This window comes from Bos mutus, chromosome 3 (assembly GCF_027580195.1).
Source record: "Bos mutus isolate GX-2022 chromosome 3, NWIPB_WYAK_1.1, whole genome shotgun sequence".
Classification (NCBI taxonomy): domain Eukaryota; kingdom Metazoa; phylum Chordata; class Mammalia; order Artiodactyla; family Bovidae; genus Bos; species Bos mutus.
This window is the reverse complement of record NC_091619.1, coordinates 48,164,389-48,412,670: the sequence shown is the minus strand read 5'-3', so window position 1 is coordinate 48,412,670 and position 248,282 is coordinate 48,164,389. Positions and strand designations below refer to the sequence as shown.

At 45.3% G+C, this 248,282-nt stretch overlaps 1 protein-coding gene across 8 annotated transcripts; it reads right to left on the bottom strand.

Annotated features, from left to right (window-relative positions):
* Nucleotides 1-5,573: 5,573 nt before the first annotated feature.
* On the bottom strand, nucleotides 5,574-227,125 carry BCAR3 (BCAR3 adaptor protein, NSP family member). Of its 8 annotated transcripts, XM_070367655.1 has the most exons (13): nucleotides 133,871-134,096; nucleotides 132,839-132,881; nucleotides 125,507-125,834; nucleotides 97,242-97,281; nucleotides 35,426-35,554; nucleotides 32,014-32,459; nucleotides 27,638-27,741; nucleotides 25,614-26,266; nucleotides 20,536-20,651; nucleotides 15,697-15,868; nucleotides 13,025-13,136; nucleotides 9,830-10,042; nucleotides 5,574-6,956 (listed from the first exon to the last, which is right to left on the bottom strand). In XM_070367655.1, exons 3-13 carry the CDS (start codon nucleotides 125,821-125,823, stop codon nucleotides 6,778-6,780), a joined length of 2,481 nt encoding a protein of 826 aa, XP_070223756.1. In that variant the 5' UTR covers nucleotides 125,824-125,834; nucleotides 132,839-132,881; nucleotides 133,871-134,096; the 3' UTR covers nucleotides 5,574-6,777. The 8 variants fall into 8 exon arrangements, with proteins under 8 accessions (XP_070223756.1, XP_070223758.1, XP_070223759.1 ...); XM_070367657.1 differs by lacking the exons at nucleotides 132,839-132,881; nucleotides 133,871-134,096 and adding an exon at nucleotides 227,103-227,125; XM_070367658.1 differs by lacking the exons at nucleotides 132,839-132,881; nucleotides 133,871-134,096 and adding an exon at nucleotides 159,019-159,138.
* Between the last annotated feature and the right edge of the window lie 21,157 nt (nucleotides 227,126-248,282).

The window sequence follows — 248,282 nt, the reverse complement described above, 5'->3', positions numbered from 1 at the left end:
GGGGATTTTGCAGAAATGAATGCCTATGGCTGGTGATTTTTATTTTGGCCCAGCCAATAATTAATTACTTCACTAACACTTTGCAGGTTATTACATGCAGTAGTTATACGTGTAAAGTCTAATTTTCATGAAATGTTTGCAATCCACTCTTCTGCAGAAGCAAAGGAGCATTCTCCAGCACTGTGAGTTTCATTTTCACTTTCTGTATCAGAATCAGTCACTGAAGTTTTTTTGTCTTTGTTGGTCTAATACTCAACATCATCTGAATCAGAACTATATTCTGAAGAACTGTCATTTGTGACACTAGTGTATACGTTGCTCAGCCAATCAGAGAAAGTATCTGTATCTGCATAAGATTCACTGAAAAATTTTTCTTCACTCAAAATTTCACTGTGTCCTTTTTGAAAATTTGTACATTTATAATATACATAGGGTTGGAACAAAAACCTGAGTGCAAAATGTAAATGGTCATGATAGTCACAAGTTGTCTAATGAACCCTGGATCATTTTAAGCTCTAACCACTTCACATGGTGATGTTAATTGTGCATGCATGCTAAGTCACTCAGTCATGTCCCAACTCTTTTCAACTCTGTGGGCTGTAGCTTGCCAGGCTTCTCTGTCCATGGGATTCTCCAGGCAAGACTATTGGAGTGAGTTGCCATTTCCTCTTCCAGGGGATCTTCCTGACCCAGGGATCAAACCCGTGTCTCATGCCTCCTGGGTAGGCGGGTGGGTTCTTTACCACTAGTGCCACCAGGGAAGCCCTGATGTTAACAGTATCACTCTCTAAAAACGTATTAATATTGTCTCCAGTCAATAGTGTATTTTAATCATGAGCTTTTATATTTGGTAGAACAGATACCCTCCTCCATCTGTCTTACTTTCCTAACCATTGATGGTCTTGACTTCCTAGCCATTACAGGTTTAGAAAAAGCTTAATCAAGCTAGCTTGAAAGGTCCTATTGAATTTTGAGTGGGGTTGCATTGAATTTATAGATCATATTAAGAACTAATTATATCTAATACTGAATATTCTAGTTGATGAGCATGGTTCCTTCATATACTTCTTTTCAGTGGTTTTCAGATTTTTAATAGAATAACATTAAAAAATTTCTTCACCAAGTTCTGATACTTCAGTTCAGTCGCTCAGTTGTGTCTGACTCTTTGTGACCCCATGGACTGCAGCACGCCAGGCCTCCCTGTCCATCACCAACTCCTGGAGTTTATTCATGTCCATTGAGTCAGTGATGCCATCCAGCCATCTCATCCTCTGTCATCCCCTTCTCCTCCCGCCTTCGATCTTTCCCAGCATCAGGGTCTTTTCCAGTGAGTCAGCTTTTCACATAGGTGGCCAAAGTACTGGAGCTTCAGCTTCAGCATCAGTCCTTCCAATGAATATTCAGGACTGGTTTCCTTTAGGATGGACTGGTTGAATCTTCTTGCAGTCCAAGGGACTCTCAAGAGTCTTTTCCAACACCACAGTTCAAAAGCATCAATTCTTCGGTGCTCAGCTTTCTTTATGGTCCAGCTCTCATATCCATATATGACTACTGGAAAAACCATAGCTTTAATTAGACGGACATTTGTGGCAAAGTAATGTCTCTGCTTTTTAATATGCTGTCTAGGTTGGTCATAACTTTTCTTCCAAGGAGCAAGCATCTTTTAATTTCATGGCTTCAGTCACCATCTGCAGTGATTTTGGAGCCCCCCAAAATAAAGCCTGTCACTGTTTCCACCGTGTCCCCATCTATTTGCCATGAAGTGATGGGACCAGATGCCATGATCTTAGTTTTCTGAATGTTGAGTTTTAAGTCAACTTTTTCACTCTCCTCTTTCATTGAGAGGCTCTTTAGTTCTTCACTTTCTGCCATAAGGGTGGTATCATCTGCATATCTGAGGTTATTGATATTTCTCCAGGCAATCTTGATTCTAGCTTGTGCTTCATCCAGCCCAGCATTTCTCATGATGTACTCTGCATATAAGTTAAATAAGCAGGGTGACAATATACAACAATATACAAATATTCCTAAGCAATGCTTAACATGTTATGATAAAATATTCAGAAAATGTATAAAACATAAATGTACAGCTTAAGTTATTAGAAAGTCAGTAACTTTTAAGTCAGGCAAAAAAGCACTACCAGCACCTCAGTAACCCACCACATTCTTCTCACAAATTATACCCTGTTCTTTCATAATTATCCTGACCTTTTTAGAAAATGAATTTTCAATTTCTATGTATTTTTATGCTTTATTTCTCTTTTAAATACATAGAGTGGTTTTGTTGTAAATTTAGTTGATCACCTCTGACTTTTAACTGGAGGGTTCAGTCTGTTTACATTTATAATGACTATTGATAAGTTCAGACTTATTTCTGCTGTCTTTGTGCCTGCTATTCATCTCACTTTTTTATGTCTCTTTAAATATATTTTTGGTTTGTTGTTGTTCAGTTGCTAAATCGTGTCTGACTCTTTGCAACCCTGTGAATTGTAGCAGGCCAGGCTTCCCTTCACTATCTCCCAGAGTTTGCTCAAATGCATCCATTGAGTCAGTGATGCCATCCAACCATCTCATCCTCAGTCTTTCCCAGGATCTGGGTATTTTCCAGTGAATCAGCTTTTCACATCAGGTGGTCAAAGTATTGAAGCTTCACTTTGAGCATCAGTCCTTCCAGTGAATATTCCGGGTTGATTTTCTTTAGGACTGACTGGTTTAATCTCCTTGCTGTCTGAGGGACTCTCAAGAGTCTTCTCCAGCACCACAAATTGAAAGCGTCAGTTCTTCAGCGCTCAGCCTTCTTTTATGATCCAACTCTCACATCCGTACATGACTACTTGAAAAACCATAGCTTTGACTATATGGACTTTTGTTGGCAAAGTGATGTCTCTGCTTTTTAATGCACTGTTTAGGTTTGTCATAGCTTTTTGTCAGGGAGCAGACATTTTAATTTCGTGGCTTGTCACCGTCTGCAGTGATTTTGGAGCCCAAGAAAATAAAATCTGTCACTGTTACCACTTTTCCCCTCTTTGCCATGAAGTGATGGGACTGGATGCCATGATCTTCGTTTTTTGAATGTTGAGTTTTAAGCCAGCTTTTTCACTCTTCTCTTTCACCTTCATCAAGAGTTTCTTTATTTCTCTTCACTTTCTTCCATTAAAGTGATTCATCTGCACATCCGAGTTGTTTATATTTCTCCCGGCAATCTTGTTGGTATTCTCCATTTTTTTTTTCTCTACTAGTTTGAAATTTGGACCATAATTTCTGTTCTTGTAGTATTTACCCTTGATACTTTGCATACTCACTTAAAACTTAAAGCTAATTAGTATCTAAGAGTAATTAGTACTTTATCAAAACTCTAGTAACTAGTCACCCCACTTCTGGTTTGTGCTACTGTTTTAATTGACTTTTTTTAACCCCACATAGTAGACACTATTTTTAGTGTTTGCCTTAATATACCTATAAGCTTAGCAGTTTCTCTGCTCACTCTTCTGGATGAATTCCTTCCCCTCTCTCTCTCTCTTTCCTTCTTGAGCTCTGATGAGATGCATTGGGTCATTCTATTACAAATTATTCAGGTCTTTTAATCCAGTATTCTTGCCTGGAAAATCCTATGGATGGAGGATCCTGGTAGGCTGCAGTCCATGGGGTTGTGAAGAGTTGGACATGACTGAGCAATTTAACTTTCACTTTTAATCTCTCCTATTTTTTTTCTTTGCTGTATTCTGGCCATGGTCTTCCGATATGTTTTTGAAGTGTAATCAGTCATGTCCAACTCTTTGCAACCCCATGACTGTTCTTATAACCCTGGAAATAATACTGGAATGGGTTATCATTTCCTACTCAAAGGACATCTTCCTGACTAAGGGATTGAACCTGCATCTCTTGTGTCTCCTGCTTTGGCAGGCGGATTCTTTACCCCTGTGTCACCTGGGAAGCCAGTTGGATCTAATCTTCTGTTTATTATTAGCATCCAGTGAGTTTTGAGTTTCATTATTATACATTTCTAAAGGGTCTACCTAGTTTCTCTTAAAAATCTGATCCTTTTTTAAATACTCATTTCCTGTTTGAGTTCATGTTTTCTTTATACAAATCCATATATGAATGCTTTGCATTCAAAATGGGATAATTCCAGTATCTGAAGTTGTTGGGATTCTAAATCTTTCCCCCCCAGCATTTTATTTTTCATGACACTGTTTCTGTTTGTGTTACGCTGCTGCTGCTGCTAAGTCACTTCTGTCATGTCCGATTCTGTGTGACCCCATAGACGGCAGCCCACTAGGCTCCCCCGTCCCTGGGATTCTCCAGGCAAGAACACTGGAGTGGGTTGCCATTTCCTTCTCCAATGCATGAAAGTGAAAAGTGAAAGTGAAGTCACTCAGTCGTGTCCGACATGGGGTCATGTGACCCCATGGACTGCAGCCTACCAGGCTCCTCCATCCATGGGATTTTCCTGGCAAGAGTACTGGAGTGGGGTGCCATTGCCTTCTGATATATATATATATATATATATATATATATATATATATATATATATATATATATATATATATATATATATAGTGTGTGTGTGTGTGTGTGTTGTTACCACTGTAAATCAGTTTCTTGGTTTTGAGTTTTATAAATTTTGTCAAGTTTACTCCAGACCTATTTGAGGACCGGCTTATAGTTGCTTCCCTGCAGAGACTCAGGTTTGATTCCTGGGTTGGAAGATCCCCTGGTGGAGCGCATGGCAGCCCACTCAAGTATTCTTGCTTGGAGAATCCCATGGACAGAGGAGTCTGGTGGACTACAGTCCATGGGATCGCATAGAGTTGGACACAACTGAGTGATTAACACTTTCACTTGTAGTTGCAAATCCTCGCCAAAGACCATTATCATTACAATTATTTTTCTTATTGTAAATGTTCCCTGGTAACCTCTCTTTTCCGGCAAATTATTTCTTTTCCAGCTTGCCAACAGGGATCCTTTAAGGATTCCTACTTAATGGAGGCATTTCATGTTCAGCTCCCTTAAGATACTGTCTTCCATTCGTTGAGTTGATGTCAGTATTTGCCTTTAGGGCTACCCAGGGTCTTTAACTTCCTTTTACAGAGTTTATTTAAATTTGCTGTTCCTTTTGATGAGTGAGGTGAGGAGTAGAAGATTATTTCTTAGGGATTCCCTTTTCATTCTGTCAAACTTGAAAGTGAAGTGAAAGTGGAAATTGGTCAGTTGTGTCCAACTCTTTGTGACCCCATGATCTGTAGTCCATGGAATTCTTCTGGCCAGAATAATGGAGTGGGTTGCCATTTCCTTCTCCAGGAGATCTTCCCAGCCCAGGGATTGAACCTGTGTCTCCCACATTGCAGGCGGATTCTTTACCAGCTGAGCCACAAGGGAAGCTTAACAGTGCATTAAAAGGTATGTTTATGAAAATTTAGTTAGAGGGATTTCTAAGAGCATCTGAACCCCCATACCACCAGAAGTGGAAGTGTGCTTTGGTGTTTTCAGGAAAAAAAAAAAGATGGCTTTTAAAAACTGGAAGAAGGGCTTCATGATTCTAGGCTGTATTAATGAGAATACAGAGTCCAGGATTTGAAACTAATATTTCCATTTTATTAAATAGACCACATGAGAGCTTTGTACTTAGTTCTGGTGGACATACTTAAGATTACCAATAATAGAGTGATGGTTAAATTATAGTGTAACCTCTGGAACCAATCCTTTCTTTCAAAGGCCACCCTGGAGAAATTTTCACAACTTCTTGGAGAAAAGTGGGATATAAAACTATTTTGTGTGATCCCCATATTATTTAGAAGACAGGAAGAAAAAGATCGTTAAGTGACACTTGGTGGCAGAGTGATAGAAGTTTATTATTGATACTTTAAAGACTTGTATTCAAATTCTACAATAGAAAAAAATTGAGACAGATACTGTTAAACTAGAAAGTATCCCCTTTGGGAAGTCAAAAAACCTAGAAAACTCATCAGCTAGAGGAAAAGCTACTTTATTGTGAAATAATGTGGTGAAGCACGCTAGCATCTGGTGCCCACTGCATACCAGCCGCTGTGCTGCACATGGGATTTGAGGGCTAACTAACTTGACTGAAGTCCAGCTGCCAGCAAGCACCAGAGCGTCTGTTGGAACTTGTAGGTATTCTGGGGTCAGCTCCACCTATAGCACTATTTTACCCTGTCCCCTAAGCCAGATACCTTAAATTTTCTATACCACTCTCTTGATTTTGGTTTACTATCAGGATGTGGTGGCAAGGGAACAAGGTGCCCCAAGGAGTTAGGAGGTAGAATTATTGTACTACAATGAATTGTTTGTTTAGTATTAAAGAGACTGGATACAGTTGTTTCGCAAAAAGATATATTTTCATATGACTATTTACATTTTTCATATTTAGTTAGAGAATATCATACAACTGATATCTTCAGTTTCATGCTTTTAAACTCTTCTATTTACACTTATCTGACATGGAATTAAAACTGAAATGGTCATATACCTCAGTAATAGAAAGCAACCAGCCAATATAGCTGGGTCTTCACTTAAATTTGTTGATCAACATTAGCAACAGTTACCTTAATAAATTATCATTTATTTTAAAATCAGTAGTAATTTTAAACAATTCATAAATAAGTGTGCTCTGTGCAATTTACATGTTTAATATCCTGTGGATACTAAAAGCTGTATATTGTCAGTTTTGCACATTATTACTTTTATCAAATGATAAGCTTTCTCTGAGGAGAAAGTAGATAAGCTTGAAATTATATCCTAAGCTTCTCTGGAGAGTTATCAAAACTCCATCTGCTTTACAGGAGGAGGTTCCAATTTACGTGAGAGGGCAGTTAAAATCTGATTGAATTTTTCGTATCTCTCTGTCTGATTGACTTGTGCACCTTTGCTGCCCCAAAGCAATCTCATTTGGAATTCAGTCTTGAAGACTTCACTCATTTCTTCATCTGGTTGAAAACCTAATAAAAACAAAACCAAAAAAACTTCAGTTCTGCTTGAAACAGTGTTGAAAATAGACTGAAAACTTGCTTGTTTAAAGTAAGATCAAAATGAACATCTCTCAGAACTTAAAAAATGCCCTCAAGGAAAAATATAGGATCTTTCTATATAAGGAAGGGGAGACCATCCCCCACCCCCAAGGATCTGAGCAACTTCAGAGAAAGAATAACTAAGTCACTATGACAGAATAAAATTTGTGCGCACAAGCCACCATGGGTTGTAGTAGTGCAGGAGTGTTCAAGTATTTTTTTTAAAGCTTTATAATTTACTTGGCATGATTCACCCTTTTTTTAGCTGTACAGTTTATAGAGTTGTATAAACATCACACCACTTTAGAACCCTAGAAAATCTCTAGTACCTCTTCTCAGTCAATCCCTGAACCTACCCCACACCATTAATCTGCTTTCCATTGCTATTTTGCCTTGTCTAGAAATTTGATATTATTCCATATTGTTGCCTGTTAATAATTCCTTTTTATTGCTGAGTAGTATTCAGTTATATGGATATACTGCATTTTGTTTACTGAGTGGTAAGACATTTCAATTGTCTCCAGTTTCTGGCTGTTATGAATAATGTGAACATCTGTGATTAAGTCTTAGCATGGACATGTGTTTTCATATCTTTGGAAGTGGAAGTACTGGCTCATATGGTAAATATATGTTTAAAGAAACTGTCAAACTCTTTTCCAAAATGTCTATACGTCTTATATTCTCATCAGTAACATAATGAAGAGTCCAGTTGTGAACTCTATTGTCATTCTAGATAGTGGTGCTGGCATCTCACCGTGGTTTAATCTTATATTTCTGTAATAACTAATGCTTTGAACATTTTTCCATATAGATATTTGTCATTGTATATCCTCTCTGGTATAGTGTCTATTCAAATCTTTTCTTCTCATTCAGTTGTAAGAATTCTTTATATTCTAGATAATAAGTCCTTTATCAGATGTATGTTTGCCAAATACTTTCTTCTGGTCTGTGGTGTGCCTTTTTGCTTCCTTAATAATGTCTTTCAAAGAGCAAAATGTAGAATTTTGATTTATCAGTGTTTTATAGTTCATGCTTTTTATGGCTTAAGAAATTTTGCCAGACACAAGGACTTTCTATGTTTTCTCATAGAAGCTTTACAGTTTGGCTCGTATATTCTATGAGGTAAAATTGAAGGGTTTTTTGCATGACATTCAATAGTTCTAGCACCATTTGTTGAAAGACTACTTTATCCAGTGAATTACCTTGCCACCTTTGTCAAGAAACAGTTAACAATCATATGTTTGGGCCCATTTCTTAACTCTCTTTTCTGTGTAAGAGATCTGTTCTACTTATGGCCAAGGATGCTCTCAGTCAGCTCTGTTAGAGCAGGGGAAACCTCTAGCTCGAGTCATACAGGCAGATGTTTCTCATCCTTGATTACTGTTGGAGTAGTTGGCTCTGTCATTAAATATAGTCCCAGCATCTAAATCATAGTCTCTTGGTGGTGGAAAGGGTAACAGAAGCCTTCTATTTCATTCTTCATGTGATGCCAAAATATCTTTGGCAGATAACCAACTAGAGGCCAGATGACAACTTCCATTCATTGAGTTAATCTGCTTTGAGCCCCTATCCTGGGCAGGGTACTGGGATATGTCGGTGAGCAAATTTCTGCCCTTACTGGGTTCACAGTTAATTCCAGCAATAAGAACTTGCTGTGAAAACCTGTAGCAGGATCAGCTGAGAAGTATCAAATACCTTTAAGGTGATTTGCTGTAAAACAGCTTAAAACATACTTTTCTCAAAATCCACCCTGATACATTGGCTTAGGGAACATCTAATGTAATATACTTACTGGTTTTGTATAAGCAGGCATTCTAATAATATCTACTGACTTGAATTATATATGCTTTTATTGTTTGAGCCACCAGGGAAGCTCCTATAATTAGCATCTGAGTCCTATACTGCCAACCCTGCTGAACTTTCTGAGGAAAAGAAACAGGTATGTATTGCTTATACCTAGAGCAGACATAGTGCAAGTTGTTTAGTCCCAAATTCTGTTTCAGGTCAAAATACTAGGCCTCTCCTGCCCCATATATTTCTTAACCTTCTGGATCAAACTGTAGGTCCTTGAAGAGTTTTAAAAATTATACAGTGGTGAAGAGACAAGGCCCTTATTCTTGTACTCGCTTCCTAAGTGGTCTTTTTGCCTACAAGCTTCAGCCCTCCAGCCTTCCTGCACAAAGATGCCAGACTGAAAACAAACCTAATCATGTGATAACATCTTCTCATATTTAAAACCCTTCACTGGCTCTTCCTCAGCCACAGTCCTACATGGAAGGCCTTCCCACCTCTGTCCCCCTCTTTGTTTAGCCTAGCTGGCCACTCCTGAAGACACACGTTACACTAATCCAAACCCAAGTTTGGATCAGTGTACTTGTGTTGCTATTCTCCAAGCTCTCTCAATCTCAGAGGCTTGGCTTATGGTAGACCCTCTGATGCCAAGAGCAGAGGAGCTCATGTCCCAGTGTGTCTGGGAAGAAACAAGAATATAGATAAGTCCAATAGAACCCTAACTCCTCATGTGGGCCCATCATGTTTTCTAATTATTATTATTAGTGGTACTAATGGTAAACAAACTGACAAATTCTTTCTTGATCCTTTCTCTATTTTCTTTATAACACTGACACAAAAGAAGAGAGAAGGATCCTTAAGTCAGGAATTAAGAATAAGTAATACAAGAAATGGAATTCCCAGGTCTTAATCTTTCCTATTTGGTCTTTTTCTAATTGAGAGCATTGATGCTCTTTTCATTCCTTCATTCCAATTACTGTGCAGAGAGCAGCTTAACCAAAACCAGCTCTTACCGGCCAGGATCCTCTCAGCATTCATCCGGTAGCTGTCTGCAGCTTCCGCCATGAGTCGGGCCGTTGCCAGATGGTTCAGCATAATCTCACAGCTTTCATCGTTTTTTTCCCACATGTCAGTTCCTTCAAAAGTGACAGCCTCACGTTCCATTAAGGTCACAAGAGGCATCAGCAGTGGGACCGATACATTGTTTGGGGGAACACATGTGGACTCTGAAAAACAGGGGCAGGGGTAAAGTTCTCCATATCATGTTTTTTTTCCCCAAGTTAAATGCAGAGAGTTCCAGTTGAAGATGGCAATGTAGGAGAGTCCTGGGCTTACCGCCTTCTGTGGACACAGTGAATCTATGGCTAAGTATGGAACAACTTCCTCTGGGAAAAATCCTAAAGACTGCATTGTGCAAATAAGAGAAGACCCACATCAAAGCAGGTAAGAGGGGCTGGGAGACTGTCACACTATAAACCCTCTCCTGGGGCAGTGATCCACAGTCAGGAGGGAACTCAAAACCTGGAGCTTCAACCTGAGGAGCAAAGGGCTTGAACCCCACGTGTACCACTGCAACTTTTAAGACCAGCACCTGAGATACAAACCCCCAAAACATCTAACTTTGAAACTCAAACACTGTACCTGTCTGTAAGACCCCAAGGCTATAATTGTCTGAGAAACAGGTCTTAAAGGGCTTACAAGCTTGAACTCACCTGATCCAGGGCTCGGTACAGAGGCAGCCAATTGAGAGGTGCCTAGATATTATGCAAATTAGGCTCATTTGCCAATATTAAAGTTTTAGCCTGAAAGACAGGCTTCTGCTTTGGCATATAGCTAGGGCTTAGGAGGCCCTCAGCAAATGGAAGCTGATAGATGATGCAGTCCTTGTGTGCTGTCTCTGCCTTGCTCCAGCTCACTGATACATCCTAGAAAAGAGCTTATACCTTTGTCCAGCTACCTCTAGAACACTACACGTTGCCTAGCTCTGAGGGCCAAAGGGGCTTATGCCCATGGATCCTATAGGACTGTAACCTTTATAATGCCACAAGAAAAGAAAATTATAGGCCAGTATTTGCAAATTGAATTCAACAATACATTAAAAGGATCATATGGATTGATTAAGTGGGATTTATTCCAGGGAAACAAGGATGGCTCAATATTCACAAATCAATATGACATACTGTGTTAATAAGATGAAAGAAAAATAATTTGATCTTAATAGATGCATAAAAATCATTTGACAAGATCTGACATCCATTTATGGTTAAAAAAAAAAACTCCCAACAAAGTGGATATAGAGGGAATGTACAACAACATAATGAGGCCACATATAACAAGCCCATAAAGCTAAAAACTTTCCATCTGAGAACTGGAATAAAAGGATGCCAATTCACCACTTCTGTTCACACCATACACAAAAATAAACTCATGTAAGACACAATACCATAAAGCTCTGACACAAGAATATAGGCAAAACATTCTCTGGCATAAATCATAGCAATGTTACCTTAAATCAGTCTCCCAAGGTAGTAAAAATAAAGGGGATCTCATTAAACATGTTTTTGCAAAGGAAACCATAAACAAAATGAAACGACAACCAACAGATGGGAGAAAATATTTGCAAACAATGTGACCAACAAGGGCTTAATTTTGAAAATATACAAACAGTTCATACAACTAGCAAAAAAACAAATAGCCCCCTGAAAAAATAGGCAGATGGCCAACAGATACATGATGCTCAATAGACAACAGATGCTCAACATTGCTAATTATCAGAGAAATGCGAATCAAAACTACAATGAGGTATCACTTCACAGTGGTCAGAATGGCCATCATCAAAAAGTCAAATAATAAATGCTGGAGACAGTGTTGAGAAAAGGGCACCCTCCTATACTGTTGGAGAGAATGTAAATTAGTGCAGCTACTATGGAGAACAGCATGGAGATTCTTAAAAAACTGAAAACAGAGTTGCTATATGATCCAACAATCCCACTCATGGGCATGTTATCTGGAGAAAACCCTTAATTTGAAAAGATGCCTGTACCTCAGTGTTCATAGCAGCACTATTTACAATAGCCAAGATATGGAAGCAACCTAAATGTCACTCAACAGATGAGTGGATAAAGAAAGATGTGGTATATGTATGTACACAATGGAATACTACTCAGCCAGAAAAAAATGACAATGCCATTTGCAGCAACACATGGATGGACCTAGAGATTATCATGCTGAGTGAAGTGAGTCAGACAGATAGATATCTCACGATATCACTTATGTATGGAATCTAAAAAATGATACAAATGAACTTATTTACACAACAAGGTCCTTTTGTATAGCATAGGGAACTCTAATCAATATCTTGCAATAATCTACGATGAAAAATATTAAATATATAACTGAATTATTTTGCTGTACACTAGATTTACACATCATAAATCAACTATAACTTAAATTTTAAAAGATGCATATGTGTGTATACATACAATGGAACATTATTCAGCCATTAAAAAGAAATCCTGCCATTTGTGACAACACAAACTTGAGGGTATTATGCTAAGTGAAATATGTCAGACAGAAAAAGATAAATAGCATGTGAACTCACTTACATGTAGAGTCTAAGAAAAACAGAAACACCCCTTGAGTTCATGGATATAGAGGACAGATTGGTGGTCACCTGAGACAAGGGGAGAAGTGAAATGGTTGAAGGGATCAGAAGGTACAGATTTCCAGTTATAAAGTAACTCCTGGAGATATGCTATACAGCGTGGTGACTATAGTGAATACTGTACTGCATATTTGAAAGTAGCTAGCAAAGTGAATCTTGAAAGTTCTCATCAGAAAAAAAAATTTTTGCACCCATGTATGGTGATAGATATTAACCGGTCTTATTGTGATCATTTTGCAACAATCAAATATTGAACCATTATGTTGTACACCTGAAGCTAATATGTAAATTGTACCTCTGTTTACAAAGTTAAGCTCAAAACGAGGTGACTGGTACCCTATGTCTTGTTTTAGCAACCGAATACCTACAAGCAACTCTTGTCATCTGATACAGGCTTGACTGACAATCCTGACTGACTCATTGACAATCCTGCAGATAACTTGGAGCCTTTATAACACGCCCTGCTAAAAGCTTTGCTCAAACCAGAACAGATAATGACACTGCCAAGCAGCCCGCAGGCTGCCTGCCCTGACCCAGTGCTCACCTCTGCCTTCATGCAGGACTTTGCTGAAAGGCTTCAGCTGTTTCTCATAGAGGATGGCGGTTTGTGTGTACTGGTGCCGCAGGGCAATCCACGTTTTTTCTAACCGTGTGATCTGGAAGAAAGAAAACTGTTATAGCTTTGGAAAAAGGCTCTTTTAAAAATTACCTTGGTGCTTAAGTTTTGAAATGAAGGACAGATGGACATGATAAAAACTCAAAGCAGTTGAAAGAGTATAGAGAAAAGCTAATCCCTACCCACTCCCTGCTCCATGTTGCTCTCATGACCCATTAGAGACACACACTTTTTAAAATAAATGCATATCATACTATACACATATTTTCCTGTTCCTTGTTTGGAAGTTATTTCACATAAGTACATATAGAACAGCATACAACAGTCTTGTTTTATCTCAAGTGGTCCATTTATGCATAAACCATAGTTTAGCTAATTTCCTATACATAAGAGCTTTAAACATATTTTTCTGTTATAGAATTATCTCAAAGATTTTGCAGATGTGCACAAGAGAATATCTGGAGGATAAATTTCCAGAAGTAGAACTACTGGGTCAAGAAATAAAATCTTGATAGGCATTGCCAACTGTCCTCCAGAGTTTATACTGATGTAAGGATGTAGAATTGTGATTTTAAGCATTTTAATGTTACTTTTAAGTAGTAAAGTCTGAAACATATGGAAAATTGCCTAGGCCATGTGATGCCACTGCTCATTTCTTTGGAATCGTTTAGTCCAGACCAACATATGCCACTGACTCTGACTATCCTAATAGTCCCCCATTCACACCCTAAAACCAGCAAGCCTGTGTCTGATATCTTCTACATGAAACAAGGAAGGGGGAAAAGGGAACTAATTAGGGAATGAGGGCCAATTCTGTCAGGTATTTGAGGAATTTCATTTAATCCTCACAGTGCTCTATGAGGCAGTATTTTGACTTCATTTTACAGATCAGAAGACAAGAGATTAGATAACTTAGTCAAGTTTCACAGCTAAATGGCAGAGATTCATTTCCTTGGCCTCTAACTCCCTGTGTATTCCAAGAGGAGGGTGAGAAAGGATCACCACCAGCAGGTCTGCTGGGAAGGGGAGGATGTGGCTTATCTTCCTCTGGCCACCCATGATGCCACCATTTCTTCTCATGCCCCCTTCTTCTTCCCTGCCGTGAAGCATCCACCTTCTGAAAGGAGCCCTTGTCTTGGCCCATCTCCTGGATGCGCTCTCTTGATACCAGAAACTGAGAACAGAAGGCAGCACAAATGGCTGTAGTCCAGGGTCAGGTTTAGATGATACACAGAAATGACATGACTCTCGTCTCTGGTTTTTCCTAGGTCTGCCACTCCCTACCCCAAACAGAGCCCTGAGCACTCTGGAGGACTCTGACCCCTCACTGCTGAAGTGTTGCAGATAGGAAGAATATGATGCTGCCGTGGGATGGGGGGACCACCTATAAAGGCATGTTTATGTGCTTTGGGATAAGTCCCTAATTGCTGAGTTTGATGTCATGGACAGCAACCATATTAATGTCACAAATTCCCCTTCACTACTCTCAGAGGAAGCTCTGGGCTGGGAAGCTATACGAATAGCTAACCTATTAGTTCTCAGAATTATAGGCAGTTTTGGATAAGAGGAAATAAACATAATGTAAATTAGAAACAGCCAAATGAAAAATGATAACTCCTGTTAGTATAGTAGAAGTCAGTATATCATGAAAATACAGCTGAACTTGCTTATTTCAAATATTGACCCAAATAATTTCAGTGCATCTAAAGAAATTTGAAAGTTCTTAGAATATTATAATTGGAATTGACCCTTCTCAAAATTTCCTGGTGAAAGCATGAAGCATTTCAGCTTCTTGTTTGAAAGGTGACCTTGCTTTCATATAAGGAAATTATGTTCTTAACATGCAGGATTTCAGAGAATCTGTGGCTGGTTGCAAAATAGCCAAGCTAAATGAGCGGTGGCTTTGGTATTACTCTTGCAGACTGGGTTTGTGGGACTGTGATCTCATACTCAAAGTCACTGAGCATCTACCTCTATGAGGTCCACTTGGCTTCAAAAACAAATTTTCAGTTTCAAACCTCATTCTAAAAACAGACTGTCAAAGCAGATAAATTCAAAGTGCCTGATTTCAGAAACTCTGCTTTAGGGGGTTGTATGGCAAATGAGTCAGGAAGCTGAGTCTTTTAACAGGAGTCTGTTTTAGGTGACCTGAGGAACATACTTTGAGATAAACCACTCTAGGGATCCTCAGAGATCAGCTCCCCAAATGTCTTGGTTTCCCAGTCATAACCCCAAACAGCCCGCCTGCCCAGTGACCCAGATGGAAGCAGTCTTTCTTACACAACACACTTGAGCCAGACTTAATCACCCTAACCGGTTCTTCAGGAACATCTGTTGTTCTTGAGGATGACTCTTATTGTACATCACAGAGAAAGTGTAGGCAGTCAGCGATTATCTGCTGTCTTTAAAAACAGAGCCAGAAACTTGCAACGCTGCTCTTGTTTGCCCCCCTAATCAAAGCAGCTTTCACTAAGACACGATTTACCTTTTGCATTGACCAAAGTCACCTGTGGTTTGCCAGGCATAGACTTGAAGACCACTTTGCAGAGCATTAAGTACACACAGGCCCACAGTGCTGCATAAAGCAAGTTGAAATTTACCTGTGGCATTTCCAAGGCCTTCATGATGGCTGAGAAAGAATAGAGGTCCCCCATGGAGTCTTTCAGCTCCACTGCCACCTGGATGATCTTATTGAGGGTGGCTGCTCTGTCCTCCAGACTGCCCGTGCAGCCCAGAATGTCCACTGCGATGCCGATGGCCATCGTGTTGTGTCTGAAAGGAAGGAGATGAGCGATCAGGCCCAGGGCTAATAGGACCAGGAGGAAATGAAACCAAACTGGCCAAGGAAAGGACTGGCTTTGCACCATTTGCCACTGTCTTCCTGAGACACACTGGCAGCTCACACAGTTTGGTTGCTGATTGCAAAGACAGACCACCCCCATCAGAGTGACTGCAGAAGGGCCCCAGTGGGCGTCCTGTGGAGAATCAAAAAGGACAGATACCCCAGGACATGGCATGTTCAGCCCTGGAGCAAGGGGCATGAAGGGGCCTTCCTGTGCTGAAGCTGCTCAGAAGTGCACGTGGCTCCTTGTCCCTCTCACCATGACAGGTCCACAGAGATGCCAGGTCCCCAACACACTGAGGAATCCTTTGGGAAGTCCCTAAGCCCCCTGGACTGGGGAATGGAAGGGACAGAAAGATGAGATAATATGCTAGATCCAGGAAGACAACATGGATGTGAGAACAAGGGATGAGCTAAGAATAAAGTGGCTTGGGTCAAGGGGCCAGAAAGTGAGTGGGAATGTGGACAAAGACTCAATAGTGAGCTGGCAGGATTTCTCTGTAAGGTCAGACCCTCATAGAAAGAAATCTTGTATCTACCAACAATCCTCCCTTTTCTCATCCTGAATGCCACGGGTCAACTGTGCAGACCCAGAAGAGGAAGCAGAGTGGTCTTTTCTGTACAGACAATGGGATGGATATGAATGGGGTCACAGAGAGGTCTCCTCCCTGGTGGCAGCAGTCTGTAAACCTGCCTCTCCCTCCCTCTGTGGCCCAGGAATGAGCATTCCCTACCTTGGGCCAGAGTGAAAGTGAAAGTTGCTCAGTCATGTCTGACTCTTTGCGAACCTATGGACTATACAGTCCATGGAATTCTCCAGGCCAGAATACTGGAGTGGGTAGCTGTTCCCTTCTCCAGGGAATCTTCCCAACCCAGGGATCAAACTCAGGTCTTCTGCATTGCAGGCGGATTCTTTACCAGCTGAGCCACCAGAGTGGCCTTGGGTAAATTTCTCTCCAGGCACTGGTACGAGTGCTGAAGGTGAAGCACTAATTCACAGCTATGGTCGCTACGATATGACTTGCCTCTGAAACTCTGGGGCCACCTTTTCCTAGAAGTTCACAGCTAAGGAGGATATTCCACGCTTCCTGTGCTGGCCTCCTCCTCACTCTTCTAAAGCAAAGAGAGGGGTGATTCATCTAGTGGCTAGCACTACCAGTTTCTCCAATGATTTTTAAATCAGTAACAGGCTCTGCTGTCTCTGAGCATTTGCACATGTGGGTGTGCAAGGTGGTTGCTCAAAGCGTGACCTTAGGCTCCACTGCTCCACTCTAAAATGGGAACAAGGGCTGTTGTGAGAAAGACTGTGTGTGTGCGTAAAGATAATTAAAGTGCCTGGCTCAGCAGTACCTAGCAAATAGCAGTTGTTACTACCCTGGTATCTGTGTGCGCATTTCTCCCTCTGTATGTTGGTCCCTTTTGCCTATATCTCTTCCCTTTATCTTCTTTTGCTAATTTCCTGTCTTTCTTAATTAATGGATCTTTAAAATAGACTTAAACACATGTATACCTGTGGCGGATTCATTTTGATATTTGGCAAAACTAATACAATTATGTAAAGTTTAAAAATAAAATAAAATTAGAAAAAAAAATCAAATAACTGTAACTCTGAAGTACTATGTGAAATATGTTATTATTTTATTATCACATCCACTAAGAATGTAATAAAGGTTTATGTTATTAAAAAAAAATAAAATAAAATAAAAAACATGCAGAAGGAAGATGGTAGCGGCAGGCAAAGGAGATTGAGGAGGGGCTAGGCAGGGAGAGGTTACATGAGGAGTTTGTGGTGAAACAGAAGCCCAGAGGGAGCATCTGTATAGAGAGGTCAAAGAAGATGAGGAGAGAAAATGAAATTTCAGACTATAAAAGGGGTCTGAAATGTTACTGTCAGGACAAGGTATGACCAATACCTCTTCAAGTCTGTAATGTGCATGTCATGTGTTAATGTTTAAACCACGCTGAAGCCAGATTCTCAAATGATCCTAATAAAGATTTAGCTTTGTTGAAAAAAAAAAAATAGACTTAAAGTATATTTTTATTATGTTAAACTTATTGAAGAGTTTTGTTACCCATTTGCAAAGTGTTAAGGTTGAGATGAACATTTTAGCTGTTTAATAGTAAACTAACTTCCTATGTTGCCATAATTGATTCTTTAGTCAATGTTTTTTTCCTATGTTTTAAGGCCCTTAATAAAAGACAGGTTCTCTATTTAAGAACTGGCTTTATATCAACAGTTAATTGGGTAATTATATCCATTCATTCGAACAACATTTGCCTCAAACCTCCTGCACACACCGCCTTGGGAAAAACAGCTCAGCAAGGCAATTGTGTAGCAGAAGCTCCTGAGGTGGGTAGGAGGCACAAAACATTTCAGAAGGACATCCCACTCACTAGCCTTGGAATGGGTGGTGACTGAACTGAAGTTTAAAATGGAGGGTGGTTTACATTAGACTCTCAAACACAAGGCTGTCACCTGATCCTGCAGGACTGCTGTAACCTTAATTTAGTAGACACATTGTAATGGAGAGAACCACTCCCCAGGCCCTAGCAGGTAGATCCTACAGGTCAGCTCTGGATGGCGAACAAAGCAAGGAGCCAGACCCCAGGCAGGCGGCAATCAGGAGGAAGAGGAAATGGATGTAGACAAGAGTGGAAGTCAGAAAATAGCCCAGAGAGAAGCCACAAGCCTGCTGACCTCAGCCTGGGCACCCATAAAGCATGCCCAACCCAGCTCATGAAACTGATAAAATAAGGCCTGCAGGGCTTCCCTGGTGGCTCAGTGGTAAAGAATCCACCTGCCAATGCAGGGATCATGAGTTTGATCCCTGGTCTGGGAGGATCCCACACGTTCCAGAGCAACAAAGCCCATGGGCCACAGCTATTGAGCCTGTGCTCTAGAGCCCGTGCTCTGCAACAAGAGAAGCCACTGCACTGAGAAGCCCGCACACTGCAATGAAGAACAGCCTCCGCTCGCCACAACTAGACAAAGCCTGCACGGCATCGAAGACCCAGCTCCGCCATAAATAAATAAACAAGGCCTGCAGCTGGGGAGCTTTCAGTCTGAAAAGTATCACAGGAGAAACAGGGATGCACGGCAGCACAGTTGGTCTCTGCTGAAATAATGACCACGGGCCCAGACCAGGAGGGAGGGCAGGCGAGTGGAAATGAGAAGCCAGGCCCTGGGGCATGGGGAGGGAGAGGATGCCTTGGAGAGCAGGGCTGGCATCTAGAAGAGTGAGCAGGGAAAGTAGGGGAATTCAGAAGTCAGACCTACCATTGCCCAAAGACACTGAACAATAAGCTGACAGGCATGCCTGAACAAAGGCAGCAGGCTCGCGTCCTGCCCTCCTGCCTCCCAGCAGTCTTCCATTCGGTGCTGGGTGTTTCCTACGGGAGGCACCTGTGGCGGTGAAACCACAGCAACAGAGGCACTGGAGCCATTTTATTTGCTTCATAGTTGGGTAACCTTGAAAGCAGCTGCTACCAACTCTCCCAGGCCATTTGAAATATAGTGTTTACTTTCTAGGGGCTAGTGGTAGTCTAGGACTGCACTGTCCACAGACCACATGTGGCTATATTTATACTTAAAATGCTGAAGAGTAAAAATAAATTTCATCCTTCAGTTGCCACATTTCAGGTGCTCAGGGGTCACCAGCGGCCAGTGGATGCTGTCAGGAGATTTCTGCCATCAGTGTTGTACTGGACAGCGCTGTGACCCAGAACATCACAGAAAACCATGGGCAGGGGATGATGGTGCTAGGGCTCCGGCTTCTGAAGCATCACTCGCCTCTCCTCAGGAGAAGCCAGGGCCCTGGCTGCCCACTAAAGACCACACGAGTGCTGTGGCAACCAGGAAGCTGGTTGGGAAAACAGAAAACTTCAGATAACAAAGCAGTCTTACCCAAAACAACTATCTTTTCATGTGTATCAAAAAGGCCAACTTCTATGGTAACGTGAGATTCTAGTCTAGTGCTGCTTAAAAACGTGCCTTGCTACTTCCACCTTTCTAGTTTCTAAATATCTGATGTGAGTGGGTTTTAATGGCCAGCCAGGGCCCTGGCTTTCCACGAGAAGAGGGCAGTGATGCTTTAGAGGTCGGGGGCCTGAGCACCTCATCTCTTGCCCTCTGATCCCCCATTTGTCCACACTTCAAAGAAAACACCGTTCAGACCCTGTTCTTCCCAACTTCCCCCACAAACCCCCACTTGATTCCTAAAGCAGACAGAGGGGCTGCAGCTCAGGCTGGAGGGAAGTGGCATGGCACCCCCGCTCCATCTGCCGCAGCACTGCCCCCACCCCAGGCCAGCAGGGGTGGTGGTGACCTGTGCTCTAGGGCTGAGCCTCTGCCGGCTTCTGCATCTGCCCATGGAGCAGAGTTGCGAACGTGCTATCTGTTCCCTGACTTCCTCTTTGCCACCTGAGCTTCTCCAGGAATTCTCTGGTCACGGCTTCTGGGAAAGGCCTTCAGGGGCCACACTTCCTCGAGTGAGGTGGCCCTGGGCCAGAGGGTACCTGGCGTCTCCCAGCTCTGAAAACTGTAGCTCTGACAGCCTGTGGAGTTGAAAGGACCGTAGTACAGAGCAGCACTACTCACCTTTCAATGATGTCCAGGCGCAGTTGGTGACCATAAGGCAAGGTGATGAGCTCCAGCCCTGAGTTCACGCCCATGTTCTTCCTCATCTCTTCCGAGACTTCAAGTATCCTCGCGACCTGTCAAGAACACAGGTTGAAATGAACTGGACCAGGAAGTGGGCTTGCTGCGAACATGGAAAGAAATACACTAAACTGGGACACTGTGGATGCACTTGACTTGTGGCACTTCTTTCTGAGCAGCAGCATCTGAAAATACAGTCTTAATACACTATTTGGAGGCTTTTGATACATATACTGGAATGTAAAACCTGGCAGGAAAATACCTAGATTGGTCTGCAGATTTGGTGTTTCTGCCCAGCCAGAGAACAGTGTGGTTCTTCGAGCTTGTGTCTAACATGGCTGGATCCTGCTGCTAGATTTGCCGCCAACAGCAGGGCTATGTGCCCACGGAGCAGACCGATCCCCGGCAGTGGAAAAGTGGAGCTGCGTCCAAGTGCCACTCTGCTGCAGGCTCTGCCGTTTATGTTCTCGCTTAACGGCAGGGCTGGCTCCTATTACCCGTAATTACGCCTCTCCTGGGCTCAGGAAACGCACTGTACATCTGGAAACTATTAGAAACATGTACGGCTATGTGAAACCTGAGGTCTCAAACACACCCACTTCTCCCCCTGAGAGGTCTTCCTTAAAGAAAATCTGGTTTGTTTGTCCCAGTCAACACTCCCCATCTCAGTTCCAGTGTGTGATCACAGCTTATTGGAATCAGGTATTAGTTAACCACTTATAGTTATTACATTACTTCCAAATGCTACAGCTGAGTCAGGGCATCTCTAAAACGGGGCTGGTGACACTCACAGAGCACTGATATGTTGATACTAACAGTGCAATGAGCAGATGTGTGTGTGTGCTAAGTCGCTTCAGTTGTGTCCGACTGCAACCCTATGGACTGGAGCCTGCCAGGCTGTCCATGGGATTCTCCAGGAAAGAATCCTGGAGTGGGTTGCCATGCCCTCCTCCAGGGGATTTTCCCATTGAACCCACATCTCCTGTGGCTTCTGCATTGCAGGCAGATTCTTGACTGCTAAAACACCAGGGGAGGTCCAACTAGCAGATATAATGGGTCAAACCATCCCTGGACATGTGGCAGACACAGGACAATTCCTTTCCTTGTTCCTGTGGAGTTGTCCTCCACGATAATTATCCTGAGCATATGAACAGTCCAGGTGTCTTCATAACAGTCCACCAAAAACATCTGGCAGTTTAGTTGATATTAACCTTGACCTTTAACTTCTGTAGTTGAGCAAAGGCACCACCATCAGTCCTGGGGATGAGCTGTCCAGTGCAGACTCCAGAATAAGATGCAGGATTCATCTGCTCTCGGCCTCAGTTTCCCCTTCTCTAAAACAACTGCTGAGTTTACCTTCCTCAAGGACTTTGCCAAGGATCAAATGACCCTAAAACCCGAGCTATTTACAAAGCCAAGTTATGAATCACTGGCCATGTGAAAGGGGGAAGAATTCTGGCCCGATCTCTGGAAAGAGATTTACGCCTTGACCATGGCAAGGCAGCCCAGATGGACACCCTGGTCACCTGCAGTCACACACTCTTTGCTTGTTTAGACATCTGCCCTGTCAGAGGCTCCAAACCTAACACATTCAGTCCACAGACACTCTGTGTAATAGTCACAGGCTTGTCATTGATTCGCTTTTATTCTGGAAGCTGTATTCCCCTCTTGCCTGTTTTCCTTCAGTGTAAACATGCAGTCCCCTGGTCACTTTCCTGACGTATTATCAGGAAAAGCCAACACCTGGTTGCCCCAAGGCTGAGCTCTGGGACAAGGGGTCCTGAGGTCACAGAGCAGCCTGGATTAGGGCTCCTGGGAAAGCCTGGGGCCATGATGCTCAGAGAGGGAGAGGAAGGATGAGCACTTCTAGAGGATTCACTGTGAGCTGGACCCGGCCGGGCAGAATGACACCCGTCCTCATGAGACCCGGCTGCCTTCTGCTCTCCTGATCTTAGCCATCCTGGCTCTGCAGGGTCTCTTAGTTTTGTCCGCTCTTCATCCGACTGCCTGGGGAATGGCTGTGGTGACCCAGTGGAGCCCCGATAGGGGCCTGGCTGGCCTTCTTCCCAGCTGCCAGGAACCATCTACCGAGAAATGAGGTCGCTGTCTCAGTTGCCCTCCGTAGAGGACTCTGATGGGCACTCTGCACTTACGGGCCTGTCTCCCTCACTGAACTGCAGAGTGCCCTGAAGGAAGCAACCTGGAAGGAGCCCAGAAGTAGAGATTTAAAAACAAAGACAGACAGATTTGCCAGGCCCTCCCCCTACAGACCCCATTTCCCTCACTACCCATCCAGAGTGAATCCTTCATAAACATAAAATCTCCCATGGTTCCTGGCCTCTCAGTCTCTGCAAGTGTGCGCTGCCTGCCACCTGGAAGATGCTTTTGTGTTCTGCATCACCAACTCCTATTCAGCCTTCAAAGCTTGTCTCAGAAATCCCCACCCTGACCCCTCCCTCCACTATGTTTGAGACCCTACCTTGGAGGCCCTGCAGAGCATTTCCCACCTGGACCGTGGTCCGAATTCTATGTCACTGTCGCTCCTGCCTCTCCCACCATGACCTGGCCTGACCTGACCTGGCCCACAGTTGGTGTTCAATCAAGGCTCAATACATAACACTAGGGAACCGTCACTCAGCCTGTCTGGGGCAGGCACTGTATGAGGGCTTTAGTCTTCACAAGCACCTGGGTTGTGGTGCTCTTCTCCCTTTAGAAACTCTGAGAGGCGGCGGGCGGTGGGTGGGGGGGGAGGTTAGACTCAGGTAGCTCACCCCCAGAGGCCAGGCCCTTGGCCACTGGGCCCGTCTCCTTCTAGCTTCTGCAGAGACAAATGGGTAAAGCAGAGCGTTACCCATTCACAGGGTGGGAACGGCTCAGCGGACGCCCACCCAGCCCCAGCCTGCGAAGGGGCTTGCCCTGCTGCCTCCAGGCATTCAGGACCACCCACAGCCCCCACAGGCTGGGCTCTGGGCACAGGTGGGAACCAGCATTTGGGCCCTGGATGCTGCCCAGGCCAGCTCTAGGCTTCCGGGTGGGCTGGTCTGGTTGCAGTTAGAGTCAGTTAGGTGACAACAGCCTTTGTTTTACTTCTTAGAGACGCTTGCTGCTCCTGTTCTGTTGGCAAAGCCCCGCAGTCAGTAGTTCAGGAAGAGGATAAGGAAATGAGGGCGGAAGGAAGACGAAACAGCCCCGCCCTGGGGACTCGGGGTGGGCTCATCGTCAGGGGGCTCCCGCTCAGGTCTCTGCCTCGCTGCCTGGGGGCTCCACCCAGCGCCTCTTCCAGGGGGGCCTAAAGGCATACGGGGGGAGTGGGACCCCCACCAGGAGGACAGAATGCAGACAGAGAAACAGAACAAAGAGGAGGCTACACATTCCTTCAGCTGAGAACAGACTGCCAAGGCAGTGGGAAGGTTCCAGACTCCTGTGAAGAGCAGTCGGGCCTCTCACCTCCTCCTAGACTACTACCAAGTCCTGCCTGAGAACACAGCGGGGAAGCATTCATTTCCTCCCAGAAATTAGGCTGTTCTGTAAACCCAGAGCCATGTTCCCACAAGGAGCTTCCTCCACCGAGAGCATGGTTCACACCAGGCTCCTGGCCTGCTGGTGTGGTTCTGCTGTCTCAGACCCAGGGCCTATTCATACCAACTAGAACAGGAGACTAAATCCTCTTCCTGTCCAAACAGGTTTAGCTCCCTCTGAATGAGGTAAGGTCTTAACAAGGAAAATTATCTGACCACTTGGGGCCCTGCCCAAGGACACCCAGTGAACCACACAGACAGTCCTTGTTCCTCCAACACAGCCCCATTCCTGGCAGCCCCTCGGCTGTTTGCCCCGAAACAGCCAGCGCCTGCTTAATATTCCTCAAGACAGCTTTGGGAGGTCCCATGCGCCCTGTGAGCCTCCATCAACCGAGGAACTCCCTGGGGAATGCTTGGAGATTAGATTTCCTGCCATGATTCATGACCCAGGAAATTTATTTAGGAAAACCAGTTCCTCAATAAGCCCTGACCTTTGAAGCTAATTGACTTCACTGAGCTACAAATGAAAAAGGGCTTTAAATCTAAGGCCTCATCTGTTGCTCAAATGAAGGGATCTGTCTCCTTATATTGAGGGGTGGGCTGAGCACACCCCAGCCTTAAACGCTTGCTTTCGAGAAATTACCCTCTGAAGGATGAGGTTGTCTTGGGGCCAGCTATGAACAAAAGCCACCCATATCTAAAAGAAATGCATCAAAAATGATAATTTTTTTAAAAATGATGATGTAAACAGAGGTTTATATAGTCACATGGAAAGATAGTCATGCTATGTTGTTCCATGAAAGACAAAAAAGGTTTGAAGTGGTATGCATAGGCCTGTGGCATTTCTGTGGTAAACAAATAGATATGCGTGCAATTATTTACACATCTATTGGCGGAACAAATGTTAACAACGGTGATCACCAAGAAACTGGATTTTGTGTGGTTTTCATTTTTTTTCTCCTAATCTGTGTTGTGTAATTTTTCTAAAATGATATCTTTTATAATTGTTTTATATTTTTTCTCAACTGAGCAAGTAACTTTAAAACATTTTACCCTAAAGACCATTTTCATAACAATAAAAATAAATATATAATGTACATATGTGGCATATAATGAAATAAAAACCACGAAGGCTCTGCTACTCCAGAAACTCCATTTTCATCTACAATGTACTCTTCTTTGGACTTGACTTCACCAGTTCTGATGGAGTTCAGGCAGGGGGAGAATTGAAAATCCACACGAGCTGGGAGAAGGGCACGGCAGGGGTTGGGGGAGGAGAGCAGGGTCCTGGGTGGCCCTGTATCCTTCTGTCCCAGGTGAATTTCACAAGCTTCCTGCCTGGGCAAGGGTTGTCACAGCCTGGGTTCCCACCCCTTCAATAAATCCCACACCCAGGTCATCATCTCCATTGTCCTATGAGCAAACAAGCCACAAGGTAAGGCAGAATGAGGCCCAGACAGAACCCCCTTTCAAGCATCTGGAAATTCCTCCGGCACCTACCTTGCAGTCCACGCTGAGCAAGTGCTGGGCAATGACCTTGGGGTCACTGTTGGTGAACAGTTCTTTTGCACGTTTCAGCATCGAAGTTTCCAGGGGCTTGTTCTCAGGAGGAAGCAGCTTCGACTCAAAGTCATTGGGCTTGAACGAAGAGGTGGTCTCTAGGAGGGGCATCACAAATGTGTCCTGGTCCTCCCCCACTGTGTCTCCTGGGGCTGGCGGCGGCTTCCAAGGCCTTGTCCTATCATCATCATCAAGGATCAAGTAGCTGGTGTCAGAGTTCCGGGTGCCCAGCCCCCCATTCTGCTTGGCTGTCAGCAACTCCACGTAGCTGTCCTGGGCACAGAAGGGCAGCCTAGATGCCCCATCATAGCTGGCCGCCAAGGCTGGGTTCAGTTCGCAGTAGTTGGCTTCAGAGTTGAGCCAGAAAGATGGAGACGGGGGAGCTTTGAGCAGGGGTGCCTTGCAGGGCTTGGGGGGTGGCTTGGGGCATAGCTGGCTGTCTGAGCCCCTCAGCGCCTCCCCTGGCCTAGCGTCTGAGGAGACCCTCCGCACCACAGCTGGACTCAGAGTGGGCTCGCTGCCCGTCCTGAACACTGGTGAGTTTGGGCAGGGGCTTGTGCCCACACTTGGGGACTGAGGAGTCAGCTTACCACCTGTGGAGGATAACAGAGGGTCAGAAAAAGCTCAGCTGTGAGGAAAACACAAAACAGACAAAATTAGAGTGACAGCTTCTGGCCCTCAATTCATACTCTAGGGCTTTGATTTTTACCCACAAAAGACCAGCCAGTATGACCACTGCAGGTCTGGTCTAGAGCAGTCAAGAGCATCTCAAGGGCATAGGTGGCCCCACGCCACTTCTTGGGGAATTCTAAATCCTGGTGACTACCCACAGCTGGGCAGCAATGCCATTTTATGGTCACAGAAGGTTATACAGTCAAAACAGGGAAATACATCGAGCTTGGAGGGTGGTGAGTAATCTAACCTTACCCTAAGAAACATGTCTTTAGTCACATAGTATAAAAGGGGGAGGGGTCTGAGTCACTTTCAAAGCCAGAGTGGATCCTGCCAGCTTTAAGAAGAGACAGAGACACATGCGGAAGGGAGAAAAAGATGCTGAGAAAACCCACTTTCAAACAGTTTATGAAGGGGTGACAGGAAAAATCATCCTGTGGTTCCCCAAGGAAGGTCCATTACAAAAATAATGAAAAACAATCCCACTGCCTATTAACACAATTGCTTACCTGGTTCCCCACATCCCACACCATCTCACTCTTCCAGCTGTGACAGCAGAATGGAGAGGAGGCGGGGTTTCTACCAGGAACCCCTGGACTGACCCATTCACCCTCTCCCCAGGGAGGAGACTAAGGGGAAGGCACGTTTGTCATGATGACCACCAGTTTGCAGTTGGGCTCAGAGTCAGGAAACCTAGGTTCAAAGGCTGGCTTCACCACTTACTAGACAGATGCATCTACAGGTCAATTATATCCATGCCTCAGTCTCCTCACCAAAAAGAGGATAACCATGCTCATCTTTAAGGCTTCTTATGAGGCTTAAAAGCTAGCACACATTAAGCATCCAGGCTCTCCTGTGGCTCAGATGGTAAAGAATCTGCCTGTAATGCTGGAGACCTGGGTTTGATCCCTGGGCTGGGAAGATACCCTGGAGAAGGAGATGGCAACCCACTCCGGTATTCTTGCCTGGAGAATTCCATGGACAGAGGAATCTGGTCCATGGGCTCACAAAGAATTGGACACGACTGAGTGACTAACACACACACACACACAGAGTACATGGAGTTGCAAAGAGTCGGACACAACTGAGTAACACACACACACACACACACACACACACAGCATCCAGCTCAGTGATTTGCATCTGGATACAGTTCTATGAACCCCTCAGCCTCCAGATGTGGAGTCTTATGTCTTTCCCAAATTAGGTGACCAGAAGGAGCAGGGGAGACAGCCTGCAGAAAATCAGGGGAACACCATCACCCTCCTCCCCCCAAATTCCCAAAGACTTACCAATTGGCAGGTAACTTTCTGACTGGTGGGCTTTGAGGGACAAGGCTCTTCTGTCCTGCATGTGATCCAGGCAGGCTGGCTGGCTCCCACTCTTCTCTTTATTTCTGAAGCAAAAGACAAATAGGGCAGAAACATGTCATTAAATCGTAAAACCTTTAGGCAACATCATGGAAAGTTTAAAAAAAGAAAAAGACTGCTCAGAATGAGAGCACTCCCATATAGCCTAAGAGTAAAGGAATGTTGGCTGGAGGAGGAAATCACTGATGGGGGTGATTAGTACATGACTGTGCCATGGACTCCTTGCCGTGTCCCCAGGACCCATCCAGTTAGATCCCCGGCTGCTGCTTCTGAGTCTTTCCATCCTGTTAAGCAGAGCAGGGTAAAGGCTTCAAGATACTCTCAGGAAAATCTGATAAGCTGGAATGTGTACTTTCAACAGCGCCTAAAATTACTTACAGACCCAGGAGGAATGACTTGTATAACTAACACGCGTTTTCCACCAAGCCTTTCAGTGTCACAGTTAGGAAGGAGGCTGTGGGGCAGTTTCCAGTGGAAAGTTCAGTGTCCCCCAAATAACCTGCAGGATTGCCCAGGGAGGCTGTCATACCCATTCAGAAGGACCCCACTGGGGGATCCCCTGGCCAGCCTCCTTGGGCTGAGTCAGGGAAAGGGCCGTGGGGTCATCAAGCAAGCTGGGAGGCACAGGACACAGCATCACAGGGAAAGTAGACCCTAACAACACGATTCACCAGCATGGCTCTGCCCCTTGCCAGTTCAGACTGGCAGTTTCTCTGATTGGGAAGCACAGAGCACAGCAGCACAGGGCAAGCAGGCCCAGCAGACCCTAGTGACACAGTTCGCCAGCATGGCTCTAACTCTGCCCGTTCAGATCAGGAATTACTCTAATTAGCACCAAAGAACAGAATCTCCCGTTAGCTAAAACAGAAAGCACTTCACCAGTTGAGTGGTAATGAACTTTATTAGTCACCACCCCCAACCCCCAAACTTATGTTACAGAAATTGTGAAAGTTCTTTCCTACCTTTGCAGACAACCAGAGGGGAAAAAAAAAAACAAAAAACAAAACAAAACGAAACAGCCCCCAAACTCCAGCAACCCCTCAGAGATAAGGCTGGGCAGAGGGCAAATTCCAAAAGACAGTGGCTTCAGTGAAGCGATATTTAAGCAGTGATCCCCACCAGCAGTCAGACTCCGTGGTCATACACTGGCCTGGAATGTAACCTGGCCAAGCGCACACCTTTTTGGGGGGGTGGGGGCAACCATCTGGCCTGACGTCAGGGAATGTGGGGAGCCACTGGCGGGCGGAGGGGCAGGGCTTCCAGCCTCTTCCGTGTTGAGTCCACCCCACCCCCACATCTAGGTCTTTCTGGACCTGCAGCCTATGCCAAGTGTGATAAGGCTTAGCAAGCTCTGCTTTCAAAGGGCAATCCCCAAGAGTGGCTCTGTTAGCTTTGTGTTATCAACAAGGAGACTTTCTAAGCTTTTCTTTCATTTTTATCTTAAAAATTTTTTTTTGTATTTTAAATTCAGGTTGTTGAGGGTAGACCAAGGGGCCTTCCTTCCCAGCACTGTTCCTAGCAGGGGTTCTGCGGGTCACTCTGGCTCTGTTCACATTAACTCCCTACTCATTAGTTGATCAACCAACCCCTAACTCCCAAAAGAACAGAAGATAGTGTTTTAATATTAGGCTGGTACAAAAGTAATTGCAACTTTGGACTATGAATTTTAAATCTTATAACTAGGCTCAAACACATCTTTATTAATCAAAATACGAACCATTACAATCAACATGTTTCTTTGCCAAGGAGAAATAAGTTTGTTTATTCCTGTAGCATAAAAATCCATGCTTTGAGATTCAATGAACTCTTTTGGAAAGCATTTTCTGCCTCCTGCTGGATGTGGAAGCATTTTCCCTGCGAAAAGTTGTTGAGATGATTGAAGAAGCAGTAGTCGGTTGGTGAGAGGTCAGGTGAATATGGTGGATGAGACAAAACTCTGCAGCCCAATTTGTTCAACTTTTGAAGTGTTGGTTGTGTGACATATGGTCAGGTGGTGTGGAGAAAAATTGGGCCCTTTCTGATGACCAATGCGGCTTCCCTGGTGGTTAAAGCGTCTGCCTGCAATGCGGGAGACCCAGGTTCAATCCTTGGGTTAGGAAGATCCCTTGGAGAAGGAAATGGCAACCCACTCCAGTGTTCTTGCCTGGAGAATCCCATGGATGGAGGAGCCTGGCGGGCTACAGTCCACGGGGTCGCAAAGAGTCAGACACGAGTGAGTGACTTCACTTTCACTTTTGATGACCAATGCCGGCTGCAGCTGTTGCAGTTTTTGGTTCATCTCATTGATTTGCTGAGCTTCCTTCTCAGATGTAATGGTTTCACTGGGATTCAGAAAGTTGTTACGGAACAGACTGGCAGCAGACCACCAAACAGTGACCATGACCGTTTTTTGGTGCAAGTCTGGCTTTGGGAAATGCTTTGGAGTTTCTATTCGGTCCAACCGCTGAGCTGGTTGTTGTCAGCTGTTGTATATAATCCACTTTTTGTCGTGCGTCACAATCAGATTGAGAAATGGTTCATGGTGGTTGCATAGAGTAAGAGAAGATGACACTTCAAAATGACAGTTTTTTAAATTTGTGGTCAGTTCATGAGGTATCCACTTATCAAGTTTTTTCATCTTTCCAGTTTGTTTCAAGTGCGGAACCACCATAGCATGAGTTATTTGGCAACTTCCCATGTAGTTGTAAGAGGAGCTTCAAAGATGCTCTCAGATGATTGTCGTCAACTTTGAATGGCCGGCCACTATGCTCCTCATCTTCAAGGCTCTCATCTCCTTTGCAAAACTTCTTGAACCACCACTGCATTGTACAGTCATTCAAAGTTCCTGGGCCAAATACATTGTTGATGTTGCAAGTTGTCTCTGCTTTTGACCCATTTTGAACTCGAATAAGAAAATCATTTGAATTTGCTTTTTTTCTAACATCATTTCCATAGTCTAAAATAAATATAATGCACAGCGTCTTGCCAACTTTTCTTTCTTGGCAGCTAGATAACACGCTCAAGGACTCCTCACTGCCTGAGAGACAAGTCCAGTATTAACCTAGGGCACATCACTTGTAATTGACGGTGGGGCTAGCCCAGCACTCAGTTCTCTGAACTCTTCTCTCCAAGATCCCCCAAGGGTCAGCCTGCAGCCCCCAGGCTCTCAAAATCTTCTGTCTTAAGAATCTCATCTCTTCTGACCTAGTCAATCACCCTTTCTGTGTGGACCAAGTCCTCATCTAAGCTTTCAGGACTAACTTCGCTCCCTAACTCGAGAGCTGTTGCTGGACACTGGCCCTTTGCAAGCCCAAAGTCGCACCTCAGATGGAGCAACTGGTTTTCCTCCAAAGTCTACCCACTCTGGTCCCTCCTTTGGTATCTGACTTGCCCGTCTCCACCTCCCCACAAGCAGAGGTGTCAGGAAGCCTGGTTCTGAGCCTCCTGACTTTCCTCGCTACTCCATCTGCATAGCCTGATCCTTCATAGCTCACTAGCTGCCTTCCTGCTCCTCTCCCCTCTCACCCTTCTTGCACATCACCATTCCGTCTTGTTCTTAGGACACTCCATTCCCCATGTTAAGTCTTTGAGGCACCTCAAAGTCTGGCACGAAAGCCTCCCTGATCTGGTGGGGTCAGCTCCCTAAACCTCCCTCTGTCAGCCCCCTGCGTGGACACACCCTTTGTTCCAGTTCCTCCAGTTTCCACACTCTGAGCCACGCTTGCCCTTTTCTAACTCTGCAACTCAGGCTCTGTCTGAGCCCCCTCCCTCCAGGGGGACACCCTCCCCTCTGCAGCATCTATCCAAATGTCCCCTAGCTTTCAGACCAGCCGGAATCCGTACCTCCTTCACAAGGTCTCTCCTGGTCAGCCTTCCCCTTCCTCAGCAACAGCACCATTTTTTTTTTTTTTTTTTGGCACCAACTCAACTGGCAACTGAGCTTCCCAAGTAGCACTAGTAATAAAGAACCCACCTGCCTCAGGAGACCTAAGACACGCAGGCTCGATCCTGGATTGGAAAGATCCCCTGGAGGAGGGCATGGCAACCCACTCCAGTATTCTTGCCTGGAGAATCCCGTGGACAGAGCAACCTGAAGGGCCAGTCCATGGGGTCATAAAGAGCTGGACACGACTGAAGCGACAGCACAACTGGGAACTGTGCAATGCCTTGTGTCAGCGATTCCAGCGCCACTTGGAGTTCCACTAACATCTTTCATTGTTCCTCTGCTCCTATGGAAGCTCGCCTGCTGAGCAGAGCTGGGCCCTGGCCAGGTGAGTGCCCCCATGGTCCCAACACCACCCGAGGAGGCCCTGACTCACCTGAGGAGGTTGCCCCTGGGCAAGCCCTGCTCTCGGGCCTGGGTTCCGCCCACAGTGAGGCTCAGCCTCTTGGCCGCGTCCGGCCTCCCCTCAGTGAGGCTGCCCTCGTGGGCCCGGTCTGGGGAGGAGGCTCCGTAGCGCTCCTCCAGGCAACGCAGGGGCACCGTCCTGTTGACGGGCTGGAAGATGATGGCTCCGCTCTGCTGCGAGATGGGCCGCCGGTTGCCCACATAGCAGCGTACCAGGCCAGGGATGGAGTCGAAGCTCTCCATCTCAAACTGGTACTGCACGCGGCTGTAGGCCTCGCTGAGCCGCACCACCGTCCGGCGGATCTTGAAGTGCTGAGGGAGGTTCTTCCACTGGCAGGTCAGGACGAAGTCTCCCGGGCTGGACAGAGAATCACGAACCAGGAAGTCACCATCTCGCTGCATGAGGTTTTCTGACACCTTTGGGACAGAACGGCGAGTGAGGAACAGGCAAGGCAAGCTTAGCTGCACTACGGACAAGACTATAACGTCTCCTCTTCCTCGGTCGGCTCTTTATTTTGTCAAATTCTGAGAAGATTCATTCACTTATGAACCATTTGTTGATCACCTACTGTGTGGCATCACTGACTCAATGGACATGAGTTTGAACAAGCTCGGGGAGATGGTGAAGGACAGGTAAGCTTGGCGTGCTGCAGTCTATGGGGTTGCAGGGTCGGACATGACTGAACAGCAACACTGTGTGCCAAGTACTGCTGTAGGCACTGCATTTATATAGTGAATGAAGCTGAGCCTCCACTGGCTCAGAGCTTCTGTTTTCACTGGAGAGCTTCTATTCTAGTAGGACAAAAAAGGAACAGGTATGCCATGTCAGATGTTGTAAAGTTAAGGAAAAAGGAAATTGGGATGGGGGCTGACCTTTTAAATATGGTGGTTAGGAGGGTATCAGGAGAAGATGACATCTATGCAGACCTGAAGGATGTGAAGTGATAAAACTAAATTTGTGTCTGGTGGGTCTGATTCTTTCTCTCCCTGCAACACCTGGAGGAGGATGTTGGTTGTCATCTATGGGTCATCCTCAGAGCCCTCTCCAAAGGAACCCCTCTCCAGGCCTGGTGGGTGGGGAGGAGGAGGGTCTGCATGCAGGTGGAAGCCAGGGACAGTAGAACTAGACCTCTGAGGGTGGCTCTGGGCACAACGATTATTCTGTGGGCCTGGAACAAAGTGGCCAGTCTCTCATCCCACAGAGTTATTGGGAAGGTTATATATTTGCATACATAATATACGAGGCATCCCTGGTGGCTCAGTTGGTAAAGAATCTGCCTGCAATTCAGGAGACCTAGGTTTGATCCCTGGGTTGGGAAGATCCCCTTGAGGAGAGCATGGCTACCCACTCCAGTATTCTTGCCTGGAGAATCCCCACAGACAGAGAAGCCTGGCAGGCTACAGTCCATGGCTTCGCAAAGAGTTGGATACGACTTAGCAACTAAACCACTGCCACATAATATACACAAAGCACTAGCACAGTGACTGAACATAGTAGATGTTTAAAAAAATCATTAGCTATAAGGATACTGAAGTTGGTAACAAAAGGAGAATTTAAACTGTGTCATAGAATGGTTGTTCCCATAGCTAGTCTGCCTGGGTTTGCATTCTGGCTCTTCTGTGAGACAAGTTACGTGTACAAGTTACACTCCATTACATCATCTGTAAACCAGGATAATATCTCCTACAGAGTAGCTATAAAAATTTAAAGAAGTAAAGTGTTAACTATGTATGTGTTAGTCAGAGTCGTGTCTGCCTCTTTGCAATCCCATGGACGATATAGCCTGCCAGGCTCCTCTGTCCATGGGATTCTCTAGTTAAGAATGCTGGGGTGAGTAACCATTCCCTTCTCCAGGAGATCTTCCCAATGCAGGGATCGAACTCAGGTCTCCTGCATCGCAGGTGGCTTCTTTACCATCTGAGCCACCAGCGAAGCCCTTCAGAGTTAACTACAACGATCATTATTATCGTTACAGTCTTTAGATATACAATCTAGATGATGTATAGCTGAAAATTTATCCTCATGGCAAGTGGGAAACAAATTTTATGATTATGATAAGGAGAATGATGGTGATGACAGATATCAGATTTATAAACTTTGACAAGTTTTCCAGGACCTGCCAACATTTGATCAGCTAGCTCAGAATAGTATGTTACCATGGTTACCTTAAAATTGCATCTTAGCCTTAAAAATGTTTTCACACAGAAATTCCACTTCTTGGAATTGAGCCTGAGGAAATGATGATAGTGATGAACACAGTAGTTATCTTAAAGGGTGTTGGGAGAGTGCCCAATACAGAGCGGAGCAAACATACAATGGATGCAGACAATGGGGGCTGGCTGAGAACAACATTTCATAGCAGGAGAAAATTCCCAGGTTACATCATTACGGGAAGAAAGTGGGCTGCTAAGTTATAGGCAAAATGAGCTCAAGCTTGATTTGGAAAAGTCTGGCAGGATTTATATCAAAATATTCATAGTGGTTATCTCCAGAAGGGAGAATTATGGGTGAGAGTTTAATTTGCTCCTTTTTTAATTCTATTTTCTATCATCAATTTTAAGCTCAAAGAAGAAAAACAAAGTTGAAATAAGAATTATTTCTTTGATGGTGCTGAGAATCTGCTACATTAAAAACAAAACAAACCCATTCACAATATGATGTCCCTCCCCCACCCCCCCTTTCCTGTCCTGTGGTCCTGAGTGACTGACTGGTTGGATCATGTTACAATAAAAACTCAAGGAAAATTCTATACCTCAATTCTGCACTTATTTTTCAATTTCTATACTATTAAATACAAAAACATTATTCATGGCTATGACCCAAAGGACAATCACACAAAGTATATTCTGGCCATGAGTCTGTCTGGCCATGTCTGTGGTCGCTGGTATAATTCCTCTTCCCTATTTCTGGGCCAGGGGCTGGATAGGGCAAGGGTAGAGAATGAATAATTGCCGGCCCCACTAGGGCACAGGCGGCCTATTTCTCTGGGTTACCTGCCCTGATGATACCCTCTTTTCACCTGAAATTAAACCACGGCCTTAAGAAGGAAGCAGGCTCCACAGGGTATGAGGCTGCAGGCAGCTGGCCAAGAGTTCAATTAGCTGAACCACAGCCCGCCCTCATACTCCCCGAGGTGCCACCCTGCATGGCTGCCTCCCGCTGGGCCCGTGTTTACAGACCACAGAACACCTGCTTTTCCTTCATCCCCTCACTGGCCACAGGCAAATGGACTTTGAATTCCTGACCTTAGCTCTTCCCAAGATCTCCTTAGAAATGGGCCTACGTTAAGTCACCGCAAGCCACTTCATATTATTTCATTTGGGCTGAACTGGAGCTTGCTCCTAATGGCCCTGGGCACATGACCCTGTGTGCGGGCGGGTACCTGTCGGGGGATGCGGCCGTGGTACCAGGCGTGGCTGCGCAGGTCCTCACTGCTCAGCAGCAACTCCTCCTCCAGCTCCTTCTTCAGCCTCTCGGGGGTCCTGTCCATGACGTGCCTTTCCTTGGAGAACTGCAACACAGGGACCCCAGTCACCAGTGACCTTCCCACCCTGCTCAGACTGGCGAGCCCAGGCCAGCCACCCGGAGAAGACGGCCTTGCAGTCAGCTGCTTTGCTATCAAAGCGGTATATGCCCAAAGCCCCGGTCAGGTAGGGGAGCCTGGATAATGATTACAATTAGCTGTGACCTTTCATTTCTCTGGCTGCAAGTGTGCAGTAAAATTTTCACCTGCACACAGGGATTATGACAGCAGAGTTAGCCAAACTGTTCCTTTTATCCGTCTGCTCGTGTAGCAGCTGAAAACGTGGGGAGCAGGGTGGGGGGCACCAGGGAGAGAGATGTGTGGGGCATGAGGAATATCGAAGTTGCCTAGGGAGCTTCCTCGTTCTCCTTCTGAACTGTCCTGACACACAGCTGGGAAGGCCACGGTCCCCACCTGGACCTGGAGGGACAATACTGTCCAAAGCGCTGCCTTGAGGACCTGAATTTTTTGCTACTGGCCAACTCCAGAGCAATTGGACAGGGTAATGTCTCCTGCATCTACTAACAGAAGTCTTGAGTTTGTGTTTTGTATGTAATTTTAATTTCATTTTTCTAATATTTCATTTTTTTTATAACAGACTGGAAATTGAAACTTAAAGAACTGGCTCTTCCCTTCAGGCAGTTTGAGAATCACTGTATCTAGGTCTTTGCCCATTGGCCGGGACAGGAGTTCTGGGTGGGTAGCACTCACTGGGGTTTAATTTAGAACCCACGCCCACTTACAACATATAAACTGAACTTGGACACCTGCCTGGCTCCTAGCAAAACCAGGCTCAGGGACTATGGCTGAAGGTCATACAAGAAGGAAAAGGTCATGTCCTTGTATTTTCTCAATTTCCCCAGGTTGGCCTCAAAAGCCTGTAGGACTCACAAAATATCCTCATCACTCTGCCCTGCACCTTAGCAAGGAAAGAGCCCCCAAACTGCCTTCAATCGAGGAAAAGACCTGGGGGCTTCCCCGGTGGCTCAGTGGTAAAGAATCCACCTGCCAATTCAGGAGACACAGGTTTGATCCCTGATCCAGAAGTTCCCACAGGCCGCAGAGCAACTAAGCCCACGTTCCACAACTACTGAGCTAGAGCTCTAGAGCCTGGGACCTCAACTACTGAAGCCGGCGCAACCTAGAGTCTGTGCTCTGCAACGAGAGAAGCCATTGCAATGAGACGTCTGAGCACTGCCACTAGAGAAAAGCCCACACAGCAATGAAGACCTGGCAGAGCCAAAAGAAAATAAATAAATTTTTTTTTAAAAAAAGAAGAAAAAGACTTGGGATTTTACTGCTGGATTCTTATCCTCAACCCATGAGGGCACTGGCAGTAGAATGACTCCTGGGCCACTTTCGAGGTGAGGCTCTGGCTTACTAATTGTTTACTTCTCCCCCCTCCCCTTCCCCTCCACTCCTCACAGTGCAGGCCCTCGGGAATGTTTGATGGATGAGCTGAATTCCTATCAAAGTGATGCTGATGCTGGCTGCCCACGGCACCCGCAGGCATTAGCAGTGATGTCTGACACTGTTGGCTTCGATCATTAATTATGTACAGGTACATCTGAAGAGAGCTCCTGGGGAAGACTTGAGTACAGAATGTAGGCTGTCATCCAGGCCACGTGTGCCATTCATTTATTGTCTGTCTCACCTCCTGCTAGATAATCAGCTTCACGAGACCAGAGCCCATCTGCCTACCTTGCTGTTGCCCTCGAGAAGTGCATGAACACGTGGGCTACTCCCTACTCACTGAATGAACAGATAACCCAAGATGAGGAAGGTCTGTGACTTTTTCTTAGTTATGAAAGTTCGGTTTCCTCTCAAATTATCTGAAACCCTGTTATAGTTGGGTGTGTTGCCATACAGCTACAGGATGATATGCCTCAATCTCCCTCTCTTACTGGGAGGTGCAGCCACATGACTAAGTTCTGGCCAAAGAAGGATAAACTGCCACGCTGGTGGGACTTGCAAGCTGAGATGTGATGGCTGGAGCTGCAACACCATCCTGGAGCATGAGGAAGAAGCCAAGCCACAGGAATGGGGGTGGGGGGTTGGGCGGGCAGAAGGCCTGAACAAGCCCAGGTCCCTCACAGCAGTAAGGCCAACACCCCAGCCCCAGATTGCCCATTTCCAGGTCTTCCATGTAACCTCTCTTTTTTAAGCCTGTTATTTTCAGTGTTCCTCTCACTAGCAGCTGAGTTAAATCCTAGCTGATACTGTGACCCAGGCCTCTATTTAGCCACCCTGGCAATCTGTATGCCCAGCCTAAATCCCTTGTCCTGAGCCCTGAAAATGCAGCAACCAGCAGGTCCCATCCTCTGTATAACCCTCCACTGAAACTGCATTTGCCCTAAGCCCTGAAGCTATTGCCGTACTTCTGTTTGCATTCTCCTTGCTCCCTGCTACCCAACACCCAGGCCATGTCCCCCCACCCTCACCCTCTCTCTCTCTCTCTCTCGCATCTCATCAACATCAAAGTTGTTTTTAACATTTATACATGACAATCTTTTACTCTAGGTTTTGAGATAATATTTTTCACACTTGTTACCGAAAATATAAAATCAGCTCTGTTATTTCTGTCCTTAGAGGAAAGTGCACAATTACTGCTCTCTTCCCCTATGGACTTGAGAGGCACTCTAGGGAGGTACCTAGAGAAGAGAGAAAAGATCAGAAAGACCGACCCTCTCAAATAATCTGGGACAGAAACCAGACTTCAAAAAATAAGCCCTTAAGCTCTTGCATAATTTGTGAAAAGTCAGGAGGTTACACAGTTGTCTAGACTTGTATTTTAAAAGAGGAGGAGGAGAAGGAAAAGGGAGGAAGATGGGGAGAGAGAGGGGAGAGGGGAGCGGGGGAGACAGAGCCACAGTGAGCAAGAACTGCAAAGGGCTCCTTATTTCAAGCTGCTGAGGGCTGGTTCTACCGCATTAAAAGGAGGCAGGTGGGCTGCTGGGAGCGTCTGCTTCAGCAGATGACATGGGCGGTGTCTCCCAAACAACTGAAGAGGCGAGTCAAAAGTCACCCACAGGTGACTGATCACCCTCATGATGAAATAGTGGTTATTTGGAGGGTTATTTGGAGTGGTTATTCCTTTTAGAACTTTCACTTGTAGTTTTAATCATATATATTAACACAACTTTTATTTTTCTCAAGTGCCTGTTTTATGAACTCTTGACCTTGGTGACTCTGATTTTGCCACTGTAGGTAAGTATTTTGATCAGCTAGCAACCCCATGGGTGGTGAGGGGTGACCATAGAAAGGTTGGCGAAATGTATCCATCTGACTGCACTGTGACTGCTACTTGTGCACCTTGAGGACCAGAAATGACCAGGAATGACCAGACCTGTGACACTTGGCAGAATTCAGACGGCTTCCCCCAAACAACGGAAACTTTGCTAATGGCGCACCCTTCCACTTAATTGCTCCCATCCGGCAGGCATTTGAAATTTCTTCTGAAATGCCGCCATCTTGGATAATTTGGGGGTCTTATGGGGCTTCCCTGGTGGCACAGAGGTTAAAGCGTCTGCCTGCAATGTGGGAGACCTGGGTTCCATCCCTGGGTCAGGAAGATCCCCTGGAGAAGGAAATGGCAACCCATTCCAGTATTCTTGCCTGGAGAATCCCATGGACGGAGGAGCTTGGTGGGCTACAGTCCATGGGTTGCAAAGAGTCGGACACGACTGAGTGACTTCACTTTCACTGGCTACAAAGTAAATTCTAGTGATTTAAGGTAACACAACAGTACCTCAGCAACGTTTTTTTTTTGTTTGTTTTGTTTTAATTGGAGGCTAATTACTGTATTGCAGTGGTTTTTGCCATACATTCACATGAGTCGGCCATGGGTGTACATGTGTCCCCCATCCTGAACCCCCCTGGTTTTTATCCCATTTGCATGGTCATCCATGTCCTCTGAAATTCTAATTGATACTACTAATGAATCCTCCCGGCCTTCCTTAAATTACCTTCTAAGGAGAGCCTAGAGGAGAGCAGCTCTCACTCATACACTGTTAGTTTATGCACAGCCGAGAATTCAGCATGAGAGACTGAATGAGGGACAGGTCCCAGCCCTCCGACAGCTTCCAATCTTGGGAAAATAGGGAGGACACAGCACATCTTCCATACCCGGTCGAGTCCCCATAGCCTTCTCCCCAGGCTGATCTCTTCACATATGTTTCCACACACATCTTCTGAATTCAATGTGCTTCAAAGACTGGCTGGACACAGTCATTCTCAATCTGCACTGGGCACCATGTACCCAGGCATGTGTAATTTCAGCTCTGCTCTCAGGTTACACTGGACAGAAGTGCACTGCTCACCAGCCCTTTGGACTTTACATCAACTGCCAGACAGAGACAGCACGGAAATAATTAGGAACAATCAGTCTCTCAAACAGATGCTATAGATGTTCCTAACGGCCACCTTATAGTTGTACAACTTTTTCTTCAGGCTCAAATTCTCCATTTGTCCTTAACTTTGAACTTCATTCCAAGAAGACAAGTCTGATTCCTTGTCTCTCAAGCCTCTTATCTTTAGGGGAGACCACAGACAAGGGACTTCGGTTTCTCTGCACCAGCACAGGCTCTGGCCACCCCGATCTCCTCCGCACACAGCAGGTGGGCCACAACTTCCAGAGGGAGGGAAGATGCTAGGCTTTGGATCAAGAACATTCTGCCCACGAGCCTTGACAGGTTCATTCTAGGGACCAATCCCACTCACAGCCCCCATAAAAGAAAGATGCAGTCTGGACATACATCTTCTACTCCACATCTTGCCTGAGTTGGATCTATCAGAGATTTCAGAGCAGTTGCTTTTTTTTAGGAGGGGGACAGAAGGGTGTAATAAAAAGTGCTGTGTACGTAAGTTAAGTAATAAGCATACCTTGATCAGGAAAGAAAAGGAAGGAAGGAAGGAAAGGAGGGAGGGCTTAGCAACTACTGTATCAGAATTACCACTCACATGGCTCCACTTCTAAAACTTCATCTGGTCCCAGTCGTTAGCATTGGGGTCTGAGATGAGAGGCAGGTAAGCTGATAACTATGGCAAAGAAAGGGATGGATGAGGTCCACAACTGTCCAACCACACTGAAGAGTAGCTGGAAAGTTCATTAATTACTATAATTGTTGCTTCTCACGGAAATCTGAGTCTAACTACTACTTTCCTATTGCTGGCATTTCCATAACTCTAATACCAACGAAAGTTACAGCACAGCCTTTAAGAGCTCAGGCCAGCCTGCCCGCTACATCCACAGGCCACTGTGCCACTCACCAGCTGTGTGGCTTAGGGCAAGTGACTTTACCTCTCTGCAGAGCTCCCGGTCTTTACAATGAGGATAATAATGTATGATGAGAGGTTAATAAGGATGAAATGGATCAATATCTGTGAAGCACTTATACCATGGTACACAGACGGCACTGTTAATGGTTTTTATAGACATATCAGAACACTATTCTGGTTAACTAGAATGGAAGGTTTACGTTTGAGATGTTTAAGGTCTGATGCACAGCCATGATGAAGTGGGTGGGCTGGTATTTGGGAGGAAAGCAGCCTGGTACTTGGCCACGTGTCCACTGTCTACTTCAGTCCTCTTAAGAACCTCACTGTCCACCTGCCCCAGGTGGTCCAGTTTTGTGGCCAGGACCGGTCCTGGCTTGCTGAGGTTGGCTCTGAAAATCACTCTAATCTGGAATGCACATCTCTGGAGCCTCACATGGCAGGCAAGTCTGGTCTTGACTTGCTGGAATAGCTGGAGCCCAGGAGATGCTTGGAAAACACATTCTGGAGGCACAGAGCCAGCTCCGCTGACGTGCTGGGAACCTCGATTAACGAGGAAACCTACATTTCAACAGTTCTCCGAGGAAGAAAAGCTGGTCCAGCTGCGGGAGGAACAGCTTGGGTCTTGAGAAGGCTGTGTGATGTGTGATCTTGCATTTCAAATCAGGCAGAACAATGGGACCCAGCCTCTCAGGAGGTTTGCGTTGTAAGTGTGCGTGTGGGGGTAGGGGGCGGGGGGTGGGTGGGGGAGGGAGGTGTGTGTACCACAAGCGCAATGGGTGGGAAAGGCCCAGAGCAGCTCATTTGTGCGCAGGAAACAGAGAGGATTAGAAAAAGATGGCATCTGCATTATAATTAATATTTATTTTACTCTCTCCCTGCCTGTAAGAAAAGCTTCCCAGTTCCCACAGAATTTTAAATTGTGCAAGGTCATGGAAAGACCATGTCCCCGGGCTGGGAGCTGTGTGTGGAAAGGAGAAGATTGTGAGGCGCCATCGTGGGGCCACTGACAGATAGCTCAACTGGTAAAGAATCCATCTGCAATGCAGGAGATTCCGGTTCAATTCCTGAGTCAGGAAGATCCCCTGGAGAAGGGCATGGCAACCCACTCCAGTATTCTTGCCTGGAGAATCCCCACGGAGAGAGGAGCCTGGTCAACTACAGTCCACGGGATTGCAAAGGTTCGGACACGACTGAGTGACTAAGCACAGCACAGGCTGCAGGTGGGCAGTGACAGCCTGGGGCCCACCCTCCCGAGGGCACAGTATCCTAGAAGCCAATACAGGGAATGGTGTAACACATCCTTGAGCACTGAAGACAGAGCACTGAATTCTCATCCCTGCCCCTCCGGCTCCTTAGTCTGGGGGAAATTACACCACCTGTTGATCCTTTGATTTTCCTCTGCGACATAAGGGCTCCCTATGGGATAGGGAGGAGGAAGGAGAGGATAGGATATCAGGGTTGGCCCTTGAGGGTAAAACTTGAGAAGAGGGAGAGTGCTTTGGGCATTTGAGCTAAGAGCACCTGGGCTTTATCAGATAGAGGTTCTGGTTGGGGTGGAGAGGGCTGAAGCAGGCAGAGACATCTGGTCACAACATTGCTTTTTTCCTCGCCAAGAGAGCTCTATCTTTTCTCTATGTGGTTCAGACCCACTTCCCTGGCCATTGCTGGCTGACCCAAGCTGGCCCAATCAGAGTTCTTCCTGGGATCTTTCTAAGTGAATTGAGTAAAAAAACACCCTGCTGCTGCTGAGTCACTTTAGTTGTGTCCGACTCTGTGCGACCCCATAGACGGCAGCCCACCAGGATGCCCCGTCCCTGGGATTCTCCAGGCAAGAACACTGGAGTGGGTTGCCATTTCCTTCTCCAATGCATGAAAGTGAAAAGTGAAAAGTGAAAGTGAAGTTGCTCAGTCATGTTCGACCCTCAGCGACCCCATGGACTGCAGCCTTCCAGGCTCCTCCATCTATGGGATTTTCCAGGCAAGAGTACTGGAGTGGGGTGCCATTGCCTGCTCTGGAAATATCATGAGACTGGAAGTACGGAGGTTGCTTCATTTTTTGACCCACAGTGTGGATGAGACTGGGCTGGGAGAATGAAATCATTGTGGGAAGAGAAGAGGAGCAAGAGATGGAAGTATCAAGTGGCATGCATGTCCCTAACCCCAGGGGATTGCATCAACTTGTCAACTCCCCTGTGACCTCAGTTAGTTTGCACTGGACTCCTGTCACTTGTGACCAGAGAAGTCCCGACCAGGAAGGTGGGGATAGGACAGATCAGACAGAGGGGCACTGCAGGCTGAGGGCTTAGACCTCCACACTCCAGACAGTGAGGGTTGTTGACAATTGCTGCCCGGGATGGCAACAGGTACAAAGAAAGAGATGCTTTTAGACAGATCAATCTGGCTGCAGTGAGCAGAAGGGAGTGGAAGGGGCTGGGGTTAGTGGCACAAGGCCAGTTCAGTCTTTTGAAAGGTGCTGATGATGCCCAAATCCCCATTTCCAGCCTTTAGAGCTGGTGCCGTGGTAGGATATTTACCAGAATCCACTTCAGAGCTCAGATGTCGATATGGATAAATGGAACTCATCTTCTCTGGAAAGCCTGCTCTTCTCCCCCTCCCCCAGACACTGGCACCTCCTCTGCCCTCATTACTCACACAAGAACCCTCAGAACTGGCTTCCACTGATCAAGCAATTCCTGATTTTCCCTCTCACTAAGGTCCATTCTAATCCCCATGAAAGTTACCCTGTCCTGTTTTCTCTAAACCTTTACAATCGCCTCCTGACAATTTCCCTACCTCCGTGGTCCAGTGGTCCAACCGCCGCCTACAAAGTCAGAGACTTCTGTAATTCCTGCTCAGGGACTTTAGTCAAGGGGTGCCCCACTAGGGCTCACACGAGTCACAGTCTCTCCCAACCCCTCTTCCCCGCAAACAAACGGGCTTCTTACATCTGGTCTGCACTCTCCCAGGGCTCAGACCTCATCCATAAGGGACACAGACATGCATCCTGCCCTCTCCTCCCAGATTCCTGAGCTATGAACACATTACATTTCTCACAGCCCTGTGAGCTACAGCACCACCCTGGCCGTATACTGATACCTCATATTGGGAGCCAGGTCTGAATTCGATAGAAGGCCCAGGTCATGAGAAGGTGCGGATACATAAGTGCAGACATCTTTGTGGGTCACCAGAAATAAGCGGCAGAGGCTTCACTGATGGAGAGAATGCACAAGGGCCCTGCTAATTATGCGGCGGAATCCATGAAAGTGTTAGTAGCTCGGTTGTGTCCAGCTCTTTGCGACCTCATGGACTATAGCCTGCCGGGCTCCTCTGTCTATGGAATTCTCCAGACATGAATACTGGAGTGGGTTGCCATTCCCTTCTCCAGGAGATCTTCCCGACCCAGGGATCGAACCCAGGTCTCCTGCAACACTGGCAGATTCTTTACCACTGAGCCACCAAGGAAGCCCTTAAGTCAGCAGATTTGGGGCATTAAAGTTTTTTGGACTATATTTAAAGGGTCCACATGTTCCAAAGGGTCACGGTATTCTACAAATAAAATCCAAAGGCCAGAGATGCCCTTCTCCATCTGGCCGTGAGCTCCCTTTCTGAGGTGCACTGACCAGGGCCCTGGTCACTGGGACCTTCCCCAACTTCCCAGACACACAGTCTCGTACATCCCTCCTCCATACTCTCAGCCTGTGGTCCACAAACAGCAACCCCTCTGTAAGTGCCACTGTGCAGCCTGGTTGGAGCCCAGGCTGGTGAATGGGGAGAGGCTAGAAGAGAGACGGACAAGGAGGCTGGGCCTTGAAAGCCACATTGAATTAGTCTGATTACATCAAAGGGGGCAGGGGGTCCACTGTCACATACTGCACAGGGGGGCCAAGGCTCTCTGCCAGGCATGAGCTCCGGGGGCCAGAGGCCATGGCTCACTAGTCTGTGGCTCCCAGAGCCTAGCCTGTGACTGGCACACAGCGTGTGTCCAGTAGCCACTTATTGACTGGAACCCTGCTTGCCTTCTTGCCCTCCATGTGGCAGCTTCCTTGTCACTGGGCGGGGAGAAAAAGAGAGAGTCTGAAGGCCGGTCAAGAACAGGTGACGAAAAACAGGCATAGGTCAATGGAACGCAATAGAGAGCCCAGAAATGAACCCACACTTTTACGGGCAATTCATCAATGACAATGGGGGCAAGAATACACAGTGGGGGAGAATCAACCTCTTCAATAAACGGTGTTGGGAAAACTGCACTTACGTGTAAAAGAATCAAATGAGACTCCTTTCTCACACCACATACAAAAATAAACTCAAAATGGATTAAGGACTTAAATGTGAGACCTGAAACTATAAAAAACTTCTAGAAGAAAACATAGACAGTGCACTCTTTGACATCAGTCTTCATAATTTTTTCCTCCTCAGGCAAGGCAAACAAAAGCAAAACCAATGGGACTGCATCAAACTAGAAATCTTCTGCACAATGATGGAAACTATTAACAAAATGAAAAGGTCTCCTGCTAAATAGATATTTGAAAACAATATATCTGATAAGGGGTTAATATTTTAAATATACAGAGAGTTCATACAACTCAAGAGCAAAAAACCAAACAACCTGACTTTTTAAAATGGGTAGAGGATTGAGATAAATATTTTTCCAAATAAGACCTAATAGATGGCCAACAGGCACGTGAAAAGATGCTTACCATCACAAATCATCAGGGAAATGTAAGCCAAAACCACAATGAGACATCACCTCACACCAATCAGAATGGCTATTATCAAAATGACAACAGATAATACAAGTTGGAGAAAAGGGATTCCTGGTGCACTATTGATGGAATGTAAATGGGTACAGAAGCTGTGGAAAACAGTACAGAGATTCCTCAAAAAATTTAAAACACAACTACCATAAGATTCAGCAATTCCACTCCTGGATATTTATCTGAAGACAACAAAAACACTGACTAGAAAAAAACTATGCACCGCTGTGTTCACTGCAGTGTTACTTACCATAGCCGAGATACGGAAGCAATCTAAGTGCCCATCAATAGACGAATCGATAAAGAAGACTTGGCATATACACACAATGGAATATAACTCGGCCATAAAAAAAAAAAAGAAACCTCGCCATTCGTGACAACGTGAATGGACCCAGAGGGTATCATGCTAAGTGAAATAAGTCAGGAAAAGACAAATACCATAGAATTTCAGTTATATGTGGAATCTAAAAAACAAAACAAGGGACAAACATAACAAAACAGAAACAGACTCAGAGATACAGAGAACAAACATAAGGGAGTGGGGTTGGGGGAGGAGATAAATAGGTGAGGAAGATTAAGAAGTACAAACTTCCACTTGCAAAATAAATGAGTCAGGGGATGAAGTGTACAGTGGGGGGAATACAGTCAAGAATTATGCAATGTATCTGTGTGCTGACAGATGGTAACTAAACTTATCATGGTAATCATGTGAATGTACGGAAATATCAAATCATTACGCTACATAACCGGAATTAACATAGTGTTATATACATCAACAGTACTTCAAAAACAAACAAACTCATAGGAAAAAAAGATCAAATTTGTAGTTACCAGAGGCCAGCGTCGGGGGAGGGAGAATTGGATGAAGGCAATCAAAAAGTTCAAGGTGAATAAGTTCCAGGGACATATGTACAACATGATAAATTAACACTGGTTCAATGTCATTGCCTGGGAAATCCCATGGAGAGAGGAGCCTGGCGGGCTGTCCCTGGGGTTGCAAAGAGTTGGACACGACTGAGTGACTGAACACATACGCGTGTATGTTACAAATGTTAACACGTATGTTAAGAGAGTAAATCCTGAGTTCTCATCACAAGGAAAACAAATACATTTTTTCTATTTTTTATCTACACAAGATGATAGATGTTCACTAAACTTACTGTGATAATCATTTCATGATGTATGTAAGTCAAATCATTATGCTGTACACTTTATATAGTTCTGTATGTCAATTATATCTCAATAAAACTGGAAGAAAAAAAAAGAACAGATGATCTTGGCCACCTTTCTAGACTTCTCTTTACTTACATCTGTCTACATCTGGGGGTTTTAGTACCCACTTCACTGGGCTACCTGACCTCATGTACCTGGCTTTTAAAAAAAAAACAAGGACCTGGCAGTGTGCCTAGCATATAGTATATACTCATATGGAACAATGTAGAATTTGAAGCCCCTTTAAAGATGCCTCTTAGCTACAAAAATAGAGTTGCTTCACCCACTAAAGAATTTTTTTTTAAAAGAATTATACAATCCATCAGAAGGTTTTAGAGATATCTGGTCTTTGAGAATTTAGCTCTAATGGAGTAAAAAAGCTAGGAGTTGAAACTACCAATTTCTACTCAGGTGTAGGTGTGTTTATTCTGCTCATTTCAGTTCCAAGTTAATAGTTGCTGGGTTTTTGAGTGCCACTAAATGCTTCCATCTGTGCAGAGTGACGCTGAGCACCTGTAAGAAGGCACCATCCCTCGGTGACATGTGTCTCCGTATGAACACACACATGCAGTTACTCCAGCCAGTCACACGTCCATAGCACCCAGGACAGGGAAGCAGCCTGAATGTGCAGGGAAGTTGTGTGTTTTGTGCGAGGGCTGAGGGGTCCTGGTACAGAGATGACATGTCCTGTGGGGCCCAGGCGGCTTAGTCATCAACATGTTTTTTTGTTGAATTTTTAAGATTGGGATGATTTTCCAGTCATTCATTCTATGATCAAGGTTGGGAATTGACTTAAGATAAAAAGGGAGGATGGACAGGAATGTGCACAAGAAAAGAGGAGCGAGGGAGTGAAGAGGGAGGGAGGGAGTTTCTGGGCTATTCTATCCTAGTTTAGAACATCAGGCCACAACAGCCAGAAAGCTATCAGGCTCCCAAACAAAAGTCTCTTTCTTCTGCACAGGGATGATTTTCTCAGCTGAGGGAGAGATCCACAACAGTCCAGGCTGCTCGTCAGGTTCAACCAAACAACTCCACAGGTCACGTTTCTCCAGAAGTCTCATCCAGAAATTACGATCACAAACAAAAGTATCAGTCTCACTGCAAGTAAAACTGGTCTCATTTCTGAGCAAAGACCATGTCCTCTGATGGGCTGGTGAGAAACCCCTCTGGGTATGCCATGCACTGTCCCTAAGCTGGCTGGAGCCAGGGCAACACAGGCGTCCAGGTAAACAGACCCTCATCTGAAATGCGCTGAACTCCTGCATGTGATGATGTGACGGCTGCACCATGCAGATCCCTAACAAACGCTAGACACACGAAGAGGTGGCGCTCCCCCACCTTGGAAAAACGACACTGTCGATCACCTTTACTGGAGGATTCTGAAGCCTCACCAAGGATTGTCTTATAAAGTAAATCCACCTAAAAATAAGATACTTTGGAGATTTCAGAAACTCAGCACCTGTGAACCACTGCTTTGGGCTGAATTTTAAGCAGTGAGCCAGTTTATAACCACATTCCAAACTATATCAAGGGCTTTCAGAGATCCAACTGGTATTTTTACCATTGAAAACCAGCATAAATTGATCATGAAGGCACGGAATGAATAAATCCCAATTACTTCTGCACTCTTAACCTTAACCACAGCCTGAAAAACAAAAACCCACTTCTCCAGCAGTTTCAGGCCCAACAATTTTTAGTACAAACCCTCAGCTGTTTCAATCCGAGGTAGAATGGAAAGAAACGGGATGGTGTTTGTGGCAATCCTAAGACCTTGAAATGAAACAATTCATATACTGGTTTCTGAGTCACCTTTGATTGACACTTGCTGGCTTTCATGGCTTGCCCAGAAATATTTTATTAGAATCCAAAGATAAGTGAAGAAAAGCTTAAATTACTAATCCAACTTTTCCCATTGGGGTGCTAGGTTAGACAAATACAATTTCTTACTCTAATAACTGACTAAAACCAAAGTCTCTACTTAAGAGAACACTTAATTTTGCAACTAAAAGTCCAAAGAGAAGAAATGTTAAATTCAAATTTTAAGTCTCCTATTTGGTAGGTAAAGCAAAGAGTGGCATGGGCAGTTGGGCATTTCGGCCTGGCCCAGCGCAGTGGTGGGCACACAGTGGTGGCCTGGCCAGTGGCTCAGGGACGTGTGCAACACAGGAACATATCTAAGGAGGGGCCCTTCATGCACAGCCATCGAAAATTTGTACACAACTGTTGCCCGGCAGATGGCAATAGAGTGTCTTGGGGAAGCGGCGCCTTATTCTAATTCACACAAAAGTATGCTACAAGCTAGGAGGGAAAGGCCCCGGGCTGTCCCAGGGGCCTCTCCGCCTGTTTGGTGTTGGGCTCTTGACAAATGGGGGTCTCTGGTCTCATTTGGATCCCTTGCCTCTGAGCCCACTCTTCTCAATCCTGAGATTAAAGCTCAGTGAAGCAGTCTTTGGGGGCAGCTTCCTAACCCACACATACTTCATTCCTATTGGCCAGAGTTCTGCAGAAACAATCAGGTAGTCTTAAGAACTTGGTAGTCACTGGAACACTGTGCCTTCAATGAAGCTCAAGGACTTCCCGAGTGTCCACTGTGCTCCTCCCAGGCTAGATTGGAAGGGAGACGCAGATGTGAGTAAGAAATACCCCATGGCCTGACCTGGGCTTACAGCCTCTCTGAGGAGACGAGACATCTGAAGGGAATGTACAGCAATAAATCACATGATGTTCTGCTGAAGTTCTCAGTGTTCTCTGTCTTATTAGAGGTCAGCGAGGGCCCCTGGATCCTTCTGAGAAAGGGATCAGTGGCAAAGAGATTTCTGAAACACTTCACTTAATTTGATGCTAATGTTCAAGTTCCTGGGTGATACAAATTTCTCTTTTCTAAAACCTAGAAAGAATCTAATCTTCAGCAAAGATTCTACAGATGGGTTTTGATGCTGTTTTCCCATTTTATAATTAAACCTGAGTAATTTATCACACTTTACATCAGATCCTCCAGTGCCATTAAAAACGGATTTGCAATTTGCTGTTAAATTAAGATGCCTTTATTTTTTTTCACTCTGGGTGATCTTCCTTTTCACAGACAAAGGATGAAACAGGGGTCATCAGATTCTTAACACAGAAAGGAAAATGCCAACAACACCCTCCCATCCCGCAGCCCCAGTCCAAGAGATTTCATTTTATTCATTATCAAACCTTATCAAAAGAGGCTCAGAAACCATGAATAAGAAACGTGAAGAGGATAGCTGTGGACCTCTGGGCTTATCAAGGTTCTGAGAAATTCCCACTAAAATTCTGCTTTCCATGTGTGTAAATGAAAAAGATTGCTTTCATTTTAATTTGTGCAGACTGGAGCCTTAAAGCAGCGTACCCACTAAGCAGGCAGCAGTAACTTAATCCTCCATTCCAAACTAATTACACTAGAATCATTCTGATTGGTACCCACGGCTCCCTTTGATGTTAAACTCCTGTTGCCTTTTATCCCCAATCATTCTCTGGGCAAGGTTCTCCCCCCACACCTTCCCATCCTGCTAGATCATGAAGCTATTGCTTTTGAAATTCAATTTCATTTTGATGAAACACCAAGGGATTGAAAATTATTTCTCACTGAAGGAGACTGATTTCGGTCTGAAAACGGCAGGAGGAATTCTAAGTGTGACAGAATGCAGCACATCCAACAAGAAAACAGCTCTTCCTTCCTTCAAAAGGTTACTCACAAGTGAAAGGACTCGCCCTATGCACTCACTACACTGTAAGAGCTCCACACCAGCCCCCACAACCCAGCCTAGTGGGTTTGCCCATCACGTTTCTCACCCTTTTGACAAAACATTATTTACTCAGGGGCTCACTCAGTGCTCAGCTCCAAGGGGGTCTCACCTTTCTCTGGTAATAGATACACTGAAACACGATGAGATTTTCAACAGGCCATTTGTTAACATCCGGCCCTGCTGAAAGCTGCGGCGGGTACCCTCGCCTCTAGATCAAATTTAGATGATTTCCTGGAGCAGACATCCAAGTAACCCCCGTGCGGCAGCCCTGTATTCTGGTTCCTCCTGGTGAAAAGTCGGATGTGCCCACACTTACAATGAAGGCTGGAGGTCCCTGGTTGCACTTAATCATTTATTGGGTCAGTGATATGAAGGGCGTCAAATAAAAGTCGAGTACCAGTTCCACTGATGAAAACCACCTCTAAACTGCTTTGCTGCCTTTAACCATGTCCTCAAGTGACTTCTGATAATAACCCCTTTCTCACAGGGTTGGCACACAGGCTAAATGAGACAATGCAAGTGAAATATTAATCGCTCAGTCTGGCAGTGAGGTTCCATTCAGTAAGAGTAGTGCTTTGTTAACATCTATGGAGAATGAAAAACAGACTTCCCTGGCTAAGGCAGACCCAGGATAAGGATTTGGAGACCAACTGACCAGAGGTCAGGATGCAGAGAGAGCCAAACCAGAAAGCTTACCACTGGTAATTCAAGCTTGTTAATTCAACATCTTAATTCAAATTATGGGTGACCTGGAACACAGCTGTACACCAAATGGATGCCCTATTTGCTCTTAAATAAGAATATCAGAAAATAAAAATCAATTCAAATACAATCCTTTACAAAAACAAACAAACCCCAAACCCAAATTCTATCCTTTCCTTACTTCACCTCAAATGAATGAGGCATTACTGAATAAACAAAATGCATTGTGACTGAAAGACACTAGGAGATGTAACTGGCAGAAAAGTGAGATATGCCAAACACATGGAGAAAAATTCAAAGACTCAGAAAGCCTTTCAGTGTGGGGTGTGGAATAAATGACTTTCCAAATTCTCTCTTTCCAAAATAGCACATGACTAACAACTGTCTCAAAAAGTGCATTATATATCAGAGCTAAGTATATAGTAGGTTTTCAGGAGAACTAAATGATTCATCACAAAATGGGTTTTGGCCAAGCATCAACATTATGGTTATGGTTTCCAATATACAAGTCACATGCATGCCACTTTAAAGGTATATATTTCTCTCAGAGGAATTCAAAGGTCTTGACACCCACATAACTCATCTAATAAGTTTTTTTTTTTTTTTTTTTAATACAAACACCATGTTAGATGTCATGGGCAGGATCAGGGAAACAGCAGCTGGACTTAGAGGGAGAAGACACCTGATACAATACAACTCATATCTCATGAATCATACAATGTCCTTGAAGTTAAAGAGGTAGCAAGAATAATTATATCTCACAAAAGAAAACATGACCAAGGCCGTGAATTTTCGTGACTCGCTTAGACTTTTGCAGTAAAGGATTGCCTGAAAACTAGAATCCAAGTCCCCCAAAATATACAAAGAACTAAACATGTTTAGTCTGTACAGAAAGGACGTGGGGAACATGAGGTATTGACATATACACAGGTTTGAGGTGTTCTCATCCCAATGACAGGTCACATATTCTTGGTTCAACTCCATAGAGAAATGAATCCAGACTCCCTCCTGTCTTATTTCTAGGTGTCTATTCATACCAACTAATTTGGCCTCAAATAGACATGCTGGAGGGGGAAAAGCACGCATCTGAAGGGTTTACACCATTTCACTGAAGAATAATAATAGCTGGATATTGCAGGGCACAGATTCTGACTCAACACAAGGAACAACTTTCTAGTAATTAGAGTCTTCAAATGTGGGGATGTATTTCCTTGAGGGTACAGTATACCTCCCGTCTCAGGAAATGTCAAATAGAAGGGTAGTGAAATGATCTCCTATGAAGATTCAGGGCCAGATGACCACTTAGGAAGTTACTGCAGAATTCCAAGCAGTAGCAGGTAATTAGGGACTTTCCTGGTGGTCCAGTGGTTAAGAATCAACCTTCCAGTGCAGGGGAAGGAGGTTTGATCCCTTGTTGGGGAACTAAGATCCCACATAACGTCGGGGCAAATAAGCCCACGTGCCACAAACTATAGAGCCCATGTGCTCTGGAGCCCACACTCCACAACAAAAGATCCCTCGTGCTGCAACCAAGACCTGTAAATTTTCAAAATAAAATGGTATTTTTTAAAAACAGACAATGAGACCTGGACTAGTGCAGTACTGGTGGCAGAGAAAGGAGGAAGGGGCACATGAGACAAGAGTTTAGGAGTAAAGTCATGAGGACTTATAATTGATTAGACATGGAAGATGAAGAGGGAGAAGAGACATGGGAGCTACTGGAAGATGACTGAGCCACCAACTTCCAGCGCAGAAGCACGAGCGGGGAGCAAGTCTGCGGAGGAAGATGTACATCCGGAGCTGTCTGGATGGAGCGGCTCACCCCGTGTGGAGAAGGGCTTGAGAATCCTCAATGCAGAGGGGGTGTGCTGTCTCAAATGCCCCCCAAGATATGAGTTACAGAGGGAATATGAGAAGAGGGCTGGGGACACTGGCTTTTAAGAGGCAGGCTAGAAAGAGAAGCTGAAGGACAGGTGTCTTAGTCCCTTTTAGCTCCTGTAAGAAAAATACCACAGACTGAGTGGCATAAGCACAAAACATTTCTTTCTCACAGTTACTGGAGGCTGGAAAGTCTAAGATCAAGGCACTGGCAAACTCAGTGGTTGATGAGAGTGCATCCTAGTTCATAAATGGCCATGTTCCTGCTGTGTCCTCACATGGTGGAGGTGGAGAGGGCAAGAGAGCTCCCTTGGGTCCCCTTTATTTATAAGGGCACTAATCCCAATCATCAAAGCACCACCCTCCTGACCTAATCACCTCCCAAAGGGGCCACCTGCTAATACCATCATGATCAGGGTTAGGGTTTCAACATGAATGGGGGGGTTGGTGGCAGACACAAACATTGAGTCCATAACCCCACAGTATGATGGGTCGGGAAGGATCTAGGAGAAATAAGCAGAGTGCATTGTCCTAGAGGTTGAGAGCAGACTTCCAGGAAGGGATGGCCAACAGTGCCAAGTGCAGCAGAGAGTTCTAATAGCATCAGAACTGGACAGCAGCCACTGGACTTGGCGAGGACAGGCCGCTGGTCCGGTCAAGGGGGCTGAGTGGCCAATGGGAAGTGAGGCAGAGACTGTGTTAACCAGCTCTCTGGATGGAGGAAGCCAGGGACCAGGAAAGAAGACATCAAAATGGTGATTATTTTTAGAATAGGGAAGACTGGAGCTAAGAGGAAAGTGCTGGTAAAAAGGGACAGACTGAAGGTGCCTGAGGATTCTTTGGGAAAGGGGGTGGTCATGGGCACAGGTGGCAGGGCGGGCCTTGGTCTGGGAGAGGGACATTTCATCCTCAGAGGATGCAGGCAGGAAGTGAGAATCATGGATTCAGACATGGATAGAGCTGCAGCTTGTGGGGGCAGCAGTGGGGACGGAAAAGTATCCTGCCTGATGGTCTGAGCTGCTGCTGTGGAGTTAGAAACAGGATCTTATTATGCGTGTTAGAAACAGGCTTAAAGAGAAGCTGGAGGGAGGAAAATATGAGTGAGCTGAGCAAGGACAAGCAGAGCTGATGGGAGGCTTCAAGGACAACAGCATGAGTCAGGGGAGACTCTGGTTAAGCTCCCTAAACTCATCCTGACACGGGAGGCTGGCACCCAAAGCTTCACCCACTCCCCGTTCTGAGTGTGCACTGGCTCCCTGCTGCCCTGTGCCATCTGTGTGCTGGCCTCTTCTCTGGCCTCATCTCCCTCCATTCCTTAGCTTCAGCCTGAAGTCCTGTGTTGATGTTCTTTTTCTCCCCGGGGTGTCTTCCTCCTAACACTCCTTTAAGACTTGCCTGGTGTTACCACCAGGAGGTTCCCTGACCCCAAATTGGGTTAATCCCTCTGCCCAGCATTTCACATTGTGCTGTGACTTCTCCCTGCCTCTGCATCACCATGCACCTTGGAGAGAGTTGCCTGCATGTCCATGTCCCTGGCCAGACACAGAATTGCTCCTTTAGGACAGAAACTTTCACTGTCTCCCCAGGACCCACAGGCCCTCGAGACACATGCTGGGCATGGCGGTGGGGAGAGTAGATGAATTCTGAGTGGGAGGTTGGCTCAGTGGTCCCTCAAATCCCAACTAGAATTAAACTAGAATTAAACAATGCTAGCTTTTTGGTTCTTTGTGTACATGTGCTTTTGTAAAAATGCACACATATTAGAGTGGACACTGGGCAGAGTTCTCCACACAAACTGAAAGACTGATCATAGCTCTTTCATAAGCTAGAAAAATAGGCCGTGACATTCTCATGGCCAGAGCCAGAGCCCAACAGTAGCTCTGGGGCTGTGGACACGCCCTGAAAATCCAGATGTGGTCAGGGATGCTACAGGAGTGTCCACCCCAGGAGGCACTCCCCAGCTCTCCCCACCAGGACAGCCCAAGTCTCCTCTACGGCCCCCGGGGATGTCCAAAATGTGCATCGGCTGGAAGGCCCCACACCTGTCTTTGAAGACATCTTTAAACCCAGCACAGAGGCCTGAGCCCTCCGTGTACTGCCCGCTCGCACATGGTGCGTGATGATCTTTGTGGCCCAAGCACCCCCACTCACCAGCATCCTCCCCAGAGGCAGGCACAGCCTCATCTATCTGCTGTCCTGGAGGTACCGGCCCACTAACAAAATTTTCCCAGGATCCCAGTCTCATGTCTGCTTCCCACCCACGTCTCTCCAACAAAAACAAAGGTCTCGGCCAGGATCCAAGCTCCAGGGTCTGTGGTGCAGGGGGCTCTGGGACCCAGCCTCTGTCAGGCATGTCCTTCCCCTGGTACTGAAACCAGATTCCCGCAGCCTCCAGATGCCAAGGGAATACATTTAGTTTCTTTAAAAAAGCTGTGCTAGGCTTTTTTTTTTTTTTCCCTTCCTTCCTTTGGAGGGCAGGAGAGATAAATGAGCAACTACCAACCACCACAAGCAGGGGCTGAGTCACTTAGACGTTTCCCCAGTGGTTTTTTCTGCCTCGCACAGCGTGTGCTGACGGTGCAACAGCCCCACGACAAAGGCAACTGAGGCTACCGTCAACACTGGGACGTATCAGCAGTATGCACGTGGTCACAATGGCAGACAGACAAGAGATGGGCCACAGGGACAATGAGCAGGACCTTCCCTCCATCGTGCTCACTCTGACACAGAAAGGCAGCTCCCAATGAAAGCAAGCTCTGAGGACCCAACTCTCCAAGGATGGGCAGTTGAGAGACCTCAGGCTATAATGTATATTCATAGAGAGGCTCTGGATACTTTTTTCAGGGATAAGGGAAATGAGCTAAAACAAAGCAAAATGCAATACCATGATTTAAGCACTTCCCACTACACGGAACTTCGTGGCTACAAAGACAGTCACACCTCCGTATGGGAACATTTATGCTTAAAATCCACTGCCTTCTAACAATAACTTCTTGTTGACTAGACCAGCGCCACTGGACTTAGTGACTGGTTAGCTGAGACTTACTGATTCATTTATCCTCTGATTCCCTACTCCAGTCTCCCTGTTGGTGTTCAGAAAGGTGAAATTAAAAGACACTTGCTACTTGGAAGAAAAGCTATGACAAACCTAGACAGCGTGTTAAAAAGCAGAGACACTGCTTTGTCAACAAAGGTCTGGATAGTCAAAGCTATGGTTTTTCCAGCAGTCAAGTATGGATTTGAGAGTTAGACCATAAAGAAGGCTGAGCACCAAAGAACGGATGCTTTTGGATTGTGGTGCTGGAGAAGACTCTTAGAGAGTCCTTTGGACTGCAAGGAGATCAAACCAGTCAATCCTAAAGGAAATCTCAACCCTGGATATTCATTGGAAGGACTGATGCTGAAGCTGAAGTTCCAATACTCTGACCACCTGATGCAAAGAACTGACTCAATGGAAAAGACCCTGATGCTGGGAAAGATTGAGGGCAAGAGGAGAAGGGGGCGACAGAGGATGAGATGGTTGGAAGGCATCAATGACTCAATTGACATGAGTTTGAGCAAACTCCAGGAGATGGTGAAGGACAGGGAAGCCTGGTGTGCTGCAGTCTCTGGGGTTGCAAAGAGTCAGACAGGATGAGTGACTGAACAACAACAAATTCTGCACTTGCAAGGTTAACTCCTGTCTCTGGTTCCCCTGAAGTTTCTTGTACAATCACACCTACCTTCCTCAGGAGCAGCCGTTGATATGCTGGCAAGTTTCAGCTCCTGTTCCCCTGCCCACATGCAAGGAGAATCAGAGACACGAGGGGCCAGAAGAAATGGGGGCTTGTCCCCATGGCCAGTCCCAGAAGCGGGCTCTATTGTGCTTCCCCCAGTTCCTTCTGCAGTTCTCTATGGACAGAAAGGTGGCCCTGCCACTGCCCCAGGAGGGAGACCTAGTATGTGAAGACCAGTTTTGTGTCTCCCTGAAGTCTCTCCTGAAAAGCTGAGGTTCACGCTATTCTTTCTCAACTGAACTGTTAACTGAAGTACTATCTGGGACAAAATTACCTTGTTCCACATTCAATGGTCTTCCTACGGTATTGGAGAAGGCTTCCCTGATGGCTCAGCGGTAAAGAATCTTCCTGCAATGCAGGAGCTACAGGAGATGTAGGTTTGATTCCTGGGTCGAGACGATCTCCTGGAGGAGGGCATGGCAACCCACTGCAATATACTTGCCTGGATAATTCCATGGACAGAGGAGCTGGGTGGGCTATAGCCCATGGGGTCGCAAAGAGTCAGACATGACCACAGTGACTTAGCACGCACAGTATTGGAGACAGGACATTGGGCTTGAGGCCACAGAAACCTGATTTCTACTCCTGGTTCTCCAGCAAACGATTCTAGGGCAGGGAGTTTCTCTGAGCCTCGGCCTCTCCCCTGTGGAAAAAGATAAACGATTGCCCTGCGTGACTCAGCTTGCCTTGAGACCCCAGTGAGATAACTAGTGAAGGAACTCAGAAAGCCTTCTGCAAATGGAACAAATGACTCTGTAGACTAACGCTCTAGTGGGAAGTCCTTCAAAGGCAGGAACCTGCCTCAACTGTCATTAATCACCCCCTGCCCCACCTAACAGAGTGCTTACACATGAAAAGGCTACAATATTTGACATTTGGGGATTTTCAAACTCGAATGTGCTCTACTAATGTCATGGATCTGGAATATCTTCACGGCGAACTCTTTTCCACTGGGTATAAGCAAAAACATCCCTTCCTTTTCTTACCCAAGAGGCAGTAGTCTTTTGTGAAATGAGTGCCTTATGTGAACCCTTCTGGGCTGCTAAAGCCATGACCCTTGACATAGCCTCAACTCTGTGAGCACCAGCAATGCCTGCATATCCTTGACTTCCTCTCACTCCTGGCCTCCCAATTAATTCCTTTCCAGGACATGTCTATACAAGTCCACATGAGGCCCTTAAACACAAATGAAATTCTGCATCATCTCTGCAAATAAAATCTTATTCCCTGAAAGCGCCTGTGTGTTTGGTCTCCTATGTGATGAAGGAGCTTTTATATTTTTAGTTTTCTTCCCATACAACAAACACTATTAATAACATTCTACTTTCTCCAGAGATGATATGGATTAGACCAAATGGAAAGTTACCATGGCTACTGCAGTGTTATTTTTGGTATGAGAAATTCATGCCAAGAGAAGCAGCATCCATGGTCAAGAACTGGAGCTTTATTTCCGCTTTGCTATCAGGCAATCAATCCCAATTTAATTTTGAAACTCTAATTACAACAGAAACTAATTATGAGTGGCAGGACCTGAAACCCCTAATTAAAGTGGGAGTCAATAAAGCGATGCAGCATTATCTCTGGGGCAACACTGGCAGGAGGAGGGATTTAAACACAGGGGCGTTTTCTTTCCCAGGTAACTAAGTAAAACAAGACAGGGAAATGCTTGTTTTAACAAGGGTCCATGGGGAACCTTGAGCTGGGTCTGAAGGTTTCAGGTTCTGGTGAGTGAGCAGATCAGGCCCCCTCCCTGGACTATGACGATGCTACAAACTAGGGGTGGGAGAGGAAGCCCAGGTGGGAAGGAAGGTGTTTCCATCAACAGTCAGTCACCAGGAGTGACCGTGGTGGGGAAACCAGAGGACAGTTACAAATATGAGAACTGGATCATAAAGAAGGCTGAGCACCAAAGAAGTGAGGCTTTCAGATTATGGTGCTGGAGAAGACTCTTAGAGTTCCTTGGACAGCAAGGAGATCAAACCAGTCAATCCTAGAGGAAATCAACCCTGAATATTCATTGGAAGGACTGATGTTAAAGTTGAAGCTCCAATACTTTGGCCACCTGATGTGAAGAGCAGACTCACTGGAAAAGACCCTGATGCTGGGAAAGACTGAAGGCAGGAGGAGAAGGGGGCAACAGAGGATAAGATGGTTGGATGGCATAACCAATTCAGTGGGCACAAATTTGAGCAAACTCCTGGAGATAGGGGAGGATAGAGGAAGCCTGGCATGCTGCAGTCCATGGGGTCGCAAAGAGTCGAACACGACTTAGCAAATGAACAAGAGCAGCCCCATGTTACTGTGGCCTGGTCCTGGAGGAAATAACTGCAGAGGAACAGGGGTCTCCAAACAGAATCTCACCATCCAGACTAGATATTTATGGGTTATTTCCTAATATACCAAATGCTGAGTTGCACTTTACTGAATTAGCAGACGTTGGCTTATGGGAGGACTTCTATTAGAGGGTAAACCTACTGCCAATCCCTGACGTGCACGATTCCCTCTGGGACCTCCTGGTCTATCTCTGACAGCTTTAAAATACTGTTAATGGCATGACTTCATCTGCCCCACACCAGAACGATCCATATTTAGGCCAGAAACCACATGGTCCTCATCACCCCCACTGGGCTCCAGGATAGAAAGGCGCTTTCAAATGCGGGAGGAAACACTTTTAACCTATGACTACTCACTCTCCTTCAAATCCCCTGACAAAGAGACAGAAACGAACTTTGCAGAATGGTTAGAAATCTACTCTGAACACTCCAAAAGGGCAGTAAGATATGAAGAAGCCTCTCCTCTTCTCAGTGTATACTTTTCTACAAAGGGCTCTTTCTGCCTTTAACAGGGTTTCCTGTTAAATTCTCCTGTTGTAGCTTTTTCAACAGCACCGAATAAGTCGGTCCCTCAGGAGAGGGAGCTCTGCTGTCAGGGTGGGAAGTATTCCTTGAGAGCTTTCTTATTCCTATTTCCCATGAATAAATGAGGTCCCCAGTCCTGCCAGGGCCAACAGGATTTTCCCAAAGCAGACAAGCGCCCAGATCAACGACAGCCTGTACCAAACAGGATTCTTAGGTGTTGTCACAGGTGGGCAACAGAACAGAGGCTTGGTCTTGAAATAGTCAAATGAGGTTGTTTGAATATTTTTATCAAAATAAATAGTGCATTGACATATTACGCAAAACCTTGGATACTGATGTCTTGTAACAAAGGTTAAAAACGGGAGCAGTAAAAAAAAAAAACAGTTCTGAATGAGAAAATGTTTTGGAACATGACTTTAATTTGAAAGGAGATATTTGATGATTTTTGTACTTCTATACGTCGTTGACATAAGGGAGGAGCGGGGCAAGTGAAGAGAGGGGCTCAGCCATCTCACATTTATTACGAACAAGGGAAGACAGGCAGAGACAGAGAGAGAAGAAAAAAAAATAGTCTTGAGCTACTTTGGTATAAAATTTCAGCCCAAGGAAATGGAAAGTCTCCTGAAAAACAGAGCTTTCTCGCTAAGCAAGACAAGGTGTCCCCTTCCGCGTGGCCCGATTCTGCTTGCAGGGAAGCTCACCACTAGGAGCTTGTGAAGATCCATCCATCAGAGCAAGTGTCTCTGATTTTAGAGCCAGTGTGCTGCCAACTTTTCCTAGTGCTTTCAAGCCCTCCCAGAGAACTTTAGCTCTACCTTATTTCTAACCACACCTACCTTGACTCCAAGGAAAGACCTGCGGTGATAGAAGCAGCACAGAGCGGCCGAGAGGGCATGGAAGGCATTGCATTCCTTAGGCATCTTTCAGTCTTCAGTCCCTGGGCCACACACTGTCTTTAGGGTTAACCGAGATGGGTCTTGCGGCTGACACCCCAGTCCTGCCGCAGCAGCTGTGCAGAGCAGGGAGGAGTGAGCGGCTCCTTCTCCCAGGCCAGGCTGGGACTTTCCCTCTTCGCTGAAGCCAATACGATCCACTCGCTCAATTCTGGCAGGCGGGTGTCCAGCCTGCCATGCACTCGGTGCCAGAAATCCTCATGTGACCAGACTCACTTTCTGATGAAATTCTAACCTCTCTCAGAAGAGGCTTTGGGCTTTAGCTGTCCCCTCAATTTAGAGACCCAGCAGAAATCATTATTCCCCCAGGGCTGAAGGCATCAGGCACTCTGCTCCTAGAGCTTGTGTCTGTTTGCCTGTCACCCCAGGACCTGGGAGTTCAAGGAGCACACATCACACCACTCCGTGATGAGAGAGAGGCTCCTTTGAGACAAGGACGGGAAGGCAACCTGGGTGTGACTTTCCCCTGGGAGTGATCCTAGCAGTCCTGAGAAACCTGGGACTCTCCCAGACCACCCCTCAGAACTGTTTATTTTTAATCAGGATGCTCCTGGGCAGCCAGTTTGCAGCTGATAATGCTGGCACAGCCATCACTATTGGCAAAGCAATATTGCCTTTTGGTGTTTAATTAGCAAGTCTGTCAGCAAACACCCTGAGCAGCCCTGCCCTCCCCACCTGGCCCTGCAGCAGTCTGTTGGGAGGATGGGGGACAGGCTGTGTGCCCTCTTTCGACCCAACTGTTTTTCTCACTCCCTTCCTTCACTTTAAATACTTCACTGTAACTGTTCACCCTGCCTAACCCAGATCCAAGGCATGAACCTCGCATCTAACACCACCGAGTGATTCTCCAGCACTTCTTAGGCCTTTATCCCTACCAAGAGCCCCCTTGACACCTTAGCGGAAAGGAATTGCTTTTCTTCTTTCATTCCAGTCATAGTGGATTCCCAACAATTCTTCTTTTTTTTTTTTTTAATCAAACCCAGATTTCTGCCTGTAGCACTTCCTCTCCTATGTTCCAAATATTAACTTTCTGTGGCTTCGGCCACTCAAAAACGGAATGTGTCCTGAAGCTTTCTAAAACTTCACACAGGCAGAAACTTGTAATGAGGAAGAAACAGAACCCATTCAGTCCAGAAAGGAACAATACCAAATGAGGCATGAGGGAGGTATGAGAAATATCCAACAGGATTAGCCTCAAATCCTCAGGAGGCCTCGGCCTTTGGACTAGGTCAAGTCAGCCTGTAAAAATAGAGGATTGTTTGTTCGATGCCTGGTGAGCAGCTCCTGTACTTGAATGAGGGCTCTGGAGAGTGACAGCCCTCACACTTCCCTGAAGGAGCAGAGGTTCAGCCTAATAAACACCTCGAAAAGGGCATGGAGCTGTCATCACAGAACAACCAGGGGGGCTGACTTCCTTTCTGGTCCCTCCACTTGCTCCCCCTCCCCCACCAGGATTCCAGGGCTCAGATGTGCTGCCCTGGGTCCTAGGAAGTCCACCTGAGACCTTGGAAGCAAATACCAAGGTTGGGAGGATTTGTGGGGTTTGGAGCTGCAGGGGCCCTTGGAGATGGTTCAGTTGGTGGGTCAATACTGTCCCCACAAGGTCTATGAACTGAACCTATGAGGAGGCATTTTCTCTGTGTGCCTTCATTTCCACTAGATGGGGTTCAAAGGGTAATAAGTCCACATGAGTGGCCAGGGCCCATGGCCCCAGCAGTTCTGTGGAGACGACTCATCCATCAGACCAAAGCCACCAGGAAGGTGTCCAGTCTGCACCTGCCATTCCTCTTTGGCTGGAATGAGTAAGAAACTCATTGTCAGAGTGAGAAACTCCTCCAAAAGGCTAGAAAGGGACTATTCTCAGCTCAGGAAAAAGAAGAGAAACAGCTCCTTAAATCCTTAACAGAAATTCAGTGAGATTAGTCAGCCAAAGCCTCTGAATTTCAATACCCTACCCCCACTCCCAGAAAGCGTGAATGAAGTGCATTTCTGAAAGAAAATGTACTTAAAAACACTCAGACTTATAAATTACATAGAATTATGTAGTCAGGTGCTCCAGGGCCAACAAAAGGCATGCAGGTCACTGCAGAATCGCAGCTCTTGTCACCTGAGGTTTTCCCTGTTTACGCAAAAAAAAGAACATCTCCAAAATGCACAAAGAATTGGTTCTGTCAGGATTAAAGAATGAGCTAATCTTATTAGGTAACTGTTTTCTAAGCACTTTTTATTTTTTTTGTTCCACACCAAAAATAATTTCTAAAGCAGCACTCAAAGGTTTTAATCAATTTCCTCTTGAAAAGGCCAAGGAGAGAGACTAAAATAACATGATGTTATTGCAACTAAAGATGATAATTGCATGAATTTGTAAAGTGCCCTTCACTGACTTGTTATGCTTTTAAAGTCTCCCATCCACACTGATCAATTCCCCACATTCTTCCCACAATGATGATTCTATTCTAGTTACAAAGAAACAGAGGACCAGAATGGTGTGCCACTCATCAGAGAAAGGACCCGGAACTCCAGCTTGTGCTTTTGCCAGAACCTAGTATCTGATCAACAAATAGATTCTTCTAATGTCTTATAATTAAACTTGTCACACAGCTTCATGAAAACAGCTTGTGACCCGGGGCAGGGAGTCATTGTCTGATGATTCCCTACATGTGATTTCAATTCAGTTCAGTTCAGTCGCTCAGTCGTGTCCAACTTTTTGCGACACCATGAATCGCAGCACGCCAGGCCTCCCTGTCCATCACCAACTCCCAGAGTTCACTCAGACTCTGGTCCATCGAGTCGGCGATGCCATCCAGCCATCTCATCCTCTGTCGTCCCCTTCTCCTCCTGCCCCCAATCCCTCCCAGCATCAGAGTCTTTTCCAATGAGTCAACTCTTCGCATGATGTGGCCAAAGTACTGGAGTTTCTGCTTTAGCATCATTCCTTCCAAAGAAATCCCAGGGCTGATCTCCTACATGTGATTTAGGACCAGCCAAATTTGTATTCAGGGCTTTCTAAACACCAGGCCCTTCTGGGGACAGGGGTCAGCATCTCTAATGCAACCCCAGCAACTGACAGAGGCGGGAGGCCAGGAGCAGGCAACACAGAGCTCTGGGAACCCACCATGCTCTCTAGCGCCCCCTCTGGCTTCCTGGGAGATTCACTACTCAGCACCAAGAAAAACACCTGTTTAAAAAAAAAAGCCAGGAACAGCTATAGCTTAGCATGTAGGAAAACAGACACATTATGAATAAATAGAATTCCCAAACTGAGTAAATACTTCTTGGAGGTCCCTTATTCAATGTTCTCCTTACAGATCATTATTATCCTCAAATTCAATCAAACAAACAGCAAAATTAACTTTTCCATTTTTTTTCTATTCCTAATGGGTGATAACATTAAAGTACTATTCAAAAAAGTACTAAATGACAAAGACCAATCACAAAACCACATAAAACATCTCTATATTACCACACAAAATACTGACTAAAATACTTGCTTTCAGATATACAACTATATCATAAAATGAAAATTAAAAATATCTGTAGTAAATTAATTAAAGGCAAATTAAAATATTAATGGGCTGTTTTTCTCTGATCATATTGGAAAAGATTAAGATTGAGAAAATATATAGTTTTTTTAATTTAAAAGAATTTACACCAAGTGTAATGAACTGAATTGTGCATTAAAATGGAAGTAACGTCATCTGTAGAATTATAATTTGTAAAGGTGAACAGGTACTACTTTTATAAACAGCACATTTTTAGAAAAAAAAAAAAAAAGCCAGTGCTGGGCAGGCAGGTGAACCCTGGAAGAAAATACTCATGATCTCAGGTCAGATGCTGCCCATCCTGTCTGGGGAGAGGATTAGAGTAGACCAGAGGAAAGCTCCTGCACAAGCCATTCTTTCCTTCCCTAATACGAACCTGCCCTATTTAGTAACCATGGAAACAGGAGCTGCCTGCCAGTCATATTTCACAGACAAGGTTTCTTGCTGGCAGCAGCCCTGGGGCTGGGAGGGACTGAGAGGTGAACAGAGTCCCTTTCCCCAAGTGCCACAGTCCCCACTAGAAGATCAGCCTCCCTGTGAGGTAGGTGCCCTCTCTGACATGGAATGGCGGGGTGGGGTGGCGAGGTCTCTGAGGAGGAAGATATGTCTGCCAGGGACCTGCTTTTTCCTGTTTCAGGGCCACTGAGAACACAATGCTGCCCACACCTCCACTCCCCTCCCCTCCCTGGGGCCAGCCCAGAAGCAAGGCAACAAGCCTCACACACAACACACACCAAGGTGTTCTCGGTCACTATCAAGCAGCCCCGAGTAGGGTGACACTGCCCAAGATGGGCAGCAGGCTGTGACTGGGGGCACTGGTCCAAGGCATGAGGCCTGACTGGTCTCTGCCCACGGGGGACACACTTGGAACATCAGTCAAGAGATGAACAGCAGTCCACATGCTGAGACGCCTTCACCTCCCTGGAAAGATCTATCCCTCCTGGGTTTTTGCCTCCACTAAACCCCAGTGATCCAGCTCTCGGTGAACCAAGACAGCCCTAAGGAGCTAGCGTGTAAGGCGTTCCTCCTGGGGTAGTGGAAGCAGGAAGAGGAACCTGTACTGGCCCAATCCTAAGGACCCAAGGCCACCTTCTGCAGGCCCCGCTCCTGGGCTCGGGAAGCCCTGGGCAGGAAGGAGGCATGCTTATCAACAGCCCTGCTTCCCTGGCACTGGCCTGTCTGCGTGATTCTGATCACAGTAACCAGGAGGCGAGGGGGCAGGGAGGGGCCAGGGGTCTAGGAGCACCCACCCTCCATAGGAGCCACAAGGCTGGAGGAGAACAGCTGGGAAACCACTGAGGAAGGAGGCCCAAGGAAGAGGTCACCTCCTCCTCACGCCAGACTCAGCAGCTACACAAGATGCCAAAGACAGTTCAACACATTTTCCTATAGGCAAACGTGATTTAGTTCCTACTCCAAAAGGGAATGAAAACTGGACTTGGCGGGAGGAGGGCGGGAAGCGCCGGTCGAGTTCTTAGGGCTGCTTTGTGTGTCGCCAGCAAAGAGAGAGGAACACAGAGGATGCATTTACAAGCATCTGCTGTGCACATCTCTCTCTGAGGGTTCCCTCAGATTCCTCCAGGGGATGAAAGAGTATGGCTGTGAAATGGTCTCTATCCAGAAGCAGTATTGATCCGCTCAGCACATCAACAAAGAGACAGTATTCACAAACAGATTTCTCTCTCTACTGAGTCTTCTGTCCCCTCCACAAAGTTGGTTTCTCTAACAGGTACTGAAATTGTATAACTGATAACGTGAAGCACCATCAGGTGAGAGCACCCAGCCCTGACTGCCTTCTTGAACCATTGCATACAATCTTGTCCCATACATCCCTCCACCAACACCATCACCTATTTCCTGACACGCCCCCAGAAATCCTATATTAGGCAAGCTCAACTTTCTATTTTTAGCATTTAGGGAAAATTAAAAGAACATGCACGAGGCGTAATTCCAGCCTCTCAAACAGCAGTTTCAGACTTTCTGGCCGTCTCAGCCTTCTTTGAGAGTCTATGAAAACCATGGACCCTCCTCTCAGAACAAAAGGCACATATTGTGATGTTCAACATACAATTTCAGGGGATTCCTTGCCCTCTGAAGCCCATCCTTACACCCCTGGGAGTCTGACTCATTTGAGACGATCCGCCACCCACCACCCAAGCTTCCTTCCACCCTACACTCGCTGTGTGGGCATTGCACGCAGAGCTCTCATTTGTTCTCCTGTCACTGTAGCTCGACTTTCTTCGCTGGATGCTTTGCTCTTTCCCCTTCGAGCAACTCACAGAGACCACAAAAGCCCCTCAGAGATCCCCCACCCCCATGCAGAGTGCTGCGGAAATGGCCAGAATGCGCAAAGGCTCCAACCAGATCCAGCCACACTGGCTCCCATCTTGGCTGCCACTGGCTCGCCCCTCTCACAAGCACTTCTGCAAAATGCATCTGCCGAAACAGCTTCAGGACACAGCGCGTTTCAGGCGCTGCTGGGAGGTGGCAGGCTAGAGGGAAAGCAAGGGTGGGTTCAGGTCTTCGTTGTACCACTAGCAAGCTGGGTAACCATGGGAAATTTCTTAACCTCTCTGAGCCCTAGTTTCCTCCTCCAACTTACCAGTTTTTTTTTTCTTTTTGGAGGATCAAGTGAAATAGGAGATAAAGAGCCTGGAAACACAGACTAGACACTCAGCCAGTGTGTGCTTTCTTGCCCTCCAAAGGAAGGGCTCACAAAACCTGGACCCCTAGACCATTCCTCCCTCAGGGCACACACCCAGCTGCATCCTGTCTCCTGGCCCTAACCCAAGGGGCAGGCTACAGGAGCCATGCCCTGCAAGGACAGTGTGGACAGCAAAGGCCTGAGCCGTTGACTGGCCCCAGCTGGTACACAGTAGCTCTTAAGACCTGAAGGCCAGGAAACAACGAGAAGGAGTTTAGAGCTTCTTTAGCCATGAGATATTTTTTAGCCTTCAAATTTTAAGATCACATATTAAAACTGCACATATGGTTTGAATCACACTTGCTCAGATAGCTCAGATGATTTTCTATGGCAGAGTCTCTGTCACTTGGGGAGTTGTTTGTTTTAACATACAGCATGTGAGTCCACAGCATCTGCCCACTTGGCCCTCACCCAGGGGAACTCCTGGGTCCACTCGCAACTACCACGCTCTCCATGTCCCACCACTGTCCCAGCCAGTCTGAGTGGGGGTCCCGGGGCCCCTCCTTTCCCACTGTCTCCACACCAGGTTGACTGCAGAGCTGGGCTTCAGCCTCTGTCCCACCCGGATGCCCTGCCTGATGCTCCTCTAACCTCCCCTACTGCCTGGCCTTCCAGATACTTGTCCTGAGACCAACCCTTCCACATGTATCTAGAGTCCCCAGAAGGGCCATCTCCCATGTGCCTCTTTCTTATTTTACCAGCCCATGTAACTGGGTACATGGATGCCAACCATTTCTAGAATTAGAAGTGTGTCTGGAACAGCCCTTCCTTGGATGCTGTGCCTGCCTCACCCCGCTGCTCTCTCTGGACATTCTCGGTCACCTCCGATTCTGCTGTCTGCACCTCCTCCTCACCAGCCCCCGAGGGCAGGATCACCAGAGTTACAGTGCATTCTTCCAAGGCCACACCCCTCAGAGAGGCTACTGAGGTTCTGAGTGGAGGAAGCAGCCACAAGGGATGCCTGAGAGGGCAGGAATGCTGGGGCAGAGGGCGGGGTCGGCACCAGGTGAGAGGTGCAGGCAACCTCACCTCATTCCTGCCTTGAACTGGCCAAGAAAACAGAAAGTGATCTTATTAATCTCTTCTCCTCTGGTTTCAAGCAAATTCCAGCCACCTCAACAAATTATTTCTGCAGGAAAACATCATTTCTTAATAGTCATAAACTGATCCTGGGGATCACTGGAGGGACATGCTGGATATTTATGCATTCTGCCCAAAGAGCTATGAGAACCAGTCTAGACCAGGAGTTCTGAACCTCGGAGTGGGAGGGGGCTTCCATGAACCATTGGAAATTGTATACAAACTGTTGTATGAGTACCTGTTCAACCAGGGGAGGGGGCCATGGTTTTACCCAAGAGTCATGTGACCTAAAAATCCTCACTGATCCACAAAGACTTTTAGTGGCTTTTAAAGACGTAGCCTCTGAGGGTCTTACTTGGTCTACTTTCTAAAAGAGAGACGAGTACAATGGATACCCTGGTCATCATGGACATGAGCAAAGACAACACCCCTGCCCTTGATCACCATGAGCGCAGTCGAGTCTTGGCAAGGCTGCAGTTGGTAAGAGGAGATAGAGAGCTCTGAGGCAAGCAGGGCCACCTTCCTTTCCGCTGTTGGAGTGACTTTAAATACCTGCGAGAGGAGGAGAGCTCCTTCCCCCAGCTGGCAGAAGGGCCCGTCTGCACATAATACTTAGCAAATGCAGAATAGCTACCAGTGTGACCTTCAGCAGCCCCTCTCCAACCACAGCCTTCTGGGATGCAGTCCCTCCCACTAGACTGTGACATCTTTCCACTTCTCAGCTGGGCTCCTCAAAGGAGCCTTCATGACCCAATATGCAAGGTCCTCAAGAGCCAGTATTCATACAGAAAACTTTTACCATAGTGTCTGTTTAATACTCACACTAGGAGACACATGGGCTTCCCTGGTGGCTCAGAGGTTAAAGTGTCTGTCTGCAATACAGGAGACCCGGGTTTGATCCCTGGGTCAGGAAGATCCCCTGGAGAAGGAAATGGCAACCCACTCCAGGATTCTTGCCTGGAGAATCCCATGGACAGAGAAGTCTGGTGGGCTACAGTCCATGGGGTCGCAAAGAGTCGGACACGACTGAGCGACTTGACTCACTCACTTAGGAGACACATTATCTCCATTTCACATGTGAGACTGAAAAGTTCTTAGAGTTAATAATTAAAACGACTATGAATCAGAATGGCTGGCTCTATCGGCCGTGCTCATGGAAGCAGGGATACCACCTGGTTGCCTGGAGTATCTTATCTTGTGCAAACCCAAAAGGCAGCCTGCAACCGCCCTCTCCCTCCTACCGAGTGACCGATATTCTCGGCAACACAGACGCAGGTCTCCTCTGAAATAGCCCCGATCAGAGGTCCTCGTCATTACTGATGGGAAAGGGCAGGACATGCACAGATGGACACTGAGGCCAGAATCTAAGAAAAGCCAGAAGGCAGCAAAGCTGATAAATGGAGCGCTAAGACCGTCTTTGTGGTAAATGGAGATGCCAACTGTGCCCATTTCTCTATAGGAACAGGCCGACTTGGAGGGTGAGCTGTACCGGAAAGACTGTACTGATTACTAGCTTAGAAGTGACACTCAGACAGTCAACACTCGTGGAGACAACAGGTTCTTTCTGTCAGTGATTCAAAGCACAATACAACCCTTGGCCTTGTGTGTGTACCCAGAGGGGTGGGAGGACAGTGTGGAGGAAGGCAGTTACCAGGAAGAGCAGCAGGAACCCACCTGGACCATCCTCTAGGAACAACACACCAGCCTCAGGGTTAGGCCACTTGTGACAAGAGATGCAGGGATTTCTCCAAAGTCAAACTCTACAGGGGGATCCTAGCCCCTCTGCACCACTCCCTACCTCCCACCTATAATTTCCCTGTTAACAGTATGGATCTGATAATTAAGCTGGGAGGCAATGGATATCCAGCATATAAGTAAACCAGGAGGGAGACAAGCTAGAGAAAGGCAAGTATAGGACTTGAAAAGATCAAAACAAAAATATCTTTGTAAAACCTAGAATTCATATGCCAACATTTTATGTAAGTATCCTGAATAGACAGTGACAGTTAGAGACATAGCCTGGTAGATTCTGATCCTCAACATTCACGGGGGAAATGATGTAGATAGCAGACAGTGTTTATTACATTTAAAACCTTTACTCCATGGCATGTGTACTCATACTTGTAATGGTTGTGAGAGCCAATCAGGAAACTGAACACTTAATTCTCCAGGCAAGAATACCGGAGTGGTAGCCATTCCCTTCTCCAGGGGATCTTCCTGACCCAGGGACTGAACTTGTGTCTCCTGCTTTGCAGGCAGATTCTTTACCATCTTAGCTCCAGGGAAGCCCCTAATGGTCCAGGAGTGGACATGCGACCTAAGTTAGACCAATCAGAGTCCTTCCCTGGGATTTTTCAAATCAGAGCAGAGGGAGAGGCCCACTTTTCCTTTTGGACCATAAGTTTTAAGTTTATAAGCTCTGAGCAGCCAATAGCCATGTGCCCCCAACTACATGGAGAAGCTGATCTGAGAGAATGCAGCCAACATGCTGAGAGAAGCAGATGCAAGGTCTCAGAGTCCAGACGTGTTTTCCTTCCCCAGAACAATCAACCCAGAACACTCCACCCTGCCCTTCCCAGTGATAAACTTCCTAGCTCACATCATCAGTTTGACAGTTTATAGGTTCACCTTATCAGCGTAAGATTAGGTGAAACCTGAGAGTGAAATATAACACATCTGTGTTGGGCTCCGCTAGAGTTCACATGTATAAGACGTCATCCCTAAACCTGGAAATGTTAACAAGGAGTCAACATAAACTGATGTTACACGGAAACATGTACGACATATGCCCTAGTAACAGGGTGGTACACTCATGTTTTAGTGATGGGTGGAAATTAATGGTGTTTCACGGCCTACTCCGAGGACACTCCATTATAGACACGAGTTGTCATGAGTTCTCAAGGATGAAGCTGGCATGAGTCTGCCTGTAGGAAAAGACAGAGGACTCATGAAGTTGGAATGCTGTGTGCCACTGAGTGTAGGCGTGAGGTTTTGCTCCCACGCCCACCATCCCTCCCAGGCTAGGGGGAACTGCTAACAAACAGCCCACTCCATCCTGCTTATACAGGCAAGAGCAGCATCTTAAGATCCCAGAGAACATTTCCAAAGGCTATTCTGTTTTGTAGAAAGCCTGAGGACCTGATTCAGAGGTAAAGGCTGAGACATTTCTTTACAAAGGAGAATTTTATCAGGTACGATGGATTACCTGGGAGTGCAACTTCCATGACTTCTAGGTCAAAAGAAAGGAAATGTACAGCAACCCCAAGTTATATTTAGATCTTCCGAATGTGTTCCCTAGGTCGTCCTTAGGTGGACACATCCTGGAAGGAGCCCTGGTGCCCAGGTTGTGTGGCCCTATGGGGTTTCCTTTGCCCACTGCTCTTATTCTATTTATCCCAGTGAGAGGCTCCAGCTCCAACTCCGTCTTCAAGTATCCAGCTACTCAAACACTCATTAAAATGATCTGTGTCCATGTCTGGTGACCTCAGGACCCAGGTCTCAGTCACTGTCATCATGCCAATACCAAGCACGGTGCCAGAACATTTGGAGATAGCACAGGCAATTCTCAATCTGGATCCACAAACACTTTGGAAGTAAGATGCTCAGTAAGTGTGAGTGCGTATTTGCAGAGATGGGTTTCTTATTCATCAAATTTGCAGAAATACTATTAACTATTTGGGACCCCCCCCCAAATAGTTAAGAATCACAGAGGCACAAGATATGACTTGGCACAGGGGGGGATGTGGTCCTCGTTGGTGAATCCGCCTTGCCATCCCTGCGGCTGGATTAGGGCTGGTTGTCACTTCCGTGCTGAGAAGCACTTGCCTCTCTCAAACTGGGAACTACCTGGGTTCCCAAACAGGAAGAGGCTCCCAGGACACAGTAATTCCCAGCTCCCACCACCTGTGCTCTGTGTGAGCAACCTTGGAATGCTTTGCAAACCAGGAGAGGAGAGGACACGGCCCTGTTGTGCTTAGGCTCCTTCCAGGAAAGACCATGGGAAGACAGAGGGGCAGAGACTGGATCTGATGGATGCAGCTGGACTCCTTTCAGAAAGCACCCAACTGGGCCTGTGAAAAATAAGGATCCAGCTGGGGACTGGTGGCCACAGGAAACAGGCCATCAGCTTCATCATTTCTTCTGTACCAGAAGCTCTTTTGAGAGTGTGAATGGGGCTTTGTGTAGTCAGTTCTCATCCACGGGCTAATAAATATGTGAAACGGCCTCTCAGACCAGGTTCCTGCAGCCTGGACACTGAGGTCATTCAAGGAACAATTAGATGCCATCTGGAGAAAGCTGGGACTCGAAGGGCAGAGTGGCATGCTCTGGTTCCCAGGGTGTGACACATCCTTATCTTCACTGACAGAAAGGATGAATGGAGTCAGCCAGCTGATCCATGCTGGGAGCAGAGAATGGGCAAATACACAGCAATGAATATAAGCTTAAGGACCAGGGGAATGTTCACATTCAGCCTGCCCCAAGGAAATGTACCCCTTGAATGCATTCACACACCCAAGCTGAGTATCTTTGCCATGAACCAAGCTTTTACCTCACCAAGATCTAGGATTCTATGGTTTTAATATAATGCAATTAAAGTACAACAGCAACTGCTGTGGCCCAGGTCCTCACAGTATATAGTGAGCAATGACTTGATTGCGTGAAATAGAGTTAGTACTTACTGAGGCTTCACAGTCCCATTGTAAAAAAACAGGCGGACAACTGTGAACCCATATTTCTGGGATACAGTCTCAGTTTTTTCTTATTTTTACATGAAAATTTTGGCCTTCCCTGGTAGCTCAGATGATAAAGAATCCGCCTACAATGCAGGAGACCCAGGTTCCATCCCTGGGTTGGGAAGATCCCCTGGAGAAGGGAATGGCAACCTACTCCAGTATTCCTGCCTGGAGAAGTCCATGGATAGAGGAGCCTGGTGGGCTACAGTCCATGGGGTGGCAAAGAGTTGGACATTAACACTTCTCTATTTATGATCAGTATTTTAAACGTAAATGCAATTGCTGAGCAAGCTGGGTTTAAAAAAAAAAAGCATAGCTAGAGAAAAAAATATGGATTAAGATGAACAGTGATTATTTTTAAGTGTTTCTGCAGCTTTATAACAGCTCAAGTGGCAGGAGGACAGCAGGGCTCACAGTGGTCTCAGGGCCCACAGGGGCCTCTCAGAGAGTCCATGAGGTCAACACTATTTTTGTAATAATATTGAGACCTTTTTGCCTTTTTCACTGGGTTGATATTTATGCTGACAGGACAAAAGCCATGATGGGTAAAACCACTGGGACGGTAGCAGTAAGCAAGGGGAAGGCACCAACTCTTCAGTAGTCACTGTGTTTCTTGACCACCATGTTTTTTTAAATTTCTTTTTAAATGTGAAAAGTTAAAAATATACTACTACTTTAAAAAAAGAGCCAGTTTCACTTAAAGAGTCCTTGATGAAGCAGTAAGAATCACAGTAGTTTCCCCTCATGTGCGGACAATGTTCCAAGACCCCCAGTGGGTGCCTGAAACCACAGACAGGACCAAACCATATACATGTACATACACACACACACACACACACACACACACACAATGTTTTTTTCATATATATATATATTTTTAACATACCTATGATAAAGTTTAATTTATAAATTAGGTACAGTAAGAGAACATCTAAATTGCCAACACGACTAGTCTTGTGCTTTGGGGCCGTTATTAAGTAAAATAAGGGTTATGTGAACAAACACTACAATACCTTGGAAGTCAGTCTGACATACAGATGGCTCACACACACATGAAAAGATGCTCAACATCACTCATTATCAGAGAAATGCAAATCAAAACCACAGTGAGGCACCATTTCACGCCCGTCAGAATGGATGCAATCCAAAAGTCTACAAGCAATAAATGCTGGCGAGGGTGTGGAGAAAAGGGAGCCCTCTTACACTGTTGGTGGGAGTGCAAACTAGTACAGCCACTATGGAGACTAGTGTGGAGAGTCCTTAAAAAACTGGAAATAGAACTGCCATACGACCCAGCAATCCCAATGCTGGGCATACACACTGAGGAAACCAGAAGGGAAAGAGACACGTGTACCCCAGTGTTCATCACAGCACTGGATATAATAGCCAGGACATGGAAGCAACCTAGATGTCCATCAGCAGATGAATGGATAAGAAAGCTGTGGTACATATACACAATGGAGTATTACTCAGCCATTAAAAAGAATACATTTGAATCAGTTCTAATGAGGTGGATGAAACTGGAGCCTATTATACAGACTGAAGTAAGTCAGAAAGAAAAACACCAATACAGTATACTAACGCATATATATGGAATTTAGAAAGATGGTAACGACAACCCTGTATGCGAGACAGCAAAACAGACACAGATGTATAGAACAGTCTTTTGGACTCTGTGGGAGAGGGAGAGGGTGGGATGATTTGGGAGAATGGCATTGAAACATGTATAATATCATATAAGAAATGAATCGCCAGTCCAGGTTTGATGCAGGATATAGGATGCTTGGGGCTGGTGCACTGGGATGACCCAGAGGGATGGTATGGGGAGGGAGGTGGGAGGGGGGTTCAGGATGGGGAACATGTGTACACCCGTGGTGGATGCATGTTGATGTATGGCAAAACCAATACAATATTGTAAAGTAATTAGCCTCCAATTAAAATAAATAAATTAAAAAAAAAAAAAAAAAGTCAGTCTGACAAAAGATGGCTACCAAGTGACTAACCAACACCACCACCACCAAGTGACCAAGGGATAGGATATGTTGGACAAGGAGATGATTCATGGGTTAGGTGGGAAGGAGTGGGAGGGCATGAGATTTCATCAGGCTATGCAGAATGGTGCATGAATTAAAACTTATGAATTGTCAAAAAAAAGAAAAAAACACTTGAAAAGATACATGCACCCAATGTTCATAGCTGCATGGCTTACAATTAATTGCCAAGATATGGAAATGTCCATCCAAAGACGAATGGAAAAGGAAGATGTGTATACACAAGCGTGTGCCCACATGCACGCACACACACAATGGACTACTACCCAGCCATAAAAAAGAAATTAAATTTTGCCACTTGCAACAACATGGATAGACGTGAAGAGCATTATGTTAAGTGAAATAAGTCAGAGAAAGACAAATAGTGTATGATATCACCTATGTGTGGAATCTAAAAAATTCAACAAACTAGTGAATATAATAATAAAGCAGCAGACTCAGTGATGCAGAGAAAAAAACTAGTGGTTACCAGTGGGGATAGGGAAGCAGAGAGGGGTAAGATAGGGGCAGGAGATTAAGAGGTACGAACTACTAGATATAAAATAAGCTAAAATGATATATTACATAACACAGAATGTCATCAATATTTTATAACTATAAAAGGAACATAACTTTTAAAAATTGTGAATCACTACATTGTACACCCATAAGTTATATAATATTGCACATTAACTATGCTTCAGTAAAAAAAATACCGTACCACCACATAAAATGAAACTTATGAAATGTTTCTTTCTGGAACTTTCAGACCATGGTTGACTGGGTGACTGAAGCTGCAGATCGGAGGACTACTGTATTACTTTAGCACATCCTGGCCCCTGAGTCCATGTCTCAAACATTCCGTGTGGCAAGACAGGAAGCAGACACACAGCTCTTCTGCTGCACACCCCACACAATGGCTGTCTTGAGGGAGAGTGACGGTGCCATTAAACCGAGGGCTGCACCAGCTGCTGTTTCACGGAGCGCCGTTTTTACTTCAAGGAATGCCTGACAAACAATGGTTATTCAGACTTGAGAATTTATTCGGCAGACATTTTCCAAAAAAATGAACAAAGTGAGCCTGTCACTTCAAGGAAAACAACTGACATTGTTTGTTGCCAATGCTAAAACCTGAGCTTTTAACTGAAAATTAGAATTTTGGGAAACTTGCATTTATCACCATAAGCGGTAAATACTTTAATGATTTTTCCCAATACTTTAATGATGTTTTTCATGAGTGATGATAATGAGTGTGAATTTTTGGCATTGTATAGTGATGTATGTTAACAGCTGGAATATCTGCATAACTCAGCAAACCAATATTTTTCAAATGATCAATGCACGATGATACAAAATCATGCACAGTTAAAATCCATTCACATGGCCAGACAGACCAATGGGTTTTAAGGGAATAGAGTTAAAAAAAAAAAAAGAAAAGGTCACTGATATGACTTCAGATTCCACACTGCAATTAACCTTTATGGAACTACAACTTTACAAATTTTACTATAATAACAAAGAAAAATATCTCTAATGATCAGAAAAGGCAATTTAAAATACTACCCTAGGGGATGAGAGGTGGGAAATGGGTGGAAGGGGGTCAAAAGGTACGTATTTCCGTTATAAAGTGAACAAGTCCTGGAGACGTAATGTAAAGCACAGTGACTAAAGTTAGTAACACTATACTGTATATTTGAAAATAGCTAGCAAACTGGGTCTGGGATGTTCCTCTAGATTAAAAGAGACACATGAAAAAGGTAACAGCCAGATGTAACATGTGAATCTTGATTGGACCCTAAGTTTTTCTTAAGACTGTAAAGAAGATATTTGGGGAAGAATCGGGGAATTAAAAAAAAAAGAAGAAGAAAAAGATTTTTGGTAACTATTGTATGGTAATGGATGCTCACTGGTCTTATTTCGATCATTCTGCAATACATTCAAATCATTATGTTGTATACCTGAAACTAATAAAATGTTACACTAATTATACCTTAATACAAAAAGAGTATTCCTCCCTTTTTGAAATACATTTTAAAACTGAAGTATAGCAGACTTTGTTCATTCGTAGTGATGCTTCCTAAGGCCCATTTGACTTCACATTCCAGGATGTCTGGCTCTAGGTGAGTGATGACACCATCGTGATTATCTGGGTCATGAAGATCTTTTTTGTACACTTCTTCTGTGTATTCTTGTCACCTCTTCTTAATATCTTCTGCTTCTGTTAGGTCCATACCATTTCTGTCCTTTATTGAGCCCATCTTGCATGAAATGTTCCCTTGGTATCTCTAATTTTCTTGAAGAGATTTCTAGTCTTTCCCATTCTATTGTTTTCCTCTATTTCTTTGCACTGATCACTGAGGAAGGCTTTCTTATCTCTCCTTGCTATTCTTTGGAACTCTGTATTCAAATGGGTATATCTTTCCTTTTCTCTTTTGCTTTTGGCTTCTCTTCTTTTCACAGCTATTTGTAAGGCCTCCTCAGACAGCCATTTTGCTTTTTTGCATTTCTTTTTCTTGGAGATGGTCTTGATCCCTGTCTCCTGTACAATGTCACAAACCTCCATCCATAGTTCATCAGGCACTCTGTCTATCAGATCTAGTCCCTTAAATCTGTTTCTCACTTCCACTGTATAATCGTTAGGGGTTTGATTTAGGTCATACTTGAATGGTCTAGTGGTTTTCCCTACTTTCTTCAATTTAAGTCTGAATTTGGCAGTAAGAGGTTCATGATCCAAGCCACAATCAGCTCCCACTCTTGTTTTTGCTGACTGTATAGAGCTTCTCCCATCTTTGGCTGCAAAGAATATAATCAATTTGATTTCGGTGTTGACCATCTGGTGATGTCCATGTGTAGAGTCTTCTTTTGTGTTGTTGGAAGAGGGTGTTTGCTATGACCAGTGTGTTCTCTTGGCAAAACTCTATTAGCCTTTGCCCTGCTTCATTCTGTACTCCAAGGCCAAATTTGCCTGTTACTCCAGGTGTTTCTTGACTTCTACTTTTGCATTCCAGTCCCCTATAATGAAAAAGACATCTTTTTGGGGTGTTAGTTCTAAAAGGTCTTGTAGGTTTTCATGCATGCATGCTGAGTCACTTCACTCATGTCCGACTCTGTGTGACCCCATGGACAGCAGCCCACCAGGCCCCTCTGTCCACAGGATTCTCCAGGCAAGAATACTGGAGTGGGCTGCCATTTCCTTCTCCAGTAGGTCTTCACAGAACTGTTCAACTTCAGCTTCTTCAGCATTACTGTTTGGGGCATAGACTTGGATTACTGTGATATTGAATTGTTGTCTTGGAAAATGAACCGAGATCATTCTGTCGTCTTTGAGATTGCATCCAAGTACTGCATTTTGGACTCTTCTGTGGACTATGATGGCTACTCCACTTCTTCTAAGGGATTCTTGCCCACAGTAGTAGATATAATGGTCATCTGAGTTAAATTCACCCATTCCAGTCCATTTCAGTTCGCTGATTCCTAACATGTTGACGTTCACTCTTGCCATATCCTGTTTGACCACTTCCAATTTGCCTTGATTCATGGACCAAACATTCCAGGTTCCTATGCAATATTGCTCTTTACAGCATTGGACCTTGCTTCCATCACCAGTCACATCCACAACTGGGTGTTGTTTTTGCTTTGGCTCCATCTCTTCATTCTTTCTGGAATTACTTTTCCACTGATCTCCAGTAGCATATTGGGCACCTACCAACTTGGGAAGTTCATCTTCCAGTGTCCTATCTTTTTGCCTTTTCATACTGTTCATGGGCTTCTCAAGGCAAGAACACTTAAGTGGTTTGCCATTCCCTTCTCCAGTGGACCACATTTTGTCAGACCTCTCTACCATGACCTGTCCGTCTTGGGTGGCCCTACATGGCATGGCTCATAGTTTCATTGAGTTAGACAATGCTGTGGTCCATGTGATTAGATTGGTTAGTTTTCTGTGATTGTGGTTTTCAGTCTGTCTGCCCTCTGATGGAGAAGGATACGAGGATTATGGAAGCTTCCTGATGGGAGAGACTGACTGAGGGGGATACTGGGTGTTTTCTGATGGGCAGGGCCACGCTCAGAAAATCTTTATCCAATTTCTGTTGATGGGTGGAGCTGTGTTCCCTCCCTGCTATTTACCTGGGGCCAAACTATGGCTTCCCTGGTGGCTCAGAGGGTAAAGCGTCTGCCTGCAATTTGGGAGACCCGGGTTCGATCCCTGGGTCAGGAAGATCTCCTGGAGAAGGAAATGGCAACCCACTCCAGTACTCTTGCCTGGAAAATCCCATGGACAGAGAAGCCTGGTAGGCTACAGTCCATGGAGTCGCAAAGAGTCGGACAGGACTGAGCGACTTCACTTCAAACTATGGTGGAGGTAATGAAGATAATGGTGACCTCCCTCAAAAGATCCCATGCATGTATGCTACACGGAGTGCCCTCAACCCTACAGCAGGCCACCACCAACCCACTGGAGACTCCTGGACACTCACAGGCAAGTCTGGGTCAGTCCCTGTGGGGTCACTGCTCCTTTCTCCTGGGTCCTGGTGCACAAGGTTCTGTTTGTGCTCTCCAAGAGTCTATTTCCCAGTCCTGTGTAAGTTCTGGCAGCTCTATGGTAGGGTTAATGGCAACCTCCTCCAAGAGGGCTTATGCCATATCCAAGTCTGTTGCACCCGGAGCCCCTGTCCCTGTGGCAGTCCACTGCTGACCTGTACCTCCACAGGAAATGCTCACACACAGTTCTGTCTCAGTCTCTGTGGGGTCCCTGGGTCCTGGTGTGCACAAGGTTTGTTTGAGCCCTCTTAGCACCTCTGGCAATGAAAGTGAAAGAGGAGAGTGAAAAAGTTGGCTCAAAGCTCAACATTCAGAAAACTAAGATCATGGCATCCAGTCCCATCTCTTCATGGCAAATAGATGGGGAAACAGTGTCAGACTTTCTTTTTCTGGGCTCCAAAATCACTGCAGATGATGATCGCAGCCATGAAATTAAAAGACACTTACTCCTTGGCAGGAAAGTTATGACCAACCTAGACAGCATATTAAAATGCATATACATTACTTTGCCAACAAAGGTCCATCTAGTCAAGGCTATGGTTTTTCCAATAGTCATGTATGGATGTGAGAGTTGCACCATAAAGAAAGCTGAAGGGCCAAAGAATTGATCCTTTTGAACTATGGTGTTGGATAAGACTCCTGAGAGTCCGTTGGACCGCAAGGAGATCCAATCAGTCCATCCTAAAGGTGATCAGTCCTGAGTGTTCATTGGAAGGACTGATGCTGAAGCTGAAAGTCCAATACTTTGGCCACCTGATGCAAAGAACTGACTCATTTAAAAAGACCCTGATGCTGGGAAAGATTGAGGGCAGGAGAAGAAGGGGATGACAGAGGATGAGAAAGTTGTATGGCATCACCAACTCAATGACATGAGTCTGGGTGAACTCCAGGAGTTGGTGATAGACAGGGAGGCCTGGTGTGCTGCAGTCCATGGGGTTGCAGAGTCAGACACGACTAAGCAACTGAACTGAACTGATAGCAGACTTACAATGTTGTGTTAGTTTTTTGTGTACAGCAAGGAGATTCAGTTATATGTACGTGAGTGTGTGTGTGTGTATGCATGTGCTCAGTCACTAAGTCATGTCCAACTCTGCGATCTGATTGATTGCAGCCTGCCAGGCACCTCTGTCCATGGGATTTTCCAGGTAAAAACAATGGAGTGGGTTACCATGCCCTCTTCAAAGGGATCTTCCTGTCCCATCGACTGAACCTGGGTCTTCTGTGTCTAACGCACTGAAGGTGGATTCTTTACCCACTAAGCCACCAGGGAAGTCTCAATATATTCCTTTGCAGATAATTTTCCATTACAGGTTATTGTAAGATACCGATTATGATTCTGTGTGCTATACAGTATTCCTTCCTTTTTATTTACATATCTGTGCCAGGCCAGATTTTCTTCAGACTTAAACCAAAATAACGTAACACAACAGACTGAAGGCTGAAGCATATGTGGGAGTCAAACTCATTCTATCAGACACTAAAGAAATCTGCAAAAATGCAAACCAATGCCATTCTTTCTTTCTCACTAAATTTTGTTCTGGAAAATGACTATTTTCATAAAAATATGCTATTTATATTCCCATAATAGGTTTAATGTTGTTATTTTTAATGAGCTAAATAAACAGTAAAAATTCCTACACTGTAATTTCTCATACGTAAACCAATAGCTAAAACCCACATCACAAAAGGTCTTTGCAGTCCTCAGTAATTTTCAAGCACTGAGAGGGGGTATTGAGACCAAGGAGTTTGAGAATTTCTGCTGTCGGACCTCTCACCTACTTGTTTTATATAATTTTGTTTAGGCTATAAGTTTTCAGCATCAAATCTGGAGTAGGCTAAGGTATGTCAATAGAGGAGTATTTTTATTTTTATAACTATCATAAAAGCATTAATGATTATTAAAGAAAATTTGGGAACAGAAATGTGAAAAACAAAACTCATGAATTGCCAGGAAGTTAATTTTTACTTCTTACCCAACACCCAATCCTTCCATGTGTTTATCTTACAGAAATTCTCACACATGCACACCCAGCCATCTCAGTGGAAGGCAGTGCCATCCTTCCAGTACGGTGCATCATCCTTTTCTCCCACCCATGTCTAGTCCCGCAGCAGATCCTGAGGCTCTGCCTTCATACTATATGTCTAGAATCCCCCTTCCTTACCACCCCTCTTCTGCCATCACAGATCCAAACCATCACATCTCTCATCTGGACGGTCACAACTAGCTCCCAACTGATTTCCCTGCCCCTGCCAGCAACACGCAGGCCACAGTGATCCTGAGATGGCTCCCCATTCCACTTCATAAAAGTTCACATCCTCACAGGGACATCCAGGCCTGTGCAACCCACCTCGTGCCCCTTCCTCACTCTCTCACACAAGCTTTCACCGCTCTCCCTCAAGGCCACTCCTCAGGCCCCACTGGCCTCTCAGCCATTCCTCAGTGGAAGAGGTGAGCTCCAGCTTCATGGCCTTGTCCTTCCTGTGTCCTGTCCCCATCAGACATCACTCTTTATTTTGGTTGCCCTCCCTCCCTTTTTTACCTTCGTCCACGTTTTTTTGTTTGTTTGTTTAAAGCCATGAGGCTTGCAGGATCTTAGTTCTCCAACCAGAGGTTGAAACCAGGCCCTTGGCAATGAGAGTGCAGAGTCCTAACCACTGGACCGCCAGAAAATTTCCCAGACATCACTCTTGACTTGCCCCTCCACTAGAAAGTTGCCTTCTGGGTGAAGCCTTCCCTGCTTTAAATTTAACATCTCTTTAAATTTAACATCTTTAAAATTAACCCTTTTAATTTAACATCTCTTTAAATTTAAAGAGATGCTTTAAATTTAACATCTTTAAATTTAACCCTCTTTAAATTTAACATCCCCTTAACTCCAACATTTCACAGACGCTTCCGCTGATGACCTTTTTTCTGCTGAGTGCATATCATTACCGAACATGGTATACTCTGTTGCCTTCTTTGTCTTGTCAGTGTTCCACCCCATAACGTAAGCTCCACAGAGGCAGGGACCTTGTTCTGTTCACTGCTGTATCCTCAGCCCCTGGAACAGTGACCAGCAGATGGCAGATAGACACTCAATAAACATTTGTTAAATTATATGCCTTGTATAACAAATGTGACTACATTTGTTAAATAACAACAAAGCTGTTTTTAACAAGAACCCAAATGTCAGTAGGAAATCAGTTAAATATAACTGTCTCATACAATGGCATATTGGATAACCATTTAAAATAAGGAGCTAGATTCAAACGTTTAATATGGAATGACATACAATGAAAAAAAGCAAGTTGCAGAGCCATATGTAGTTACACATAATTTTTGGCAATCAGTCAAATTGTTCCCCAACTCAGCCTTCTTGTTCTCTTAATTAACAGTTTGACCGTTTCAGAATTTCCTAGGAACACCTGAAGTTTCCTCACCTTTCCCATGCAGTAAATAAGAGAGTCCCTATTCTTCTTTGCTGGGCTTCCCAGGTACTCAGTGGTACAGAATCCACTTGTCAATTCAGGAGGCCCAAGTTTGATCCCTGGGTTGGGAAGATCCCCTGGAGAAGGAAATGGCAACCCACTCCAATATTCTTGCCTGGGAAATCCCATGCACGGAGGAGCCTGGTGGGCTACATATAGTCCATGGGGTCCCAAAAGAGTCAAACACAACCCAGTGACTAAAAAAAAAAAACACTTCCCTACTGATCTCTCCTGCCCCAGGCAGCCTGGGCATACATTTTCCCACAGGCTGGGGTCTCCCTCTCAGTCTCTTAACATGTTCATATCTCTCTTCTGCCTCACCTAATACCCGCTTCCTTCAAGTCACCATTTTGTTCAGCTGTCAAATCACAATTCAAACATAATTTTTTTCAAGAAAACTTCTTGGTAACAACATGTGAAACTTCAGATCAATGCCAATCCCCCACCTCAAAATCTACATACAGTACTGCAGCGTGTTAAAGTTTTTGTCCAAGAATGTTAGAAAATTTATTCTAACAATAAAATGCCTTGACAATTTTGTCTTATATGAAGCTAATGAAAATGACTTGCCATTTTACAAAGTTTAAACAGAGCCCTTAGTTCTGAAGTTGTAATGCTATGGCACACTATTACATTTAATATTATGCTTAGTCACTCAGTCGTGACTCTTTGTGACCTCATGGACTCTAGCCCACAAAGCTCCTCTGTCCATGGGATTCTCCAGACAAGAATACTGGAGTTAGTTGCCATGCCCTCCTCCAGGGGATCTTTCAAACCCAGGGATCGAACCCAGGTCTCCCACAATGCAGGTGAATTCTTTACCATCTGAGCCACCAGCGAAGTCCATTACATTTAATATTAAACCTCCCAGAATACACAGGTGTATTGCAGCCAAATGCTGTGCTGTTGTGTCATTCAATTACCACTAGGGGGCAGAGTTTAACAGCAAACGGTTCCAATACTGAAGAGCCTGACTGCCCATCAGCAGGTTGAAAAGTTACTGGAACCCCATATCTGATAACAACATCCCAGAGGTCAGAAGCATGGAGGTTGCCAGAACTACACTTTTAAACAGTATATAGTAGTAGTAGATTGGAGGAGGAAATGGCAACCCACTCCAGTGTTCTTGCCTGGAGAATCCCAGGGATGGCGGGGCCTGGTGGGCTGCCGTCTATGGGGTCGCACAGAGTCGGACACGACTGAAGTGACTTAGCAGCAGCAGCAGTGCAAGTCGCTCAGTCTCGTCTGACTCTCTGCAACCCCATGGATGTAGCCTGCCAGGCTCCTCTGTCCAAGGAATTTCCCAGGCAAGAATACCAGAGTGGGTTGCCATTTCCTTCTCCAGGGTGTCTTTCTGACCCAGAGATCAAACCAAGGTCTCCTGCATTGCAGGCACATTCTTTATCGTCTGAGCAACCAGGAAAGCCCTCTTTACCATACATTTCTGCCTAAATGTGTGAGTGTTTATGGTGCCACTGTGACCCCAAAGTTTTTATCCTATACTATGTTGGCAAGAGCAGAGAGGTTAGGTGTGGGAACCTCCTTGTTCTCATGAAATAAAATCACTGAAGAATTTCTTAAAAAATTTTAGAGATGTGAGTGCCACTTATTCTGGGAAACTTAGAGATCTTTGGAACAACCTCACTGCCTCTCCCCTCAATTTAAATGCCCTCCCTATCTGGTTGTATAGGATCATCAGTCAGCCCATCAGTTGCTAAATGTCTAAGAGGACAAGAAAGGGTCCTTGCCCTCAGAACTCACATTCTGAGGACTTGCCCTGAGAACTCACAGTTCTGAGTTCTGAGGAGTTGGTTGTTGCTGTTAACGGAACTATAGAATTTGAAGTGCTATGAGGATAATAGAGTAGTAACACAGTGACCGGAGCGTTGCTTTTAGCAGGGAGGTCAGGGGAGGTCTCTCTGAGGCCGTGGAATCTGAGTAGGGATGCACCAGGCACATGAGAATTAGGGTGACAGCTACAAAACCAGCATTTCCCGAGTGTCTGTGCTAACAATTTTGTGAGCATTAACTCATTTAAGCCCTACTTCTCCCATTTATTGTTAAGGAAATTGAGCTCCAGAGAATTTTAGGAACTTGCCCCAATCATGAGGAAATGGCTAAGATGGGGCTGTGTATCTGTATTAGTTTCCTAGGGCTGCTGTAACAAGTCACCACAAACTTGATGGCTTTAAAATAGAAACATATTCTCTGACAGTTCAGGAGGCTAGGAGTCCAAAATCAAGGTGTCCCAGGTCTACACGCTCTCTGAAGGCTCTAAGGTGGGATCCTTCCTTGCCTCTTCCTACCCTGCCCAGCGGTGGCTGCTGGCAATCCTCGGTGTTCCTAAGCCTATGCACACAACAACCCCAATCTGTCTCTGTCATCGCTTGGCATACTCCCTGTGTGTCCAAATTCCCCTCTTTTTACAAGACACCAGTCATTGGATTGTTGTTTAGTTGTTAAGTTGTGTCTAACTCTTGTGACCCGATGGACTGTAGCCCACCAGGCTCCTCTATCCATGGGATTTCCCAGGCAAGAATACTACCATGGGTTGCAATTTCCTTCTCCAGGGATTTTCCTGACCCAGAGATTGAACCTGCAAATCCTACTTGGCAGGAGGATTCTTTACCACTGAGCCACCTGGGAAACCCAGTCATTGGATAGACTTACCCTAACCCAGCACAACCTCACCTTGATTTGATTACATCTCCAATGATTTTCTTTCCAAATGCAGTTACTTTCACAGATACTGGTGTGTTAGGACAGATGTCTTAGGACTTCAGCACATCTTTTGGGGGTACACAGTTCAACCCATGACAGCAATCTAGCACCCTCTTCAAGCCACTCAGCTGTTCTACCACAAAAGAACCTTCCAGCCTAAGGAAAGGCAAAGACCCAGGGCAGCAGGAAAAGCCAGTATGGAAAAGTTTGTGAGTAAGGTGGATGGCAGGAGATGAGGTTAGCGATAGGCCACAAGGGGAGGGCCGTGAAGCCTAGTTACAAAGCTGATTCTGGTCAGAGGCCATGGCTTCAATCCTTGCTTACATGTTAGTTCTCATCTCTTCACCGCCTCTCTGACTGATTGGGATCTCAGAAGAGTTCTCTTTCTTCAGCCAAGGATGAAGGCTGTAGCACAGAACAAGAATGTGAACCGGCCATATCCCACTTACAGGCCAGACGAGGCTCCCTAGAGCACCTCCAGAGGGCAGCCCAGGCTTCGACCTTGATTCAAACCATCAAGTTTAGAAGTGTAGGGAGAATTCGCTTCTGACCTGGGACACTGACAAAATACACCTCAGGCTGTCCTGGCAATGTCTGGCCTGAGGAGTTAGCCACACAAACCCCAGGCAAGAGCAGTCAGGACTCTAGCTGTTTCCACACACCTGCTCACCCAGCAGAGCCGAAGATGCTAACATGACAAGAGAGACGCTGCTACTCAGAGCAGACAGGTCTACCTGCCGAGATGCCGAAATATGTCCACACTGTGCAGTGTTGCAACAGCATCATCTCTGAGATTGTGCAAGAACACACAATCTGCACAAGGACTCACTGCTATGTCATTAGGTAAGGTCAAGGTGATGTTGATGACCCATGACTGCATCATGGAAGTGGTGGCATGAAAAGATGAGGTTTTTGTTGAAAGCCTGCTACACACTGTTCAGAAGTGAAACACGGGTAGTGTATGTGTATACAGCCTAGAGGAGGGGTCTGGTCTGCAAACCTTTTCTGTCAAGGTCCAGATAGTAAACAGCTCAGCTTTGCTACCTATTCTCTCACAACTACTCAACTCCACCTCATAGTGAGAAAGTGGTGATGTGCCAATGAACGGATGTGGCTGTGTTTCAATAAAATTTATGCATACTGAAATTTGAATTTTACAACTTTTACACTCTTCTTTAAAAACAAAAAACAAACATGTAGAAACATAAAATCTATTTTAGCTTGTGGACTACAGCAATAGACAGCAGGCTAGATTTGATCCCAGGCTGTAGTCTGCCGACTGTTCCCTGCACACCCCCGCTGTCCCACCCCCTAGGCTAACGCTATCCCCAGATGCTTAACTTAACATCATTGTGGTACCATGGTCTTCAATTGAAAATCTCCCTTCCGCCCCTAAAATCCTTACTGACTTCTGGCAAGATGCCAGGCACTGTGTGAACTCTGGATTTCCCCCTGGCTGCTTCTCCATCACCACCCCCATTTAAGTCCTGCCAGGAACTGTCAACTCACCTCATACAATGACTCTTAATTCTATCTCTAAAAGGCCTCCAGCACCTGCCCTGACTTTCCATTCCCACTGTCACTATCCCAGGTTAAGTTGGCCACGGTATACATATATCCTCTCCATTCAGGTTAGGCTCTTGATGACACTTTCTTCCTACCCAGCCTGACTTGACTGAACAATTACTAACACACAGAATCTTCCCCCAAACTATCTGCTGAATGAACCAAAGCAGTAAAAATACCCACAAGCTCAGCACTCTCTCCATCTGGTCAGCAGTCTGATGTGGCCCATCTCAAAACCAAAAATCTCCTATAGTGAGATGGCAGTACTTAAGGCTTCAGTTTGCTTTTTTAAAGTCAGGCTCGGTGAGGTATAATTTGCAAATACTAAAAGTCACCCCTTTCCGTACAGTTCTATGAGATCTGAAACAACCCCAATCAAAGTATTTCTATCATTCCCCCAAAGTTGCCTTATTCCCTTCTGCAGTCGACCTCCCACCCCTTCAACCACTGCTCTGTTCTCTGTAAGGTTTTATCTGCATCCAACGGTCCATTCCTTCTTAATGCTGAAGAGGATGTCACCGTGTGGGTCTGCAGTTTATCCGCTCAGCAGTCAAAAGACACTGGGGCTGTTTCCGGTTTTTGTCAGTTAGAAATAATGTCACTATAGACACTAACATACAGATTTCTAAATAGACATATGTTTTCATGATGAAGTTTCACTTTTTATAAATGGCCATATTTTCACAGACCCGCAGGATAGGATTCCATGAAATTAAAGAATATCCTCCATGCCTATTCTTCTCACCCTGCCTCAGCAATCTTTCAAAACTGTAGTAACAGTAAGCCTCCCAGGAATATTTGTAGAAAAGGTTTTTGGGGTGGAGTGGGAGGAGCTGGATGGGAGCTGTCTTTCCTTGCTCCCAAGATGAGCCCCAGGGCTGTTTCCCATTCACTGCTGGCAGTGTTTGATCTTCTGGTCCACGGGGCGGCACTGGCTCTCTGGATGTGCACACTCAGGCAAAAACCTGCAGAGCCAGCCAATCAGGCCATTATTTGGTTCGTATAACTTGTTAAAATCTCACGGAATGTACAGCGTGCCATTGTTTTTGTAAGTCCCTTTCATGACTTTGTGAGCTGGCTAATTCAGAGCAGACTGGCCTGATTTCCCCTGCTGGAAGAAAAGACCTTCCTCAAAGACAGCTATTTAACCGTGACCATGGCTGCAACCATCTTGAGCACAAAGCGGGGATGGGGGCTGCAGCCTTGCCGCCCCTGCCCCCACCGAGGCCCCCACAGCCCGGGGCACTTATTCTTGGCGCTGGAATTCACATAATTACTCCTCTTTTAATCTGCTGGGTGACCTAATGTAGCCCTGGCCGGCGACTGCAGGAAATGGTCTTGTGAGATCTGAGCCTTGGGCAGACTGTCAAGTCTGTAGGCCCCTCTTAGAAAGAGCATTTTGGAGCATTAACCCCATAAAGGACGGGGCTCCAAGTGGCTCTAGGCTCCTAAGTAGCCAGTACACACCCAGAGGAAGAAGTCCAAGGGCTCAGGTCTCCTCTCCAGGGAAAGGCTCCAGTCCCGTCCCTTCATCTAACCTGCAGAGCAAGCTCAGAAACTGCAGATGTCTTAGAAAAGCTCACAAGTGGCTCCAGCAAGAGTCCACAAGGGCTGACGACAAAAGAAAAGGCTATTCATTCACTAGGGAGCTCGTGGGAACAAAAGGCTACACTCTGTCCTGACACTTGCGGAGTCAGGAGAGCTGTTTGGTCCGCAAGCACTGTGCTATTTACAACCTGGCCTTGCCTATACAACCTTGGTTAATTTGAGAAGTCTTCCCTATTATGCTATTATTATATTTATTTTCCAATTTGTCTTTCTTAAGGACAATTTATTTTAAAACAAAAAATCTATAATAAACATTTCTTCTAAAAGGAAAATCACAAATTTATAATGAAAATTTCTTCTTAAAAAAATCACCCAGCTCTGCTGTAGCTAATCAGTTCCTTTCCTAAAAATATATACTTTTAAGTCTCTCTCAGAAAAGAGACTCTATTAATACAACTGTAAGGCTATGTGTGAAGAAGCTAGAAAGAATCTTCAGTCTAAAAGGAAGATAAGTATAAAGGGAAAAAAGACAGGAAATAGTATAAACTGATAAAACTTAGCGTATGTGAGTGTGTGTGTGTGTGTCGGGGCAACTCCTGAAGGGTAAAGAAGTAGACCCAGGAAAAGATGAAAAGAATGATAAAGAGTGAAAATGGAAGCAGGTTTCACAGGTTCAAGAAGGGGTTACAGAAGTGAAAGTGTGTGGATTATAATAGCAAACGCAGGAGTGTCGGGGGAAATCTCCAGTCTTTTGAGGTAATATGATGGGTGGGCCATTATTATCTTGTCACATCCTTGGTCTTAATGTCGGAGACACAACATAAAATGCCACCCTTGTTCCAACTGATGTGGCAGTTTTATGATCAAGAGTGACAGATTAAGAAGCCCTGACCAAAACCCTGCCCCCTCCAGCTTGCCATAGGCTTTATTGTGGTTCATCTGCCAGTCGTGTCTGACTCCCTGCGACCCCATGGACACCAGGCCTCTCCTTCCCTCACCATCTCCTGGAGTTTGCCCAAGTTCATGTTCATTGCATCGGTTCCAGTCATCTCATCCTCTGACACCCTCGTCTCCTTCTGCCCTCAATCTTTCTCAGCATCAGGGACTTTACCAATGAGTCATCTGTTCACATCAGACGACCAAAATACTGGAGCTTCAGCTTCAGCATCAGTTCAGGGTTGATCTCCCTTAAGATGATTAGTTTGATCTTGCTGTTTAAGGGACTTTTGGGTCTTCTCCAGCACCACAGTTGGAAGGCATCAATTCTTTGGCATTCTGCCTTCTTTATGGTCTAGCTCTCACAACCATACATGACCACTGAGAAGACCATAGCCTTGACTATACGGACCTTTGTCGGCAGAGTAATGTCTCTGCTTTTCAATATACTGTCTAGGTTCCTGCCAAGAAGCAATTGTCCTCTGATTTCATGGCTGCAGTCACAGTCCACAGTGATTTTGGAGCCCAAGAAGAGGCAATCTGTCACTATTTCCACCTTTCCCCTTCTATGTGCTGTGCAGTAATGGGGCTGGATGCCATCATGATATCATGATCTTCGTTTTTTTGAATGTTGAGTTTTAAGCCAGCTTTTTCACTCTCCTCTTTCATCAAGAGACTCTTTAGTTCCTCTTCACTTTCTGCCATAAGGGTGGTGTCATCTGCATATCTGAGGTTATTGGTATTTCTCCCGGCAATCTTGTTTCCAGCTTGTGCTTCATCCAGCCCAGCATTTTGCATGATGTACTCTGCATATAAGTTAAATAAGCAGGATGACAATATACAGCCTTGACATACTCCTTTCCCAATTTGGAACCAGTCCATTGTTCCATGTCTGGTTCTAACTGTTGCTTCTTGACCTGCATACAGATTTCTCAGGAGGCAGGTAAGAAGTTCTGGTATTCTCATCTCTTGAAGAATTTTCCAGTTTGTTGTGATCCACACAGTCAAAGACTGGCGTAGTCAATAAAGCAGAAGTAGATGTTTTTCTGGAATTCTTTTGCTTTTTCAATGATCCAATGGATGTTGGCAATTTGATCTCTGTTTCCTCTACCTTTTATAAATCTAACTTGAACATCTGGAAGTTCTTGGTTCACGTACTGTTGGAGCCTAGCTTGGAGAATTTTGAGCATTACATTGCTAGCATGTGAGATGAGTGCACATCTGTATATCTGTGATTATTGATTTCCTCCTACCTATCTTGATTCCAGCTTGTAACTCATCGAGCCCAGCATTTCTCATGAATTGCTCAGTGTATAGGCTAAACAAACAGGGTAACAGCAGACAACCCTGTCATACTCCTTTCTTGATCTTGAACCAATCAGTTGTCCCATACAGGTTTCTAAGTGTTGCTTTTTGACCCGTAAACAGGTTTCTCAAGAGACAGCTAAGATGGTCTGTTATTTCCATCTCTTTAAGAGCTTTCCACAGTTTGTCATGATACATGCAGTCAAAGGCTTAGCGTAGCCGAGGAAACAGAGATAGATAAGCAAGATTCCCTTGCTTTCTCTATAATCCAGCGAATGTTGGCAACTTGATCTCTAGTTCCTCTTCCTTTTCTAAACCCAGCTTTGACATCTGGAAGTTCTTGGTTAGCGTAATACTGAAGCCTAGCATGCAAGATTTTAAGCATGACCTCACTAGCATGGGAGATGAGTGCAACTGTCTGATGATTAGCACATTCATTGGTACTACCCTTCTTGGAAATTGGGATGAGGACTGACCTTTTCCAATCCTGCAGCCATCGCTGGGTCTTCCAGATTTGCTGACATAATGAACGCAAAACCTTGATGGCATCATCCTTTAGGGATTTGAATAGTTCTGCTGGAATTTCATTGCATCCACCAGCTTTATTAAAGCAATGCTTCTTAAGGCCCACTTGACTTTGCACTCCAGAATGTCTGGCTCTGGGTAACTAACTATACCATCATAGTAATCCAGTTCATTAAGATCTTTTTTTTTTTTAATACAGTTCTTCCATCACAGGCCTAAAAGTGTGGAACTAGAAGGGACACTGGCCCATCCCCTGGTTTTCTAGTTGTGGGGAAAATGGAACTGATCTTGGGTGGCCTCAGTTTGCAGTGGCTTGAAGCAGGGTTCTTGTTCCCAGCTAGAGACTGAGGTCAGGACACAGCAGTGAGAGCACTGAATCTCAGCCTCTAGACCACCAGGGATAGTGGCCAGTGACAAGGCCCTGGCCTGTCGGCTTTGTAGAAATGAATTTCCACAGAGAGACGGAAAGTAGTAAAACAAGTAAAATGTTTATTAGTAGGAAAAGGAATGTGTGAATAGACTTACATGGGTGGACTCAGAGCTGCACCCGCGTGGTGGTTTGAATCACTTATATGGGGCACTTCTGCCAGGTTTCCTTTGGCCAGTCATCTCGCTTTGCCTGGTTTGAGTCTGTATTCGGTTTATTTTGGGGTCTTCTCCTGTGTGTGTGCATCTCTTAGCCAAAATGGTTTCTAGAGAAGAGGCCTTATGTGTAGGTTGACATCACCTACTATGGCATGATGCCTCTTTCTGTTTTGACCTCCAAGGAGCTTTATTTTGAAAATGAGGGCTACGGGGTCTCTGTACTATCTTATCTGGGCAGGGCTCAGTGCTCTCTTTCCTCCTGTGCCCCAACAGGGGACAAACTCCAGTTGCTTAGCCTGGGGCCCATCTATCTCCTGCCTCAGAAGCCATAGGGCAAAGGGGGTAAGTCCAAGGTCATGCTGCTAATTAGACAAGAATGTGAAACAGGCTCCCCTCCCTGGAGATCTTAGGGGCTATGTAACTTGGAGTCTCCTATTGGAATGCTATCTGGGAAGGACAGGACACTGAGCTATTACCATGTATTCATTTTTCAGTACAATTATTTTTATCAAATGTTCTAAACACTTACCTGACACAGATCTAGGAAACTAGACACAGAGTAAATACTGAAGGCAGTAAACATATGGCAAAAAATAAACAGGAGCAGTAAGCAGGGCTTCCCTGGTGGCTCAGATGGTAAAGAACCTGCCTGCAATGCAGGAGACCCGGGTTCGATCTCTGGGTCATGAAGATCCCCTGGAGAAGGGAATGGCTGCCCACTCCAGTATTCTTTCCTGGAGAATTCCATGGACAGAGGAGCCTGGCAGGCTGCAATCCTTAGGGTCACAAAGAGTTGGACACGACTGAGCGACTAACACTTTCACTTTTTCACTTTCAAGCAGGTAAAGCAACCCAGAAGAGAAACTCTACTACACAGTTTTGCCTAGGGCTATTTCCTCTAAAAGCTATTTCCTCTGTTTAAAAAAAAAAAATTAGTTTTATCTAGGGTAAAGAATGCTAGGTACGCACAGGAAAATTCCAGAGCTTACACCACTAACCAAAGTCACTACCTTAAGAGCAGGAGGAAGGCGTAGCTGCATGCAGGTTTCTGTTTTCCAATCCACAAGAAGGGTGTTGTTCAGATACAGTGAAAGAGAATCAATTATATGTGATTACAGAAAAGTATCTCATGACTATATTTCACAGTTAAAATCAGACCTCGAAGATGATCATCATGTTTTAGGCTCCTGGCTTGGGGGGATGTGGAGAGAAGGAGGGGGATGGAGACACAAGGAAAAGGTAGAAAAAGAAAAAGCTCCCCTCTCTGGTGGTCAGAAAAGTAAAGAGACAGAAACAGAGGAGAATAAAGATTCCAAAATTCCCGGGGGTTCTTTGCTGCTGCTGCTGCTGCTAAGTCGCTTCAGTTGTGTCCGACTCTGTGCGACCCCAGAGACGGTAGCCCACCAGGCTCCCCTGTCCCTAGGATTCTCCAGGCAAGAACACTGGAGTGGGTTGCCATTTCCTTTTCCAATGTAGGAAAGTGAAAAGTGAAAGTGAAGTCGCTCAGTCATATTCAACTCTTAGCGACCCCATGGACTGCAGCCTACCAGGCTCCTCTGTCCATGGGATTTTCCAGGCAAGAGTACTGGAGTGGGGTTCTTTGGATCTACTCAAATTTTCTTATCACATCAACATAGGGAATTCACCACTTAGGGTAACAAGGTGTCCTTGGGAGGCCCCAGCAGGAGGTCAGCCTGCTGAAGAAATGAAAGACTACCAAACAGTTCTAGAGCTTCCCTGCCAAGCACTCTTCTCTCCAGTTCTCACAGAGGTGCTCCTCGTAGCCTGGCAACCGCCCCGCAGGTCCCCTGGCAAGCCTCCGTATTGATGTGCAGCAGCGCCAGCTTCGGGGAGTGCTGGGAGGACACAGTGCAAACTGGACAGAACCGCACGGTGGACTCCCTCTCCACCCAGCTCTCCCCTGCCGCGACACAGCAGCCCCATCACCCCGTGCGTTAAGGGGTCAGCCTCAGTGGATTCCTTCTCCACCCAGCTCTCTCCTGCCGTGACACAGCAGCCCCATCACCCCGTGCATTATGGGGTCAGCCTCAGTGTCTCCTCTCCTCTAGACACGAGGAGGCAAGGGTGGCCCCAGACCTTTCTCTCTTAATCTGGGAACTGGAAAAATCAGGTGAAGATGGTTAGAAAGTCTCCCAGGTTAAGGGAGACCTGGGACTGTGACTCCCATCAGGATAAGAACGGCGGTCGGCTGGCCACCACCAGTGCTTCTACTGCAAGATGGACTCGGTCAGAGATCTGCTCACTGCCCTCCCCCATTCTCAGGTCACGAAGAACCTCTAAAACCCCGACTCTCAGAAAGGCCCTACATGATACAACATACTTTATACAGAATCGCTACTTTTCTCCACACCGGAGACATATTATGTATACAAAGGGATGATAGGGAAGAAAGCTCAAAGTCAGGGGGCCAAACTGCATTCACCTTATCTACATCTCTCACCTCCCTCAATCATCTTCAGCCACCCTCCAGGCTCTAGGCACCAGCTGGCACCAGTTTACGAGGCCTCTGAGGCATGGATTGGTCAGAAGCGCTCGAGAGGGTGGCTAAGTTTGAGAAATGCTAGGATGCGACTGCACTGGCCCAAGACAACTGACTCATGGGTCCATTCAGACCTTGAGGCCCAAGGCCTCTGTGGAAGTGTTTTCAGAGCTTTAGTGCCCGTGGAGATAAATGAAAATCCCTTATATTTGCTCATTAAGTCCCCAAGCCATATCTCCAAACCAAGGGCAAAATGAGAAAGAAAAAAAAAAAAACAACGTGATGAGGGACACGGAAATGTCATCTCTAAAGTTCTGACCAGATTCAGACAAGGTTGATAGCAAAACGTAAGCTTCAGAAGACCTCAGTGAGTCCCAGAAAAGGGGACTCCTTGAGCCACTACCAGGAGCAGTTCTATCACCGCCAGGGAAAGCAGGGAGCCGGGCAGACAGAAGCACCAACACCACCAACACCTCTTCTTTTAGTCCCAATTTTTAATAGTATCTTGTATTTGCCTCTTGAAGTCTATACTTCTGATTGAGTTGATGTTCACTGCTCTTTTTAAAATTATTTATTTTTAATTGAAGGATAATTGCTTTATAATATTGTGTTGGTTTCTGCCATACATCAACATGAATCAGCCATAGCTATACATATGTTTCCTCCCTCTTGAGCCTCCCTCCCACCCCTCTATGTTGTCACAGAGTCCCGGTTTGAGTTCGCTGAGTCATACAGCAAATTTCCACTGGCTATGTGTTTTATATATGGTAGCCAATACCTCTTCTGAGTCAACATGACAACTTGCAATGACCAATTCACGAATGAGATGCAATAGCTTAGAAAATATTAATATTAAAATGAGTCCTTCCCAAAGTCTCTGCTTAGGTTTAGAATTCATCACTGGATTATCTTAAAGGCTGGGACTTTAGTAAAAGAGAAAAACTGAGCTGTGGAGTAGCGAGGAGGGAAGTGAGCACAGCCTGAATAAGCCGGCAGCAGGAGAGAGCCAGTTTCTGGGACATGGAACAGAGTGAGTTCTAAAGGGCTGCTGTGATTAACACACTGGAGAATTCTAGGACACACTCTTTTATGTTACGGTCAAGTCAGATCAGAGCATGACAGTGCCCCTAATTCCCTGCAGTGCACAATCCGCACAAAAGCACACGAGATGCACCAGGAGGGACACAGACACACCACTCATAAAGTCCTGACCAGATTCTGACTTGCTGGCTCTGTTGGTTTAGGATTACACATTTGCTGCAGTCAAGTTGCAACTCAGGCACAGCCTCGGTAGGAGAGACGGGAAACACAATTCCCATCTCCATTCCAACAAACTCCATTATGACTGCCTCAAGTGACCACATGGTTCTACTAGAATCTTCTCCTCCAGTAGAAGCTTTAAACCCTCCCTCCTCTAGTCTAAAAGGAAGAAATGCCAAAACCCAGGGGCAGGCACAGTCACGGGCACACAGAAAAGCAAGAATAGGCTTAAACGCTCTGAAACCTGGAGACTGACCTTTGAAAAATAAAGACGAAGTATGGCTCCTAGGGGGCAAGCACTTTAAGTCCTAACTTGTGCCATGATTTCGATGAGAATTCTCTTTTCTGTAGTAGGTGCTGGACACAATTACAGTTCTCAAAAATAAAATAAAACCAAACAAACATACACACCTGAAAACTGGGTGTGTGTGGCAGAAGCAGGAAGTGAAAGGCATTTTAAAACTTGTTTAGCAGTACTGAGTATTCAGATACATTGAATGTCAGTCCACCGGAAAGTAAAAGAATTACACTGCTCACAGGTACCAACTAGCCACCGAACAAGAGGGTGGCTACTGAGGTGGAGGGGATGGCTCAGAAAGGCTCCCTAGTGGCTCAGTGGTGAAGAATCCACCTGCCAAGGCAGGAGACACAGGTTCGATCCCTGATCTGGGAAGGTCCCACATGCTGCAGAGCAACTAAGCCCATGCGCCCCAACTTCTGACCTGTGCTCTGGAGCCCGGGAGCGGCAACTACTGAACCTGGTGCCCCAGAGCCGGTGTTTCACAAGAGAAGCCACCACAGTGAAAAGCCTGCACATCGCAACTACAGAGTAGCCCCGACTCACTGCAATTAGAGAAACGCCAGAGTGCCACAATGAAGACCCAGCACAGCCAAAAATAAATGAGTAAAATAAAGTCTCATAGAGACCCTTCAGTCCTCCACTGAAGACAAACACAGGTTCACAGCTCCTCATCTACCATTTCAAAATCCCCAAACTCTGAAAACTGAAAAATTTTAAATAATTCATTCGGCAGCACAACAAACCCTAGCTCATTTGGTGACAAAAACATAATGTGATTTACACAAAATCATCTGTAGTCTATTCATCTCACTTTGTGTGAATATCCTTAAAAACTGTTGTAGTAATGAGTTTCATTGACTCTAGCCCCCTTTAGAGGTTAGATATATGTACCATATTACCTTTCTAAAAAACTCCAAATTTTTAAAACACATCTGGTTCCCAGGGCTTCAGACAAGGGGGAAAGTTTATAAATATATAACAGGGTGACATAAGAGCCCTGCAAAGATTACTAAAGGCCCAAGAGAATCAAATTACATCCTGGTGGTTTCAATCTAACCAGCTTCCTACACAAGCCAGAGGATGACATTGTGTTAGAAATGGGAAGCCTGTTACCACAGGGTCCCTACCACATGTGAAATCCCGGCTTCCTACCTTCACATATTCCAGAGTTGGGTCCAGGAGATGCTGATCCCTGAAAAGAGAAAATATAAGCATGAGAACAATTGGGAACAACTCCTTCTCTCACTGGGTATCTCACATTCTCACACAATGTATCTAACATTATTACACCCTATTCATCCACATTATTAAGATGAGTCCATCTCCCAGACAATATCCACAGCCAGGAAGTTAGAAAAGACACATGTTTTCCTGTAAAATTCAAGCCCCCAACATTAGACTATTTATGGCTAGTAATTCTAGAGTCACTAAAGCATAAACATCAGCCTAAAAGTCTGAGGTAAAGAGCTGTGAGGAGTAACAGACACACCAATAAAGCAGGGCCCCGCAGCACTCTGGACCAGGCGGCTGTGCCACACCCACTTTGACAGAAAACAGGAGCTCAGGTGGGGAGCGCAGCCGCCCAAGGTCACCCAGCACCCAGCTAGGTGAGTTCTGAACCCAGCTCTGCTTCTAAATCCCCTGTGTCTTTTGCTGTCAAGCTGAGCAACTCATTCTAATCTTCTTTGGTACCCCAGTGTTTTTTCTCTCTCCATCTAACATCTGCTCAGATCTATTATAATACTGTTAGGATTAACCAGACAAGTAAACAGCAGCAGTGTCACTGAGGAGGCCGATTTATTACAGCGGAAGAGGATCTTAGGCAAAGGAAGGGAGGGGGCACGTGAGAGCTGATGCCTCCAATGCTGGCAGAGTTAGAGCAAGGTGCCCGCCATAACACAGGATGTGAAAACACAGTGCCTTTAGAGACTTAAACTTCACAAAATCGACACGTTCCCCTGAAGAGATGGGATCACTTTTTAAACAGAGTGGCTCTGAAGCTGGTGGGGAGGTTGTCAGTATATCTACAGAAAGCACATGGCCCTCAGGAGGCGGGGGATCCCCACCCAAAGGCAGCCGCCTCCGGAAGAATGAGCTCAAGCCCAGACCCTCAGGGGCTTGGACCTTCCCTCTGTGGAGAGACCCCGGGAGACAGTAGCACTTCTCTCCTGAACGGGGGCAGCGGACCCCTGCTGGGACACAAGGAGTGGCTCCCACAGCTCAGGGGCAGCCCGTCTTGTTGTAAAGTGGACCCCATCCTCAGAGCTGTTCCTGGACTGGTCTGTCCACTGAGGGTTGCGCACAGCCATGCACACAGAGGCAGGCTGGCTTTGCGGATGCTCCTCTAGGCTGTGTGAGCTCATGAGCTTCTGAAATGAGTGCTTTGTAAGGCCAAAGTATCTGAGAAGGGCTTAAGCTCAGAGTCCCTGGTGCACTTCCACCAAAGAGGAGTATAAATCAGTCTTTCAGAGCCTTAAAACCAAGCATACTCTTTGCCACTAAGCTTGTGTTTGTTCATCAGGCATCTTTTCCCAAAGCGGCCGAGTCTGTCTGCTGTGCTGGGTCACCAGCTCTCCTTCTGCAGTCTGGACTTCAAGCTGATGTTTCCAGGCTTTGTGACCATGAGACCACATGGCGAGGACTATAAACTTTGTCAGCAGGGCTTTGGCCAAGCTCCCTTTTAAGTTCTCAAACTCCTGGGTTTCTACTGAAGTAACATTTTAGGCTTATAGGCATCCAGTCTCGTGCTAATCATCCAGGCCAGTGGTCTGGCCCTGGGAGTGCAGAAAGATGTTACAGCCACTTGGATGCTGTTTCTCATCTTTTTCAAGTGTCTATTTTTAGGTATGTTCTAAAACGTCCATTATATACACTCGTACATGTGTGTCTTAATGCATGGATAACAGTGTAGGTGTGTGCTGTTTATAGCAATGATTTGGTCCTGGGAATCTCTGCACACTAAATAATTGAGGACTCTGAAAAATTTTGTTCATGTGGGTTATATCTACTGATTACTGATACTAGAAATTAAACCTGAGAAATTTTCAAGGTGTTTGTGAATTCACACTTTAAATGTAAATCCATTAAAATATTTACATAAATAACATTTTTATGGAAAACATGTTTTTATAGCAAAAATTTAGTGAGAATAGTGACACTGTCATATTTTTGCAGATCTTTTTAACATCTGGTTTACTAGAGGACGGAGAAGGCAATGGCATCCCACTCCAGTACTCTTGCCTGGAAAATCCCATGGACGGAGGAGCCTGGTAGGCTGCAGTCTGTGGGGTGGCTAAGAGTTGGGCACAACTGAAGCGATTTAGCAGCAGCAGCAGCAGTTTACTAGAAGATGGGTGAATTCTCGTATCTACTTCTGCATTCAAAATGTTGTGATATGTTTTGGTTGAAACAAATGAAGAAAATCCACCCTCATGAAGTTATGTAATTGAAAAGGGAGGGATACTTTAATAGGTTTTTCATATAATTATGGATGTTCTACTTTAAGAATATACCAAACCTTGACAAGTAATAATTTCTTAAAGGTTAGCTGTGGACTCTGAGGCCATATCTCTTACTCTTTTCCATCTGTCCTGCACTTTGAATGGATCTTTTGTCCATGTCTGATTCTTTAAACACTACTCTGGAAAATATTGGTTCACTGAGTTATGCAGATCTGCCAAATTTTGACCCAATTCATTATAATGTAAAAAAAAAATCACATTTGTTAATATCATCACTAATCTCGTTAGAAGTTACTGCCTATAGGAATTGTCAAGCTCATGGTGGAGGATTCCATGAGTCTTCTAAAATTTTAATTTTTCACTGGAATTTTTTCATTGGCAACTAACAAGGTCAAATATTTTCCCTGAGCTTCATTTCACTCATTTTGGAGGAAATAGCTTCCAAATACCAAGACCACATAGTCATGATCTGTAATTTTAACTTTTTTTAGGTGTTCAAAGGTCATTCTTTTAATAAATTCTTTTTAGAACTTTGCCCAGGATCTGCTCTTCTCACCAGATTTACCTGTAAAAATCCTTTTCCTTTTACCTTCGAAAGCTGAAATATTCCTCTCTCTCTTTTCTAGGATAGACCTGAAAACTGAGCTCCTTCTATCAGGACAGACCCCTCAAGCTCTATTGGGAAGGGGTGTGGTAACCAACACGGATCAGGCTGGGCGCTGTGTCTGGGTGGTTCCTGAGGCAGCCCCAGCTGCAGTCAGTAGGGTCCCCATTCAGAGGTGGGGTCACCTCCAGGCAGGGTGGCCCTTGTGAGACAGGCTAGGACCTGGGACCCTTTACTCCAAGTGTTTGTATCCAGATAAATTTCACCTGGAGCAACAGAATACAAAAAAACCATAAGGAACTAAAAATAACTACATCCACCCGGGTTGGGGCAGGTCCTGAATAGCACGTTACAAAAAGGCCAAAATTCAGCTGCCATTTTTGGGCTGCTGGGAGCAAAAGCAGCATACTGCCCATGCCCTCTGCACCCAACAGGACCAAGGGGGTTGGAAGATCATCTGCATCACCCTCTAGCCCAACCCACCAAGCTTTCCTTCCCCTCACCCCATTTACAGGACCAGCTCTCCCCCACCGGGGGCTGGCGAGCAAGGGTGCCTGTTACTTGTTTTCACTCCCTCCTGTGGCATCAGAAGAACCCTGCCTGAAATCCTTGGCTGACCTCTTATCAGTTTCTATTGGTTAAAGAGTCCAAGGACCCAGCTCGGTAACATACCTGCTCTCCCTACCACCCTGCTCTCCTGCCCAGTGGCCCCAGCACAGAGGAGTCTGGGGTGTTCTCCCAAGCATCCCCCCAGGCTTGCATGGACTCCAGTGTTCCCATTTGATCCTCCACCACACACACTTCTCTTGGCAGAAGAGAAGGAAATAGGAGGTGCTGGTTAGGGATAAAAACTGAAGTCTCCTCCTGACCCCACCCTCAACTGAACCCTGCTGAGAGAGTTCTGTTCATTCTTTAAGCAGAACAGTGTGTGAGTGCTAAGTCGCTTCAGTCGTGTCCGACTCTTTGCGACCCTATGGACTGCAGACCGCCAGGCTCCTCTGTCCATGGGGATTCTCCAGGCAAGAATACTGGAGTGGGTTGCCATTTCCTTCTCCAAGGGATCTTCCCAACCCAGGGATCAAACCCATGTTTGCTGTGGTTCCTGCACTGCAGACAGATTGCATTCTTCTGCTCACCCTTTTCAGAGAGGCAAGGGAGGGAAGACAAAGAGAGTACGTTATAAATCCAAAAGCCTTAAAAATCATTGCCTTGAACCAAATTAACAGTATATTGGGTTGGCCAAAAGGTTCGTCAGGGTTTTCTGTACCATCTTACAGAAAAACTCAAGCAAACTTTTTAGCCAACCCAAATATTTTAATGTAGAAGTGCTGTGTCTCCTTTCTCAGCCAGCCTAACCCTAACTCTAATCCATCTAACCACAAAGAAGACATAAGCTAGAAACATAGCAGTTGGCCCTGTAGCCCCAGCCTCTAATTTGAAATAGAATATCCAATTATTCATATAAGACTGCACAGCAAACACTCCTTAAACCACATCTTTATACTCTCCAACAGAGTTCACTAGAAAACAAACAGAGAAACTTGGCAATATAAATGAAAAGCTTTTTTAATCTTTTTTTTTGCTTATGCCAGTTATGAATCCCCACCCATGTGAATCCATGCTGTTGTGTGCATCTCTACCCCTGAGAGTCTGGTGGGCACCACGGGCCCTCTGTCAGGCAGGCTGCCCTGCAGAGCACCATCCACAGACCGCAGGAAAGCAGCAGGATGAAACCAGACTCTGTTATTCTGTTCTTAAGTTTTTTAAGTTTTAAATAACATCACTGTGCTTACTCTGGTTAAATCATTCTTTCCAGTGTCCCACTTTCTCAAGTTCATACTGAGGATGTCTGGCTGGGAGTCTCAGAAATGTTACACATATTTACTATTTTAGTTTATTTCTCATCAGTAACCAGGTTAATAATTTCCTCTCTCTTAAAGGGACACTTGAGCTAGAAGTGTTCGCTATTTTGAGTTAAGAGGTTCTCCGCCTTGAATACACAAACAGAATTTCACTGACATAGATCTTTTCTGAGCAGTTCAAATGCAGATGGAGATGGAAGTGCCCTATGTCTATCTTAAATGAGAGAATGTTTTAAGGGAATGGATGTTTACTTATTTAAATATTACAGGCTAAATTAACGGCTAACAGTGATGTCACACAAATGTTCGTTTGGATATAATATAAAAAGGAAATGCCTGTGATAACATGATTGTTTCATACAATGGAGGGATGTGAGAAACTAGATCCAGCTATATCAGACTGGGGCTCCCCTTAGACTCCACGCACACTGGCGGTGGTTGAGTCACTCAGTCATGTCCGACTCTTTGCGACCCCATGGGCTGTAGTCCATCAGGCTCCTCTGTCCATGGGATTTTCCAGGCAAGAAGAATACTGAAGTGGGTTGCCATTCCCTTCTCCAGGGGAACTTCTAGACCTAGGGAATCGAACCTGGTTCTCCTGCACTGCAGGCGGATTCTTTACCAACTGAGCCACCAGAGCCCTCCGTGCACACTAGTGATGTGCAGAATTTGCACTCTTCCTCTGGTGCGTCCATGCATGTTTACTGTAATGGTATTTATACAATGGTATCTCCCTCTACAAGGTGAGCAATCCAAGAGAAATGGGTTGCTCACTTCACACTCAGTATCCCCCACAGTTCTTGTATTCATCCCCAAACATTAGCAAGCAACTACAGTAGGCCAGACAACAGAAATACAAAGAAGCAAAGGCACAGGTGCTGCTTTTATAGAGAGGCTACAGGCAAGTGGGAAAACAGATCAACCAACTCAGCACAGTTCAAGTTAGAGAGAGTCAATGGGAGGGAAGCTCCATAGAGAGGCCTTGAAGCAACATCTGAGTTAAGGTTTGAGGGCTGAGTAGGGACTTGTCCCAGTGAAGAAGCTGTGGGGCGGGTGGTGATGAGAAATCCTCAGGCAATGAGAGAAGCATGTGATAATACACTACATATGGGGGACCACAGCACTGAGGAGTTGACTTTCCGTTAGCCCTGGCCACCATCATCTCTCACCTGGACTCTGCAATACAAATCCCCAGTTCTGCTCCATCTCTACCACCTCCACACAGTAGCCAGCATGATCCTTACTCAGATCACTGCCCTGCTCAAAATCCTCTACTAGCTCCCATCTTGTCAAAACAAAACCTTGAGGTCCCACTGTGGCCTTTGAGGCCCTGGATGGCATGATCTCAGCCAGCTTTCCAACCTGCATTAGGCAGAATTTCAAAGATGCCCCTTTTTTGAGATTCCTGTCCCTTGAAGTTAATCAAACACTAATCCAGGTACTGCTGTGAAGGGATTTTGCAAATGTTAATAATGTCACAAGTCAGCTGACTTGGGGGATTTGACATGAGGGAGTCTGTTGCCAGAGTGATGTTATGAGAGGGTCTGTGACAAGACAGAACCCATAGGAGATGAGAGCTGCCCCTAGCAGATGTCCAGAGCCCACAGTCCTACAACCACAAGGAACTGGATTCTGCCAGCAACCTGAATGAGTGTGGAAGCAGACTCCCCACCCCAGAACCTCAGATGAGAATGCAGTCACTGACATCTTGAGTGAGACCCTGAGCTGAGAACCCAGCTGAGCCACATGGGACTTCTGCCCTACAGAATCTGTGGGGTAACAAATGAATGTTAGGTCACCAAGTCTGTGGTAACTTGTTACTCAGCAAAAGAACACTGACACGCTTGTTGCCTATTCCAAAGCCCTACTGACTTTTCTTTCTGTTGTGCAAACGCATCAAGTCAGCTGTGGCTTGGCATTCACTGCTCCTTTGCCTGGAATAGTTTCTCTATATATACTTGAAGGGGCTTCCCAGGTGGCGCTAGTGGTAAAGAATCCACATACCAATGCAAGAGACCTAAGAGATGAGGGTTCGATCCCTGGGTGGGGAAGATACCCTGGAGAAGGACAGGGCAACCTACTCCAGTATTCTTGCCTGGAGAATCCCATGGACAGAGCAGCCTGCTGGGCTACATTCCATAGGGTCACAGAGTCAAATACAACTGAAGCAACTTAGCACGTGTATACTTGAAGGCTCACTCAGGCCCACGTTACCCAGATCTCTCTCAAACATCACCTCCTTAACCAGCCTACCTAAATGAACACCACCACCACACTCTGTCCCCTTATCTGGCTTCATTTTTCCCATATTATGTGATAATTTATGATATGTTTATTTGCTCATGGTCTGTCTATTCCCTTGAATATAATCCTGCAAGAGTGGAGCTTTCTCTGCTTTGTTCCCCTTGGTGTCCCCTGGGCTCTGCACATAGCAGTTGCCCAGAAACCACTTGCTGAATTAAGGAGTAAAAGAACTCCTAAGGAAAGCAGGGGGTTGGGGGAGGTAATAGGTCTGGTGAGGGGTTGGGAGATCAGGATGAAGAGGAGGCAGAGCCAGACTATCAGGGGCTTGGATGCCAAGTAAACACATTTACACTTTATCTTGAAAGCAGTGGGATTTGTTGAAGGCTCTCATGCTGGAGAATAACCAGAGATTTGTGTTTTAGAAAAATCTCCATGCAGCAGTATGGAAAACAGATTAGTCGGGTCCAAATGGAGCCAGGAAGACTAAAGGGAGGATACTATGGGGTCTGGGTAAGAGATGAGTAGGCCTGGGTCAGAGTGACAGTGTGAGGGAGACTTTTAGAAGGCGGAATAGATAGACCTTGGTAAATGGCAGGATGTAGCGGGTGAAAGGAAAGACAGAGGTAAGGATACTCACTGAACTCTTTCTAAGGGAACCAGGCAGATGGTGCCTAGCACTTGGTAGGGACTCAATACATTTGCTAAGAATGAATTAGCAAACACCGTGCAGGTGGCGCAGTGGTAAAGATTCTGCCTGCCAATGCGGGAGACGAAAAAGACGTGGGTTCTACGCTTGGGTCAGGAAGATCCCCTGGAGGAGGAAAAGGCAACCCACACCAGTATTCTTGGCATGCACAGAGGTGACTGGGGGGCTACAGTCCATGGGGCTGCAAAGAGTCAGACATGACTGAGCACACACGTATGCCTGCCTCAAGCACTATACCGTGCTGACTACCAGGATCTGAATTAGTAACCCTTTATCCCTTCACCACCCATTTTCCATGGTTAGTAGTGCACACATGACTGCTGCCATTTAGCTACTGAATATCCCAAATAAGCTCTTCTTCCTTCTCAACAGATACTTATTTTCTGGGGTCTTTCACATCCTTCAAACTATGAACACAGAAATCCTTCTCTTAGAGTATAATAAAATATAATATTTAAGTAATCCCTTCGTACCAGCAAAAGTAGTTAACTCATGAAAACCAAGGAACAATAAAACAAAGGAGCTGTGCAGAAGCTAGATAAGAGAGCCCAATTTTACATAACGCTTTGGTCTCCTCCATCACCCCGCCTCAGCTGCCACTGCTCGTTTATGTCTTTTCTGCAGGACTGTAAGCTCTGTCAAGTCAGAGGCTACTTCTGTCTTGCTCAGTAATGTATACTAATCACGTACCAAAGTATTTGTCACATAGTAACCAATTAATAAATAAACAAGGGCAAGGACAAGTGAACATATAATGCACAATTAACCACCATATATACAAATAAAGACTCAGAAAAATAGAAAGTTCCACCCTGGGACCTTCATTTGCTTAACCTGGCAGACCAGGTAGTCTCAAATCTAAATGATAATCAAATTACAAATGTATTTTCAAATATATTGTTGAAGTCACAAGAAAGGGAAAGTCTCAGGAAACACAGACATATATATAAAACAGACACAAAAAGAGAACAAATTAAGAACACAAAATGTGAACAACAACAAAAAGATAAGGAGGGAAGCAGGGAGGCTAAGCCCCGGGTCCGCAAGACTGAGCAACTCACTCTGAAGTTAGTTCTCTGCATAATACTAGAACAGTCAGACCAGGACTACACCGCCCACCACAGAAGAAATGTGCTAAATACAAGACAAAAACATGCTCTAGCAAAGGAAACCCAGGAGACCTGCTATCTCCACCACAGATTCTGATGGAAAAAATAGCAGTAGTAATAGTCTCCCCTAAGAATGTGTAAAGCACAAGTCATCCTTTGGGATGCAAATTTATATGACCTGCTTTGATAGAGAATCCAAAACTGAGCAAAATATTAAAGTGTCTGGGTTAGTGTCAGGGAACAACGTAGAAGTGCTTTCTGGAGGAAAACTTCATCAACAGAAGCTACACAGGATATCCACAAGTTTGGTTAAATATAAACTCCCTTTTAGAAATAATTACATACACCAGAAAATAAGCCCCAATGACAATCTCCAAAATGAGCAGAAATGACAACCGATTGAGATCCCTAAAGAATTCAGATATTAGAATTTCAGAGGTAAGCTATAAAATAATGATGCATGATAATTTTTTTTAAAAGATGGAATAAAAAATGTGACTTAAGAATAAACAAGCAGATACAAAAATAATCTAACATCTAGAAATTTTAAAAAGTTGATCACAACATCTAGATATAAATATAAAAATAATCTTATAAATAAGCCAGACATTACTAGAGAAAATATTTATGAATTAAAATAAATAAATAAATTATACAAAACACAGCAGAGAAAGAGTCAGGGAAAATATAAAAGAGATGCAGAAGGTAGAATGAAAAGGTTTACTTATATTTAACCAGAACTCTAGAAAGAGAGAATAGAAAAAGGCAAAAAGCAACAGTCAAATAATGATGGGAAATCGTCAAAGTTAATGAAAAATACTAATTATCAGATTCAGGCATCCCATGAGTCCTAAGCAGTATAAAACAAAAATAAACACATTTTAAGGAAGTTACAGACTACCAAAAACAAAGAGAAGATCTTAAAAGCAACAGAAGAGCAAAGAAAGGTTGCCTTGACAGCAATGACAATTAGACTGACAGGAGATTTTCAGCAGCCAAAAGGGAAAGTGAGGAGCACAAAATTTCTTGCCCAGAAAACTACTGAGAACAAGGGTGAATAAAGACAATCAGAGACAAATAAAAGTAGAGAATACCCTTCAGGAAGCAGGAAAAGTACGCCAGAAGGAAAACTTAGGGTCTAAGACTGAACGATGCACAGAGAAACTGGTAAATAGACAGGCAACTCTAAAACGGCACTGATGGTGAAAACAAGACAATGTCCAATCCGTGGAGTTAAAAAACAGACAATCAAGCGTTGGTAAGAATGTGGAGAAACGAATCCTGTGCACTGTTGGTGGGAATGTAAAATGGTACAGCTGCCGTGGAAAACAGTATGTTGGCTCTTCAAAAAGTAAAAGTAGAATTCCCATACAATCCAGCAATTTATGTTCTGAATATATACCCCCAAAATTGAAAGCAAGGATTTTGAAGAGATATTTGTGCACATTTATAGCAGTATTACTCACAGATGAATGGATAAACAAAATGTGCTATATACACAACGTGATCTATACCATGGAATATCATCTGGCCTCAAAAAGGAAGAAAATTCTGACATATGCTAGCATACAGAAGAACCTTAAGGACAATATGGTAGGTGAAATAAGCCAGTCACAAAAGACAAATACCCATGAGGATGTCACTTATATGAGGTACTCAGAGTAGTCAAAATTATAGAGTCAGAAAGTAGAATTGTGGTGGCCAGGGGCAGGGGAGGGTGTGCGGTGGGCAGGGAACGGGGAGTTGTTGTTTAATGTGTGCAGATTTTCCGCTTTGCAAGCTGAAGAGAGTTCTGGAGACTGGTTGTACAACAATGTGAATGTACTTACCGTTACTGAACCATGCACTTAAAAATGGTTAAGAAGGTAAATTTTATGGTATGTGTGCTGCTGCTGCTGCTAAGTCGCTTCAGTCGTATCCGACTCTGTGAGACCCCATAGACGGCAGCCCACCAGGCTCCCCCGTCCCTGGGATTCTCCAGGCAAGAACACTGGAGTGGGTTGCCATTTCCTTCTCCAATGTGTGAAAGTGAAAAGTGAAAGTGAAGTCGATCAGTCATGTCTGACTCTTAGCGACCCCATGGACTGCAGCCCACCAGGCTCCTCCGTCCATGGGGTTTTCCAGGCAAGAGTACTGGAGTGGGGAGCCATCGCTTTCTCCGATGGTATGTGTAACTAACTACAATTTTAAAAGACAAACTAAAACACAGGGCAACACTGACATAGGAGCCAAGTGGAAGGTGCCCGAAGCGCATGTTCTAAATCCTGCATTGCTTGAGAAGAAGGAAAGGTATTGTTTTACTCTATTATGTTGTATAAAGTCATTGAAAGGTATTTTTAAACTAACCATTAAATGAATAGGAATAGAGGGTTTTTTTTTTTTAAAGACAATTCAAAATAAGGCAGTTAAAAAAATGACCATAGTTTAGAAAAATGTATGAACAGTACAGACACGAAGAATAAGAGGTAGCTATAAACTCAAATGTATCACCAAACATGGCAACTGTTAACCAGATTAAACTCAAGACAGATTTGCACAATATAGGATATAGCACATGTAGGATACAATCAAAGTGGTTATTTGGAGGAGTCTAGGAGACTAGAGCCTTAAATGCTTACTTTTAGAGAAGACTGAAATTAACTGTTTCTAGCTTAAGAGAACAGAACAAATATTTAAAAAATAGACTAAAGATTTTTAAAATGCAGAAATTAAAAAAAAATGATACAGTAAGGCAGCAACAGATGAAGCCTGGTTCTTCAGGAGTCTAATAAAATAAACCTCTGACAGACATAATCTAGGGGGGGAGAATGAGAGAAGGCACGAAACAGTAGAGAAATAAAGTGGGGGTATAATCAGAGATCCCGGGTCAGGAAGATCCCCTGGAGGAAGAAATGGCAACTCACTCCAGTATTCTTACGGGAAAAATCAGAGGAGGAACCTGGGGGGCTACAGGCCTTGGGGTCACAAAGAGCCACGTGGACATGACTGAGCAACTGAGCACACGCAGCACATAATCACAGATACAAGAGAGCACAGTAAGAGAACACTATGAACATCTTTATACCAATAAATTTGAAAGCTTAGGAAAAAAACAAATTCCTGGAAAAATAATACTAAAATAGACTCAAACAGAAAACCTGAAGAGTCCTATCTATAACAATTAAAAAATTGAGTCAGTTGTTCAACAGCTACAGATCTAGATGGTTTTTCTAACCAGGAAGTTCTGCCAAACTTTGGAATTTATTACTATGAAAATTATATAAACTCAAGAAATTTGAAAAAGAGGATATTATAATTTTGATACTAAAGGACACCAGGTTAATAAAAGAAAGAAAAAGTATAGGTTAATCTTACACATGAAGAGATACAAAAAAAATCCTAAAATATTGACAAACCTAATTTAAGAATCCAAGAATGTATAAAAATATAATCAAACTGGGTTGACTCCTGGAATACAGAGTCCGTTTAACTTGAGAAAATCTATTCACCACATTAACAGATTAAAAGAAAAATCATTTGGGGCTTCTAATTAATGGGAAGAGGAAGAGGATTTAAACAAATACCACCAATTTTTCATGATCTCAGTGAGGAAAAAGCTAACTCATCACAAACTAGAAATAAAAAAGAACAAATATATCTGGTAAAAACCTCATTCTTAATGGTGAAGTATTACAATCATTACTAAAACCAATCAATCAATCAGAAACAAGATAAGGATGCCCCCTATTACTGTTTCAATGCACTGTCCTGGAGGTCCTAGTCAGTGCATTAAATAAGCAAAAGAAATAAAAAGTATAAGAAGTGGAAAAGGAAGAAGAAAACTGTCATGATTCACAAATGATGACTGTAGAACACACAAAGAATCTATACAAAGCTGCCAAGTACAGTGCGGTTCTCAGATATGAAGGCACTGCAAAAATCATCAACTCAAAACTTACTGAGGTGAGGGACTAGGAGGTTTATACGTCTGAATGGAGTTCTAGCTTGCAAGTATCCATTTACCACAAATGACCTCATTCCTAGAACATTTAACTGAAATGCAATACAGAGACTTAAGGCAAGTGTGACCAATGGGCCTCTTCACACGTAGCAGTGGTGCCAAAGAAGACGAACACTGCAGCCTGGGGGACTCTACTGGTGTACCGTCCTTAACCAACCCATGTGCAAGGGCACATCGACAAGCAGGAAAGGTGAACCCAATAATTGGGAGGAAGTTTGCCCTTTGTTGGCAACCTCAGCCTACGTGCATGTGGACATGGCCTTGGAACTTAGAGCCCTCAGTCACTCTGTCCGCCAGCATGCAGTTTTATCAACATCTCAACACCTTGGGGAGCTGTGGCGGGGTAGGAAGGGATAGCAAGAGGCTTTGAATCTATTAAGATTTTGCTTCCATTGGCCAATATTTCTGACTAAACCCATGTTCTTTCAGGTAAGATTAACATGTGTGAGAGTACAGCATTCTCATCTTATATTTTATTAGACGTTATCCACGATTCGAAGGCCTTGTCCATCTCACCAGCTTCATCTCCTCACCATGCTCCTTACGCTCCAACAAATCCAAACTATTTGGAATTCCCTGAACCAAGAAGTCTACAGAGTCCCCATCGTCTTTCTATTCATTTCCATCTTCTCTGACCACTCTTTCCCCTTCCTCCCTCCCCACCACCAACTCACAGAATTAATAACATCTCATTGGCACTTATTTTCTATGCATTATAAAACATATAAAGGAGTACATGCATTATATTGAATTATAATTATTTGTTATAATATAAAACTTTACTATAACAAATAATAATTCAATACAATATGTATATGCCTGTTTATTTCCCTTACTGGACTATGATCTCACTAAGAATAGGGACCATATTTTATTTTATTCACCTCTGTAGCCCCAGAGTACAGCTGCTCAATCCATGCTGGTTTGAATGAATGAGTATGAGTGTGTGTGTGTGTGTGTGTTCTCTGCACTATGCAGCAGATCTAGACTCTAACCCTTCCCACCACACTCCATGGGTTCATCAAGGGAAGAATAACATTGGAGAGAGAGAGGGAACATGAGAGAAATGTTGTTCTTGGACTGAAGGGCCGCCTCATGAAGGAGATAATATAGCCACAGGCCTGTGACCGAGCGGTGATGGCCGAAGACAGAACTCCCTTAGCAGTGGAAGGTCACTGCTGTCGGGCCAGCGCCTAGCTCCCCAGCCCCTCTGAGACTAGGTATTTTCAAAGTGGTCTTGAGAAGCTGGCTGCTTCAGCTGCAAATGAATCCCTCTGGACACGTTTGAAATGCCAGAGAGGAGGTTAACCAGGGAGATAACCAAGAGGACTGAGTGGACCACAAGGTCATTTCCAACTGTTTATGGGAAAGTGAAGAACTAGATGCTTAAAACAGGACTGGCCTGGTGAGTGGAGAAATGACATCACTTGGAAAAACATGAGCTAGTGTGTAGTTAGATGGACAGTTTCTCCACTGATACTGGGAATCACATTAAAGTTGCAATAACGAGTTACTTTATCCTAATTAAATTTAAAAGCACAGCAAAGGAAACTATACACCAGATGAAAAAAAGCGACCCTTGGAATGGGAGAAAATAATTACAAATGAAGCAACAGACAAATGATTAATCTCCAAAATATACAAGCAGCCCATGCAGCTCAATATCAGAAAAACAAACAACCCAATCAAAAAATGGGCAGAAGGCCTAAGTAGACATTTCTCCAAAGAAGACATACAGACGGCCAATAAACACAGGAATATATGATCAACATCGCTCATTATTAGGGAAATGTAAGGCAAAACTACAATGAAGTACCATCTCACACTGGTCAGAATGGCCATCAGCAAAAACCCTGCAAACAATAAATGCTAGACAGGATGTGGAGAAAAGGAACCTTATTGCACGGTTGTGGGAATGTTAACTGATACAGTCACTATGGAGAACAGTCAATGGCACCCCACTCCAGTACTCTTGCTTGGAAAATCCCATGGACGGAGGAGCCTGTTAGGCTGCAATCCATGGGGTCGCTAAGACTCGGATATGACTGAGCGACTTCACTTTCACTTTTCACTTTCACACATTGGAGAAGGAAATGGCAACCCACTCCAGTGTTCTTGCCTGGAGAATCCCAGGGACGGGGGAGCCTGGTGGGCTGCCGTCTATGGGGTCACACAGAGTCGGGCATGACTGAAGTGACTTAGCATAGAATAGCATGGAGATTTCTTAAAAAACTAGGAATGAAACTACCATTAGTACATACTCAGCCGTGTCCAACTCTTTGTGACTCCATGGACTGTAGCCCACCAAGGCTCCTCTATCCATGGGATTTCCCAGGCAAGAATACTGGAGTGGGTTGCCATTCCCTTGTCCAGGGGATTTTCCCAACGCAGGGATCGAACCCTCATCTCCTGTATTAGCAGGCAGATTCTTTACCACTGAGCCACCTGGGAAGCCCCATGTAAAACAGATAGCTAGTGGAAATTTGCTGTATGACATAGGGAGGTCAAACTGGTGCCCTGTGACAACCTAGAGGGGTAGGAGGGAGGTTCAAGAGGGAGGGGACATATGTATACTTATGGCTGATTCATGTTGTTGTATGGCAGAAACCAACACAACATTGTAAAGCAATTATCTTCCAATTAAAAATAAAAAATTAAAAAAAATTTTTTAAGTTACTTTCTCATGCCACACAGGGGCATAGTATATGCACTGTCTTTGCTAATTAAAAGAAGGATGTAATCTGTTAACATTGTAAGTCAATTCTACTTTAATCTTTAAAAAAAAGAAGAAGCCAAAAAGAAAAGAAAAAGAAAAATCACCCATAAAAGCTAATTATGAAATTAATTATAAAATATGCATACGATTGTGCTTTAAAACAGGATGTAGCTTTAAAAACAGAGAACTATAACAGTCCTAGATGTGCATTTCAGACAGTACATTTTGTTTCATCCCTTTGCAAAATAAATATGAGATTTACTCTCCCACATCTCAAGACATACTTCTTGATTTCATTTGTTAAAGCTGGCTCACTAGTAGTTGACAGGATTAAGGCTGGTGCTTATTTTATATTCTCCTCCCAGGGTTAACCCATGACATGAGGAGTTCCTTTTCACTAATACAAAGAACCTTAGGGGTATGCCTTGATGATTAAACGTCTCTGCTTTAAAGTAGAAGAGTGATCTAGACAGAAGCTAACTGCTCTGTAGTGGAGGAATTCATCTTCTATTTCTGTTGTTTAGAGATAACAATTCACCAGATGGGAGCTGGGCAGCCAAGTGTAACCACTTCCCTTGGTCCAATTATTAAACTTCAATTAATGCTCCTAAAATCACATTAGCTTCTTTGACAACCCTAGAATACTGCTGACTCATTCTAGGGTTGCACTTACCTAAATCCTGGAATACTTTTTCACATGTGGCTATTAAGCCAAACGCTATACATTTATTTTGTGTTTTGGACTTAGTCCAAGTCTCTGTCCCTCCTGAGTCCTTCCAGTTGGGCTTCCCCGATGGCTCACCAGGCAAAGAATTTGCCTGCAATGCGGGAGACGTGGGAAACTCGGGTTTGATCCCTGAGTTGAGAAGATCTCCTGGTGAAGAGAATGGCCACCCACTTCAGTATTCTTGCCTGGAGAATCCCATGGACTGAGGAGCCTGGCGGGCTAGAGTCTAAAGGGTCGCAAAGAGTTGGACACGACTGAGTGACTCTGTGTGTGTGCATGTGCACACACACACACACACACACAGAGTCCTTCTAGTTAGGTTTGGTCTGTTGTTTCAAAATGCCAAGATCTTTTTTGGATCTTACTTCTATCTCTGACATATTAGTTATTCCCCCAATATTCATAACATCCACCAACATGATGTTTATGTCAGCATCATTGTCTAAAAGATATTTTAAAGTTGGCTAGAAACGGGCTACAGACACAGCCTAGAGTGTGTTTCCTGTACCATCATCTGGCTTGCAATCACTTTCATCCTAAGGATATCACTGATGACTGACATCTGAATATACACCTTCTCAACGGTCCTCTAATCTACCAACAAAGTAACCCCAGGAAGGAAAGTGAAACTAGTCCGACCTGCTTTTTGGCAAAGCCCTGCTAATTACTACTGGTTGTTGCTTCCTTCCCCAAGTATTCAAAAATCATTGTTCTAATAATCCTTTTTAGAATATTTCCTGAGATGGATGTCAATCTTACCATTTTGTAGATTAATTGTATCTCCCTAGTTCCGTTTTGAAAACTAAAATCCTTATCTATCTTCATCTCTCCTGTCACTCTTGGTGATGCCAGCATTTCTCCAATGCTTCCAATGCTGTGCACTGGTCTGGTGGTCTCAGCCTTTCTTCTGGAACCTTGGGGCTTCAGCTTATTTGATGGCATTAGAGCCTCTTGTCACGGCCTCATCTACTATCCTCCTTCACCTCTATCCTACCCTTTCCAATCAGAGAAGTCATTTCCTCGACCAAAAAAAAAGGAAAAAATGCAAGCTGAACAGAAGCTCAGCAGTTTGGTTTCTCTCACATCCCCCTCTCTTTGGTTTTATTATTCCAAACATAATTTCTGAAAGCCCTTTTTGTTACCCATAGCATTCCTTACAATCCTCTGTTCACTCTGCACTCGAGTTCTTTTCACAGCCCAGAGCCACCCTCTGATACGGGCCTCGGTTGCATGGCCCGACCTTTCCTAAGTCTGGGTCCAAGGACAGAACAGCCCAGAGCAAGTGGTGGCACAGTGAAGGCAGGCTCTGAGGGAAGGTTACCTAGAAAGCACAACCTGCAATCATCTGGTCAAGGAGAAAAAGTAACATGATACCTGGAAAGATGTTAGTCAGAGGTCAAGAAAAGTAGAATTGTTTACTGAGCTAGTGGAGTGACATGGAGGGCAAAAGTGTGGATGGGAAGGCAGGTCAGCAGCAAAGAGAGAACAGGTGCAGGTGAGCTCAGATGGTTCAAAACATGCATCCCCTGCTCCCAGGGCCACGAGCTCCTCAACTGGACAAAAGCCCTGGCCTGTCTTTGAGTCTCCAGCACACAAATACTCAGGGTCCTAGTGAATGAATTTATCAGATCAGCCCTGGCTCATCATGCTACAGTCTGGGGGATCCTGTACACGGGTCAGTCCAGGCTGGAGACAGTCCTTCCTACACATCCTTAAACACGAGCGCTCCCTGGATGGTCACAACATACCTGTTCCTCCTCCAAACTCTGGTCAGCATGTTGCTGTCAGTTGTCCTGAATTGCATTTCCCTTTCAGAGCCTCAGACGGTGAGACTTTCTTTGTCATTTCCCTCAACTTGGGGAATCTTTCTTCCTACAGCCCAGGGTAGACTGTACATGAAGACACAATTCCCGTCCTGGTGACCAGAGATCCTAAGGCCCAGCTGCTTCTCAAACTCCTGCTTCTTTCACTTCAGCAGCCAATTCCTGCTCCTATGAGTCAGTTTCCATCTCATCTGAAAATACAGCCATGCCTGATGAATGTGTTCATGACATACACTGAAAGAATGGCAATTAAACCGCCTCCTCAGGCAGATTCTCTAATCATGTTAAAACAGCACCATTTAAATATCCTACATATCACACTATGGTGAATCTCTACAGGAATCCAAGGTTAATACCAAGTGGTCCTGGTTGACAAAGACCTGATGTGCTCATGGGTTAACTTGTGTTCAGCAGAATTCCAGGACAGCATTAAGTTAAAAGCCACTGTTGAAATCTTAACTTGGCAGCAGTCAGTCAAACTGAATAGAGTAACAACGAGAAAAACCGTATCAAGGCCAGTATGTCTCTTGGCAGGCAGAGAGGTTCTGGCATCAGTGAATCATCAGGCTTCAGGCTGGCTAAGCCCAAACACAGCACTTTTGATAAAAGCAGATGCTTTGTTTGGCTGGTGTCTATCTGCCCTTCCTCCACTCCTACTGGCCCCATCCACCCTGCCCCCAACCATTCCCCTGCTGCTGCTGCTGCTGCTGCTGCTAAGTCGCTTCAGTCTTGTCCGACTCTGTGCCACCCCATTGACAGCAGCCCACTAGGCTCCACAGTCCCTGGGATTCTCCAGGCAAGAACACTGGAGTGGGTTGCCATTTCCTTCTCCAGTGCATGAAAGTGAAAAGTGAAAGGGAAGTCTCTGAGTTGTGTCCGACTCTTCGCAACCCCATGGAATGCAGCCCCCCAGGCTTCTCCGTCCATGGGACTTTCCAGGCAAGTGTACCAGAGTGGGGTGCCATTGCCTTCTCCACTCACTGCTAAAGGAGTGTGTTTGTAAAGGTTTCTTCTCAACTAACTCAGAGACAGAATAAAAGTACCACTTTTATTCTGTCCGACTCCTTGTGACCCCATGGACTCTACAGTCCATGGAATTCTCTAGGCCAGAATACTGGAGTGGGTAGCCTTTCCCTTCTCCGGGGGATCTTCCTAATCCAGGGATCGAACCCAGGTCTCCCGCATTGCAAGTGGATTCTTTACCATTTGAGCCCTAAGGGAAGCCCAAGAATACTGGAGTGGGTAGTCTATCCCTTCTCCAGTGGATCTTCCCAACCCAGGAATTGAACCAGGGTCTCCTGCATTGCAGACAGATTCTTTACCAACTGAGCTGTCAGGGAAGCCCCAAAGTGCTACAGTTTTGAGAAAATAAAAGGAAAGACTTCACTCAGCCAAACATATATAGGAACATGCACCCCAGGCCCCTTTTGGAAAAGGGCAGGCATCTTAGAAAAACAGCCCTCACCCCTCAGGCAAAAATCTGAACACCAACCACTGTGGTCTATGTAACCTCTGTCCACGGAGCTGTTGAGGGATGCACAGAACCGCCAGGGAAGGAACCAACCGCAGGCATAATCACCACACTGCTGACACAGGCCCACAGGGAGGGTGGCCCCGGGGGCACGTCTGGTTTAATCAAATCAAAAACGTTTTATAAAAAGAATCAAGTAATGAAAAAATGTGCTTTGTTTTACTACATACTTAAAAGATTAGATCTTTTCCTGTTGAATTTTGTCTCTCATCCCCACCTTCCTTTGAACACCAACCATGTGTGGTTCCTGCCTCATTTCTCTGCTCCCCACTGAACACTCAGCCTCCTATGCTGACTCCCCAGAATGGTCTGTGCTCGGGTTCCTCCTGGCTGGGCTCTAGGGGGCCTTCTCTTTATGCTCTATACAGCTCTCTCCCTGGCCAATGGCATCCATTTCTGGCTTTAACATCATTTGTATGCAGTCTCCTAACTTTATAACTTTTAGCCCAGACCTCGCTCTATAGCTCCAGGCTCACAACACCAACTGGTTGGTTAACACCTCCAGTAGACACGCAAACATCTCAGACTCAGCACACGTAAAACAGAAGTCTCGATTCTTTGCAATCGAACCATCCATCACCTCCTCCTCCCAGGAAAAAGCAGCCTGATCACCAAATAAAGCCCTGTTCCTCTCCACTCTTCCCTGTCTCCGTAAATGGCCCGCTCCCCCACCCAGCTCCCTGAGCCATGCTTGACTGCCCCACTGCCTCATCCCTCTCTATCGAACCCTCAGTAATTCTGGTAGATTCTACTTACAAAATAGATCTTGAATCCTCCCATTTTCATCTCCCCTACTACCCTCCCAGAACAGATCCCCTCTGCCTTCTGAACTTCTGCAACCGCCTCCTGCCCTCCCTCCAATTCCTATTCCGCCTTCAATCACTTCTCCACTGAGTCTTCTATTAACAGAGCCAGATCATGCTATTCCCTTGCTTAAAACCCTTTAGAGGCTTCCCTTTGACCTGCAGAGAAACTCTAAACTCCTTAGTGAGGTCTAGACTGGAACTAACAGAAATGCAATGTGAAAAACATGTAATGTAAACTTTCTTAGTAGTCCATTGAAAAGAAAGAGGTGAACTCAATTTTAATAATGTTTTAAGTTTATATTTCAAAAATATTATCTTAATACATCATAATATAAAATATTAATGAAGAAGTTTACATTGTTTTTTTATATTCAATCTTCAAATGTTCCCTCCTGCAGAGAACCCTTCTCTCCCCCCAATTCAAGGAACTCAGGGCTCTCTGATATGACCTTCCTTGTACCTCCTCATTCAGTTTAGTGCCCTAAACTGGGCACTCCCCAAGGACAAGGTCCACATCTATACTTCATGCTCCACTGGGACCTGGTACCCAGCACAACGTGCGTGCTCAGTTACTCAGTCGTGTCCAACTCTCTGCGGCCCCATGGACAGAGAAGCCTGGCAGGCTTCAGTCCATGGGATTCTCCAGGCAAGAATACTGGAGTGGGTTGCTGTTTCCTGCTCCAGGGGATCTTCTTGACCCAGGGATCAAACCCACGTCTCCTTCATTGGCAGTCGGATCCTTCATCACTGAGCCACCTGTGAAGAACCCAGCACAATACCTGACACTAAATAAACTCAATAAATACTCAAAGAAACAGTGAAGACACAGACATTGAGTACAGGGACAAGCAGGCAAGGGCTTGGGCCAGTTCACTAAGGACAGACTCTATGTCTCAGTACCATGGTGTGCTGATTTTCCATGTGCCATGGGGTTGTCAGACCTGTAAGCTTGAGTGGTGGCCAAGATGCCCTGCTGCAGGGCCGCTTAGAGCAGACCCACATAGAGGGATTCTGGCCAGACTGTCAACACATGGGAAACCTTCTCCCACGGAAACCCACAGGCATTGAACGTGATCTCAGGTTACATACGAGGATTAGTAGCCTCCAAGTTCTGGCCTTTGGGCTTCCAGGAGGAAGGAAGGGCGGAAACCAACATCTAAGCCCCTGCTCCATGCCAGGTCCTGAGCTAGGTGCCTTCACGTGGGGTTGTATTTGACCCCCAAGCCACCCTTTGAGGATGTGGAGGTCAGAAAGATGAAGTAACTTACACAAGGTCACAAAGCCACCCAGTCTGTTTGCTGGAATCAACCCCAAGGTCACTAGCTGCTTTCTTTGATATCCACGGCTACATCAACATCCCAGCAAAATGACCAGTGGCCTTCAGGTCAGGCGTCACCCAGCAGAGTTGGCAGGAGAAGAATAAGCTGCTATGATCAGGTGGAAGTGAGAGCAAGGACATGACCTGTTCTACCCAGACTCCCAGAAGGCAGAACCAGGCTTAAGAGTGAAAGTCAGAGCCATGCCATTCAGTGGAACTTGCAGGTTGAGTGACCAGTGAATCTTCACAGCACCCCTCGGAAGCATTATGCTCACCCTCAGTTTATAGTTTAGAACCTGTCCTAGTTCACACACCTAATAGTGGATAGACTGAGACCTTCTGGATTACATGACTCGCGTTCTCTCTGTCCACCCCTGACTACTTTTGCAAGTGATTCTGGAACCACAGACATAAAGGCTGGGTCAACACGGAAGGTTTCTCAGACTTCTGTAATTTGTAAATAACAGCACAATCCAAAAACAGGAACACCCTCAGTGTTGGGGCCTTGGAGGAAACAAAGCTTGAAATTCTGCAGGCGATCCTGCAGCTAGCCTCTTAGAGACAGACTGGGTGGTGACAGCATAACAAAGCTGTGAACAGCAGGGTGGCTGTGGCCGGAGGTGGCCGGAGGGCTTATCACTCCTGTGGCTCCAGTCCAGTCCCCACGAAGGGATCTCCTAAACAACAAAAGCAACTTCTCCAGCTCCCACCTCCGGGCCTGGCTGGGATGGCTCCCCAATCCACACGTGATACGAACACAGGTCATCTGTAACTGCAGAGCATCTTCTGTCTACAGTGTGCTTCAACCTATCCTGAGGGGTGTGAAAAACTCAGAGTTTCTGACTCACAGAAGACAGACAAACCTGACTTTTGCTCAAATAACGTGCAGGAGGCCTGAATAAACAGGAATTTAAAGCAGATTTGTTGGGGAGACTTGGGGAGGAAAGAAGATGTTGAACAGCTCTACTTAACAAGGACGGTTTTGTGTAAGTCTGATCATTTTCTTGGTTGTGGTTTGCAATCAGTTAAAAAAAAAAAGTACTTCAGTTTTCCCCCAGAACAGCTGAGAATGCACAGATCCCAGCCTTTAGGTTGAAACCATCCCTGTGGGTAGAAGATTTAGGACACTGTCAGGCAGCTGGTGGGCCTGCAGGCATTCCCCATTCTCTGGGCTCCCCCAACCCTGGGTTGGTACCAGATGCCCAGCAGGGGCTGAGCTCACCTCTGACCCAGCTGCTCCTGGCCTCAGCACACCAGGGGCCACCAGGGCCTGGACGTGCACCATGGCTTGGAATTCACTAACCCATCCGCAACAGCTGCACGTAAACACCAAGGGGCATTTTAAACTGTTCATAAAACTTAACTTCAAAATTTAAAAATAAAAATTCAATGCATGGGTTATTACTTTCTGGAGACATTCTTGGCTGTTACGCCATTGCCACTCTGCTAACTCAATAAATGTACCTTCTACTAAAAAGAATTTATTCATATTAAATAGCCTTTTTTCAAATCTAAACCCAACTTTTTCTCTGTGCCCAAAGAGCTTCCAATCGGTAGACAGCAGACATGCCCATGTATAAATTGTGCAGATGCTTGCGTGTGGACCTTCACATAGTAGATCCTTCTGATTAACGTTGTGCTAAAGACTACTTTATTTGCATGTCTGGGGGAGCATAAATCAATAGTTCTAGAACTTGGTGGCTGTGGAAACAATTTTTCAGGTGACAGTACCGACACAGCCTAGAATCAGTGTTTGGAGTAGGGTCTTCTGCACAGAGCCTGTGTCTTAACACTTCAGCTTCAAATTTGAAGAGCTGACACTATGACACAGAAGGTTACTTAACTGCCTGGGAAAGGATACGGGATTTTAACTTGGAATCATTCTGCAGACTTTCTGGCCCCCATTAGTTAAAACACTTGTGACTAGTCAGTCAGCTCCACTCATGCAGATTAATGAAACACCACATTGTCCAGCCACATGCTCCCACAGCACAGGGGGTAGAAGGAATTACGTTCTCAGCAGCTGTTCCCAGGAATGTGCGCCTCCACGTACCCATGGGCAGGGAGAGGACCGACAGTGGACTCCAAGTGCTGACCGTTCACCTATCCCGGCAATGCAGACCTCTCATATCAGGAACGGGTCTCCTCTCAGTCCAAGGAAGGTCCCAAATTGAAATAAAAATTCATCCTTGAAGATGGATGAACCCAAGGGACACCAGACAAACAATGCTAATGTCAAGAGGAAATCCCATCTGCAGACTTCTCAGAGAAGCCTTGCTCAGCCTGCAGAACAAAGGCTCCTTCTGTGACATCAAGCAGCAGGTTTAAGAGCATTGGGCTCCTCACTTTGGCTCCTTTTCAAACCACAAGTATATCCAAGGGCAGCCAAGACAAAAACAGAGCCAAGAGATACGGGTCTCGGAACGAGGAGACCAGTTCCCCTTCCAGGCCTGCCTTCTGCCTGCTCTTGGCAGCCAAGGCTCTAGCCTCCTCAAGGCGGGTGTCTGAGACGCTGCAGTCAGACCCTGGGGACTGAAGCGTTCACGCAAGAAGATAACTCAGAGATGCCCACAGCAGAGCCAGCCTTCTTGCAAGGCTACAGAGCACAGTGTCTGGGGAAGGCCCTATGATAGTTTTTGAGTCCTAATCCTAGCTCAGTCACACATGAGGGTCTAATCTTAGGTGCTTCAACCATTCAATCTCTGAACCATTTACTCAGCTGTATTGATGACAACCTAATGCTGCTGCTAACGATGAAATCTACTGTCACATAGGGTTATGATGTTCAAACAAGATAACTTATGAACAGGAAGATATTTTATAACTATAAAATGTAAGGGAATAATAATCCATGTGAATATGACACATGTTTATATGACTGCTTACTAATGTAAATTGTTAGGTCAAAAGGAAGACTTCCTCTGCTTTGCCTAGGGCCTTCCACAGGGTTGATATTTACTTAATATTCAACCATACAGGTGACTTTTTAGTGATTAATAAAGTAAACAAATTTGTTGGAAAAACAGCAAACTTGCAACTTAGAATATTTCACAGGACAAGGAGGTGCTATCTGGAGCGCTTCCCTCTGAGTATAGGTGGGCCCACATCAGGAGTTGCGGGGGAGGGGGGGGGCACTCCCCAAGATAGCCCCACCATCATCATGCCAACCCCAAGTGTGATAGAATGGAAGGCTTGCAGGCTTGACATCTGGGAGAGTTGAACTTCAGCTACTCTTGGCTGAAGTTAACCCCTGATTCACTCTGAAAAGAAATAAGGCCAAAAGAGTTTATCTGAAACAAGGCAAAAAAAAAAAAAAAAACCAATAATCCTGCTAAAGGTAGACCTAACTAGTCTTAGGTCCCTAGAGTCAGGGATTCAAAACTCTAAAACACACACGGCTCCCAGCTTCCAGTGGTGAGTGAACCAGGGTGGTGGGTCTCACAGCTCTGCCGGGCTGTCAGAGCTGAGTTAGGAACAGAAACGCTGTTTCTCTCTCGAGGTAATTCTGTCCAGCACCTTGGTCACACTTCCCACTCTAGAGGCTCAGGTTCTCATTCAAACAGCCTGTCCCCAGCTTTTCACTTTCACAAAATGTTACACTTGTTGACACTCTGACTTGTTCCAAAAAGTAACTGAGGCAGCTCATAATCTTATTAGGAATACTTAAAAGGATTTAGGGAGGGAAGAAAAAAAGAATATAAGGTGCTTTGAAGTCCTCAAAACTGAGAACAACTCAGGATATTTTTAAGACATGTCAGGTAAACAAAATACATTAACAATAAGGGTGCGGAGTCGGGGAAGAGGACTTTAGATCCTTCGACACTCAGCATAATTTTGAAGGATGTGCATTTACTTCCTGTGCTGACCTTTAACAATAAGGTATTTTAAGTTAAGGGAAAAAAACATGAATTTGGATGAACGTAACTCTGAATCAGAAACAAACCTAAACCAACAGCACTTGTTAAGTCTTCCACAGCCTGGACTTTAAACTCATGACTTGAGTCCACCTCCGATAAGATCTAAGATCTGATCTATGTCCAAGTTAGTTTTCCAGTTAAAAAGGTTTGAACTGCTGGCAGGTTGACAGCCTGGGCCTCAGGAGTTTATTGAGAACTTCCTCAAGCTACAAAGGGTGACTCCATTACTACCCCCGGCCCCTGGGAGATCCCCCTGGTAAGAGTAGACACCTAGCCTGGACTTTGTGAACCATCTCCATGTGGTAGCCCATGGATATCTAGCTCAATATAGAGTTTAACTAACTAAATAAAAAGTAGCCACAGGAAGCCAGGTAATAAGTGGGTTCTGACTCCATGAGTGCAGCCTGGGCTTAATTCTGGCTAGCTGGAAGTTATTTTCCTTCACTGCCTCATAGCCTCCCTAAGACAGGGCAGTGATGGCTCTGCTTCTGCATGGCGGTGCATCAGGTGCCCATGATGAGATATCAACATTACTGTGTGCATGTGTGCACTTCCACATACACCTGTCATCAGCAGGCCACCCACCTGGACTCCGAAGAGCAGAACCACCTGATGCCCAGAACACCCTGGGAAACTGTGTGATCTGACGTCAGAAACCCTGCAGACTCTCCAGTGCTTTCTCCAGAGACTATCTGGGCTTCCACTCATCTTCTCCTGTAATATTGCAATTATACAATTCTTGCCTGCCTAGGCCTTTCCCAACATGTGTACTATTTGCCTCGCAACATGCCACACTCCAGCCACAGGTCACCCTAGCTTGTTTTGGGTTTTTCAAACATGTTCCCACCCCTGGTTCCTTGCACTTGTTCTTCCTATGCCAGGACAGCCTTCCACTGAACTCTCCTCCTCAGAGACCGTCCACCCTATAAAAAAATATAACCCCAATAAATCTCCAGCATATTACTATTTCCTCTATATCACTGACTATAACCTGCCATTGTCTTGTTTATTTACTTGTATTTATTATCTGGATCCTTCACTACAGTGTTTGCTCTGGGAGGACACCATTTCTCATGTTCCACTGCTATCCTGTCAGGGCACATGTCTCCCCACCCTGTAAAAGGGCAATGATTTGATAGCTAAAATGTCGTCTATGTCAGACCAGCCCTTTAGTTAAGATACTTAGAGGATACGGGCAGAATTTTCCTGGTGAAGCAATAGTGCTTACAAAATCAGCATATTCTAACTAACACAGGTGTTCAATATACAGGTATTGAACAAATAAATGAGCTAGGACCAAAGCGGCCTTCCATACTACAGGGCTGCACATAGAGAGAGATGTAAGGAGACACAGCGGAAGAAACCATCCCCCTGCTTACCCAACAGCATCACAGGCTGCTGGCCTTGCTCAACAGAAAAAGGGGTGCAGCGGTTCTAAACCAGCTCCACAAGCAGGGTCACAACTAGGCCCATTTCAGACCCAGAGAAAAAGCCTTTATGACCATGAGTCTTATTTACCCAGGTCCCTGGTGGACAGAAGAAGAAAGCAATTCCTGTTCTAAAGTATTCTGAAGCTGACTTGATGATGGATCCAAAACCAAACAAGATTTTATTTCAGCTTGTTGACAGCTAAACACAGGTATCCCCGCTTTTTGGAAGTGTGCTTGACACTACTTTGCTTTTACAAAATGACCTACATTGGGACTTGATTTCACTAACAGAAGTCTGAACAGGAATTTTGCTTTTGTGGAAAAAGGTGAAATGCTAAAATAGCGTTGAGTGTCTGTTTTCTGGAAGCTGCTGCACAGGCGGTGCACACGCAGAGCAGAGAGTGGCAGCACCAAGTTCCCTCCAGAACTACATGCAGCCTCTCAGCATTAAGTCGCCCTGGCCCTGAGATGTGCGTGAGCATCTGTGCTTTATCTCCATTTATGTTATGCATCCATTTATAGTATGATGTGTCCTAGGGGAACTACTACTTCACACCATCTCAGCTTATGGAAGGTTTCATAGGCATGCTCTGGATAATGGGGACACCTATACAATTATAGACATCCTAATTATAGAAATCCTGACATCTCTATAGAAATGGATGGATGCAGTTCATAATCTGAGGCAAAAAAAAAAAAAAAAAAATACCATGGTTCCCTCTGAAGGACTTAATGATACAGAAAGCTGACCTTAAAATACACTTAATATCACCCAAATTGGATGATATTAAGAAATGGTTCTTTTTTTAGATGTTACAGTTTTTTATGCTGTAGCTATATGTTTTTTAAAATAAGAGCCCTTATCTTTCAAAGACATATACCAAAATATTCACAGATAAAACGAAGTCTGAAATTTGCTTCAAAATAATAACAGAGCACAATAAAGCTTTGCCTGAAAATAATAAAAATACCAGAGGCAGGAAAGTGAATGGGGTACAGCCAACCACAAGTTGATAACTGTTGAAGCTGGGTGATGGGTCCATGGGAGTTAATTAAACTATCTGTTCTACTTTGTGCATGTTTGATATTTTTCCTAAAAACACTTTTTTTTAAAAAAGTCCTTTAAAACAAATCATTTTCATTTGTGAAATTAAAGAAGCTACCTGAAGGTGAAGGCTTCACCTTTCCAGTCTTGCAGGGGCTGCTCCTGGATGACATCCTGGATCAGAGGTGAGTGGTGCCGTGGGGATCTGGAATGGGGGAGGGTCCCCACATGACTGAAGTTATCACAGGACCTGATGGGAGGAGGGCCTTTCTTCTTCCGGGGAAGGGTGCCATGTATAGACACGTCTTGATAGGCATCTGCACGACGCTCAACGAGAGGGGACTTGCTGCTCAGAAGGTCCATGGACGAGGCGAGGGGGAACTGGTGATTCACTGGCATGTTTCTGGGAAGACTTGCAAACTTTCCCGCAGCCATGATCCTCAAGTCTAAGGGGAAAAGAAGAGAGTGAAGCCATAAATCTAAGAAAACCATGAGAACTGACTTCCTCCTTACAAAAGGAAATGGAAATAGATCATGTAACAAAAGAAAATGCTCACGAAATGTTAAAGGATAAACATCACTTGTGAAATTTACTATGATGGGAAGTTTATTTATCCCCTTCTTCATCCTATAGAAGAATGCTCCTGGTTTGGCAGCAGGTCCACCAATGTGTGTGTGTGTTAGTCTCTCAGTCGTGTCCAGCTCTTTGCGATCCAGTGGACTGTAGCCCACCAGGCTCCTCTGTCCATGGAATTCTCCAGGCAAGAATACTGAAGTGGGTTGCCATTCCCTTCTCCAGAGGATCTTCCTGATCCAGGAACCGAACCTGGGAGTCTCCTACATTGCAGGCCAATTCTTTACTGACTGAGCCAAATGGAATAGGGCAAATACATTTCAGAGCCTTTAAAGACACACGAGCCAGTTTATTACTTCAGATTACTGAAGCTGAGGCAAAAGCATGACTAACAAAAAAGAATACTGAGGAAAGATAATGAGCTCATGCATTCCCACCACCCTATAAGCAATAAGAACAGGTGAAGATGGCTGGAATTCCTTAGCTGCTAGAACGCCTTCAACCCAGCTCCTCAGTTGTGCTACCCAGAGAGGACAGATTCCTTCTGGTGAAGACCTGGTGCTTGTAAATAAATCAATGTACGCTAATTAACGAAGACGGTCAGGGTTCAGGAGGTGGGCCACTCCTCCACACATTAGTGGGCTCAGCTGGAGAGGAAAGCCATGAGGCAGGAGCTCCAATCGTCCCCCCGAGGGGTCAGGAACCCGCCTATCACCAACAGGGTTAAGCAATGTGCATAGGTGCCAGTGGAGTCAGGAGAGTGGGAAAGGTAAAAAAGAGAAAAAAAATGGTCGAGAGCCACAAGGGAAGAAATGAAAAACTCTGTGTGTGAAAGCAGCCTTAGCAGTTGTTCCCAGCTATCACCACTAGCAGAGTTCACCCTGAGCAGGGTTAGCACCTCTATCCTCTAAATAACCACTACGGTTTTGATCTCAGCCAAATTAAATGATATTTTAAAGGCCAATATAGGGTTTCCCTGGTGGCTCAGTGGTAAAGAATCCACCTGCCAACGCAGGAGACATGGGTTCGATCCCTGATCCAGGATGATCCCACATGCCACAGAGTGACTAAGCCTGTGTGCCACAACTATTGAGCCTGTGTTCTAGAGCCTGTGCTCCACAGCAAGAGAAGCCACCACAACGAGAAGCCCAGGCACCACAATTAGAGAAAAGCCTGTGCAACAGTGAAGACCCAGCACAGCTAAATAAATAAAATTATAAAGGCGAATAAACAGAGAAGGAGAAACACAAGCTTGAATAAAAATTAGGGCTAGTCCCAGGAAACAGAAGGTTACAGAATCTGTACCACTAGTCACGGTATTAGACTGATCCAGAGATCACAGCTGCACAGCTAAGCCCCACGCCCTGGCCTTCCCTGAGCCTGGTGAGGAACACGCCTCTTCACTCTGCAGTCTGTTCTCAGGCCGTGCAATCCCCATTCTTCACAGACCACCGTCTCCCCTGCAAAGGGAGTGGTGCTGAGTGAAAATCATCACTCTCTAGCACCACTGCAGACAGTTCCACAAAGGACCTGGGGACCTGGGACTTGGCTTGGTGACAATAAAGAAGAACAGAATCTGGTAAAATAAGAGGTGGACCCAGAGCAGTCAGCAGAGTGCGCAGAGGAAACAAGTGACAAACACACACACACCAACACACACACACACTCAGTCCACTGTTCCCACACGTGACAGAGAGAGAAACTGAAGCGCTGGGTGGAAGGAGGCCCTTCATTTAAGGCATATAATCTGAACCCTGCCAGATCTGGTAGTTCTGAGGCCTGTCTGCTCCATGCTGAACTGGGACCACACAGAAGGCCGGCTCCCGGTGGGTGCAGACAACGGACTGTCAGTCCCCGCGGGGGCCCCTCCCGGGTCTGGCCAGTACCTGGCACACCATCAGCACTTGTTCCATGTTGATCATCATTATTAAAAAAGAAACCAAACTCCTCAGCCCTCTCCTGAACACAGATGACGTAAGCCGACTAGGAGTCCCTCATCCCACCCATACACACTCACAGCCATGAACTCTCACCTGCCCGAGTTATCAGCACCTTTCTTCTCCACAGGCTTGGAGCAGTCCCAAGAACCTGGTGGGGAGACCCAAAGCCCCACCCCCATCGCACAGAATCTCTCCGCTTGCAAAGGCCCCTAGTGTTGATCACGTCTATCTCCAGGCTAGGATGACAGACAAGAGTTACACTGGCTCCAGCGTCTCCAGCAGCCTGTTTCCTCTCTGCTTATCCAAGATCTATCTATTTCAAGTCTGAGCCAAAGTGCTTTAGAATGCCCTTCGGCAAGTTATCCACACCTCAGTGTATTCTTGAGGGATGTTAACACCTGCTTTTCCTACTTCCAACTCAACAAACATTTAAGTGCCCACTCCAGATAAGATACTCAGAGAAACAAAGAGCATAAACCTCAATCCCTAACTATGAATTCAAAGAGAATACAGTTGACATTTGAACAACTCAGGGTTCATCTGCATGTAATTTATAGACAGCCCTCTGTATCCACAGTTCCCCCACATCTACAAATTCAACTGACCATGGACTGTAGTATTTACTACTGAAAAATATCTGTGTATAAGTGCACCTATGCAATTCTACGTGCCACCCCCACCCCCACTCTGGGTGGCTCAGTGGCTAAAGAATCCACCTGCAATGCAGGAGATTGGTTTGATCCCCGGGTCAGGAAGATACCCTGGAGAAGGAAATGGCAACCCATTCCAGTATTCTTGCCTGGGAAATCCCAAGGAGCCTGGTGGGCTACAGTTCACAGGGTTGCAAAGAGTCAGACACGACTGAAGGACTAAACAACAAAATGACAAATGCAGTTCAAACCTGTGCTGTTCAAGGTCAACTGTAATGTAACTCATTGATGGGACCCTTAAGATGCTGGAGGGAAGAACAATTAATTTTGATAAAAGGGCTCAAGGAGGATCTCAGAGAGGGCATCACTGGAGATGAAGATTTTGAAAGGCTGGAAACTGTAGGGAAAAGCCTTCTAAGATGATGTGGTAACAGCAGATGCATAAAGGCGGGAAGTACCTGCACAGGCTCAGGAACCTAAGTTGTGCAGAGCAGCTCGAGTGAAGCTGAGAAGTACTTCCTGGAAGAAGCACAGCTTAGGACCAGATCACAAAGTCTTAAAGGGTGTGTTGAGGTGTTTGAACTTGACTGTCAGTGCTAGGGAAACTCAGGAGGAGAGGGATGGAATCCAGTCTGTGCCTGGGTAGGGAGCTCTGGTGATTCTGGAGGGGACAGAAGGGGAGGTCAGTCAGACACCAACAACAAGCCAGCAAGGAATGATGGACTCCGACATGGGACAGTGGCCAAGGGAAGGGAAAGGAAGGGCAGAGCGAGGGGCTAAGAGCTCAAGGCCTCTTGTATGGGATGAAGGAGGCCACAGCCATGGGAGGATGGTGCTGTGCTGTATCACTCAGTAGCACAAGGGGTGACCCTCTCAGGACGGCACGTAACAAGCTCACCACTGGCGCTGTTGAGTGTGAGGTACCAGGACAGTTCTGTCTTGCAGTCTAGATACTCGTATGTTCAGTTAGAGGCCAGTACAGAAGGTAGATTTTTAAGAGTCATCAACATAAAGGGAGTATTTAAACCAGAGAGTAGATCCGTTAGCTTGTTATTATCAGATGTGATAACAGATGTGAAAGTACCTCTTAAACTGTCAGGAACCATGCAATATTCCATGAATTATATCCCTGCCCTCTCTCACCTGGACTGCTTCAAACCTATAAGGGCCAACGCCAGGAATGAGTTCTGGAAAAGCAGAGGCTCTCAACCTGGATGCACATTAAGAGTCCTCGGAGAAGCTTCGAAAATTCTGACACCCAAGCCATGAACCAAACCAATCAAGTCACAATCTCGGTGAATAGGACCCTGGCATCAGTCTTAAAATCCTTGCAATATTGTTCAATGTGGAGCCAGGTTTGAGAACCACCAGGTAAGTGGGTTTCTTTGGTACAGAACAACTGACACTCAGATTACTTTCTGGGTAACAGAAAAGAATGACAAAGAGGAACAGTCAGTCAACAGGAGCATCCACTAATTCTTCTATCCAACACACATCTAACAAGGGCCTCCTATGTGGTGGGCACTGTGTGGGTGTTGGGGATGGTGTCAAACAGCTGTCCTCCAGAGGTTCCTATCCTATGGAGGAAGCAGACAATAAGTAATGACTTTACGTATTGGTGAGTCCCCAGGCTACGGGGGCACGCAGAGTGGAAACTGGGGTCTAGATGAATCTAGCAGCCAGGAAAGGCTTCCCTGAGGAAGGGGTGCTGACCCGAAGGCTGTGAAGCAGAGTTTAATAATGGGAGGATGAAGATCATCCTAGTTGAAGTTTCCCGTGTTACAGTTAAATTTCTCAGCTGCAGATAAATTGGAAATACACAGGCCAGGCTCTCCTCAACAACCTGCTGCCTCTAACTTGGGACTCTTCCCCATTAAAATATAGCCTCATCCCGTGACTAGTCACTGCAAAAGACTGGTTCCAGCCTGGGTCCAATGTCAAGCTTGAGTCAATCCAACGGTGAGGGAGGTGTGCCCTGGCCAGAGACCCAACTTTATAAAAACAAACAGCAGCAACAAACTAAAGTGGGGTGGGGAGTGGAAGGGAGACCTACAGGTGGAAGAAACTCATTTGCAGTCTGTGGGTTGCTCTGTTTCCTACTTTTTATTTATTTTTATTTTTTCCAGACTCCAGGAACCTGGGGGAAATCCAGAGGTGAAGTGATGGAATCTAGGTTCAAGGTACGTACTTTCCATTCTGCCAGAGAAGCCACCTACCACAGCTGACCACTAGCAGAATCTCAGCACGTGATATGTAGATGGGATCTCAGAGGATCAAGCCCCTTCCCTTTTCCAGATAAGGAAAATACATGTTCATTCACTCAATATATATTCTCTGAGGGTTTACAAGGTACCAGAGCTGAGGCTATAACAGAATAGATAAGCTCCTCCTTCTCATGGAGCCTACACTGCGATGGGGAAGTCCAATCAACACAGATTAAAAAAAAAAAAAATTAGGGAATATCCCAGTCATAACTGCCCTAAAGAACATGAAAGGGTGTTCTGAGAAGAGCTCTCTGAAGAGGGAACCATGACATGAGACCTGAAAAGAGAGAAGGAACCAGTCAAGAAAAGATTCAACTCCCTTCAGTTCCAGGCAGGGGATTCTGCAAATGGGAGGGTCTTGAGATGGGAACACATGGGTTGGAAGAGCATGGTGGAGACTAAATTCAAGTCTCCAGTTTCTGGCTCCCAAGTTTTCTCCACTTGCAGATGCTTCTGTCTTGATGTTCCTAGCCATTATGTACTATTTAATTTTTGAAAATCAAACATGGTGTGACTTAGAACCTAGGCTTTGAAGTAAGACACTCACAGGTTCAAATCCCTACTCTGCCACTGACTTACTGTGTGGCCTGGGACAAGTGACAACCTCTCTGACAGTTTCTCACTTGTAAAAATGGGTTAACAACATCTACTTCATGGAGTTGTTGTGAAAAGTAATGCAATTGTGTATGGAAAGCCCTTGACATACAGCAAGCATTCCAAAAATACCATGTCTCCCTAAGCAGGGCAGAGACCATGTCTGTCTTGCTTGTCATTGCATCCCCATCACAGTGAGAGCTCACAAACAAGTCACTGTTTCTGGAGAAGACTGCAGCCAGGAAGGATGAAGAGGGAGATGTTTAAACCAAGAACAAAAGATGTAATGACACCCAATCAAGTATGACAAGGGCACAGATACACAAGCACATGAAGTGAGCCCACATTCAGTCTTTAAAATAAAAGCCCAGGTGAGACTTTGGCCATCTGACTTCACCTGTGCAGGTAATCAGACACAGCGTCCTGACTCTGTCTAAAGCCAGATCTTGAAATATACACAAAGGTCAAAGACTCTACATCTTGATAGGAAAATATGAGACCCACGTGTACGTTCAAAGAGCTGAAATCTCAGTAGAGATGAGAGAGAGCCTGACATACTCCCAACCTATGTGCTGCCTTCTTGACCCTGGTCAGCGGCTATGCTCGAAAATGCTTGTGAACAACAGGCTTGACTCCCTTCCTTTATAGTCTCAAGGAAACTGACGATCGCACGCAAGTTGAGGCAGAGATAAGCAGTCTATTTGTTTGTATTTTTCAATCTTACTTCTGAAATGAGATATTTTCAAGTTAAATTCACAGACGGTCATGGGATGTGGGCTTTAGAAGCTTTCTGTTGTATTTTAAACTCTGGAAATGTAACCCCCTCTGCTGCCCTGTTATGACCACAACAGAGAAGTTACAATCCAGATCTGTAGTGGTATATCTTCTCTGCAGAGGCAGATAGGAAGAGGAGATGGCAAACCACACATATAAAGCTGGCTTATCCACTCAGAATGAAGCTCTGCTTGGGTGTAGGAATTGAGTATCCATCCCTTTATTTTGAAGTACATTATGAAGTCTAGCCAAATGATTGAAGTATGAATAATTCTTCCATGGATTGAATTGCAAGCAACACAGCACAGGATCTACATGATAAAGGTCTTAAGATTAGCATCCATTCGACAAGCAGTCCTTTCTATATGAATAGGAGATTGAGATCTCCTGTTAGTCATTCTGGAAATGTCAGGCTTCTCAGGGAAAGTTGGAGTCGGGGCGTGAGAGAGCCGTTAGTGTGGCAAGTTGTTTACAGCTACATTTCATATGTCCCCTTGTACACTCACGTATAACTGCTTGGCCTGTGGCTTTCCCGGTATTAACGGAGCAGCCCCTTCCCACTTGTGACTTTTTGAACCGACGTCTCCCCCTTCCTCCCGGATCTCGTTTCACTCCTTGGCAACAAGCAGGGAGATTATCCGTTCTCAAACTGACCTTCCCTCCGCCAATGTGTCTTCCTTGGAAAGATCTGTGTAGCCTTGGTAGATAAGAGTCAAGGTTTAAAATGCATGGCTGAACGCAGGGCTCTACTTTCTATCTCAGCTAATAGCTTCAGGTGAAAGATAAACGAGGTTAGGAGAATAATCTTTTACCTCCTCACCCTGCTTCAAGCGAGTTAAAACCAAAACCAGTTTTCCATCACCGCCACCCAAGCCTAGGCACGACCCTCTGGGTTCCTCCACGAAACACACCGCCTCGACAGCTGCTTTGGAGCCCACTGAACTTCCCACGACTGTGTACACCTGATCAAACTTTCAAGGTGGAGGCAGCCTTAGCGGGTAAGCAAAGACCGGCTGAGACCGGAACCCACTTTGCGTTGCGCCCACCGTCCCTCCTTTCCCTGCCTTCACCTCCCCTTCCCTCCCTTCTCCGACGAAGAGGGAGCAACACAACCAACTATTCATTCTTTTTCAACAAAGGGAGAGAGGGAGGGAGCTGTTGTCAACAGTTACGGGGCGGGCGCCTTCGCCTGCTTTGCAGACTTTCCAAGAGATTAGTGGAGAAACTCGCCTCCTCCAAGCCCAGGGCTTCCAGCGGAGCAGCCCCTACCCCCACCTCCCTGGCCCTCGCATCCCGCGACCGGCTCCGGCTTCTGCGGCCGGAGGGAGGGGACCGGAGGGAGGGGACCGGGAGGCGCGGCCGGACGCTCAGGGGGTCGAAGAAGCCAGCACCCGGGAAGACGCAAAGAGCAGAGATGCTCGCGGCACGTCGCCTCCCGCCGCAGGCCCCGTGTGCGGAATCCCACCCGGTTCAGAGGCCCCTTACGGGCGCAACCCCGTCCCCAGTTCTGCCACTCCAGCCCCCAGTCGCCAACTCGGCTGGGGAGCGGTAGGGGGTCGCTGGCTCTACTTTCCCCAAAGCCTAACTTTCGCCAACAAAGTTCCCAGTCCGTCCTCCAAGGGAAGGGGGAGGCCGAAGCGCCCCGGGAGAAGCCGCACCCCCGCGGGACACGCGGCGGAGACTCACCTCCCAGCGCGGGGCCCGGGTTCTCGGGCTGGGGCTCAGAGGAGCCGCACGGTCTGCCCCGCGCCACGGCTGTTCCCGGAGCAGGAGCGGCTCATAATCCGTGGAGCGCTCCCACCGGGAAGCCGGCGCGCGTCTCTCCTGTGTGCCGGGCGGCTAGGGCTCCGGTTCCCTCCCCGGCCCCCGCCCGGGCCCAGGCAGTAGCAGGCGCGCCTCTGAGCCGGCGACGCGCACTCGGCCCTCAACTGGTGATTTGCGGCTTCTCGGCCCCACCCCAGCGAGCCTATTCGCACAGCCTTGCGGAACCCCCCGCGACATTTACATGCGCTGACCTCGCGTAGCCCTCCTCTACCCGGATTTTAGTTTGGCTCTCCTCGTACCTCCTGAGAAGCCAGTCCTCAGGTGTATGTAGATCGATCACCTTGTCACTCTACCCCCAGGGGAGACAACCTCACTTTATCCACCTCTCCCCTCCCCGCGTAATTTAATTACCCAACAGATCTGATTTGCTTGTCTGCCGACACCTGGCTGGCTTTGTTTAAAGGGGTTTTGATGGGATAAAGACCCAGGTAACCACAAATGACCAAGCCCTTGGAACAAGCAAATCAATTACACTCATCTGAAGATATTAACAGCCAAGTGGGAAGTGGAAGCTGCACTCTGGTATTAGATGGCTTGGGAGGGTAAAAAATTAGAGCCTAGTGGAGGACTACCAGTTACCAAGACCTGTTATAAAGCTATAGAAAGAGTAATTGGTAGCAAAGGATAGACGGAGAAGGCAATGGCACCCCACTCCAGTACTCTTGAAATCCCGTGGACGGAGAAGCCTGATAGGCTGCAGTCCATGGGTCACGAAGACTTCACTTTCACTTTTCACTTTCCTGCATTGGAGAAGGAAATGGCAACCCACTCCAGCGTTTTTGCCTGAAGAATCCCAGGGAAGGCGGAGCTTGGTGGGCTGCCATCTTTGGGGTCGCACAGTCGGACAGCACTGAAGCGACTTAGCAGCAGCAGCAGCAGCAAGAATAGACAATAGAGTCCATAAACAGGTCTACATTATAAGGTCACTTGATTTACATGGAAGATGCTGATGTGATGCACTGAGGAAAGGGTGGTCTTTTCAGTAAATGATGCTTGATCAACTGAAAAGCCACATGGAGAAAAAAAGAAGAATCTTGACCTCTACCTTGGTGGTGGTGGTGGTTTAGTCACTAAGTCGTGTCCGACTCTTGCCATCCTGTGGACTGTAGCCTGCCAGGCTCCTCTGCCCATGGGATTCTCCAGGCAAGAATACTGGAGTGGGTTGCCATTGCCTTCTCCTTCCTTATTCTGTACCAAAAAATCAATTCCAGACAGATTTTAAATCTAACTGTGAAAGATAAAACAATAAAAGCATCCAAAGTAAATATAAAAACAATTTTTTTCATGACCTTACGGTAGGCAAAGACTTCTTAAACACTCACAGTACTAACCATACTGCTAAGTTGCTTCAGTCATGTCCGACTCTGTGCGACCCCATAGATGGCAGCCCACCAGGCTCCCCAGTCCCTGGGATTCTCCAGGCAAGAACACTGGAGTGGGTTGCCATTTCCTTCTCCAATGCATTTAAGTGAAAAGTGAAAGTGAAGTAGCTCAGTCGTTTCCGAGTCTTAGCAACCCTATGGCCTGCAGCCTACCAAGTCTCCTCCATCCATGGGATTTTCCAGGCAAGAGTACTGGAGTGGGGTGCCATAAGGAGGGGAAAAAAACACCTGATCATTAGATAACGTTAAAATTAAGAACTCCTGGGCTTCCCTGGTGGCTCAGTGGTAAAGAATACACCTGCTAATGCAGGATACACTGATTGGATCCCTGACCTTAGAGGATCCCACATGCCAGGGAGGAACCAAGCCCTTGTGCCACAATTTCTGAGCTTGTGTTCTAGAGCCTGAGGGCCCCATCTACTAAAGCCCATAAGCCCTAGAGCCCTTGCTCCACAACAAGAGAAGCCAGTCAGTGAAAAGCCCGCACTGCAGCTGGAGAGTAGCCCCTGCTCGCTGCAATGAGAGAAATCCCGTGCAGCAACAAAGACCCAGAGCAACCAAAAATAAAATAAATAATTAATTTAAATATTAACAACTCCTGTTTATTCTAAGACACCATTAGTGAAAAATCAAGCCACAGAGAAAAGATAATTGCAACATACATATCCAAAAAAGGATTTACATAGGATATATAAAGGACATTAATAGATCAGCAAGAAAAAGGCAGAAAAACCAAGCTGAAAATAAGCAGAATATTTCAACAGGCATTTTGCAAGCGGGGATAAAGTTATTTCTCAAAAAGTCAAAAAACATACGAAAAGGTTCTCAGCTCATCTCAGAAATGCAACTTGAGGTTGTGCTGTGATCTCCCTTCACACCCACCAGAATACCTAAAATTAGAGAACTTTGTATAACATTTAAGAGACCTGTTTGGCATTATCTTCTACATAAGTGTTTGACCTAGCTCCTTCCTTATATACCCAACAGAGATACATACACTATTCACCAAAAGACATGTTTAAAAGTGTTTATAGCATTTCTCTTTATAAGAGCCCAAGAGAAACAACTCAAATGTCCATTAATAGAAGAAAGAAAAACTATGGATTCCTATAAGGATGAATGAACTGTGTCTACACTCAACAAGATGCGTGACTCTTAGTGTGTGATGTTGAGTGAAAGAAACTAGACACAAATGGGTATATGTAAACTTCAAAAACAGAATATATCTATGGTGTTAAGGGTGAAGACAGTGGTTATCTTGAGGGGTGTGTAGTGATAGAAGGGGAACCCAGAGGTGCTCTGGGTGCTGGTAATATTCCCTCTCTTGATCCAAGTGCTGGTTGCATAGACATGTCCTATTTAATAAAAATTAAGTATCTCTCATTTTATAAAAATTGATTTGTACACTGCTCTGTCCATATGTTTTCTTTCAATAAAAATGTTTTTTAAATTGTGCCATGTTGGTATACTTTATATCATTTTCATTCCTTTGAGGACAAGCCATTGGCGAATCTGCAAAATTCTAAGTGCAGCATCTTCAAGAATCAGTTTCTATCTTTCCCTTATGGGTGTTTTTGTGGGTTAGTCTTTATCTTTCCTACCTCATTAGAAGCATAAACTTTTAATTTTTGTTAGATTTTCCCAAAGTATTTGGTGCAGTGAATGTCAAACAGACCAGCTGGTATACTTCTAAACTGAATTATTAGAAATGCATTTACTGACTTTCTGCTACTCTGAAGTGTCACTGAGAACAGTGGTAAAACTTTGGTTTTTCCTGATTTTCAAAATTCCCTAAGCACCTACATTGGGTAAAAATTCTACTAATGAAGCATCATGACAAGGTAGTAACAAAGACTAGAAGACAACTCACACCCAAGAGGCCTTAGGCGAGTCACTGTTCCTCCCAGACCCACTATTTCTTCAGGAGTGAATGAGCAAATAAATGTTAGGAGTCAAGGAAATAATAGATGTCAAAGTGCCTAGCATATGATGGTTCTCTTCAACTATTACTAGGTCTGATGACACATCCGATCATAGTACCTCTGTGACATAGGAGGCATCTCTATCATTAGATAACATTTATATGGAAGGAATGGAGAAGGCAATAGCAACCCACTCCAGTATTCTTGCCTGGAGAATCCCATGGGCAGAGGAGCCTGGCAGGCTACAGTCCATGGGGTCGCAAGAGTCGGACAGGACTTAGCGACCAAACCACCACCACCACCACCATATGGAGGGAAACAGATTCAGAAAGATTAAGTAGTTTCAACCATAAATTCATTCAACAAACATTTGATGTGTGTCTACTATGTGCTGAGCCATAGCTAGTGAGAAACAAAGTCAGGATTTGAATCAGATATTTTAACTTCAAGTTCAGTGGTCTTTCCATCACATCACAACTACTTCCACATTTGTATCTCCAGTGCCTAGCACATAGTGGGTGCTCAATACATTAATGAATGAGTAATGGGAGTATTTTTAATATAACCTTTTGATTAGGTAATATGATTCTTGTTACACAGATTTTATATATATACACACACATATATCTATCTGTGTATATATATGTAATCTCATACACACCATTATATATACATGAAATGGTATGCAGTGAAAAGTTCCCTTCTTAACTCTTTCTCCCATCAGCCAGTCCCCCTCCCACCATAGGTAACAACTGCTTTTAAAACGTGTGCCTGACCCAGTTTCTCTAAGTGTGTGTATTATTCCTCACTCCTACACAAAAAGTAACATACTATATCCATAGTTCTACACTTTCTTTTTTTCACTTAATATATCTTGCAGATTTCCCCATACTAGTGCATGGTATCCCTTTGAAGAGATATATTGTACTATACTTTATTCAATCAATGCTGTATTGATGGACATTTAGCTTGTTTCCAGTCCTTTCCTATTACAAACAATACTGCAATGAATAATCTTTTATATATAGTATCAATATGTATATCTCTAAGATAAGTTTCCAGAGGTAAAATTGCAAGTCAAAAGGTATGTGCTTTTGTAATGTTGATAAGTGATACCAAGTTGCCTTCCACAGGGATTATAGGAGTTTATACACCCCAGCAATATAAGAAAATGTCTATTTCTCCACATCCTTTTCAGAAGGTATTAATTTTTGAATTTTTGCCAATCTGATAAGTAAAATGTGAATTTTAGTGCAATTTAAATTTTCAGGTCTCATAATAAGTACTCATGTTGAGTAGCTACTTGTTTTTCCTTTTTGGAATCTGCACTTTCACTTTTCTATCCATTTGTAGGTCTTTTTATTATTTTTACAGGACACCCTTCCATATTAGCTCTTTGTGGTATGAACTGTGAATATTTTTTCAATGATGATATTAAAGAAAAAATTGATATATGTAAAGCAACGTTATTTTAGGAAGCTTATTCCAGAAGCCATATGGAATGAACTAGAGAAGTGAGAGCCAAGGTGGGACACTAATTAGAAGTCCATGGCAACAGCCAATTGTCACACAACAAGAGTTTTGACCTGGCTGATGACAGTGGAAATGAAAGTTAAGGGCCAAAGTTATTACCAATAAATAATTGGCAAGAGTTAATAATCAGCAAGGAGAACAATGACAGTAACAGTAGCTACAATTGTTTTAGGAGTAACTATAACCCAAGAACTATGCTAAGTGCTTTACAAAATTTAAGCTGTGAATTGGTACTATTATTGCCCCTATTTCACAAATGAGAAAAGTGAAGAAGTTAAGTGACTTAACCCAAATTCACTCTAGATGTAAGTGGAAGAACCTAGGCTAACCCCAGGTCTATCCGACCCCAGCTGCCTGGCAGAGTGAAGAACAATGATCAAAGGTCTGCTGGCTGAGTGCCTGAGTAATGCCTGGCTTGATGACAGATATAGAGAAGCCAGGGAACAGCTGCCTCTGACTGGAGGGCAACACGCTTACTCATAGGGGCACTGAGCATTTTTCAGTCTTTCACATACATCATTCTTCCCTCAATGTCTCTGAGTCAAAGGGGGTAATATTATCCCCATGTTACTGATGAGAAGACTGAGGCCCCATGAAATCAAATAACCAGTTCATATGTTCTATTCTCTGGGAAACCTTCTCTGAAACCCAAAGCAGGGCAGATTCCTAGATTGTGTGTGTCTTACAGTCTTCTTTCCTTCCCAGAATTTGTCACAGTTCATAATTACACGTTTATTTTTGTTTAACATCTCTTGCTCTATAGTCTCTAAGATCTATGCCTGGTTTTGCTTTTACTTTGGTCCTAGTTTGGAGCACATAATTTGTCTGTGTGTATTAGTCACTTAGTTGTATCCGACTCTTTGCAACCCCACAGATGGTATTCCACTAGGCTCTTCTGTCCATGGAATTCTCCAGGCAAGAATACTGAAGTGGGTTGCCATTCCCTTCTCCAGGGGATCTTCCTGACCCAGGGATCAAACCTGGGTCTCCTGTCTTGTAGGCAGATTCTTTACCGCTGAGCCACTAGGGAAGCCCATAATTGGCAGGCAGGAGATATTTACTGAATGAATGAATGAGCTCCAGGCCTCTAGACCCTTCGTCCTTTTGTCTTTGGTATTACATCATAAAGCTCCCTAAAGCTAAATAATGTAATGTCATGGATGTGGGCTGTGCTATAGACAATTTGAGGATTCAAACTTCTTTAAGTGTACAGTCAGCTTCCACATTAATGTTTAGACAGCAAAACCCTGGGCTGCTTTAACCAAAGAGACATATGAAAGGACAACATAACCAATGAAATGGAGCTGATGACTTCGGGCAATGCGCAAGGCTTTGTCAGGGAGCACTTACCCAGGCATTGATCACCACCTGCCACAAAGTAATTTGTTGAGCCTCACCCTGTAACATCATTAGTTAACAGGTAGCTGGAGCAGGCATTGGGCAAAATGCACTTAAAAGAAGAATAACTCCTAAAATTTAAGCTTTACTCAGCTCCACATGGTAACAAGTAAGGAACAACAGATGCTTAGTGTATCACTGATGAAGGTCATACAGAAGATCTGAACTTGAACAATCACAGACAGAGAAACTGAGAATTCCCTGAGGTTGCTGCTGCTGCTGCTGCTAAGTCGCTTCAGTCGTGTCCGACTGTGTTCGACCCCTGAGATGGCAGCCCACCAGGCTCCCCCGTCCCTGGGATTCTCCAGGCAAGAACACTGGAGTGGGTTGCCATTTCCTTCTCCAATGCATGAAAGTGAAAAGTGAAAGTCAAGTCGTTCAGTCGTGTCTGACTCTTAGCGACCCCATGGACTGCAGCCTACCAGGCTCCTCCGTCCATGGGATTTTCCAGGCAAGAGTACTGGAGTGGGTTGCCATTGCCTTCTCCCTGAGGTTACTATACTATAAACCACTGTCCCAAAGAAGGGGCAGCTCTGACATAGACCAGAGGAGAAAATGCTATGGTACTTTCAGAATTCTTATCCTCTAGGCTCCTGGCCCATGAAGAGCTAGCCACGGGCCTGGTGTCATGGGAATCCCAGTCTTCCAAGCAGAGAAGTCAACTCAGCTTTCAAGAGGCCTATATGATGGCCATAAATGCCCAGTCATATCAGCTAGAAAAGTCACTGTAGGAGGACTACAGTTCAATAGATCCTCAATAAATACTTACTGAATGAAGGAATGAGAGAAAAAAAGATGGAGTTCTTGATAACACAGGCTCATTGTCTATATAAGGCACATATTTGAACCACCAGTTCATGGAACTTGGACCCTCATCCCCAGTGACTTCCTTAATTTGATGACAAGTTTTGCATTAATTAGCTTCTCAACTTAGGCAATATTTGGAAGAAAATGATCTAAAATGCCTGTGGATAATTATGGAATTCCAGATGATTTTAATGTTCTTATTTACACAGCTCCAGACTTCCCTGGTGGTTCAGATGGTAAAGAATTTGCCTGCAATGCAGAAGATGCAGATTTGATTTCTGGGTTGGGAAGATCCCCTAGAGAAGGGAATGCAACCCACTTCAGTAATCTTGCCTGGGAAATCCCACAGACAGAGGAGCCTGGTGAGCTACAGTCCATGGGGTCAGAGAGTCAGACACAACTGAGCGACTGAATACACACACACATAGCTCCCGCTTTCCATTTTTTCTTAAGTAAGCATGTATTATTTTTATTATTGAAAATGTCACTTAGAAGACCAATTCATTGAGCCCTACCATATGGAAATCATCACCAACCCAGCATGATATGCAGATGAGTACATCAACCGGAACTTCTGTCCTTGAGGGGAATACAGGACAGGTACAGAGAGCAGGATTGGCTGTGATAGAGGTTCCCTGTGCTGTGGAGAAACAGAGAAGGGAGAGATGGAAAGTACTGGGGGACAGATGCTGGTGAAAATAAAGGAGAGGAGTTTTGAAGAAGAAATGCTTTACTGTGGAAACAAAGAAAGAGGAAACAAACGTATGTGTGACCTGGTGCAATGGCCACCTGGCTGCCCTCTTGAGTTACAACAGGAAGGGCTCAGTTTAGAGGCTGCAGACTGCCCAATGGCAAGTAGAAGTGAGCCCTGCCAGCTGTGTTCTAGTGCAGAAGAAGGAACCCGGACAGTCAGAGAGATGAAGGGAGTATGACGCCTACCAGCTCCCCTACACAGGAGAAGTCAGGCTGATGGGAAAACCTGACTTACTTGGATGTCCTCATTCAACCTGTGAGAGCAAAGTTGGCCCTCCAGATGAGTGGGCTTCAGCCTAGGAGCACGGTGTGTGAGACATGGCTGAGACACTCACATCTGCCATCTTATTAAAAAAAAATCTTCCTAGCAATCTTATCACTTAAAACTCTATCATTAGTTGCTAATTCCTTTGTGTTAGGCACTGACCTCTGCCATGCTCTTTTTGTAAAGCAATGTTAATCCTTAATGGATGACTTAATAGAACCCAGGCTGTAAATGTGCACTTTGCCAAGGGATTCTACTTCTAGGAATCTGTCCTGCAGAAATGCTCACTCATCTGTACACAGGAAGATATTCACAGCAGCATTATGTGCAGTTAAAAAAAAAATGGTTATCTGCAGAGGAACGCCTAAATTGTAGCATGCCCATACTATGCAGCTGATAAGAATGAGGTAATTCTATAGGTACTGACACAGAATGATACCTGTGAAATGTTAAGTGAAAAAAGCAAATTGCCTCATTAATATAAAAATAATGAATTTGTGTGGGGATTATGTGTCTACATGTACAAAACATATGTAAGAATTTCCTCCCATCATACTGAGGGGTTAAATGGACAGAAAAGTGAGAGGGAACTTTGCTTTTTCCTTTATGCTATCCTAATCTGTTTGCATTTTTTCCAATGAGCACTGATTTCTTTCATAATTAAAAATAATTTCTACTGGTGGCTCAGACAGTGAATCCACCAGCAATACAGGAGACCCAGGTTCAATCCTTGGGTCAGGAAGATTCCCCGGAGAAGGGAATGGCTACCACTTCCATATTCTTGCCTGGAGAATTCCATGGACAGGTAATTCCATTTAGGAGCCTGGTGGGCTACAGTCCATGGGGTTGCAAAGAGTCTGGACAGGACTGAACAACTAATACATACACTACTATGTGTCAAGTACTTTTCTAACAGCTTTATGTATATTCACCAATTTAATTCTATAATAATCCTGTGAGAGGGCACTTTCTTAACCCTTTCTACAGATAAGGACTCAGTCCTTGCCCGGGTCACACAGAGATATATAAAGGTGTTGAGCTTTGAACCCACGCCAGTTGGCTCAGACTTCGTGCTCTTAATCGCTAGATTATAGTGCCTCAAAAAGATGACATAAACAAACAGGTAAATAGCACTGCTTTTAGAGGCAGACACACCTGAATCCCAGTTTCTGCTGGTTAACTGTGTGATTCTTAGCAAGTGTCTTACTTCTGGGTCATTTTCTCCATTTGTAAAATGGAGATGAGATCGTCACATAACTCAGGAGACCACTTTGAGAACTACACAAAATATGTTTAGTGCCAGGCATTTAGCAAGTACTTGACAAACACAGACTATTTCCTCTATTAAGCTTAAATGATCAGCCCTTTACTGTATGTTAATTTAATTGGCTGTTTTCTTGATTGGCTGCCTGGCAGCATCTGGTGCTTTAGAGGTAAGTGGAGAAGGAGGGGTTGGGAACACGCAGGGAGCTGGGCTCAGACCCAGAACTTGAAAAGTGCTGAATTAACACTTCACAGTTTGGCCTACAGCCAGTCCAGTTAAGAAAACAAAATTAACAGTATTTAGGTGAGTTTCAAAATCATTCTAGGGTAAAATGTCATCATTCCATTTTTAGAATAAGGGTATTAAGGTTCAGGAATTTGCCCAAAGTCACCAAGCCAATTAAATAATAGAGCCAGGACTGAAATTTAGCCTTTCTAATTCCACGTCGACCGTCTTTTCACAGATCCCACTGCCTGAATTAGATAGCATCACTGACTCTATGTTCATGAGTTTAAGTAAACTCCAGGAGACAGTGAAGGACAGGGAAACCCGGCATGCTACAGTCCCTGGGGTCAAAACGAGCTGGATCCAACTCAACAACAACAGCAACAACAACCATCTGAGTTGCTGTGGGGACACCCTGTTGGGAAGTGGTGATCACAGTTTCTCAGAAGAAATGTGCTAGAAAAGTGATGAGTCTGGGAGGAACAGTACCACCGGGGGAACGCCCCACCCATTCCAGTGCGGCTGTTGCTGAGGGTGGGAAATGGCCTCCCTACACTTCAGGGATGACAAGTGTGACAAACCCCCTGTGGGTGGGGTCCACACAGCCCAGGGGCAGATTACCCTGCCCCTTTTACTCTGCTGTTTAGGGTCCTTATCTGAACAGCAGTCGTTCTACAAAAGGGACACAAGCCATTGTGGAGGAGGCAGGGGGCTGCAGGCAGGTGGCTGCAGGAAGCCGGCTGAGGGTCCAGAGCACAGTCCAGCCCTGAGCCATCAGGCTCTCAGCTCTGCCTCTCAGTTCAGTCGCTCAGTCGTGTCCGACTCTTTGCGACCCCTTGGACTGCAGCATGCCAGGCCTTCCTGTCCATCACCAACTCCCGGAGTTTACTCAAACACATGTTCATTGAGTCGGTGATGCCATCTCATCCTCTGTCGTCCTCGTCTCCTCTCATCTTCAATCTCTCCCAGCATCAAGGTCTTTTCAAATGAGTCAGTTCTTCCCATCAGGTGGCCAAAGTATTGGAGTTTCAGCTTCAGCATCTGCCTCTAGCTTCATCCTGATCCTTCCCTATTTTCCCAAAGCACCAGAGGTCAGGCAGGAGCCGAGGAGGAACTGTTCTCTCCTCTTGTGAGGCTCCAAGCCCACCACCCATTTTTTAGTCTCAACCAATCCCTGGGAGGTCGGGGTCATTACAAGTCTCCAGAGAGAAGGGAGAGCAAGTGGGGAAGTGGATCAGAAAGAGGAAGAGTTCTCAACCTTTTTTCCAGCTAGACATTAACATTGCATAACTTACTCCCATTTGAATGCCTACGGTGTTTGAGCCCAGGGTATAAGGTGTGATTCCACAACTTTCTCTTTCACTCAAGACACCTTTTGGTTACTAAAATATGGATAAATATTACAGCTGGGGTTTGTGATGCTTTTGTCTCTACTTTTGTGTATGCTGGGAAAACGCCATGATGAAACATTACAATAAAAATTTTAAAAATCCCTTGGATGTGTAAAAGTGTTGTTATGATAAGGACAAGCTTATGTCTATCAGTTTATTTTTTAAATAAATTATTTACAGCCAGTGGTACTGCATTATCAGTAGTGAGGTACCTCTGTACCCCAGAGGCAGAGCAGCTGGGACAGCAAATTGGAAAATTGGCTGAGGTCATACATCTGGTCCTTTTCTTTTCTCTGATTCCCTCCTCATATGAACCCGTCCCTCCCCAACATCCTCTCTCCCTACCCCACTCGGTTGGTGTGGGGCACATCTTAGGTGGTGACCATTTGGAATTCCTTTGATGGTCCTGTTGACAGTATCGAGGTCACCAAATAGAACACAGTCAAGCTCCTTGGAAGAAAAGCTATGACAAGCCTAGACAGTGTATTAAGAAGCAGAGACATTACTTTGCCAACAAAGGTCTGTCTAGTTAAAGCTATGGTTTTTCCAGTAGCCATGTATGGATGCAAGAGTTGGACCATAACGAAGCTTTAATGCCAGTGAATTGATGCTTTTGAACTGTGGTGTTGGAGAAGACTCTCGAGAGTCCCTTGAGCTGCAAGGAGATCCAACCAGCCCATCCTAAAGGAGATCAGTCCTGGGTGTTCATTGGAAGGACTGATGCTAAAGCTGAAACTCCAATACTTTGGCCACATCATGTGAAGAGTTGACTCATTGGAAAAGACTCTGATGCTGGGAAAGATTAAGGGCAGGAGGAAAAGGGGACAACAGAGGATGAGATGGTTGGAAGGCATCACTGACTCAATGGACATGACTTTGAGCAAGCTCCAGGAGATGGTGAAGGACAGGGAAGCCTGGTTTGCTGCAGTCCCTGGGGTTGCAAAGAGTAGGACAGGACTGAACGACTGAACAACAACAGCAAAGTGCCCTGGAATTAGCATAAGAGTCGACATTGAGGAGTAGATCACCACATGTTCTATGGGAGAAAAGAGCCTAAACTGCAATGATAAGCAGGCAGGAATTTGCTGTATGACACAGGGAGCTCAAACTCGGTGCTCTGTGACAACCTAGAAGGGTGGGATAGGGTGGGAGGGAGGTTCAAGATGGAGGAGACATATGTATGCCGATGGCTGACTCATGCTGATGTATGGCAGAAACCAACACAATATTGCAAAGCAATTGTCCTTCAATTAAAAATAAATTTTTAAAAATTTTGATGGTAACAGCTATGTTTCCTAGCACTAGATTAAGTGCTTTACCACATCTCAATCCATCCTTTTAGCAACACAGAGAGGAAAAAGTTAGTAAACCCATTTCACAGGTGAGAATACAGAGGCAGAGAAATTAGCCAAGTTCACATGGCTAAGACGTGGAGGGCCCTTGACTGGACTCTCTGACTTCACTGCCTACATCACCTCCCATCATGAGTTTGGGTTGAATGGCTTGAGAATGCTGGGGGATAGAGGTGTGACACTTGAAAGAAGCAAGCTCTCTGGGATGGGGTAAGACTTGAACACATTGCCCAGCACTTGGTAGGAGGTACCCAGTAGATATTTGTGAACTGGATTCTCAACGGACTTTCAGACACAGGATGCGGGTGGGTGGGAGTCTTCAGTGAGTTGGGGTCCACAGTCTGGGCCTCCATGCACTCTTGAATATACCATGGCAGGAAACCACATAGACGGGTCACAGGTGTATGGCGAGTCTTTGAGCATTTCCTGCCCTGAGTGGTCAGGGAGCAGCAGCCTCACCATTCCTGGGAGCTTGTCAGAAATCCTGATCTCGGCTCCACTCCGGACCTACAGGCTCAGAACCCGTGCACTAACCAGCCTCCCAGATGACACGTGCAAAGGCCTGGCTCAGCAACCTCCCACAGCAGAGGTGTCAGCTGTCATCCTGGGCATCCCTGGGCAACTGGGGACAATTCCTTTTCCCTGTTTGAGGCTGAGGCAGGCTAAGACCATGTGCAGCCTAATCTCCTCCCGCTGGAAAGACCCGTCTGAATGGGAGTGGGACATCTCAGTTGTCAGCATTTCCAGGAAGTTCAAGCCCCCGTGTACCCTCCATGTGACCCTGTCTGTCTCAGGGCTCATGAACTTGGAGGGTGTGACAGGCGCACTTCCTCACAGTGTGACCAGGCAGTGACAAATGCACCACATGGAAGGAAATTAGTGAATAATCCTTGCATACTCTGCACTGAGTCATGTTGGCCTTCCTTGGGGATGTGCTCCAGCTGATTAGACTTACGGCTTCTGTTTTTTTGTTCAGAGTATACTGCTAACGAACACCTTAGAGAGTGTCCCACAGAACATAAGTATTGGGGACAGCAGATCAGGTGGTTCCCGACCTGGAGGTAATTTATAAAGAAATAATAATATACTGTTACCATCTTTGGTCACAAAGAGAAAATAAAGGACAAGTAAAATGCTTCTGTCAACACAGACTATACAGTAATGATTTGACAATTACTAGGGACAGAAACCGAAGAAGGCAATGGCACCCCACTCCAGTACTCTTGCCTGGAAAATCCCATGGAGGGAGGAGCCTGGTGGGCTGCAGTCCATGGGGTCGCTAAGAGTCAGACACAACTGAGCGACTTCACTTTCACTTTTCACTTTCATGCATTGGAGAAGGAAATGGCAACGCACTCCAGTGTTCTTGCCTGTAGAATCCCAGGGACGGGGGAGCCTGGTGGGCTGCCATCTATGGGGTCGTACAGAGTTGGACACAACTGAAGCGACTTAGCAGCAGCAGCAGGGACAGAAACTACTCAACAGGAACTCCAGGGACCCTCCCCCGACCCACCCCCCTGCAAGCTCCCTTGCCTCTCCCACACTGCCCTCTCCCATTTGCTCTGGGCTCAGTGTAGAGTGTCATCTATAGTGACTGATGGTGGCCAGCCCTGCCCACTGCTTGAGTTCCTACAACTGGCATCTCTGTGTGGTTTGCCCATTCGATCCTCATGGCAGTGCCCTGAGTTAGTATTATGACCCTACTTTACAGATGAGGAAATTGAGGTTAAGTTGCCCACAGTCACATGTCCAGAAAGTATTAGAGGAATATAGATTTGACAGGGTTCTAAAGTTCAAGTCTCTCCTTCCACTACTGGCTACTTCAAGCTCACCTGGCTCCCTGGGGAGTTTCAGGGTCGGGCTATGCAAAGAATGGAGGAGAGGGTGGTACCACACCAGTGGCTGTCGATTCCACTTACGGTCCCAGACTCCAGCTGCCCTGCACAAAGAGGAGAAAAGGGGACCCTCCCCAGTTCTCAGAGAATTAGCTAAGCCCATGAAGTTTGGGGGATGGTGTAAACCCCTTTTTAGAATGGACTGTTTACTGATTCTGTTTGGAAACAGAGATGAGGTAACTTAATAGAGCACTTTTGCTTTGAAACCCAGATGACAAGTACTGACCATCTGCTCTCGGGACCTGAGAGCCAGACAATAAGGGCATAGAAAGATGGACAGGACGGCCAGTCAAAGGAAGCAAGGCCAATGAGTTGATTCAAGTTTCAACCACCCTATTTACATCTGAGACAACTCTTCAGAGGAGAGATGATCCAAACCCAGACCCACACATGTTTCAGAGCACACTGTTCTGTCTCCCCACCAGGATACCAGAAACTGAGTCTGCTATACTTCTTTCAAGGTAGAGCTCCCCAGGTAGATCCTTGCTCAGCATCCCAAATGTGAGCCCTCCTGACATGAATCCTCTCCTTCACCTCTCTCCAGGGCTCTCCTCTTGCCTGGCCCATCTCTCCCTGCTCCCTTCCCAGGGTGTCTTCCAAACCTCTCCTCCATCCAATCTTCTCTAAACTCCTCTTTCCTGCCCTGATATCAGTGTTCTCAAACTTGCCTGATCATCATAAGAATCACCTGGGAAATTTGACCATGCAGATTCCCAGCTCCTTCCCCTAGAGATCTGGATTAGAAAGATCCAGGTGGAGACCAGGAGACCCCATGTTTAACAAAATCTCATGTGTCCTTTTGATCAGGCACGTTTGGGAAACCTTGACTGTCCTCCCCCTGTTTATGCTAGAGCTGGCTACAGTCCTCAAAACCGCCCACTCCTGTCCTGTGATAACACCTCTGAGGCCCAAAGGACACGACCTCTCAGCCCCAGCAACCTGCACCTGTGCTTCATTTCCTCTGCCATCTACCATCTTGTTTCTCTCCTTCCTTTCACCAAAGGCTCTGCAGTTGTCTCTGCCCCAGGCCTTCCAGTGAAATTGCTCTCCCTGAGGCTGACAATGATTTACAACGTACATGATCCAGTGGACACGATTCAGACATTGTGTAATTGAACTTTTTGCTAAGCAGACATTCATGACTACTCCATTTTTCATGAATCTTTCTACTCCCTTGACCTCTGAGACACCATTTTCCCCTGATTCTCTTCCCACATCTTCCGCAGTTCCCAGTCAGTCTTCTTTGCTGGTCCTCTTTCTCCAGCCACCTTGAAAGTGGATGTGGCCAGGTCCCGAGCTCAGCCTACTCTTTCTGGTCATCACGTGCACTTTCATAGTCTTAATGCAACCTGCTTCTTGTGCCTGTGAAGTGCTGATTATGGCATGGACAGTTCAAAATTCAGTTCAATATAGCACTTCCCAAACCTAACTAACCAAAAAGCCGGGGCCTCCTCCTTTTGTATTTTCATGTGTCAGGATGATACTTCCATTCATCTGGTTGCCCAAGCTAGAACCCTGGAAGACATCCTGGTATTCATTTCTCTCCATCCGCACACCCCCACAATACACAGCCAACCACTCACCGAGTTCTGAGGATTTCATGCCTAACTAGTCCTCAGATTCATGCCCTCCTCTCCTTCTCCCCATCATGTCTCCAGTCAAGGTCCTCACTCTCTCTCACCTGGGCATCATCTCCCAGCTGGTCTCTCTCCTTCTCATCCTGCCCTCTTCCAGTCAGTCTTCCACTCAGTCATCTGAGTGACATATCTAAAATACAGCCTCATCCCATCTCTCCATCACGTAAAGCCCCTCAGGAGCTTCTCGTCACCCACAAGTTGAAGTCCAAACTATCCAGGATGGCTCTCCTGAACTCATCAGTTTATTCCATGCCTCCATGTCAATGCTCACAATTTCGTCCTTCCTTTATCTAACCAGCTTTCACCCCACCCTCTGCCCTCAGCCCAGGCATCATCAAAGTTTTTGGTTCTGTTTGGCAGGGTTAGTGATCCTTGAAAGTATTCCTCTAACACTCTATGCTTACCAGATTACATTGGCAAACTCAACTGCTAACTGTGGAAAGAAAGTTTGAGGATAGTTTTACAGGTTTACAACCTCCCTCCAGCCCTAGTTGTTACCATAGTAACTGAGAGCTGGCTCTTCCTTGCACCTGTGAATGTGTCTGAAGCCAACCTTCTCCTCCCACTGCCTCTCAGAGTGAAGCAGGAGGACCACCCAGGAGTCAGCCCACCTTTATCCCTGCTCCTTAAAGAGAGTGGCCTCTCCTGGCTATTGGCACAGTTTCCAGAAACTTGGCTTTGAACCATTCATGGCTAACAGGTGGTCCAGATATTCTGGCAGGGACCATGAGTATAAAGTAGAGGAAGATGGAATCATAAAACACCATGTTTTCAGAGCACCTTAAACCCTAAGGGCCAGGTCACTGGTGAGGGAATACTGTGATTATGTATGCTGGGAGTATCCTGCCAACATACCTGCCCTCCTCAGGAATCCTGAGATGTCAGAGTAAGCCTTTAGGAGGTCTATTTACAAGCCAATCTGCTGGCCCTCTGGGAAGAAAAGTGAAGCGGCTGGACCAATGCTGGAATTCTCAGAGCTCCAGAGTGTACTCCCTTGAACACAGTGGAAGCGGATGCTGACTTCAACTTCTGCAGAAGCTCCTTGAATAAGCAGGGGATTCACACTGTTATGGGATATGGGGTATATAATACTGCTGGGCCTTGAGTGCCGAATAATGTCAGAGAGAAGAGTGTTGAATTGGAGTCTGTGGAGCCCTTCAAGTGTCCTCTGGCCTGGCCCTAGTCAGGGGTCACAGCTCCTTCCACAGAGGAGGCTGGAAAAGCTGACAGTGCCAGTCTCTCTTTTGCAGCCTGTCAAAAGCCAGCCATGCTAAGGGGAGGGTTACAGCAGAGTCAGGAGCAATGAGTTCAGAGGAGGCAACAGAAGCAGCATGGCCAATCCAGATCATTAAAGCAGAGCATGGAAAATAGGGCTGCCATGTGCAGTTGTGCAGGCTGTTCACAAGGTTGCTCAGATGAAGCCGTAAATGAGGCCTGAAATCCAGCCTGTGCACCCACTTGCCAAGTTGTGTGTCCTGGTATAGAATGACATTTTCTTAGACAAGGAGGTCCTTGTTTTTAGCTTGCAAAAACGGTTTGTTTGGGATTGCAGCAGCCCTAATGGAGAAGACATTGATAACAGTAGTGAAACAGCTTAGGTGATGGCCAGAATAACTCAGGACCTGGCAGAAATGATAAGAGTTTGGTATATTCATGACTGTGGCCCTAGCCACCGAAACTCTAATGTTCCATTCCTGAGCAGGCTGGAGAACACCTGGTAAAGAGAGGTTTGGGGAGCCCAAGGGACCCTCCTAGTGGGGAGCTCAGAATTTCAGCCCACTGAGATATTGCCCAGCCTCATGGTTGTGTCCTTCTCCTTGTCACCCCCTCCCCATCACCCCACTCCTTCCTACCCATCTCCAGTCATCCAAGGCCCCCATGGCCAGGGGAAAGATCAGCATATTCAGACTGTGGCCCCCGCCACCTAAACCCTAATGCCCCATTCCTGAGCAGGCTGGAGGACACCTGGTAAAGATAGGCAGTCTCCTGAACTCCACCTGTGACCACTTCTTTCTGCTGTTAGTGGAGCCCTCGACTGGAGACAAGGCCACCAGCTTGTGACTGAACGCCAAAAGTGAGAAGGGGTTGCTGAGTTTCCCACTTTGTTCCTCTCTTGTTTACAGCTTTACCTTAACAGCATCTACTTTTGGTTCTCACTCCATGGGTGGTAACCTGCCAGGGGAACTTACAGGATTACAGCCTCATTCTGAAAGCTAACAGCACACAACGTAAGAGAGCCTGGGGGTTGCCTCCTGCCTTTTCGTCTTGGGACAGAAGGAGACATGCAAGTTAAGGAGCCTCTTGGGCACAGATGTGGAGAGGAGGCTAGAGTAGGGGAATTAGTTTTTCTGCACCTCTAGCTTTTTGATGCTGTGCATACATGGTCATATTTAATTCTCCAACAACCCTATAAAATAAATATCATCTCCATTTATAGATGAAGAAACTTTGCTTCAGACAGAAGAAATCACCCTGGCCAGCTAGGAGTCTCTAGGGATCCAATCTGAATTTCCTGGTCTGTCTGACTCTGACACGTGGGTTTTTTTTTTTTTTCACCCATAGTATGTCACCTGCAAAGATCCTCCCTTGAGGAGAGAGAAATTCAAAATAGGGAAAAGGAACTGAAATAAGCTTGAGGAGTTTTGCTTTAGCAACTAAAGCATATCCCCCTAGGATTTCCTTCCCATTCATAATTTCAGAACATTCTCAGGGGACATTTCATTTCTTGCTTCTTCCCCATGACAAGGATTTTTACATAGGTAAAATCATTGCATTAAAGCCATACCTTGTGAGGGGGAGGAATGGATAGAATTCTTGAGTTAATTACATGTGAGCCAACAAGGAAGAAATTTCTTTACCTCCAGCTAGCTTCTCAACCCACTGCTCAGTCAAAACATCATTTCTTAGGGAACAATTGCCAAAACCCACAGTTGAGTTAATGAAATGTGAGAGCAGGAAGGGGCTGTAAAGAGTAATAGCCATGTTTACTGAGAGCTTATTATGTAACAGCCAAGCACTGTTCCAGGGACATTACGTAGAGACCCATTTAATCCTCAGAGTACAAACAAGGAAACCGAGACCCAGAGAGGTGTCAGCGCTTGCCCAAAGTCTCCCAGCTCTTACGATGAGGCTTTGGAATCAAACGCACACAGCCTGGTTCCTACAGGCTGCCCTACCTCCAAAGACTGTTTCTTCTCGCTGCCCTCAACCTCATTTCAGGGGTGAAGAAACAAGCCCAAGTGCAGAGCCAGGCAAGATGCTGGATCTTCTGAGGGAGAACCAGGGCTCATGCCACCAACCAGGGGCTCTGAGCACCCAGGACTTCAGCTGTATGCTAACTGCACTTCACTCAGCTCAGATTTAGATCCCACATAGTGCTCCGAACCATAAAATTCTTAAATGTCTATTATCTGTCCAACATCTGTACTGCACTTGAGCATCCCTGATGGGCTCACGGAAAGCTAAATATTGCTCCCCTCTCCCCTGCTCAGCAGCCGGATACAAACAGAAGCCAGGAGGGATGGTGGCACTTCCCACATCCAGTGGGGCTAGGCAACGACTCAAAGAGTCTCCTGCAAGGCCAGCAAATATTTTGATAATCTTTCCCCTACAGGATCCTCCTGTGGAGAACAAATGGACACAGTCGGGAGCAATCTTCTCAGCAGATTCCACAGGAAGTTACGTCGGTGGAGGGGATTTTGATGCTCAGGACTTTTGGGAAGGGAAGCAGCCTCGGAGGCGAGGGTGTGGGGGTCTGGTGGTGGACAGCAATCAGGGGGAGGCAGACAGAGTGGTGGGTACTAGTGCAGCCTTCAGAGTCAGTTTCAGACTTGGGCTTGAGGACAGGTCCTGCCACTAGAGGTTGTGTGACCTCACAGATTGCTATGCCCTTCTCTGGTCCACAGCATCCCTGTGTAAAATGGAGATGCCAAGAGCACTCACATCCTAGACAGGCCCTTGAGAATTAGACACAATAACGGGGAAGAGTCAAGCACGGGGCCTGGCCCTTGCAGGTGCTGAAGAACCATAAAAATAACTGGCCTCGTGGGATCCTTCACATTCTTTGAAAGAAGCTCATAGGATGTGTTGTCCACGGTCACTAGGGCCCTTTACGGAGCTTCCCTTAGGGGGCCTGACCCAAAATATGCCTTTCAGAGCAGAGGAAGATCCCTGAGTGACAGGCTACCCCTTGGCCACAAGTTCCCACCACTGGAATAAAAGAAACTCGAAGGCCCATCCCTGATGGCCACTATCTCCCACATATGTGTCTGGTCAGGTAGGCAATAGGAAAGCCCCACAGATTCCATGCATGAGACACGTCTTCACAAAAAGATTTTTTAAAATGAACAGTTATAAGAAACAACATAATATAAAGCCATTCACAAAAATGATGCGGTACAGACTGGGCAGCACAGGGCAGAATGTGGTTGGGCAGGACCATGGTGGGGGTGAGGGGGTGGGGTGGGGGGTGGGTACCTATTTGACATTAGTGACCTGTTTTGCTCCACTCATGCCCATGTTCTGGGCCAGCCCCAGGGCTTCTTTCCAAAGATGCATTTGCCTCTCTTTTCTGTGTCTACTGGCCCTGCAGGACAGGGACACAGAGGGCTGCCCTGGAGGCCAACATTCTCCTGGTGACTCACCAAGCAGGTAGTGGGTGTCTGAGGCAAAAGAACCACTTCCTGTGTTGCTGAGCCACTAGTCATCTAACTGATATCTGCCCCATCGCCGTCTTCTCCTCTGAGAGCAGCCGAGTCACTGGCAGGGGCAGGGTGGGACCTGACCCAGGAAAGGGGCTGGGTGAAGATCCCAGAAAAGGCACGAACCTGTGGTTTGGGGTGGGGCGAGCAGTGGACACACCACTTTATCCACAAAAGGAGCCTCACCTTCCTAAAGGTATCGACCCATCCACCTGAATCCGGGGAGAAACACTGTCATGGTGGAGAGTCTTAGGGCCAAAACACATGCCTTGTGCATATCCCACCCCCACGCACATCCACGCCCACACAACACACACAGCCTTGTGCACATCCCATCCCCACGCACATCCACGCCCACATACCCATGTCACTGTGACAGATGCCTTCCTGAAGCTGAACCCAGGCTAATGCTTCCTTCACACTGTCCAAGCATCCTGTTTGATGGTATAGGAGGCAAGTAGGAAAGTATGAGTCTAGATAGAGTGGTGTATGCAGGAAGGTTGAGGGATGGGACAGATTTTATGTAGGGAGGGAGAATGTTGCAAGAAATCCAAGCACATGGGCCAGAAAGTCTTGAAAAACAACTGCAGTTTAACGGTCTCCCTTTTGTGCTGTCAACTTATCAGCTCAGGCCTGAGGGCAGGGGAGGGCATGGCCAGCTTCTTAAAGCCAGCTGACCTGGTTCTCGGACCCAGCACCTGGTTTTGAGCAATGAAAGTAGCCCCTGTGGCCACCAGGCCCTCCAGAAGCCCATGGAGTTTCCAGGTTCAGGCCCAGATCCTGCCTGATGGAGCAATGACGTGCCCTGTCCATGATTTGACTCTGCAGCTTCAGCTGTAGTGTTCCCTTGGAGGCAGCCATGGGCCACGATGCTTCATCAAGACGGAAGTCAGATCACAGCCTGGGCCCTCTCTGGAAACCTCACACCAGCCAGTGGCATGGAACTGGGCTGGTTCCAGCCCTACCAGAAGCCCTGGGCATCATATTTCAGCACTTCTGCTCTAGCTACTCCCACAGGAAGGAGAGGGTCTGCTCCCGTCTTGTTTCTAATTTCAAGAATACTGCAGTCCCCTTGGGAATCCTCACCTTTTCATTAGAGTCACAGTGGCAGCTACCCATGCACTTCAGAGGCTTTAGGGCTGATTGCCATCAAGCCCAGAGCCTTGGTCTCTGCGAAGCAAACAGGCCCAGGGCTCCAAGAAGCATCCTGCTCTCTGTGGTCCAGGGCTGGCCGCTGAGGCCGGCGCCAGACTGAAGAACTCACAGGTGTGCCTGCCATAGCAGCTTAGAAGTGATGAAGAAGTGGAATTTTGGTCAGGTCAAGCCGTCTTCTACTTACTAGAGGCAGGGAAGGTTACACATGCAATCTTGTGGTGAGGGATCTTATTTAGAGAGATAAAGAATACATTCATAAAATAAGAAAACTACTTTTAAAAATTATTCATTTTTTAAAGGTCAGTTTTGCATGTGTGTATATGAGTGCACATGCTGGGGACTTTTTAAAAAGGTGAACACCTACACACACTTTCCTATTATATGTACATATAATGATAATACATACTACATTTATATAATGCATTATGGTTTACAAAGTACTTTTATATGTGCATTCATTCATTCATTCAACAAAACTTCATGAGCCCCAACAAAGAACCAGACACTTTTCCTTGGCATGTAGCGACATAGCAGTAACAAGGCAAGACCCCCACTTTCACTGAGTGCACGCTCTAGTTGGGGAATCAGACCATAAACAGCAGGCAAGGGACCAGCAAGGTAATTTCAGGGAGCGATGAATGCTCAGAAGGTCATGAAGTTAGGTAAGGCCAGCACTATACTGTCCAGTATGGCAGCCATTAATTACATGTGGTTATTTACATTTAAGTCCAAACTGATTAGAATGAAATTAAATTAAATATTCAGTTCTCCAGTTCACACTAGCCACATTTCAAGTCCTGGAGAGCCACATGAGGATAGCAGCTAGTGGTACAGATACAGAACATTTCCATCATTGCAGTTATGCCCACTGCTGCTAAGTCACTTCAGTCACGTCCAACTCTGTGCAACCCCATAGACGGCAGCCCACCAGGCTCCCCCGTCCCTGGGATTCTCCAGGCAAGAACACTGGAGTGGGTTGCCATTTCATTTTCCAATGCATGAACGTGAAAAGTGAAAGTGAAGTCGCTCAGTCATGTCCAACCCTCAGCGACCCCATGGACTGCAGCCTTCCAGGCTCCTCCATTCATGGGATTTTGCAGGCAAGAGTAGTGCAGTGGTGTGCCATTGCCTTCTCCAGGAATGCCCACAGGACAGCGATAAACTTGAGTGACTGGGCTGATTTCGTCTGGGTGGTCAGGGAAGCCCTCTCTGAGGAGGTACCTTGAGTTGAAACCCCCAAATGAGAACTAATAGCCCACAGACCTGGGTGGGGGTGGAGCAGTGGGCAGAGAGTTCCAGGCAAAGGTCCAAACGTTGGAGTGAGTTTGGCAAATTCAAGGAACAGAAAGGAGGTGGGTGGGACGGAGTGTAATGGGCTGGAGGGTGGGAAGAATGGAGAATAGTGAGGTCAAAAGTAATAATACAAACAGCTGGTGGCCACTGAGTGTGTGCCAGGCATCCATGAGGTTGGTTCTATTAGCCTCCTTTCACAGATGATAACACAGACACAGAGAAGTAGACACATTAGCAAAAGTCACACAACTTCTGAGGGGCTGGGGCTGGGATTTGCACTGGGCAGCATGGCCGTGGGGCGCTCAGCCTCTCCACAGAGACTTGGGCTGGTTAGGAACTCCCTGAGAGGGGTTGGGACCCTACCTGGGGGTCATGGGAAGTCATCACAAGTTCTTAGGCAGGACAGTGACTTGATTTATTGCTTCTTTGAGCACTTGGTCTGCTCATAGCAAAGAGAATAGACTGCAGAGGGGTTTACTGCATCAATCCAGAGATACCGTCACTGTGTCTCCAACTAGGATGGCAGCAATTCTTTGTATCTTTTAAAGCCTAGTGAACACTGCACTTATTTTTTTGGGAGGGTGTTTATCTTCAAGGACTTGGTCATAAAAAATAATGCTTCATTTCAAAAAACCCAGAACACATTAGACACACCCCAATAATCATTTAGCAGTAGGAGAGCCAGTTTTTGCAAGTCTTCCCTAATTCCACTTAAAGATTCTTTCCTGTATTCTTTAGATTGTTGTCAATTAAGCCAACCATCTTCCTAAACAGGGAAGTTGGTCCTGGCTCCACCAGGGTTGCTGCTACAGATAGGAGAAGAAGGTGGAGTCTTGCCTTGGGTGGGAACTCAAGGTGTGGGGTTCGTGTGTGACAGATGACCTTATAAAGTCTTTACTGTATTTGTTACAATATTGCTTCTGTTTTATGTTTTGATTTTTTGGCCCCCCACGGCATGTGGATCTTAGATCCTCAACCAGGGATAGAACCCACACCCCCTGCATTAGAAGGTGAAGTCTTAACCATTGGACTATCAGGAAAACCCCCTATTGCTTCCTCTTTCTCTTCTCAGAAGAGATGGGATTAAGGGGAGCATGAGGGGTCAACTTGTATTTCCCTTCCAGCCACAGTTGCCTTCTGAGGTCCAGAGTGTGGTGGCCCATTTGGGGCACAGTTGAGGTCTAGGTCACAGCCCTGTGATTCCCCATACCTAAGACCCTTTCTCCTGTGTCAGTTTGGCTAAGTTCTCAGCAGCTCCCCTTCTTTATCCCTAAAATGAAGATCAGTTCAGTTACTCAGTTATGTCTGACTCTTTGCGACCCCATGAATTGCAGCACGCCAGTCCTCCCTGTCCAACACCAACTCCTGGAGTTCACTCAAACTCACATCCATCAAGTCAGTGACGCCATCCAGCCATCTCATCCTCTGTCGTCCCCTTCTCCTCCTGCCCCAATCCCTCCCAGCATCAGAGTCTTTTCCAATGAGTCAACTCTTCGCATGAGGTGGCCAAAGTACTGGAGTTTCAGCTTTAGCATCATTCCTTCCAAAGAACACCCAGGACTGGTCTCCTTTAGATTGGACTGGTTGGATCTCCTTGCAGTCCAAGGGACTCTTAAGAGTCTTCTCCAACACCACAGTTCAAAAGCATCAGTTCTTCATTATTGCTAAATATTGTTCTATCTCACAGTGCTGTTGTAGAATGAAACAAGTAGAATTAAAGAAGTAAAACAGAACAACTATCCTTGCTGGCTATGACATCAGATGATCATCACTGGCAAGGAGAGGATAGGAGAAAATGTGGCCAAAGCCCAAAGCCCAGTCTCAAGGTGATGATGACTAAGGATCCAGAATCACCCAGGAAACAACCGCCCCGGAGCCTCTGTGGGTGAGTCAGGAGATTCTCCTACACTCCAGACGCTGCCCCAGAGGCTGCTTCCTAGGCTGGACTGACACCTCCCCGTAGCCCAGGCCACAGTTCTGCTGGCTCAGCGCTGCCAGTGCTCTGGGGCAGAGTGGCAGCCACTGGGCTCCTTCCTACCTTGCCTGTGCCCTTCTCCCTGGCTGGGTTTGGTCAGGAGCAGCTGCTCCTTAGCCTTCTCGGTCTGGTGCGGGGACGGTCACATGGCGCAGGCGAGGCCAGGCCGCTTGCTTTGTTCTGCCGGAGGATGACTGCCGCAGGTAGCAAGCTGGGGGGACCCGGGTCTGCGGTCTCTCCTGAGGGCACCTCTCCAGGCTGCTGGGCTCGCACGGCTCATGCCACCCCAATGCCTCTTTGCATGTGGTCTCAACAGCTGATATCATTCTAAGTAACAGTGACTCACAGGACAGCAGTTCCTTTTTTTTTTTTTTTCCAGAACCACTTTATATAGATTGAGCCTTTCTGCCAGGTAAAGAAGGTCTTGACCTTTCAGTAGAGGTAGAGGGAGGCCAGTAAAATGTGATTAGCAGCTAAACCGAGTTTGAAACTGGCTCCACCACTTACTTTGGGACAAATTACTTAATCTCAGGTTCTTCATCTGTAAAATGGGGATAGGCTGTGACTGACACATAGTAAGTACTTAAATAGGTGTTTAAAAAGTAAATTTCAATAACAGGGGATTGATTATATAAAGTCAATATAATGGAATACCACACAGTATTCTAAATCTCTATTATAAAAGAACTGTGAACTATATTCATGATCTATTACTAAGTGAAATGACAGACACTAAAAAAACCGCAGTATACCATTATTATTGAGAAGAAAATAAATCTATATATAGTGAAAAATATAGTGAATATACATATACTAAAAGGGTGCTTTTCTGTCTTAAAATATGAGTGTTCTGTGTGTTATTTTAGTAATAAAAGTAATTCGAAAACAAACTATTCAGTAGTTACAACAACACTTATTCAAACATAGTAGATGTACATAATCCAGAATAAGTGATCATGCTTTAAAATGATGATCATGGTACTGATTCTGATAGTTCCCTAGCCCAGATCATTCAAAGTTGAGGCTGAGACATGACCACCACCACATGCTTTAATGATTAGCAAAGTGTTACCATCAAAAAGGAAAAAATAATAACATCTCACACTTATCCATGTCTATAAATACTATTTTCCTTCTGGGAATAGCAATAATAAAAACTGACCGTACCAACACAGCCAGATTTAAATCTTACCTACACAACAGGTGACCAACTCACATAAATAACATAAACAAAGAAGGAAATTGCAGTATGTAGACACAGTGAATCAAGCATGCTTTGCAAGGTGGCTCGAGAAGGGAGAACTGCATGAGTAGACAGGATGGGGTGGGGTGGGGTGGGGGAGCATTCCTCCAGCCATTGAGTCAGAGGTTTCAAGAAGGAAACGGAACTTCGGGGCCTGCTAAAATAAAGGAAGCAGATAAGCATCTCTTTTTACTGCTCACTTGTGTAGAACTTGCATGGAGAAAAGAATAAGAACTACTCCCTGAACCGTGACCTTCAGCAATGAGCTGCCTTCTCGGCTCTGTCCCCAAGCCACTTCTCATCCTGCTCCAGGGGCTTTCAAAACAATGAAAATCCCCAGACAAGCTGGATTTGGGCTCTGACGGATGGGACTAATGCGAAAGTGAACCCTCTGTGTGTCAAAGGACAGGCAGCAGGATGACTCCAAAGACCATCTTAACGTCACTTCCAAGACCTGGCTGTATCCAGTCCCCCAGGAACACTTGCAGTTTCACACGTTCCCTGCCCGAGCCCAACCAACACTGGGTCCTGGGCAAGCTGTCATGATGTCTTTCATTTCCACATTTCTAGCTCATAAATTTTCTTACCTAGCATCTGATTACTCTCAGGAGGTGTAAAGAACTGTGAAAAATGCAAAATGCTAGTTTCTGAAATCATGCTGGCTAAATGAAACTTCTGACAGACAGAAACCTGTTTCAAGACTCACACAGACTTAGAGAATGAACTTATGGTTGCCAGGAGGAAGGATGGGGCAAGGGGAGGGATAGTTAGGGAGTTTGGAACGGACATGTACCCCTGCTATATTTAAAATGGATAACCAACAAGGACTTACACTATGGCACATGGAACTCTACTCATTGTTATGTGGCAGCCTGGATGGAAGGGGCATTTAGGAGAGAATGGATACACGTGTATGTATCGATGAGTCCCTTTGCTATTCACCTGAAATTATCACAACATTTTTAATCAACTATGTGTGCCTGCTAAGTCACTTCAGTTGTGTCTGACTCTTTGTAACCCTTGGACTGTTACCCTCCAGGCTCCTCTGTTCACGGGATTCTCCAGGCGAGAATACTGGAGTGCATCGCCATGCCCTCCTCCAGGAAATCTTCCTGACTCAGGGATCGAACTTGAGTCTCTTACATCTCCTGCATTGGCAGGAGGGTTCTTTACCACCAGCCATCTGGGAAGCCTGTTAATTGACTATACCCCAATACAAAATAAAAAGTTTATCTTTTTTAAAAAAGAAACTTGTTTCAGTTCCCTCTTCTATCTGTGCAATGTCACCACCATAAAGTCCCTTGGGTAACTTACTTTATTCACAGACCATGTTGAAACCCACATGAGAAAGATCATTGCAGTAATCCTTTAAACACCTGAACTAGCTGGAATTACTTCTTTCCAAGAAAACATGGGGTCCTGGGACTGTACTGGCTCCTCCCAGGGCTGTGCCCAGAGCACAGGCAGGAGAGACTGGCAGGCTGTTCTATTTTTCAGTGAGAGCTGGCAGTGATTACAACACCCAAATAGATGCTCTCTGTTGATGTTTGTGGAGGATCAGCTTTTAAGCTTATTAAAACAGGGGTCAGGAGAACTGATTGCACATTTGGAGAAGGAAAGGAAAAGAATCACTAGGAGGAGAGAGACAATCACCTGAGAAAAAGTCCTCCTTGTGTTTAGAGAAAAGGGAGGCTGGGGAGCCCGCATGAAGTCAGAGCTTTTTCCTTCCAAGAGCAGCTGGTTCAAAGCCAGGGAGAAGGAAGGGATGAGGGCTGTCACAGGCTTCCTGAGGGCCCCCAACTGGGAGGCACATGAGGTAACACCAGGCCTTCCCCAAGGTGAGGCTGTTTTCCTTGTCCTTTCAGCAGGACCTGCTTTCTGACCCGGAGAGTTGGAGAGGCCACGCTGATTTACAGCCGCCTCTCTTTCCCCTTCTTTCTGATCCTCCCAGTCTGTGGTCTGTTCAAAGCACACTCAAGGGAAACAGAGACCAATGAATCTGCCTAACCGGAAAGTGGTTTTGAGCCGGCACCAGTGCTGTGACACACACTTTGTCTTAAAACGGGTCCCTTGCGCTTCAGTGGAGCGCGGCTGTGTCTGTGCCGGTGTTTGCAGAGGCTCCCAGAGCCCAGAGCCCACTCCCTCTGTGGGGTCCTCCCAATTCCCCCCAGAACAGCAAGGAGGAGGGAGGGGAGAACTTCCTGGACTAGAGATGGAAAGAGGGAAAAGAAGACAACTTCGATGGAAAAACAGTTGTATTTTTTAAAAAATTCTATGTATCATTTACAATTTTAGATTGGTGGAAAAAAATTATCTGGTCAACTAACCCTTCTTTGTAAGGACTGGAGTTTTGCTCCTCTACCATTATCTTGGTAGAATTTATTTCCTTGATGGAACAGCATATAATTCTTTCACATCTCTATTTCAAATACATACTTTTTAAAATAAGAAAAAAGATGTTACCTTTCCAGAATTAAGTCACAAAATAAATAGATCTGCTCAGTGCTATATTTTCTTTGCTTTCCTTCTGCAAAGCTGTTTTAGGGAACACGTATATCTTTAGATTTCTTTTCACTGATGAAAAAAAAGGTTAGGCTGGCTGAACCAAATCCACAAGGGAATGAAATAAGATTCCAGGAGCTTCAGTATTTTCAAAACAGTACAGATCCACTGCTGGTGGGACAGGGTGTAGAAGAGTTAGAGGTTGAAAGTCAAGAGAGGCTGGCCAAGAGATGGCCCCTTTCCTTGCATGTCATTGCGCCTACTGCAGGGACCATCCGGGAAGCCAGGCAGGCACAGCCATGCTGTGCCTGGAGCAGCTTTCTCCTCATGGCTCTGGTTTTTGTCACTTCTTCCTTTGCCCTTTGAAGGGGACTTCTGAGTGGGGAGAACTAAAACCCCAAATCACTCATTTGGAGGGACCTTATCCTGGCAGGGCTGATTGGAAAACTCGGTGCAGAATCTCGAGAGTCCACCGAGCTCTGCCTCCGCCCCTAGGCTGTAAATCATCACTCTTCCCTAGCGGATGGCTGCTACAGCTGACAGCATTCCCCCAAAGTTCGACCCCCAGTGATGGCCATGAGTTCAAATCCCTGAACCCTGACTGTGTTCCAGCTCGGCATTAGCTGCTGCCCCTGATTCCACTCACCTCCCTCTACTCTCCTCTGCTTATCTTCCATTGAAGTGACCATTCCACTCCTTGAATCCTTAACACATACAGTCTCATGCCTGAGTTTTTCAGGTTTCTGAACACCAGTGTCTCTAAGAGCCTCCTGCTGCTAAGTTGCTGCTAAGTCGCTTCAGTCGTGTCTGACTCTGTGCGACCCCATAGACGGCAGCCCACCAGGCTCCCCCGTCCCTGGGATTCTCCAGGCAAGAACACTGGAGTGGGTTGCCATTTCCTTCTCCAATGCATGAAAGTGAAAAGTGAAAGTGAAGTCGCTCAGTCGACTTAGCGATCCCATGGATTGCAGCCCACCAGGCTCCTCCGTCCATGGGATTTCCCAGGCAAGAATACTGGAGTGGGGTACCATACTCCCCTTTTATGCTTCTAACTCTCTTTATGCAATCATTTTGCAGACTCCCTAGGCTTCTCTGGTGGCTCAGATGGTAAAGAATGTGCCCAAAATGTGAGAGAGCTGGGTTTAATCCGTGGATCAGGAAGATTCCCTGGAGAAGGGAATGGCTACCCACTCCAGTATTCTTGGCTGGAGAATTCCATGGACAGAGGAGCCTGGTGGGCTACAGTCCATGGGGTTGCAGAGCCAGACACGACTGAACGACTAGGCTTCTCTGTGGCGTCTCCTCCCTCTTTTCTTCTCCATCCTTGCCCCTCTCCTGACACTGCCCTTCCCTCTCTTCAGCCATTTCCCTTTTCCTCTCTGGCTCCTCCTCCTTCCTGCCCCTTTTCTTTTTCACACTCTTTCTTTTCTCCCATCCTCCTCTGCTGCCCACCATTGGCCCCACCACATCACTGACCCCCAGGGTACCTGGATGAGCATCACAAGGAGACAAGGTGCAGCCCCTCCTAAGGATGGCTAACTTGGCTTCTCAGGGGTTTTCCCCAACTCTAATGGTTACAATTCATAATGAAGGCCAAATGAGGACAGGACTCCTCACAGCTGTATTGCTATTCTCTTTATCTCATTTGTCTAAGAACCTCGACTTCCTCGGTCCCCCAGAGAATGGTCACCTAATCATCCAGTTTCTTGTTGTTCCTAAAGGAAACTTCTTAGTAAGATGCCCAAGGCCACCCTGACAGCTCTGGTCTCCACTGATCTTCCACTCTCATACGTTTGCTCTTTGAACTCCTAGCACTCCTTCAGTTTCTCAAATGTGCTATATACCCTCCTGCCTTAGGACCTTCGGTCTCACTATTCCCTCTGCTTGGAACATTCCACCTCCTCCCCCTGCTTTGTCTAGTTAACTCGTTTTGTTAGTCATCTGTGGCTGTGTAACAAATTACCCCCAAACCTACTGGCTTAAAACAGCAAACACTTTTTATCTCACAATCTCTACGTGTCAGGAGTCTGGGAGCAGCTTAGCTAGATGGTTCCAGGTCAGGGTCTCTCAAGAGGCTCCATCCAAGGGGTCAGCATGGGCCCCCATCTCTGGAGCTGGAGGGTGCCTCCCCAGCTTTTTTACTTGGCACTTGGGAGACCTCAGTGCCTCTCAAGCTGTTGGTGACCTGAGTTCCTTGCTGCTTGGCCTCTCCATGGGCTGCCTGAGTGCCTTTAGCATGTGAAAGCCTACTTTTCCCAAAAATTAATGATCAGAAAGAGAGAAGGGACCCAGAACAGTAGCTATAGTCTTTTGTAGCCTAATCTTAGAAGGGACACAGCATGTTTTCTGCCATATGCTATTGATCGAGCAGACCAACCCTGGCACAGTATGGGAGGAGACCACGCATAGTCTAAAAACCAGGAGGTGGGAGTCACTGGGGTTCTTTGTGGGGGCTAGCTAAATGATCACTTCCTTTCCCTTGATATGTATTTGTAGGGTTTTGTGATTAAAGTTTATAGTCCATCGGACCATAAGCTTTTTGAGAATATGTATCTATTTTGCTCATGTATCAATCAGCCTTTGCTATAAAACAAACTACCTGAAAACTTAGTGGCTTTTTAAAGTGTTCATTTATTATTTCTAAAGTGTCTATGGGTCATCAGAGTTCTGCTGACCTGGACCAGGCTCTGCTGATCCACTTGCACTTGTTCATGCGTCTGGCATCAGCTGTTAGCTGGGTTAGCTGGGCATGATGGACCTGAAATAGCCTCCCACCTCTAGTGTCTGGCAGGTGACAGGCCATTGGCTGGGACAATGAAAGTGAATGGGCCTGTGTTTCTTATTATTCAGCAGGCTAGGTGGGTGTGTTTGCATGGTAGCTCTAGGGTTTCAAGAACACAAGGCCTCTTGAAAGATCTGGAAAAGGTATGGTGTCACTCCCACCACTTTCTATTGGTCAAGGAAAGTCGCAAGCCCAGGGCAGATCCAAAAATGGAGAAACACACAACCTTTTAAGGGAAGAGACGAAAAGTCACACTGCAAAGGGGCTTGGATGATGGGAAGCAGAAAACGCTGCCATTTTTGTAGACACTCTTCCATGGTACACCAGAACCTGGCACCCACTGTGTGACCCCAGGCAAGTTTCCCTTTACCAAACTGAACTCCATTTTCTTTTGGGGGCTTCCCCAGGTGGCTCATTGGTAAAGAATCTGCTTGCCAAGCAGGAGACGCCAGTGCAATCCCTGGGTCAGGAAGATCCCCTGGAGCAGGAACTGCCAACCCACTCCAGTATTCTTGCTGGGAGAATCCATGGACAGAAGAGACTGGCGGGGTACAGGGGTCACAAAAGAGTCAGATACGGCTTAACCACTAAATAACAACAACAACATTTCAGAATTGCCATAGGGTTCAAGTGCAATTGGACACACGAGTGCTGAACCTGGTGGCAGGCCCGGAATAAACGTCATCCCCCTCCCTTTACCCTAATGCCCTGCATCACCTTGACATCTGGCCTTGCCAGCCCCAGCCCTGGCTCACCCACCCTGTCCCAGGAAAGCTACATCTCTGTATCTCTTGCCCATAATTAGTGGCATCAGCATGAGCACAGCTAAACTCCAAGTAGCAGTGCAATTCCTGCTGCTACAGATGGGCAGGAAGACCACCAGTCAGAGGCGATTTTTGCCACTGCCTGGCTCAGTTCTCTAATCCTGAGACCCAGAGGATCTTCCTCTGTGCCTCTCAGGTGTCTGGAGGCTCAAGCTGCCTTCTTGTTTGCCCTCCAGCCATGTGCTTGCTGCTTAGGTCTACTTTGTAATCTTCTAGACATTTCTTCTTCCCAGGTTGGCTGCCTTATCTCTACATCCTTCCCTTTCCTTTTTTACATCTCCTTCATCCCCCCTATGCCTCCTCTAACCCCCAACCTATTTTTTTTTTGAGCTTTTTCCATCTGTCAGGCCATATGCTATGTACTTTTTCTAACTGCCTCAGGATTTCTTACACCAACCCTATGGCATAAGAACTATTACTACTATTTCCTTGATGAAGAGACTGAGGCTCAAACAGTTCTCATGTGATGGGTGGTAGGCCCAGGCTGAAACCTGAGTTCTGATCCCAAAGCTTTTAGCCTCTCCCCAACCTTATACGCTCCATCCTCTTGTTGCCTAGTTGTGCATTCTGTGGCAGTGTCCCACTAGAACGTTTCTTCTCCTGTGTGGCTGGTCTGTGCGTTATCAGTGTTTTGTGAAAAATTCCCACCTTCCTGGATTTCCCTGGTGGTACAGTGGATAAGAATCTGCCTACCAATGCAGGGTACACAGTTTCAATCCCTGGTCCGGGAAGATTCCACATGCTGTGGAGCAACTAAGCCTGTATGCCATAACCACTGCGCCTGCAGTCTAGAGCCTGTGCTTTGCAACAAGAGAAGCCACCGCAATGAGAAGCCCGCACACTGCAGCTAGAGAGTAGCCTCTGCTCTCCACAACTAGAAAAAGCCTGCTCACAGCAATGAAGAACCAGCACAAACAACACCACCAATAATAAACTAATTTTTTAAAAAAGAAAATAGCCACACAAAAAGATTTACCACCTTTCTCCTCAACTCTTCATCCTCCTTTTCCCTAGGGCAGCGCAGTTCGACAGAACTTTCTACAGTGATGGAGATGTTCTCCACATGGTCTATTATGGTAGCCATTAGACACGTGGCTTTTCAGAATTTTTGATATGTACCTAGTATAACTGAGAAATTGCATTTTGAATCTTATTTAACTGTAATCAAGTTAACTTAAAATAGTCACGGGTGGCTAATGACTGTATACGCCAACTCTAGGGTCTCATCTTGGTGAAGGGAGGATGGGGAGTCAAGGTGGGGAAAGGATGGGGAGAGAAGACTTCTGATGAAGCCACAGGGCTATTTTCTCTTGAATATTGAACTAAGACTAAATTCACATAAGGAAAACTCATTTAATGATGTCCAGATTCCTGGTTCAGGTCAGCAAGAATGCTTGGGCCTAGGAATTATTTTGAGGCTCTTCAGTGAGACAGACTTCCTCTGCAACACTCCGACTGAAACGAACTCATCCCAGTGTAGAGAAAGAGTGAGAAATTACTGCCGTGAAGTGTCCGTCAGTGTGTGCTAGGGAACTCAACACTGAGTCAATCTAATTTTTGGCCTGCTGTTTGCAATTCTACAGAGCCTCCCAATCTATAGACTTGAATGCAGATTTTAAAAAGGATACAGAAACTGAAGTGCTATTTTTTTTTTAATCAAGACAGCTTCCAGGCCTTCTACCCAAAGAGACTTCCAAAATGGTTTAGAAGGGCATGGCAACCCACTCCAGTATTATTGCCTGGAGAATTTCATGGACAGAGGATGCTGGTGGGCTACAGTCCATGGAGTCGCAAAGAGTCAGACACGACTGAGTGACTAACACTATAATGAGACTTTAAAGATGAACAAATTTCTATTGGAAAAATCTGCTCAGTTCTGGAAGCAAAACAGTCATTCTCTAACCCATTTATTCACCCAGCTTTTTATCTACCACCCACAAATATTGTCTGAGTTCATAGCAAGTTCTAAAGTGCAGGTAGAGAAGGCAGAGTTTAAAAAATGAGAAAGAAAAATAACTTTTATAGATTCAACTTTTTAATTTCAAACGTAAATAGGTTAAGTTTCTTGCTAGTAACCCAAAGAATATGGTGTTATTAAGTCCATGCTTTTAGTATCTTTTATCAGGTATTTTTTTTAATCTGTTCATTTATTGATCAAATATTGTCCAGTCTCTTTAATGCACAGACTGTCCATTTAGTTATTGCCACAAGAATTTTGAGGTTATAAAGCACTTAAATTGTATTGTTATTAGAGAAGTTACCTCAGTAAACTGCAGTTTATCTTTTCACACTTCTCTCTGGAGTTGGGGTCCTTGAGGGCTAGCACATGGTCACATTGACTGCAGTGTCCTCACTCCCTAGAATACCAGATGGAGCATGGTGGGCGCTGGTTAAAAGTTCCTTGAAGGAACATTAAACCATAGAAATGAGGCATTTGGCTAGATCCATGATCTACACAGCCAGCAGTCTGTCTCTAGCATGGGAGACAAAATCGCAAAGGAATCTGAAGTAACTTGCACTGAGATCAGCCTGCCACGAACTCACTGAATCCCTCCTTTCCTTAGTTACGTTTTCAGTCTCTAGAGTCTCAAAGGATAAGAAATTGTTTAAGAGCAACAGGATCGTCTTTCTTTCCTTTTTTATCCACTCTCTCTCTCTGTCTCTCTCTCTTTCTGGGCATATGTTCTGAAACCTCTTCGAGTTCAAAGGTTGTCCTCTGTCTACCCATAACAACACAATATTTGGTGAAGATTTAAAGATTATAATACTTTCATCCATGACTTTCATAGTTTCATAAGCTTCTGTCACACTTTTTTTAACTTGTGCCTTTACAGATCAAAATGTATTCTTGAAAGAATCCTTTTTTTGAATATGAAAGTCACCCATTCTGCCTGTTTGTCATCTATATATACTCTTCTCTGGATGTCTTTCATAAAGTCCAGTAACAAAACCTGTATGGGTACTGATTCGTTTATTTGGACTCTTGTTCAACAAATGTTTATTGCAGCACTATGTGTCAGGGGCTTCCCTGGTGGCTTAGTGGTAAAGAATCCACTTTACCCTGCAACAGAGGATAAGATTCACTGAGTTTGTTTTGCAATGCAGGAGATGCAAGTTCAATCGCTGGGTCGGTAAGATTCCCTGAGGGAGGAAATGGCAATCCACTCCAGTATTCTTACCTGGGAAATCCCATGGGACAGAGGAGCCTGGTGAGCTACAGTCCATGGGACTGCAAAAGAAACGACTAAGCAAAACAACAATTATGTGCCTGGCATTACAATTCCATGCTGAGTTAAGACTGAATGAATTTACAAACCAGAAGTGCCTTCTTGTTCTCCCTCTGCTATGCTCCCTTGCTCAACTTCTAAACAAATACTATATGTTGCCTGTTATGGGCAGAATGGGGTCACCTCAAAATTTAGATGTTGAAGTCCTAACCTCCAACACTTCAGAATGTGACTGTATTTGGAGATAGGGCCTTTAAAGAAGTAATTAAGGTAAAATAAGTCATATGGCTGGATGCCCCTCTAATATAGCTGGTGTTTTTCTAAGAAGAGGAGATTAGGACCCAGATATATACAGAGAGGGCTTCGCTGGTGACTCAGATGGTAAAGAATCTGCCTGCAGTGCAGTCCATATGAAGACACAGAGAGAAGCTGGCCACCTACAAACCAAGGAGACAGACCTCAGGAGAAGTCAACCCTGCTGACATCTTGATCTTGAACTTTCAGCCTCCAGAACTGTGAGGAAAATACTTTTTTCTGCTGTTTAAGCCACACAGTCTGAGGAACTTTGTTATTGTAGCCCCAGCAGACTTAATACTTTGGTAATTCAGCACTCCTCTCTGTATTTTTTTTTTCTTTTTTTTCACCTTCTTCTCTTTGTTTTATCTTATTTTGAACTGTTGATCTCTTAGAGATGTTTACTTTCCACTTGCATATCTTCTTTCTCTGGCTAGTTTGTAAGTTCCTCAAGAAAAAAAAAAAAAATGAGGGAAACAAAGCATGGTCTTTGGGATTTTCACCTACCCCTATGCAAAAAGTGGGGCCATTTTAAAGTTAAGGAAACGAAGGACCTGGGGAAATAGACTAAGCTGCCCAACATCTCTCAACTGGCCAGTGGGAGAGATGGAATTCTCAGTAGACCTGCCTGGTTCCAAAAGCTGCCAGACTTGCCACCTCACCAGTCTGCCTCCTTGAGTTGACTAAGCTGGTGGCTCACAATTACCTGAATACCTCAGGGCTGGCCCATAGCAGACACCCAGAAACTATTTATGGATTTGATTTAAATAAATGCAGATGGTCTGATTGATCCAGGGCAATTAATCTGAGAGCAGATGGCACCTCTCCAGGAGAAATGGAAAGACCTGAGGTGTTAGGCATCATTATCTCTTCCTCTCCCCAGCTGACAGATAAAAGCTTCAGGCTTGGCCTTCACTCTGCGTGTTTTAGATTTGTGTCAGAACAAGGCACAAACCTTAATGCATTTGAGTAGCCTTCAGTCAACTTGCAATTATTTGTAGTGACAGGGAGCAAAGATGACATCTGCCAACACCACCAAGTTTCCCAGGGCCAAGAGTGTCAAAACTTTTCTGTAGCCGGAGGTCAAGTGTTTCACCTCCAGCAGAGAGGCCTGCAGTGAGTGGATGCTGCAAGAGCCCTAGTCAAGCGGCAGGGGCAGGAAGAGCAAGAAGCAGGCCAGGAGCAGCTGCCCAAGGAATCAAGCTCTATTGTGGCATAAAACATTCTGGAAACAATGGCTATTTAGCTGCTCTTTTACAGTGAAAATGTTTATAAAAATAGATCCGACCTTACGTGCTTTTCTACATTTTTACCATGTGTATTTATTACCTATTAAAAAATCAATGAACTTTTTTTGGAAAAAAGATCTGTGTAATCTCACATCCAAAGCCTAAAACAGTGTAGAGTTGACTTAAGAAGTCAACTGGAAGTCAGTAGACAGGGTGTTAGTTCCTTCACTGCCACTAATTTTGTTTCTAGAATACAGATTTATCCAGTTTAAAACTCCCAGAAACCCAATCAATTACAGAATAAATTCCAACTCATTAGCCTGGCCAATGAGATTGGGGTGATCAACTTCTTTGCAGATTTCCCTAGAAACAGACCCATAGATAGGATTTGGGTGCAAGTTGTACAAGATCCCTCAAAGAAGGTGATCCACAGAGCAGAGTAAGGCAGTGCGGATGTGAGAGACAGGGAAGGGAGGAACACCAATTTATGGGCTGGTGACCACTGTGGGAAAACTTGGTTCAATTTCCCCAGGTTCCTCCAAAAGACTGTGTAGATACATTATCTGACCAAGAGCTTGGAAGCTGGGGAATTTATTCATCAGCTGCCTTTCTCATTGGCTGGCCTGAGGGGACTAACTCGGCAGCCCTTCTGGTCTGCTTCATACAAGAGCTGAACCTGCTCTTTGTGATCACAGAATGCACTGAGGCAGGGAGATGCAGGTGCCTGAACCAGGAGACTGCAGATGGGCTGGAGAGAACACAGAAGTGGCTACAGTCCTGAGCAGTTCTTTCCATCAAGAGATGGAATCTACTTCTTCACCCCGTTTATCTGGACTGGTCTTTTGGGGGATAGAATGCAGAGGTTGCAAGGTTATGGGAGGTCTTGGCCTGGGCCTCAGGAGACCTTACGGTGTCTACTCTTTTACTCTTAAAACTGTGCTGCCACCGTATGAATAAGGCCAGGCTACTGTCAGTGCCCTTTTGCTTACTTCAGAGCTTACCTGTAGCTTTGGACAGTTCCCTTAAATGCTTTATTGATTAGCTTCTGCTGTATAACAAACCACCCCAAATTCAGTCACATGAAGAGGATCTGTTTCCGAGCTTACTCATATGGCGGATGACAAAATTCTAATGGTTCCTGACTGGCTGTTGGCTAGAGGTCTCCATTCTGCACCATGTGGGCCCCTCCAGAACTTTGCTCACACCGCAGCTGTATTCTACCGGTCAGCAGAGATCAACTGTGAAATGCTGTAGGCAAGGGCTAGCCAAGGATGTGAATACCAGGAGGTGAGATCACTGGGAGCTCCTTACAGACTGCCTACCTCACTGCTTCTCCATCATCCACCAGTGTCCTCTGCCACGTACTCCGCTCTTCAGATCACTCACTCACTCCCTGAATATGTAATAATGATAACAGCTATTATTGGTATTGCAGGCCTATTAAGTGCCAGGTGCTGCGATGTGATAGTCTATATATAAAAGCCACATCCCTTCTTGACCCATGAACCCTTGTCCCCTGGGAAAAGATCTCCTGTGATATTGTGACACAAGAGGAAACAGGTATTTGGTAATTGTCCCCAGTTCCTGGCACAGAACTCCTAAAACCTTCGGAACTTCTGAGTGATGGGATAAGAGGAGTGTCTCTGTTAGTCATAATGAGCCCCTTTCCACCATCCCTGCCCTCCCTGGATGGCACTGCCTTCGCACGCAGCTAGTCCACTCTCCAGCCACGGTGCCTGGTGGAGAACCAGCCAGGACTAATGCTGTCAGGCTGCTCCTCGCTCCTGCCGCTCCGCTGGTGAGGAATATGACTCGTACTTGCCTTTGTTCTTTTCCAGTGAAAGGAACTCAGAATCACTTCAGTCAAACAACAACAAAAGGTAGAAAAGATGAGGACATTCTGAGGAGCAAAGGGAACACACTCCCACCCATACCATACACACCGGGCCTGGGAGCTTGGTCCCCGAGCTTTCCTGTTACCTCCCCCTTGCTTAGGAGGAGAAGAGAAGGAAGAAGCCCGCTGGAACCCCCAGTGCTCTGGGCCTTTCCCTGTGCTCTCAAGGTGCAATCTGCCTTACCACACACCTACTCCAGGTACTGGGGGTGCATCAGGGTGTTGGGCAGCTGCAAAGAGCCTGAGCCAGCTCCCTGGGCACTGCTGGCTGGGACCATGGGACCCCTGGTAGCAGTGTGCAGATAGCAGCCACTGCAAATGGCTGGACTGACATCTCTGGATGCCTTAGAAGTTCAGGGATGTCTCAGGCAGGAAACATTTCAGAGGCATTTAGGTGGGGCAGGAAGGAAGGGTAGGGAAGGCCCTCTGAAGTCAGCACAGTGAAAGCCAGCGTGAGGGGAAAGCGGATGGTTACTTAGATCCTGGAGACCAGTGCCCAGGACCGGTAGCTCAGAATCCTCAGGAATCTCTTGAGTCTGGTAGAATACAGCAATAGACTGCCCATGATGTTCTCTCTGCCTAGAAAATCCACCTTCACTTTGTCCACCCAGATGAATCTTAGCACCCTTTCAGATGTAACCTGAATGTCCCCTCCCCTGGGAAGTCCTCCTTGACTGCACACAGCAAGCATTCCTCCATAGGAGCACACGTGGCCTTGTGATTCTCCCTTTAATGACATTGAGCTTTCCATAGAGATCCACTGCCTGGTGGCCCAGAGGCCTTGGAAAAAGACTGGCACTCTCAGAAAATGTTTGTTGAACTGAGTATGATGGAGAATACTAAGGAAGTTTCTGTGTGTGCTCTAAGAAGGAGACACACCACTCACCAGGCACGATCTTCTACACTAATGAAGTGAAGGTGTCTCTCCCAATCTGGAAGCTCAGATTCCAGTGGGAATTGTTCTTTCTGAGTCTTCAAGGCTGTGACCTCTCAACTCTGGAAGGGCCAGGTGGTAAAGAAGGGAGAGGGCCAATCCTGAAGCCAGGGTTCTGTGGGCTCAAATTCCGTCTCCACCACCTGCCAGCTGTGCGGCTCTGGGCGGGATAGAAGACAGCACAGGACTGACCAAGAGGACTCTTGGTGAGGACCGAACATGGTACCCCAGGCCTGGGCACCTACAGTAGCGTCTGGCACAGGACAAGCAGTCTGTAAAGTCAGCTCATATTATTCATCCTATTTCCCCGGATCACAGGAGCAGAGCTCCAAACTATCTCAGGGAATATCCCGAACGTGTCTGGGGACATCGAATGTGGTGGGGCCTGGCCATCACTGGTGTTCCCACAGGCTCAGGCCAGGTCCACTGAGGCAGAGGGCCACCCTAGGCCAGTGTCAAAAGAAAGACCTTTGCAAGGGAACAGGGCTGAAGGGTGACCTTGGCTCCAAGTGCCTGATCCCATGCACTCGGGAGCCTCCCCCTATCTCTGCACCCTGGTTTGGGATGCTAAATGAGAGCCTGCTTAGATCTCAGGCCTGCCTTTTTGTTTTTGGCCTCCTGGCCTTTGCTGCTGTCCTCAGGGACAGGCTATTTTAGGTAGCAGTCAAAATAAAACTGAGATTAACCCAGAATTCTTGGCAGTCAAACAATACCATAATTATGTGCTTTTTAACTTCAGAAATCAGGCAGGCGAGGCTGACCCGCAGGGTCTCTGGGGTGCTTTGAGGATAATAAGGCCTGCATCCTGTGCCGTGTCACCTTCATACACCCTCTGCTGCAAGCGGCCACCCAAGAACCATCAGGCTCTCAGGGTCACTGTCTCTTCTCCGGGGAGTCATATTGTCCCGCAACAATACAATCTGCTTCAACGCTAGATCATAGCAGGCTTGGAAGGGCAATGGACTGCTGTCTATATCATAAATCCCTCTTGCAGAAGTTCTGGCCCCAGGGGCTGGTGGCCCGCAGGGAACAGAGGATGCTTGTCCTGCAGGGCTGGTTTTCAGGGCAGGAAACCACCCACAGGAATGTGTCTGTGCTTTGATTGCCAGCAAGGGACGCAGGCCCCTCATCAGGGCAAACAGGCCCCTTCCTCTTTTCTGGGAGCCGAGGGGGAGGGGAGGGAATTAGTCACACAGACGAGCAACAGGATTAGGTCCCTGAGAGTAAAAGCCTCCCTCCAAGCCAGAAAGAGGGAAAAGAATGGGGGATTCAAGGAGCTGGGGGTGGGGGGTCGAGATGATGTAATACAGGTCAAGGCCTGAAGAACAAAGAGGCAGTCGTGATTAGACGCTTCAGGCAGATCTCTAAGCTCCCAGAAGCCAGAAAGGAACCGCCAGACCCCAGTCCCAGGACAGCCCCAAGGTGTGGCTGGAAAAACACAATTTTCCCCAGCTCTGACCTAGCCCTGGGAGTAAGGTGCTTCTGGAAAGACGATGTCCCTAACAGAATGCTAGATATTAGCCGGGAAAATCGACCTAGCGGTGAGACTGGAAGTAGGAAGACATGTGCCAGTGCCCTCTGGCCAAGCCGCCTTGGCAGGAGGCGAACAGATGGCACACCATGGCTGTGCTCTCAAGGGAGGCAGGTGCGGTGGTCCCGAGGCCCTGCCCTCCCACCTGGGGTGCCCGTGGCCCACTGTTCCTGTGTTGAGGGCTGAGTCCCTCTCCTGCCTTCAGGAGTCCTCCAGGCCCCTCTGGCCCAGACTTCCTGCCAGGTCTCCTGGGAGGTACCCCAGAGGAGTGCGTATTGTCAAGGATGGGTACCCACTTCCTACCTGGTGTTAGTTTCTTTGGTTTTTATTTTTGTCTCAAGAGCCTGACATGTCTGACTTTCTCTGCCACACAAGCCACAAGAACAACAAGCCCTGGGAAGCTGGGCCTGGGGACTGGACATGCCCAGAGAACTGATCCTGTCTCAAGAGAAGACCTTGAGTTTGTCTGGGGGCAAAGGAAAAAGAGGCTGAGTGATAGCAGGTGAAGGAGGCCAGGAGCTTTAAACAGGTGGGTCCGGAGGGCAGGGCCCCCAGCGGCTCTTCCTGGTAAAGGCTGATGTGGTTTCACGCTAGAAGGGCTGCCCTGCTCTCATTTTCCATCCTGTGTGGTCTCTAATTGGAAAGGGAAGTCACATTCCAGTGTGAAAACGAAGCCGCTGGGCCACCTCCCTCTGGGGATGCCTGGTGGCACTTGTGTCCTGCGGAGCTGGAAGAACTGGACTGACCCCTGTCTGGGGTGGAAGGGGCTTTGGACAGACAGGTTGGGTGGCAATAAAGTGATTAACAAGCACTGGAAACAGACTCCACCGGGCCTCGGCCGGTGCATGGGGGGCTCAGCCAAAGTAGGAACAGGGATGCCCAGAGAGGAGTAGAAGCCCCTTGAGTGAGGACACCCTCTGCCGGTGGCTTAGGCTCCTGTCTGGCCCTCTGGACTGGGGACATTTATAAGGGGGGACATCACCACCAGTCCCGTCACAAGTGGATTTCCTAAGGGCTGTGTCCAAAAGCCTTTGGAAGGAGGATGGCCCTGCTGACTTAAATTTTGGACTTCTGGCCTCCAGAACTGAGAGAGAATGAACTTCTACTGTTATAAGCAACCCTGATTATGGTCATTTGTTACAGCATCCCTAGGAAACCAATACCGCTTATATCTGTATTTCTAACACAGGAAAGAGATTTGCATAACAGTTATTTATTGGAGAGTCCTCTCAGAAACAATACCTGCAAGGCTGTGAAAAAAAGTGGGGGTGGGCAGAGGGAAAGGCTGAATTGTGATGCAGTTGTAACATCTCAGCCTATTCTGGGGCAGTGAGACTGGACAGTCCTTCAGAGTTGTCTCAATTTGAGGCCAGGGGGCTTCCCTGGGGGCTCGGTGGTAAAGAATCCACTTGTCAATGCAGAATACACGGGTTCAATCCCTGGTCTGTGAAGATCCCACATGCTGCAGAGCAACCAAGCCTGTGCACCACAACTATTGAGCCTGTGCTCTAGGGCCCAGGAGCCGCAACCATTGAAGACCGTGTGCCCTACAGCCTGTGCTCCGCGATAAGTGAAGCCACTGCAGTGAGAAGCCTGAGCACGCAAACAGAGAGTAGCCTCTGCTGGCCACAACTAGAGAAAAGCCCACACAGCAATGAAGACCCAGCACGGCTAAAAATAAATAAATAAATAACATTTGAGGCCAAGGGGCCAGGACTTGGTACGCCTGCCCCAACTAGTCATTGGACGTGAGCAGCCCCCTGGGACAGGTACAGTCTTGGGGTGGGGGCAGCTCTCTTCAGAGGAAAGCAAGGCCTGGGAGGTCTCAGCTGTGAGCCCTCAGCAATCACTACCCCCAGCATCTGGGGAAACGAAAGCCTTGAAGGTCCTGAAATGGAGAAGTGGGGATGTATCAGCAGGCACTAAAATACCCTTCCAGGTTTCTCTATCCTCCCTAATACACATTTTTAGTTTTACCATCACATGTATAAAACACCTGAGCTTTCAGTATGTTTGTACAGAAATTTAGCAGAATATATAAAGTATAAACCTATTATTAAAACATCAAGTTTTCTCTGTTAAAGAATATAGAACAAGCTAATTTTAAGGAAGTAGAACCATGTCATATGACTAAATTATCATGCGATTTTTCTAGGCCACAGTTTCTTTCTATATATACCTAAGTTCCAGACACACTGGCTGTATTTCAGTCCTTCCAGACGTCTCTCTTGATGCTAGCTTGTTTTTGATGTGGTCTGTTCTCTCTGCCTGGTGAGCCTGTCTCCTTGGAGCACCCCCACTGCCTCTGAACCCTTGACTTCCTCTTGCTCATCCTTCCTAAGCTGAAACCCCAATCTCACAGAGACGCCTTTGCTGATGGCCCCTAATCAATTCCTCAGCAGCACCTTGAACTTGCCTTTCTATTCCTCATAATGCTTCCAGTTGCTGCTTCATCAACTTCAGGCACAGAGCTGACAGTGCGAGTACAGAGATATTTGTTGAATTGCGTCTGTAATCTTGCATGCAGTGCTTGGGGTCTAGATTGAACCTTATTTACTACCCTGTGCCTTCACTGCTCACAGAGGGCTGTGTACTTTTGGACACTTGCTAAATGTTTTTGAATGGCTCAGTGGGTGTAGACGGAGAGAAGATAGATTCTGTATGCATATATATGGGTTTCCTAAGTTGCGCCAGTGGTAGAGAATCAGCCTGCCAAAGCAGGAGACGTAAGAGATGCAGGTTCAATCCCTGGGTCAAGAAGATCCCCTGAAGGAGGGCATGGCAACCCCACTCCAGTATTCTTTCCTGGAGAACCTCATGGACAGAGTAGCCTGGCAAGCTACAGTCTATAGGTTCACAGAGTCAGACATGACTGAAGCAACTTAGCACACATGTATACACACACACACACACATGTGTATGTATAATCTGTGTGTGTATATATCTTTATTTATAGCTATATCTATATATTCAAACTGATCCTCCCAATACCTAGGAGCTGAAAACACACAATGTAAGACTCTGTGAGATGCTCTCCTCAGGGTTTCCAGGACCAGCCCTGCAAAATCCATGCATCCTGCACAACTGGCCTGCTAGTAAGCGTTAGAGGGAAATTCTGGCTTGCTTGGAAAACATCTCTGGGATTTTCCCTACAGAAGATTTCAAATAATATGTCCTCACCAGAACTCATAATCTTAGTCTAATCATGAGAAAAGCACTAAACAAACATCAATTATGGGATATTCTACAAAATACCTGACCAGTGTTCCTCAAAACTGCCTAGGTCATCCAAATAGTGAGTCAGAAACTGTCACATGGCAAAGAGTAAGGATGCTTACTTGTAATGTGGAAGTTTGCACGGGATACTGTAATAGAAAAGAATATTGTGGGAAAACTAGTGAAATCTGAATACAGGGTAGAGCTTAGTTAATGATAATATACCAGTGTCAGTTTCTCAGTGTGACAAATGTTCCATGTAATGTAAAATGCTAACAATAGGGGAAACTAAGCTAGGAGTATGGGGAATTCTGTACTATCTTTGCAATTTTTCTGTAAATCTCAATCTAATCTATTAAAAAAAAATTCTGGGAGAAATCCAACACTAATTTCATGCCAGGGGAATGCCATGGGGCCTGAACAGTCCTTTGATAAACTATTTTATTGGTAGGGAGTAGGCTAGAAAGGAAGGAGGTGCAAGATCAGGGGCTCAGCTATAAAAACACGTCCTAAATGGAATGAAAACATCAGTGGGAAGCCTGTGTCTTATATAAATAAGTAATAGATATCAAAAATTATATATTTCAGGTGCCACCTTAATCAAAGCAACTTTCTCTGCCTTTAACACAGTGTATGGCTGAAAGATTCCACATACAGGTTCAAAATCCCATGTTTCCACTCCTCCTCTAGCTCAGGTCAAGTGATGACAGTGTTAACACCCCCATCTCTTCACACACAGCCCTATTCAGGAGTGAGTAATGCCCCAGGCCCAGGAGAAGTGGGGTGGAGGGACCAGTCCTCTGAGGCTCTAGGTTTTGAGAGCCTTCTCCTCGCTTGCCTCATGGGGGAATAAAGGCAAGAGGGCTCTGACACCGGATCCTGATCCAGGAGGTCTAAATCCCGGAGCTCCAGGGCAAGGCTCCACAGGGGGTTTGGCAGGCCAAGCTGGGAAACAGGGCTGAGAAGAGCAAGCCTCTTGGGCAGGTGGCTTCTCCCTAGTGTCATCAGGTTCAGGAGAGAGTTTCCTCTCCAGGGAAAGTGAGAAAGAGAAAGAAAGCAATTAGCATGGGCAGGGAAAAGAACTTCACAGGACCAGCTTTACAGTATGGGGCCAAAATTAGCAGGACTGGTGGTGCAGGACAGGCTCTGGGTGAAACCTCTTTCGAGACAACGTGCTCGATGCTAGAGGAGCTCTTTGAGGCCATGAAGCCACGGGGACATAAAAAGCAGCACTGAGAGTGGGGGTGCGCAGAAAGTGAAGAGGACTGGAGAGCAAAACCTGGTTGGAGAGACCTGAACTTGGACAAACGACTCAGTGGTTGCCATGGAGTCAGAACAGCATTTCCCAAGCCCTTGTCACACGGCCAGGCCACTCTTGTCACGTGCTGGGATTACAGCCAATGGCTCCCAACCACCTTCTCCCGCCCTGAGGGAGCCCCCACTGTCCTTCAGCTGCATCACCTGCTCTGAAACCTCGAACCCCAGAAAATGTCCACAAAGAAATAAAGAGGTTTCCGTCTCCTCCTGTCTGATGTCTCTTTGGGCAGTAACTCCAGAATTCCCCAGTACCAACCAATCCCTGCCAAATGGGGCCTCTCCCCTCCATGGTTGGTAGCAATGGTCATTTCTAAACAAATATCAACCTTGTGCAAACAACAGCTGCAGAGACAGAAGTGCTTGCCCTGCATCCAAACACTCTATCAGTGGGGTTAGTATCTAAATACCTGCAAAGCAGCAAAATGAAATACAAAATTGAATTTGGGAGTAACATGTACACACTACTATATTTAAAATAGATAACCAACAAGGACCTACTGTAAAACACAGGGAATTACACTCAATATTTTGTAATAATCTATATGGGAAAGACTCTGAAAAAGAATATGTATGTATGTATGTATGTGTGTCTACATATGTGTGTGTGTGTGTGTGTGTGTGTGTGTGTGTGTGTATAAAAGCTTCCCCAGTGGCTCAGTGATAAAGAATCCACCTGCAAGGCAGAAGATGTGGATTCGATCCTGGGTCAGGAAGATCCCCCAGAGGAGGACATGACAATCTACTCCTGTATTCTGGCCTGGGAAATCCCATGGACAGAAGAGTCTGGCAGGCTACAGTCCATGGGGTTACAAAAGAGTTGGACACACCACTGTATACGAGACAGCAAAAGAGACACTGATGTATAGAACAGTCTTATGGACTCAGTGGGAGAGGGAGAGGGTGGGAAGATTTGGGAGAATGGCATTGAAACATGTAAAATATCATGTATGAAATGAGATGCCAGTCCAGGTTCAATGCATGATACTGGATGCTTGGGGCTGGTGCACTGGGACGACCCAGAGGGAGGGTATGGGGAGGGAGGAGGGAGGAGGGTTCAGGATGGGGAACACATGTATACCTGTGGTGGATTCATTTTGATATTTGGCAAAACTAATACAATTATGTAAAGTTTAAAAATAAAATAAAATTAATTAAAAAAAAAAAAAAAAGAGTTGGACACAACTTAGTGACCTAACAACAATCGTATATATATATATATATATATATATATATATACACACACACACACATATACACACACATGTGTGTGTGTGTGTGTAACTGAATCACTTTGCTGTACACCCAAAACTAACTCAACATTGTAAGTCAACTATACTTATATTAAAAAAAATACAAAATTGAGACCAAAGTGGCATGTTACCAGGTGCTTTGGGGAAAAGAGCTTGGGAAAATGAATCTTTACTAGATTCTAGTTTGTAGGCAGCTTTAAAAAAAAGTCTGCAAGGATTCAAGCTCAAATGAGACACTCCCTCCACCTGCTGTGACCCTGCTTCAGGGCCTGCTTCAGCCCAGTTTGCCTCCTATTTGGAGGAGGGATTTAGATTAGACAAAGGCCGTAGGTTTCCCCTTAGTTTATAAAACTTTAGAAACAGCATTCTACTAGAAGAGAGAAGGAAACTCAAGTTCATTAAAGGCTTATTCTGTACTATGAAGTACCTCTGAATCACTGAAGGTTAAATGAAACCACCATGTAATTCTTTGAAAATATAATTCTTTTTCAAAAAACTGTGGATCTAAAGGTTCTGGAATGGAGTTAGTATAAGGGAAAAGCATATGACTTCAAATTCATTCATAAACATAAATTATAACTTGAGAAAAGACTTTTCTCCCCTGTAGTTCATAGGTCTTTGGTCATTTATCCTCATGTTGATTATCCAAAAAAAATCTAACTTCTTAAATGGAACTCTTGGTTAACTAGAGTATATTGGGTGGCTCAGTGATAAAGAATCTGCCTGTCAGTGCAAGAGACACAGGTTCAATCTCTGGGTCGGGAAGTTCCCCTGGGGAAGGAAACGGCAACCCACTCTAGTATTCTTGCCTGGGATCCCATGGACAGGTTAGCTTGGCTACAGTACAGGGCATCACAAAGAGTCACTACTTAGTGACTAAACAAAGTATACTGGATGTCGATTTTGCTTTGAGAGCACTGAATTCACACACAAAAAGTAAAGAAGCAGAGGCATCATGGAACATAGGAACTGAGTCTGTACAGTGTGCATGCAAAGTCCAAAATTAAACCACTGATACAGAGTAAAAGATCCAAACCGGTCTGATAATATAGGAGCTAGTTTGGACCTGTGAAACCCATCTGGACCAAGACTGAGGCAAACAGAGATCTTATAAAAAGAAAAGGTGCATATGAAGGTGAACTCCCAAGAAGAATAGCTCTTAAGAACTTTTTAAGCAAATGAAGAAGCTCATTATCATAAAAACAGCTATTAAAAAAAAAAGTTCCCAAAGTATAGGCAGACCATGAAGAATTTTTAAGGTGATGAAAATACTCTGTATGCAACTATAATGATGGATACATGTCCAGACCCTTATGTACAATACGAAGAGTGAACTGTAAGGTAAGCTATGGACTTTGGGTGATTACCACATCAGTGCAGGTAAAAAATGTGCCATCCGTGAATGATGTTGACAATGAGGAGGCTACTGTGAGTGGGTCAGGTGGTATATGAGAAACCTCTGTACCTTCCTATTTTCTTATAAAAAGAACAAGTTCTTAAGGACTAAACACACTGAAAACCCCAAACATTTATGTTCTAAATCCTCTCCCGTCACTGGGGAGTACTCCCCCAACAATTATACATACAAAACACTGTGTTGGGGACAGGAGGACGCTGGCCTGGGGGAAGGCCGGGCTTACAGACCCTCCCCCAGGACTGCACTGGGGTAGCAGCCTCACAGGAGGGTGCTGAGGATTAATAAATACCCGCTTCCTAGCAAGGAGCTGTGAGCCCCTCAGATGAAAGGCGCAAAGTAAACACAGGCCAGAGGCCGTCGGAACACTTGGGAGACTTTAGCGCAGCTGGCGAGGGAGTGGAATAGGGGTGTGTGTGTGTGTACATGCCCGTGTACATGTGTGTACCGCTTTCCAGGTCCTTTTATTTGCTCAGAACTCTTGGCCCACTGGGTACCAGGGCAGTTTAAATATTATTCATTGTCATTTTTTCTTTCCAGCATTAGGCCACATAGGCAGTAAACAAGTGAATTTGAAGAGCAAAACCTAAAACCAAAACCCAGTCTCTAAGTGGAAACTGGTGGCTTTTCTCCTGAAAATATGGCCTTATGTCCTTTCTACAGGGAGAGGAGGAACTGAGTCTTTACTGGAGGAGAAAGTTCAAGGCTACTGAGGTGAGCAGGCTGGATGGCAGCCGGCAGACAGGATGAAGAAAAAGAACAATATTTCACCTTTGTAATTACACGGCATCTTCAGGCCAGTTCAAAGTATTCTACACACCTCACCTAATGGATATTTACAACACTTGAGAGGTATGGAAGAGGTGGGCAACATAAACCCATTGCTGAGATGGGCAATCTTGAGGTCCAGAAAGGTGATGTGTTCTCTATACTCTAAAGGCCATATGTTCCAGGTGAGGCCTACAAACCCCTCAGGGTCCAAGAAAGTATTCCAGAGTAACCATGAGCATCCTCTGTAAGAATTATTAATTTTTCATTCATTTTTACACTAATCTAAACGAATAAACATTTTGTTACATGTGTGACTCCCTGACAAGGTGGCACAAGTGGTAAAGAATCTGCCTGCCGATGAAGGAAACGCAAGAGACACAGGTTCCATCCCTGGGTCGGGAGGATCCCCTGGAGGAGGGCATGGCAACCCACTCCAGTATTCTTGCCTAGAGAATCCCACGGACAGAGGAGCCTGGGGTCACAAAGGGTTGGACATAACTGAGAGGTTGAGCACACAACACTGACAACAGAATGCTGAGATAGTTTCCAGGCACACATCTGAGTTTGTGTTTATAATCACGCCATCTAACAGTGCCTGCATGCATCTCTCAGTGTAGTATTCCTCTCACTGGAGCACATGGATTTGTCTGGAGTTCATCGGATGCCCTAGTTTGGGAAACATTGCTCTATGACATGGAGCCTTCTGGTAGGATCTGCTACACTGTGGTTGAATCTCAGTCATGAGCCAGACGGAAGTGGTGGGACTGCAATAGCATGGTTCCCACAGTCAGAGAGGCCAAAGGGGTGGTACATGAGGTTGTGATGTGGCCTGGGCTGACCTCTGGAGAGGTCAATGGGGTGAGTGGGGATGTGGTTTCCAGGGAAGTGGTGATGCTTGTAAACAGGTGGTGGCAGCCTTACAGCTTTGCAGGGGCCACCCAAGGGCCAGCCCTCATGGGCAGAGGCTGGGGCATCAAGGCAGAGCAGGGTCCCAGCAAAAAAGGTAGTGTTACTCCAGTTCCAGCAGAACTCAGGGCAAACCAGGAAACCAAGGCACGGACTCAGTGGGCCAACCTGGAGGGGATTCAGAAGAGTGGGCACACAGGGGACACCCCTCCCTGGCACCCCAGCACCAGGTTTAAGGCAGCACAGGGACTTCCAGCGTGAAACACTCTCCACCCAGTTAGCTCTTCCTTACCCTTCACTTATTACATTAAGTGTCTGTTCCTCAGGACTTTTCTGGTAATCGAGTGGTTAAGAATCTGTCTTAGAAGGCAGGGGATGTGGGTTTAACCCCTGGCGGAGGAACTAAGATCCCACATGCCATGGGGCAACTAAACCCATGCATCACTGCTACTGAGCCCGAGCCCACACAATCTAAAGCCCTCATGCCACAGCTAAAGAAGCCACATACCACAACGAAGACACAGCACAAAAATTAAGTCAGTTCCTTCGGGACACCCGCCCTGACCTCCAGACTAGACAGACCTCTCTGCCAAGCACCCACAGCGGCCTGCACTTCTCGGTGACTCTCTTCCACCAATGATTAGCTATTCAGGGTGTGTTTTCTTAACTGAACTGTAAGCTCCACCCCCCGCCCCCCCCAGGACAAGGGCTGAGCCTGTCCTGTTCCCTGCTGTGTTCCTCAGCACGAGCTCATAGAAGGGCTCTGTAAATGTTACTGATGAAATAAAAAACAATGTGAGTACCGGGTCATTCTGGTTTGAGTCTCCAGTGCACCCTCTTGCTTGGTCAGAAGTGGACTGGATCTGGTTATGCTGAGCCTGAGGTGGCAGAATTCAATGCCAAAAGTTTGAAAGGCAACATTCTCCAGAGATGCTCTTATAGCCCTGTGCCAGGAGCCTGAGCTGTAGGATACATCTGCTGCCATCCCTTGTGATTCCCCTGATCTAACCCCCAGAGTCCTCTTCTTCCTCTCCTCAGCTGTGATCTCGCTCCCGGCAGACAACACGGGGCCTCTCTGAGACTTTCCTCAGCACCAAGCCCTTTTGCTTTTGGAGACAACAGCCCATATCAAAAACCCTAAAGTGCTCATTCACCTCACATGAAATGTAACATATTTCACCATGGAAGAGGTAGACTCAGATGCAGCTGACTAGCTGGAATCCTATTACACTTTGTAGACATTTACTTAAACATTTTTCAGTTTTGTTATCATGGTTTCCTTATTTTGGAAAAAGTATATTTCCCCCCCCTCCCCCCCTCCCCCCCCCGCTCTCAGAATTGTTTATAGACCCATGAAAAGCTAATTAACCACTTATTGGATAATGTGGTCCCAGGTTCAAGGAAGCTATGTGCCATGACCTGAGCCACCAAACAATGAGACTCAGACACACGTATTGGAAGCACAGCATTCAGCAGCCTCCCTATGGATTCTGTAGGCAGAGCAGAGGAAGAGCATTCCTGCCGTCAGAATTAAGGGCCCTGTCTGTGAGTGGTGGGCACTCATTCCTAAATAAGGCATTTGGAATGTGAAACAGTTCAGCTAGGCTAGTTGCCGCACACTGGCTGCCGCCATGGAACGTGGAGGGACTGGGAGAAGGAGAAACCAGGGAGGTGTGGCAGCAAGAGGTGGAAGGCCAGAGATGCTCATTTAAAAGCACAATTATTAAATTAAGCTTCCAAACTTCCATTTTAAAATAACAGATTGAATATCCAATTTCACGGATTGAGGAGTGGTGATGAGTTTAATTAGAAAACGTGCCGGGCATTATACCAAGTCCTGCAGAAAATGAACAGCCCTCAGGTGGTTCACGTATGTAGAGAGAGTAGGTGTAATTACCAAGCACAAGATGACTGTGTGAGCAGAGAACAGAAAGCAAGAATCGTGGGGGACTGGATGAGGAGACAGTAGGTAATGGGACCTACTGTAGCCAGAGACTATGGCTTCTTAACTGGACATGGAAGAGGGCATAAGAGGAGGAGAACAAAACTCCAGGAAGAGGAGGCAAAATGAGTAAAGCTATACAAATAGAAATTAATAATGGCTTTCACTGAGTGCTTTCTAAGGACCAGGCTCTGCTCCAAGTACCTCACAGTTAGTCATTCTCCTCACAGAGCTGTTATGGTGATGCTGTTATTCCACTCGAGGGGGCTGAGGAGCCTGAGGCAGAGTCAGACCCCAGATCCCCATCCCTAACCTCCTGGCCTTACCCACCTAGGTTTGGGAGGGTGGAGGGGTGCGTGAGGAAGAGGCCACTAGGTTGGAATTGGAGAATCGGATGAGGCAACAGAAATGGGAGCAGATTGGGAGGATTCTTACGTGCCATGTCAGGATTTTAAATTTTATCCTATAGACCTTTCTCAGAGGGGCATCCATGGATCATCTGCAGGGGCATCATCTCAAGCTGGTGGGAATGCAGAACCCTGGGTGTCACCCCTGACCTACTGAATCAGAAGCTCCAGGATGGGGCCTGGTAAATTACTCAGCCATTAAAAAGAATACATTTGAATCAGTTCCAAGGAGGTGGATGAAACTGGAGCCTATTATACAGAGTGAAGTAAGCCAGAAAGAAAAACACCAGTACAGTATACTAACGCATATACATGGATTTTAGAAAGATGGTAACAATAACCCTGTATACGAGACAGCAAAAGAGACACTGATGTATAGAACAGTCTTTTGGACTCTGTGGGAGAGGGAGAGGGTGGGAAGATTTGGGAGAATGGCATTGAAACATGTATAATATCATGTATGAAACGAGTCGCCAGTCCAGGTTTGATGCACGATACTGGATGCTTGGGGCTGGTGCACTGGGACGACCCAGAGGGAGGGGAGGGGAGGGAGGAGGGAGGAGGGTTCAGGATGGGGAACACATGTATACCTGTGGCGGATTCATTTTGATATATGGCAAAACCAATACAATATTGTAAAGTTAAAAAATAAAATAAAATAAAAGGTTTTCAGGCAATTTTTCTGCACACTCAAGTCTGAGAACCACAGCTATAGGCCATGTGGATATACAACCATTTTTAAGTTGGGAGTAAATGGTCAGATACGCTTTATAGAAAGCAGTTTTGAGTAATGGATGAGTTGAAGTGGAAAGCCTTGAAGCAAATGGCCAGCCAAGGGTCTCCTATCCTCTCCAGCCGTGGTGATGGCCTGGACAGAGAAACAGCAGTATGGAGAGGGCACTGCAGACAGAATGATAGCGGGATCCTACTGGAGAGTGAGGTATGAACAATTATATCAAAGTTTCTACTTGGGTGGCTGATGATGAAGTTGGGAAGTAATAGAGCACAGACTTGGATTTAGAAGACTGGAGCTCAAATTCAAGCTCTGGCACCTGCCAAGAGCAGTACAGTGGCAACCCAAATGTTTTCACTTGCAAACTGGGGATGGTATCACCCATCTCATGGAATTGTTGTGAGGGTTAAATGATATACCACAAGGAAATATGCACTTTCCTGACACCTGATAATGTTTCATGCTTGTTTCCAAAAAGGAAGACTAAAAAATAAACTAAATCGAGGAGAAGAACCTAACAAGCATCCCCAAGCCACAATCACAGTTGGAACCTCCCCCTCAGAGCCCACCCAGCAGGTCAGTGAGAGGGCTGCCCCGTCTCAGTGCCAAGGATGAGCTGAGCTGGGAAGGAATGTGCTGAGGCTGAGCAGAGCTGGCCGCAGGTCAGAGATGAATCTCCACCTGGCACCGGCATCTTCCACAGGGGTAGCAGCTTCTCCCACAGCACATCTGTGAAGTTCATCACCAGAAAACTGGGCAGGCTAGGGCAGTCCAGCAAGCAAGTCTAGGAAAGCCTGCTGGAAGACCACTTGGGGTCTAGGAGCAGAGGAGCTGCCGAGATGCTGTCTTCAATCAGGTGAAGGGGATCCAAGACTAGGTCCAGGGTTGCCAGGAAACATACAGGATGCCCAGCTAAACCTGAATTTCTGATAAACAGTGAGTCATGCTATAGCTTAAGTATGCCCCCGTGTAATATTTATACTAAAACATTATTCATTGCTTACCTGAAATTAAAGTTTAACTGGGTCCTGTATTTTTGTTGGCTAAATCTGGCAATCTTAATCAGGACCCTGCAGGTCTGCACAGGTTAACCTTGGAGCCAGGACAGGAGAACAGGAACAAAGCGAGGAACAGAAAGGCCAAGAGGGTTTGCCTGAGTTCTCTGTGGATGACACAGTTCCTTGACCCCATGGAGGAGGCTGGTGGGTCTGGAGTTGGCACTGCCTCTGACCTGGAATTCCAACCTTGACTTGTCCATCAAACACTGAACTTCTTCCTTCCTCTTTGTTGTACAAGTTAATCTCCCAGATTCTGCCCCTGCCTACCCGCCGGGTTTCCAGCTGTGCAGCTGTGAGATGACCTGCCCTTCCCTTGGGAACTAGTCCTTCCTGATTGGCATGGCTTTGTGGCGGCTGTCACATCTTAGGTGACCCCCACTCTGATTAAAGGAGGTGCTTTGGGGCTACAGAGAAGCCTATGAGATGGGAAATGCAGTTAAGCTACCAAATCAGGGAGAAAATTAGGTTCATGTTACACAGTGATTAAAAACAGTTAAGTGTTAATAAGTGATGTGCCTAGATGTTCATATCTCCTGAATTTAAGGCCCTGTTCAGTTCAGTTCAATTCAGTCACTCAGTCGTGTCCGACTCTTTGCAACCCCATGAATCACAGCATGCCAGGCCTCCCTGTCCATCACCAATGCCCGGAGTTCACTCAGACTCACATCCATCGAGTCGGTGATGCCATCCAGCCATCTCATCCTCTGTCGTCCCCTTCTCCTCCTGCCCCCAATCCCTCCCAGCATCAGAATCTTTTCCAATGAGTAAACTCTTCGCATGAGGTGGCCAAAGTACTGGAGTTTCAGCTTTAGTCCATTCTGAAGGGGATCATCCCTGGGATTTCTTTGGAAGGAATGATGCTAAGGGCCTGTATATTTTTTAAAATTCAGTAATGACTGGTTACAATCTTTAAGCTCTGATCTTTTAATAAAATATTATACTTTTCTAAAAATAAAAAATGACTAAAAATGTGTATTGTATAATCTGGGGCTCAGTTAATCTTATCTATATAAATTTAGCCTCTTAGATCCTGAGGCAGAGCCAGCTTCATGGGCGTATAAACTGCACAGGACTCAGGCTCAGAAGGGTCCCGTGTGTGTTTCACACTCTGCTGCTGCCATCCTGTCATTCTTAATTTCTGAGCAAGGGGCCCTGCACTTTCATTTTGTACTGAGTCTCACAAATGATGTACTCAGCCCTGTTCTAAGTGGACAGAATGTGCCCAGAAATCAAGTTTAGTACACAGAAGAAGAAAAGAGCTTCTGAAATGCCGCCTTGAAAACCCTGAACTTGTGACACGGTGGCACAAAATCGAGAGGAAAGCAAGTCAGGTCAGGCAGGTATCTTGTCACCTGGAAGGTTGCTCACGGTGACACAAAATGCTGACAACAGCTGCCAGGCCTTGCAAAGTCAGCACATAGAGTCAGGCCACAAAGATGCTCTTTCCCACGGACGCAGGCATAAATAACAGAAACCTAAGGGGCTGGCTGTGGGGAAGAGCATTCCTGCCTTGGCCGCAGGCTGGGACATCCATTTAATCTCACAGAGCAGGAACTCCCCTGGTGGTCCAGCGGCTAAGACTGTGCTTCCAGTGCAGGGGGCTTAGTTCGATCCCTGATCAGGGAACTACATCGCACGAGCCGCAGCTAAGAGTTTGGGTGCTGCAACTAAAGATCTCACATGTCACAACTCAGAGCCAGTGCAGCCAAATAAGCAGACATTTTAAAAAGTGCCACAGAACACCACCTCCGAATCCACAGCCTGAGTCTCCTGACCCCCATCAGCCATCAGGGTTGGCTTCACCTGGTGGGCTTAGTTGGTGTGCCCTGGGTGGGCCTGCGACTTCTGGTGAGGAGCAGGGGAGAGGGTGCTAGGGTTTGTCCCCCGTCTGCTCACTCAACATTCTTTTCCTTCTTTTGTCTTCTTATTCATTTCCCCCCTGCTCTCAATCCCTGGTCCTCTGTCTCCTTCCGGTCCCCAAACCCCTGATGCATCTGGTTAGTGGCTCTGCAGAGCAGAGGTCAGGAGGGGATGGCCTTTCCCACCCTTTCTGTTCTAGTCCAGTGGTCCAGCGTGATATCCTTGCTATCTTAGGTGATAGGCATTACAGACTGACTGCCAGGCCGAAATGCTGAGTGGGAAATTCAGTAGAGAGGGCCTTTTGTTTGTTTCTAATAGGAAGTTAGGAATTACCCCAGAGTACCAGCTGTGTTTTCAGCTGACAGACTTGTGTTCAGCCTTGGATAAAAGTGTTCCTGCTGACTTCCACATCCTCTGCCACCGGCTTCAGATGACCCAGGTAGAGCTTGGCTTTCTGCCCTCTGGTCTCCACTCTAGAGTCCTTGCTTGGCTAACATCGAGTGACCAGCGCCCAAGTAAGCCAGATGGCTTCAGAAAGTATGCTTATCAGAGTCAGATGTAATTCAAGATGCTGGTACTTGGAGGAAGCTCTATGTCCATCAGTTAATGATTGGGGTTGCTGTACCCCCAACATTCCAATAACAGCAATGCAGCAAGGCCCAGATTAAGACAGTAGCTTGCAACAGAGAGGAACATGCCAAATAATCAAAGACATTATTTTTTTCTTTTAGTCTTTCATGTTTTTAAGAAACAATAAAGAGTGAACAGAAGACTCCCTTCTGATCCCCAGCCTTCCATTTCTCATTCCCAGAGGCGACCAGTATCACCAGTTTCTTAATTATTTTTCCAAAGACATTCTTCAGACACAGTCATACACAAATGAATATATTGCCCTTTTACTTTAAATAGAGAGAATAGCATACTATGAACACTCTCTACACCTTGATTTTTTCCCTTAATAATGCAGCTAGGAGAACATTCCTTTAACAATCCATACAGATCTACCACATTTAAAGAATTGCCTAAGGACTTCCCTGGCAGTCCAGTGGTTAAGACTCTGCACTTCCAGTACAGGGAGCACAGGTTTGATCCCTGGGTGGGAAACTAAGATCCCACATACCACATGATGTGGCCCCCCCAAAAAGTAGAATTGGTGGGTCAAAGGGGGTGAGCGTCACTACTATATATAAAATAGATAGCTAACAAGGATCTACTGTATAATAGCACAGGGAAAGATGAAAAGAAAAAAGAAGGTACAAGTCTTTTCGATCACTGCCAATCAATCAGGTGACTAGCATGGTAGCATCCTAGTTTTAATTTGAATCTCTGATTATGAGTGAGGATGAACCTAATTTATTGGGTTGATGTTGTTTTTCTTAACATACCCCAGGAACTCTTTACGTAGTAAAGAAATTATCCCTTTGTCATTTATTTTGCCAATATTTTCCCTACTTTGTCTTCTGAGATTGTTACTAGCTTTTTTTTTTTTTTTTCTTTTTACTGAGGTAAAATTCATATACCATAAAGTTAATCATTTTAAAGTATACAATTCAGTGGCATTTATTGTTGTGCAACCATTACTTCTAGTTTCAAAGTATTTTGCTTCTGGGACTTGTAATAATTCATAATTTTAAAAATTTAACATGTCAATTATAATCACTTTTTTATGGCTTCTTGGTTTTTTGTCACAAAGCTCCTGGCTCATCTGTTTTCTTGCAATTTAACACTTTCTTTTCTTTCCAGACTAAATTTTAAGATTATATTATCAGAGCTTCCCTGATGACTCAGTGAATAGTCTGCCTGCCAGTGCAGGAGACACGGGTTTGATCCCTGGTCCAGGAGGACCCCACATGCTACAGAGCAATTAAGCCTGCGTGCTACAACTACTGAGCCTGTGCTCTGCAACAGGAGAAGCCACCGCAAAGAGAAGCATGGGCACCACATCCAGAGAGTCACCATCACTCCCTGTAACTAGAGAAAAAAAGCCCGAGCACCCAGCACAGCCATAAATACGTAAATAAAGTTTTAAAAAATAATAAAATAAAACTCTATCTTAAAAAAAAAACATCATTTCAACCACTGCCTGATCAGCACCTTTGTCTGTTCCTCCTTTTGTAAAGCCTACTCTTAAACCCCAACCTTGGCTCTGTTCAACCACCACCCCGCCCTTCTCTGCTACAACCTGGGACTGCTGAACACTGCCAGAGAAAAATCACACAACCACATTTACTCATTCAACACACAAATAGATATTATTATTAATGTCTGATACCTCTCTGGAGACAGCACAGTATAGTACTAAGATCATCAGCTCAGGTCAGACTGCTCAGATTTGAACCTCACTCTGACACCTGTTAACTCTGTGACCTTGGGGAAGTTTCTTAACCTCTCTGTGCCTTGGTTTTCTCGTCAGCTAAAAGAGATTGTTGTGAGGATTAAGTGTGTGTCAATATCTATAAGATTTAGAAAGATGCCTGGCACATATCAAGAAATCAATAACTGTTAACTATTATAATTATCGTTACTATTATTTTAGTCCTTACAATGACACTGCAAGGAATGCATGTTGACAGACTAAAAACTAGCTTCAAAGAGGTTAAAAATTTATCCAAGTAACACATGGTAAGTGATGGACTCAGAGTCCATGTACTGACCTCCACACCATGATGCCTCAATGCAGAGATAGGAACGGAGAGCCGTCTGTGTCTGGCATTTCAAACTAGCAAGTTAAACCCTGAAGATGTCCTTTCGAATTTACCCAAGGCACTGGAGAAAGGGAGGTGGGTGGTGCAGGCTGTCAGAGTGTGAAGACACCTATTTGGAAAAACAGTTAGCCAACCAGAAGGTTGTAGGAGCAGAAAGAATTAGAGATATTACACTTGCTCCATTCCTCTTTCCTGCTATAATCCAATGAGCTCCTAACAGCAGAATTTTAGAAGCAGAGTAGCTCCATATAACTAAGGGTCTTTACAGTCTAAAGGGAAAATGGGAGCCTGTAGCTTAAGATTTAAAGCAAAAGGCACTCTTGATTGCCATGGGCGACAAGGTGCTAATGGTTTCTAATAATCTCCCAAACTGGGTTAAGTGTTTGTCACATGGGCTGTGATTAAAACCGCTGCTCCCAGGGTACCTTGGCAAGTTTCTCTCCATCTGCCAGGTTCCATTTTCTCTAATTGGCTTTAGCACCTGGGCCTGCTTAAATGGAATTTACACCTATTAGAAGCAGTTTTCTGTATACTATACAGATTCCATCCTTGTTGTCTACTTCTGGTAAAAGAAATTCCTCCCCAAACTGAATTAGACTGGGAATTAAAATCCTCAGTACTAAAAATCTCTACTGTTTAAATACCCTGACAAAATCATCCTAGGTTTCTGTTGAAGTTCATTATTTTACAGATCGAAACATGGAGCTTTTTTTGGTAAACCTACTATTTAGAAAACAAACAAACAACAAAACCCACACAAAACTATTTCAGAAATGCGACCACACAGAAAAGAAAATCTCTTGCCAAAATGCCACCATATAAAGAAGGCAATTGAAGAAAAGGGCACTTGTTGAAATGCCACCAGCATCATATTGAACAGAACCGGAAAGAAAATTAATATCCTGCTAAACTCTATAAACTTTTCTTCAATCACTCCTTTTAAAAAATGCAACCTACATTTAAAAATCATATTTGCTAAAAGTCAACTCTCTTTATGTAAGGATAATAAAATTATTTGACCAGACTTGGGTATTAGAAAAAATTGGGGTACTAAATTGAAAATAGTTCAGAGATGACTGGGTTGGATAACATAAGACCTGTGTTCTTAACAGAGATGCTAGGTTCATTTACTGCTGCACAACAAAATTACCCCAAAGTTAGCAGCTTGAAATAGCAATCATTTATTGTCTCTTACAATTTCCTTGAGTTGGGAATTTGGTTCTGGCTCAGATCTTCTCATGAAACCATAGTCGATATCCACCAGGGCTGCGTCATCTGAAGGCTTGACCATCAGGGTCAGTTCCCAAGGTAGCTCCTTTGCTTCGCTGTTGGCAGGAGGCCTCAATTCTTCTCCACACAGGCTTCTCCATGGACTTCCCGAGTGTTCTTAAGGTATGAGGACTGCCCTACTCCAGACAATTCAAGAAACTAAGGTGAACCCACAGTGCCATCTGAGACCTCCACCATGGCATCTACCAGGCTCTATTGGTCACCCAGGCTGGATGTCATTCAACATGGGAGAGACTACACAGGATCATGAACAGACACCAGGAGGCAAGACTCACTGGGGGCCACCTTAGAGACTGGCCACCCCAGGTGGCTCTAACATTAACTGTTCCAAGATATCTTCTATTGATGCCAAGTATTCCTTTCTTATATTCCCATAACACCGAACTCCACTCACCCCCACCCCACTAGATGCTTCTGCTTTCAGTTATACATAGAAATTTAGAGCTGAATCTCCAATGCTCTTGCCCAGAAAATCCCATGGACGGAGGAGGCTGGTAGACTGCAGCCTACCAGTTTGGGGTCGCTAAGAGTCGGACACGACTGAGCGACTTCACTTTCACGCATTGGAGAAGAAAATGGCAACCCACTCCAGTATTCTTGCCTGGAGAATCCCAGGGACGGGGCTGCCGTCTATGGGGTCGCACAGAGTCGGACACTGAAGTGACGCAGCAGCAGCAGCAGCAGCAGCAGCAGCAGCGTGGTAACCACCTATTCCAATTCCAAATGTCCCTTGGGATTAGATATAAAATGATATGTTTACATGTTTCTCTACTCCTTGAGGATGGGAACTATGTCTTATTTTTAAGTATCCCCAGTGCCCAGCATAAAGCCTGTAAAATATGTAAGTTTGACCTGTCTTGGATGAATTATTTTTGTTCTCTTGACCTCAGTTTTCTTGCTTGTAATAGACTGATTTTTTAAAGCCCCTTGCACTTTATCACATAAATAGTTTTGTTTCCTAGTGGAGTGTGGTCCTGTGGTATGACAGCTCTTCACTGCTTCCTGGAAGCATCCCCTTTGGGTTTTGGATAGAGGGAGTCCACTGGCTATTGTACTGTGGAAGCAGAGACTCTCAAAAAGGCAGTGGTGGGATAAATTGTCATCAAAGGGTTCAGTTTTTGAGCTGAAACTAGTTCAAGAACACTTCCCAGATGTATTGCGCCAAGGGAAAAGAGGGACAACAATTTCAGACAAACAGACTCCCTCATTTACCAATTGGTCTGATCATTACTCCCCTGCTAGAAATCCCTTTGGTTCTCTACTGCCAACAGCAGAACTCAGATTCCTTTGTCTGCATTCAGGAATGCAAGCCACCTTCCTCTTCAGAGACCCTTGCTCCAGGCATGCTGCACCTTGGCTGTCCCTTGTCTAGGGCTGTGGTTTCTTTATCCATGATAATTTACCCCTATGTAGCCTCTGTCATGGAGAAGGCAATGGCACCCCACTCCAGTACTCTTGCCTGGAAAATCTCATGGACGGAGGAGCCTGGTAGGCTGCACTCCTTGGGGTCGCTAGAGTCGGACACGACTGAGTGACTTCACTTTCACTTTCCACTTTCCTGCATTGGAGAAGGAAATGGCAACCCACTCCAGTGTTCTTGCCTGGAGAATCCCAGGACGGAGGAGCCTGGTGGGCTGCCATCTATGGGGTCACACAGAGTCGGACATGACTGAAGTGACTTAGCATAGCATAGCCTCTGTCAAACAAACTATCTTTATATATATAGATGCCAGCACTATCCAAAGATTTTTCAAACTGAGTTTAAGTTGTTTGGGAAATTGTATTCCCAAAAGACACTTGACATTAAAACTATATGAAGATGCATGAAAGAAATGATACTGTGTAACTTTTCCTAAAATATTTCATCTAATAGGGAGTGGGAAATAGACTATAGTCTATTCATGTATACATGAATTAATTGTGCCTTCTCAGGGTCTTATTTGATGTACCAAATCATGCTAGGGAGAAATTTGGGCCCAGGAAAAAGAAAGATTTGAAGGCGACTTTCCATAACAAGTGGGCTAGTAACCCATGCAACCTAATCAACCCTGAATATTCATTGGCAGGACTGATGCTGAAGCTGAAGCTCCAATACTTTGGCTACCTGATGTGAAGAGCCAACTCACTGGAAAAGACCCTGATGCTGGGAAAGATTGAGGGCAGGATAAGGGGGTAACAGAAGATGAGATGGTTGGATGGCATCATTAACTCAATGGACGTGAGTTTGAGCAAACTCTGGGAGATGGTGAAGAACAGGAAAGCCTGGTGTGCTGCAGTCCATAGGGTTGCAAAGAGTCAGACCCAACTGAGGGACTGAACAACAGCAATAGTAACCCATGCAGAGGCAGGTGGCCCTGTAAACAGCCCCAAACGTACATAAATCTCACGAATCAGTTTCCAATGCCCTGAAGCATACAGCCTCTATATTGGGAGCTTCATAAAAAATAAATTTACTTAAACTTATCCAATAAGCCCCTTTCACTATTAAAAGATGGCCCGTATGGGGGAACATCTGATGTATCTTTTCCTCCAGGCACTTGTCCAATGTGGTTTCAAGCAGATGGTGTTTTCCCAGGTTCACCCCTTCAGAAAATTGGGAGGACTTTGCTGAGAGCAGTCAATCACCCAGGAAGTACAGACAAGCCCATTCTTACCAAGTTACTCTTAAGTACACTGACCTCATTATTTGCTCGTAATGTGAACAGGTACTTATTCAATGTGTCTCTTTGTATAGAGATTATCAGTTTGCCTGTGGGTCCATCATCTCTCTGTCTACATTATTGCTGTCTGTTTCTTTAAAAGGAGGGTTACAGCTTCATGGTGGCCATGTACAATGCCACGTAAAAGGATGTTGGAGAAGGGCAGGAGGCAGCAGAATATGTGACAGGAAGTGTTGGGAAAACTGGTGGATCTAACCTAGCTAGGCTGGATTACCTCACATCCAGGGAAGCAGCGGACTGGATGCAAGAGTAGCCCCACCCATCCATGTCGTACATCACAGTTAGCCAGAGCTTTCATGTCTCCCATCTCACTTCACCCTTGCGATTGCCTGGTTAGATAGGCATTATTATCCCCACTTTACAGACCGGAAGAGCCAAGGCTCAGAGTGTGACGAGGGTGTTAGTCACACTGGAACTGAGTGGCAAAATCATTTATTCCCAATGGGCCTCGATTGCAGGGCCAGCTCTCGGGACAGTACAAAGTTGGTGAGGGTGTCCTCACCAGCCTCTAGCCCTCAGAATGGACTCTAACAGGAGTAAATATCCCCACTGCTGGCCTACCTCAGGGTTAGACATATTGAGAGGCCCTCACTACCTCAGCTTCTCCAATAGTGGCACTTTCCATGAACAACCAGTGAGTCTAAGAGAGAACGTGGGACCCCTTCCCCCATGCTTGAATTGTGACTCACAGGCCACCCACCTGCAGAGAGTCTGGCCCTTCTGCACACAAGGGAACCAGGGTTTGAAAAGACTCTCCAAGAGAAATCAAGAAGCATATTGGAACTTCCCTCCAGGCTCTCTCTTGGGCAGTTTCCCTTGAAACCCAGTTTTCCCCATGGTATTGTTGATGACAAAGCGGGCTGAGACCAAAGCAGATGCCTGCCCTCCATTTCTACAGAAACTCCTGTCCCGCCTTCCTTGGCTTGGGCTTCCCCAGACCTCCCTCACTGACGTGATTTATTGCCTTCATTAAATAGGATGCTTAGCCAGATTCAATGGATTTCATGTCTTTCCCACAAGGAAATCCCCTTAGGAAGCAAGCTGACATGGTGTCTGAAAGAAGAAAAGAAACTGTGAATGAAAGCTATTCGCCCAAAGAGAAACTCTGCAGTTTCTCTAACTTGACTTTGAGCTGGGCCAGGACCCAGAGGCATTTCTTTTTTAACTTAATTGTCTCCAGGGAACCATAGCTAGAAATCAGGCATGCATGTCTGCCCTACACAACAGGTATACCCCTTCCTGGGGATGGCTGGGGCTTCAGGGGGTTGGAGATCTTGTGGGTGACGTTAACTCTCTTCCCACAAACAAATAGACCCTTTCAGAAAGCCAGGTGGAGCCCACCACGTGGGGCAGGGTGGACTCTCCACGTCACCTGCCAGTTCTGTCTGGTGGGAGTAAAGGGGAAAGGGTCATTATTGGCTTGGCAGCTGGATTCAGCCTCTGCCTGCCTGCAAGGAGTTGGGCACTTTGATGACAGACTGTTTCACCCTGCAGCAAATGAATAGGGCTTTTGTCAACATCATCTGTGGTGCAGCAGGGTGACCGACTGTTCGGTTGCTTTTAGAACTGCTTTATCATAGACTTTTCTTGTTATTCAGAATTTACTCAACATTAGCTTCTTGGGCTAAAATCTTTTATGCAAAGGAAAAGTGGGTGATAAAAATGCATTTCTCTTTCTCCCAGCCACTCACCATCTTTTTTTTTTTTTTTTCCCTTGAATCCACCCCCTCCAACCCAGCACATAATCAAATAGACATTCCACAGTCTCTTAAAACTTGTTAGGCAGAAAAAAGGCATCCTGGATTCTCATTCTGTCTCTTCCAGGTGTTCATAACCCTGTGTGTAGGATGGGAGTGCCTTTCTGCCTTACTCACTCATTTGTTGGTTTCCTCATCTAAAAAGTGAGGCTATTCACAAATTTTACTCCCGGGCATGTTTCTGAGGGTATATGATAAGATGAGGAAAAATGCTGGAAGAACTCTTCAGAAGACAGAGTACTTACTCACTCATACATAGAACTTGTGTGAGTTTAGAGGTTAGTTAGAGGTCTTTAGCATAATAGAAGGCTGCAAGTTTAATGAATAATTCAACAGAGGTCTCTTGCTTTTCTTGGGCTCTCCCAGGAAAGAGGCAGCTGACTGTGCATCAGCTCTTGGAGTTGTAAGCATGCAGGGCAGGAGGAGAACATCCAACTTGCTGAGGGACGTGGGCAACAGTGGCCACCAGGCCTTGTTCCTAAGAAGCCTAAGCTGGGTGTCATCACTGTCCCAGAGCTTGGAAAGATGCTCCGGATACACATGCTACAAGGGTGCACTCAATCCCAGAGTCCTCCTCCTAAGCCACAGACCGCCCGCCCTCCACCGTCTCAGGATGCCTTTCGCAATGAACATCTACAACCCCAGAAGTAAAGTGGAGATGGTCTATGTTCTTAATCCCGAAAAAAGAAAAGCTTCATGGGTAATTTAGAATCTTAAAAAAACAAAACAAAACATGAATACCTTTTGCTGAACAGAGCAACTTTCTCAGAGCAGCATAAAGGGAGAGGCTGTTGCTAAATTGGTTCTCCCCACAGCCTGTGGGTATCCTCGGGGAACACAGGGTTGGCCCTGCACGTACTCCTATGAACATATTTGTTGCGCTCCAGGCTCAAAAGCCCAAATCCACACCCTCCCACTCTGCACCACACCTTAGTTTCGGCTTTCTCTTTCTTTGCTCTCCCCTTCCAAGCCAAACTTCTTGAAGAAAGGTCTAGGCTCTGTCCTTACTAACATGACTCACTCCTGAGCCCCCTCTACTCTGGCTCTACTCCCACTTTCTCCTGATCACTTCCTGATCTTCCACTCCAGTGGCTACTCAGTCCCATTCAAACCCTCTCTTTCTGGGGCTCCTGCAACACCGGACCCTTTTACTCTTCTGAATCTCCTTTTAGTTTCTGATTCTTCCTTCTTGGTTTCCTTCACTGACTCTGGATCCTCTGCCTCTTAAATTTTGGCTTTTCTCAGGGTTATGGTCATGGTCTTCTTTCTTTTTCTTATTCTTTATATTTTAAGTAAGCATTTGTCATTATTTTCATTGGTTAACAAGACCCTCTGAACAGCCTTCTTCAGTTGGAGAATCCTCTACCTTAAGAGTTTAGGTGAGAAGCACAGAAAGTCTTAAATACTTGCTTTCTCAGCTTCCCTTAAAGTGTCCTTCCCTCTGGCAAATAGACACACCTGAAACCCACCTTGGACTGGGGCACCAGCCTCAGCAGGCATGCGCTGAGGGGCTCCATTCCAGCGAGGACAGATGCTGCCATGTCCAATTCTAGTGTCCAGTCGTACAAGCTGTGGCTTCCACACCTGTGTTGCTACAGTCAGTGTGAGAGCCACGCCCTGCTTTCCACCAGGATCCATCTCTTAAGTAACAGCATCACATCTGCAGAACTTACTGTCTTTACCCCAAGCTGCTGAGTGAACCTCCTAAAAAGTTCTCGATTTTGTCTCCTTCTGTGTCCCAGCATCACTACATAAGATTAGAATCTCACTTATGGTATTGGAAACAGCCTTCTAATGAATTTGCTTGTCTTTGCCTCATGCCTTTCAATCTAATTTGCATGGCTGCCAGACTGGTCTTTCCCAAATGTAAAACTGACTTTATTGTTCCCATGTTTAAAACCTTCCAGTAGCTCCCCATTGCTTTCCGGATAAAATCTGAATCCTTTAACATGACACTCAGATGCCATCTCCTACAACTGTCCCCCATGCACCATGCTCTGGCCATACCTAACTGCCCATGTTTCCGCACAGTGTTCCCACACATGCTGCCTGATGCCCAGCTCTAGGCCTTTGCTCACTACAAACCTGGAGATGCTTGCCTGCTCCATCTCACCCACCTGCCAGCAGCAATAACTCATCAAGTGCCTCTGATTTTGATTGAAAGCCAAGCCTACTGTACTGGTTCATTGGAAGGCCTTCACCTTAAGAAAATGGAGATGTCTGCTTCCCTGTGTCCAGTGTCTCTGGAAGAAACAGAACCCTAGGAGAACAAATAAATAAAACCCTCATTCATTTATTTCTCGAGCATATATTGAATGACCACTCAGTGTTAGGTACTAGGTGTTGGGATTGAGCAGTAGGCAGACAGTCCTTGTCCATCCTCGTGGACATGGCAGGACCAGCTGAACTCATCCTGTCTGAGGCTAACCGGATATCTGGGCTTCTGCACTCTCTCCTGAATTCCACTCCAGTTGCCAGCTCCCTCACTGCCCCTCCCCACCACCAGCCAGATCCCACCTCCTTCTCTACTCTCCCTCACAGAGGGTTGCATCTTATTGTGTCCTTTACTCCACAGCTTGATCTACTTAATCTCTCTGTCTGTCATCTGAAAAGTGAAAGTGTTATTCCTTTAGTTGTGTCTGACTCTTTGTGACCTCATGGACTATAGCCCACCAGGCTCCTCTGTCCATGAAACTGTCCAGGCTAGAATACTGGACTGGGTTGCCATTTCCTTCTCCAGGGGATCTTGCCAACCCAACGATCAAACCTGGGTCTCCTGGACTGCAGGCAGATTCTTTACCATCTGAGCCACCAGAGAAGCCCCCTTGTCTGTTATCTATCCATCACCAAGAACTGGTTCCTCCTAGAAGCCCTTGCTGCTGTGGCTAACTCCATTCCTTGAATCAGATGCCCTGATTATTAATTATTCAGTCCAGGCTGAACTTGAATTGGCCACACTCAATAATCTTGTGAATTTAACCCCTTGGCTCTTCTATAGAGGAAAGCAGCTCCTCTAATCACCATCCTTTCAGCCTCTCAACCTCCCAACCATACACCACTGTTTACTTGCTTCTTTCCCCACGGGGTCACTGCAAGTCTTGCCATTTAAACTGCCCTTTTCCCCTATAATTTTCCATGTCTGACAAATATTTACTCTTCCTTCAGACGGTGCAAAGGTCACCTCACCTGGGAAGTCCTCACCCCATCCCTACTTTTCCATTATCTTACCTTTGTGATATGCTTGTATCTTTATTAGCACTTTCCCAATTCCCCTGTAATTCTGTCTTCCCCACAAAGCCAAGACAATGTCTTAAAGCATTGTGTCCCCTGTTCTTGACCCACTATGTGACAATAAAGCAGACTATGATACACATGTAAGTAACAAAGAGTTACCAGTCACTCCTAAAGGAATGCAGTCCTGAATATTCATCGGAAGGACTGATGCTGAAGCTGAAACTCCAAGCCACCTGATGCGAAGAACTCACTCATTGGAAAAGCCCTTGACGCTGGGAAAGATTGAAGGCAGGAGAAGATGGGGACAACAGAAGATGAGATGGTTGGATGGCATCACCAACTTGATGCACATGAGTTTGAGCAAGCTCTGGGAGTTGGTAATGGACAGGGAAGCCTGGCATGCCGCAGTCCATGGGGTCGAAAAGAGTTGGACACGACTGAGTGACTGAGCTGAACTGAACAAAGAGTTGGACATGACTGAGCAGATGTCACTCACTCACAAAGTAAATGCCAGGAGAAAATCCAAATCTCACACTGAATTCAAAGCTCTAAAGTTAGATCACCTTTCCAATGTTCCCTTTCTGTAAGTGCATATAATGGTTACACATGAATGAGATGAGCACATGACAATGCTTGTCTTCTGGTTCTGAACAGAATCCATCTTCCATCTTTCATCTTTCCTTCCCCTTTTACTCAGCAGCAAATTTCTAACAACTGGTTCCCTGGGAAGAAAGCCCTGTTTTGTAGAGTTTGCCAATTTCTAGGGTGTAAATACACACCCTGTAAAACCACAGCTAATTTCAAGCCACCGACATGATGGTTCTGAAGGTAGAGCTGGGGAAGATGTGTGCCATGACTCTTGAAGCCCGCAGGAGCCAGTTCCTGGGTGCCATTGCCTTTCTTCACTCTTCACAGCTCATCAGTCCAAGTCCGCTCATCCTTAACTCTCAACACCCAGCTCTTCTTCAGCACTTCATGCTTGACCACATCTCCCCTTCCTTCCATATCTCACCTTATTTTCCAGAGGACTCTCCCTTTCAAATGTTACAGTTTTTCACTGCATTGTTTTCCTGTGGCTGCTATAGTAAATCGCTACAGACTTGGGGACTTAACACAAACGTATTCCCTTGTGTTCTAGAGGCCAGATGTCAGGAATCAGTCTCATTGGTCCAAAATCAAGGTGCCAGCAGGCCCGGGCTCCCTCTGGAGTGTCTAAGGAAGAATCTGTTCTTGCCTCTTTCAGCTTCTGATGACTGCTGGTGTTCCTTGGCTTGAGAGCGCATCACCCCGAGCCCTGCCCCTGTGGTCACACTGCCTCTTCCTCGTCAGTCACTGTCAAATACCCCCTTCCTATCATAGGGACACTTGTGATTGCATATAAGGCCCTTCTAAGATAAACCAGGATAATGTCCCTATCTCATGATTCTTAATGAGTCATATCTACAAATACCCATTTTCTTAGAAGTCAGCCTTAACAGGTTCCAGAGATCTTTGGGGGCCATTATTCAGCTGACTGCACTCATTATTTTTGAAATAATGGTTTTCCCCCATTAGCATTGCCGTAGTGCTGCTTCAGCCAGAATGGAAAGCAAGCACCGCCTTTTGCCCTTGCCAGCGTGCTACGGCATTCTTTTGTGCTTTCCTCCACTTGCCTGGCTTTTTCTAGTCTGTCTGGCTTACCTCTAGTGATCTCTCAGCCATTAATAATCCTAATTTCCTGCTGACAGTCTTTTGACTCACAGTAAATAGAAGGTTTCTTGTCCAAAGAAAAGCATACATGGAGTTATTTCAATGGTTAAATAACCCACTAGATACTAGCTTGTGAGTGTGATGTGCTCTAAGTTGGTGTGTGTGTGTCCTGACTATGCCCTTCATCAGGACAGTATTATAGGATGTGTGAAAGAATGGGCCAATCGATCCCAAGAAAATGTTGACAATAAACTGGTCATAAATTATGTCAGGAACATATCTCCCTGAAAAGTGAAAGTTGCTCAGTCGTTTCTGACTCTCTTTGACACCATAGACTGTAGTCTATGGAATTCTCCAGGCCAGAATACCTGAGTGGGTAGCCTTTCCCTTCTCCAGGGGATCTTCCCAACCCAGGGATTGAACCCAATTCTCCTGAATTGCATGTGGATTCTTTCCCTTTGGGAAACATGGGAATAAAAAGAACCAAACATAGTCTAGCCTACCCTAACCATTATTGGTATGTTGGTGCTGATAAGACTTTGATGATCATCTTTCTGCAAATTGCTTTTCCATATTTAAGGTTATTTCTTTATATCCATGAATTCCCAGAATGACTGGGTCCAGTTGAATATTGTTAAACATATTTCACCTTACTGCTGGGTTTTGGTGGCTCTGTGCCATTTTCAGCCCAGAGATCCAGACCTTCTGAGATCAGCCTACTTCCACCTGTGCGAGCTCCCTCCACTTCATTCCCCCATGAGAACCACCCATCACAGCCAGGCTGAACTCCTCCTGTCAATCACATGCAGTGTCTGTCCTGTGGCTCTGGTCCAGCTTCTCGGGTCTCCTTAAATACCCAGTCTTCTCAGATTGCCCATCCCTTGCCTCTCCTTCAAGGCCTAGTTCAAATCTCCTCTTGGGACAATCCTTCTTTAAAAAGGCTGCCACATGTGGGTTAGTGTCATGCAGGGAAGAGTATCTGGTTTGGAGTCAGACTTTCAGGGTTCATGTCCATGAGATCCCTGAGATAAAGCCATTCATCCTTCAGGGGCCTCAGTCTCCTCCATTCATAAAGCAGGAGTTATGATCCTGGTTCTGATGGCCTCCAAACTTGTCAGAAATGAATAAAATAATGATAGGAAATGTTTTTTTAAAGCTTCATAAACACAGGGCTATAATGCTATTTCTTCTTTCACCAGTTCTCCTTTGATCTTTATTGTCTATGCTACATAATTAACAGCACTTGATAGGCTGACCTATTTATTCTTTAATTCTTCACATACCTGGAACTATATTCTTGCCTGGTATGATGTTGTATAGGAAGCCGGCTTGTTCACTGCAGCCTGTGTGTGTGTCTCATCCCTTCAACTAGATTGGAATGCATGGGGTAGGAATGGTATCTTAAGCTTCTATTGTTCCCCATGACGCCCTGCACAATGCTGGCCACAACGAAGGTGCTGAATGAACACTGGACTGGGAGCTTATGTAGCCTTACCACTGCCCCATGCCAGTTTAATTTCTTCTTTAAAAGTTTAACTTACTAAGTTTCAAATTGCGAGATGATCTGCATTAACCACAGGGCACTGTGTACATCTCAAAAATGTGTTACTGGGTCCTTCAACAAAAAAGGGGTGAGGATGGTGGTGGTAGATTTGTATTAATCTCTCACTACAGCCTCCAAAGCCACAGGAAAAGAACATGTTTGGATCTAAGTATTTATTGGTCACTGTTCCTTCATGGTTCTCCTTTTTATCACCGTTCCCCAAGTGTTTTTTAAAAATACAAATTATGAATAAAGTAAAAGGAAACAAATTAGGTAATGCCATTTTCCACATGGGCATTTCAACAGAGAGAAGATCCAAAGTTTCTAAAATCAGATTCTTCAACAGTGTCTAGGAAACTATGTGATATTGGTTGAGCACATTTTAAGAAAATCCAACTTCTAGAAACTCAAATTTATAAAACTTAAATTAGGAAGCAAATTTTCACAGGAGTCTTTTACTAGGAAATTCCTCCTTTTTATCATTCTTGAGTCCATTAAAATGGACTTAATGTAAAAATAATTTTCAGTCATGAAATGAGGACCACAAGTATTAAGTGAATTGCATCTATTTATCAAAATCTTCATTCTTGATATATTTACTTGCTCAGTGAGTCATTTGCTTAAAAATGATCTTGGTTTTTTACTTTTCCTGCTTTGGATTTAATATTTCAGCTTAAAGCTATATGATAAATGGGGTTTTCTTATCTTAAGATGAGGTACCATAACTGATCTCTGTTGAAGGAATTTGTACTCCAATTGAGCACAGATTATTCTTTCAACGTTCCTTCAATACTTGGCACTGAAACAAGAAATCTAAAATTAGCTGCCTTCAGAATCCAGGTGTAGGCTAAGTGGAAGCAATTCAGTTTGTTCCAGGAAGTCAGAGAAATTGTTCAAATAGTAAATAGAGGTCTAGTCAAACTGCTTCTTTCACTAAAACCAAATTTTCAGGACTGTCTCTTTCTGCAAGGACAGAAAACCACAGTAATTCTGAGCTGAAAGGGATGAGAGAGGGCGTCTTGTATAAACACTTCAGCTCAGGGGATGAAGTGACTACCTTTCTGAGCCTGCTTCCACACTGCGAAATGGAGTCACCTCTCATCGCCTGCCTACCACTCAAAGATACTGGGAGGATTAAGTGAATGGGCTTTTTTTTTTAAAGAAGAATGAAATAATGCCATCTGCAGCAAAATGGATGGACCTACAGAATGACTATCATCAAAAAATCTACAAACAGCAAAAGCTGGAGAGAGTGCAGAGAGAAGGGAACCCTCCTACTCTTGGTGGGAATGTAAATTGGTACAGCCACTATGGAGAACAGTATGGAGGTTTCTTACAAAGCTAAAAATAGAGCTACCATATAACCCTGTAATCCCACTCTTGGGCATATATTCAAGAGAGAAACGTGATCTGAAAGGATACATGCACCCAAATGTTCACTGCAGCACTATTTACAACAGCCAACTTTAATGGAAGCAACTTAAATGTCCATGACAGAGGAATGGATAAAGAAGATGTGGTGCATACATACAATGGAATATTACTTAGCCATTAAAAAGAATGAAATAATGCCATTTGCAGCAACATGGATGGACCCTAGAGAGTGTCATACTAAGGGAAGTAAGTCAGACAGAGAAGGAGAAATATCACATGACATCCCTTATATGTGGAATCTAAAGAGAGATGATACAAATGTACTCACTGCCAAAACAGAAAGACGCAGACTTAAGAAAACAAACTTGTGGTTGTCAGTGGGGAAGGGATAGTTGGGGAGTTTCAGAAGGTCATGTACACACCACTATATGTAAAATGGATAACCAACAAGGACCTACTGTATAGCACATGGAACTCTGCTCAATGTTATGTGCCAGCCTGGATGGGAGTGGGGTTTGGGGGTGAATAGATTCATGTATATGTATGGCTGAGTCCCTTAGCTTTTTACCTGAAACCATGACAACACTGTTAATTGGTTGTACCCCAATACAAAATAAAAAGTTTAGAATTTGAAACAAAAATATGGATGGATCTAGAGATGATCATACTAAGTAAGTCAGAAAGAGAAAGACAATATATGATGTCACTTATATGTGGAATCTAAAATGACACAAAGGAACTTACCTATGAAACAGACTCACAGATGTAGAGAACAGAATTATGGCTGCCAATGGGGAGGAAAGGCAGAGGAGGGATGGACTGGGAGTTTGGGACTAGCAGATACAAACCGTTACATAGAGAATGGATGAACTCGATGGTCCTATGGCATAGCATTTAATATCTTTTGATAAACCATAATGGAAAAGGATATTAAAAAGAATGTGTATGTATGTATAACTGAATCACTTTGCTGTATGGTAGAAATTAACAGAACACTGTAAATCAACTATACTTCAATAAAATAAATTAAAAAATTTTTTTAATTGAATGGACTTTTAAAACTGTAATCCTAAGGCGTTATTCTTTTCTCCATTTACTTTGGCAGCTCTAAATCTTGTCTATACATTCTTTAACACTCCTCCCATCCAGAAATGCCCTCACTTTGACTATAGGCGGCCAACCTCAGAGACTTGCTTGTAACCAACAGAAGCAGCCAATTTTCGAGGCCAGATCAGAAAAGGTGATTCCACTTCTGCCTGCTTCTCTCTGGACACTCACTCTGGAAGAGCTGCCCACTGCATTAGAAGGTCAACTACCCTGAGACGCCGTGCTGTAGGGAAGCCACCTGGAAAGGCCAAGTGTAGGCTCTCTGGTCAGCAGTACTCATCTTCAAGTCCTTCCCTGGCCAGGCACCAGACGTGAGTGAATAAAACTTCGGAAGATGCTAGTGCTCAACCATTGAGCTATCTCAGGTTTTGAACCTTTGCAGTTGATGTCCCAGACATTATGGAACAGAGATGAGCTTCTGCGTTTCTAAATCCCTGATGGGGACTTTGCTGGTGGTTCACTGGTTAAGAATCTGCCATGGAATGCAGGGGATGCGGGTTTGATCCCCGGTCGGGGAACTAAGATCCCACATGCCGTGGGGTAACTATGCCTGTGCACTACAACTACTGAGCCCACGAGCTGAAACCAAAGATCTCATATGATGCGGTGAAGACCCTGTGTGCCGCAACTAGGACCCAACACAGCCGAATAAATGAAAATAAATAAGTATTTAAATCCCTGACCCACAGAATCCACAGACATAACAAAATGGTTGTCCTTTGGCTACTAAAGTTGCACTGTTTGTTACACAGCACTGGTGATGGCAAAGTCACACCAAAGCAGGAACAGTACCAAGCACTGTACTTGCTCTGTGCCAGGCACAACAGCAAGCGCCTCACATACTGACCTGACTTCATCCTCACCACAGCTCAGTGAGGAAGTCACGATTTCCCATCTCACAGGGAGGAAACTGACCATGAGAGGGGCTAACGATTCACTCAGGTTCCACAGGGACCTCACTGACACTTGGGTCTGGCCTGAGCAGAGCGCACTCCTAAGCCACAGCTGAGTCCTCCAGTCCCAGGGCCTTCTCTTGTCTGCTTTTGGTTCTTCCCCATTTGTCATTTACAATTCCTGTCTCTTAAGGGTTAGAACAAAATCTCTTCATATTTCTGATTTGATCAACTTTCAAGCTGGCCTGGTACCACCAGGGAGGTTCTCAGACTGTGAGACTACTTTGCCCACTCCCTAAGGCTGAAACAGCCAAGCTCTGCTTTGCCTCATAGGCCAAGCCCATCAGATCTAGTTTCTTCTAAGCTGTGGTGAGACAGTAACAATTCACAGAGCAACTCATTTACACATCCAAATCTCAGAAACATTCTGTGGTGGGGACTTCTCTGGCAGTCCAGTGGTTAAGGCTTCATGCTTCCAAAGGAAGGGGCATGGGTTCAATCCCTGGTCAGGGAACTAAGATCCTACATGCTACAGGGTGTGGCCAAAAAACCAAAAACTGTTGTGTGACTTATTTACCCTTGGTCCCCAGAGTTATTAGCACACTTGTGACAAATTATCTGGAAGGTTCTCCATACACTGGTGAGCTCAGCCTACTCCATGGGCTGCCAGTCTCCAAACTGTTCCTAAGTGAGGGTGTGTGGCTCAGACTGCTGCCCTGGTAAGGCCTTTCCCAACTGGAAGGGAAAATCCACAGTAGCATTGGCCCCAACATCCTCAGATCCCCTGGAGCTACAGATCTACCCAAGGACCCAGATAAATGCAGGTGCCTTTGAATGTCTTCAGGGATGGTGCTCAGGATGCACCTCTCTGCCTTGCACCTACAGATCTACAGCGGCTGTTCCCGTGTACTCTCTGAGTGGTAGCACCTGCATGCTCAGTTCGTCCAGCCCTCACCAAGCCCAGACCTCAGGCACTTCTCACTGGCAAGAGGCCACCTCTTCAAAGGCAGACATGAACTAGGGTAGGTACTAACTCTTTCAGTGAAAACTGCCACTACCACAGAATGGGGAGGGAGCTGGCTCATCCTAGCAGTGAAATCCCCCATAGAGCCCCTATCTCCTCCTGTCACCTAACTGCTATGCTCCAGAAAGAGCTCTGACTGTCAGCCAGCACCTCCGAGTCTGGAATGGCTCTACAGCTCATCTATTGGAGATGGGAAGCTTCTCTTTCCAAGCTGAGCTGGCGCTGAGTCCCTACCATGCATCGGGCATTGGAAATACTAAGGTGCACAAGCCAATTTCTGATCTCACTTGCAGATGAAGACTTCTGTTCTCAATCTTGTCTTCCAGGTATACCACCAGGTGTCAGTCAGTTGTGACAAGTCACTTAATATCAATAACAAGATGTATCAGATTTGAAGTAAGAGTGGGTGAATATTGTGCTTAGGGAAGGGTTTATGATCCGCCCATCTCATGGTGAGGAAACCCATTCAGACATGGGAAAGGGGGCTGGAGCAGGGTGGTCTGAGCTCTGTGAGGGGCACGTGGTGAATGTCACACCTGTGAGGGTCGTCAGTCTTTGACCTCAAGGCAAAAAGCTGAGAAGTACTGTGACCCCAGTGAGGGTGGGGGTATGCCCAGAACCACACTCCATACAACCAACCAAGGAGTCTGCTCTACTTTTTCTCCCAGAGAAAGGACTAGCCAGCAGTAGGCTGCCTTTCAAGAAGCTGACAAAACAGAAGGGAAGGTTGTCTTTTGATTCTGGCAAGATTTTGTGCACTTGTTGTATGTTTAGGCAAAGAACAGTGCAGCAGAGCTGGCTGCAGCAGTGTCTGTCCTGTGAGCATTCCCTCTCTAGCTGACCCCTCACTGGTGACCCATGGCGAATCACATGGTAAACTTGCAGAGTATTTTCACATTCACCGTGGTAGGCTGTGACTGGTTCAAGCCCTTCAGAGTAGGTCTTCCTGCCATCTCCATGTGAAGAAATGACCTCAGAGAGGGTCTGCTCCTAGTCCACAGCAGGTGAGGGACACAGCTGGAATTCAAACCCAGATCTTCTGTTTCCAAACTATATTTCTTGTATTATACTCAGATGTGTTACACCCAGCCTCATGAGGGTGAGGGACAAAGATGTGGCTACGTCTTCAATCTAAAGGGAATGGAGGCTGATCTTGTGTTGTTAAATGTCTCACTGGCTCATGGAAGCCTGCTTCTTGGTAATGGCCATGGAGCAACCTCTCTCTGCTTAGTCTGTCTTCTTGGCTTTGTCTTGGCTGCTCTCTTGCAGAATTTCCTGTTTTGAGGACACACATACCTCCTCTCCACGTACACTCCCAGGACCATTCTAGATCTGGCAGCCGGGAAACGCTTCCACTTAGAGCTTTGATAATCAGTTCAGACCAGTGACTACTTGAGAGTCCACAGGTCTTATTTCCTGCTGTTGGAAGACGAGATCACCTACCAGGTGCCATGGTCACCACTGAGCTAGCAATGTGGGCTCTTTTGCAGGTACACTTAAGGGTACATTACTGTGATTTAAATTACAGGAAATCTTGCAGCAAAGAGAGAGTAAAAAATGCTCCCACAGCCAAGAACTTTTCACCCCTCAAAGTGTTTCTCAATCAAAGTGTTTATTGAACTTCAAACTGAATGGCCATTTAAAGGGTGATCGCAGCCCTCCCACAGTCAAAAAAATGAAACTTTTGGCATCATTAATGCTGAGTCTTGGCTCAAGGTTCGAAGACTGCATGGAATTCTGCCCCATGTATGCAAACATTTCGAGAACTACTCAGTTAGCCTTCCTGGAAAAACAAGCCCATGTCCTGCTGTCTTCCTTAAACTTTGATCTTGTCAACACAGGGATCATTGAGAGTCTAACTTCTAAAATGTTGGACTGTGGGATGATTTGAGAGAATAGCATTGAAACATGTATATTACCATATGTGAAATAGATCACCAGTCCAGGTTCGATGCATGAGACAGGGCATTCAGGGCTGGTACACTGGGATGACCCTGAAGGATGGGATGGGGAGGGAGGTGGGAGGGAGGTTCAGGATGGGGAACACATGTACACCCATGGCTGATTCATGTCAATGTATGGCAAAAATAACCACAATATTGTAAAGTAATTAGCCTCCAATTAAAATAAAAAACAAAAAAATAAATAAAACGTTGGACTCCTTTGTTCTCTGAACATGAAGGGCAGGATGCAGAGTAACTGTATAACAAGTGACGGATCCATGGTTGTCCATGGGGACACCTGCTGTTTCTCTAGCACTTCATCCTTCTGGAAGGCTTGCATGATATCATTTGACCCACACAGTGCATCTCAAGGGTGAAATAGAGCTAGACTTTTAAATCACCATTATGTGGATGAAGGTGCAGAAATTTATAAATGTATAAAGAGATACAGGATGAAAGAGTCTGTGCATGTACATATACACATGCCCAGAAAGGAAGAAACATTCCATGATTTAAAATTACCCAAGATGACATCTGATGATAGGGGCTTTTGTACCATTTTAGTTTTTTGTTTATTATTCCATGTCAGGGTTATCTGGAGTCACACTGACTCCAGGGCTCAGACCAAACAAAGTGGGAAATCCCAGAGGCAGGAGCCAATCTGTAGCTGAAGTTCACCTGCTCTGGACAAATAAGAGGGGGGAGAATACATCCCCTGTCACGTGGGCTGCCAGGCTCTCCTATCTATAGCCTCTGACAATCTGAGTGGATGGTGGAGAACTGTCAGCTCCACAGACAAAATATATCAGAATTCTAGAGCTACGCATAGCCCTAAAGGACAAAACAAAGCTGACTTTTCATTGCAGGTAGTGTTTCTCCCCATTGGGAGAAATTGGGTTTCCAATTTTTTCTCCCCAGTTGGGTTTCTCCCATTGTGTGTTAGTGCCCTTGGTGAGTTGGCCCTATTCTAGAAAACAATGGCAGGTCCAGAGTCATCCAAGGACTATTCTTGGGGTGCTCAATCTTAGCCATGTCCCCTTCACTCTATCTCTGCAATACCAACCCCTGGTCTAATAATTAGCCCTATTACCTCCAAGTAGCACAGAGCCCTCCATCCCTCCCTCCTAGAAACCAGCCCAGAGGCCAACTGGAGAGCTCATCACCCACTTTATGTGACATATGTTCTTGTAAACTTTGCATTTGACTTTTCCTTCTCCCTGGGGGATCTTGGGATTGGGTAAAAAAGCTTATGAAGCAAGTTAGTATCCTGTGCTTACTTTCCAACATCTGAAATTGTTATAAAATGCATTTAAAAATTATTTTAAACAAAAACATTGACAGAAACTGAAGGGGCCTCAGCTAGTTCCCGGAGGTACTATATCATTTGGACAGATGGGTGTCTGTGTGCATTGTCCCTTCCCCATAAGCACCTCCTGGGGGAATGCGCAGCTACAGCCTCTAGAGAGGACTGGAATGATTTTTGGCACCAACAGCCCTCAGAAAATCTCATGGCTTTTAGACGATTCCCTTGCATTCCCATTGTGTCAGGCACTATTAAAAGTTAGCCTCCAAGGGCTTCCCTGGTGGCTCAATGGTGAAGAATCTGCCTGCCAGTGCAGGGACTTAGGTTCGATCCCTGCTCTGAGAAGATTCCACATGCCTTGAAGCTATTAAGCCCTTGTGCTACAACTATTGAGCCTGTGTTCTAGAGCCCAGGAGCCACAACTATTGAAGCCCCTGTGCCTAAAGCCTGTGCTCTGCAACAAGAGAAGCAACGGCAATGAGAAGCTTGTGCACTGCAACTAGAGAAAAGCCCACGCAGCAACAAAGACCCAGTGTGGCCAAAAATAAGTAAGTAAATAAATAAATAAGTAAATAAAAAATAAGTAAGTAAATAAACATTAAAAATTAAAAAAGTTAGCCACCGGTGTGGGGTTCTTGGCCTTACAAAATTTATACCCTAGGCTTGTAGAGTTTTCTGGAATGGGAACAGGAGACAGAGCTGTTCTGAGTTTCAGGGTTTGAGACGGGGGATCTGAGGATGTGCAGTTGTGGCTCCTCCTCACCCCCAGGTTGGAAGCCACGGTGACTGGGGTCTGTTCTAGACCTGACAGACAGATGAGTGGGTCTGGGTTCTTTGCTGAGAGGCAAAGAGGAAAACCCTCACTCCTGTTTCCTGTCATAGTCAGAGGATTTGTGTTCAGACTGAGGAAAGCCAGAGATCTTCCTAAAGGAGCGCACATCATGGGGCCTGGGGCATGAAGCCAGACCAAGTGGGGAGCACCCTTCCACTCCCCTCTTCTCCAGAGCAGGAGCAGGCCATACAGCTCCCCAGCTTCTCTTCCTTCTTATCTTTTCCTCTTAATCTTTGGCATCTCACTCACTTGTTGAACTAGCTAGTGGTAAGACTAACTGCATAATTTCCCAGCTGACTTCAGATGGAGGGCAGTAATGTCTTTGTGAGGTAAATGTGCCCAGGCCACCAGGAGAAAGGATTCTGCAGTGTGTTTAGTCAGCTGTGGGACAAACAGCTGAACCTCTCTCGTCCTCTCCTTTTCCTTCAACAGGGCCAGACAACCCCCCACAGGCTGCAGAGGGCAAGGTGGGCATCCTTCGGTGTGAACTCTTTCTTCCCTGGGTCATTCCTTCAGCAACCTCCTCGCTGCCCTGCTTCTCCCACCACCCAGCCTCCCTGCAGACCACTGCCTGGACTTTGGGGTCCACAGCCCTCCTGTCCAGTGTCTCTAAGTGTAATGGGTTGGCTCCCTTTGGGGAACAGACATTGGGACAGAGATTTACATGCAATTACTGGGAAGTGTGCTTGGGAACGATACTGCCAGGGAGAGAGAGAAGGCTCACATGTGAGGATGCACCATCAGCACAGAGATCTCAACACTCCACCACCCAGAGGGAGCTCTGAGGCTGAGTCGGCCCTTCAGAGAGGTCCTGAATGGAAGCAAAGGGCTAAGAGTGTGTACCTCTGCATCATCCAGTCATTGGAGGCAGTTGACCCTGGGGTAAGGGCACAGCCTTGGGCAAAGCAGCTCCCTTTGGGTGAGGGCAATTTCTGGGGAAGGACCCAGCTCTCCCCACCAGCAGGCAAACTCTCCTGGCAGCGGAAGCATGAGGGCCTTGGTGCCGATGGGAAGTCCGGCTGCACTGCCCGCCAGGGTGCAGAGAAAGAGGAGGAGGAAGCTGGGCCTCCAGTTTCCACTGCTCCAGGTCAACCCCTGGGAGATGAACTGACCTGTCAGGAGACAGGGCCAGAGGAGAGAAGAAGGGCTTCTCAGGAGCCCCAGCAGTAGCTGGAAAAGAACATACATTGGCTGAGAGCAGCTGGGCAGGCCTGGCCCACAGAGGGTGAACTGGCTGCCATGGGGGAGAGAGTCCAAATGACCTGCCTTAAGCCCAAGTGGGTCTGACATGGCCAAATAATTTGTCTGAGAAAAGCCCCTAATTGGGAGTCAGTTATAGGATGGTTTAAATCTATGCCACTCTGCTGGATTCCCAAAGATTACTGCAACAGCTAAGCAACACTCTGCTTTGAGCATCCTGATGTATGTCATTTTTAAAACATGGGAGAGTCATGGGTTCCCAGGAGGAGAATATCTGAGAGATGTTCATACCAAACTTAGGAGTGAAGTCTGCCTATCTTTTCACCTTTCTTACATATATGTATCTTTTCCCTCCAAACAACTTGGGTTCTCCGAGTCACTTAACAGGTCCAACTTGGTTCTCTGCTATCTTTTTATCCTCGTGGCTCACTGTTGCTGCATGCTAAGTCACTTCAATCGTGTCTGACTCTTTGTGACCCTATGGACTGTAGCCCGCCAGGCTCCTTGTCCATAGGGTTCTCCAGGCAAGAATACTGGAGTGGGTTGCTAGCCCTCCTCCAAGTTATCTTCCTGACCCAGGGATCGAACCCAGGTCTCTCATGTCTCCTGCATCAGCAGGTGGGTTCTTTACCCCTAACGCTACCTGCCGCATCTTTATTTTTCCATTTCATTTGAGAGGAGAGACAGTGTCTGGTGGCTGAAGAGAAGCTGTTGGGGGATAGAGTGTGAGAAAAGTCTGGCTCTTTGCCACCTCCAACCCTTCTCCAGGCTGAGTGGGAAAGTGGTTGGTGGAGGCAGGTGAACTGTTGAAGTTTCCAGGTCTGTGTGCCCCAGCCAATGTAACTGCCAGCACCCCATTAGCCCTCTCCCCTACACTCCTATGCAGAACTGGATATAACACCGGCTTATCACTGTCCCCCAGCTAACATCACAGAATGTGGGCTGATGCAAAGACAGCCTGTGACACAGTTAGCCAGACTCTGGTGACAGTGTTTCAAGTGTGGCAAGGGTAAAATATTGCCCCAGTGGTCTAGAGGGCCTGTGCCACCAACAAAGAACCATTATGACAACAGGAAGGCGCCAAAAGCCCAGCACAGTGTAAACAGGAAAGATCTCTGTCTCCCTCTCCTCTTTACGAAAGAGAGGGAGAATTCAACCCTCTGGTGCTTGGCTAATTTCCACAGCAACACTGGTCAGGGCCACTGCAGGACCCCCACCCAACCCGGAGCAGCTCTGGGCTGGAAGGCTGCCTGCCCGGCCAGGTCAGGGGTGATGCCTGGACCTCACCAAGTGGCTTCTGTAGGTTCTGGGAAAGCAGCATATAATCTGGGAGCAATGCAGGAAAACTTAATGGGATTTTAATTTTTTTCTAGCCTACTGCTTTTTCTTCCTTTTTCATTCCAGCTGCATCCATCAAACATTTAAATACTCCCATGACATAGTTTATTGAAAACACCAACACTCCCTGGAAAACCCCTGTTCTTCTCTTACATGGCTTCTTCTACTCATAAGGTCCTGCTCCTGCTCCCTCTTCTCCACAGAGATACCCCTTCAAGACCCACCTCTCTCTCAAAGCCATCACTGCTCATGGCTGCTTGCTATGATCTTCCCTTCGCTTCTCCTTCCCTCTTGCACCTTATTCCCTGCCCTCCCCACCCCACCTTCAAGATCCCCCAGGTGTACTCTCTTCTCTCCAGCCTAGTTGAGGCTCCCACCATCCCTTGCTCTTTCCTGTTCTTCCAGCCTCTGTCCTTCCCCCTTCAATCTATTCTCTTGGCTGCAGTGTTCATCCCCAAAGACAAATATGATCTTGTCATTGAATAATCTAAACACATCTATAATAGCTAACATTTATTGAATGTTTACTGCACGCCAGGCTCTAAGTGTTCTTTATGCAAAACTTGTCTAAATCTCACAATAAACTGTAAAGTAGGCATTATTTCTCCCATTTCACAGATGAAGAAACTAAGGCTCAGAGAGGTTAAGTAGCCCACCTAAGGTCACACAGCTAGCAAGTGGTAGAGCGAGGATTTGAACCTAGGCAAACAGACTTCAAATACTCCCGTCTCAAGCAATGTACTGAATTATCCAGCTTCTCAGTGACTCTCATCAGCCCTCAGGATAAAGTCCAAACTCCTCAGCAGTCAAGGTCCCTCACTTTAGACTCATTATTTTTCATGTGCCGACAGGTACACTTTACTTCCCCACCCCTGAGTGATGTGCTGGTAAATGTTTAACAGTTGGCTCTCTGGAAAAGAAAACCCTGATACAGAGCATTTCCATGGTGTAGACACTCCCACCATGGCCGATTTCAAGCTGTGACTATGACATCACTGTACAAGGAACAGATGTGCTCAGTCAGAAGGAAGGAGAGGGCTTCAGGCTCAGACACAGTCCCTGCCCACCTCGATCATCCACGACTCCACCCAGCAAGAACAGTATACCTTGGACCACACACCACCCATCCACCTGATCACTGACCCAAGGCTCCTGTGTTGATCTGGAAAGTGCCAGTGAACTTCCACATTCCTTTCCTCTTGTTCACCACCTACCTCAGGCTGTCTGAGGGCAGGGTTGAGAACACCAACTAGACCACAAAGGCTGATGACCATCCTTTGGACAGACACCTGTCCCCTGCTTGCCACAGCAGGCTTGACCTACCCCGGCCCTGGCCCTTCACCCAGAATACCCCATGTGCAACAGTTACATCTTCATCCCTAAGAGGTAATGCATTACTACTGCTCTAGCTGTGCCCTGTCCAGAGATATCCTGGCCTCTCCCCTTCTCAGCCCACCCACACTTCCAGGGCCCCATCTCTTCTCCTTATTTAATGTGATAATGGTCCCCAGATAAGGATGTCGCTGGCCCTCTACTCAGATGACCCACAGGCACTCCTCCTCGGCAGTTCTCATTGATCCTTCTTATCCACAGACCCAGTCTTGGCTCTATAATCCCACCCTCTGTGACTCAGACCCCTAGGGCCCATCCACAGACCTCTGGGGAAGGTGTCTCCCCAGCTGTGACACATGTGTGAGATTTCCTGTCTAAGCAGGACCTCACCCATCAGCCAAGCAGCCCCTGGGATGGCCATCCCTGCTCAGAGGCTGGAGAACCTTTCTGGCAGGCATGAGCTAGAACAGACATCCTGGAGGATATTTCTAGGGAAAGGGGCTTTAAGTGTTTCCTCCACAGTTCCTAATTAAAGACCAGGTAGTTGGGCTTCCCTGGTAGCTCAGTTGGTAAAGAATCTACTTGCAGTGCAGGAGACCTGGGTTCCATCCCTGGGTTGGGAAGATCCCCTGGAAAAGGAAATGGCAACCTTTTGCAGTATTCTTGCCTGGGAAATCCTATGGACAAAGGAGCCTGGCAGGCTACAGTCCATGGGGTCGCAAAGAGTCGGACACGACTTAGTGACTAAACCACCACCACCAGTTTACCCAAGGCCAATCCTTGTTTTCATTTGTCCCCAGTGCAAAGTGTGATATCCCACGGGGCACTGGGTGTGGCTTGGGAGTGACATTTTCTTGTTCATTAAATGTTTAGTGTGGTATCACTGCATAAATCATATACACCACGTAAGAATGCCAGTTTCTACATGTTTATGGCTGAAGGTTAGTACTCCCCACTGAGACCACAGTGAACTTCCCCATTCTTGTGATTCTGAATCTTGTGGTACCTGGAGCCATCTCTGTGATCACCAGTGAGCATCTTTAAACATGGTGGCAATTCCCAGAGATATGTAGGGCAGCAGGTCAAACATAAAGTTTACTCAGGGGAGGTTCTAGTGTCCGGCTGGGCCATCAAACAGTGCTGGTGATGCCTCCAGTTGAGTCAGTGAATTGAAAGCACTTTAGAAAAGTGAAGATTTGGGACAAATATATTAGGTGGCTCTAAGTGTGTGCGTGTATAGAAGAGTGACTGCCACGGGCAGTTTCAGAGACGGTGCTGATGAGGACCAGGCTGCCAGATGCCTTTCAACGAAACCCAGAGACAAGAGTGCCCAGGAGGTGGGCAGCCAGAACTCTCCAAAGATTTATCTGCCCAGATGAATTTTCTTTATGACTATAGGAATGCTGGTCACTCCTGCTGCCTGGGCCACTGAGCTCTGTCCAGAGAAAGCCCTGACTTCTGGGGACACCCAGCCTGAGGCTGAGCATGCCTGCCTGCCCACACTTTCCTCCTGTCTCCTCTCTCCTCCGTTGAGCCCTCTTCAAGTTGTTTAAATGACCGCAAGTCTCCTCCATTTTGAGGGTATCAGCCATAATCTAACTGTGATAAATGGATTGTGCTGGCTCTTTCTAAGTCTCTGTTGGAGATTTCCAGGGAATTTCTCTAGTGCTTATCTGATCAACTGGGGGCAATTCACTAAGCTCTTAAGTAATGGAATCTGCTCTGAGCTTCAAGACACTGAAACAAAGACACGTAGACCAAGATGGCTGAGATAAAGATTCCTACTACCACAAAGGCTATGAGAAAGAGAAAGATCTTAGTACAGAATGTATAGCCACAGGGGTAGGGGAGGAGCAGGTACTTCGATCCTATATGGCCAATGTGCCACCGTGTGCCTCCTTTGCTAACTAGCTGGCACATCATTGTTTTAGAAGCAGTCAACTGATTTTGAATCTGGTACAAGACTACCAAGAGATATCAAGTTAAGCAAGATCCACACAGTGCCTACCCACACAGGATGGAGACTGGACAGAAGAAAACAAGGCAGTGAGAAAGAATTTTTGCCGTGTAAGAGTTTAGGCTTAGATTTCCCTGGTGGTCCAGTGGTAAAGAATCCACCTGCCAAGGCAGGAGACACGGGTTCTGTCCTTGGCCTGGGATGATTCCACAAGCTGCAGGGCAACTAAGCCTGTGCACCACGGCTATGAGCCCGTGCTCCGGAGGCCGAGAATCACAGCTACTGAACCCTGTGTGCCCTAGAGCCGCTGCTTCACAAGAGAAGCCCGAACACCGCAACTAGAGAGTAGTCTCCACGTGCTGCAACCAGAGAAAGCCTGTGTGCAGCAATGAAGACCCGGCACGGCCAAAAAGTATTTAAAAAGAGTTCAGACTTTTTGAGGTTTGAACCATATAAATATATTACTCCTTTATAAAATAAAATGGAAAAAAATCATACAAAGTTAGATTTACTCTATTTTGAAAAAATAAATATAACATTTAGCTAGGCAGCTCTTCTGAAATTAGAGGTTATAAAAGAACATATTTAAGTGCCAAGCCCCTTCATTTGTGCTCTGCCTTAGTCTAGGGACAGGGACATTGAAGGGCTGGGATTGGCTGAGGTCACACTCAGTGACCATCAAATGACAGGTGGGACTAGGTGGTGAGCAGGTGGCTGCCTGCAAGGCTGCAGCATCAGAGTCAATGCCAAGGCAGTGATTAGTGACCCTATTTGCAGCAGATAGGAGGATATCTTAAGATGCCCCTGGGTTTGATCCCTGGGTTGGGAAGGGATCCAACCCTTTGTCCAATCCCTGGGTTGGGAAGGGATCCAACCCTTTGTCCAGGTGGGAGCCCCTGCCCAAAAGGTGAGTGAGGCTGGAAGGATGGGAACAGCCACAAAAAGAGATGTGCAGATAGGAGGAAACAGAGAGGGCAATCTGTGCCAAAGCATGAGATAAATCAAGAAAGACAATCACACCCTGGTGGGTTTCAGCTGAAAAGTGTGGTGTAGAAACCTCCACAGCCCATAGGAACAAACCAGCAGGTCAGAGAGGCACTGGCCATGCAGACTGAGATGGAAGACACATCTAGGGGAGAAGCCAGGAAAAACCCCATTGCCCAGGGAAAGAGGAGGGTGTGCCAAAGCCTGGTAAGTGGAGAAGTTAAAATAGAGCCGAGAGTGTGATCTGGACACCCAGAGGGAGGATGCATAAACAAAGCAAGGGGTGACTGCAGAGGAGAAAGGTTTACCCTGAAAAGCCAGCAGCAGTGAGAGTTTTAATTTCAGCCACAGCCATCCTAGAACCCCTGTGGGGAGGCAGCTCAGAGGAAGGCTGGAAGGGCTCTTCTGGGGCCTCTCCTTTCATGGGAATAAGGTATCTGGCAGTCTCCAGAACAGGGCCCTGCCTGGGAGTCAAGCAGCTTTCCCTTGAGTCATAAAATCCCTCCTCTGGGCCCCCAGGGGCACCAATTTTGCAGTATGTGGCCCAAAGGGACCAAGTAATTATGGGTGAAAACCATCCCTTTTAGCCCAAAGCTATTGCCTCGCCCCTGCTCAAGGACAGCAGGCTGCAAGACCTGAGCTCTGCGTGTCACCACACTGGTCCCCAGGGGCCTTTGAGCGCTTGGCTCAGACAGGCCCTGGAGTGTCCAGGGCTCTGTGGGGTAAGATCAGCACACACACTTCCAAGACAAGCAAAGAGAGCTAGCTCTATAATTTCCTGACACCGAGGGAGGAGACAGAAGGAGTGCAGACCGGATAACTTCCCAAAAAGCCCAGCTGGCAAGCACACCCACACTGTGAGGTTGCAACTCCCTGAACTAATTAAAAGGCAGAGCAATGAGAATGTCTGAATTGCTGCATAAGCATCTCTTGGGGAAAATATGTTTATGGTATTGCATACCCAGAGCTCCCCCTTCACATCCCAGAGCCAAGTCAGACACAGGTGACTACAGTTTAGAGCTGAATGTGTGTGTTTGGTGGAGTAGGAAATAGCAACCCACCTCAGTATTCTTGCCTGGTGGGCTACAGTCCAAGAGGTTGCAAAGAGTTGGATACAACTGAGCACGTGTGTAGGGATATGTGAGCATGTGTGTGACCGGTGGATAAGAACTCAGGCACAGAGAATTATACTGTGTGATGGGAGACAGCCAAGGCAGGCTACCATCTTCCTTCTGATTCCCCTCAAGGACAGAAAAATAGGTAAGGGTCTTAAGTAGCACCACAAAGGAATTTATGTGGCCATTGGTTGGGGGACCCTCCATCATATAAGGAGACATTGCAGTATCTCAATCTCTGGGAGGTGTTTTTCTCTCTAAGTTTAACCACTATTTTTTGAGTTTAACCCTACTAGCAGCCAGAATGGGTAAAATCAACATTAAGAGTTTTTTTCTGCTTTCTGAATCTATACAAAGAGAAATTATTTCTATTTTTTTCCTTGTAATGACACTTAATCAGGTTTGGAGAATTCCCCTGGTGCAGAAATTCTGAAGCACTTTCATATCTATGGACTGAGGGTCCCAGAGGGAGGCCAGTCAGCAGGGTCCCTTCAGGAGCTCTGTCCACCTCAAGGTTCACTGGGAGTTATTTGATGAGGATATCAAGAACATAGCTGAGCTACAAGATGCCAGATTAAACTCTGACATCCAAAAAGAGAACAGGGGCAGCATGCCCCCCATTTTTTTCCTGGGGAGGCCTCTTGTGGGGCCTGGGATTTATCCTGGAACAGTAATGGATTGCACTGTCCAGGCTAATGAGAAAGAAAGAAGAAAGACTTTTGAGCAAGATGGTGGGAGGTGTCTTAACTGTCCCTTGGCCCAGATTCCACTCGGAATCCATCCCAAGTCTTTGGCAAAAGAAGATTATAAGCTGAAACAGCAAGAGAGCCCTTTGCAGCATCTCAAGAGCTGTGACCTTGGTGGGGGAGAGCCTGCCCCATCCCAGGTGGGCATCACAAAGGAGGCAGCATCAGCACCGGCAGAGGCAGTGATGGTCGACGCAGGCCACCTGCAAAGCAAAGTGTGGCTCTGACCCCAGCCTCAGGAAGACTTGAATTGTCACTACAAACTGTATGAGGTCCCTGGGACTCTGTCAGGTGAGAGCTGGGCTGTGCCTTCAGTGGGGTTGGAGTTCCAAGCCCACTGAAACTCAGTAGGGAGGGAGTTCAGAGTGTAAGATATTTTTGTTCCCACCATATTGCCCCTTTCTGACTGTGTCCCTCAGACAGGCAACAGGTGGGGAGGTATTTTATACATGGATGGTATGTAAACTGACAACATCCCTGTGAACACATCAGAAGACATGAATTACCTGTCTTCAGAGAAAAAGAAACTAATGATTCAAAGGTTATCGATAATTTATCCAAACTCCATTTTGTGGGTGGACTGTCCATAAGCAGGTGACTGTTGGGAAGGGAGGCTGTGGGTGTAAACCCCACCATACTCTCATTTTTCTAGATAATTAACAAATTGTTTCAGGACCACAGACAGCAGCAGATGAGCTCCAGCTAGGTGCTCAGCCCACCCCACCCCAATCTGGTTCTTCTTTGCCAATGGTTGTCATCTCTGGTCCTTTACACCCCACTCAGGCTCTCAGCAGAAGCTCTGAGGACCTTCTGAGGACCTTCTGAGCATGTGCGGAGAATGGCTTAAGACCACTGTACCTTTAGCACCGAAATGAGAAATCAGTTGTCTTTATTGCCAAGTCCTGTCCTCATCCAGTACTAATAACATTAGGTAATGCTTATTAAGTACTTAATATATCCATGTTCTGTATCCTCATTTTATCCTTACAACTCTATAAGGTTAATTCTATTTTTACATCCATTTTATAGATGAGGAAACTGAGTCACAGAAAGAGGAAGTTATTTTTCTGAGGTCACGAAGGCAGTCTGGTTCTTGAGCCCATCTCCATTGCCACTCTGCCATGATTGTGTTCTTGAACTTAAGATGCAGGATGAAGGCAAAATGGTAAGAAACATGAAACTTCGTAGGCCAACTTGGCCTGGTAAGTCATCAGGGACCTGGAAAAGCCATCTGCTGTAATGCTTTGGACTTGGGAGTTCTGTTTCCTATTAAGATTCTGTCTCTTAGTATCCTGCAAAAACTGGGGCAGGTTATATAACTTCTCTGTGCAGCTATTTCCTTCCCCAGTGGAACAACTAAGTGGACCTGGCATCACGGGTAGATTTGGAATAAGTTAAAATACGCCAAAGCTGTTAAGGAAGAGAAGTCAGGAATTAGAATGTCTGTTCAGTTTTGTAAAGTGTGTGGTCTTCTGGCCTAGATGAGAGAACCACTGACTTTTAGAACTTTCAGTGCTTGCAGATCTTAGAGCCTATGTTCAATATTATTGGGGTGAATGCTTCACCCAACACAAGTATCCTTCTAACTACACTCCTGAGACAGTGCTGGGGCCCTTCAGAGCCAGGAGGCTCTTTAAGTCACCAAGAAGCCATCTCTTGTCTTCAGGGTATCCTTCCTCCACCAAATGTACCCAAACGTAGCACGTCATAGCAGTCTCCACTGCTGCTGCTTACATTGTACCATGTCTGCCTCGCTCCTACCAGAATCTAACCCTGCCCTCTGGGGAGGCTTGAGTAAATCAAATCCCACTGCCCAAGGCAGTCCTGGCATGAAGGTGAGCTCTGATGCTCTCTTTTCCATGCTAAACCATTTCAGCTTCTTCAACTGACATTCAACCTCATTTCTACCACCCTCGCCATCCTTATTACTCTTCTCTGAGTACACTTGGTTTGTCAATTGTTCCCCCAGCCTTCCGTTGATTCTCCGAATATTTCCTGAGTGCCTTCCATGAAGACAGCAGATGCTGAGAATGCACGGAAAAAGCATAGTCTGTCTTGAGGAGCTCACTGTCTTGGGATAGGAGGGTGGAGTACTCTTAAGGAATTGCAATATAGTGTGGGAAGTGCTATGACAGGGGCAAACCCTCTGAAAGTCCAGAGGCTGGGGAAGCTGACGGGTGGAGAGGTGTGTGTGTGTGTTGGAAACTGCACTCTAGATGGGGGAGAGAGAGGGAGAGGAGGCCAGTTCTGGGAACTGCTTGTGGTTTGGAACTACAAGACTCAGGGTTGAGGGTTGTGGGTCAGTGGGGGATAAGAGATAGGCTTGAGATCAACAGGGATCAAATCATGAAGGCCATGGTATGAGACTATTCTGAGGGCAATAGGGAGCTCCTGAAGGTTTGTAAGCAGGAGGGTAACACAATCGAATTTAGTTTTTAAGAACAATCACTCTGATTTCTAAGTTGGAGAGTGTATTGGAGGTAGATGTGAAACTGGAGGCAAGTGGTGTCATTGCCAGGTCAGAACAGAGCACAGCAGAACTCTGACCTCTGACCTTATTCTGGAAGCTGAGTTTCTATGGAGGCTGCCTGCAAATGTGAACTATACTGGTAACCACAACTCACTCCTGTTTCATGTTCAGGGGTACTAAACCTTTTCAAAAGGAACAGCAATGATAGCTTTTCCCCAGCATCTATCTTTGCAGCCAACTTTTAAAAATTTAATCTTATCAGTTCAGCCCCTCCTTTAGGATTATTGAAATCTTTGTGCATCTTAATTCAACCCCTTCATCTTTATTTAAGGGGAAATACTGAAGGGCTTGCCAAAGAGCACGTGGGGTAATTAGTGGTGGAACCAATGCTGGACCCCAGTTTCCTGACTCCTAAACCAGGCACCCTGTTATTCCACCTCTCTAGGAAATTGATCTGTTTAGAGAAACTAGAATCCAGATTGACTAGCAGTCACTTGCATGAAAGAACAGGTCTTAACTTACAGGCCCCAAAGGCAGGAAGGGGAGACTCTATACCCTTTTCCAGTATTTCCTCTTATTGACTAAAATAATCCCTGAGTTAGAATCTACATTCAACAGGGATGGCATTATAGGTCTTCAGACAGCTGATGGTCACAGTTGCTCAAACCCAATCATCCAGGCACGTGACAATGTCAAAAAGCTTGAAAGAATTTCACAGAGTGAAAAAAATCTTACAAGCTAATGAATGCTTAACAAACGATTCTCTATGGAACTGAACTAGTTCAGATTGTAAAAGCTGTTCATGGAGACTGGACAGGTGATGGGAAATGGGACACCCTCTGTAGGGGAGAAGGGGAGGAAGCCAGCATACAGAAAGCTTCCCTGAATGAATGCCTAGAGAATCAGGGTCCTTCTCAATTAGGACCTAACCCCTTGGTCTCTGACAGATTTCTTACTGGAGCCCATGAGACCTGGAGACTGGTTTCCCTGGGCCCTGTGTATTAAAGTCTCTGACCCTCAGTCCTGGAACCTGCACAGACTATGTGCAAAGCCCTGTGCCCAGGTTATCCTGAGACCAGCACATCCTAGGTTGGTCCATCCCCACTATCCAGCACCACACCTTCATTAGCTCTCTTCCTCTTTGTTTACTTTGCCTGGATGTTAATGCTTTACCACTTTTTAAAACAGAACTGACCTCTACGTCTGACCTGCTCATTCTGCATCTCCTCTGAGAACTCATAGGACCTCCACCCTTTCCCCAGACTCAACCCTTTCCCCACAGTCTCATCGCTCACTTGAATCCACACCTCAAGTTCCGCTAGAGCAATGCTTTCCTAGTATCCCCTGTTGTGAAGCCAAATGCCATTATAGAAACTTCAGACTTGTCAGATGAGCAAGCACTTTACTGCTCCCTTCCCAACAAACATATGCTTATCTTTGAATAACTGTAGATCAGCCAAATTTCACCAAGGTAGTTAAGAGCAATGAGGAAGAATTCCAAAATTGGAATTGTTCAATTCCACTCTTCAGGGAGAGATTGTAAACAAACCTTTTATCTACTTTTCACATAACAGACACCATAAGTATTTTTTTTTTTTAAAGAGGAGAAACAAATCAAATCATATGCATTTTGCTCTGATCCCTGATCTTATTGTCCAAGCTGGAAAGGAAGCCCCACAGTATGGTCTGAGATGTTGACCATATCCCCAACCCTTTCCTTGTGGTCAACAAAACCCTCTTCAGTGAAGCCTTGGCCTGAACTTATCCAGTTTGAGATGTGAAGCAAGAGCTTCATTAAAGCCATCAACTGGAGAATACTTTTTTAAAAGAGCATTTTCTATAGAATTCTATTTGGTTTCTCACACATCTTCAGTGACACCTGAAAAGCTTTGTTGAAGTGAAGTGTATTTGTCTGTGTCCGGGTTACTCAAATTGCCTCTCTTTTCTGCCAGGAAACTCTGATTTCTGGCAAGAGATGCCCACATGAAAAGAAAAGGCTCGCTGACACAGAGGACTTCCAGAGGATTAAACACAAGCCACAGTTGTTCTTTTTTTAAAAGAATGAACTAAAATAAAAGCTTACTCTGCTCACCCACACAAAATGCTGTTTTCAGAGAGGACACTTGGCACTGACTGCTCTTGGTCTCAGAGACATTGTCTACATTAGCATTTAGTGAATTAACTTTAAACACACCACCAACAGAACCACTGCTGCGTCCAGGTGAGTCTAATACACCTCGGAAGCCAGCGCACCTACCTAATGACACGATGCCGAGGCTTCACCCCTCCCGGGCTGGGGCTTCAAACATGAGGGGACTCAGGGGGCATCCGCTTTCAACCACAGAGCTGGCGGTGCTGGCGTCTTCCCTCCTAGGGAACCAGGCACACTCCTGACCACCCAGCCGCTGGGAAATCACAAGGTGATACCGTCAGGTCTGGAAGGTTTGCTGAGTGATTGCTTCATACCACAGGGTGCTTCCTGCCCCCAGCTAAAAGAATGAAGGAGGGGTTTCCTTCAGAAATGCAGATTTTCAACAAAATTCCTTTTCTCTGTGTGTACAAGATGGTGCATTGCAACGTTATCTGTAAGAGGAAATAACTGGGAAAAAATGCTGCCAACTGGGGACTGAAATAAATGATGAGATTTCCATGTAGTGCAAAAAAAAAAAAAAAAAGATCCTGTATTTGCTGCTAAGGTCTCTAATGTATACTGCAAGGTGAAAAAAAAAAAAACCAGCAGATAGTACTTGCAGTAAGGTCCAATAGCATTTATTTTCGTATATGCTTAGAAAAAATGTGTACAGCGATTTGCAAGAAACTTGGAATAGTGGAGACCCTGGAAGTGGAACTGGGGCAGGAGGAGTGATCTGACTTTTTGGCTCGTTTTAGATTTTCTTTTTTACCTTGTGTATGCACTTAGTACAACTTTTAAAAATTCCTTCCTTGCCGAAAAGTATTTTGTCAGCTACATAGGAGCTTCCAAAAAAACAAAACTTCTCCATCATTAATCAAGCTGCAATGGATGAGTTTGAAAGGAGAAACTCAGTATCCTAGAAAAGTATACTGAACAGCAAATCTCAGTGAGTTTGGGGAAGGGAGGTGTTGGCTTAGTTGCTCAGCCAACTCTTTGCGACCCCATATAGCCCGCCAGTCTCCTCTGTCTGTGGAATTTTCCAGGCAAGAATACTGGAGTGGGTTGCCATTTCCTTCTCCAGGGGATCTTCCCGATCCAGGAATCGAACCTGAGTCTCCTGTTTGGCAGGCAGATTCTTTACCACTGAACCACCTGGGAAGCCAATAGATATATAAATAACAGTAAAATAATGCTGCTGCTGCTGCTGCTGCTAACACTTCAGTCGTGTCCGACTCTGTACGACCCCATGGACGGCAGCCCATCAGGCTCCCCTGTCCCTGGGATTCTCCAGGCAAGAAGTGAAAAGTCAAAGTGAAGTCGTTCAGTCGTGTCTGACTCTTAGCAACCCCATGGACCGCAGCCTACCAGGCTCCTCCATCCATGGGATTTTCCAGGCAAGAGTACTTGAGTGGGTTGCCATTGCCTTCTCCAAAATAATGTTAGCAAGTAGAAAGAGATGAAAGAGTAACAAAACAGTACATAAGATCACTTTATGAGGAGAGAGAGATTACTTCCGGTTGGGGGGAATCAGGGACATTGGCGGAGCAGGGGAGGTAGCATTTAAGCCAGAGCCTGAGTATAAATAAAAAGTGAAAAATATTAATGAGATATAAATTCATCTGAATTTGAAATCAGATTCCCAATATATACAATAATTTCAAGTTTTAGGAAGATGTGAGGCAGAGGTTTTTTGGATATTCGTTGAACTAAAAGATGAGTAAAAATAGTTGAAAGCCTGAACATACACATGCTGCAAAAATGTATAAAAAATGTATAACTTCATCCTATGATAGTCTAACTTCTTTACAAAAATACTCCTTACTGAAGTGTAAATATTTTCCACACCAATTTCTCTGCAAGAATGAGGCATAACTTCTGGGGAAGGGAAGAATCTTCAGAAAATAGATTCTGATACTGCCTCAAGTTGAGAAACACTGAATTAATGTATTGCATTTTATTTTTATAATTGTATATGCTGGAAAATTTTAGCATATAGAAAAAACAGTATCGTGAACTCCCATATACCCAATATCAAGCTTCATTATTTAACGTGGCTAATCTTGTTTTATACCTAACCCATCCCCTACTCTCCTGACATCTTCCAAACATCATGTTGCTTTATTTGAGAACATGTTTTTTCATTTTGTTTGTTTTTTGTTTGTGGCTGCACTACAAGGCCAGTGAAAGCTTAGTTCCCTGACCAGAGATTGAACCTGTGCCCCCTGCAGTGAAAGCGCAGAGCCTTAACCACTGGACCAGCAGGGAAGTCCCTGAAGTTATGTATTCTTATATTAAGAACTCTCTCTTTTTTTAAACTTTACCACCATGCCATTAAGATGTTTTTATTAAAATTTTAAATTTAATTTTATTGATGTATAGTTGATTCGCAATGTTGTATTAATTTCTGTTATACAGCAAAATGATTCAGTTATACAAATATATATTTTCCATATTCTTTTCCATTATGGTTTATCACAGGGTATTGAATGTATTTTCTTGTGCTATATAGTAGAGTCTCATTTAAAGATATGTTTTTTAAAACTTGCCAGTAACCCTTCTATATCATTAACTATCTAGTAAGTATTCAGATTTCCAGACAAGAGCTATATATGGGATTTGGTTGCTATGTCTACTATGTTCATAATTATTTAAAGGTTCTGCTTCTGTTTTTTTTCCTTGTAATTTATTTGTTGAGGAAACCAAGTCATTTGTCCTGCAGAATTTCCCACATTCTGGACTTCACAGATTATACACCTGTGGAGTTTTTTAGCATGCTCTTCCATCCCTTCTGTTTTCTATAAATTGGTTCTTAGATCTAGACTTGGTCTGATTTGGGTCTAATTCTTTGGAATAATAGATAATGTCCTGTTTCACTCTGTGATCCTAACTGCCATTGATGACTATGATTGAATAGTATCCCTCACAAAAGATATGTTGAAATCCTGAACTTCATGCCCATGGAGGTAATTCAGGTTAAAATGAGACCCACATTAACCCAGCACTTATTAGAGGAGGAACATTTGAACACAGACTCAAGGAGGAGATGGTCATGCGACCACAAAGGCAGAAATCAGAGTGTTATATCTACAAGCCAAGGAATGACAAAGTTTGCCAACAAACTCCAGAAGACAGAACAGGAAAGGAAGGATCCTCTTGTAGAGTCTGAGAGGGAGCATGTTCCTGCTAACACCTTGATTTCAGACTTTCAACTGCAGGACTGAGGGGCATTAAATTTTTTCTTTAAGCTACCCAGTCTGTGGTACTTTGTTATTGTAGCCCCAGGAAACAAATACTATCATCCTTGCCTAGAACCATTATTTCTTTCAGGACTTGTCAAATGGTGATATTCCTTCATTATTGGCTGGAAAACCTCTATAAAAAGAAACATCTCCTTCACTACTATTTGAAATTCAGTTCAGATGGCAAAAGTAGGTAGCAGGTTTACTTGCCTATATTCAGAACGGTAAGTTGGTTTCCTGGTATCATCCAATGGGGATTTGGGGTTGGTATTTTTTTAGCATCATTATGAATATTATGAATTTTGAACATGATTCACGTGTTTTAATTCTTTTCAGTTTCCATGTTTAAATTGTCCTATATGTGGTTAGTTAGAGCCTTGACAGGTTGGGCCTGAGTCCTTTTGACATGACTCCAGGAATTTCAGGTATGTTGTGATGGTCCAGGCTGATCATGTACATTGCCTGCCTCAGACCAGAACCATCCATCTCCTCAAGAAGCCCTGGTTCCCTTTCACGGGAAATAGTATCAAGGGACTAAACTGGGGGGCACTAAGGGTGCACATTCCATGCGACTGGTCCTTTTTTCTAGGCCTTTTCAGTGGACAGAACTAGGAAACAGACTCTTAAAATAAGAAAATGTATCAACAGTTCATACTAATATTTTCCACTCAAATTTAAGACTATACAATGTTTACTACATTATTAAATTCTGTGTTTGTGTCTCTTTGTCTCTTCTGGTAAAATTCTTGGTTTCTTCTAACATTAACATAATTACTTACTTTATATAATATTTTATATAATATTACTTTATAATAATTTCGGAATAATAATACCAATATCATTACTAATATTTTACTCTGTTAAAAATCTCTTGAGGGGCTTCCCTAGTGGTCTTGTGGTAAACAATCCACCTGCCAATGCAAGGGACATGGAATCAATCCCTGCTCCAGATCCTACATCCCTTGGAGCGAATAAGCCCGTGCACCCCAACTGCACAACTACTGAAGCCCCACATTCTAGAGCCTATGCTCCATGACAAGAGAAGCCACCACAATGAGAAGTCCTTGTACTGCAACTAGAGAAAACCTGCATGCAGCAATGAAGACTCACGGCAGCCAAAAAAAAAAAACAAAAGAATTAAATTTTTAAAAATCTCTTGAAATAATTCCTCTTGGTTGGCCACCAACTCAATATAGAGTTTAAAACATTTTATTTTGATTTTAAGGAATTGCCTTTTTCAATTTTGATTTAATTTAGTCTATATTTTGTGTAAATTATTCCCATGAATCCAAAATCAAACCTACAAGACAAGGTATATTCGAATCTAGCTTTTAACCATGTCATTTCCTAGTTTCCTCCATCCTTCTACAGATAACTGTTTAAAAATTTGTGACTTCACTCTGGAGAAGGAAATGGCAACCCACTCCAGTATTCTTGCCTGGGAAATCCCATGGACAGAGGAGCCTGGTGGTCAACAGTCCAGGGGGTCACAAAGAGTCGGACATTACTGAGCACACAGGTACAAGGTGGGAGAACAAACCTGAAGTGGAACAGGTGCATGCATTAAGTATTGGGTCATGAGTTACTAAAGCATATGCATTTCTAATTATGAAATATTTTCAGTGGTACAACTGTTCATCTTCGAAAAGAACAAGTGTTTTGGTGAAAGTTTTGCTTTCATTTTAGGTTTGAAGGATTTGTTAACAAAAGAAACCACTGGTCACACAATAAACAATTTCAATATTAAAAAAAAAAAATTTGTGACTTCTATGTTTTATTTTAAATGAGGCAAAATGAGTCAACAAAGACTTTAGTGAGGTGACTTTACATATAAGTGAAGATCTTAGTGAATTTTTATCAAATATACACACTTACATAGGCTGATCAAGATAAAAGATATTTCCATCACCCCAGAAGGTTACCTTGTCCCCACTCCAAAAGTCAACTGAGAAATCCTGGAAATAGCTACCATCTGATTCGTACACCAGTGATTAGTTTTGTTCATTCTTGACTTTTATGTAAATGGAACCAACCATACAGAGTGCACTCTCATGCCTGGTTCAGTTAACATGACATGTCTGAGAATTATTCATGCTGTTGTATCAGTTCATTATCTGTTCTTGCTGAACAGTATTTCATGGCATGAATGCACCATGATTTATTTATCCTTTCATCTTTTCTGGATTGTGTTTAGATTGTGTCTGATAGGAATAAAGCTGCTAAGAACTTTCCCATAGAAGTCATCTTTTTGTGGATATTACTATTCATTTCTCTTGGATGTGTACTTAGAAGTGGAGCTGCTGGGTCATAGGAAGTGGTGGTCTGGAGCCAGCTTGTACAGCTTGGGGCCAGTAATGTGCATTTCTTCCCAATTCTACTTTCAATGACTTCCCATTGGTAGCTTGAAATCAGCCAAGGAGGAAATATTTATCCCAAGGGGGAAATATTTACACCATGGAAATAGGCAAATGCTATAAATCAGGACTTCCTTCTCCTCCACCCCCAAAGCCAATTGTTAAATGTTTACAAGCACACTACTAGCTACAAGGAAGTTACATAAATTTATTAGAAACAACTAATTTCCCAAATGGTTCTATCATTCATATTTCCACCAGAAGTGCATAAGTGTTCGTATTGTGCCTCATCTTAGCTAGCACTTGGTATTCAACTCAGTTTTAAAAATTTTAGCCATTAGGATGGATAGGTGGTATTTTCTTATTGTAATTTTTACTTTCTTGATGACTAACGATGTTCACTATCTTTTCATTTGCCTATTGGCCTTTTGATGTTTTGGTATGTTGACGCTTTGTCTTCTGATTTAATAAGTAAATTTACTTATTAGTTCTAGTGGTTTACTTGGAGATTCCTTTAGGCAAAGGACCAAATGTCCTTATACACAATCACATTATATGCTCTATTCATTATAAGCTTTATTTCTTCATTTCCAATCTTATATCTTTTCTTTTACCTTATTGCATTAAAAAAATAAGTACTGCATGTGTTTTTTAGACAAATTGTAGCATACCACACATGCTTTAATTCATCTTGCTTTTTTCACTTAACTCTATATCTTACAGCATTTTATACCAGGATATAGACAGAATAGTGCTTTTTATAAAATTATTTTGGGAATTCCTTGGCAGTCCAGTGGTTAGGACTGTGCTTCCACTCCAGGGAGCATGGGTACAGTCCCTTGTCAGGAAACTAAGATCCCATAAGCTGCATGGCCAAGAAATAAAATTATTTTACCAATTTGAAAAGTTGTGGCCACACCCTGAAGAACTCACAAAAATTATATGCTATATGGAGATAAATCAATAAGATCTCAGAGATTTATTTCTTGGACCTTCCATCTACTGGCTGGCTGATTTTCTTCAGGTATAGTAATCTGTTGACAACTTGATAAGGTCTAGTTATGGGAAATAAGAGATCCTTCTGTCCTGATTGAAGGGTTAGAAATTTACATAAGAGAATGTATCCTCCTCTGTAGTCATAGCAACCCACCCAGTGTCATCAGGCTCTCCTTGGCAACCCTACCATACATCCAGTTCCATTTCATTGTTTCAGTACTCATGTTTCAAGAACATTCATCCTCTAACTCTTAGAGCAATGCAGAGACTACATACTTCATCCAATTCTTATATCCATTTTCCTCAAATGTATCTATAAATGAAGTGTGGTCTGTGAAACTTCTTGGACTTAGCATTTGTATACAATAGAGGAAAACAACAGAATGGGAAAGACTAGAGATCTCTTCAAGAAAATCAGAGATACCAAAAGAACATTTCATGCAAAGATGGGCTCAATAAAGGACAGAAATGGTATGGACCTAACAGAAGCAGAAGATATTAAGAAGAGATGGCAAGAATACACAGAAGAACTGTACAAAAAAGATCTTCACGACTCACATAATCACGATGGTGTGATCACTGACCTAGAGCCAGACATCCTGGAATGTGAAGTCAAGTGGGCCTTAGAAAGCATCACTACAAACAAAGCTAGTGGAGGTGATGGAATTCCAGTGGAGCTATTCCAAATCCTGAAAGATGATGCTGTGAAAGTGCTGCACTCAATATGCCAGCAAATTTGGAAAACTCAGCAGTGGCCAGAGGACTGGAAAAGGTCAGTTTTCATTTCAATCCCAAGGAAAGGCAATGCCAAAGAATGCTCAGACTACTGCACAATTACACTCATCTCACATGCTAGTAAAGTAATGCTCAAAATTCTCCAAGCCAGGCTTCAGCAATATGTGAACCGTGAACTTCCTGATGTTCAAGCTGGTTTTAGAAAAGGCAGAGGAACCAGAGATCAAATTGCCAACATCTGCTGGATCATCGAAAAAGCAAGAGAATTCCAGAAAAACATCTATTTCTGCTTTATTGACTATGCCAAAGCCTTTGACTGTGTGGATCACAATAAACTGTGGAAAATTCTGAAAGAGATGGGAATACCAGACCACCTGATCTGCCTCTTGAGAAATTTGTATGCAGGTCAGGAAGCAACAGTTAGAACTGAATATGGAACAACAGACTGGTTCCAAATAGGAAAAGGAGTTTGTCAAGGCTGTATATTGTCACCCTGTTTATTTAACTTATATGCAGAGTACATCATGAGAAACGCTGGACTGGAAGAAACACAAGCTGGAATCAAGATTGTCGGGAGAAATATCAATAACCTCAGATATGCAGATGACACCACCCTTATGGCAGAAAGTGAAGAGGAACTCAAAAGCCTCTTGATGAAAGTGAAAGAGGAGAGTGAAAAAGTTGGCTTAAAGCTCAACATTCAGAAAACAAAGATCATGGCATCCGGTCCCATCACTTCATGGGAAATAGATGGGGAAACAGTGGAAACAGTGTCAAACTTTATTTTCTTGGGCTCCAAAATCACTGCAGATGGTGACTGCAGCCATGAAATTAAAAGACGCTTACTCCTTGGAAGGAAAGTTATGACCAACCTAGATAGCATATTCAAAAGCAGAGACATTACTTTGCCAACAAAGGTTCGTCTAGTCAAGGCTATGGTTTTTCCTGTGGTCATGTATGGGTGTGAGAGTTGGACTGTGAAGAAGGCTGAGTGCCAAAGAATTGATGCTTTTGAACTGTGGTGTTGGAGAAGACTCTTGAGAGTCCCTTGGACTGCAAGGAGATCCAACCAGTCCATTCTGAAGGAGATCAGGATGACAGAGGATGAGACGGCTGGATGGCATCACGGACTTGATGGATGTGAGTCTCAGTGAACTCTGGGAGCTGGTGACGGACAGGGAGGCCTGGAGTGCTGCGATTCATGGGGTCGCAAAGAATAGGACACGACTGAGCAACTGATCTGATATACACAAATATGTGTATATATATGTGTGTATACATACACACTCACCTGTGGGAATAATTTTCAATCTAGACCACTGTAATCTTGCTGAAAAACATAGGGTATTACATTTAGGCTTCCAATTTTGGTTGGTTGGATGTGACTCAGACAGAATCCTGTGTCTAGCACTGCAATCCAGCCCCCTTTGAGCACCTAAAAAGTGGATGGAGCCATACAGCTATCTAAGTTTTAAACGCAAACACCCTTTAGTACAGCAATTTCACCTATGTAAGTTTACTGCTTCACAAACATGCAGCATGTATATGTTCAAGGGTTTATCACAACATTATTTGTAATAGAAAAAGAAATTCTGGAAAAACCTAAAGGTCAGTAGGTAGAAGACTGGTTAAATTATGGCTCATCCATAAAATGGAAAACTATGCAGATGTTTAAAAGAATAATAACTGTCTGAATGTACTGTTGTGGCACATTCTTTAAGATAAATTGATTTTGAAAAGCAAGGTGAAAAAGAACCACTATAATATGATCACATGGGTATAAGCTTGAAAGGAGATAAATTATAGAAAAACAGATCTGAATGTAGTTATGTATGTGGGTGAAAAGTGAAAGTGTTAGTCATTCAGTCATGTCCGACTCTTTGCAACTCCATGGACTGTAACCCACCAGGCTCCACCGTCCTTGGGATTCTCCAGGCAAGAATACTGGAGTGGGTTGCCATTTCCTTCTCCAGGGATCCAACGCAGGTCTCCTGCATTGAAGGCAGATTCTTTACTGTCTGAGCCACCAGGGAAGCCTATCAGTTCAGTTCAGTCGCTCAGTTGTGTCTGACTCTTTGCGATTCCATGGACTGCAGCACGCTAGGCCTCCCTGTCCATCACTAACTCCCGGAGTTTACTCAAATTCACGTCCATTGAGTCAGTGATGCCGTCCAACCATCTCATCCTCTGTCGTCCCCTTTTCCTCCTGCCCCCAGTCCCTCCCAGCATCAGGGTCTTTTCCAATGAGTCAGTTTTTCGCATCAGGTGGCCAAAGTATTGGAGATTCAGCTTTAGCATCAGTCCTTCCAATGAATATTCAGGACTGATTTCCTTTAGAATGGACTGGTTGGATCTCCTTGCAGTCCAAGGGACTCTCAAGAGTCTTCTCAACACCACAGCTCAAAAGCATCAATTCTTCAGCACTCAGCTTTCTTTATGGTCCAACTCTCACATCCATACATGACTACTAGAAAAACCATAGCTTTGACTAGATGGAACTTTGTTGGCAAAGTAATATCTCTGCTTTTTAATATGCTGTCCAGGTTGTTCATACCTTTTCTTCCAAGGAGTAAGCGTTTTTTAATTTCATGGCTGCAGTCACCATCTGCGGTGATTTTGGAGCCCAGAAAAATAAAGTCTGTCACTGTTTCCACTGTTTTCCCATGTATTTGCCATGAAGTGATGGGACCAGATGCCATATGCAGGTAAAGGCACTTACATTTCTGGAGGGTTACGCTATGTTAATAGTGTATTGGGGGCCTGGGAAGGGGCCAAACCTCTAGCAAGAGGAACCTCAAGCAACTCTTCTTGGTGGTGAAGAGTTGGGTGGTTGGAGACAGAACTGCTGCCTCTATGAGCCTGCAGTACCTTCACCTGTCTGTTGAACATGCCCCATGATCTGGGCACTTCCCCACTAGCACAGGCCTGTGTAGCACAAGAGCATAACATACAATGAATAGTGTGGCAGGAGCTTTGCTAAGTGTATGACCTCTACTGCCTCATCCTCGAAGCTCGCCTAGAGACTACTGGTCTCTTCCATAAGGAAACTGATCCTTTCATGGGATCATTAACTTGCCCAAAGTCACACAGCTAGGAGTGTGGGAGCTGGAGTCCACTCTGCTTGTCTCTTGTTGCAGCTCTGGCTTTACCCACGACTCCCACCTCCTGCTCCGTTTCTAGGCACCTGGCATTTCCAGTTCTTCCACCAGGTCCCACTTTTCCAGTCTCTGAGACTTGCACTGAGATACACTTTTACCCAACCCTTCCTTGCTCAGTTAACTCCTGCTCGTCCTTCAGCTTCCTATTCAGATATCATTCCTCAAGGATGGGATGATCATCGTCCTCAGAGCCTCTCTGAAGGCAGTTCCTCCCGTTTCCCTTTACCTGCTATCATAGAATCAGAAGTTCAAACTTCCCTGGTAGTCCATTGGTTATCACTCTGACCTTCCACTGCAGGGGGCGTGGGTTTGATACCTGGTTGGGGAATTAAGATCCCGCATGCAGTGTGGTGTGGCCAAAAAGATAAAATTTAAGGGGCTTCCCTGGAGGCTCAGTGGTGAAGAATCCGCCTGCCAATGCAGAAGACATGGGTTTGATCCCTGATCCAAGAAGATCCCACATGCCTCAGAGCAAGTAAGCCCATGTGCCACAACTATTGAGCCTATGATCTACAGCCCAGGAGCCACAACTATTGAGCCCATGTGCTGCAACTACTGAGCCCATGGCACCCTAGAGCCTGTGCTCCAAAATAAGAGAAGCCACAACAATGAGAGGCTTGTACCAGGGAGTAGCCCCCGCTTGCCACAAGAGAAATGCCTGTTCAGCAATGAAGACCTAACACAGCCAAAAATAAATAAATTTTTTTAAAAAATCACATGTTCAATTGTCAGTCTGCCCACAACCTGTGCTCAACCTGGGCTCTTAGGGGAGAGGAGGTTGTCTGACTGTCTTAGTTATTAAAAACCTCAAGTCCTGGTAATGGGTCATGGTAGAGTTTCGATTTTCTGACTCTGATGTATCTCTTGGCCGAAATCAGAAAAGGCAGTTTAGGAGGAATGGCAAGATGGGGGGAAGGAGTGGCCAAAACCAGCAGCCGAGTTTCTAGTAATCAGATTTAATTGTATAAAACTTTGAAAGAGACAGCGTAGCTGTGAATTTTAGGCAACTCACTTTTGCTTAGGAGGCAGGGTGCAGAGAGACTACTCAAGGGTTAACAGAACCATCAACAGGGCAACAACTTCTAATTGAGAGATGAAACCCCTCAGGGCCTGTAAACAGCTGGAAGGCCACTCTGCCTGTGCTCTCTATCCCCATTCATCCATCCATTTTTTTCATAAACATTCACCGAGCTCTGCCCTGAGCCCTGGGAAAGAGGACCAAGAAGAAGAGAAAGCTCTTGACTCCAGGGGGCTGACAGTCTAGTGCAGTGTGCTCGGTCACTTAGTCATGTCTGAGTCTCTGTGACCCTCTGTGGACTGTAGTCCACCAGGCTCCTCTGTCCATGGAATTTTCCAGTCAAGGATACTGGAGTGGGTTGCTATTTCCTCCTCCAGGAGAACTTTCTGACCCCTAGGGATTGGACTTGCATCTCCTGCATTGGCAGGTGAAGACTGCATTGCAACGAGCCTGCATTGAGCCACCAGGGAAGTGGAGATGATAGTTAACTATTAAACAAATATAGAAGGTATCAGGCGGACATAAGCAAGATGAAGAAAATAAAGCAGGATAAGACAATTAATGAGTGATACAAAGGGCTGTTTTGGGCACAGGGGTCAGAGAAACCCCCTCTCTGAGAGAAATCTGGGTGAAGAGGAAAGTGAGCTTCACACAAAACTGAGGGGAAAGGTGTCCCAGGGCAACATTAGTCATGTTGACAGAAGGTCATTAGAAACCTGACTCCTCCTTCAGCGCTTTTAAGTAACTGCTTAGTATTTAAGTTGTTCAGGAAATGAAGACACAGTCACAACACATAGTACTCCTGGGTACGGGCCAGGGGAATTGATCCAGGCAGCTGCCTCAGCGCCCTCCCACCCTTGCATCTGCATCAGGCCTCTCAATCCCACCATCCCCACCTCTCCTGCCTCCAGGAAGGGAACAACCTTACCCCAGCATTTCGTCTTGAATTCAAGGCCTTTTAATCCTGGGATGACTCATGTTCCTTTAGCCCTTGTCCTCCAGCTGAAATGCAAACCTCTCAGGACATGGCTCCTTACCCTCAGCCCTGCCTTGTTTCACATCCTTCCTGCTGACCTCACCTCTCACCGCTCATGGGATTCCCTCCCATTCTTCCTCAGTACCACCTCTGGGGCCCCACGAAAGGCAGACAACATCCTAGACCTCAGCCTTCCCTCCCTGAGGGCTTCTCAGCTTTCCTTTACCAACTTCTCCAGGGACAGCTGCCCATTCTTCTACTTCCTGTCCCAGTCCCCAGCTGCTTTGCTTCTCCCTTCCTTTATAGAAAATTCTGGCCATCCACCCCTTCTCCCCTCTGCTTTTCTGGGTCTCCCATAATTGTTACAGTAAATCCCCTATATGTGAATGAGTTCCATTCCAAGAGTGTGTTTCTAAGTCCAGTTTGCTCTTAAGTCCAACAAAGTTAGCCTAGATATCCAACTAACACAGTTGACTGTATAGTACTGTACTGTAATAGGTTCATAACACTTTTTATACAAGTGAGACATGAAAAACAAATGAACACAAAAAATACAGAAAATGTTTTTAATCTTACAGTCAGCACTTTGAAAAGAACAGTAGTACAGTACAACAGCTGGCATACAGGGGCATGTTTGCATCTTTGAATGTTCACAACTTGGAGGTTTGTATGTAGGGGACTTACTGTATTGAGGGATTGACTCAGAGTGTTTCTTGCACTCCAGCCCTCATCATCACCTAGGGAAATGTCAAAACCTGATTGATGATTCTCTTAAAACACAGGTCTCACAATTCCTTGGCTTTTTCAAATGTAATGATTTTCAACTGCTCTCTACTCAGACACTAAAAGCTGGAAATGGTCCAAAACAGAAGCATAGAGACTGGAAGAGAAAATGACATTAGGTGTACAGGAAGCAAAGAGGAAGCAAAAACAAGATGGCAGAGCCAGGATTTTCTTTAGAAATAAGGTTGGGAAGCTCAAAAGTCCACAGTGAGGGTGGGTTTGACATGCTTTGAATATCATGGCATCTGGTCCCATCACTTCATGGGAAATAGATGGGGAAACAGTGGAAACAGTGTCAGACTTTATTTTCTTGGGCTCCAAAATCACTGCAGATGGTGACTGCAGCCATGAAATTAAAAGACACTTACCTTGGAAGGAAAGTTATGACCAACCTAGACAGCATATTCAAAAGCAGAGACATTACTTTGCCAACAAAGGTCCATCTAGTCAAGACATGGTTTTCCTGTGGTCATGTATGGATGTGAGAGTTGGACTGTGAAGAAAGCTGAGTGCCCAAGAATTGATGCTTTTGAACTGTGGTGTTGGAGAAGACTCTTGAGAGTCCCTTGGACTGCAAGGAGATCCAACCAGTCCATTCTAAAGGAGATCAGCCCTGGGTGTTCATTGGAAGGAATGATGCTAAAGCTGAAACTCCAGTACTTTGGCCACCTCATGCGAAGAGTTGACTCACTGGAAAAGACCCTGATGCTGGGAGGGATTGGGGGCAGGAGGAGAAGGGGACGACAGAGGATGAGATGGCTGGATGGCATCACTGACTCGATGGACATGAGTCTGAGTGAAGTCCGGGAGTTGGTGATGGACAGGGAGGCCTGGCATGCTGCAATTCATGGGGTCGCAAAGACTCAGACACGATTGAGCGACTGAACTGAACTGAACTGATGGGTGTTTAAATTTGGCTTAAAAATTTACTTGGTCTGGTCAGAAATGAGAGCATTTTGGTAATTTTGCTTCAGTTCAGTCGCTCAGTCATGTCCAACTCTTTGTGACCCCATGGACTGCAGCACACCAGGCTTCCCTGTCCTTCACCAACTCCCAGAGCTTACTCAAATTCATGTCCATCCAGTTGGTGATGCCATCCAACCATCTCATCCTCTGTCTTCCCCTTCTGCTCCTGTCTTCAATCTTTCCCAGCATCGGGGTCTTTTCTAAAGAGTTGACTCTTCACATCAAGTGGCCAAAGTATTGGAGTTTCAGCTTCAGCATCAGTCCTTCCAATGAATATTCAGGACTGATCTCCTTTAGGATTGATCGGTTTGATCTCTTTGCAGTCCAGGGGACTCTCAAGAGTCTTCTCCAACACCACAGTTCAAAAGCATCAATTCTTCAGCACTCAGCTTTCTTTATGGTCCAACTCTCACATCCATACATGACCACAGGAAAAACCATAGCTTTGACTAGACGGACCTTTGTTGGCAAAGTAATGTCTCTGCTTTTTAATATGTTGTCTAGGTTGGTCATAGATTTTTTTCCAAGGAGGAAGCATCTTTTAATTTCATGGCTGTAATCACCATCTATAGTGATTTTGGAGCCCAACAAAATAAGGTCTGTCACTGTTTCCATTGTTTCCCTATCTATTTGCCATGAAGTGCTGGGACCAGATGCCATGATCTTAGTTTTCTGATTTTTTTTTTTTTTTTTTTGCTTAAAAAGACATATTACTAAACATACAAGGAAGAATAAAATACACTTAAATCTCACTATCACTAGCCATTGTTTGCTGAATAATAACATCTATTGAGTTTTCAGAGCACTTTTGCACATTTTACTTCATTTTGATCTCAGAACAGTCCTATCTTGGCTCCCTGGTATGAAGCAGGCCCATTGTTTAGAAATCCAGACATCAGTGCATTGGCTCAACTGAGGATGGCGTCACCAAAAGGTCCTCCGGGGGCCCAGGGCAGTGAGAGCCAGTGGGAAGAGAAAGGTAGCCAGAGCCATGTGCAGAGCCATGGAGAAGAGAAGGCCCAGTTCTGCACAGTCCAGCTGACTGTCTAATGCAAAATAAATACCATGGCCATGCTTCAGTAAAACTTTATTCCTGGATACTGAAAATAGAATTTCATTTAATTTTTACATATCACAAGATACTATTACTTTTATTTTTTTCAACCATTTACAAATGTAAAAACCATTCTTAGCTCCAGGGTCATTCAGAAACATCCAGTGAGCAGGATTTGGACCATGGACCACAGTTTGCCAACCCCTGGCCTGTGTCAACACACCCATAAAGGAGCCTGACAGCTGGTACTCTGTTCACAGACTAGTAGTGATCAAAACAGCTGCCATTATGAACACTTGCTTTATGCCAAATGCTATGAATATGGTTTATATATTATCACTTAATCTTCATATAATCATGTAAATTATCCCCCTCCCCCCACTGTAAAGTGGCTATCTGCATGAGATCACACAACCAGTAAGGTTAGGAGATTCTCCCTGTCTACAAAGATTGTGCTCTGGACTAGTACATAGAATGCCCTGTGCTAGCTCGTTGCCATCCACACATCTGGGTCTCAAGTCCTCTCACTCTACCTATCCATCCTTCTACATCTTCCTGATGTTTTGCTGTTTTAACCCTTATTTCACCTTCTCTTTGCTCCCCAACTTAAGATTTATCTTCTCCCTGACTTGGCAGTTATTCAGCTAGAAACCAGGAAATCTGTCTCTTCAACTTTATATAGATCCATGAGCTTGGGTCAGGAAAGCTCAAACCAGCATGAGGTACCTTTCTTGAGGCCAATGGGAGGCAAAAGATGAGTTTCATCTAAAGCCCTTACAAAGTGCCTAGTGTCCAAGCCAGAAAAACTCAGACCAGTGTGAAGTCAAAGGGGAAAGGATCTAGGAGAGAGGGGCGCCAAAGATCAGGTCCTGTGTGGAGTTGGGAGGGAAGGGAAGCAAATTTAAGTCCAGTTTAAGTCCAAAATGGGTGAATGGGAAAATATACCATGTTCTTGAATTGGAAGAATCAATATTGTCAAAATGACTATACTACCCAAGGTAATCTACACATTCAATGCAATCCCATCAAACTAACAAAAGCATTTTTCACAGAACTAACACAAAAGATCTAAAAATTTGTATAGAGACACAAAACAGCCTGAATAGCCAAAGCAATCTTAAGAAAAATGGAGCTTCAGGAATCAGGCTTGTTGACTAGACGACAGTACAAAGCTAAAACAGTATCTACTACATCAAAACAGTATCAGTTCAGTTCAGTTGCTTATCATGTCCAACTCTTTGTGACCCCATGGACTGCAGCATGCCAGGCTTCCCTGTCCATCAACAACTCCTGGAGCCTGCTCAGACTCATGTCCTTTGAGTTGGTGATGCCATCCAACCATCTCATCTTCTGTCTTTTCCCTTCTCCTCCTGCCTTCAATCTTTCCCAGCATCAGGGGCTTTTCCAAGGACTCAGTTCTTTGTATCAGGTGGCCAAAGTACTGGAGTTTTAGTTCCAGCATCAGTCCTTCCAATGAATATTCAGGACTGATCTCCTTTAGGATTGACTGGTTTGATCTCTTTGCAGTCCAGGGGACTCTCAAGAGTCTTCTCCAACACCACAGTTCAAAAGCATCAATTCTTCAGCACTCAGCTTTCTTTATGGTCCAACTCTCACATCCATACATGACTACTGGAAAAACCATGCTTTGACTAGACGGACCTTTGTTGGCAAAGTAATGTCCCTGCTTTTTATTATGTTGTCTAGGTTGGTCATAACTTTTCTTTCAAGGAGCAAGTGTCTTTTAATTTTATGTCTTCAATCACCATCTGCAGTGATTTTGGAGCCCCCAAAATAAAGTCTGTCACTTTTTCCATTGTTTCCCCATCCATTTGCCATGTAGTCATGGGACTAGATGCCATGAAACTCTTCTGAATGTTGAGTTTCAAGCCAACAAAACAGTATGGTACAGCACAAAACCAGAAATATAGATCAATGGACTAGGACAGAAAGCCCAAACACACCTATGGTCAATTAATTTATAACAATGGAAAAAGCGTCTTCAATAAATTGGAGCTGGGAAAACTGGACAGCTCTGGACAACACAAAAATAAACTCAAAATGGATTAAAGACTTAAATGTAAGACCAGGTACTATAAAACTCTTAAAGGAAAATATAAGCAGAACACTGACATAAATCGCAGCAATATCTTTTTTGGGCTTCTTTGGTGGTCCAATGGTTAAGAATCCACTTTGCAATGCAAGGGATACCAGCCCAATCCCTGGTCTGGGAAGATCCCACATGGAGCAACTAAACCCCCACGCCACAACTACTGAGCCTGTGTGCCTACAACCTGTTGTGTTCCACAACAAGAGAAGTCACTGCAATGAGAAGTCCATGTGCAATGAAGAGTAGCCTTCACTCTTTGCAACTAGAGAAACCCCATGTTCAGCAACGAAGATCCACCACAGCCAAAAACATAAATAAATAAATCTTTTTTGATCCATCTCTTAACAAAAATACAAACAAAAATAAACAAATGGGACTTAATTGAACTCAAAAGCTTTTGCACAGCAAAGGGAACAATAAACAAAATGAAAAGACAACTCATAGAATAGGAGAAAATATTTGCAAATGATGCGACCAAGGGTTTAATCTCCAAAATTTACAAACAGCTCATGCAGGTCAATATTAAAAAAAAAAAAAAAAAAAACAAACAACCCAATCAAAAAATGGGCAGAAGGCCTGACTAGACATTTTTCCAAAGAAGACATACAGATGACGAACAGACACATGAAAAGATGCTCAAGATCACTAATTTTAGAGAAATGCTAATCAAAATTACAATGAGATATCACCTCACACCAATCAGAGTAGCTATCATCAACAAGTCTACAAACAATACTGGAGATGGTGTGGAGAAAAGGGAACCCTCTTACACTGTTGATGGGAATGTAAATTGGTGCAGGTACTGTGGAGAACATTAAGAAGATTCCTTAAGAAACTAAAAATTAGCTACCATATGATTCAGTAATCCCACTTCTGGGCATATATTCAGAGAAAAACAGTTCAAAAAGATACACACACCCCAGTGTTCATTGCAGCACTGTTTACGATAGCCAAGACAGGACATGGAAACAACCTAAATACCCATCAACAGATGAATGGATAGAGAAGAGGTGGTGCATATCTACAGTAAAATATTAGCCATCAAAGAGAATGAGATAATGTCATTTGCAGAAACATAGATGGACTTGGAGATCATCATAAAGTAAATCAAACAAAGACAAATATCATATGATACCACTTGTATGTGAAATCTAAAAACAAAAAATGATACAAATGAAATTATTTACAAAACAGAAATAGACTCAGAGAACAAAGTTATGGTTACTAGTTGGGGAGTGTTGGTGTGGAGGGCAGATTGGGAATTTGGAATTTACATGTACACACTGCCATATTTAAAATAGATAACTGGAACTTGCCTAGGGTCCAGGGGTTAGGAACCCACCTGCCAATGCAGGGCTCAGTTCAGTTCAGTTCAGTCGCTCAGTCGTGTCCGACTCTTTGCGACCCCATGAATCGTAGCACGCCAGGCCTCCCTGTCCATTACCAACTCCCAGAGTCTACACAAACTTATGTCCATCGAATCAGATCAGATCAGATCAGTCGCCAGGCCTTTGCCCCCCATGTCCATCACCAACCTCCCTGTCCATCCCAGAGTTCACTCAGACTCATGTCCATCGAGTCAGTGATGCCATCCAGCCATCTCATCCTCTGTCGTCCCCTTCTCCTCTTGCCCCCAATCCCTCCCAGCATCAGAGTCCTTTCCAATGAGTCAACTGTTTGCATGAGGTGGCCAAAGTACTGGAGTTTCAGCTTTAGCATCATTCCTTCCAAAGAAATCCCAAGGCTGATCTCCTTTAGAATGGACTGGTTGGATCTCCTTGCAGCAATGCAGGGTATATGAGTTCAATTCCTGGTCTGGGAAGATTCTCACACGGCATGGAATAGCTAAGTCTGTGTGCCATAACTACTAGATTTACACACCATAGAGCCTGGGAGCCACAACTACTAAGCCCACATTCTGCAGCTACTGAAACCTGCATGCCTAGAGCCTATACTCTGCAACCTGAGAAGCCACCACAATGAGAAGCCCACACATAGTAATGCAGAGTAGCCCTTGCTCACTAAAACCAGAGAAAGCCCATACATAGCAACAAAGATCCAGCACAGTCATAAATAATTTTTTTTAAACAAACTACTACTGAAAAAATTAAAATAGGTAACCAACAGGATGTACTGTGTAACACAGGGAACTCTGCTCAATACTCTGTAGTAACCTAAATAGGAAAAGAATTTGAAAAAGAACAGATACCTGTTATGTATAACTTAATCACTTTGCTGTACACTTGAAACTAGCACAATATTGTTAATCAACTCTACTCCAACATAAAACTCAACAAATGGATAGATAGATGGATGGATGAAGCAGACAGCTCCAAGGCTACCCTTCAACTGTGGTCAGCTTTTAAGAGCACTGGACAGGCAGGTCTGGCTTGAAGGTGCATGGTCAGAGCAGAGAGGCTCATCTTGGGATTCCCCTTCTGGGAGAAGCAGTGTTCCTGGGCACCACTCTGCACCTTCAGCTCCACTGTCATTGATCCAGGGCTAGAAGAATGTTTCCTGGATGTGTCTGGATGAAAATATCCATGTACTATAGAAAATTAGAGCTCAGTCCAAGCAAGGCTGATATCTAAGGGGCATTTTTGATGGTGCTGACACTGGGGTGGAGAGCTATTTGGTTCCAGAGAAGGCAGCTCATTTTGAGGCCAGTCCCCAGACAGCAGAGTTCTGTGCTGGGTGGAGAGGGATTGAGCATTCATGGAAGGACTCCAGGCCCAGCAGAGAAAGTGCAGTGTCAGGAAATCAGTGCTGAAGTCCACTACCCATAAGTACTCAGCAATCATTCCAGAAGATCAGGAGGGACAGCCCCCTCTGGGGTCATCAGTTTCCAGGAGAAGCCAACTTGAAGGGTTGAGACCCCCACTGGGCTCCCAGGCTTGGAAGGCAGTGAGGACCTCAGAGAAAGACAGGCTGTCTTAAATAATACCCCAAATCCCAAGCCTAAAGGCTAGTATAAGATTAATAAACTTAACTATAAACTTTAAACACTTCTGTTTATCAGAAGAACCATGGGGCTTCCCTGGTAGTCTAGTGGTTAAGAATCTGCCTGCCAGTTGAGGGGGCACAGGTCGATTTCTGGTCAAGGAAGATTCCACAAGCCTTGGAGCAACTAAAGCTGTGAGCCACAACTTCTGAACCAGCACTCTAGAGTCCAGGAGGCACAGCTGCTGAGTCCATACGCTGCAATTACTAAAGCTTGTGAGCCTAGAGCCCGTGCTCCGCAACAAGAGAAGCCAACACAATGAGAAGCCCACATACCACAGCTAACAAAGCCTGTACACAGTAACAAAGATCCAGTGCAGCCAAAAAAAAAAAAGAAAAACACAATTAAAAAAAGAACCACGAAGAAGTGAGAAGACAAGCAACAAACTGGGAGAAGATATTTGCAACATATTCAACCAACAAAGGGCTGATACGTAAAATATGTAAAGAACTCCTAATCAATGCTATTATCTATAAAAGGGTAAAACAGGTGAATAAGCAAAATCTAAGAAGATTGATAATATCAGAGGATGTGGAACATTCTGCTCTGGCAGAGTGTAAATTAGTTTAGCCACTTGGGAAAATAATTTAATATCATATAAAAAAGTTGAAACTTGGAGAAGGAAATGGCAACCCACTCCAATATTCTTGCATGGGAAATCTCTTGGACCCAGGGGCCTGGCAGGCTGCAGTTCATAGGGTCGCAAAAGAGTTGGACATGACTTAGTGACTAAACAATAACAACAAAAGTTGAAACTACAAATGCCCTATCATCTAGGAATTGCCTCCTACCCTAAGCTAGAGCTTCTCACCCTCGGTATGATTAACATCTTGGATCAGATAATCCTTCGTTATAAGGGGCTGCCCTGAGCACTGTAGGATATTTAGCAGTATCCCTGGCTTATGCCCACTAG

Bases quoted from the DNA above. Each gene is read 5' to 3' on its own strand.
- BCAR3 (XM_070367657.1), bottom strand. From the start codon at position 125,823: ATGGCTGCGGGAAAGTTTGCAAGTCTTCCCAGAAACATGCCAGTGAAT. The intron at 97,282-125,506 runs GTAGCTTCTTTA...TTCTCTTTTCAG, and splicing joins GGTGAAGCCTTCACCTTCAG to GGATCAGCATCTCCTGGACC. The intron at 15,869-20,535 runs GTGAGTAGTGCT...CCTTCCTTTCAG, and splicing joins CGCCTGGACATCATTGAAAG to ACACAACACGATGGCCATCG.